Source organism: Astatotilapia calliptera, chromosome 20 (assembly GCF_964374335.1).
Source record: "Astatotilapia calliptera chromosome 20, fAstCal68.1, whole genome shotgun sequence".
Lineage (NCBI taxonomy): Eukaryota > Metazoa > Chordata > Actinopteri > Cichliformes > Cichlidae > Astatotilapia > Astatotilapia calliptera.
In genome coordinates, this window is record NC_137441.1 from 12,808,780 (window position 1) to 13,011,726 (window position 202,947).

Here is a 202,947-nt window from a genome sequence, read left to right on the forward strand (position 1 = left end):
ATCTTACAGAAATATACGAAATGATGATGATGATGATGATGACAATGAAGATGCTGACGATTATATTAAAAATAGAACCTATGTCTAGTAAAAAACAATATTGTTTTGTATATTTTTAACTGTCTCACTGCCTAATGTAAAACATAATATAAACATGATATGTATCTAAATGGTGTCACATGATAAAGCACGATTGTTATGTTCTACAAACAGAAAAAGACTGAAAAAATAAAGAGTTATAGAAAATATAAATACAACACATGCCTGGCATATGTCCCTTATAGCTTTTGTTTTTTAAACAAGCAGAAAGAAATAGTGGTTCTGGTAACACTGTTACCAGAAAATTAGGTCAACTCCAAATATCCTATCAAAAAAATAAATAAATAAATAAAAACATCCTGCACTGACTCTTCCTGCAGTAATTGGCTGTTGTTCCCTCGCTTGTAAATAAACCCTGTCCTTAGAGCATTTCTAGTCAAAAGATATAAGAAAGTGTGAAACCAATAAAATTACATGGATGGATTTGGTGGGGGGGGGGCTTGAAGTGTTGTGTAGCTGCATTCATCTTTTGTTCTTTTAGAATGAGACCAGGTGGGACATGTAAAATAGCTGCTTCTGTAGCTTTGGCTGAAGATGACATCCAGTTTAACTCTATCATGTGGGTAAAATTAAACATCATTACAGTTAAAAAGTAAATAAAAAGCAATTACACATCAAAAGCGAAATTGACTGAAGCCCTTCCTTGTGGTTTACTGAGTGTCAAAAACACAAGCTGATAGAGAGGCCTCAGCAAACAAGAAAAACATCACCACAAAACAACTCTTGCCCCGGGGCCTGCCGTCCCCACCCACCCCATCTCCCCAACCTCTTACGGCTCCTTGTGTATTTATGTGCACGTGTGTGTGCGCGTGCGCCTGCATCTTCTCCCCCACCTACCACAGTTGCTGCTTCCATTAGCTTCCAGTGTGATAAAAGAGACGGCACCAGCTGACACCACAACAATGACTCGCCGTGGATAAAAGAATGACTTGTCCCCTGTAGTAGCTCATAGCAAACTGTGCATGTGGGCATGTGCGCGTGTGTGCATGTGTGTGTGTAAGAAAGAGAGCGAGAGAGCAAAGAGAGAAAAAGAGGCAGGTCAGGGATAGAAAGCTATCTGTTTGAGTGGACTAGGCTTTGAATAATGCCTCTAATCGCAGCTCATATAAACTAGCCACTGATGGATGACTTAGTAGCCTCCTTTATTCCCAGTTGTGCAATTTAACATCATTACCTATCAAAACCAGTCACCACTGAGACAACCCAAACTGATGTCTTCTGTCCAAAAGAGAGGTGCATCATCATTTTTTGGCAGAGGAGGACAGGAAGAAGAAGCTCTTTATTAGTTAGGCGCAATCTAGCAGAACACAATTAGCTTTTGGTTAGGGCAGGCAATTTCTGCAGTTTCCCCAGTGACAGATGTAACTTTATAATGTTTTATTGCATTACCAATGCTTCCAGCAAAATGTTTAAAAAAAGAAAAAAGACAAAACAATGGGATTTTGGTGTTAGGGTGGGGTTATGACTATGGTCCAAAATCGAGACATTTTTGTTTTCCAACATAGCAATTGAACTATTTTTTGACTTTTATCCTCTTTTTTCCATCTTTTGCAAAGGAATCTCGGCCATATTGCCACTTCAGGTGACTTCATCATTGTGACATCTAGAAAAATGATCGCTCTGTCGAATCTATTTCACCAAAAATATATATATGATTAAAAATATGACTCAATAAGATTTTGATTAGGTCACAAATTTTCATTGTGGTGGCCACTTGTGCATAGATCTGTCTATAGAGCACTAACAGCTCATCTGTGTTCTTCCTGTTTCAGCATAACATCTATTTTAGCATTTCTTCCTCTGATGAATAAATTGGTGCTGACTCCCTAAACAGCCTCTTCTTAATTATTCTCCCTGCTAATCAGGCAATTTTCTCTTTTTGGTCTTAACAAGCAGATAAAGGAAACGCCGCCAAAGTCTAGTGAGGACGACACTGTACGGCCCTCTGTGACTCCGTATTTAAAGGGTTTTTGAAGAATACTGCACACATTATTTGAAGTAGACAGCATTTAAAGACATGATAGTATTTTTTTTTTAATTTCTTTTGTCATGTGGAGCACGGTGTCTCTGTGCTGATCGGCTCCATTTTGTGGACAGATCTGAGCAAGGGGACGTTGTTTGTTATTTAGCATTCCTTGGCACTCTCTGTCGTGAGCCTATTTTTAAAGTTAAAAAGTGCTTGCAGTGTGGCTGCAAGAGAGGACACTGAAGAAGAAAACTGGTGATCCATGATGCTTTTATGAAAGGATGACAGAACGCTACCGCTTATAAACTCACACAGACGGCAATGATTAATCCTCATAGCCCACTTTGAACAAGAAAAAACAATTCTGCGTTGAAGATGAAAAGGCTGATAATTATGTTTATACTTCCTCTGTTTTTAACCCCAGTGCCAAAGGATTTTCTTAATCACAGCGCCCATATGGATTTATTCTATTGTGGGGTCACTGAACCTGCATTTTTTTTTTCTGTGGATTTTGTGTGATCATTTGTGACAATTTTCCTTAGATGCATTTGGCTTGCCCCAGACTCCTGGCTGAGGTACACTCACACGAGAATTCACAGCAAATACATTAATGAATAACTAATCTTTGCAGATGCATGAATCTACATATCAATGTAATCAGAGGATGTTGTGTGCATGGCTATTTCCAGCAGAGGGGCTGAGAGGATGTCAAGCATGCAAAGCCTCTCTGCACGTATGCTAATCGGGCTCCATTTTCTCAATATGAATATGAACCTTGCTAAAATGAACTTGTTTAGCAATTTACTTTTAAGGATCCAACGTCTCATTTTGCCCATGCACGCAAGCTGCACTGCTGCTTGCATACTAAGCATGCATTCATGCACGGCACCTGGGAAAGATGTCAGTTTAATGGACACACTCTGAGACATCTGAAATGGTGGATTCCCAAAGATTTTGCTGTTTCATTATTTGTTCTCATGACACAGCAAATATTTCATAGCTCAAAGCTCAGAGGCAAACAGAGCATGCAGTTTTGGTACAGATGCTCTGGAGGCTAGGTCAAAATGGTTAACCTGTCTTACGTATCACTAGAGATTTTTAAGTGTGCTGTAAAATATCTGAAAGTTTGAATGAACAAATCCTATTTCTCTGGAACTCATGCAGACCCTTGAATTGCTTCTGTAGCAGCTCATAAACCTACAATATTACAATGCAAAGAAACGTCTTTGCCCAACATGGTGTCTAAGGTAAATATTTATACTGGTGAATTTCTCTTCTGTATATTTGTGCAACAAAAGCCATCACCTCTGATAATAATATAAAAAAAAAGTAGTTTCAAGTGTAACCCAAACAGTGGAAAGCACTTTGACTGAAGGAAGACTTCAAAAAAGCAGCTATGATTAATATGAATCTCTATAAGTGAGAGTGAATTTAGGGACACGTTCAGCTAATCAGGAGACTATCCCTGCTACCTTCAGTTTGCTCTAGTGCTTCTCGTCTTTTGTCACAGCTTATAACATCTCCCCAATGTGCCAGAGGCTTATGGGGGAGTCACTGTAGATTACTGCCTGGGTCAAAAACTGAATGCAAATCAGGACGAGGAATATGCAAAGTGAAACACTGAGGGAAAAAATCAGGGTGCAGAAAAATATCTACCAAACAGCAATCTTTTCTTTCGTTCCCATTCTAGAAATGTGAAGTACTCTAAATTCCAAATGCGTGTGTGTGTGTCTAAATATATACAGATGTATATATTTAAGTATTCTGAAAATGTTAGAAAATCTGAACGACTGTATTCTAATGTTAACTATTTTTAGAGAAGCCTAATTTACAAAACTGAATAGTTCATGCTAAACATTTCCCAGTTCACATGTTGCTGTGCGTGGATGTCACGCACAGCGGGTGCTGTGCACAATCTTGTGGTCTGATGTGAAGCCAGTAGGAGGAAATACTAGTTCTCCAGTGAAGCTCCTCTAATGGCTTTCTCCTGGATTCCCTACCCAAATGGGCCTGTGATCTACCCTGGGCCTCTTTATTCTGGAGTTTTTGCTGTGGGACTTTGATAATAGCTGACAAATGAAAAACTCTTCCAGCATCAAATGGAGTTATTTGTTTTTCTGCCCTTACACAAAAATGACAACAGAGGAAACATACCCTGTGTTCCACTGAATTTCATTACTGTGAAGCTAATCTCCAGGATCTTAACCCACACTGACTTGCAGCGCTGCACGTTCATGCATCCTTTTTTCTATCACAACTGCATTTTTTGCATAGTAATACACGAATATTATGTCTTTATTTATACAGTAATTTCTGCATAAAATAGAAAAGCATGTATATGCATGTGTGTGTTTCCGTCGGCATGTGTGTACGGGGTTGTTACTGTATGAGAATACGTACAAACGCTCCTGTTAAGTGTGAAGACAGGACCAGGCAGCTGCTTCAGGCACAGCTTTAGTAAAGACCTGCATTCTAAATAAGTTCTGTCAGATTACGCAGGCACACACTTTACACTTCACTCCTCAGGATGTTGGCTGAGTCTACTCAGTTTATTACAGCTGGGACCTGAAAGTAAAGTGGAAAGTAACGAGCAGGTGATTAAGGAAAGCTCATAGCATGACCTTAAGCTATTGTTATTTCACTTCAAAACAAGGTAATGGATTATATGATTTACTTTTTCTATTCTTTTAAATGTGATTTGGATATATTACAGGCAAGAATCCCAGTCGGGATGTCTATGTTTTTGGTGAGAGCAAATGAATATTAATTTGATTATTTTTGGCACATTGTTATATGCAAATGTGGCCAACTGACCTCCACACGTGCTTTGCATGTATTATCCCTACAGTTGCATGACATTTTCACTCATGTAGTTATGCCCTTGACTGCACATTTTAACTGTGCAGAATAAGACACAGAAATTTCAGTCGCCACATATGAATAAATACCATCCTCGCTCAAATATGAGCCGAAAACTGCAGCGAGCACATGAGACGCGTACAGTGCTGTGCTCTCAGGAGACATTTTGAGGGCCTGTTAGGATGCTGTTTACTCTTTCTGACATACAGAAAACACACAGGCAACTTTTATAGAAGCACTGTCATATGCAAACAAGTTCATTCATTCCCTGTCTCTCTCACTCGCTTCCTTAAACAACACACACGCAAACACACATACGCACACGATGATTAAGAGTGCTGAGGGTCTTCTGGGCATGCTTGGACTTGAGGCTGGAGTGAATCACAGCTATGATGTGGTGCATGCTTTCTATTCTGATCTGTCAGAGAGGTTTGGGAACTGTGCTCACAGATGAGTGAGTCGGACCAGGCTGGGCCACAGCGGCCTGCCCAGTCTGTCGTCCTCACCTCGGGCTCCTCGGCTCTGCACACTCCCTCCCTTTAGCTAAATAATGACAGGTAAGACACCCCAAAGAGCAGACGAATGGACGCGCAGCAGAGGTGAATGAGGTCAAGAAAAAGCCAAGCACTGGAGCAAACAGGGTACATTGGTGTTACCTCACAAGACACACATCAACAGCGGAACCAACCTCTATTCAACCAAAAGAAACATGTTGACATGTGGAGACAGAAAAAAAACAAGCATAATGTTCCTTTTTACTTTTTCAGATATAGTAATGCATTTGCCTAAAGCCAAAGTTCAGTCATAGTTTGGGTTTCTTGGATCAACATAAGTTTGGTCTTTTCCCTCAAAGTCAGTGTTGTTTATATTATATGTAGAAGATGGTAGCACTGTTTTTTATTTATTATGGTTTATCATCAGTTTTTATGGTCAAAACTACCTTTAAGCTCAACAGTGTTGAGAACAAATATTATTTCAACTGTTTTTTAGAATTAGTGCAAACCCAAAAGCTGCACAAGGTCTGTAAGTTTCTAAGATTTCTTAACTTAAAACTTAAGTGTAGCATAAGTCAAGCATAAGCTAGACTTTTTTTCCCCATTTGTAGATAGTATCATAGATGAATATAAGTTTCTTGAATACATTAATGCCTGAGATTTTAAGAATATTCAGCAAGAAGAAGGGAGAGTTCTGCAACAGATGGCATGGCCCCCACAGAGGCTTGATCTCAACATCATCAAAACAATACTGAGATTACAGGAAGACACAGAACAACTGAGACAGCATAAATCCACACACACACAAAAAATCAGTGCTCAGTTCTTCAACATGCTAGTTTAACTAACTAAGGAATACTGAGGATTTGTGCTGTTGTAATAGCAAAGCAGCAGAATGTGCATTTGATTTATTTATTTATTTTATTACCATTAGTAGCTGAGTATAAATAAAAACTGCACCTCATTAAAAGCTTAACTTATATTGTGTCCTTTAGTGGTTCCTTGTCTAGTTTCTGATAATCAATCCAAGTGCTGGTTAGGGAGGGCGTGGTTGGAGATCTCTTAACTTTCTTATTACTTATCATTGAATATGTGGACAGGACTTAATGATCTCATGCTCACATGACAGGTTAGGTGGAGAAAAATGGTCACGCTGAAGAAATCCCTTACTGATGAATCACAGTCCTACACAGGCTTATCAGTTTGTTTGTTTTTCATAACAGTGACTGTAATTGGTTATTGAATGTGTAATTTACAGAACACTTTTCTTTTGGTTGTTGTCAAAGTTGACAGTAAAGAAAAAACAAAGTAAGCAATGATTTTTTTTCAGCGGTGGTAAATCTACCTGTTTGCGTCTGTTTGCTTGGCCCCTTACTTATGTAATAATCAGATAAAACAGTCGAAATCCTTTAGATATTTTTTTAGATTACAAAATGATACGTTATCTGTCTAAATATTTGGTACAAATGGCTCAAAATGTAACCTTTGACATACATTTCAGAAACAAAAATGTAAAAATTTAACAAAACACAATTTTTAAAAAATTCTATTTCGCTAGAATATTGGAGTTTTATGGAGATGGTTGTTGAGCACCATGAAAAAAAGTCATTTTTACCATAATTTTACTCCTAAAACATGCACACATATATCAAAACTTGTAGACAGCAGTAAAATGGGACGCTTGGTGTCTGTAAACATTTGAGTATGTAAGTATAAATGTCTGATTTAAAAAATAAAATACATATTATAACGTTTCATATATTTTTACTGGTAAACAATGAAGGAGTGGAGCATGGCTTGAACTGTGTTTGTGGTTGACACAAAAGTCCAATAATAAAACACTACTTTGGTTCAGATCAGGAAGGCTGTTCCTCACTGTTGATGCCAACATGAGTATTGAAGTCTCCCAGCAAGACAATGGCTAGCTCTTGGGGAAGAAGCCTGAGCTAGTGCAAGGAAGCCACTTTCTCATCTACTTGGGAAAATCCCAACATGCAGGCAGTGAACTGGGGGGATACTAGTGTACACACCTCTGCCACCAAGGGCAATCTATCCAGATGATATCTCTGAACCTCGTGCACTAGCTCAGGCTTCTTCCCCAAGAGCTAGTTTCAGCAGCCAGGGACTGGCCTACCAGGAAATTCACCCATGACTGCCACCTGAAAATACTGTTCACTGGTAAAAACGTCACCTAGTCGATTACTAAAATTAAAACAATTATTCTTTCTATTACAAGTTAACTGAATTTTTATGTTTAAACATACAAATTACATATTTTGGATAATTTCTTTTTACCTTAAAGGAGGCATATTAAACCAAAACTTGTATAGTCTTGCCATAAGCTGTTTGATATATTAAGAAAATAAGGTATCATTGTGATATGACATCATGAACACATCACATTCACACAAAAAAACGTAAAAAAAAATCATGGATGAAACTGTAATCAAAGTCTGTATTTGATTAAGGCTCCACATGAGAACTTGGAACTACCAAGTAGGTCTGACAATATGAGTCAAGGCAAAGCTGGAGTAAGTTCCTGTGGTCTGTCAAACACATCCTCTGGCTGGGCTTAATGTGGCGTGTGACACGTCACACCCTATCACTCTGCCTTACAGATGACCAGCCGCTTACGTATGCCGCGTGCACCACTGGATCCCAAACCAGACACTGTCAGGTGTGATAACAGTTTGAGCGGCAAACCCACTCTGAAGCCTTGCCCTCTCCCATTCCCCCGCAATTCATTTGATGCTGCAGCTGCACAACTTATGGTCTGCTATGCACTATTGCAAGCATGTGCTCTGTCCTAAAGATGCTTTTATTCCTGGTTCACCTGCTCATTCCCCCCGGGCTGAGGGCCAGTGATAGCCCAGCCACTCTGTTCCCTTGGACCAGTGAACCACTCTCCATCACTGGGGGGTTAACAGAGATAAGGACTGCTGCTGATCCCAGCTGTCTGGAGGGGATCAAATACTTCTAAATCAGCTGACGCTCACTGTGAAGATAGACACTGAGAAAAAATGTTGTATACATGGCATGTATACCTTTATGTATCAAATGTAACTTATGTCATGGCACATATCAAGGCACACTGGCAAGTGTTTGCTCCTTTAGAGCATTTATTCTGAAAAATGAACAGCTTCAGCTCTTTTGGTGCATTATATTTTTTTACATTCACCCTTTAGTCTCAAAATAGAGGTAAATGTCCCTCCAGCACACACTCATTACTTCAATCCTCACAGTGTTGTGGACAGGCCCAGCCCCTCTGACAGCGTTTGATGCTCTCTTGCTCTTTGTCTCTCTGTGCTGCTGTTTCCTCCTCTTGATGGAGACTTTTATTTTAGCATGAAAAAGAGGTGGCATGGTCTGCTCTTTTATTTGACTGTTTCGTTGCTGGATTCGTGCATACATCTAGTCAGGTATTTAGTGGAATTAAAAGAGAATTTTGCAAAATGCTGATTGGAAAGCCTCTTACAAAAAAAAAGTTTTCATTATAATTATAACAGGTTTTTTCAGGATATATGAAAAAGATGAAGCTGAGTAGCCTGAGGATATTTAAATTCATTTTATTAAAGCATACTGACTGTTACTGTCTTGATTTTTTTTTTTTTCTGACCTCCAAAAGTGAGGCTCAATTGGAGCATCGTCATGCCCTGCCGACCTAACTTTTTTCTTTTTTTTAACAGTCAACCTCAGATCATTCCCCATTTTGCTGTTTGGTTTTCAACATGAAGGGGAATGCTGAAGCGGATAATGATACAATCTACTGTACAGTCTCTTGGTACTGAAGTCTGATAAAACAATGCGATGGTGGAAGAGAAGGAAAATCAGCAAGGAGCAATTTTTCTGTGCTGGATTGTTCTCTTTGATCTGGAGTGCAGTGAAAGGAGGGCATTATGTAACGTGTTCAGCACACACATGGCCCACTGTGTGACTGCCAAACACACAGGGGGGAGTGGTAGAGTTGGTGGTGGTGAGGTGCTGTGGCAAAGGGGGGCGGCAGACAGACAAGAGGAAAGAGATAGGGCCATGGAAGCCAGTAGTAGACGGCCGTGAGAAGAAAAACATTACTGCTCATATCGGTGTTGGGTCATTTTCCTTATTATGGGTGCTCAGTCGAGCAGCTGTAATGTGGGCCCTAACAAGCTGTATAATGAGAGATGAGAATGCCCCTCAGTGATGGTTCAAACATCTATCTTCTGTTCAGTGCCCAAAACCCAATGTTGCAATGCACATCCTTTCTGTCAGTCGTTAAGAGAGGAAATCTAAATAATTATATGGTGTCGTTATAACATTTAGTAAGAATGGAGTCGCAAACTAAACAGAAATATTTGCGCATCATTTGATTGTCCTAATTGGAAGCAATTTATTATTTTAAAGGAACAACAAAACAACAGAACATTCATGCTATTGTGCAGCAGATGGCCCTTTAAATCAATCATTTACAAATCAATAATATATAAAAGAGAGGAATTTAAGCCAACTAAATCAGTGGGAGATCACTGGCTGTATCGAGCACCATACGGCGATATGGCCCGCCAAAGTGTTCAGCAAAGCAGGTCAATAATGAAGCTGATTGAGTGTAGAGGGATGTAAAGGAGAAATGTATGTATAGGATCCTGCCAAATCAGTGTAGCCTGCGTGCCACACAAGGAGGCCTTATGAAGAAGGATCTGTCTTAACTGATGGATGGAGGAAGAGCGGAAAAGGCAACGAGTGATTGGTAGAGTGTGTTTGTAATGGTGTGCAGCTGAAAACTGATGTTGAGATGGCCTGACAGGGTCTGTTTCTGTTCATTGCAAGACTGTTATCTAGAGTGACCGTGTTGTCTTCCCTTCCCTCCACAAAGGTTATGCCATTGCCAGCAGTCCACATGACACAATGAATGAGGCACAATTGCCTGAGCCAGAGACGTTCATCAGGTCACTCTTAAAGCACAAAAGACCCCTGCGCGTAATTAAAACACATTCAGGAGTCCTATAGGTGTAAGCCCGCATTGGATCTCAACTTTTCCTCTTTTGTTTATGACCTATGGTGAGGCTGCGGCTGCATTTTAGAAATGACATGCTTAGTAATCGGGTGTGTTGGGCTGTCAGCTCAGGGTGCATGATCTTGCCAGCATGACTCAAGTCTGCCCGTGAGCTGCTTCCTGTGCCTGTGCATCTACTCCAGTTGCTCGTATGATCTATTTTAGATTCTTTTGCCCAAGGATGTGTGTGCATCCTCACAGCAGAGAGCCACAGAAATAAGAAAAAGAGGAGGGGGAATAGATGATGTTCAAATAATCTACAGGCAATCATGCAAATTCCCGAGACACTGTGCACAGGGGGGTTGCTGTAGATAGGGATGCAGCCTTGGATTCTATTCAGGCACAACAAATTTGGAATTATGCAAACGAATGAATGAGATCTCTATCAGCCATTTGCGAAGGCCAGCATGTGCACAATATGTGAGCCAACATGTCTGACACTCCAAGGACCACTTTTTAAAAAATTGAGTCTATGGTGAAATCATGCATTTATTCAATTAGACCGATTATAAATCCGGAGCCTGTTTTCATTTGTTCATTCGTTTTTAGGTAAGCAAGAGAGCACAAAACGACGAGGACAGATTTCGACATATGTTTGTCTCGACTACGTCTGAAAGCAGCAGAGTCCGTTCTGTTACAGCTGTAGCAGGAGGCAGCGAATGAGAGACCAGTCCTCCATCCCGAGCACAGATGTCATGCTCCTTGTGGCCTTCACACATTGAAGAGGCCAAGCTGAATTTGGCATGACCCTGATGTGTCATCTTGATTTAGACACTTGTTTCGTGTCGACTAACGATGCGGCCTGATATTTGCGTGCGTGCGTGTGTGCTTGTGTGAGTCGGTTTTGTGAGTATCTGCGATTGGTTTTGCGCAAGCAGGAAAATGTGGATCTCCTCCCCGTAATCCCACATGAGGAGGCTTCCTTGGAAGGCACGGTGCAGCAGCAGAAGCAGGGGCATTGTGGTTGGTGAATGGCTGGCTAATCTTGTGGAGGCAGTGGTCTGTTGGAGGGGCTTTTGAGCAGATTTGAGCCTGAGGGGTGAAAGCAACACCAAACCACAAAAAAAGGGGGGGAGGGGGAAATCAAATTTGCTATAGTAAAGTGGAGGTAAGCTAATTTACATTTTCATTCTGCCTTTGAGAATTCTATTTATAGCTCACCTTTTTAAAAAATCATTAATCCACCAGAATTTCTCCAATTCAAAAATGAATGTAAAATAAAATGTCATAAAAGACCCTTGAAAGCAGAAGTCTAGGATATGGGGCCATGTTGAGTAATCTACATACTGAGAGCAACGCATTCTGCTCCCAGCATTAAAGCAATGTATTGTTACTTATAGAACCTTTTTATGTGCAAAGTGCATTTGCATATTACCAATAGACACACTAAAAGAAATGCTGCATCCACATCAACCTTCCCAGGATGATGACGCTCTTTGTTTGATCTTCAGCAACTGTAGAATTTGTGCGTGCTGTAGCGCAGTTTAACAACGCCATCTGCTGTTTGAAAAGAAGACATCACAAAATCCCAGATACGATTACAATTGTTCTCCATCATTATTAGTTCAAGGGATAACATTTTTTCTGGGTTGATGCTTAATTGTCCATCAGACAATCCCCACCACTGAGTCACCAGCAATAATTTCCCCTTTTTCTTGCCTTAAAAGTAACGGATTGTTCCAGCTGCAATTATCCAGCCTTTTGTTACCATGACACCAAATCAAACAAACACCATCTATGGCCAGCTGAGCGCAAAGAGGCTTCAACCACAATGTCAAGGGGAAGAAGTCAGCTGCTTGTGGAGAACAAGCCAACTTGGCCGTATAATTTATTGCATGCGCACACAGCCAGTAAGTAGAAATAGAAAGACATTAAATATACAGCTGTTGTGAGACCACTTTGTCAACAGGCTTTTTATGCTCTACTGGAAAACTAAATCTATAGAGAACATTTTAGCAACCGCAAATGGGACAGGGACCGAAGCACAAAGACAGAGAAGAAAAAGTCTCACGGTGTCAGCAAATATTCAGGTATGTAACTAAAAAGCAACATTTCTGAGTAATTCTTTAGGTTTTGTCAACTTTATTTGTAATATTTGCTTAGAAAAAGTATGGGTACCTCTGGGGAAAAAGTTAGTGTTTCAGATATAGAAGATAATTGTGTTTTGTACTAAGGAAATTTTACCTACTCTACATTTGACATTGTGTAAATACCTGCAGCCAACTCAAAGTCTTTCTGTTCTTTATTTAAGACATTTCATACATTAGTTCTAAGATGTCTCATACCCTTGTGTGGGAACAGCATGTTTAAGTTCTATTTAAAGACTTTCAAGTCTGGGAACTGTGAGAGTCGTTTCAAAACTTCAATTTTTCACTTTCATGACTGAGCGCATTAAATTTCCAATCAGAGTTTGTTAATATTTGGTGGAACCCTTCCCGACTTCTAGTAAAACCTCTTTTTTAAATTCTACCCATCTGTTTTTTTTTTTTCGGGGGGGGGGGGGGGGGTTGCTAGTTGCAACCCACAGGTTAATATTTCAACTCTCATGTGTAATCAAACTTTTTTATATTTTCCAAAAATACTTTTGTTAATTGTGGACAAGTGGCACAGTTTGGAGCCTATTTGCACAAATGCACAAAACAACTCTTATCAACCCATTTGTTGACCCCTCTTTATCAAAATTTCCACAGTGGACTTTTTAAGGGTTTGCTGGGTTTGCTTATGATACAGTGGAGGAGTGCATTTGTGTAATTTGTGTGAATTTTCACTCTGTTTGTATGCCCGACATATACACAATTTTATCTCATACATTTCCTAGTTTCCCAAAATTTGTATTGACCTCCAAAGTTCCCCTTAACTGCCACTTCTTGCAAGCCCCAAAGTTGTTGTGTGAAGTGTCAGATTCCATCAAGCTCCAACACCGCCAAAGGTGGATAGTTTCTACTCGCACTTCTTGACCTGTCAACATCTGAGGAAATCAACTATGCTACAGTAACTATTTAAACGTTTATTACATTTTTTTAAGTAAAATAATGCAGTAACAATTAAATAAAGGCTTGTTTTAATGTGTCTTGAATATTCAAAGCAGAGTTTGTTTTCATTCAAGCCCAGAGGTGTGCTTACTATGCTGCTAATCTGCATACCCAGTGTGATCCAAGTTTTCTAAAGCCATCTTTTACAGAAAATAAAATATTTTTGCAATGTTAGTGGCTTTTCAGAAGAGTTTTCAAAAGGCAAAAATCACAGGGTTAACAAAGTAGTAACAGAAAAGCAGGTGATGAAACACCATTACACACTGCCATTCCCCAGCCCTGATTCCACTTTGTTTAAGTGGTCTCACTAATACATTGATAAACCACTTCATTTCAACCAGCAGCAGTAAGTGAAAACAGAACATGAGCAATGATTCCTGATAAGATGGTTCATAAAAGGCAGCTTTAATTACTGAGACCGTGTGATTGCACCATTCCAATTTCATAAATAATCTTCAGATTTGCTACGTAGCTTTTTGCATCTCCAGATAACCCTCAAATAGCTTGTATGTGAATAAGCATGCCATATACAGTGTCAACAGCTACACTTTTGTGTTAATCAGAATAATGTAAAACAATGAAACATTTTTGTACAACAAATTCAAAGTATTCAAACCCCCTTCATTCCTTGCACATTTTTATTGCATGTTTTCAAATGGATTAAACTTGTTTCTTCTCCATCACATGACAATAATTAACCCATAATGAGAAAGTGAAGACATGTTTTAAAACTGTTTCTGCAAATTTATTCAAGTGTCTTTTAAAACACAAGCTCCCCATTTTCAAAAATATTAAAAAAATAAATTCAGCACTTTGTCAAGGTGCCTTTTGCAGCACTTGTAGCAAGCACACTGTGCATGTCTCATTAGGCTCCACCTTTATTCTTCCAGGCAGACAGCAGACTCCCAACACATTGCTGACACGTCAAGGACAGTCTGAAAAAAGGATTTACCTAAACACTGGCTCGAGAGCTACGAAGGCTGAATATTTTTTTGACAGGTGTTTTTATTTAAATAAAACTTAAACTCACTTCACATTATGAATAAAGTGTAGATTCAAATGTTACAGACTTTAGAGTGAAACAGCCTAAATACTGTGTAAATCCCCCATATACACTACTCTGAATCAAGGCAGCACTGTATGGGAAGATTGTGAGGTTTTATTTATTTCAGCTCATACAAACATCATACCCATTGTTTTCTGGCAAAAAAAACTATTTTAACTACAGATTTGTGTAGACAATAAATTAATCTCAAACTGTAACCATTCACTGTATTTGCCACTACTCTCTTAATTTCAGTTACAAGTGATTATAAAGGACAAAAAGACATATGCAAAGGCAGGCATTATATGTTTATTTTGAAGAAATGTAAGTAAAAAAACAAAAACAAAAAAAAAAAAAAAAAGTGGAGTTTTCTTCCAGAGAAATAAGGACAAAAATGCACAACTGTTTTTTGTATTTGGATGACACCTTAAACAGTCTGAGATACAGGTAGTGTAAATACAGAAATTAAATAACAATTGACTAAAACCCCAAACATATTATTGAAAACCCTACTTGTGTCAAACAAGCAGATCCTGTGACAAACCCTAATTTCTACTATGGTACGAACAAATCCTACACAAACTAATAGTGTTACAGAAGTACTTTTGACACAAAGAAAGTCTTGGATCAAGAGGCTGTTGTGTTCCTGCACATAATAATCATCTGACAACTGTGGGAAAATAATCAACCTGTAGAAAGTTAGAATCCATGATTACAAGATATTGAGCATCCATGCTACAGAGAAGTACACTACCGAAAGAAAAAAATAATAATAAAAATCAATCATTCCGCACGGCGCAATGATAGTCTTGTGAGTAAATTAAAGTATAAAGTCAGGATAGTGTATGCAATGACTTAAAAATTGCAGAATATTAATAACAAATGTATAGATTTTCACAGGCAGTTAAATGACCAAAATTAGACTTTACAATACCCCCATCTCAGTCAGTGTGGACAAATAGTTTACGCTAACAAAAGAGAATTTGACAAGAGGAAAAATTTAACTTAACCGAAACGTCACTGCAGAAAAAGACAAAACTTTTCTCATTTTTTCCTCAATCAAAACTTTTGCAGCACACACCATGACATCACCTTGATTCAAAACAGACAAAATACTTGTAACAGTAAAAGCTAAACACAACTGAAGTGACAGCTTGGCATCAGGCAGCAGTGATGGAATGTTGATGCCTACTTATAAAAGGACACCCATATTGCATGTGCATGAAAATCTAAAGCAATGGAGAAATCCTTTGTTGTTCTTACTGTTGGGGGGGGGAAAAAAAAAAAAAAAAAAAAAAAGCCCCCACCTGATCGAATTAGCTGATTTTTTTTATTAATGTGTTTGATGAAGCCATAAAAGTAGTTACCTTCAAAGTTTGAGCAAATTCACTGTTCAGTTCGATACTTGGTTCAATATTTTTTCCATACAAAAAAAATGTTCATGCTTTTTTAATTTGTCATTTATTAAAATTATAAATATATATTTTAACTCAAAAGTACAGTTTTTAAATTTAATGTTGCTGAAACAACAAAGGGATAAAATAATAAATTGATCTGATCGAGAAATCACTCATCTTTGGAAAAGAGACTTTATTACAGAGAAATGGCTCTTTCCAAAATAAAAGCTATACTATACGCTTCTTCTGGGGTATACTCTCAGCATCATATTAAACATATTAGGTCCCCATAAGGAGAATCATGTGCTAACGGCTGTCTAAATGACTCGGGTAAAGTTTGTAGCATGCGTGCTTGTTGTTTTTGTCTGCTTCCACTTGTCTTTGCACTAGGATGATGTCGGAGTAAATGTGCAGTCATATTCGTTGTGTTCCCACTAGTGCTGTCAGCGTTAATCTGAAATGACGTTAACACCACAACACGGCAAATCTCTGTTAACGAGCTACCGCGGATCGCCCCGTGCGTGGGGCTGGACGGCCAACACGTTAACGAGCAAACTGCGCTAACGCAGTAGTTCCCACCAATGTAATTGAGCATTGCGTGGCACATCTGACATACTGTTTTACTTTTGTCCATGATGCGCTTACCTTCAGGGTCATACTTCACATGAAAACCAAAACAGTTCCAAACGCCAGATCTGAATGAGGGTGGGGGAGGTTAAATTTGCCATGTTGCAAGGAGCTTAGCATCGGTCTTGCTACCTTGCGCTGCGCTCAGTGGATCTGCGCTCGACAGTGCAGCCTGAGCGGAGTAGTCGAACGCAGATCCACTGAGCTCTCAACACAGACAGCATCCTCAGAAGAAAAGTTGATAAAATAAATTAAAAATTTTGTATTGTTTGATACATATGCATACCGAACCGAAAGCACTGTATCGAACGGTTCAACCATAAGTTACATTTTAAGGTGACCCAAACAATGACGACTACAAAATTAAGGGAAAAAAATATCACAGCTAGAAGATCAGCCTAGTATCAAATGTACGAAATAACCAGTTACTCTAGATTTTTTTAAAGCTTGTTTCAGTTACTCTATATCACAAATTAAAAAGTGCAAAAAATTTGAATGCACCATTTAGTTTCCTGTAACTTTCTATGGCTTTATTAAGCATACTGTAGTTACTGTAGAAAAAAATAAATGTGCTTACTGTGAGGAGGTGAGGGGTGGGAGGCACTAATGAACTTTACATGGAATGAACCATTTAAAAAAAAAAAAAAAAAAAGGGAACAACAAAAAGAAACACATTAAAGTCAAAGATCTGTTGTCACTGCATTTTGCCAAAAGTCAACATGAAACTATCAACATGTGAAGAATAAATAAAGTCACTGCTAATAAAAAGCTACAGAAAGTCAGATTTAGCTGTATTCAGTCTTGTGTAAAGCCGCAGTGTTCAGCTCCACAGAATTAACAAACAAAAAAAAATAAAATATAAAAAAAAAAGCAATGCAGCCTATTTAACTGTATTCATACAACCTTGCCAGAGGCTGTGACTTGTAGATGGATGCTAGGATATACATCTACATATACTAATGAAAACCGGATACAAAAAAATATATTGAGTACAACTGTACCAGCAGTGAGTATTTCTAAAATGTTACAGATAAAAAATAAATTCTGAGTAAATATATAGTATAGAATAAGGATTGTAATAGAACCCAGCTATTTAAAACATGCTGTCTAGTTAGATATCTACTGTGATATTAGTTTATTAAGTAATCGCCCACAGTGAGTGTATAGACAGGAAACTATAATTATTCAACAGTGGATACGTCCAGTTCACCATCATAAAGAAGACTGATTAGGCTAGTGTCTTCACAAAGCGGGGGACCAGAGCCTTAATTGCATTATCACAATCACAAATGTATTCGTGAACACATCAGTTCCAACTGAAACAGGTAACCTGCTACCTTAAACGGTCAGAAATGTAATAGTGCAAATGAGACCTGGTTGTCCTTTTCAAGTAATATAAATTCAAAAGCAGTGTGATTTAGATGAAAATAAAGAGTAAATCCATGGCTTATATGTTGATTGGAAAGGCAGGAAACTCTTTGGCTATCAAGGCAGGTGAAAGGCAGGTAAAACAGAGCATGAACTCTGAACAACTGACCACTGTGAATCTCATTTTCATTTCAAAATAAAATCTGTGATTGTTTCCACAACTAACACTGTCAACCCAACTATTCAATATTAAGATTCTCTTCTATTATAAGAGAGATTTAATGATTTCAGATTACAAATCTGAGCTAACAGAAGGTTGACCCTTGAGGTCCACAAGCGAACAGCCGGTGTGAGCACCATATGTCTTACTCTGTTCTTGGTTAAGGGAAGTTGATTCTTGGCAAGAAATGAGAGCGAGCGATCTCTACTCTCATTTGCACATACTTAAGTGATTATAATGTTTACTCCCCTCTGATTCACGGATCAGCGTCTGGAGTTTGATGGCCCCCACCCCTGGCCTTGATTTGGAGCCAGGCATCTCCCAGAGCCTTGGCAAAATGGTCATCCACTGAACCCGTTATGGACACTGAGTTAGACACAGACTCTGCTTCTTTGTAGTTCTCTCCAAGACTTCGACGAAAGTGCTCCTCAATCACAGGATCGCATACTAAATTGGATGGAATAACATCACGTGGAGGAAGAAGACCAAAAAGAAATTGTTATTTCCATGCATCTAAACTGAAAACTGAATAAATACCTTTTGATTTCTCAGTTCAATAAAAAATTTAAAAAATTTAAAAAAATCAGCTTTGGAGATGCTCTCTTATCAAAGTCTAGGAAAAACACAGCTGGGTATTTTGAAAAATAGCTTTGATTGCAAATTTGATGCAAAGTGCAGAACATATAATAGCTTGAGTGCATGAAAGTTAGTTTTTAGATTTATTTTTTTTTAACCATTTCATTTTGTTACACTATTTGGTACATTTACAATAGATCAAATACAGATTCAGATACAATTTGTTTGATTCTCTACAGTTTTTCCTAGGTATGTGTCATTTTCAGAGGTTGCCTTTATGATTCAGTTTAGACTTAAACTAAATCAGAAATCTTAAAACAATCTAGTGCAATATACTGGTGTAATTCATTTTAGGATAAGCTTTTGTTGTGTGCAACCATTGCAATAAACTAGTTTGCATAACAGTGAGTCAAAAACTCAAACTACATCTGATTAGGGCTGCATGATAACTCAAGAATTTTCAAACTGGCCAATGTACAACCACATATTACTTTTATGTTTGGAAAGAGACTGAGAACACATACACAAAGGACAGAGACACCAACTTGTGGCAGCAATTGCTCTTAATTATTGACAAAGTTGGATTTTAACGTTGATAAATTGGTTAAATTAGCAAAATAAAAATATGTAACTTGGATATATTTTTGTGCAACCACCCAGCACTGTTGACTTTAAAACTCCACAGGTCTTTTAGATCTTTTTTTTTTGTCATACTTTAGCAAATCAGTACATGGAAAGACAAATATATTAGTTTGTTAGTGCAAGTATCTTAAAAGACTTACCATTAGCCATTCTCGGATCAGTAGGTGGGCTAGTAGTGCAACCATTCATGTGGCAGTGAGAGAGGTTGCAGTTGCGGTTGCTCGCAGGGGCACAGGTAATAACCGAGGGACGATTCTGTATAAGAAAAGGAGGAAGAAGAAGAAAAAAAAAAAAAAAAAAAAAAAAAAAGATTCATTACTGACCCACATTACTGGTTAAATGTTTTTGTTTTTTTTAATCCATCTGTGATCAACCATATATATATATATATATATATATATATATATATATATATATATATATATATATATATATATATATATATATATATATATATATATATATATATATATATATATATATATATATATATATATATATATATATATATATATATATATATATATATATATATATACACATACATATATATATATATACATACATATATATATATATATATACATATATATATATACATACATATATATACATACACATACATATATATACACATATACATACATATATATATATACATACATATATATACATACACATACATATATATACATATACATACATATATATACACATACACATATATATATACACATATACATACATACATATATACATACATACATATATACATACATATATACATACACATATACATACACATATACATACACATACACATACACATATATATATATATATATATATATATATATATATACATACACATATATATATATATATATATATACACATATATATATACACACACATATATATACATACACATATATATACATACACATATATATATATATATATATATACATACACATATATATATATACACACACATATATATACATACACATATATATATATACATACACATATATATATATACATACACATATATATATATACATACACATATATATATATACATACACATATATATATATACATACACATATATATATATACATACACATATATATATATACATACACATATATATATATATATATATATATATATATATATATATATATATATATATATATATATATATATATATATATATATATATATATATATATATATATATATATACACACATATATACATATATATATATATATATATATACACATATATATACACACATATACACACACACACACACACACACACACAGGGGTGCACATAAGTGGTCCGCAGGTGCGCAATCGCTGTCAAAATAAAAGACGCGCACCAGATAAGAAGTTGCAACGCACGTTTGCGTACATAACATTTTCTGGAGGAGGATAGACCTTTGTTTAGAACTCTTAAAGATGTCGAAGAAGCAAGCTCCTTTAAGCAATTACTTTGGTGTTCCTCCACCTCCAAAGAAATGTCAGAAGGAGTCCGAAAAGAAGTGTGGATTCTCCGAAAAGTGGTTGCAGGCGGTGAGCTGGCTTCAAACAAATGATGAACGCACAGAGATGTGGTGCAGAATATGCTGTGAAAATCCCACTCTAGCGGACAAAAACAGTGCCTTTAATATGTACACAAACGCGCGTTGCAACTTCTTATCTGGTGCACGTCTTTTATTTTGACAGCGAATGCGCAGCTGCGGACCACTTATGTGCACCCCAAATCTGCAAGACAACTCTAGTAACAGGACAACAGGAAACATGGCCAACACACTGTGAACACAGTCTTTATTCTGTCATCTGTGTTAATCGTGGCATTAAATCTCTGCTGGCCATCACATGTAGCAACCTTTACCTTTATACATATCTGTTATTTTGATCTCCTTACACTGACTTAAATACATAAGCCAAAATATATAAAGATATTAAAAATAAACTGATATGTTGTCTTTACAGGCAGATAAGAAACATTTTCTTTGTTCATCCTCTTAGTGAAATTCATATTTTTATTTGTTCTCACATTAGCTCGTAGTTGTGTTTTTCTTTACTGTTGACTGTAATAAACCATAGAGGTTTAAATAGGTCAGTATTTAAACAGTTTCTCAAAACTGATTTTGCCAGCCTTACAATACACCCTTACAATTGTTGTTTTGCACACAGTAAATGCATTTCAGTACATGTTTTATCCATCCACTGGTCATATCTCACTGAACAACAAGAAAGGTGAAAAAAATTAAATGTGTGCAACCTTTTTAAAAAACAACAACAAAAAAACCATCACAATGCTCTCTTTATGTGCTACAAGTTGACGTACCTGCTGTCGCTCTACAGTTCCACTTATGACAGACCTCTCTGTTCCCCTAACTCCAATGTCATGGCTGCTTTTGGTCAGAGGTATCGGCTGGTCTACAGCATAGCCAGCAATGGAGGCATACAGATGGTTCCCATGGAGACCATTAGAGGAGGAAATAACGTGCTCCACAGGACTGTGGCTGAGGCTCCAGTGCTCACTACGGTTGTCTCCAGCAGAGGGACGCCCCCTTGATAAAGACAGTTAAAATAAAATGTACTAGCAGCTTCGTGGACAACTTTTGTTTTAATTGTTGTGCAGAGGGGATGTTTTTTTTAAGCAGACACAGATGAAGTACAGGAAGGGGTTTTCATTTGTAATGTGCAGCTTTATAATTATTATTATTGTAGACTTTTCTTAAGATTATATACAGCTTCATTTTAAGATTTGTTTATATCAGTGAACTACTTTGTGTCAAGTCTTGATGCATGCTCAATCAACCAGGTAAGGAAGTATGTCCAGACCAACAGAATCAACTTTTTGGGGTTCTCTGTGTCACACTTTACCATCAAACTTTAAGAGGCTGATCATTAAAGTCATGGTCAGATTTATTTTTTTCCTTTCAGCCTGTATTGTGAATAACATCAGACTGAATGTTTTTACCCATATTGGATAAAATAAATACATTTCACAGCCAGAACACACTGAAACACTGAGTGCTGTATTTATTTATAAATAAATAAATAAATAAATAAATAATACCATATGCTGGCTTCGAGACTTAAATGAAACCAAACGAAAAAAGGAGATGAATACAAGGTTGTTAGGGCTTCTTAATAATTTTATATTTTTGTATGACAATCAGAAAAGTATCACGGGGACCCTGTTTGTAATGCATGACTCTTGTCACATGATGTATTACATTTACAACTCATATATTGCACTGCATACAATTTATTCAATCCAACAAATATAAAAAGCCAATACAGCAATAATTTCAAGACCCACACAAAATCATAATAATTTTTTAAAGGCACTTACAGCTGGGTGGCAAACAATCTGCTCATTTTGGTCATGTGGTCTTCATCACAGTGGAATCGGTCTTCCATTTGTTCTTCGCCATATTTTCGTTTGCTTGGGCAGTGAGGAGGAGGCCCACTTATATTGGACATAGTGGCAGAAAGGGAGGGCATCTTGGACTCATCTGTGGGAAAGAGTTCAGTAGTAGAAATAACTTAATTAAATTAATTTAGACTAAAAGGAAGTTTCCAGAATAAAATACACAATAAACACAGTAAACTATAAGGACTCTGTGTATTCCATCAATTCATTTTAAACTGACTTTTTGAGACTGCACTGGTAGGTGATCAAGAGTTTCATAAATATACCAAGTAATACAATTTGGCCAGATTTTAATAAACCATGAGCTACAAAAAGCAAAGTAGAAACCAGTTTGACTAAGTACATCTTGCATAATGTTAAAACAATGTAAATAACGTATAATAAAGTTGACAATATTACATAATCTGGGGCTATTGCACAACGGAGAACACTTGATACATATAGTTATAATGGAGAAGTACTTTGGGTTTTGGTGAATTAAAAAAAAATAATACCAGATTTATTGGGGGACCGGAGATCATAAATTAAGTAAATGGCAACTAAATTATAATTTACATTTATTTTTTTGAATTCCTATTATAAAACGACTCTGACTTTGTTTCATGTATGGAGGTGCAATTTGTTTGGGAAGTAAACTTTGATCAAAAAAGCCAATAGAGCAATACACAAGCAGTTAAAAATCACCCACTCATCTAAGCCCAAAGGAAACTGTGTGTAGAAACATGATAAAGCACATTTTTGAGCAAAATTTCCTGATTTCTTTAGATGTTTGACTAAGCAGTGGCACAAATGAGTGTTACACAACCTGAAGCTTAATCACTGCTACATCATATGAAGCAGCATTGTAGTGTATGCTGTTATAGCTTGGGAATGTCTACAAATTTCAAATGAATGTTATTATTATTCAATGCCAACTTGTTAAATACAGGCTATAAAAATCGTATTTTAAAGTTGCGATGTTATTAAACAAAACAGTCGTTGTTCTCCGCACCAACAAGTTGTTAAACATGTCGTCAGTCTCGACGCTAGAGTCAGGATAGTCAAAAGGGTAACGCAAATCACAACACAGGGGTATCTGGCGCTGAATTTAGGGAAACCACAACGTGTTGCGTTTTATAAATGAACTCAGGAACTATAGGACCAAAAGAAAGAAAAAAGACAAACTTACCTTCGTAGTGCAGTCTCCCAATGTTATTGTTCATCTTGTCCAGGAACTGAGAGTTTATCATGTCCATTCTAGCATTTACACGAACAGGCTACTTGCTAACATTAACGTTAGCAAGCTATCCTAAAGGAGATAGAAATGTTGTCATGTTTTTAAAAATGGCATACGTTTACACGCCAGTTAATGGTAATCCCAAAAGACATTAGTCTTTATTTTGTTCCACGACAGGCACTTCATGACACTGAAGACTACAGGCTTTAGTGCGGCTAGCTAAACACGTAGCATACGCTGAGCTAGTTGCTACTAGCCGTTCATCAGTGCGAGCTTTAAATTAAACTACGAAGTTTATAAACGCTTATATTGAAGAGGTTGTTGTTATTAAAATACAATGTTATACATGTATTGTGACCAGCGGTCTGCTTAGTTGCTGAAGCCAAAATACAAGACAGCGAACTTTGTCTACTTTACTCACGACACAAACTTACGTTAGCCAAGTCGCTAACTTTTCAATGCGCTAGGTCAATGGTTTTCGTTTTAACTAGCAAAAACCTAAAAACTACAAGTCAGTATCTACTTAGTTCCAGGTTAGGTTCAATAGTCTACATCCAACAAACTGAATTCCAAAAAATGGGTATTCCTATTCTTCCATGATACTTACTTCTTCGACAAAAATTAGCTTTACGGCAACACCATAGTTAGCCGAGTCTGCCTACGTACTCTGCCTTCTTCACGCACTTTCACACAGCAGCAGTCCTCAGACAACAAAAGAGCTGAGCGGCCCTAGCGGAGAGATACGAGGCGAACCGGGGCTTTTTGAAGCATATTTAAAAGGTACTTTTATACGGTATGAACACTTTGATATTAACCATTAACAAATTATCCTATCATCCTAAAAGTAACATTGTTTTTCAAGTTTATCAAGCTACGCAGCCTATGAAGATGCCCAAATGAAATGGGTTTAACGTGAAACACAATAGGCTACTTGATTATTTTTTTTTAATGACACTACTGACCATATAGATAATGTTTTTGATATGTGAAGAAAGTAAACATACAAAGAGCTGCTTTCTCTGAACTGCTGTTGATTTTACACGAATCATTATGAGGAGTTTCCAGTGATTTTCACTGCAGTGAGTTTAGTTTCCTGCAGTCTGACTGCAGCACAGCACATTGAGGACAGACTGAGGGCACAATGCCCTGGCCCTGCTGGAGCGTCTCATCCACAGACATCTGACTAGAATGGCTGGGTTTCAGACTTAAGCAAAGCTGAGGTTGGTTTTGTTGCTCAATACACTGATACTACCACATGGTGTCACAATAGCACACATGTTTAATAGTCATTGCAAGGTACACCATCTTTTAGCAATATTATTTTCAGATTATTCTTATTATTTATTTCAGCCAATAGATTCTCTACCGATTCTACACACACACACACACACACACACACACACACACACACACACACACACACACACACACACACACTGTAGGTGCAAAATTACTAGCATATAGCAACAATCAGCTTTACCAATAGCATCATTCTAGCTTTTGATTAAAACCATGGACAACAACCCCAGTCAGCGATCGAGAGAATGGTCACATTTATCTAAGCTCATGTATAAACTCATATTATCTTCCTCAACTACGCTGCCACAACCCCAAAAACAAAATTCACCCTTGTTAAAGTGACATAAAGATAACTGTAATGTCTGCCAGCATGCAACAAAACAGAGGAGCCTGTTAATCACAAATCTTTACACCATATCAACTGATAAACTGGACTAGCAAAAGCTTTGAGAGGGGAGAATTGGGCTCAAGTGATCTTGGTATTCCACCCCCCCACCCCATATATGCAAGATGCACAGCTACAAGTATTCATGCATAGTACATTCATAAAGAAATAGCAGCTAGTAACAGTTGTAAACATGCCAAAGCAGGATACAAACACAAGAGACATTTTCTCTCAGTACAGAAGTGGATCAATGAATTCACCACACACAATATCTCCGTGTCCATGCTTGTTGGCTGTGAGCACACAATATCTTCAATACAGTTCCATTTGTTTAGCAGTTTTCAGTAAGGTCATGTATTAAAGCTGCACAAGTTGATAAATGACATCTTTTTAGTTGCAGAAACATGAGGGGTGCTCCCCAAAGTCTGACCTGCATAAGCCCATCTATTCAGTGTACTCCTTAGTCTCGCTAGTTACTACAGTTGCTGCAGAAGCACTAAATTATTTAAACTCAGGAAATAAAGTGAGCCCACACTAGCTTGTTAGTGAAATGAGCTTTAACTTTAAATTTTATGAATTAGTATAACTTGTAGTTGAAGTGTGTCAGTAGGATTCAGCTGACGGGGCACAGTTAGTAGAGGGCAGGCCTGGACCCTGCTCAAATCTAAAGTCCTAGAGGTATACTTATCCCGCTGTCTTCTCTCCTTCCTCTTTTAAGCACCATTTATTTGCTTTGGCTCGCTAAACATAATCCAAATTGCTGCTAACAACTAGTCCTACAGAGTCAGTAAAAGATATATAGTAGCTGACTGTCAACAGGTTTACAGGCATTTTGCACAAATGACAGAGATCAGGGTCAGAAAATACTAATATCATATTTCCCAGAATTTCCCTTAATCAGTGAAATGTAAAATGAATGAATAAATAGTTGTAGACCTGAAATTCAATTCATAAGGTAAATTTATATTCCATAGAATTAATTATATAAATTATTATTATTATTATTATTATTATTATTATTATTGTGTCACGTTGCCAAGCAACAGAGGAATTTTCTCCAATTTCAGATTTTTAGTATTAGAGGAAATCTTCAAATTCTGTAAAAATATTTATAAAGCATAAAACTAATTCCATGTAAAAATTTAGCAATTTGAAATGTCATAAACAACATATAAAATATACACGGTATGTGCAAGTATCTCATAATATCTAAAAAAGTATTGTATTAATATTTTACCATGTTATTAACCGTTAAAATGCAGGACTGAAGTGGGGCTGTAAGATTTCTAGTTAACAAGTCATGCCATGATGAATGAAGTCATATAGTAATATTAGCCCTTCATTAGAAAATATACTCAAACTGCGATATAAAGATTCAATGTCCTGACTTGCAATTTTTTTATGTGTGCCTATGTTTGAATTTATCTTTTTACACTTTAACAACCTTTTACCACTGCACATCACAAGTTATTGATTTATTGAATTGTTTAAAAAATCCAGTCTTTTGTTTTGTCTTATATAATTAATAAGTGCTTTACAGAAATTACTGTGTTTTTAGTGAACCTTGTGATAATTAGTGCTAAGAATATTGCATGCAGTGTTTTTATGCTCTCATAAGCATCAAACGTTTATATAAAATATAATGAACACAATGAATTGTGCCACCCGTAATGGAGACATGTTAGCCAAGTGAGTTTGTAATGTTTTTAAATTAAACAACTATTGTAGTAAATTATAATAAGGAAAATTATTACATAGAGAGAGATTCATTAAACAATTAAGACAGAGAGTTTTAGTGCATGAATTTGTTTCTCAAGGGACGGCTGATGACGCTTCTTCTCATTCACCAGTCCTAACAGCCATTTTAGATTTCATGGCTGCATTCTATAAGCAGGGAAAACAGCACCCAGACAGAGGGCAGGGTGAACCTGAGTAACAAGGGGAGTAGGAGTAAGGGGAGGGTGATGTAGTACACAGTACACCTTTTTGCACTTTCACTGGAAACCCCTCTATTTTTCATGCTCTGGTTCAAAAAAGGATGACGTCTCTAAGGCAGTAGAAAATGGGGGAGGGGTAGAAAAGGCAGGCATGCCGGGGGGAGAGAGAGGAGAGAGTGGAGGGCGATAGCAGGAAGGAGAGGCACAGCCAGAGCATCATTTGCAATGCTTGAGGAAAGCACGGGGTAAAGTGATTGGCTATGGGAAAGTGTAGCGTCACTGCCAGTGAGGGGGAGCTTCGAGGATGCTCCACTGAGCTGAGAGGGAATACATTTGTTGGGAGTTTGCACTGAGAGCTCAGCCATTATCAGCTGTACCACTGAGAACAGGGGCTTCTCGGCAGAATACTTTTCCACACCCAGTGCTTGTTGACTCTTCTTCTTGCTCCTCTGCAGCCATGAATTATTTGCGTCGGCGTCTCTCAGACAGCACGTTCATCTCCAACCTGCCCAATGGCTACATGACAGACCTTCAGAGGCCCGATCCTGCTCAGCCTCCTCCACCTGCCTCCAACACCCCTGCCAAGTCTCCGACATCTGGGCCAACACCTCCAGCCACTTCCCCTGCTCCAGAGAGGAAACCCCAGCCAGTTCAGTCGACAGGAGCGGGTTTCTTCAGTTCCATTACCAACGTTGTTAAGCAGACAGCTGCCTCTGCAGGGCTAGTGGAGCAGACCCAAGTCACGACACCTAAGAAGTTTAAAATTCTCCTGGTCATTGATGAACCACAACAGGAGTGGTAAGAGAAAATGCTGCTCTTATATCATTCGTGTTGTGTCATTCAGATGCTGCTGTAGGCATTGTTTCTATGTTTCAGCCATATAGCTGTTAGGTAATGGTTAAAGAACTGCTGAAACAACATCTCTATCAAGCACCCTGCAGAGATGAATGGGGAGTGCTGCTGTGGTTTGATGTTACACCATGCCAGTGTTCAGAATAATACACTCAGGCAGCCAAAACTTAATCAAAAACAATCCACTGATTCTCAGCAGTAATGCCATTATCCCAAGATGGAGGACTTTAAATGTCCTTTGTTTGCTCTTTTTTGTAAGAAATGCAAATGCTTTGTTTAATCGTTTTATTTAGTTTTGCATCTGTCTGTACAAAAAGCTGATTAATTAATTAAAAATGGTGAAATACTGCACTGGAATGTGATTTTTCACCATTTTTTAAAAAAGGAATGGTATTCCACAGGTTGTGCAGCATTGAGAACTGCATGTTATTTCTAATCCTGCAGTGCTTCCCCTCAATCAATGGGGTTTCCCCCTGCTCACTGATGGAAGATCACATGGCATGACAAGAAATTAAACCTATGGTGCATAGGGTTCTCTTAGTTGTGAGTCCAACCTTAAAATGTATAACATAGTTATGTTTCTCAACCCTTAACCTCAATAACCTTAAGGCATTAAGCAGTTGTACTGGCAGCCGTGTCCTAGGGGATCTTAGTCAGAGGTAGCTTAAAGCAAGCATCTTTGTCAGTCGACTGCTTGAAGGACCTAAAATGTTCTAAATGAGTGTATGCATGGATTTATATGGAAATTACTTTGCGTGTTGTCAAACAATAGAATATATTTGATTAACTCTCTCACCACATGACAAACATTTATTTACGCTGGTGGCATGTTTTTCACTGCAGCATATCCAGTCATTTTCAGTTACCACCTAGACATAGAAAGCATAGAACTGTAACTTAACTCTTTAATGCCTTTGATGCCTTTTTAACTGTATACCACAGAGTATACAGTGGTATACAGTTAAAAAGAATGAAAAGAATCAGCTTGCTTCACTTTTAAACATATACACATAAGATATCTTGCAGTTACATGTATTTTCAGCAATGTGAAATTTGTTTATTTACATTGCTGAAAATACATGTTTATTCATATTCATAGACTACACCTTATTCCAAGGTGTAGTCTATTATTCCCCCAAATCAGCTGGGATAGGCTTCAGCCCCCCAGTGTATCTAAAGTGGATAAGCAGTTAAGCAGTTAGCTGGATGGATGAAAACACCAATAGTTGAAGGAATATAGTAATAGGTAGACAGCATGGTAAAATTTGTCAACACATCATGTCTCAGAAGGTTAATATGTTACCGTTGTTCTATATCATGTATCAACCTTAGCTAAATGCCACTGTGTGTGTGTTTATTTGTGCAGGACTGGCCATTAATGGATTAGAAACCCTGATCGTTGTTGTTAATAAGATGAGACCCTCGTTAGCAGGATGGATGCCAGCTTTTATATTCACTTGTTCTATATTTCTTATGAGAGGAAAGGAAGATCAAATATTGCTCTGCATATCTGGCACAGAAACAAGATATAGTAAATTCAACTAAAGTTTTGCCCTTCATCAAAGACCCTTCTTATAAATAATGTAGGTTGAGTCGGTTGAGCTGATAGGATGTGGCATTATTTTTACTGTCAGTATACAACAGGAGCTGATATGTAGAAACTCCTGTGTAAAAACCTTAGGTAATTATCTGCCCTGACTGTACCTATATTGCAGATAAATCCATTTTGAAGCTTGATGTGTTCATAACATGTGCAGTTTACTGTTGTTGCAATGTGCATCTAGTGCATAGCCACTTTGGACATCAGCTTTCAAAGGGCTTCCTCTTTCTTGAGCCTGCATCTATTTTTTAGGCCTGCTCAATATCACCACGAGGGAGATATTACATGTTTGACTAGGTTTTGTTTCTTTTGGACAGGTTTTATGGTCACTATTTCAGTATAAACCAGTTTACATAGTGTAGGCTGGGATTGCTTTGTTTTGTTTAGCCTTTGTACTCATTCTGTTAGAGCATAGAAACCCTAACCGAGAACGATTCGGTGAAAAAAAGTTTCAGAATAGATGTTTTTATATTAATACATGTTTTGTTTTCCTTTGCCATGTTGGCACAGTGTACGTTTTTGCTTTGTATTGCTTACATGCTCACTGTGTGGCAGGATGTCCAGACTTTTGTCTGCACACTGCTGCAAATGTAAGGAAGATTAATGAGAACCTGCTGGCCCAGGACACAATTGAAATCAAGAGAGGTCTCCGGGCTAATTGCATCTGTGAGAAGGCTCAACCATTAAATTCTGTTTACTTTCTAAAACATTTAATTATTTTTCACTTCTGAATGTTTCTGTAACATATCTAATTGCCTGTAACTTATATGTTTTATTATTAGATATCTCATGTCTTTTATGTACCCAGAGCTGGGCAAAGATGAAATCACAGTAAGCGTAGAATGACACGAAATCTAGAATATAGAGAAAACAGAAGATATTAGTATAGACATTCTATTCTCTTCATTATACAACAAGCTAAGCAGAATACTTACAGTGTGTCGTGAAATCTGGGTGTTTACCAGGGTCAGAGCGCAGACTGATGCTTTTTGTTATTCAGCCAGTGTTTGACTTGTTAGATGAGGCTGTCAGTCATGAAGAGTTGTTTATTTTGTTCCAGGATGGCTGTGCTATAATTTGCTTTTACAGGACAGGAGGAGCAGATGGCTCACTGTCTTACTTATCAGACTAATGGCTGAGATGCCTTGGTTCCTTGCACACACTATATAATGTAGCTCAGTTTCAGAAACAGCATTTCTTTAATTGAATTGCTCAATGTTAAAAATTACCCAAAAAATAATTAGTCTACTGCTTCATCTGATATCAGAAGAAGATGCTGTGAGCTTAATCTAGTTCAGACATTGCCAATATGTGAGAGTGAATGTTACGCAAGCAAAGTAATAAGACATTAACATTCAGCAAGGATTCTGGCTTACCAAGCCCTCAGTGACTCATCTGAAAAAATGTCTTTCATAGCAATCTTTAATTTGGCAAATGTTTTACAGCATTTAGCCAAAACCAGCATCCCCTTAAACCTTAGATGATCCTGAGGACATTGTGTGCCATTCCATTTTATATTTTTATGCTATTTTGGCTGTGCTGAATGAATATAGCTCATGTTCGACAGAGGATATTAATTTTTTTAATGTTAGAATGTTAGAATTCTTGTCTTGGTTCCTTAAATGAGCAGCTGTGCTGCAGCCATAGTTATAGGTATGAGCATTAGTGCAGGAACAGTCATTTTGGAGCTACTAAAGTGATAAGTGTGTGTCACTATTGATGTTGGATAAGGGTTTATGTGTGGTGCAATACAAATAATAATGAAACTCTCGTTGAATTAAATGAATTATTGTAGTTTTTTGTGGAGCTATGTAAACATATTGGCCTTTAAAGGGTTAAAATAAAAAGAATTATAATTAATTTTTCCTATTTATATTTCAGATTGAAGTAGTTTTAAAAGCGTTATCACTGAAAACAAAACATTAATTTCTTATTTGTTTTTTAACCTCATGTTTAATTCAAGTCAAAAGAACCCCTGTTGATTCTTACAAATCAATGATCCATGTAAACATCTACTGTCATGCTTCCTCGTTTCAAACCAAGCAGGTGTGAAGCCAGCAGTCAAATCCAAAGGAAGAAATAAATATAGTTTTATATAAAAATAAAGTTATTGGTTTTTGGACGAAAGCTAAACTTGACACCAGAGAATCTGTTTGCTGCGAGCTGACAGCCACATTCTAATGCATATTAATGCAGTGCATTGAAAGATCACTTCTTTAAATGTGTGGCTTCGGTGGCCTTTTCAGTGTGCTGAGCTGAGACGTTCTTTGCACAGTGAATAACCATGAATCAATCACATAACCACACCTCTTCTGTACAGTCATTCCTTATGCTAAAAAATATTATTATTATAAATATTAATTTAAAAAAAGCTTATTTGTACAAAATAAAACTTATCGTGCATGATGTACTTGATTTCAGGGATCATGTTTTGGAAATAATATCTTTTTTGTGTAGGTTGGCAGAGAGCATTCATTGCAGTGCAAAGCAGGCTCTTCATTTTCCTAAATATTAGAGCGGTGATTCATATTTTAATGCTTGTTTTCTTCAGCAGCCAAGTAGATCCCAATGCTCTAATTACATTTTGAATGAATTATTCAGCTTTTCCTCCCTGTGTGACAGGAGGGTGATGCAAATGAAAAGGAAGCCCAAGTAGGAAGTGAAAAACATGTTTGCAAAATATACTTACATCATGCGTCATAATGTCACATTGTCTACAAATTTTCTTTGAATATAGCTATAATAATTTATGTAGCACACTTGCACTGTAGTAGCTGGTGGTTAGATTTAGTATGAACTTGAACCTGTGGAAATTCAAACCAAAATTCGAGCTTAACAATGGCAGCTTGAGGGAAGGATCTTTATTTGTGCTCTCCCTAGTATTGATTTGTCCCAGTAGTATCTGTGGCCACAGCTTATCTTGTCTGGGCCATCCCCTGTATATCAGTAAGAGACACAGAAATAATAGGCGCAAAATCGCTGTGAGGCTTTGGCAGTTTTCATCCATGTGTAGTTTTTGGTCACTGATCCACCTTAATCGCAAAACCCCGTGATAAGACTTCCTCTTCAACAGTGATCCAGGTGACGAAAAATGTGGGGTGTCACATTTATTTTTAAGAGCTGAATTACAAGTCTGAAAGGTGCAACCATTTTTGGGAATCTTTGAATTCAGTGAATGTTGCCTCATTGCATCATCCGTGTTATCCCCCGTAGGCACTACTGTTACTGCCAGATTGAGGGGGAAAGGTGTTGGAAATCTGCAGTTAGAAAACCACAAAGTGACATGTCTGGATTGTAATACTTCATGCACTTCACACATTTGCACATATTGAGCAGTGATTTATGATCCATATTTTGTGTTATATTTGTTGCAAAGTAAAAACTAATATGATCATTATACTCAGAGGTGCAGTCAGTTGAATCTATTTTGGAAATCTCTGTAATCCTGTTGTTGTATTTGTGATTACATTAAAAGTTAATGCTTTCTTTTTACCCAGGGCCAAATTATTCCGCGGAAAGAAAATACTTGGGGATTATGACATCAAAGTGGAACAGGTACAATTCATCAGCCAAATTAAATCCATTGCAAGTACGCTTTGAGTGCAGAGTATGCGAGTTCATAAGTTTAAATGCACTGTTCTCTTTTCTAACGATCAACTCCCTAGGCTGAATTCAACGAGATCAATGTCATAGCTCATGCAAATGGAACCTGCGATGTTAACATGCAGGTTCTGAGAAATGGTACCAAGGTTGTCAGGTAAGACACATGCAAACACACACAGAGAAGATTCAATGTAAAGTGCTGTTTATGTAGCACTTTTCTAGTTTTACTCAAAGTACTTTAGACTGCAAGTCACATCTAACCATACAGTCATGCAGCCCTTTACTTTGCACACTTCTTATCTACTTCACATCCCATAGTTCATCTTCACCAGTTAATCTAACAAAATGAGTCACTTTCGCTTTCTTTTTTTAAATCAATATATATACACTAACAGTCCCTACCTGATTTATCTACATTGTTATCAACACTTTAAACAGCCTGTCATTTTTATGGTGTGTTCTCGCCACATCTATGCTGTAATTCTATTTTTTAGGTCATTCAAGCCAGACTTTGTCCTCATTCGTCAACATGCCTTCAGTATGACCCAGAATGAAGATTTTCGCAACCTGATCATTGGCCTGCAGTATGGTGGTGTGCCAAGCATCAATACCCTCGAGTCCATCTACAACCTGTGTGACAAGCCGTGGGCGGTATGCAATCAGCAGTCAGGCAGTGGTTTACTTAGAACAATAGTAGCAGGCAGATGGATGAAAACACTGATCTTTTCTGAATGCCCTGGTTCTGGATTGCATTTCATATTGTTTAAAAAATTCTGTGAAACAATTTCCAACTTTTGTATGTTTGTCGGTTATTTCTTTATGTGTGTTTATCTTTATGCATGTGCAGTTTGCCCAGCTTATCAACACCTGCAGAAAGTTAGGTCCTGAGAAGTTCCCTCTGATCGAACAGACTTTTTACCCAAACTACAAGGAGATGGTGAGAACCATGTCATCTCCCCCATTTTTACTGCACAAATTGAAATGTAAGAAGTAACTCAAATTATAACTTGTTACTTTAGGTAAGCATGCCATCGTTTCCTGTTGTTGTGAAGATTGGACACGCCCACTCTGGTATTGGAAAGGTATACAGGTTGTTCCTGTTGCAATAATATGAAAGTATGCAGACTGTGGATATACTCTTCATTAAAACAACTATCTTTTTTCAATATTTTACTATTTTCTGTCTAATCATTTTGTGCACAGGTGAAGGTGGACAACCACAGTAAGTTCCAGGACATAGCTAGTGTTGTGGCTCTTACCCAGACCTACACCACCACAGAGCCTCTCATTGACTCCAAGTACGATATCAGAATCCAGAAGATTGGCACCGACTACAAAGCTTACATGTATGTAGAACACTTTTGTTGCTTGGCATTACAAATAAAACAGAAGATAGGCTGACATTGCTTTAATTTGTGCAATTTACCCATATCAGGAGAACTTCCATATCTGGTAACTGGAAGACCAACACGGGCTCAGCTATGCTTGAACAAGTGGCCATGACTGATAGGTGAGAATGCTACAGTCAGTGTTTGATGTTTATGTAAGCATTGTGGTTATAAAGGGATAGATGGTCAGCAACAATGCTCATGTAGGCTGTGGTGTTTAAATGGTATTCACTTGGTACTAAAGGCCTTTAATTAAATAAATAAAGGTATGAAGAAAAGGATCTCTGAATGTACACCACATCAAACCTTCAAGCACCAGGTGTCACTCATGTCAGCTAAGAACAGGAAACTGAAGCTACACCAAAACTCCCTGATCATTGCACTGCCACCAGCCTTAATCATTAATCCAAGACAGGATGGATCCATGTTTTCAATTCTCTTCCTATATTTGGCATCAACAAAGCATTTTTGCCTAGAGTTGCTCAACTTAAATTTCAACCGGTCATCTTGGCAATGTCTGTATGCCTAAATGTATTTAGTTGGTTTCAAGTTACATATTTTTTTTGTTAGGTACAAGATGTGGGTTGACACCTGCTCAGAGATTTTCGGGGGTCTGGATATTTGTGCAGTTAAAGCTATCCATGGGAAAGATGGCAGAGACTACATCACTGAGGTAGGAATCTAGGACTGTCATGTTTAAAAGTGAACTTGTGCATTTGAAACATACTGAATATACTGTTTGACATGAATGTCACATTTTATATTAGGCCAAGCTTTTTACAAGACACTGCCCTCTGCTGTCTCTCTACTGTAACTATCTTCCACTTGTCATAGGTGGTTGGTTCTTCCATGCCGCTGGTAGGTGAACACCAGGCTGAGGATCGACAGCTCATTGCAGACATGGTGCTAGCAAAAATGAACGAGTTAGTGGAGAAAGAAGCTAATGCTCCCAAGAGACCCACCACCATACAACCATCCCAGGTACAGCAACACACAGGCACAGCAGTTAGAAGCAGTAGCGTTGTGCTAGTTTTGTTTTTGTTTATGTTTTTGAATATTGTCAGTGGTGTGTACTATAAGATTAAAAAAATATTTAGCTGTTATAATTTTTCACCAATTAACTGTTGAATGAGTAAATTCCTAAAAAAAAAATTCTGTTTTTAGGGGACCGGCCAGAAGGGAGAGATTACTGGTGAACCCACCAAGAACGGTGCTGGGCGCCCGCCTCAAGGTTGTCTGCAGTACATTCTTGACTGTAATGGCGTTGCAGTGGGTCCGAAACCAGTCCAGGCCAACTGAGTAACCCAGTAGAATGGGGATATCTGAGAGTCTAGATAACAGCGATGTACCTGCTGAACACATGCACAGACGTGTGTATGCGTGTGTGCGTGTGTGGATGCTCATAGCTAGAGTCAAATTTTTTGGTGGCGTGAGCTCAGTACAGATGAGTGCTGGCCTGGACTGTGTTTTAAACTCTATGCAGTGTCAAAACGTACTGTCTACTTGTTGACCTGTTGATTTAAGTGTGCTTTTATAGGACACCTGTGTTTCAGTAGCTGTGGTTTTTCTTTGGGGCTGTTGTTGATGATGTAAAATGCAGATTGTGCCTACACTGAGTTCGGTGCTGCTCTGTGCTACTCGTTTAACCCAGCTATGGATCTTTCATTTGCCCTTCCCACCCCTTTTCTTTTTGTTTTGGTGTGTACCTTTAGATATTGTTCAAACTGTGGAAGATTGTACAGTTTGAAACTTGTGTATATCTCAATATGTAAACAGTGGGTGTGTATGGCTGTAGTAGTGATTATTTTCGTACTAATACTAATAAATAGAGTTTTTTTTAATTTGTTTTGCATGATTGATAGAAAGGCAGGTGCAAGTCAGTTATAAATGTCTGATCAAGTGGGATGTTCACGTAACATCGCTGTTACACCGCTGTATTTATCTAAGCTGTGTTCCCTGTGATTCATGCATTGTGAATGTGTCATAAGAAATGCATATTATAAGTTGTACAGGATAAAGTGTAGAGATACAGTAGAGACATACAGTATATTGCCTTTCCAAAATCTTTTTTTTCTCTTTTTCATTACTAGTTTCACTAGAAAAGAGATTATACAGAGTTTTAATAGATATTTAATCGATAATAGAATTAGTCTAAGATGTATTGATGATTTTATTATGCAGAAGGTGTGCAGGTGTCTACAGACAACTTCTATATATTTTGAACCAAAGAACATATCGGTTACTTTTAATCATCCTTTGCACTCCAGTAACCCACAACGTAAGTACCAGTGATGAGACCGTTAATTCTGCGGCTGTCACACGGAGTGTGCAATTTAATCAGAGCTGAGCGCTCCAAGACAACAGTTATGTTTTCAAATTGCTTGTTGTAAGTCACACAGCAGTGAACTGACGCTGCATTCAAGCTGTTGTGTGGAGGCAGACATTGTTTCTGATAATAAAAAGCTGTGTAATGTATGATTTGCCCCCTCCATTCCTTACTCTCACTCTGGAGATCAGCTATCATTGGAGGTGTTGCCATGGCAACAGTGCAAGTGCGCTGAGATTTAGTCTGGATTCCGGTAGTAGTACTGTGTCCCCATTACTGCCATTCAAAGATTCCTGTGAGATGTTGGAAGTTGCAATAATTTATTTATTCATTTTGACTCTTTTAGAACAATAATGTATTTTTTTTAATCCAACCAATCATCAAATTGATACGACAAAGCTATAGCCATCCATGCATTAAATTGTGTTTAGACAAGTGGGTTGTTGGGTTTTGTTTTGTTTTTTTTACACAATCGATCGTTGTCCAGTGGCTTTTGTGTGGAAGCCATTTCGCATATCCAATACAATAAATGGTGTAACAGCTAAAAAGCAACCAAATCAACTGTAAAAAATAAATCCGCACCATTTTCCAACAATTTGTTTGTTACAACAGTATAAAACATGTTCAGCAAGTTCTGTGTGCAGTCTTTTTCTAAGTTGTATAAAGTGCCATTGTAACTGTGAGCGTGTCCTTGTAAAAGCCATGCCTGCGGCTTATTGGATGTGTTGTTCTGTTTAATAGGAAGTATGCCATGACAATGATTTTCAAAGGAAGAACATGCAGAGGTACCCCATCAGTAATAGCTGCATAGTGACGCCTTGGTCGGTGATTGTGATTATTTGGTCACTGTGTTGAGGTGGAACTTGTGTCATCAGACCTAGTGAACTGTATGCGTTAAAGACCGTGGTACTTCTGAGGCCAGTGTTGAGCTGTTCGTATCAAGATCAGAGGACAATATATTGTAGAGGGGAAAAAATCCTCTCTGGAAATTCAACCTCTGTCACTGGCAATAAAGCTTCCTTTGCAATACATGCTTGGTCTGTGTCCTCGTATGTGTTACGATTTTATTAATTTTATTCATTATGGCAACACTGGGTAATATGACAGGCTCATCTAAATTACACAGTCTAGTAGGCAGAAGTTCAGCTGCTAAGTGCACATACTGCGATGCTTCCAATGCATGAAATTATATCTGTATTGTGAAAGAGATGGTGATAACACATCTCCTCTGCTTTGTGCCTTCATATTGTGCTGTTTGTCTTATATGTTGAGAATGTGGGATATTTTATTTGTATCAGACAAGTTAATAAATAAAACAGTAATCATGGAGAACTGGCTACTCTACATATGAACACATATGAAGCTTTCATTTATCATTTTGTCTCCATAGCTGTGATACACTTTACAATCATAATTATTATTTTCACAAACACCTGCTCTAAAGCTCATCCTCAAATGTAAAGTGTTTAAAAAAACAAAAAAAACAAAGCATAGCAGATTTTTTCAGACACTGCACCAAGAAAGTCTAAGGTAGACACTTAAGATTCAAAAACTTTTATATTTTCAGTGCACTCAAGTTCCAGGATTGAAGCCAACACTTCAGTTTCTCCATAGAAACACTTCTACCTATCTACACAGAGCTATAAAGCACCAAAACCACTAAAAAAAAAAAGAGCATGACAGTGAGGAAAACCACAATGACCTCCAAAGATGAAATAGGAATACATAGATTCTGTCATCAATGCTCACATCAGGGCTCTGGTTTTCAGTTATTCAAAGAGCAAATATACTCTTGCATGAATTCACACACAACCACACACATGCTGATTGACTCTGCACCTAAAAGGTTATGATTTTCCTGTTTTTCAGTAAATCCCAATCTCTAAGGAGTGCCTCTGGAATGAAAGAAAAAGGCTTTTTCTGCATTTTCAGTGAAGACAAAGCCCATCTGCAACTAGAGGAAGTTTATTTTCTGAAAAAAAAAAGAAGTAATTTTCAACCTGTATCATTCAACATGTTGCAAAATAAACAGAAAAGGTGCCTGGTGTTCTGAGGCCTGCCATAACAAGATATACAAAAAACGATATAAATAAAGAATGGAAAACATGAAAATGTACATTTTCAGTTTTTGCTGAAATCTCAAAAGGTTTTTTCCCCCACAGTGAATGTATTTCAAGTGTAACTATGAGGACATTTTACGTTCGATTATCTGATTGTAAAGCTAGTGTTATATTTTACCTATATACTCTAGCATCACCTGTTATCATCAATATTACAGTTATAGACATATATGTACTTTTTGCACCTTGCATTGTTGTGTCTTCTGGTGATATAAAATGACTATTACAATAATTACAAAATACTCTGCATAAAAAGTGGTTGCAGGAGAATTTTTATTTGTAACTCTGTTCATACCTTTGAGGTGTATGTGAGAAAATTTGGACAAAAATGCATCGCTTGTATTTACAGCTCAGTTGTATTAGTATTCCACTATTTGTATCTTATTAAGCTTTCTTATGCATTAAGTAATGAGTAGTAAGGACTAGATTGTATTCTCATTCTAGTCCTGTTTTCTTATTGAAAGATTGAAATAACAGAGCATCTGCTGTCTGATTGAACACATTTAAACATTTAACTATACTTAAATAGGTTTATATCAAGTCTTCATGAACATAATATTTCATTCTTTTCACTTAATTTGTGCTGTGGTGTGTTCATTCTCTTCCTGATATGAGTGGCTGCACAGAACAGCAGTCAGCACTGATAATTTTTTCTGCCGACAGATGATCCATGAATAATTGACATGGCTGCAGAAGCCATCCTGCATTATAATAGATGCATAGCTTTGCTATGAATTCTACTGGAGTTAGATGACAATCAAGTCTGTTGTTTACTTTAGAAGATATCAATATTCACACAGCAGATTAATTTTATCTGTTTGAACAAATATTAGCTGTCTCCCACAGATAAAATATGTTCCACAGGCAGCATTTGTCAGACTTACAGATGGTCCTTTCTCCTCACTACAAGCAGACCGACCTGGCCGGTTGAAGCTTCTGAAGAACTCAAGAGGAATGAATGTGGGTTCTTGAAGCTCCAGCTTCTGTCCAGACTCCTGCCAGCTGTCTGCCAAGCTGCTGCTCAACATGAACACTTTGTGGCCTGTAGGGGCACGCTGCACTGACCATCTGGTGAAGATCACAGTGGATCACCACTAATGAAGGAACATGTAAAAGTGACCTGCAATAAACAGCAGCATCTCTGAAAGTCATTAATTGCACCCAATTCTAACATGTTATATAGATGTTTTTTGTTTTTTCCCAAAAATGTGAATAAAGGGGATAAATTTAATTAAATCAGACCTGTCAATCAAGCTGACTGTTTTCGGATTGATTAATTAATTAAAAACTACTAACACATTACCACCACAAATGCTGAACGTGACATCCTACTTGTGTCCTACTTAAAATTTTAAACCTAATAAAAATATATTAAATGTGTAATGAAACCAAATTTATTATTATCAAATAAAAATCTAAATTTATTCAGTTTACAATAATATAAGACCATGAAAAGTTATATTTCATCTTATGTGAAGAGCTGGATCTAGAATGCGCTTGTTTCAAACGTGACTGGTTATGTTTCTGTAAATCAACTGAAGAATAAAGGAACAGAAATATTGAGCTTTATTGTTGCCATCTGCTGGTGGAGTTGAGGTACAAAAATACTATATATAGTATCTTAGTTTGTAAGATTGCATAACCAGCCACTTGAGCTGCATAGTGTACCTTCAATTTTTCACAGACTGGCACCACAAGAATACATCGATCAACTATCCAGCTAAAAAAGGAAATTAATTGCTTTCTATTTATTATTACTTATTATTTATTGAAGGTAAAACCCTTGAAAGAGAAAGGCAAGTAGCTGTCTGGCAGACAACGTCAGATAAATCAAAGATTGGTACGACATGTTTTCAGGTCGTTTGTGAAACTGCATTAGTCTAATGGCGGAGAAGAATACATCTTGTTGTGCCCCGCCTGTCTTTGTAGGAGGCTGTAAGGTGTAGACTGGAGTTTAGGGTTATTACAGCTTCCCCTTTTACTTAAAGCATATTTCAGATGGCAACATTTTTTATTGAACTAGATCTCCCAAAACAAAGATCAAAGAAAATAATAATTTCAGAATAATTATCAGATGGTGTAAAACTTAAAAATAAAATGTTTCATAAACAATGATATTAGTTACCATCTGACTTTTAAACATTTTTTAAAAATGTAGATACTGAACTACACGGTCTTGTCACAGTTATTCCACATGTTTACCCCTCGAATAGATATACACCCCTTTTCATATTTGTCCTTACTATTGCTTTTCTTTAAATTAATGTTTCCTAAGTTCGCATAAGTTCACATCTTTTCTCCTCTACTCCACAATCTCATTAGCTAAGTTATAGCCAACAATTACAAAAAAAGAACAGGTTAACTATTTAGATCTTTAGTTTTAGCTATATTATTTTTACAGTGTAATTAGGATAGTTTGCTTTTTCACAACTTGTGTCAAGAACTGTCCATGTTTCTTAAGTTACTGCTAAAATATCTTGTAATTATTCCCTTTCACTGAGTCACTAAATATTTATTTATTTTAATGTATTTTACTTAGTTCTACTTTTAAAAACATCCTATTATAGTGCATCGTCCTTTATACATGCACTCTCTATTCCCTTTGTGATCCATGGCTTATCCACATATGATTGATTCCTCGTGAATTTTTTAATGGACATTTTTCATCACAAAGCATTATTAATAGGCTTTGTTTTGTTTTGTTTTTTCTTACATTAGCTCTGTCTAAAGGGCAGTGATGGCTTCTGGTGTTCTGCTTTAGATGATTCAATAGGTTTCATATTCTTTCTTAAAAGGTTTTGGAAAAACATTTGTAGACCAGCTATTATGTTGCTCTCTTTATACCTACAGTGGCAGTTCATTACACTACATTACGTTACAAGTTCAAATGCTTGTATTCTAACTGTATTTTACCTCAAAGTATTTCTCGTTTCTGTCTGTTTAAACCTATATTTCCCTGTTACCAATACGGATTCTGAAGTACAATTTCACTAACTCGTGCACACAAGGCATTTTATAGAATGTATAATCTGTGGTAGATGTTTGACTTGAAACAACAGATTTAATCTCCACATTTCAACTTTTTTCTTAAAATAGGATTTTGAATTTTAGCACAAAATTCCAATTTTATTCACAAATAAACAATATTTTTTTTTCTTAATACTCTTTTGTGCACTGGCAATGAATAACATTCTTTTAAACCTTTTTAGCATGTGAGCCCTCACCAAAAAGATTATCCGGTTAATTCAGATGTCTATGAGTGAGGACATTTCTACCAATATAAATAAATAAATAAATAAATTTAACCTAAAAAAAATTTGTGACCAAGAAAAAAAGAGAAGATACATTTCGGTCCTTGGACCCACATACCTAAACCGTCTAAAGTAGTAGTTTTAAAGGAAACTACTGCAGACTCATCTCACCCTGCTACATCAGAAAAATATTAATGTGTATCGTGATATCGCAATTTATATTTGTCCAGTAGGGATGTTTTGTGATAAAGTACATACCTTCTGATGACATTACATCTTCCTCTACTGACAACTATCAACACCTAGGAAAAACCAGTAGATGGTGCTATTGTAATCCAAGAAAGTAGGGCAGTTAGGACCTGTTGACTTCATTTTAACCAGCTTGTGTGGCTTGTCAGGTTGCAGAAATAGAACAGATAAACACATATAGCAGTTGTAAAAATAGATGACTAGTGGTTGACCTAAGAGTTTGCTCTTGTTGTGTTGCTCTACCTTTGATCACGTCATTCTGTATTTCCCCCGTGCTGGGCATCATTTAAAGGAAAACAAAAGAAGAACTCGAAGAGCTTCCCTCTTATTTCCTGCTGTCTTCAATGCAAAGGGCCACATACAAACAAAACTTTCCACATTTAGAGCATGGTCATTTTCCCCCTATATTTACTATAAATTTGCTCTTGGGACTAAACCAATTAAGTGGTCCTGCCCAGCAGGAACTGCACATTGGATGTTTACACTAAAACAAAATAACTGTCCTCTCTCTTTCCACCACATGTCCCTCCCTTGCTGAATGATTGTTGTTCCACTGAGTCTGCCAGTGGCTATACAGTGCACAGTGTCATCAGCCAATGGTGGAATCCCTTGGTGGCGTGTCTGGACTGTATCCCCTGTGAGGTTGCAGCACGTTGCCACTGCTACAGCAAACATGCCACAAACCCTTACACATGTGTGGGATTTTGCTGTGCTAGTGAACAAGAACTAAGGCAATAATAATAATGTCTACATCACCTGCTTTCATTGCTGGAATTAAAAGTATTTTTAATCAATATGCAGTTTTGGTCGAGTCTTTTTTTTTTTTTGTAACTTTGTCTCTGTACACTCCCATAGTGAATTTTAAATCAAACTATTGGGAAGTGATTGAAGCACAGACTTTCAGCTTGAATTCAAAAGATTTAGCAAAAATCTAATTTACTGCTGAAGGATGGCTTCAATTTTTTGTACATTTCCTCCCCATCCCCCATTTTCAGAGACTTAAAAGTAACTGGACAAACTAATATAATTTCAAATATACATAGAATTTTTTTAAAACCTTCATGAAAATTCACTCAATGAATGCCTGAAGTCTAGAACCCATAAGCATCACTCCAGCTGGTTTCTGTTGCTGCTTGTTTGTGTCTCTGCCTTTTGTTTTGTCTTCAGTAACTGAAAACCATGCTCTGGCCCCTTGAAGAACATAACATTTCTCAGGCTTGAAACACTCAAGTTTCTTTTACAGTTTGCTTTGGTCTTTATCCATTTTCAGTGCAAAGTTCCCCCCAATTAGCTTTGCATTGCAGCATTTGGCTGAATCTGAGCAGGGTGTGTAACCCTGTACACATCATCAATAAACACTGATGAACCAGTTTCATCGGCAGCCTTATATGCCCATCCTTGAAGACTGCTTCCACCATGTTTGACAGATAATGTGGTAGATATTTTTCTCGTCCACACTTCTTTTCCTAAAATTCTGGTACAAATGAATCTGGTAGTTTCATCTAGCCAAAGATTTTTTTTCCAGAGCTGTGGAGGCTCTTAGAGGTTTTCTGGCAAAGTTTAAACTCTCTTTCCAGTTCTTCAGAGCAACTAGTTTAAACTGTTTTCAACAGTTTCTATTTACATTCATGAAGCCATCTCTTAATTGACTTTGATAATGACACATCTGCCTCAAGAGTATTTTTCACTTGGTTAGATATTGTGGTCTTTCTTTATAAAATATAAAATTCTGCAATCACTTTGTTGTCTGTGGTTTTTCAGGCCTTTTGAAATTTCTGAACTGGCCTGTGCATTTCTTCTTGTAAAGATTGTACCAGATTCCTACAAATGTTTTGTGATTTATTTTGGTTTTTCAGTTTAATGATGGCCTCTTTCACTGGCATATTTTGTGCTCTAATGAACAGTATATAAATACAAGTTGAAATAATCTTCTATCAGCTTAACTTGTCAAGGAATATTGAAGTAACAGGTGAAACAGTCAACTGTCCATTCACTTAAGTAGAGGATTGTATATAAAAATGACTAATTCATCAACAGCTAATACAAATTTCTGTATTAAAGCTGAAAGTCTATACTTCTATCACATATGAGTGATTGAAAAACCCACCGTGGAGGCAAAAAACAATTAATAAAATATGTTACGGTCCAAAATCTCACAGAACTACCTACATGTCCATATGAGTTACAAAGACGATCCATATAGTCTATTTTGGCAAAGGAATTTAACTTAATTTTTATTAAAATATCAAATAAACAACTTTCTCACCAAGTTCACAATAAAACATTTAACTGCCTGAAAGTGACATGGTAACCAAATACAAATTAGTTTCCAAAGAATTTTAAATATTTAAGACAACTCCCTAATGTCCAGCTCATCATAACCTAACAATGTAAGAAGTGATAAAGACGTGTGGGTATCGGTTTACTCAGAGGTATGACACCTTTTTGCAGACTGCTGAAACATATCCATTGTTTTTGCTTTGAAGAATGTGCATGTATCCAACATCACTTATGCCAGCTGTCTGACAGACTATAATTCATCCAAAAGGACCCCAAAAAATAAAGACAATTAAAAGAAGTCAACAACAACACAAAGACAAAAATCCCCCCACGTCTACTCCATTATCATTTAAGACAACGCAAAAAAATAAAAACATAAATCAACTACTACTGTGCAACTAAATGGACTACATCCAACTGCTTTGTGATAACAGGAGGAGGTGAAGTTGTGCAGGATCTTAATCCAGGCTTCATTTCCTCTTAAGGCAGGTAAGCTTAAAAAGTCCTTTTCATCAGAGAACAGAACATTCTGGTAGGAGAACAGGCTTCACATCACAGAGCCCAAACTGAGAGAAACATCTGTCTTGAGCTTTCTTCAATGTCCATTCATGGTTGTCTTAGGTAGGTGTGCGTGCATTTATTTACAAGTTATACCAAATCCAATGCCAGCATGAAGCCCTGGCATACATTTAAAATATATATGGTGATAACCAAGACATCACCTTGACGTACTTATGCCATCCTCTTCATGTGTACATCCAAATGCAATCCAACACTAATCAATCCCTTCCATAGTTGCAGATGCACTTCCCTCTCTCCTCTTTTTCTTACACAATTTACTGATTAGCATGTATGTATGTAATTTATGTCTTGTATGACTGGATATGTATCTGTCGAGCTACATTAGCATCTTTATAGAGAATTTGGGAATACTGAATGTTTGAGCTAATTCATATAAGTCGATGAGGCAGAGGAGGTGGGTGAGCGGAAGCCGAGGAGGAAGGGTAGTGCTGTCTGAGCCTCTAAAAAACAGGCACTCTGGTCAGAGTACAGGCATTAATATCCTCAGTGTGAGTGGCTCTGTGCAGGGACGGTTCTGAGGCACTGCGGTTTATCTTAGGGAGGGCATGCTGGAGAAGCTCAATGGAGGACAAGATCTAAATTTTTTTAAAAAGAGAGAGATTTAAACAGGGTTAAACAAAACGCTAACAATTGAGCTTGATGATCTACAACTGCCATGAGAGTAGCTCACCTGTGGAAAGAGTGGCCTCTCATCCTTGGACTTCTTGGTGCAGTCAGCCACCAACCTTTTCATGGCTTTGGGGCAGTTTTTATAGAGCTTGCTGAGGTCTGGAGATAGATAGCCTCTTCCCACCATGAAGATAATCTAACGGGAAAGTCAGAAATAGCAGACCGAGTAGAACAGCAATCACATTTTAAAGTATTTTAAAGCCAGTACATCTGTAGTGGACGACTGATCAGTGCTTGATCAGTCCATCTTGCAGATAAAGATATGGCATGAGTGCGCGATGCTGCAGAGATAAAGGATGACACGTACTCTATGTGCCTGCCAGATCAGCACAGTTCAAAGTCATGCTACAGTATCAAGGAGAACAGAAAAGAATAGTGGATCACAAGATTTACGGGTGCACTGTGCAAAGGTTTTAATTGAATCTGAATACAAACACAGTGAAGTAAATTCAGTAAGACGCCACATATGACCCAGGGCAGGACTCATGGTCTACGAGAGGACAAAAACACCTAAACATGCACATATGCACACCCATGCTCCCCTTTTCTCACACACATACAGGGTTGTGTTACGGGGTCTAAAATTAGGCCAGTGGCTCCATGGTGCTCGCCTCTGTTCCACAGTGGGCCTTGGGCCAGCTCCACAACCCCCTTCAGACAGTGACACAGTGTCTTTCCACCACCTTCTAGCCTAGGTTTGCAGAGAGCTACAGCTTAGACATGTGTCTGATTGCAGGCATACAGCACTGGAACCCTTAAGTTAACACTATGTCTAACAAAATCAATGTTCTAGCCAAGTGACTTTTATTTGCATGACAAAAGAGACTTAAGTTCTTTAATGTCATCAAAGATGCAGTGATATACTCTTAAACCATTAGTGTAATACATTTAAACATCTTTACCTGATCTCTATTTCCTATCTGGGAGTATGGGAGCTCTCCCGTCATGAGCTCAAAGAGAACAATTCCATAGGAATAGACATCAGACTGGAAGCTGTAAGGATTATTATCCTCCATCCGGATAACCTCAGGAGCCTGTAAACATAGAAAAAGAAACCAAGTCAGGTTTTTTTAAATAGATGAATAGTTGGTTTAATGCTACTATCTAATCACAACTCATCAAGTCCCTTAATATAGCCCACTTGTTGCTACAGCGGAATTAAGTTCTTAGGGATGAACTTTCAAACTTTAACATAGTTAAAATAATCTTATTCCTCAATGACTGACAGTCCCAGCTTGTTCCAATGCTTTATATAATCTATGATAATTTTTTTAAAAAGAAGATGATAATTGCATCATTAGATGATAATTAAAAAATGTAACTTTGGATCAGCACCATATGGTGTTACTAACCATCCAAAGAATGGATCCAGAAGGCTGCTCGACCTGATGTGAGCCACTCCACCTTGCTTTCACCGTAGCAAGACCAAAGTCGCCAATTTTTACTGTTAGCCCTTCATGCAAGAAAATGTCTGCACAACAGTCAAGGAATTACACTGAGGAAAAACACATCCTGTACACCAGGTGGATACGTTTTTGTTTTTTTGGGGGTTTTTTTCCCCATTAACAGACACTGAAAAACCAATAGAAAGGATACTGTTTGATTTCATGTCTCGGTGAATGATGTTCTTTGCATGAAGATAGCTGAAAATGAAGAAAAAAATAATTATATCCCAGTTATTGTTGATTTGATTTTAAGAAAGAAGTGAGATTCTGTACAACTTACTCCATGCCCTGAGCAGTCTGCCTGGCAATATCTATGAGCTGGATCATCTTGAAATTTGTCTCCAGGACATGTATGTGCTTGTAGAGGCTGCTACCCTCACACCACTGTGTCACAATGGCCAGGTTGTCCTTAGTCATATAACCCATGAACAACAGGATGTTGACATGTCGTGTTTTCCTGTGACCAGATGCAGAAAAGAAGAGGAAATCACCATATCAAAGATCAGAAAAACATTTGAAATGTAGATGACTCAATAAGAAGTCAAAAATATAAAATATTAAAAACACCTGAAAATCTTAATGCTGGTAAGAAAAACATTTTTATGCACTCTCACCTGAGGACTGCCACTTCATTTCTGAATGCCTGGAACTGCTCTGGTGTAGGGTCTGTCACCTTTAAAATCTTTACTGCTACATCACCTACAGCAAAAATAATAATGAAATCCACAAAACTCGTATGACCAGCAATTCTGCATTCACTCTGCTTATTGTTTATTTTTTCTGTCAGGAAACTCTGGGAAGTGATACACGTGATGGTGCGTAGCATCTGCAGCTCATTCCTACCATGCCATTTTCCTTTGAATACAGTTCCGAAGGAGCCGGAACCAATGCGGGAGTGCAGATAAACCTCGCTGGCCTCAATCTCCCAGTAGTAACTGGAGTCACGCTTATCCCGAGGCCTCTGAGTAAACAGGAATCAAAAAGATGCAACTGATGTCATACAAAGCAGAAATACACCTTAATCATAAGGTTTCATTCTGAAGGGGAAATCAAGAGTGCACCAAACTGTCTGATATCATTAAATATACAAGACAAAAAAAAAAACAAAGCTTACTATTTTAATTTTGTCCTGAGTGTTGAGGGATGGGGCCCTCTCTCGCTGGGCAGGTGCAGGGGTTTTGGATTGGGATTGGGTCCAGCCTGTAGGACTCTGGTTGGGTGAACTCCCCGCTTCAGGAATACAAAGCAAAAGAGTATATAGGAATTAAGCATAGAAGACTTAGTGAATGATATGGATCCAGGTTATGTGTTATATAGGCATCTCATCAAGTTCACTCTTTTATAGGGATGGGAATCGAAAACCAGTTCTTGTTGAGAACCGGTTCCCACTGTTTCAATTAATTGGAATCGTTTGCCATTTTTGCAAACGATTCCCTTATCGATTCCAGTCGCCTCGAATGACGTCACCACGTTGCGTAGCGTCATTTACCTGACAGGAAACATGGCACCTAAGCGGCACAAACGCTCAAAAGTTTGGTTATACGGATGACAACAGGGTAACTTGCAATACTTGCAAAGTAGATATTTCATTAAAGGGAGGAAACACTACGAATATGCAAAAGCATTTGCTCACAAAACACACGATAACTTTAAATGAATCTCGTGTTTTTAATTCCACTCCAGACTCGTGAATCTCAACCCAGCAGCGGCGGTAATGTTTGCACGTCCTCTCCCGTTAACATGGCAGGTAAATAATCAACTAACAGTGCATATTATGTTAGCGCGATCGGCCTTATTACAAAACCTGCCTTTACTGTGCATTTAGATGACCACGATGAGAGTGACAGAGTCTGGCTGGCTCAGATGCTGGCAGTTCTCGCTGCAGTCTACCGGTAGCGTCTCCTTTCAGGCCAGGATAGACGAATGTCACCGATTTTCAGTAAGTGAATGTGTTTAATTGTAGGCAGGGACATTACTGGATATTCTTGTGTAATTGTTACAGAATAATTTATGTTATACTTTGTTATTGCTACAGAAGAATATTTATTTTATTAATATTTTACATTCACATTTTTTTTCCCCTGTGGACCCGTGACACCCCATCAAAGGCTGTGGATCTCTTAATATCTCACTGTTGGGTTTGTAAGGCCATGCTACTCCTAAATTTCTATCTTGTTCAAAGAGAAGACATAAAACAAAGTTCTAAGTTAATCGACCTGTGTGTTCTCCTTTTTAAAAAAAATAAGAATCGATAGGAGAATCGATATAAAGAATCGAATTTTTAAACAGAATCAAAAATGGAATCGTAATTGTGAAAATCTTATCAATTCCCATCCCTACTCTTTTCACGCATGATGGTAGTTAATGCTCAGTGAGCATATCAACAAAACACTAGAGGGAGCAGGAGATCGCGAGATATTCAGTTAGTCAAAATAATTTGTGAACTTTTTGTTTTGCACAACAAAATAGGAAACTGAAGTGAGGAAGAAGACACAAAAGTACATGACATGAAGCTAATGAAATGCAGACTTACCCGAGTCATGATCACGCATTGCATCCTAAAGAGACAAAGAAAAAAAAACCACAAGCAAAGTTTTGTTAGCTTGTGCAAACACCAGGCCTTGTGCTGTGCTGTCACTCATGGTTTGACAGTACATCTAAGAGATGTGAATGCAGATAGCCTGCTTGCAAGGCATGCCATTGAGACTGCACACAGACACTCTGCTTTCTAACCTTTTCTGGACTCTCAGGTGAGGCCTCAACAAAAGACTGGGAGAAGTGCACAATACCTACTTTCCTCTTCAGCCAGAATCTATGGCACCAGGAGCTGGGGGAGGTATTCAGGCAGTCTAGCTACTCCCCAGAAGGGTACAATACAACAGGCCAGTGAAGAGACAGGAGGCAAAGGGACAGAGCAAAGGAAAGTGAGGAAAGAACAAAGACAAAATGGATTTCCAGGTTTTACCTGGACAGAAACTGGGGAAAAGATCTACAAAGCATTCAAAATGATTGAGCCGATTATGCAAGAACAGCAGCTGCAATAAAGCAGAAGCTAGAACGAACCAGGGGGAAGTCAATTGTCACAGATAATAAAATTTGTTAAAACAGGATGCTATCGGGCTGAAAAACAGACCAAGCCCTTCTGAGTGGCTTAGCTAACACTCAGGTAGATAAGTAGGAAAAAGAAAAGCAACTCAAAGATCATTGGAATGGAGGCCAAGAACACTTGCAAGCACAAGATATTTTAGGAGTGACAGCCTGAACCTACAGGAGCACCCAAGGGGCCCATTTGGTGTGTAGTTACCTCGATCACGCTGCTGTCTACAGGCAGAGTAGTGCTAACCATGTGGACATTTGGTGTAGAAGTGGAGCGCTGCCTCTGGGAGAGACCGCCACCAGTGGGTGGTGCGTAGTTGAAGGCATGAGGGGTGGAATAACGGTAGGCTGAGCTGTGAGGGAGAACAAGATTTTAAATATTAAGAATCAGGTGGTTTTAAATGTCAGTGCTTCAGATGGCACAAACCACTGACATTTAAAAGAAACACAAACTGAATTCTGTAACTTCTTTAAAATTTGGGCCAAGCTTGGGTGTGGTTATAGTTAGTCTAGAGCCTTTCTGGTTTCATTTCTGTCATTTTTCTTCCATTCCCTTTCCCAACTCACATTTTTTGCCAACAACAGATGCCCAACAAACAAAGTCATATACAATATACCATACTGTAACCACAACAACAAAACAAAGGGAAATTAAAAAGAAAGAAAGAAAAAAAAACATTACAGGGAAGTAGTTGTTAGCCAATTGCATTGTAGCCATCTTCTCATGCCATTTTTGGCAAACTTGAAATTCAGAGGTATTTTGTCCTTGATATTTGCCAAGATCAGCGTTGGCTCAGCTGAAGAGAACAAAGCTCACTAACATCTAAAAAACATAACTCACTTAAGATGTTCACTTACAGGAAAAACAAATCATTTGAACCCAAGTTCAAATATCCACAAATTTATGATCACAATTTTGCATGAATGAAAGCTTCCTTTTTTTAATTTATTCAAGCCTCTTGGTACACCCCACTGTTACCGAACCAGTTGTAATGTATTGTAGCTGCTGGTTAAAATTGGGACAGCAGGACCCCAGCTCAATGACGTATATAAACAGAGATCATATTATATCACACCCACAAACATGGAGAGCACTCTTTGAGCACAATCCCCTTTTTGGCAATATCCCACTATGTTTCAAAAGAGCACTGGGGAGTGCTCTACATGGAACAACTTGATACTTTGTAAGTGCTAATTTGGCAGCTCAGAGCACTTTTTAGCCATTTTAAGAGCTACTGAAACAACAGATTCTTTTCACACCGGGCTCCTTCAGCCCTTGGACTGGTTAAGCCCTCATAAAGCCAAGGACGTCATTCAAAAACAAGATTTAATGTAATTAAGATTACGGTTCTGGTAGAAATAAGAACATCACACCAACTGTGATTTTACAGTATAGCCATCCAACAGCATCACTCTCCCAAACACGCATGCATACAATATTAACATCTTAATAATTATTGAAGTACTTTCTTTCTATATTTCTCATCTAGTTGCAAGTAGCAGCCTGCACTATTAGCTCTCCCTACAACATCAAACAATGCCTGATAGGGAAAAACCCCCAAAACAAACGCTGGACAAAAGCAAACAAAAAACAAAACGAAAAAAAAACCCCTTCAAACAGCACATATGTATTCATGATCAGAGCCTTTACACCTTATGAACTTAAAAGTTCCCTGTGGTTTCTGCTTTCTTCTGCTAGTTCCATGAAGCTGTTTACATAATTGAAACCCCATTTTGTTTATCTCTCTCTCACACACACATGCACGCACTTTGATACAAATGCATGCTAGTGACATGATACACATGCTGCTAATAGACTGAAACTATCCAAGTGATCTGCAGGTGGTAACATGCAGGTATCAGCCAAAATCAACACAGGGTTTCGACTGCTGTTTTGTTTTTTAATGTTTCGTTCTGTCATTGTCGTGTCATTGTTTTTAAGGGTGTAAAATATATTAAAACATTTCAGAGAAGCCTTTTAAAAATGAAGTTGTTTTAGGCTTTTTCAGAAAAGGGTAGATACATTAACAATTTGAGTTTTATTTGAAAATAACGCTAAGAGTGCAAATTATACCGAGACTCACCTTGGAAGCCGCGTTAAAGACTCTCTCATACGCCGGGACGAAGGCGGTGGCACAGACGGGGCATTGCACTCGCCGGGCGTTTGACACAATCTGACAGAAACAAAGTGTTCGTGCAAACACACCAGTGTTTAATCAAGTAAAAGCTGACGGCTACACAGGACAGTGGTTGTAAGGGGAAATAGCTCATCTATTCAGTGTCATTGATAAAGATCTCAAAAAGATTACCCACAGCCTGCATGCAAAATGCAAGTAACTGAGCACAAACATGCAAAACTGTGTATATGAGCTTAGGCCTACATGTAAAAACTGTAGCATCAATAAAACCTTTTTTTGTTTATTATCCTGTCTGCATGTTAAATCCTACCTCATATATATATATATATATATATATATATATATATATATAGTTACAATTCCAAAAGCTATTACTTATGATGTAACATACAAAAATACAGACAAGTTGTTTACACGCTTTCATATACTTACAAGAGTTGCCTGATATTGATCCAGTCCACACACATTGTGGGCACTTTGGTGCTACAATGCTCATGGAATTTGTAGCCACATGTTTGGCAACGGAAACCATTCAGAAGGAACTTCTGGCAAATATCGCAGAACGCTAGTTTCAGATATGTTTTGCGAACCTGAAACAGACAGGGATAAATATTCATTTGTTTCTTTAACAGTGACACTCTCTTGAGAGCTGAGGATACTTTTGAGTGCTTTTGGGTACTCACAAAATTATGCGTTGTCAAGGGGACGTGATCTAAAACCTCCACCTGCAGCTCTTCCCCAATTAGTGAAGTGGAATCGGTATTCCAATCCATCCGTGATTTTCTACTGATGGAGGGAAAACAAAGGGAATGAGATATCTAAAAAAGCAGCTACACTTAGCTCTGATTCTCATTACCCGTGCTTTGAAAATCGACAGCAGTCCTGAGCTCACCTCCCCTGTCCTGAATTCAGCCTGAAGACAGCGCAGCACTGAGGCTGCAGGCCCCGCACCCTCAGTGCTTTAATCAGGCAGTGGTAAAGAGTCATACCTGGTCGCACGTTTACCTGAGATGACAAAAAATACCCCCAAAAGAGAAATCAGTTATTTTTTTGTGATGTTCCATATTGCCATGAGTAGTTTTATACCAGTACAATACTTTTGAACTGTTGCTATTTGCAGTTATGATGGTGAAATTTTCTGAAGCACCAGGTATGTCACCGTTAATAGAAATCAACTCACCACAGTGCGTTGCTGGTTCGGGAGGTAGACACGGATAGTGCTGCTAGCCTTTGAGTCGGGCATCTTGCTGTCATCTGAGGAGCGACGCTGGCAGGGATAGCCCTGGACTATGGTCGGAGAAAGGCAGGGGCCCTCAAACGGAGAGTCCTTCATTCCAAAACCGTTGCTCAGGCTCTTCCACACTCCCTGAGGGTGCGCCATTAGTAAAGCCAAGTGCTTACAATAGTCTGAAATGTAAAAAAATAAACAAGATGAATAAATAAAAGATTAAGAAGACAGTAGAAAAGCCTGCAAATTAAAGAACATGAAAGACATCAGCTGCACCTGACCATTTATCTTTCTGACAGAACTGAGTATTAACCTGCTTGTACTGAAAATCAAACATTCAGCCATGCAGTTTAAGGTTGTTTTTTTTTGTTTCGTTTTTTTTTTTTTTAATAGAGACAAGCACAGTTGACTTGTATGCATGCCATCTACAACTGAATGAAATGGTGACACAGAATGCAAAGGTACCACAACAAAGACATAACTGGTTAATGCAATGACAACTTTTTTGCTGCAATCACTAAATATAACCTCAAAGAGTGCAGACTTCTTAGATTATAGCAAGATTGGGCCCAATGCTGATATGAAGGGTATCTAAGCAGGATGCCTTAAAGTGTGACAGGAAACGTAAAAGGAATCTTTCGGTTAGCATCAAATTAGTGGTTATTTGAGTTACAGAAAACCACATTTTGGTTTAAATGTATGATTTAGTAGTCTTGCCATCTTGTAAAAGAAATGTAGACTAACTATACTATATTAAAACCAACAAAATCTCTAACAGGGGTCAGTCACAGTTACTCACAGACAAGGTTCACAATTATTTCAACACAGGATGAATTGAAACAAATAAAAAAGGGTAGTTTTCATGTCAACTGGGACTCCTTACAACTCAAGGTGTATGTACCCACCACAAACAAATAGGTTACTGCCCCCCCACTCCCCTTGTGCTGTTTTCAATATAAACTATAGCGCTTTACACAGGTCATCACATTTAGTAGGTATGCCCTAATTTTCTGTGGTGTCACTTAAACAAAGCCCTGTTAGCACTGGTTAGCTGTCATAGCAGATACACAGGTTTGTTTTTGTTTTTTTCAGAAGTACAGAAAAGCAGGAACTTGCAGAACTGTGGCTGGGCCACCTTCCCCACCATGCTGCTGGAACTGTGTCCAAAACAAGTGCTGTCACCCATCCAGGAAAGAGCCTCAAGAGAAAGCATGTTTGCCAAATCTAGAATAATTAAGATTTTACTCCCATCAGCTTTGATCTGTTCTTCATAGCAAGTCAGTCTAAGCAACACAAGCCCACATCAGTGGTGCATCCACATAAGATCCTGTGACAAGTATCCAAAGTCGCAAATGTAGGTGAGAGCAATCTCAGCAGGTTAGCATTATTTGTAGGTGTTAGGTTGAGGGGATCACTTTACTTTTGAGTTTTGAACTTTGTCCAAATAAATAAAAACGTGCTGCTGAAAAAGACAAGAAGGTACGGCTATAACCGAAGTGCGTGAGTGCTTTGTTCTGCTACAGCAACTATTAGAAGTTACGTGTTTTATAAGGCCTGGTTGATCCAGTTATAACTATGGAATTGCCTGAAGGCCGTCAAACGCGGACTATATCGTCAAACTTCACTGCACGGCTCCGTTCGCCCTCCATTCAATTTTCTCTTGCTCAAACGATTCATTTCTTTGGTAATGCGAGTCGTGGTGAAGCGGTTTTAACTAAAGAGTTAGCACTTCAAACATGAGTCAAAGAGTAGCAATGCTAGGGGCCAGTAGCCTGTATATGCTCACCAAGAGAAGTTAAAAAAGTTGTGCTCCGCCATAACTTCAGGAAAAAGTGGCCTCGGTGACATCATCATATTTGCAACGCATTCAAAGAAAAGAGGAATAATTCCAAGTCGGTAAAGATCCAGACACTGTATCAAATAACCCTGTATCCGGTAAATGTTGCATTAATGTAAGAGGGTAAGGTCATAGGCGGGTCTCCTTTTCGAACCACCCAAAATAAGAGAAGAAAACTTTTTTTCTTCCTCTTCTTTTTTTTTAATCTCCAATTCGTGGTAAAAGCGAAAAAATCCGTCTGTCCGTCGGACCCTCAAAGTGACACGACGAGGGATATTCTTCAAATCCAGCGAAGCACTTTCAAATTAAAACCTCCCCCCACAAAAAGTAGGTCCGCAGTGCTTCGCTTTGCAGCTCAATGTTTACGTTGTTCGGGAGAAGAAGGTGAAGCAGTTTAAGTTGGTGTCGTGCGTCCGGCTGACGCCACTGATTGAAACAGGACCTTGCAGTCATATCAAGAGTTGCAAGCATCATTCACACTGCGCAACTATAGCACAAACTAAGCCCTCCCACTTTACTGGTATTGTGGTTTTTTGTGCTCATAAAAGAGTGAGTATGATTACATCTGAATTTACTGGGTTCGCAATAACATTACATATAAGATACTTTGTAGCCATATTGTGCAGCTTACGCCACCCTCATACTATCGTGCTGAGAGCTCATACTTGCAAAAACATGTTTTTTCTTCTCCTCAAATGGTACTGCGCATGAAAATTTAACATGCATTGAAATTATTATTATTATTATTATTTTAAAGTAGTCGCAAAAGTATCTTTTGAAAAGCAAGCGAAAAGGCCCACTACCGGTTTGGTGTGAAGGAGTAATCCTCTCCAAGGGCACCATCATCTGGAGACTTTAGAGCAGTGCAATTTTGTAGACCTGGACATAATTTTATAGCCTTTTCACCTCTTAATGCTAAAATTCTTATACTTATGTGGCAAAAAGGACAATGAAGTCTTGTGGTATGCCATGCAGGCTGCAGCTATTAAAAAATGTAATCAATACAAAAAACAAATCTCACTTATAATGTGCAGCACAGAAATGCGTCATTGTTTTATTTCTGTTAGATTTTTATATGCTTTTCAAACATCCCAGCTTTTTTTTTTTTAAATCATCGAACACCGCCACTTCATCCTACCCAAACTAATACATTATCACACTCACCATGTGTTCACCATCTCTGTTGCTTCCAGGTCTGGGTCCCCTGAGGTGTCCTAATCACAGATGGTTCATAAGGTCTTTTGAGCAAGCTGTAGTTGACACCATCTGAAAATAAAACACCACGTTCCAATCAGTGGTTGATTAAGCATCCTCTGTTGTTTTCATATAGCACTAGCAGATTATTTTAGTCAAACAACAAAATCAAAAACCTACCATCCATAATCCAGTTCAACAGGAAACTCTACTTTCAGTTCTCATATGTAACTTTCCAACTAGGTCTTCTTTTCTGAAAATGACAGATATTCAACCAAACAAGTAACAGAAACACCGAATACTGTTTCTGTGAAGATGAGGGCAGGGCTTTGTCATTGTGGATCATTTTAAGGTACCCCACTCCACATACAATAGGAGCACAGTTTATCAGTCAGTGAGATATATTAAAATTCTCTTAATATGTGCAGAAATATGCTTTACAGGTGGTTATATTTTGCCAGATCGCCAGTAAACATTTTGAGCTGCAAAATTAAGACTAGAAAGGAGAGAAATTGCCACCCTGAAGGAAAACAACCAAAGCCACCTTAAGACTGAAATGAATGCATTTCCCACTTATTGATTTGGCACAGCACTCAGACCAGTTAGCTGAGATGCTTGCAGCTCCCACAGATTGTCTCTCTATCAGTTATCCTGTATTCAAAATGTGATGCTCACAGTAGGAGTTTTTAAAGAGCTGGGGTTGTGCAAATGAGAAATCACCAGCTTGAAACACATACCCTTGTACTCTTTATCATAATCAGTGTTACAGGTTTATTGACAATAACATTCATATCCCAGATCCTTACAAGTTTTCAGAAATACATGTTAATGTTCATTTCTTAACTTTGGGCACTCACAAACACGGCAGTTTGCCTATAAACAGTAAATTCAGATATGCTTAATAAGAGGAAAAACATTAGTGTAATGTAACATTTTTAACATATTTATTATTCACCTGGCTATTCTCTTAATTGACCTAATAACGCAAAATAATTTCAGATAAATCCAGTGTTGCTTGATTGCTCTGTCAGAGATTATGACAACGATACTCCAGTCTTTGCCAATTTATGCCAAACACATTTAAACATTTTCAACTGACTGGATTAACAAGATAAATGTCTAAATTGCTTATTGTATTAATTTTGTAAACAAAGCTGCTTCTGAAATCTTTCCCAGCTAATTTAAGTTGTCTTAAATCAAACTGCTCAAGTCTCTATGATAGGGGCATACATGTACAGCCAACATTTTTATTAAATATTGTGAGATCAAAGGCTGTACTTGTTATGATTTTTTACTTAGATGTGGCCTATGGGGACATGCAGACCAACCAGTTTTTAACTTGCTCAGTCCTATAGGCAAATTAACCTCAGTAAAATGAAAAAAGATGATAAATAAAAACTGTCACGTAGAAACCTTTTCAGTTTCCAGATTAAATGTGAAGAACTGTGAGTATTTTGTATGGGCAAGCCTACTGTATCCATGCTGTGACTCTCACATGTGGTTAATTTTTGAAGAACGTATTATTAATAGTTAATAAAAGCGCTGTGTTGTCCTCTTGTGTGAGGAGTGTAGTGCAGGTAAAGCGAAGACTATAACATTCTCTAGCGTTTGTTTTAATAAGATGCTTTTAAATGTTGAACATGAAGAGGGGGGAAAAATAAGGTCAGTCGATTAAGGGAAAAGGGACCGTTCTAAAGCCACGATTGGCTGATTCGCAGAGGCGGTGTCCAGAGCCTCTCATGTCTGATTGGCCGCTCGCAGAGTAGTCGACCAATGACTGTGCGAGCTTTTAATGGATACGTTGAATGACAATTCAGGAACTCCTGCTCGCACCGCATGTAGCGCAAAGAAGGAGGCGTAAACACTGACATAGCTAGGTAGCCATCAAGGTAAGCGATAAAACGACATTAAAATACTTTCATCAATTTACGTTGTATATCTTTTAACTTTGAAACTAAGGCATGTTAAGATTGATGTTAACCGTTACTTGAGCGTTTAAACGAATTTTCTTTATTTTTTAAATACGCACTGGTTTAGTTTAGACTCATTAACGGAGCGTCGGGATCTTGGTCAGGCCCGCTAATGCTAGCTCGTCACAACGACTTTGGTGTTTGCTCCCTGCGCGGGAAATTTTATACTTATGGTAAATTTACTCAAATGCCCGCGAAAACAATGTATTGTGAAAATGTATAGCTGTAACGGTGGGTGAGACACTTTTCTATATGGGGAAAGAGGACTGATCGTCGACTGAACCGTGCTTCTTGATCGTGGTCGTGTGGTGGTGTGCTAGCATGTACTAGCCAGCAGCATTGGTGTCTCGCGAGTACGCAGAAAAATCAACGTGACTAGGCCCGTGTTAGCGTAGCTTCAACCTTTGGTATTTGATTTCTGTTTTGGAAACGCAAAATATTTCTGAAACATGTAGTCAGATATGTACATTTAACAGACATACAGTTATTTTTTTAAACGACTCGGGATATCGTGCTATTGTTTGTACCTCGAGTTTGCTGGTATCTTTGAAGGCGTTAAATCAACAAATCAACGATGCGACATGCTGGCCTCTGAAGCTAGCTTTCTAAGTAAGCATGCTTTCGTGGTTATTTACGTAGCAGTCAGCAGTGGGTGGCATTAAATTGATTGTTTTAACGAGGATTACTTCATCACGGCTTTCTCAATCAAATCGAGGCGCTTTGGGTGTCCCCATGTGGCCCGTAGATAAACGTTATACGAAATTTTAGAAGGCGTTTAGTGACGAAAGTTGAAGTGGGACGGACACTTGGATGGACAGTAAAGCAAAAAGGAAACACGTTTCACTGTATGCAAAGTCAATAAAATCTATCTGAGTCATTTTGTGTCCCCAGGTCTTCTTTTGGGTGGGTAATACGCGAGAATTGATTACTAATTAACTCACATTCTTCCTGATTTGAATATCTTCAGCACTATCAGCAAACAGAAGTTTGACCTAGGGCAATTACAGCATGATCTCGCTGAGGAAGCCTTGTAAGTTAGCTTAGTAGTTCAGTGTAGTCTGGTGGTCAGTTATGATAGACTAGAGCTTGGAAGAAGAAAAAAGCAAAAACTATTGTTTGATTTTAGATTAGACCCCACCCCGTAGTCATTATACTAGAATGACTCCTGTAGTAACTGTGTTTCAGTTGTGTGGTAAAGTTGTTTGACACTGGCATAAGCAATTTCAAACATGAGACAATAAGAGTTAGCCTACTTTGTCCACCCTTGAAAATCATTATTATTTTTGTTATATTCATGTACTTTTTGATGTTAGGTATTTATGGCAGAAATTTTTTTGTTTAGCCTTAAATTGTTTCATCAATTAAATTGCAAGATTTTTTTGATAATATAAATGTGAAATAGTGGTCTGCACATAGAGATGGACTTAGATTAATGTGCAGATTTCACATTTAAACTTCATTCTAAACTTAAACTGTCATCTATAGAATGTAACACAAACTGGTATCCAAATTTAGCACCAGTAAAAGGCATTTCTTTCATCTACAATGTCCATACATGTACCTCTCAGAGGTTAGACTTAAGTTGGACTTGATGGTCACATCAAAACTGGAAGTTTGGAAAGTGCCAAAGATGATAGCCACATTCTCCAAGGGGGGGAAAGGGGGTCTTTGTTGAAATTGACACAAAAGCTAAAGCGAACAACTGGAAAAACAACTGAAAGTCAGTGTTCATAAGGATCATTGAGTACATGAAACGATGTGTTAACTAATTTCTGTTTTGTTTTTTCTTGAAGGTAATGGAGATGAGCAGCAACAGTGAGTGCTTTGGATGTGGCCGCTCTGGACATTGGGTCAAGCACTGCCCTAATGCCAGTGGTTCGCGTGGCCGTGGCAGGGGACGAGGACGAGGCAAGGGTACTATACTATTCTTGCCACACCCAATATAAACTGGATTTAGTTATAGAAGGCATGGGTGAAAATGAAAGGAAAAGGTTGATTCTTGTAGTTTTCTGCTTTGCTTATCTATCTGTGTCATTACAGAGCTGTTCTGTTATCGGTGTGGAGACCAAGGACACATGGCCAGGGACTGTGACCAAACTGAGGATGGTGTGAATTCCAATTGTTTTTCTTCAGTTTTACTTGGTACCAATCTTTCCCAGAAATGTTTTTTTTTTTTTTTTTAATCGTTTTTTTCCCCCCTGATCAGCGTGCTACAACTGCCACAGGAGTGGTCACATTTCCCGGGACTGCAAGGAGCCCAAAAAGGAGAGAGAGCAGCTCTGCTACACTTGCGGGAAAGCTGGTCACATGGCCCGTGACTGTGATCACGCCAATGAGCAGAAGTGCTACTCCTGCGGTGGGTTTGGCCACATCCAGAAGCTGTGCGATAAGGTGAAATGTTACAGGTAAATATGGTTCTGTTTGGAGAAGCAAGCCTGGTGCTACAGTTTGACCAAATTTCTACTATTTTGAAGCCCTCCAATTCTAATCTTTAGGTATACTTCTGTGTTAATTTTACAGTCTGCTTTTATCACACTCGCCACATTCTTTCTTTTTCAGGTGTGGTGAGATTGGTCACGTTGCTGTACACTGCAGTAAAGCAAGCGAGACTAACTGCTACAACTGCGGAAAGGCAGGCCACCTGGCAAAAGAGTGCACCATTGAAGCCACCGCATAATCAGTGCCCTCTGTTGCCCCTCCTTTTTTCAGATTGATGGTTGGTTGTATTATTTTCTCTGAATCCTCTTCACTGGCCAAAGGTTGGCTAACAGAGGCTAGTCCCAGGCCAGTGAGCCTCTCGACATGTAATACAAAGAAAGGGGTGAAAAAAATATCTTTCTGCATTCAATACAAAAAATGTTTTAGTTTGGTAGCGGTGTTATGTATAATGCTTTGTTAAAGAACCCCCCTTTCCAAGCCACTGGTGACCAGAGATGATGAATAAACGGGACTAAACATATGGGAATCTATAGGACCTCTGAGCTTGTGGAAGTGTATCTCAGTAAAATGAGATAGAAGAAGGGAGTAAATGGAAACCAAACTTCCATGTATGGTCATTTTGGTTTGTTTTAGTGGGATATGAGTTGGCCAAGAGAGTATGACATGGAAACAGTTCATAACATGATGCATTTCAGCCCTACAGCAGCTAAGTGGGCGATAACAAACTACATGTTATATTACTAAGATATAAAAATTTTGGAGTTGTTAAAAGGAACATGCTCTTTTATAGAAATCTGTTTACAATTTAAGTAACACGGTAGTCCAAGGCAGACTTTTCCTTTTAAAATGGCTTTGGAATTATTTTTTTTTTACCTTGGCAAAACTTAACATCAACAGTTGTCAGAACGGCAGAATTAGGAGTTATTTGGGAATGAAAAATGTTTTCACAGAAAATCAAAAATGTTATTTTTGTACAATATCACTTAGACTACTGTATAAATACCATTTGCTTGTACTCAGTTTTTAAGTCGGAAGGAAAGTGCAACTGAAGTCCTAGAAAATAGAAATGTAATTTTAAACTATCAATAAAGCTGGAGGAGCACGGGGAGGATCTTCTTGTCTGATTTCTTTTGCAATACACGCAGCATGTTCCACAGCTCGTTTTGCCACACTTTATCTTTACAGATGCTTCAGTTCTCAACTCGTCTGAACATCTTGCGCAAGATGTGGGACGCTGATAACTTTTGAGCTGCTGCTTGTGTCCTAGAAGTTCACATAAAGGATTATCTGCTAGATAACCTACAGATTATTGTGGGATTAAACAACATGCAAAGCTGGATCTTGTATTTTATATTAATCTAGACATTTTGTTAGTCTGCATCTGCAGTATTATATCCAGAAAATTACGTGTTTAACATGAGCAGCCATATTTCTTCCACTAAGAAATGGTTAAACACTCCCTCACTGGATGGATCGCTTTTGCCTATCAGGCTTCCTGCAGCACATTCCTGGCAATTTTTGGACTCGACGTACTCCTGCATGTGACATCAGCAACTAAACCGAGCTATTTGTGTTTGTGTCATTGCTAAATAAGATTCACCCGCATCCATTTTGAGCTCTCTGCTGTACATATACTTGATCCGGAATGACAAGGAGCGGTGATCAATGAGTTCTCCTATTTTGTCTTTACTCTGCGGCCTCTGTGATCCATGCGTGTCTTGTGCGTACAAGAAATGGAAAGCTCCACCTCGGTGTCTAAAATGGCAGCGGGGGTTGCGGTGCAGATGCAGCTCCTTCCGGCAGAGATGCAGCAAAAGACCCTCCTACTCCTCATATGTCGTCATCGGGTCTCAACCAGTCAAATTATAGGCGAGAAAATATATGAGAGAAAACAAGCCCAACCAACCAGCCAGCCAGCGCGGCCGGTGCGAGCCGGCTCACGCTTCTTAAGGGGTTTAGATTTACACATTATTGTCTATTTTGTTTTTTCTTCATTAACCCGGTGGGTAAGTAAAGGAGATGAGGGGACTCCTGCCGTTTTACCGGGGTTTGTACACCCTGAGTAACCGCCAAGCCAGTCGTAAAGCTGGGATTGTCGGTTCTCGGTGCGGGCTTTGCGGAACTCAGTCTAATAGCAAGGTACGGTTCGAGCTGTTGCTGTTGCTGTTGCTTCGGGCTCTGGCAAACAACATGTCGTTGACACTGATAACAAGGCGGTACTTTGTTTGTTGTTCTCTCGCATTGTTTTTTTTTGTTACAATGTATCGTATCGACGTGGCGTGCGGGGTTGCTCGCAACTTTCTCAGCTGTGGATGCGCTCAGGGATGAAACAACAGAGGCGCTGACATCAGGGGCAGCAGCAGATGTAGCTCGCTGTATTTTTGCCCCCCCTCCCACCATGAGAAAAACAACCACTGATACACTGTGTTCTTTCTTTGTTTTAATTAGTCCCAGCTCCAGGGGGGGAAAGAATTTTGAGGTTTGGGATACTGTAAGATTGATTGTAATATGCTAACAGGCCTGTGTACTGCTGTGTCACCATAGCAGTTCTCACTATAGATTCCTGTCTCCCATGTTGACGTCAAATAGAAACCAGTTGTTATCATTCTTACACGATGATAATGATGATTGCCTACAAAGAATTTAAGTTATGTAAAATAATAAATGATCAGTGTCATTGGAAATGTCATACTGTGCAGAGTAATAGATTATCCTTTTTAAGACATCATTCAAACCCATTGGTTATTCAGTGAACCGTTATTCTACTTAATTTGCCTGCTATTAATCACTCATGTTGTTTCCCCGCTTAAAAAAAGTTCTTATTTGTTTGGCTGATCAGTGTGTGTCTGTCCTTCCCTTCTGCAGCCACAGCCAAGGTTTGGGCTGTTGTTCGACATTGATGGCGTGCTTGTCAGAGGGAGGATGCCAATCCCTGCGGCAACAAAAGCATTTGAGAAGTTGGTCGACTCTCAGGGACAGTTTGTGGTGCCAGTCGTTTTTGTCACAAATGCAGGGAATTGCCTCAGACAAACAAAAGCGGACCAGCTCTCTCACATACTGGGAGTGCCTGTGAGTTTTAAATTCCTGTGCAAGTTTTAATGGTGTTAAGGGTGTATCCCCTGCTCTTTGGTGTATGCATGCAGTGCATTCAAAACTGTTTCAGTTTCCCCTTATTTAAGAAATAATAATTTGCTAGGAAAATAAGAAATTTTATTGAAAGATGCACAATGTACAAACTCTGTACAAACACACATGTTTGTACAGAGTTTGTACAATTCTAACAAGCTTTAAAGTCAATATTTGCTATCGCCACCTTTGTTTGTTTGTTTGTTTTTTCAACATAGGCTGAAGACTGAAAATTGTCCATTTGCTAACCTGTAGATATAAAACACTAGTTCATCTCTTGAGTTCGGCCCTTTTTTTTTTAAATGCTTGAATGAATGACAACAACAATTATTATTTTGGAAATGTTCAGGTAAAAGGACTGGACTGAAAATGAGTAAAAACGAAGTCAGTGTTCAAGAAAATCTGGCTCTTTGGAAGCAAAATGTAAAGAAATGGGTGGTGGCTTGAGACTTGTGCACAGTACTGAAACTGAAGTTGTTACGTTTTATCTCTGATTATTTTTGGATAATTTGGTCTCACCTGACTCCTTTGCTATTAACCTCACTACAACTGTGCTATTTTCAGATCACACAAGACCAAGTTATCATGTCCCATAGTCCCCTGAGGATGTTTAAGAAGTTCCATGACAAGTGTGTCTTGGTGTCAGGACAAGGACCTGTCCTGGAAATTGCTAAAAAGTATCCTAGAAATCTGCTTTGTTTAAATTTACAATATAATTTATATATTTACATTTAAACTTGAGTATTACTTCTTCATTTCTCCTTAACGTTCTGTCTTTAGTGTGGGCTTTAAGAATGTAATCAGTATTGATATGCTTAGAGAATCGTACCCATTGCTGGACATGGTGGATCACAACAGGAGACCAAAATTGCCAGTGAGATTTTACAATCTGGTGCACAAACATGATGTTGGAGATATGTATAATATAATGTCATAACTTTAATTTCCCTTCTTTAAATGTAGTCCAATCCTGTTGTCAGCCTTCCGAAAATTGAAGGTAAAAACAGTTGGCTCTTCTCAAATTAAACGTTTATCTTTTGTCATTGACATGGTACACTTACTAACATCTGCTTTGATAGTTTTGAAATTCTTGCAATTTTGATGAACGCTGTTCTAATCTTTGAATTCCACAAACAGCTGTGGTTTTGTTCGGCGAGCCGATCCGATGGGAAACCAACCTGCAGCTGATAGTTGACGTTCTGTTGACCAATGGTAACCTCGGTAGTAGTCACCAAACCCAAAACACTCCTCAACTTCACCTGCTGGCCTGCAACATGGACCTCATGTGGATGGCTGAGGCACATTCTCCTCGGTAAACGTTACAAAAATCTGTCTTTTTATATAAAATGTTTTTAAAAAAATTGTACTTAAGAAACTAAAACAGTCTTTCAAGTAATCAAATCAGTGTACTGACATATCTGTCTTTCACCGTCTCATTTTGTTCCAGGTTTGGCCATGGAACATTTCTTGTGTGCCTAGAGAACATCTACAAGAAGATAACCGGCAAAGATCTGAAGTATGAGGCTCTTATGGGAAAACCCAGTGAGCTGACTTACCATTTTGCAGAGTACCTCATCAGAAGCCAGGCCATGCAGAGGCAGTGGGAACTTCCCGTTACTTCCCTATATGCTATAGGGTGAGACACCAGCTTTTAACTCTGTTTTGCCTTTATACTTAACATAAGACCAGAACTCACTTATCATGATGTCTGATAGACAGATAGGCTATCAAAAGAAGATTTTACTGAAACGTTGCTCAATAATTTGATGAGAAAACTGTTCGCTTTTAAATGCTTACGTGTGTTAGTTAGCATGTCATTCTGTCGTGCTTTAATTTGGGGACTTGCATGTTTCACTTCAGCTTTTTTTTTAGCTGATTGTTTGTTCTAATTCATGTGACTTGCACTCAGCACCAGGAAAAAACCACACACATTTCAACATGTACTGATATATAGGTCAACTTCATGCATGCTGCCTGGGGCACAGAGTAATACCCTTTTCTTCTGCATTTTTAGGGATAACCTCATGACTGACATCTATGGAGCCAATCTGTACAACCGCTACCTGGAGGAGAGAGTTGCGAGAAAAAACCCCAAAGCTGTTGCTAAGATGGTGTCTGCCACTGGGTCCACCACAGCGGTGCCCAGGGAGGAAGAGATTGACAGCCTGTGGGAAAGCGAGCTCGCTCTGCCCTCTGCTACTTCCTGTAAGTCTGTCCTAGTCTGTACAGGGGTGTATAACCCCAACGCAGAGGTGCCGTCTGATGCAAATCACTGCATCAAGGAGACTGTGTTCCACGGGCACCGGGACTTCATATTTGACCCTGGTCTCGTGGAGCCAGGCCATATCGTGCAGGATGTGGCAGAAGCTGTTGATCTCATCTTTGAGCAAGAAAAGTTTGTGCCTCAGTAGTATTTTGAGCCAACAGGCTTCGTGTGGTCATGGAGATCCAAGCAGGGGGAAAGGGAGGGAAAGCGAGCATTAAACTGGTAGTACCACTTCATGTTCAGACCTCTAGAAGCCTAACACTGTGGACTTTGTTTAAAAACCTGACAGGGCATTGACATAATATAGGTCATCTAAAATTTTAACAATAAAGGAGATTTCAGAGGGGAAAAAAGATTAAATAACTGTTGTTTTTTCTGATAGTCATTACCTGTTTCTTTTTTTTTTCCAATAAGGAAATGTGTAAGAACTGCCTTATTTGACCTTATTAAGTATCTTTGTTAGATAAAACTACTGTTCTAGATTGTTACAAACCCTGAAGCCATCCTATATTTATTTACAAGCTAATGACAGTGTTTTTAAGAAGCATATTAACATTTAATCTTTATTCTTACGGTGACCTTTTGTTATTGCATTTTTAGCTATTTGTTTACCCATTTGTCATGGTAAATCTATGCATGAATATAAGAGTAATTCTTGTATCTTTAAAACAACTGTTCGATGTGCAATTTTTTTCCCCTCTAATAGCACTGTCTTGACAGTTTCAGTTTCGACAGCCTTGACCAGTTTTTGCACAGATCAGCCTTTCATCTTTGTGTTACCATATCACCCTTTCATAACATGGTTGTTATAATTTAGAAGGTCATTCTTAGTATAACTGACAGACCACTTGTAAGACAAATTTATACGTGTATACTGTATGTAAATACTGCTCAGAAAACTAGGAGAACAGTTTTTAACTTTGCTTTTTGGTGTAATTTTGAATCTAGCACACGAGGGGGTTGATTTCGGTTTTCAATGAGTCATTTAATTTTACTCTCAAGATGTTACGCAGTGTCTGTTAGTATATGTGTGTATGTTTCAACTTGAATATTTAAAGAGCCGATATGTGTTTTTCTAGCGTTCGCTTAATTTTTTGAGCAGACCGATAAATGTGTTAGGGTCAGAGTAAGGTTAGGGTAACTGTAATGAACAACTTTCGCACAACAAGTCAGAAAATGTTCTGGTGCATTTAAAAATGTCAAATGTTTAAAGGGTTCTCTGATTAAAAGAAAACAAAGAAACAAAATGTGTCTCCCCAAGGAATTCTTGTTTGCTGAATCATGAAAGATTTTGCCCTTGTTTTGTTGGAGAAGCTAAAAGCTGAAATGCATTGGTTTGGACTTGGACCTACATGCGGTGGTCAAAGGAGCAAAGGGTTCAAATGATTTGTAAATTGCACAACTGGGTGATAATGACTAAAGAAGCTGAAATACTGAAAGGTATAGTATATTCCACTAAAACATGACTGCAAAGAAAGTTCAGATGACTTAAAAAAAACAACCAAAACTGACTTTTGATGCATCATCTACAAAATAACCAAAATGTTCAGAGTTTAATCCTTCAGGACTTAAAGGACAATTAAGGGTCTGTTATAGTTTAAGGTGCGAAAACATGAATAAAGGAGTGAAAAGTCAAGGACAAGACACTTACCAGCAGAGGATTTTTATTTTTTAAAGGAAAAATGATTTAGGCAAGCAAGCCAATGGCTACTATTATGTGCATTTTATTTCAAAAAGCCAGGATATTTTAGGGTTCCCTTTAATCTTTAAGAGTAACTCTAGTGGACTAAGATCACTCAGGTAGCCTTTATCTTTATATTGTGCTTCTTGTGCAACGCATCCAAAACTTGTGGCAGTAACTCCATGTTGAGAAGCGGCCTTTCTAGATCCTCCGTATGACCGAGAGACTCTGAGTCGACACTGACTTCTGATAGTCCAGTGTGCAGTCTCTTCCTGTGTTTGGGCTTCAGTGAACGTAAGGAGTCGGCCTCGAATCCTGAGTGTCTCTCATCTATATCCAGAGTGAAATTGGAATTTCTGGCCAGACTCAAGCTCCACAGAAGCAGAACAATGAGGCAGCATAGTGCTACTCCTATTATGATGTTGTATATCCCATTAGTGCAGTTTGCAACAGCGCAGTGAGAAAAGTAGTCGTCACTAAGTTCGGTGATGGCTTTGTTAGACACAGAGCTTGGACTGAAGCAAACGGGCTCCTTCAAAACAATAGCCCTGTTCTTCAGCAACCAGTTCCTCAGGTAGTGAATTTGACAATCGCAGTGGAAAGGGTTCTTGGACAGGGAAACCTTGTTCAGCCCAGTATATCTGTCAAACAGGCCTGGAGACACCGAGGTGAGCCGGTTGTTCTGCAAATGGAGCTCTGTGGTGTCGGAGGGCAGATTAGGCACCTCCACGAGGTTTAAAGCGCTGCAGTTAACTACCAGTCCAGCAGGCCCGAGGGTTGAACAGTGGCAAGGCTTAATGATACTGTGTGTTACCAGGACGTGGAAGAACACGAAGCTCAAACTGAAGATCATCCTATAGGATCAGAAAAAGATTGAAGTACAATAAAACTGCTTAATGTGAAAATGTCTCATGTAAAATGGTTTAGAAGATGCTATAGAGACCGAAATCTTAATGTGTATGAGTGAAATAATGTGTAAGGTGAATGCAATTGTTCATGGATAGCCTGAAGTTTTAGAAAAAAATATTAAGTCATTAAATATAGATATTAAATATAGATATATACCCATATATACCCATCCCATTAAATATAGATATATACAATTTACAAACCTTCCAGAGTGCCAGTCATCTTTAAATGTCATCATACTGCCACCGTCCTAGTCCAGTGCAAAATCTGAGCCCGAGAATATTTCAGAAATGCTCCCCATGTCAAGGTATCCCTGTTTTGTAACTGATGTGCTGCTAAGCTCACAATAATCACGCGCGTAATACAGAACGGCATCAGTTTGAGGATTCCACCAATGACAAACGGTTATAGTGCCTACGACATGAAGGAAATCCATCTGCTTAAAAGAGATAAGAGTTTATCTACTAAAATAGTGGCGGGGCCATCTGAAACTCTCCCACAGAGTGTTTATTACTAGCGTCCACGGCGATGCTGAGGGCACGAGGGGCATTTTGCGGCAAATTACAGCTCTGAGCATGAAAAGCTTTGTGAGGATTAGAATGCACATAAGAAATTTTCTGGAAACCTAACACTGTTTGAGCTCGAGGGCAAGGAGAAAACGCTTCTTAATGGAAATGTTGAGCTACAAAGCAGAATGGACAGTGAGAGTGTCACATTCAGATTTACAAAACTGGTTTAAAGCTGAAAGGTAAGTGTAGGCACAACCATTTTCACAGGCTGATCTTTGTGAGAACTGTGTATACTTTTCACCCATAGGTGGTGTCATGGCACAGATTTTCAGATCTCATGTCATTTTTATTCATGTCCTCTAGTGGAAACACCGAAACACTAGTGGAAAGTGGGAGATATGAGAGGCTAAGGATAAGACCCTAATGTGAAATGCCCGGCCCGAAAAAAGGGGGAAGACAGATTGATTTGTATTAACCATGGAGTCACAACAAACGACACACGTATACCATAAGTCATATATTTGTTTATTTTGCGTTCAACATTGTCACAGTTGAAGTTTTACAATAACTGGGGTCTTACTGACTCACTATTCACTGTACAAACAGAATGCACATATAAATGAGGCCATTCCTCTCTCCTCCTTTTTTTATAATGTGTCTCACGCCAGACTGAACAGCTTGCAGCAGGATGTGTGTCATCTGTCTGTGTGTACGCTGGGCTGTACGTATGAAAAGAGAGCTGGATGTAAATGGCAGGAAACTTCCTAACAGTCTGTTTTTGATTTCTACAGCAAATGTCAGTTCACCACTGCTGGAGGCAGAGACAGTCGATATGTTCATATATCACCCCTCACATCCATCCATGAGGTGATGTATATACATCCTGATCTTAACTTGAGAATAGAGTACTGATCCTATACACATTATGTACATCTCCTTTAAGCCCCAGTCTTGGTCCCTTAACAGCGTCATAAAGATAAACCCTCTAAGCCAAGCAGCTCATCTGTTTGCACATCAAAATCCCGTATTTACACGATGAAAGCCCTCAGCTAAGGAAGTGCAATGTTCTTCATGTTTATAATTTACACAATGGCTTTGTTGATGAAATGCATGCTGAGCTTTAGTAACTACCAGGCTAACATGGAACAACAAGAACACATCAACATCTGAAAATTCCAACCTAATCAAAACCAAAGGAGAAGTCAAAATTCATAGGCCAACTTTTTTTTGAATCCCCCCCATTAGCTCACAGTGAATAGGACACATGATGCATCAGATCCATGCAGTGCATTGCCGGGGTACTTTCTCGCAAAGAATGACTGTAGACATTTGAAGAACTACAACACACACCAAAAAAATAAACAGATTAAACAGTTTCAAATCATCCCAAGATATCAGAGTTATAGCAAAGATATGATATCAGTGGAGCGACACATTCAGCTGATCATTAATGTCCAGTATGTGATATGTCCGTCTTAAGTCACATGAGTACAAACGTGTGAGTGTAAGCCTGACTTATGGCGATGGTTGGTTTTTCTTCGTGAATGTTAAAATACATTTACAACCTGAATATCGGGACAAACAGTTTACTGTCACTAATTTACACACTAGAATAGACTTTTATTTGTAGAATGTAGAAAGTTATTCTTTACATATACCCAGTTTGTTTCTTCAGTTTGCATTTTTGTATATTGTAACTGCATTTCCTGAAAACAATGAAAGTGTTCTTTCAAATGTGCTTATCCAGCAAAATATTTCTGTTCAGCCCAAGGAGAAGTATATTCCCTTTTATTAAAATATATACACACATTCTTCTTTCCACTGTGAACTGTGTAAGTATTATATATATATATATATATATATATATATATATTTTTATATATTTTTCCTTATTTTGAATGAAAAAAAAAAAAAAAAAAGATTTTTCTTTTTTCACCTGAATCTTGTCCTGACGACAAGATAAGAGACCTCCACTTTCAGTACAAGTCTGCATTTTCTGAACATGATTGCACTTAACTTGCTATGGTAACACTGACTTGTTATACAATGTGCAGAGGATAGCCTCACATCAACAACATTACATGCAAAATTATCACTTACTTGACATTCCACTGAACTCCAAGTCTGTACCTCTAATGAGACCGTGAGGACAGCCAGACATTAATTTACTGAGAAAAGACTCTTGACAGGGGTCAAAAAAACCAAAATAAATAAATAATGACGCGACACGAAAAATGCACAGATAGGAGGGACACCTTGCTTGTTCTTAATGTACAAAATCAGTACAAAGATATTGCACATATAATAGAAAAAAAGATGAAAAAATACTTCACTATGTAAGAACTGATTTTATTCACTCACCGAATCCTGGTGAATAAAAAAATATTCTAAACAAGGCAAAAAGAAGAGCTAAGAAATGTTTCTGATTTTGAGAGTCAAGGAGGCAGATGTTGCACATGTTAAAGGCAACAGACTTAACATGTCCAGCACTTTGCTTTTGTAACAGAAACAGAGCCACGTAGCATTGGAAATGCCTTTTTCGCTGTTATTCTTCACTACGTTACGTCTTATGCAGCCACAATATTGGAAGGAAGCAGAGCTAACGAGCGACCTACTTTATCGGCTCCTAAAGTTGACAAGTGGAGTCTGCTTTGAAGCTTCAGCTGTGACTCCACAGCATTTTGAGGCCCATATGCAACAGCTGCCATCCAGAGACTCTTTCTAATCCATTTGGAAAGGCAAAAATTCCAGAATAGATTAACAGCCGGACTAAATGGGAGTTCACTCCTTTCAGATCTACATCCTGTTACCATAGAGTCAGTATAATACTGATAAAGTTCATTTTTGCTGATAATAATTGCAAGTATAATCTTACAAATTACTTTACACACAATATACTGTACATGAAGTCTTGACTAAATAGATTATGCAGTAATAATTGGCACATTTATTTATGAGAGCTAGGAGACAACACATATAGCTGTCATCTACAGTAAATACAGCACTAGAACTACTATGACTGACTCAGTCAAGTTCTTCACCTGTCCTTTGATTTAATTTAGTGTGAAATGATTACATCTAGGTTTTTCACTACATATGAGCTCTACAGGAGGCAACAACAAATAGCATTCAGATGATGTTGGGATCCGCAAAACCAAAGATTTGAAAAACTGACTTCCTAAAGGCTGAGCACGACAAGTGATGTCATTGCGACAGAGAAAACAGTCAGCTGAGTTTTCGTCTCAGGCCATCTTTTCCCCGTGGTTACGTGAAGGTAAGACAGGTTATTGAGGGAATGGAGTAGCAGGGAGAAGCTTGGTGAGAAAGCCTATTTTCTCCTCAGCTGTCACGGCCGGATGGTGTTTGTGGAAAACAAAGAGCATCTTCCTGTGCAGAACCCCACCCATACCCAGTACACCCAAAACCCCGATGGGACCAAAGTCCCTGATCAGGCAAGCTAGTAAAGGCCCTTAGTGGAAGATTTGAGTCCAATATCCATCCTGCATATATTTATTGGACCTGGAAGTGAAAAAAGGTGGCTGCATGTGATTGGTTTCCATCACAGCAGCAGAAACACAGTGGACAGGCCATAGAGTTATGCTGTCAGTCCCTTTGGTGTAAGCAAATGTCCCTTCTTCAATAAGTTCCCTCCTTGCTTCTCCTCTCTGAGTTAGGAGCATCACACTACGGTGCTGATGCCACTGTGTTTGGGTTTGGGTCCGCCAGGCGCCGAACCCACTTGCTGACTGTGGTGGTGAGAGTGCTGCGAGTGCGAGGTGTGGTGGGAATGCTGGCTGTAATGGCCGTGCTGCGAATGGCCGTGTTGGTGTGCGTGTGAGGAGTAGGCTGGGTGCTGGTGGTACTGCGTGTGAGGTGGGGGGTGGTAGTGGTGGTGGTGGTGGTAAGGCGGGGGATTCTGCGTGCAGTACTGGGGATGGTGGCCGTGGTGTTGGGTCTGCACTGCGTGCACCACCTGCGCCGTGTGATGGAGGTTGGTCGGGTGGGGCTTGTGCGATATGAGAGTGGGGTGACCAGGTTGGGGGAAAGGAGGGTGGCTCTGAGACGGCGGTTTCCCTCGCTTGCTGCCAAAGAGCGACCCGAGGATGGAAGTCGATGCTGAGTTAGGGATGGATGGATGGCCGCGGGGCACGCTCTCGCGAGGCGTGTTGGCTCTCCTTCGTGTGTGTGGACTGCTAATGATGGACCCCTGCAGGAGGGAAAAAAACAAGGTAACAGTGCGTCTGTGAGACACTGCGCTACTGCAGAACACCTACACTAAATTATAGCTACAAGGCACCAGCAGGATGAATTCACAGTTTTCTTTTTTTCAGATAAACAAGTAGCAAAATGTTATAGGACATGCAAATGAGAAACCAAAAATGTTTTCATGAGAGGCAGCACCAACACTAGGAAAATTTTAGCTTGGGAAAAAGACCTCACGATGAAGGGAGCTTAAATCCAAAAAAAGGTTTTGCTGTAAGGGAACTAACTGCCTTGACATACAGTAAATCTGCAACAAGAGAAATTAAATAAATACTGTTAGAAATATAGATCATTACATTAAGGAAGTTAAGGAAAAAAAAACTTCTTCACTGTAGTCAATGTGCCAACCCCTCTAAGAGTCACACATGCAACGTGTTATAATCAAATGAGGCATAGTTTCCACATGCAGAGGGTGGGGCAGGCAAACTCGTCATCCACACAGTAGCATTCATCTAGAAGACAGAAGGCAGGAGGAACTAGGCGCTCATGTGCAGACTTCTCAACACGCCTGGACACTTTTCCCCATGTTTTGGGTCCAACATTACTCGATATCCAGGTGTGACTCTCCTAAAAAAAGGCTTTTCCTTTGGCACATGCTTCATCTAAGACTGGAGAAAGACCACAAGATGCCTTTGAAAGCAGAATGAAATTTACAGCGTCCAAGACTACAACTGGACACATGAACTAATGGACACATGAAATGAGTGAAATATGAATGAATGAAATCCACATCCACATCTAAGTCCATGTGAAACCCATTGCTAGACCCCTGGCTAGGAAGGCTACATTCCTCCCTGAAACTTACATCATTTAAGAGAGGTTGTGGATAAGAGAAAAACAGAAAGACCCAGACAGGGAGAGAGGCTGGAGAGGGTGTACAGTTTCCTAGTGTCTTTCAGAGCTACGACCCTGCCAAAGAGAAGAACCAAATGAAAACCGCTTGGATGTGATTGAATGAAAGACAGAGACAGGCGACAAGGGGAGGGTTCAGAGGAGGCATTAGTAGAGTCATGCTTGTTTGAAGGTAAAGTGTATATTGGTCATATAACATGACCAAATCAGGGAAATTCTCTGGCTTCCAAAAAAGGGGCAGGATCAGAGGCAGGCAACCCACGCATGCACACTAACTGAGGCAAGCAGGTTATAAGGCATCCCAGGAAGAAAAATAAATGATCCAAACAAATGGACTGAGTCTATGAAGCAAAGAAGGTGTAAGACCAAAAATAAAGTTGAGTGTTTCACAGTGCACATCATCACATAGAGAATAGCTTGGATACCAGCTGCTTCCAACTTACTTCCACATTGCTGTCTAGTGATCCTGCACTGCTGCGACGCCCACGCTTGCCTGCCCGAGACATGCAATACCAGAGATTAGAGATCGACAGCACTTCTGGATCGACTACACACGTTTAGGCCGCCCACCAGTCCCATAGGGGGCAGTGCAGTGGATTGTGACTGTGAGTAAGATCCAAATATGGGCAGGTAGGGGGGAGGGCATTCAGGTCTGAGAAGGTGGTGGTTGACAGGTGGTACTGTGGTTTTCTTTATGGGGAAGGCACATCTTCACTCAGGTTCAAATTTCAGCTATTTTGTTCTTAAATCGCAATACGGAGGCTGATTCAAGCAATACCTAAAGATGTTTGAATGTATTATCATAAATCTCAATAAATACAGACTCCATGACCATCGAGTCTTGACAGAACAAGGAAAAAAGTCCACAGTCAAGTTTTACCAAAACACAGCCGCTATTTCTAAAAACCTCAAGCAGGACTGTTGCTTCACCAGAATTTTCCCAGATTTTATTTTTTTTTTATCGGTTTTTATTTTTCCTCCGAGAAATTCGACAACTTATTTTTAATGTTGTCGCAAGATGCAGATTTTCATCCAGGTCAGTGTCGGCAAGAAAGCCAGTCTCGGTGACAGTCGCAGAGGAGACATCAAAAGCAATACAGTGGTTGCTGCACATGGAATGTACAGGCATATAAAGGTCTGAAGGTGGACAGAGCACTTTTGCCATCGTTAGGCACACTCAGCCAATGATATATGACCAATAATTACACATAAACAGGAGAATACCTGATGTGTATGGGCAGAACACAGTAAATACACATGAAATGTCACATGGCAGGAAAGGAAAAAACAAAACAAAATAAAAAACACTTAACCAAAGTGACCCCACTAACATGCCACGTCCTGCACTGAAAAAACAAAGGAGACAGGAGGGCAGATGGACTTCTGCTACAGACTCCTTCACTGTCTGATCTATCATTTCCCATTCAGGTAGTGATCATAAGAACAAAGCATATCGTATTACCAACAAGTGAGGCAGACCCCCGACTGGATTTCATTTTCTTATCAAGTTAATCACCTGATAACTTCACAAAGCTGTTATCTGTAATGAATGAAATGTATTCTTGCTTCAGAGACACAGCAGCTGTGTTAAACACTGATATTCATGGGTATGACGTGATTCTTAACACCAAGACAGAAACTAAGTCTTCATCTCGTTGCTGCTTAAGAATGGTGTTGTTTATAAACATACAGATGAGGAAATGAGACATGATTGCTGATTAAAACGGAACAGATTGTAAGGAATGTCTTTGGATTAAACAAATGCAAAAGTGCTAAATAACAGGAAATAAAGTGATGATGAAAACACAAATGGGGGAAAAAAAACTGCTCATAATAAATCATCCAAATGAACAGGGGTGACACCTGCCTGTCGGTTTCATCAATCAGTGAAAAGAAAAAATCTGCATTGCTAAACCTCTTCTTAAACAGGTCTGTTTTCAGTCTTTGAGCTGTGGAAAGTTGAGGTCTCTCTAAAACAAAGTATGCTGAGTACAAAAGAGGCGCAACACTGACAGGAAACACCGTCCAGACCAAACCATCCAGTCATGGGGGAGGGGGGAGGGAGGGGGTGTTAGATTATGGATTTAAAGGGAAGAAGAAGGTATGGTGCTGTGAAACAACATTTTGCTATTTTTATCCCCTTGATATCATCATAAAGATGTGGATGACAGAAGGAGTGTACTTCTCCCAGCTAGTAAAAGCAAAGATGTTTTGGCTATACCTGCTTCAGAGAGATCTCTAAGGGAGCTGCTGAGGGCACTCCTCTTCAGGCCCTCACCCATGGCGTAGCTATCATCCAGACTGGCCCGGTTCATGTTCCCATTGCCTGCTTCCTTCTTCAGGCCAGAGCTCTGCGACATGCTGGGCCTCACTACCCCTTTCTGCTTCTCCAGCTCAGCTGTAATATTTAAAAAAAAAAAAAAAAGCCAAGGAAAGACTGAGGTAAGTGGCAGCGGTTTTACATCTCACTTTGGCCATGGAATGCATTTTTTTTCTGTTACGTATTAAGCCACCCTTTGCTGCCTGAAATTTATGAGATGTGCAGTATTGATATGCTTAATTTTTAACATCCTGCTCTTGTATGTAAAAATGGAAACCGCTTTAATGTCCCCAATAATCTGCTGCCCCTTCTGGTAACCATCCTGTGAACTTTGTAAACATTCTCTCTTGAAATCTGCTGCATTTGAGTAATGAGACCCATGCTCTGTTTCTACTTTACACAGCCTGAAGCAGACAGAGTAACGGGGGTGGGTGGGTTGGGAGGGGAAACGGTCAGCTCACACTCTATTCTGTATTTCTCCATTTCCTGGACCTCAGCAATGGACTCTCGTAGGTCATCTGTAAACTTCTTGCGGTCCTGGGGGTTGGGCGCATTAAAGTTGATAAGCACTTTGATGTCTGCACCTGGTATCGCTGATGTAAGTCTGATTCCATTTGGATAATCTGGGGCAATGGGAAACGGAGAGAGAGAAAGAGAGAGAGTCATTTACAAAAGGTTCATTCATCAAAACCGAGGCGAAACCCATCGGGTGAATTCTGTCTGAAGTTTTGGAGAGTATAAACAACGTCGCAGCCCATTTGGTTCAACTTCCCATTCCAGCTGCCTGTGTTAATGTGCAACGTCAAAATGTGTGATGTAAATACTGTCAGCTAGCATGCTGCACGGAATATAATAAATGGAAACTCTCAGTGCAACTTACACTGATTTTCAAACAGCATGACTTGCATCCCATATAGAGAAAAGGACTGTCTGAAGCTGTAGGTCACTGAATTCTTCTTTTTTTGGAAAATCTTGGTTACCTGAAATTATACAAAAATAACCCTGTAAGGACGGTTTGGACAGGGGAGGGGAGGCAGAAGGGAGAGGACAGGGCGATATTTACCACTAGGAGGTCGTTGAACAGGAAGATCTCCCGCTGATGCAGGCCTAGCTTCTGGAGCTTGTTTGGATCTGGCACTTCAAACAGACGGCAGTAACACACCAGTCTACGGTGCGGCAGCGATAACACCTACAAGGCAGAGGAAAACAGCACAACACTTTAGAGGTAATTATGGCCTCAGTCCATTGCGTAACAAGGAACAGAAGTTATTCTCCATCTGCAAATTTGAAAAAGGTATGGCCAAGAGATGACTAATTTATTCCTCCCTTGGGCGCTTTTCATTATGCCAACTTATGCCTCCTCACTTCCTATTTCCTCCAGTGACCTAGAAATTGTTAACCTCTGCCATTAGGGAAGATCTTCAAACTCCTAAAGCGCTCCAATTTACAAGGAGAGAGGAGGCTCCTGAAGGAGCCAAGAGCAAGGAATCACAGATGTATCCTTTCCGAAAAAACCTTTTACATTTTACAATAAAAAAGACGAACACTTATTATTGAGCATATAATTATGCTCTTAAGTAAACATGGCACACATAAGAGATCCTTACATAAGATTTAACAGGAATATTAAATGCATATTAAATTTAAAAAACTGAGTTTTTTCGCACTGGTATGTGACTATGTTAAATCACAGTCTCTGTGACCGTGAATAGCTCAAGTGGCTCAAGAGTTAGGAGTTCGCCTTGTAATCGGAAGGTTGCCGGTTCGAGCCCAGCTTGGACAGTCTCGATCGTTGTGTCCTTGGGCAAGACACTTCACCCATTGCCTACTGGTGGTGGTCAGAGGGCCCGGTGGCGCCAGTGTCCGGCAGCCTCGCCTCTGTCAGTGCGGCCCAGGGCAGCTGTGGCTACAATGTAGCTTGCCATCACCTGTGTGTGAATGTGTGTGTGAATGGGTGGATGACTGGATATGTAAAGCGCTTTGGGGTCCTTAGGGACTAGTAAAGCGCTATATAAATACAGGCCATTTACCATAAATATACACCCATAGACCCATAAAGCTTTAGTGTTCATCTTGAGGCAACTGTTGTGATTTAGGGGCTATACAAATAAACCTGTATTAAATTGAACTGAACTGCCTTTCATGAATAATGTGACTCTTCTTCTCCTAATATAAATTTGGCATAATGGAAATTTATGGTAGTATTCTGCAAAATATTGTGAACCAATTCTGTTTTCAAAAGCCACTGTAGAAATAAAACATTTTAGTTTGTTATAAATGTCATTATTTTGGGGGAAAAAGGCATATGTAAAAATTATATATCGAAGACTTTTTGTCTGTTTTGTTTTAAATGTCTTGGTATTTCTTTGTGAAGTGCTTTGTAATCTTTGTCTTAAAAGGTGATATATAAATAACATTTTACTTTACTTACCTTAATTACACGTTTAAGACATTTAGGATTAGAATTTCACATTTCTTCCTGTAAAATGATTCTTACATGAAAGCTTCTTTGGATTTTTGCACCAGTTTGACAGGTGACACAGCTGTGGAGCATGTTTTAAGCAACCATGCTCAAGTCTTCTCCAACCCTCCCCCACACATTCTTGTTGGCAGTAGCAAGGATGCAAATGAAGTCATGCTAGCATAACAAAACCACCTGATGTTTTGGATTCTCCACCCTTTTCGTGACACAGGGAAAATTGTCCGACAGTGAATGCTGCTGCTGGATTTTCTTTTTGAATTCAAAGTTTAGTGATTTATTTTCCTGTAGCAAGTCCCACAAAAATGCCAAGAAAGAGTAATGAGCCATTAATTCAACAGTCGTACAAATGCACACTGTGCAGACTGATCCAATAGGTGTTCTCTTTGAGAGTATTCAATAACTTGACAGTAACAGGTGACAGGCTACCTTCTGGGTTTTTTGTTGTTGTTGTTTTAAATACCTAGGTTACTGTGCGCAATGATGAAAACTGTAAAAGAGTTCATTCAAAGTTTAGGTAGCCTTGCATATATAAAAAGCCAGTATACGTGGCACTCAAATGAATGCACTACTAGTGCTAAGTCAGCTTAGCATAGCTCATTCCTTAAGGATTGATGTGACAAGCACACCGCAGTGATATACACCCTGCTGAGCTCAGAATTTGTAAACGCTGCGGCTTAGCGCCACCCAAAATTTATGCCTTTTGATTCTGCCACCAGTGTAAAAACACTAACTGTCCATCTCTCACCAACCAGTGTAATGTCTCTGGGAAAAGTCGTTGCCAGTCTTGGAAAGCTGACTTAAAAAGTAACTGCATGATGTTGAGGAATCACTAAAGAGACAGAGATGCAAAGTGAAACAAAGAATAATAAATGATCATCTGATTTACAGATAATCTACTTACACATCCCAGGCCATGGTGGAGAGATCCAATCTAAAAAGAGAGGACAGAGACGATGTTAGGTGCAGTTAGTATATTGAGATTATTTTCACTAATCCATCTTATAACTTAAAAAAAATAATTATATATATTCCCTTCTTAAGAAGGATTTGCCCTTGTTAACAGTTTTCCCATTATAATGCCTATGAAAATGCATGCACCTTATTGGTTTGGTGCAAAAGTCGTCGATTTTTCTTTGTCTTCAGATTTGTAAGAATCAATAACGATATTGGAATGAATACAGATCCTGTGCCAGCACTAGTGGACCTGATTATTATAGAGAGGATTTCCAGCATGCCTTTTATGTTAAACTGTTTTACTACGTGTCCTCCTTAATTATGCAGCTAAATGGTGACAAGGAATCATTTTTCAATACATTCAATTATTACTGGCAGAGCAGAACAGACTCCATTCATCTGAAAACCGACTAAAACAAAGTCATCCATGCCAGACAAGCCTCTCCCTGAGGGTAAGTTAATCACACCTTTAACCTTCACACATGGCAGAAACAGTATTGCCTGCAGAATACTGCAGAAAGGCTGTCTCCAGCTGCCTACAAGGGAATGGAGTAATGGGAGAACAAAATCTGATAATAACTTTGATCCAGTATGTATGGAAAGAGATAAACAGACTAATAACTAATCAACGGATTAAAGCAATGCAACTTATGCCAGTCAGTTAAAGAAAAATGGATTTTGCTCTGCTCAAGGATAGCAACTATTATATTGTGTTAAAATGGCAGGATGTGCCTATTTTTCATCAGACTGCAGCAGTGTGCGACATTTCACAAAGGCCTTGTGTGTGTTGAAATCACCAGTGCGTGTCTGAAGACTTTTCTACATCTTAGCGTTCCTTCTCTGAAATAAGCTACGTAGGAGAGGGTAAAGGATATGTCCTGGTCTGTGATGTCTTGCCTTGTAATAAAAATGAAAAATAAGAAATCCAACTAACACTTTTGTGACCTTGACAGAAAGATTAAAAAACACATAACTTACTGGTTTCTTTCCCACAATGAGCTTCTCAACCTTCTGCACCTGGGAGACGTGGTCTTCGTTGGTTTTGAGCTCTCGTTTACGAATCCTCTCGTATATGCCGACCAGAGTCTCCCGGGGTATGTCCTCTCCATCATCCACACCTGAAAGTCAACGTACACATACACCTGAAGGATTAGAACAACAGTAAAAGGATTTTTTTTTCTTTTTTCTTTTTAAAGGTCAGGATAGTGAGAGAAGATATTAATAAAGCAAAGAGGATTCAAATTGTAAGGGTTGGTCACCTACTCTGCTCCTCTGTAGTGAAAGGTTTAATTTATTTTTGAAGCTGAATTTCACTTATTGCCCCGTTAAGGTCTATATATAATGCCTTCACATGTATTTCATAATAACAGTTTTCTGTTACCTCTTAAGTTCTTGATAAAGTCCTCCAGCTTCATCTTCCTCTCTGGCTTGACGTTGGGGCTGTACATGTCGGTGTTGAGGAGGATGATTGCAAAAGCTAGGATGAAGATGGTGTCAGGGTTCCTAAACTGCCGCACTACTGTTGGGTTACAGATGCAGTAGCGCTGGCTAAAAATAGAAAACGGGAGCATTAAGTAATGTTAAGGAAGAGCAAAACTCAGACTCTAAACTCGATGCAAGCGAGTCAGAGTGAGGAAATGTTTTCAACACTGCCTGAAGAAAACAGAAGTAAATGGGTTCTCTTTATGAACCAATAATTATGCAGATGACACAGCTGTGAGGAAGACCGATGATGTTTATTAAAATGCTTTCAGTATTATGAACACTAATGCTAATGTTTTACTGCACTTGACTACATGAAATACACAGGGGTCGTTAAGAATCAGCTCGGTTTAATGATCATAGTAAATAAATCCATTTTCAGTAGGAGGATTGGGTCACTAAACTTTCTCAAAAATAAAAAATAAAAAGTTTATATTGCAGTTTTTTTATACGGCATAAAACCCCAACCTGAAAGCCTCAATGAGCCGCTCCACCTTCTGTGCTTCACCCTGGACGCGGATGTGGTTCTGAAATTTCCTCAGGGCTTCGTCGAGCTCCATGCCCTGGAAGTCCATTTCGTCTACCACACAGCTGGTACGTGAGGAGAGGGATGAAGAGAAAAAAGGCAAATACATCAAAACACAGACTGCCACAGTTTTTGTGCTCATCCTCATTCACTGGTAGCTCAACAGGGATGGTTTGGCCCAGATTCTATCATGGAGGATATGTCAGTGAATTCTTGTCATATTGGTGCCATAAGTCACTCTCATAGACTGTGGGATCTTCGTTGAGTAAATCCTCTGAGCAATTGCTTAACTGTTTTCATATGTTCCACACTCCTTTTAAAAAAAACAAAACTAAGTATGCTTTGGATTATGTTGCTGTCAGTAATAACAATATTTTTTTGATCATTCCTGTGGCGATACTTACTCCAAGACATCTCTGTTGAACTGCTTCTGTCGATTGCCAAGAAATTCTCCAATCATCTGCCTGCTTAGCCCCTTTCTCTGCAGCAGGAAGTGAGCCACTCCGACTGGCGTGTCAGGGATGAATCCTCTCTCAGTAAGATACTGAATGCCCTTTTCTGGCTTCCTGAAAAATTCAACATGTCCCCAGATGGTTTGTTTTTAATTCCTGGACAGATGCTGGCACATTTTTAAACTGGGAAGAAGAATATGCTGCTGCTTAATCTTGTTCTTAGAAAATCCATCTATATTACTGTTATTACCCAAAATTTTGACACAGGCCTAAAAACAAAACACACACACACTTCAAACCTCTCATCTTATTGTCATGTAGTTACGTCAGATAAAATCTAAGTAATACAGATGAGTGAAAGGCTTTCATTAAGAAAGAAATATATCTCTGGAAATATTAAAGCAGTGATGGTGCAATTTAGTTTTATCAGTCTTACTAAGCAAACAATAGAACTGCTGTTTGTCAAACACAAATAGAGGTATTACAGTTTGTACTTTTCAATATGAGTTTCATTATGTTGAGTGGGTTTATTATTTTTTTCTATTCCATTTTTCTTTTAAAAATAGTTTTATTAATTCCTAATAAAATTAATTTTTTAATGATTTTTTTAACTTAAAAAAAAAAACAAAACAAAACTATAAAAGGATCAAAATTTATGAAGTTCAGAAGAAACATCAGTGATGGCAGCAACATGCGTTTTTAGCCTTCACTATAAACGCAGGTCAAGCATGTGCTCCAGCAGAGCAGAGTACCTACTTGTTGAAGAGATTCAGGCCGATGCGGTAGTGTCGCTTCCGGATAACATCATTGCTGAATATGGGCGAATCCCAGCTATTGCGAGTCTCTTTGTGGTAGGTCTGCTTACTTAGGGTCTGCTCTCGCAGGCTGTCTCTTGATGAGGACTCAGAGCTGCAGTTAATGGTGTCATTTGAGTTTGATGTGCTATTGATGCTGTCATTGTCCCCATCTGAGAAATCGGACTCTGACTTGCTCTGTCTGTTAGCTGAGCCGTTGATAGCCAAGTGGCTTTCTAACTGTCTGTGGCGGTGGCGAAGAGGCGCGTCGTCGTCACGGGAGGGAGCTCGTGGTGGGGGCCCGTGGGAAATGTGTTTGGGGCTTGCTTGGGACGATGTTACAATGTGGCCGTGAGGTTCATACACAGGTGGCCGTTTGACAGTGCTCCGCTCTGACCGGTCGCTGAGCTCTGCGGAGCTATCGCTAGGAGGTTCTATGGTCAACAGAGGAAGATGGTCCATTCTAAGACGCTGCTCTTGGCACTCTAGAGAAGGAGTGCTGCGGCAGCTTGTGTCTGTGTCACGACCCTCATCTTTGGGGTCAATAGGCCAGTATTCTTGAGAGGAGTTAACTGACCGCAACCGTAAGTCTGATTCTGTGCTGGAGGGCTGGTCCCCTGACCTGGACAAGGCAATAGAAGGGGACATGTCCTCCTCATCGATGAACAGAGTAACATCGCTATAAGACGCCATCGTTTCATCGCGCATCCGTCCAGCTGCCCTATGGTGGGACTTCACCTGATACTGCACATCCCCCTGTCTCTCGGAGCAGCCGATAGCCTCTGGGTCAGGACCCTCATCCCCCTGAAGGCTGCGACAGTTCAGAGCATCATCTATCGACTCAGCCAGAGACTTGACTTGTCTTGAAAAGGCGTCCTCCAGCTCTGTGATGGCATCTGTAAGGTCACCCTGAGGTGGAGGGTGTGCCATGTTGGCCTGCTGGTGAACCTCTATATCTCCGCATTCTGACTGCACCATGGACAGCGGGGTGCCGTCCTCCGTCATGGACACCTGCCTCCCCTCAAAGTATGAGCTGTGGACTTTTTCGGGGCCCTCAAATGAGAGCTGCATCCTCATGTTAGAAAGTACAATGCGTCTGGACATACGGTTCTCTGACATAGAACTCCTGAGACGTTCAAAGTTCTTGTTCATCTGATACTGGCGGAACGCCGTCTGAATGGTTCGAGCTGCATGTCGAGTTATGAATCGTCCACCATATTTGCGCTCTAGCATCTCCACCTAACAAAAACACAAGTAAATTAACTGTAAGACTCATGGGTTACTTAATTGGTTTTCTTAGCTGCAGATGGTCTATAAAGTCATCATCGTGGATGTCCTGTTAGAAGCTAACAAAGTGTTCTTTACACAGCTAGCTTTCTGACAAGAAAAGATTCAAAATATATGATTTTTTAAAAACAGATATCATGTGACTCTTTGAATTTCTGTCAAAAACAGTCTTTTACCTGTTTATCCTGGAGGTCAGCAGAGAGCTCATAGCTCTCAGAGAGCGATCGGGACCGCTTGATGGCCTCCTCCTCAGCCTGCTTACGGAGGATGGACTGTGAGTGCTGGAGCTTGGGTCGTCGGGGCCTCTGAGGCCCAGGCTGGACCCCGTGGCTGTAAAGTGGGCTGTCAAATCGGTCGGGGCTGATGGCTGAGCCGTGGGTCACGGGACCCTGGCCATAGCTGGCTCCCCCATCCAAGGAAGGGCCACTATCACTGGGCCGTGCATCCCCTTCCACACTACAAAGACAGGAAAGAGATGGATGGATGATTAGAGACGGTAGAAGGAAAGAAAAATCTCTGAGGCAGTACTGGATTTAAATATTATCAGGTTAGTTCAATCCCAAAATGCCTTAACAAAGAGTAGCTTAAGTTAAATATCCATTATATACAATTAAGTATGGTATTAGAAATATGGTATTGCACAATAGCATGGGTGTGAATGAATATAGCCTTTTCTGGGGCATGCGATCCTGACATACTGCATAAACCACACTTAATTAAATTCAAAGCTGTCTGATGCTAATAGATTTCGCAGAAGAAATTACTAGTGTGTCATAGTTTTTGCTGTACCACATTTAGGAGACACAAAAGACACATAACCGCTCCTAAAATAAAATACATTTGCAGTAACACAGTCCTTGTGCAATTGCTTCCTTTACAAATACTGAGAAAGGAACAAAAAACAAGCGATTACTCACTCACTCTTACATTCTACCACACTAGAGGTCTGCCTCTTACGAAGAGACCGTCTATTTTCAATAAAATGCCAACTCTTCCTCCATATCTTGTCCACCATTCTTTCTGTCAAATGAAGTCCAGAGTACACAGAATCCTCCAGGAAATCCAGGTTTATGTCAGCTCAGGGGCCAATCAGTGGCCCAGGAGAATTACATCATATTCGCAGTAGCGACGACACTCTGTTCCAATTCTCGTTACAAAGTCCAGTTTGGAGAAGAGTGAGTAAATATAACTTCAGTGATCCCTCAGTCAAAAAACAGAAATGCCTTTCAGAGGTGCCGACCCGCTCTGTAACTATCATCACACCAACTAACATTTCTTCCCTTTTCCTCTGATACGATTAATGCACAGTTCACTGGCAGCCTAATGTGTTTGAACTGTGACTTGACACACCCATGCAGCGTACACATCTACTTCCTTTATTGGACTGCCTGAAATCAACATTCGGCAACAGCCTGTCAAACACAGCAAAGAGCACAAGCGAAAAAGTGGAACTGAATTTGGTTCAGGAGTTCAGATGGCAAATGTACTGTAATATAAGTGTAAACTCTTTTTGTGACTTCCGAGTAACCCCGCTCAGCACGAGGATTTTATGGTTAATAAAAGACAGCGAGGCTCAGATGTAATATCTGCCTCAGCTGAGTTTATACTTGTCATTTAGGAAATTTGAACTGGATTTACAACCCACAGCATGTCTTTTGATGTCCCTAGATTTGTGATTAACAGAGAAAGTGCAACAGAAATTGAAAATGTTTTCAAAATTGCAATAACTACACTTGCAAGGCTTAAGGCAAGTCATTATTAGTGATTAACATATGAGTCATGGATGTTTGCAAAGGCTTCAGGCAGCTTAGTTTTCAGATCAACACAAATGCTTTGGAGAATAATGCCCCCCTCCAAAAAAGCACTACTGCTTTTCAACTAAAGATTTTAGAGTGAAATATTAAAACAGATTGCACTTGGCTGCCAAACCATCATTAATAATTTTTAGGAAAAGCACAATCCCGAAAATACTCAGCCTAATTCCACAAACTAAGATGGCATTTGGATGCAAGTGGAAAGAACACACTCATAGAACACTTTCATAACTACACCCATTCAAAAATGTCTAATCAGCCAATCATGTAGAAGCAACTTAATATGTTTAGGCATGCAGACACTGCCAAGATAACCTCTTGAATTTCAAACTAAGTATCACAATGAGGAAGAAAGGGGATTTAAGTGACTTTGAACGTGGGATGGTTGTTGGTGCCGAACAGGCTGGTCTGAGTATTTCATAAAATGTTGATCTACCGGGATTTTCAACCATCTTTATGATTTACAGAGAACTGAAAAGGAAAAACTATCCAGCAAGGGTCAGACTGCTTCAAGCTGACAGGAGGGGGAAAGTAACTAAAATTTTTACTTATTACAACCAAGTTACGTAGAAGAGCATCTCTGAACAACTTAGACAACAAACCTTGAAGCAGATGGGCTACAGCACCAGATGACCACACTGGTATTACTCTTGTCAGCCAACTCTCCTGTCAGGAGACTGAGGTTACAATTTGCATGACCTCACCAAAAGTAGAAAAGAGATGGGTAGAAAAATTGTGCCTGGTTTGAGGGTCATTCAGACGGTAGGGGTGTTAACACCATGAAAGCATGGATCCATTCTTTCTTGTATCAATGGTTCACACTGGTATTTCACAGGGGATATTTCTTAACTGAGCATTGTTAAATCACCACAGCTTACCAAACTAATGGGCTGATCACGCCCATCCCTTTATGACCACAGTGTACCCATCTTTGATGGCTGCTTAATGTGTCACGTCACAAAGCTCAAATCATCTCAAGCTGGTTTCTTAAACATAACAATGAGTTTACTGTACTCAAATGGCCTCCATCGTCACTAAATCTTAAACCAATAGAGCACATTTGAGATGTGGTGGAACAGGAGATCCACTTCATGGTTTTGCAGCTCACAATTCTGCAGCAACTGTGTGGTGTTAACACGTCAATAAGGACCAAAATCTCTGAGGGTGTCTCCAGCACTTCGCTGTATCTGTGGCACAAATATTTAAGGCATTTCTGAAGGCAAAAGGAGCTTCAAACAAGTATTAGCAAGATGTATCTAGTAAAATGGCCAGTAAACTTATGAGGGAGTGGAGATGAGCCATTCAAGGTCAGCCAAACCCACAGTCAGACAGTGAAACGTCAAGCTAAGTAAATGCTTACCAACTCCCCTTAGGGTAGAAAATACACATAGTGTTTTAGTATGGACCAGTGCACAGCAACAGAGCCAGACTTGCCCTTTACATAGCTGGAACAACGCTAGTACCTAGCAAAACACATTCAAGATCATACTTCATTGCATAATCACAGCTGGGATAAAAGTTCCCAACCATCTGTCAAAGCTGTCATCCCTGGAGTTAAAAATTACACTGTGTGTGCTGTCACTGTGTGCTTGCAGGTGGCAGTCATTGTTTTTTTATTTCTTCATTTGAGATAAATGAAGAATTAACATTATGATGACACAAGGGATTTGGACATTAGTCAGGAGGAGTGGGCATTTAACAAATGTGACATTTCTCTGACATAGACTTTGTTAGTTCATTTGGCTTCATTTTTCTTTTAATACCAAAATGATGGTTTGTAATCAAAGTCTACAAACATTTTTAGCCAAACCAGCACCAATGTCCATTTTTGGGTCGGTGGCTCAACTCATTTTAATTTTTGCGTTGCTTGCAATGACATTTTGTACACACAGTGAGTTTAATGACTTTACTGATCCTCCTAATTTTCATCTAGCACCATTATCAGGTCAACTTTGCGTGTCTTATCTGCTTCATTAGACCCCGTAGATGTTATTTAAGCTTGGCACTGTTAATGTGAAAATGTTAGAATGTTAATCTCAGTATTTACCTGCTAACGGTAACCTGACAGAGCTCTTAGGATGACTAAAGTATTGCTATCATTATGTAATGCAGTTTAAATATTTTTTTCTTTTGTACCAATTTGTTGGGAATAATTGCCTTTTCATTGGTTTGCTTAATTGCTTCTGTAATTATTTATGAACCAAAATAAATTTCAATTTATGCTAATAAGATGGTAAAATGAATTGAGTTTAATTGAAATCATTGAAAACACAAAATGCATGCCACCGTTAATAATTATAGCAGTGCACATCTAAAAAGAAAAATAATAATTATATTAATTTAAAAACATATTAAGGCAAAAGTTAAAACTCTAACTGTAATAATTTTCCCCGGGTGAGACCTGTGAGCCAGCTTCTTTACTACATTTTGTTAATAACTACTCTGCTTTTTACCAGCCTAGCATCCAAAGAGTGTTTGAGTGAAAGCAAATGGAAGAAAGAGAGAGAGAATAAGTACTGCTGTGCAGTCAGTGAAAACTCTACAGAGCGAGGTCAGCTGCCAGTGATGGAGGGAAAAAGCTGGGAATAAGAAGAGAGTGCATCATTTTAAGATCTGCACTGATATTTTAAGCTTAAATGGCTGGTGGAAAAGGGAAAAAGAGCGGGAGAACTATTACAGAGTCAGATATTAATTATTCGGTGGACACAAGTGGCTTCAAATGACTTTGAAATGAATGTTTTATACATGTTTTGGACTTTAATATGTGAGCATTGTGGAACCCAATGTTGAGTGGTGGGGGAAGCAGTGATGTCATGCCACACCACTTCCTGATAGTGACTGTACAAGCCTTGAAATATGATCTCACAATATTAGCCCCGACTGTCCCTCCGTCTGGCTCTTTATCCACCAGGAGCCCCCCCTCCATGAGCTCTGATGTAGGCATGGATAAGCATGTCAGCACGGCTGGCAGTGATTTTCAGCCACAGGATCCAGGGATTTGGAGGGGTGGTGGGGGGAGAATCGACAATCTCTCTTTCCTCCAAACACATCCTGAACAAACAGGCCGAGGCCCCTGCCCAGGCCTCAACCCGTACCATCAGTCGGACCTGAGGGAGAAACATTCCTCCATCCCGGAAAAGAGGAGTCACATCTACAGGAGTTCTGGGAATAGCAGAAGGCTAATGAAGTACAGGCTGGAGTTAGAAAGGAAGAGACTGCTGCAGTGTGTAACTAGCGCAACTTCCAAGCAACGTCACAGAGAAGTTTACCACTCTAAAACATAACTCAGTTGTAAACACTAAAGCGATACACACATAGAAAAAATATTTCTACTAGCATTGCATTCAAGGCCTCACTTTTGCCATTTTTCCAACTTTAAAAACATGTAAGTAATGTAGTGAGATTTCATTGAAACCAAGCAAGCTCATGGGGGAGTTTCTTAAAGTGTTAGCATGTGCAGAGAAAAGACTCATGTATGTTTGAAAACATTGTTGCTGGGGAACAATCTAGACATTGTTATATATTAAATTACAGTACCTGTAAAGTTACAGAGGAAGGTCAAATCTGATTTAAAAAAAGTTACTTTTCTTCTGTAGCTTCTTTGTAGGACCTTACCATTTATAGAAATATATTTCTTTATGTGTGTATCTGAACAGAGGCTGTGAAGTGACCCTTCTAATAAAACGAAACAGCGCTTCCATACCGCACCGCACACCCCACATGCAGTGACAGCATGCGCTCCAAGCACAACAAAAGCAGATGTTTTTCCCTCTTTTGAAAGCAACTCAGAGAGCTCATAAATACAGATGCACACACCAGATCCCACTGCACACAGATGTGATGGAATAAACTTTTCAGGTAAAAGGTCTCGCAGACCACACAGAGGCATAATGATGAAGCCCAGCATTAAAAGCTCGAATTGCCAGAAAACACTATATGTCATTTCAGTACCAATAATTGGACTAATGAATTACTTTTTTAGCTGCTCCAAACACACACACACACACACACACACACACACACACACACGCAAGTTGGGAATTTACAGTTGGACAAAGCTACGAGCTGGAACGCTGCTCTGGCCAGCAGACTGACAGTAATGCTCCTGACAGTTTGCAGCAGACAGTATATAGTCAACTGGAGTCTCATAAGCCTCGTGGCTGTCAACTACTGTAAGTTGTATCATTCAGAATGAGAGTTTTAGGATCTGACTGTCTTTATATATTTCAGACTGCCATTTGGCATCTAATGTTATCAGAACCAAGGGTATTAAATAGCTATACCCGAGAAAACAAGCACATTTTTCCTTTGTTTTGAAAACTACAACCATAGCCAATTGAGGATAATTAGCAACAGTAAAATTCCTATTAATACTGGAAAAGCAGCTTTTCATTTCTCTGCCAAGGAGAGAGCTGAGGCAGAGCCTTTTGATAACTAAGCTGAATTGGGTATTGCCTTGGTGGAGGACAATCTTCAAGTTCCTCTCTATTTGCATCAAGCTTGCTGATTACAGGTATGCAATCATTCATCAAGTGCCACTTAATGTCCACACAATAATGAAAAAAAAGTATACAGTAGCAAACTGAAACATACGCCACTGCCAGTATGATGAGTAATTTGATGGTTTGTACATGCTACTGAATGACTTGTTGCTTAAGGAAATCTAAAGTCAATATTACTCTCACGCAGTAACTAACAGTCCTGGTTCTGTCTGATCATCCATCCTCCCCCCTCATGTCAAGATTCAGCAACAACAAAAACAACAACAACTGAGCCACTGTCATTATCTTTCAGTGATGAATCATTAAGCTGTCCTCCAGCACTACGCTCAGCACCTGCCCTTGAAGACAGAGCTATGAAAGAGCACACAGCCGTGGCCAAGTAAGTGGGAGGGCCACGACACACCACAGGAATGCCCTTCAACGGAGCGGAGGGGGAACAATCCAACTCAGATGGATTCTGTACAGTAAGACTAAACATATTATGATAGCACAGGCATACAATGACGCACAGAGAGGGCATGATCTGTTTTTAATTAGAATGGAGTCAGAGCTGGAAATGCAGACAACACTTTAAAAGTCAGTCATTTAAAGTGCAAAGCTTTACATTACTGCCGTCATTATAAGAGGATCGTGTGAAATCATAAATGGAGTCCTGGAACACGGTGAATGATTCAAACTCATAGCAGCTCTCTTCCTCTCCAGTGTTTATTAAACACAGGCTTATGAGGGTTAGCAGCCAGGTGTATCCTCATTCAATGACAACACACACACTCACACATTAAATCAAGCACAGTGTACACTCTCCTATTACTCTTACCAGCTATTCAGCTCCAGCTCCAGCAGTGACTGGGTCTTCTCTGAATTACACTGCAAACACCACATGCTGGCCAGCACTTGTAAGAAGATGTACTCCAAACATTAGCAGATCTCCCACCAGTCCCCAGTGCTCCCTAAAAGGCTCCTCTAAAAGACAGACACAACTCAAAACTGCCATCTGCTACAGCTTGTAGATCTCTGCCACTTACAGACGTTTTCATTTCGTTGCCTTGTGATAGCAGTTTCCTATAGATGGTAGGCGTGCATGGTCAGTACTAAGTGGCAGTCTGCAATCTTTGACAGTCAAATGGAGCCCTTTCTTTTTCTCTTTCTTCCTCTCTGTCGTCAGTGCGCGGGGCTGGTAGGAGTATAAGGGGGGTGGAGGCTATGAGACAGGGGAGTGTGAGTTTCTGCCAGGGCCCGAGCGGTATGGAAGAGGGCGGGGTGCTGGGAAGGGGGTGTGAAAGTGTGGAGGCTTTGTAGCTGGGCAGGAAGAGAGAGAGATGGAGATGAAACACTTATCATGCAAGAAAGGGACACACATGACCAGAGAGGAGGCGACGTGGAAAAGAAAGTCATGTTTTTCAGGCACGCTATCAAAGTGTAAAGACATGAAAAGGAGAGACAGAGAGTGACAGCTGGGAATAAAAGATAAACCAATGCACTAAAAAAAAAATAAAAAGCCAGGAGGGAGGGTAAGAGAGTGGCAGCTGAGTTAAGTGCATATAGGTATAGTAGAAAAATAGGAGTGAGATGGAACAGAGAGAAATGGGTAAACAATAAAGTATGAGGAGAAAAAAAAAGAGAGTGGTTGAAGGAAACAGGGTTTGGAGTGTTTGAATGTCAGGATCTTTTGTTAGCTCTTTTTACACAAAAGGAAAAGGACTGACTTGGTAGCGACTGCAAATAAAAGAGAGCGCCTCTATTAATAGAGCCTTTCAGGGCTGAGCAGTGACTGTTAAGATGTGCACTAAGAAAAGGGCTACAGATTCGGTGTCTTTCGCTGCAGAAAATCACAACAGATACACAATAGAAGCTGTGTATCTTTATGTCTTCAATTTTCACTCGCCTTGAAACAAACACTTCTTCATGGATAGTGTTACACACTGCATGAAATTCCCCTCGTACTGCACCATCAGCGCAAACCTCACCAAGCCCCAAACACACAAACTGTGATGGTGTCTTGTCTCTGGACTTCACAGTGTTGTTGAGACAGGGCAGAGACTAATCACCCCTCTGAGAAAAGGGGGTTGGAGTAAACTGCCCCCAAGCCAAAGGTATTTTCTATCTAATGACAACAGGCACAGGAAACGGAGGAGAATGACTCCCACATGGAGCCAGTTTACAGGGACACCAATCATCCACAGAGGCGTCCACACCAGTCTGTAAAAGAGAGGGATCCTGAATTCTTCTAATTACAGACCCGAACCCCTAAAATGATCACCTTGTCCGAACTGTTTTCATCTGAGGCTTCAAATGAAAGATGCAGAATGAGAGACAAAAGCATAAGAAAGGGTTACTTAAGGAGAAAAAGCAAGTGTATCTCAACATGTGTCATGGATCACAGCAGGGGAGACTTACTTGCAACGTGTGACTCAGTTACAATGAGTATGTGTAGAAAGGCAAGCAGACAGACAGTAACCGGCCAACTGGTCTATTTCAGTTTGAGACCTTGACCCGTACTGTGGCGGCTACAGCTGCTAATGCCTTATGGAGCTGCAAGATAGTTGACTCAACTTACAGAACTCACCTATCACGCAAACACACCATAAACAAAAATGGGAACAAAAGCAATTTAAGACCTCCCTGTAATAAATCTGACATCCTCATTACTGAATCATTTTGTCACACTTCACCCAAGACACAAACACAGATGCAGGCATTTAGTTTGGAAATATGTGCATGATTTTAGATATTTGCCCCAGCAGATGCTTTGTTTTCTCTTCCCCCCACAGTGGACCACAGGGAGCCGCTAACTAGAGTTTATTTGTTTTTGACTGCGATATGAAGTAATATTGTGGTCTCATTTTGAAGGCGAGCGCACGATGCGTATCAACCTCAAGTATATTATGACTGTTTCATCATGGGGCACAGGGGTAACGTCAGTTTAGGCATCAAGGAGGGTTATGCTGAAATGATCTAATTAGAGGTATTCCAGGTAAAACTGGGCTGTAAAAGTTTTCACAAACCTAGCTGTCCTGTGTAATGTTCCCTGTCTGCCTGCCTCCACGTCTCTCTCCTCCTCTAGTGTTACAACCCAGTCTAGTCGTCCCGTCTGGTGAAGGCCCACTCCATCTCCCGAGCCCTGGCTGCACAACGCTTTACTCCAAAATGATGTCATTGAGAATTCCAAGCAGAGGCCCACTCTCCGCTCATAAAACTGTATTTCTCCAACTCAATACATATGGTCTCTCTGCATTTCAGCTCCTACTCTATCACTCTCCTCCAAATCCAAACCCTCCCTTTGTTTCCTTCCCTTTCTTGTCTCAGAGTAAAAAGAAAGCTAACTACAGAAAACAGGGGACCAGTCCCAACAGGCCCCAAGCGGTCAACATACCTACAGCTTTATCAAATGCTTCCCACAGATGTAGTACCCGAGTATCAGGCAAAGAAAAAACACGGACTTTCCAACTGCAAAGAGAATGAAAAAAGGCAGAGCAGAAGAAAAGAAAGCAAAAGAAACGACAGGGGGGGGAAGTGATATCTTCCTGGAAACTTGGTCACAAGTTTGGCAGACGGTGCTCTGTCTACATGACATCATGCATCGTTACTCATTATCTGCTTTTGCTGGATGCTGAGCGACTGAGACCTGCGCTAAGAAACGGAAAATAAAATGAAAACTCAGCCTTCGCCTGGTCTGGAAACAATTAGAACAGGCTGATGTCATAGTTTGATACAACAGCATACTAAATGAGATGTAGTGGCCTGGGATAGTTTTGTGAACACAGAGAACTTTGTATAGGGGGCAAAAAAAAAACAAAAAACAAAACAAAAAACACATCATTCCTCTGTAAATTCTCAGGAACAAAGAATTTCTGTGCATAAGGAGGGACTGGCAGCAGATGTTTAAATAGAGCTGAAATAGAAGTAATTAAAGGATATGCAGAATCTGTTCATCACATCCTGGCAGCAAAGCTGGAGCAGATGTGTTGCCTGTGGGATCCTATGGGAATGATCAAAGATCATCAGTGGCAAGTGATGTCTGTGAGGCTTTTCTTTTTCCCTGTTTGCATATTGTTGCAGTAATGCATCCAGATGCAAACAAAAACTGAAGGTTTTGGGAGAGATGACTTTTTAATTTACCATATCCTTTCCTCTAACTATAAGTACATTGTGAGATTCTTTTGAACTCTTACTGAAAATTGTCTGGCGACAGGCTGACCAGTAGCAAGAGTAAACAAAATCCTGGTGAAAAAGCAGGCTTGCTTCATTATTCTTCGAAGCTTTAGTGGGACATTTTTCAAAAATATTCACTTCCTTGTTTATTTACATGAGAATATTCATACCACTTTACCTTAGATTATCATTAAGGATGGATGCAGGGAGGAACAGTTAGCTAGGAGGTCACGATGCACAGCCAAATAAATGCTCCAACAGATTGCTTAGCCTTAATCCACGAACAACTGAATGAATGCACGAGTTTAAATATGTAAAAAATGAAGCAGTGCAGGCAGGTAATTTTTAAAGCATGAGCCAGAAGTTTAGGATCCATTTGTGCTGCATGCAGTTTTATGCTACGCTCCTGCCTATAGCATCACATGTGGGCAAAGATGATAGTGGTTTCAAAAAAAATATTTCAACAGTGGCTTTTTCCAAAAATGCACTGATCTAAATTACAAATGTGCCAGCATGCTGAGAACAATTTAATGACTTTGGGCCTGCTCGTACAAGGAAAGAAGGTCTAAGGTTTACTTCTTCTTGGTTAGAGTTTTTCTTTGGTCTCTTTGTGTTTGTGTGGGTGTCCTCTGGTTTCTTCTTACATTTTAAAGACATGCAGGTCAGGTGGAGTCTCTAGCTTTGAAATATGAATGGAGGAAACTTGTGATCAGCAGTCGGGCACAGGTCACAAGACGACACTGATAACCAAAACAAATCTTTACTATATAAAACCAGCCACATGCTTTTGTACTCTTTTTTGTGTCTGCACTAGAATAAAATCGCAAAAAAAAAAAAAAGAAAAAAGAACTACACTAACACATCACTTCAAAATAATCTTGTCTGCTTGAAGATGCCCTCTCCCTCTCAGTTAAAATATAAATAGAGGTGGTGTCTTTTGTGCTGTAACCATTATTAGAAGCAGGCCCCCCTTTGTCCAGTAACAATATTTCCCCTTTCAGCTCACTCCATTACCAGATACTGTATTTCTCCAAAGCTCTTAACGTTAGCTCCACCCATCAGGGACACATACTACAGCACAGTTCTCCCCTGCTAAAAATAGACCCATGTGAGGTGACACGCTCTGGTAAACACTCCGAGTGAGACAAAGCTTTGAAGAACAAGAGAAAGAATACACATCAGGAGAATGGCCATTGAATGCCCTGCTGATATCATCTCATTATCTGTTTCTTTGTAGTGCATTGATGTGCAGCGTTTTTTAGTGACACCGTGAAATCTTGAGGTCAACTGGAAAACAGAGTGGTACTCAGAGCAGCCATGACTGTAAATGTGACATAAGCCACAGCGGGTATAAATACTCATGGCGGTCGTGATGACCGCAGGAGCACAGCACTGCCACCAGAACAATAAAACAGACCCGACAGAGGCTTTGCAATGATTGGACCCAGTCCACAATGGGCTCTCAGAGTGACATCGCCACCCACTGGTTAGATATGATACTATATGTTCCCTTAAAGATGCACATTAGGTCTGGGGGCAGATATGCGGTTGATGATGTCATTCAGGACAACTGGGGTCAGACATGTTTGTCACAGCTGCATATCAGGAGGGTGGTGGGTTATTCAAAGGCACCGGGATGTAACGAACCAGGTTTTTCGGGTGGGGAGGGGTTTGTGCAATAATCTATTTGAGGCAGCAGCAGAGTCCCCACCTGTCTCAAGTCACACAGTCTGCGGTTTAAATGCATTACAGGTCAGGAAAGATGAGTTTGTGGCATGCTGCAAGACCCCACAGCGAAGATGTCTTATATATGTAACCTATATCTTATATAGACTTAAATATATTCAAAGCTTTTTCCCTTTCTTTGAATCACATTTTAAGAATGTATAAAGTTGTCCAGTACAGTGTAAGCAACTTAGGCTTAACTGATTGGCTAAACATCTTCAACAAATATCAGAAAATATTTCTAATATCGTTTCCAACCTTCCTAAAACATCCATCTTTCTAACAGCACCATGCTGGCCAATCAGTCTTCAAACAGACTCCTGATTTATTGCCAAACACTATCAAAATCACGTCCTGGTGCTACACAGATTCCAGAAATGATTCTGTGGAGCCATCTATCAATATTATCTTAGATTTTTTTTTTTAAATAGATAAATATATATATAATATAATCCATCATTTGACATAAACCAAACGTGTTCCTAAAATAACTACTTGTGCATGCACTTTTGAGCATACATGTGTATCTCTCAGTGCAATCATTTTGGAGCCATGAGCTAAGTCACATCATTGAACTGGGTAAATTGACTTCAAGGCTTACAATGATAATAATTGCTGTTTCAATCAGATTCCATTCATTGCCGACAGCAACAGAGATCTGATTAAATAGCTGATGATCTTGAACACGTTGTGTTGCTCAATCATTCCAATCTCTCACAAGATTTCATTAGCAGTCAAGCAAGAAATGATGTTGTGGCTTAGAGGTGATTGTAGTATAATTAAGTGTCTAGTGAAGACACATGCTAATTGCATGGAAGGTTTTGAATCAGAGTCTCTTTTCAAATGTACGATTCAGCATCAATAAAGAAAAACTGTTTATTTAAAATCGTCTACATAAGTTGCTTATTTTATGCAGAAGATGATTGAGATTGAAGAGATACAGATACAGTGAGGAGATGCAGATTGAAATCTCTGCATTCCTATAAAACTCAGACTGCTTACATTCCACAAAAAATTCACCTCTCCGCGCACAGCTGTCTAATAGCTTTACCAGAGCTTGCCTCACTTTGTTTTCCAACAGCCCTGAACTCCCCAGTCAAGACTCCAGTTTCTTGCCATGCTTTGCTGCCCTTCACAAAAGCAAAGCAAACTGCGCCTCCATGGCACCCGAAGCCCACAGCATAAACACTACGACTAAGCCTCGAGGTGCCCTGAGGAGCTCCTTCCCACTCGGCCATATACACTGGCACAAGCCATTGTTTGCATTGGCACATCATGTAAAGGCGGCTTCTCTCATGTCTGCTTCTTTACGCCTTTCAGATTCTGCTCCACTTGGAAGTGAAAGCGTAAAATGTATTTCATTTTAATGCCCCTCATTAGGCTGACAGGGAAGGAATCATTCAAGAAACCCAATGTTATTTCAGGAGAAAAAAAGAAAACCGGAGAACTGAATACAGATGTGGGGAAATGAAGGCAGCTAAGAGTATCTACACTGTATCTAGTGTGCAAATACTGTGAATAAGCTTCAATCAAGTCATGCCACAGAGGAGCTCTTACTCGAAAGATTAATGCACTTTCAAGCTTAGCTCCATTCTAATCAACCTAACCACAGCACTGACAAGAGAAATTAAGCAAAGCAAAACAATAAAAAAAAACAAAAAACAGATCAAACAACAAGAAATATTTGTTAATGCCCTGGGGAAAAATATCTAAATGTATTTGCTAGTACAAGTTCACTGAGTGCAAACGTCTTGCATTGATCGTTTTAGTCTCTAAGAGGCAGGAGGTTTGAGCAGTACTGAAAGGATTGCTGTATCAGGATCCCAGCTGTCAAAGGAAATCCTGACTGTTAACTTTTTCCTTTTTCCCCTTTTTTCAAAAACTTTGCACATCTAAGCAGAAACACCAAATCAGCCACAGAATTAACATGAGAAAACTCAAGATTGGTTTACATGTTATGAGAGCTTTTCCCTGCCGTAATGAAAACTTAATCAGTCGTATTTAAATATTAATTAAAAGCCACAGCTGAAAGCACCTCAACAATGGGAGCAGAATTAAAAAAGAAATAATTCATGATCCCCACCTGTCCTCTTTATAGATTCGTAGAGACACACATGTCAAAGTTTTCATAACCCTCTTGACAATGAGCCTAAGGTTCAAAAGTTATAAAAGTTGAAAAATGACTAAGTGGCCATGATTCTTTTTTTCACCCCCCCAGAGCCACAGACAACCAGGAAGCAATCAATCACAGAACAAGAGCGCAGAGATAACGCATCCTCGATCTACGTTCCTTTTCCTCACAAACGTAAAAAGGAAGCTGAGAAAACCTTTTGTGCAGGTCACGAGAGTGCTGAGAAATGGATTCATGTTGACATATTCCACAGTGGAACAAGATATCCTGAATGTGCAAGTTCCATTCATACCACATTTCCACAAGACCCGGTGGGTGCATGTCAGCAGATCTTATGCTTCTACATATACTCCATTCAGGCAGTCTGGCTGGGACACGAGGCCCGGCTTTTACAGAGCGATAGAGATTTTTTGAGAGGAGCAGTTATGCAGCACCGTGTTTATTGTTTCATTTCTCTAAATGCCTCCTGTAACCTCCGCTTGAGATGGTGCCAAAGCATTTTACAAGAAAAGGAGGTCACACATGGGCGCAAGCTATGGATTAAATTTGCCATCTCAGTGACAAACTACCTGACACTGACAGTGGTTAATGGTGTTTGGGTTCCATTTAATTTGCACACAATCAAAGCATATTTGACAGCTACGAACTCACATTGGAAGTCAATAACAACCAGTCCTTTAGGAGTAAGATACAGAAGAGACAGCCAGCCGTGTCGTGCATGACCACAATGCTTGGAACAGACAAATTCCCGTCATTTTAAAGGAAAAGGTTTATTTTAAAACAAAATTGTAAATTTGTCTGCTACCTGTCCTTGGAGGCTGGATTTTTAGTCCATAAAGCTTTCAGTCTTATGGACTCAAAATATGTCTCTATAGGCTTCAGGATACATTGATCTGTAACCCGTCGATTACTTATTAGAAGCCCCTGGTTGGTTTTCTGAGCCCACAGGACAAAACGCTAACGTTTAATGGAGTTGGCTCTTTTTATCAAATATGACAATAATGTCAAGACACGTCAGCTCGTCAGCATTAGAAATAAAGATACCAGATGTTTTTGTTTTGTTTTTTTAACCTTGAGTCATTCTTTTTTCCATGATGCATGTTTCCAAGATAAACAGGTTTGTACACGGGGGTAGAAATATAAGAAGGCAGAAAGGATGTTTCTCTATTTCAAGTTCTTTTTGGAATCCTTCTTTTTTTCCTTGAGAACTCAAGGGTGTAACTAGAAGACTGAAGTGTCTCGACATGCTGGTTTGGTGTTCTTTTTATTGAATAAAGAACAGACTAATTCTGTCAGACAAATTTTAATCAGCTGAACTTCCTTATAGCCTCCAGGGTCAATAACAAGCAGGAGGCTGTATCAGTGGAAAGTAATTCTCACACCCACATGGATCTGTGATTGACATAAAAATCAACATGGTCCAGAGGAGAATGTTTTCTCTTTTGGTGGAGTTCATTTCCCTTTTTTTTTTTAAATTTAAAAATAATAATAATAATAATAATAAAAAATACTGGCCTGGCAGAACTTTGGCCAATATATGGGAAAAAAATGAATATTTAGGCTACAGCAAAGAGAAGCAGACAGAATTTTGCACGTGTAAAACTGACAAACTTATTTCCAGGTCTGGAGTCACGTGTCTATGTCACACTCAGGGTAATAAAACACATCATACAGAAGCTTTTATGACAAGTTAGGTCATGTTGGTGTATTAAATTTGATAATTTTCTACAATTCCAGTAACTGGAGTGACTGTTGATTCAGATTCATTTGGTAGACTTCAAGGATAAAGTGCTTTGTTGAAACTTTGAGCACAGTTTAGGTAACTACACAGAAATGCAGACACTGTGACGGCTTTCATTATACTGAAGGGAACTGTCAATGTCAGCTTTCGGTGTACTTTGTCATTCCTGCTGTTCAACAAATCCACTGTGTAAAATAAGGTCAACCCCCTCACTTAAACTTTGAGTAAACTGTTCAGCCTACTACAACAATCCTGCAGTAACAGCTGAGAGGAGCCATTCCAGAGGGAGGGACATAACATCCTCAAACCAGCCATGATAACAGGATGAGATACTTCTATAATCTGTTTACGTGTTTGGAGCAGAGCACTTACAGCTCAGTCTTAATGCTTTGAGTTCCACAGGAGGGCCACTGTGAGTGTGACGGGTCATATTGTTGTCAGCTAAACCTTTTGTTCAAGTACATAAACATCTGGCCAACATAAGGTAAATTCTTCCACATGATGCGTTTCTGCTTCATGTTAAAAAAGGAAGAAGAAGAAATGCTTTGTTTTCATATTTTAATGGTTTCCCATGTGGACAAGAATAATGAATAGCATTTTTAGAAAAGCCAGTTCACCATTTTTTGAAATTAGCGTGCATTCGATGATGAAACACCAAGAAATTCTGTGTACTAAAAAGCCATTGAGATTCATAGCAGCTGTACCATGCCTAATTGTCCCAGAAGGGAATTTTGAATTTTATCTGCTATACAATAAGTCAGCGGCATCCTGTGAGGGGACAGAATGATAACAATACATGTGATGTGAAAGCATGTAAACACAGGGCAGGGATATAAATGGACTGAGGGAAGACTGAGAGGAAGGTTTGAGTTGCGTGCGATGTAGGGAAAATGCAAAGTCTGCATACACGGAGTACAGTGCAGCTCTGTTTTGTATAAGACTGAGGGAGGGACACGCAGTGTCACGGTCAATGCATCTAATAGGTTCTAATGATGTCCTCACCAAAGCATCCATTCTGTTAAGAGGACTAACGAGAAGATGTGTGAGTGGACAAAGCACACAGGCCCCTCGCAAACACATGGAAAAAAACAGAACGGCAGCCGCCTATAGGTTGAAAATACATCAACAGGATGTGCCTTATGAAGGAGACAATCAGCAGGAATGTGCTGAGACTCAGCCTGGTGAGAAAAAGTCTTCACTGGTAAAAAGGTGGAAATCAGAAAGATGGCAAACAGATGGCAAATCCTTTTTTTTTTTTTTTTTTTTTTTATTAAATGTATCACGAATCTTAAAGAGGTTGAATTTGCACTTTGTAAATAAGACACCAAGTAAGAAGAGAGTAAAGCGCATTAGAGTACAGCCAAACTACAGTGCAGCAGCTACAGCTCTATTTCATATAATCTCCATACATATAGAGCTTAAATGTCTGCATAAATGAATTATTACAGTTCAGTTTCATACAGCCCGATATTATATCTGCACATACCAGTAGCTTGTTTTAACAGAACAATCGTCCGTGATACACCCCCCCCCCCCCCCCAAAAGCAAACAAACAAACAATTCTCACAAATAGATTTTCAATCGTTTAAATATTTTTTAAACAAATTTGTTAGTAATTCATGATTGATCGTGCATGCAAACCAGCCTGACACGCTGCTGGACAGCTGGACAATATGTAAACAGCTTGAACCTGCACTTCACATCCAGATATACCGCACTCACACGCACCTGCAGACCAGAGCCCACCTACCTCCACACATCTGTCTCCAGGCTGGTCCATACAGTATCAAACCAGAGCCAGGCTCTGATGACAAACTGCTGCTTTAGAGAAAGTTAAGGTGACCGTGGTTACTGGAAAGCTGCATGTTTTTGTTCCCAGTCTCCAGTCATACACGGGGGACTAGGAACCTCCATCTGAATGATGTACTTTCCACTAATCAGCACATTCTCCTAAACGTCAATGAAAAGAGGGGGCTCTCCGCACACTGCACACCCTCCCCCCTGCCTCAATCATCAGCTTCACTTAGCTTTGTCCCTCACAGCCTCAGTTTCTTTGAATCTCTGCCCTTCTTTCTTCCTTTAGTCAGCCCCTCTCTCTCTCTAGCATCAGCTGTCTTCTCACTCTCCCATCCAAATATGCCTCTGCGATGGTCTGTGGTCATTTATTCAGCTGCTGGGTTGATGTCTGTAAATCAGTGGGGGCATGTGTGGAGCCTGCGTGTTACAGCTCTACAAGGTCACTGATTTTTTTTTCTCTCCTTTTTTCCTTTTTGCCCTCTTCTCTTTAGGACACATGGTGTTGCCAAAGGGTAAATCTGAGCTCTCAACCAGAACACATCCTTAGACAGCCAGAGCATTTCTAGTTAGATAACAGGTCGTCTAAGAGTGCCTTCAATTCTGATGCAAAAATAAGAATTCTATTCAGATTATGTCACATGTTTCATGTGTCCTCCTTATATGGGATAAGAAACACTCTAGCATCTCACATTGAGGGATAAGGCTCCGTTTCTCCATGGTTCATGTGCTTTGGTTTCCTGCATTTTTCCATCAAAAATATAAATAAATAAATTATATATATATATATGATTTCTCTTTTTTTTTTTTTTCTTAAAGTGTGTCAATGGGGAAAAACGCAAAGGGGCCAAAAAATAAATAAATAAATTAAAAAAATGACCTCAGCTTTCTTTATTTAGAAGAAAATCAAATCAGGACAGAAATCAATTTCATCAACAAAAAAGAGGTTATTTTTATATTTTTAATCTTCCAGATAATATGAAACAGTTAAGTAAGCCTTGGTAGTAAAGCTCAGTATCAGCAATCTGGGAGAAAAGCCAGAGAAACAGGCTATAAGGCTACAGTAGCCGCTGTGGGACTCCAGACAAAGCAAGAGCCCCCATCTGCCTTAATTTGTCTTTTCTCCCTTCTGCGATGACTCACAGTGGAATTCAGGTCCACTCATTTATATGACTTGTAATATCTCCCATTGTTTAATTTCTTAGCTCTCTGCACTTGACTTACTCGCAGCGGAAAGCCCAACTAGTATGACTCTGCGCCCATTAACAGGCAGGCAACTCTGACCGTTTCTCACTTTCTTCATAGAGAATGCAGCCAAACCCACGGACTATCCACACAGTGGGAGGGAGATTAACATAAGACCTCTATCAAGTAGTCGCAGGAGATTCTCTTAGTCCTTGAGGCTTTTCTCTGTCCTGAAGTCTTTCTACCAACAGATGGTGCTGGTGTACAGTCCACTGTACATAGAATGATGCTGTGCTTAGGGATATATGACTGATTAAAAGCATCCCACTCATCTTTATCAAGACGGGGGAGGAAAAAAGTTGATGTAAAGTAGAACAGCAGAGGGAAGGATGTTACAAAAAGAGGAAAAAGTGTATATATAAAGAATTTAGAGCAAAGGCTACACAAACCGAGGGAGTGGAAATTACTCAGCTCCCAAGGGAGCTTATTTAAGCTGCAGGCAGACATGTACATGTCTTCATGAGGAGAAAAGTTTGATCTATTTGACATGACCGGTCCTTGTTTATTGAGAATGAATGATTTCTAGCGTGACTGTAAAACACCGACAGCATAAAAAACAAAAATAAACTAAATTTAAAAGCAGATTGATAATGATCAAAAATGTTTTTGTAACAAGTTGCTAGGCAAATCATTGTATGTATTAAATGCTTCAAACTGTCCATTTTCAGGGTTTTCCTTTTACAGAGCAATAACAGTGTTGATTATTAGAATGTGTTATGGTAGGTATTATAGATAAATGCTTCAACGTGCATCTCGTAGTTGTTTCTATGCGCTTTCATGTTGCAAAATAATTAAAACCAAAATATATATATAGTACAACTCCTACTATGATGGGCACTGAATGATACAGGTCTCTGTGGATGGTTTCTCATAGATTGAAATCAGGATTTATCACAATTACGTGCACGTGCACAGATCTCCGAGGCCAGTTGTCAAGGCAACAGCTAAGGCTGACAGGAAAAAAAAAAGCAAACAAAAAAAAACCAAAAAAAAAAAAAAACCCCACTGTCCATACCTTTAAAAGATGCTGAAGATATGTGTATGTGTGTGAAATAAGAAAACAAAATAACCTCCATTTAAACAGTCCAAACCAATGAGCCCAACCAAGATAAACATTTAACTTTAATGACCATTTACCAGTCGCAGTCCCAGCCTCATGACAACATGCTTATTTCACTCTCGTGCAGGGACATGTGCTAATTCGACAAATCATGCTCACACACAAGCAATAAGATTAATAAAGTATATAATCAAATATTAATTGGTGAAAACAACACATAGTATACAGAGAGCGTTATGTGTCACATCTAATTTGTATTCTTATAATATGACATTGAAAACCTTGAAGAGCTAAAAAGCCCCCAAAGGAACCACTCTGTTTTATAGAGCAAATGCACTGGCGTGCCATTTTAACCCCCCTCCTCTCTCATCCTTTGACCCTTCCCCACCTTGCTCATTTCTGGCATTAACTCTGGATAATGCAAGTCTGCTTTGTTGCTGAAAAGAGTTTGTGGATTAGCACCAATAGTCAGCCTGAGCTCAGGAGGCTCAGCTTGTTCACAGCTGAGCTTCAGCTCTCTGGACCAACGGTGATGCAGGTAAAGAACAGTGTGCACATGCCAATTCCCATTCATAGCAAAGCACTGCCAGAGCTAAGCGATGAAAATATGAAACCACAGGCACATGATCGAGCTGAGAGCGCATACCACTAATCTTCTGAGGACCGACTTGCAGGTTCGAACACCAGCTGGCGGAACCACTTACTGAATGTCAGTCCTTACTTTCTTCCCCATTTCCTGTCTCTCCCTCATCATCAGTTATCAATAAAAAAGTGGCAATATTTCAATAAAGTTATAAAAAGCATGGATGGCAGCCTGCAGCAGAACGCTAAATTCTAATTACAAAATTATAATCTGCTCTTTTTCATTCTACATATGCTTTATTTTTGAAAGTGAATCAGTCGACCCGATGCACACAAAATAAGCCTGCACGAATGCATATGTGCATGCGCAATAACACATGGCTAAAAAAAAAAAAAAAAAAAGACCACAAAATGCAGAGTGTGTCTATAAGAGCTGCAGTGCAGCAGCATGAGCTCATCACTCTTCTCTTCCCCCTCCTCCTTCACTGCCCCCCCAAACTCACCCCTCCTCTTGCTTGCCATTACATAAGTTAATACAGCACACATGCTCATTATTCTCCAGGCAGGCGCTGTGAAGAGATGCAAAGGAATATGTCATCAAAAGTAGTATAACAGCCAAAAAAAAAAAAAAAAAAAAAAAAAAAGCCACAGAAAGCGACAGCGACTGTGCTTCTCGGAGCTCGCGCTGTCCCCGACTGATCACAAAGAGCAGAACAGAGGCAACACATATTTTGGCCCTCCTTTAATCACACACATAAAGTACAGGAAAAAAAGGGAAACTGGGAGACATTCTAGAAACATTGCACTTTTTTTCCCCAGTGCATTTCTGTTTAGTGCATTTTCCACATCAGACACCCCAGTAAACACTGTGAACGTGAAATGTGTCTCCAGAGGGAAGCTTTCTTAAGCATTAGAGTAAACAAACTTGCTTATTAGCATTTCAAAAGCTGCACGGCTTAACATGAGCAGTGTAGATACTGCAGCACAGGCAATGTTCCCGAATATATTCTCCCATAATGTTGCAGCCCTGCAGCAATAGAAGGTGAAAAGACAGTGAGAGCCTATAGCACATATACCCATCTATTACTGTCATGATCAAACATCTACTCAACACAGCGGGGTGACCAAACTCTTACAAATGATTATATGAATTTCAGAAATAATGAAGGGAATAAAACTTTTCACACAATATGATGTCCCTCCGGTAAAGACATGATTCTAAATTATTCAGCAGTATGTGGATACTGACTCCAACTTAAGCACTGATCGGAAAAAGGCACCTTTAGACATCAATACTGAAACGAAACTGAACAAAGTAATGAATGAAGGTCTTTTTTGGTCAACCATACAAAGAAGAGCAGTCGGAACCAGTTTTCTAGTAGATACAAGCATTTTGTCAAGCTTCAGGGGAAAAATAAAGTTTTTAATAGAAGAAATAAACCGGAAAAAATGTTTTACAGTCGTGTCAACTCTTCATCGCACTACTTCTTAATATTTCAGAACGTTAAAAGATGGGCCACTCAGATCAGCAAATGCCATAGATGTAAGTCATCAGGACCAATATCAACCATTATAAAAGAAATGTTACTCTCACTTTAATACACTGAACACCAAATGTGGAAGCCATTAGACTAACTGCAACTAGAGAACCTCTTATTAACAATAACAGCCTGTTCACGTCTTCATCATTGTGACATTTTTGAGCAGAATACGGCTTCTATCCTAGACACGTCTAAGCTTTTCCACCCGGGAGGGTTTTTTCTTTTTCTTTTTTCCCTACCCTCACCGCAGTGGAACTGCAAGCTCGTGCTGGCAGGTTGCTGCTTTTCCATTACACCCCCCCCCCAAATAGACCCAACTTGTCCTATAGTCAGTATGCCAAAGTAGGAAACCAACAGAGAGGTCAGTGTCTGCTCTCGTTTCCCGACTGCCAGCTAACACTAGGCTCATGTCTGAAACACCTAGTTAACCTCACGTTCCAAGTATTAAGGTCCTCTTTACCTATCACGAAGCGCTGCAGGTTAGCATCACAGTTCAGTCAGAATACACTCCGCAGAGTTTCCTTTCAGTACTCTGTCCCGTGAAAATCCACTGTGGATTGAGGAGGCATCACTGACAAGCTCCAGATCCACAGACATTAAATAAATAATGCTCCCGTCGTCACACACTTTGACATAGAAACAGCGAGATCAAATGCTCCCTGGTGTCTACAGTGTCACAGCTAAAAGAGTCATGATGTAATCAGACATGCATGCATCGCCTGAGCAAAGCAAATGGTTATCAATAACCCATTCGCGAAAGATCCACCTACCTGTGCTGTTCATTTTTTCTTGGTTACATTCATAATTTAAGGAGTAAGAACTTATTTGGGGTAGGTTCTGTCTAAAGAATTACACACATGGCCAGCTAATAAATATCTTTACAAATATGCACGGAAGTTTGTCACATTTTATAATGAATCTTTAGTGTATAAGGTTAATGTTTATTTAAATAAATGGTAAATAAATAATCACTACACGTCTTACTCCACAAGGATTCTACTGCACAGACACTGAACTACAATGCGCCAAGAATGCATGTGACCTTGAGAAACATTTCAAGCAGCCTTGAAAATAGTCTAATAAGAGCGACTGCTCGTCTGTGGCACACACAGCTGTTTATGTGCAAATGAATATAATCCATGCATGATACTTGTGCAAAGAGATCCATCAGACATGACAACTTGCAGACAATACAATTTCTGCATCAGTGTGACTTTGAAATCCAACCTCTATCATGTAGATTAGGTCACAAACAGCAAATTGTCTTTTTAAAAAAAAACAAAAAAAAAACTCTTCTTGAGTGCTTAGCAGCACAAACAGAACCTAAGGTCGCATACTCAAGATTTAAATCTTCAGAAGTTCAAAATTAGATACATGTTTAAATATAAATTAACAACTGATATTCTTAGATCGCATTTTGTGGACAAGCGCCCACATTTTAGGTTCCAAGTTTTCAAGTTTGAACATGCTATGACTGTCATGGAGACTTGCCATTGTGAAATGGCCTGATTATTCATGCACCGTCATATATCGCAGGTAGACTCGGTGACGTTAGGATCAGGGCTATGTGGGGGGTATTTCATCTGCTGCAAGCCTCCTTTTTCCGTATTCTTCACAACAGTCCTTTATGATTGGTGGTGTATATCCGGGGCCACTGAATGAATTTGGGACTGATCAGACTTCTCCCTGATGTAAAAGATAACTAAAAATCAAAACTTCCCAAAATTCCTGTACGGATAATGACTGGAAACTTTGTTTTGCCAGTCGGTCAGGAGCATTTGAAATTCATTTTAAGAGACACAAATCAAAACTATTATAAAAAGGCCTGTTTGACTGAGGTCATATGAACACCTAAGAATACTTGCAAGCTTTATAACCAGTTTGCCAGTTGAATATTAATAAAAAGACACAATGAAAAGGTCACTTAGTATTAAAATCCAATCACTATAGACTGAATAATGTAAGGTGGAAAAGAAGATCTTTCCTGAATGTTGGTTTTTATGTTCATTCCCAAAGTGATGTGTCAGAGGACATTTCTGTTGTAGTCCTATGGCAAGGCAAAGATAAGGGAAAGGACTTAAAGGAGATAGAAATAAAAGAACGACAGATTCTTCTTAAGTCTTTATTATTAAAGGCATGTCCCTGATAAGGTAAACTGTCAAGTAAGACCTTGAAAAGTCTTGACTGCTTCCAGTCTGCTCTCTTCTGCTTTGTGATAGTACATTTCCATAGTTCTAGAAAGGAAACCACCGAGCATATAGACAGGAATGTTATTGGATTAGTCAGAAATATCTGCACAGACTGCTGTGGTCAGTCGGAAAGACAACCATCACTTTTCGGAGGCCCCTGCCATCCACAGTGGTCAATGCCAGATGGTCTCCTACCTTATAGTTCGGCTGGATATGCAGTACTTCCACATGGCATTCCAGACGGCAGTGACATCACCAGAGGCATCAGACATGCCCGAAAAAAATGTACATGGCACCAAGAGGAAGTTTTAAAAAAAAAGTTAAAAAAACAAAACACAACAACTACAGCAACTCCCCTTAAATGAGCCAGAAGAAGAACAGTCTGTGCTCACTCCTTCCTCAACCACAAATTACACCCCACATCCTTCACTTTCCATAGAAAACCCACAGAGAAGTTCATTCTTTCGCTGCTAAAGTTACTTTGTGTGTGCCTTTTCAAAGTTCTCCTCGTCCTAGTTTGTGTAAGGCTCAGAGTTGCTGCTCTTGCAAGCTGCCTGATGACCAAGTAAGGTAAAGGCCCAGCATGTATAGCAGAAGAAAATCATCCCTCTTTTTAACAAAAGCTCTCCACCCACAATAAACCGCGCACCAGTCCTCTCTCTCTGCCTCTCCCTCTCTCTGCAGACACCCCTCTCTGCTTTTTGTTACTTTTTCTTCAGTCCAATGTAATCTTTCACATATCTGCTGCTCCCATGATGCATGCTCCCCAGTGGTGATGGGCTGGGCCTATGTCATGTGTTTCATGGTTACTTGTTTATGTGGACATGCCTTTTAATGAGAGAGAGAGACAGAAGGAGAATGTGAGCAAGAGAAAGAGAAGTAGATGAAGAGATAGAGCACGAGAGCTTTTTGTGCCTGTCTACATGGTAATACTTCGGCAAGCATCCAACAATCACACTGCGCTCAATGGGAAGGCCACGCTGGAGGGAGGGTGAACCCCAGTTCAGCAGCTGGGAGAGGCTGTTTTGAGTTACTACACTGACATTGCTTTAACAACACAGGCTGCTACACTGAAGCCAGTGCAATGTAATGAGTTACACCCAGTGACCAGCATATTCCAGTAACTCTGTGGGATTAGACACATAATGAGTTGTTTGCAGTTTTTGGAAAGAAAAAAAAAAAAAAAACACACACACACACACACGAGTGTCCTAAATAATTCCAAACAAACCACTGAGTCATAAAAGTAAGAACAGCTGTTGATACAAGAGTTTGCACTAAATAAAGCACTACGAAATATCGGCTAAAAATAAAAAATAAAAAATAAAAAATCGATTATTATAGAATGCATAAATGATGAAGATGCACCTAAATCTGGGGGATTCCCTGAGGCCTACATTCACAGTTTCCTGCTAAATCCGCGATGCATTATTAATGAATCATGGACATACTGTGTCCTAGCCTTCAGAGTACTAATGCCAAAGAAAAACTGCGTGTTTATATACATACAGAGATTCAACAGAAGGCAGGTGCATCTGATTTTCACAGGTCCTTGATCAGCGTCATCACACTGCAGCTTGCTTCTGTTTGAGACATCAAACAGCACGATGGGATGTGCATAAAGGAAACCTCTGCACACATACGTGGTTAGATCTCTCTGGTGTAGCAGGGGGATAATGGTGCAAAAAAACAAACAAAAAAAAAAACATTGCAGTCTTTTTCTGTGCAGCTCTAAAACCTTGCGCCTAAATTATATTGTTTAAAAGGGAAAGTAATCATTTTGGGAACTAGTGTCTGAGCCTAAAACTGCTGCTTGAAATACTTCATGACTGGACATCAAACAAATAATAGACCACCCCTTACAGCATCTTTATCATTATGGGAAATATATCCATTTCTATTTTTCTATTCTACCTAAAGAGATAATGGTGATTTTCTATTTTAAAAAATGGGTGTCTAAACTTTAAGGATATGTGGGATATCAGATATTACAAAACACAATTTTTTTATGATTTCAGCAGAGTGGCAGAGAGAAGAGGTGGGCATAAATTAAGATGAGTATATACCTTTAAACAGAAGTGGAAGCTTTGAAACATGAGTCTTAAAACTTGTGTGATATGTTCAATTTAACAGAAATTAAAACATGATTGTCAAGACTGAGCAACTTGCAAGCTTAGATTCACTGCTGGGATTTATGAATTTAAATGTCATCAAGGACACTTAAATCAAGTCTTAGGTGAAGTTTGGCATTTTGAGGTGAAAGACGAAAGAACACAGCCAAATTTAATATAAGCTAAAACGCTAACCTCATCAATCATGCATCGATTGTGCTGTAGGTGAAAGGTGAACAAGAAGAGGCCCCAGTGGGATGGAGACGAATAGATTCAGTGATAGCCGCGAGACACTGACACTGACTAAACAGACACTGACAAGACAGTTACTTAACCAAGCATTTCAATAACAGCTGTAACCTCGTTTGCTGGAAGAAATGGATAATGGTTAAACCAGCTCACTCTCCCTTGAATTATGACTTTCAACATGAGAACCACTATGTCAGCAAGCAGAGCTGAGCACTAAAGTTTTTCTATTAATCAGATGTTCTTTATGAAGTAATTCGAGGGTTGGTTTTAACAAATTGAACTGCTTGATGTTGGGAGTACTTCAGCACAGGTAGCAACATCAACAAGCTGCAAGCGAGCTGTTCAAAACACGTAGCACTTTCAACTTCAAGAAATGATTAAGCCAAACGTGAGCGGCTTCAAAACATACCTTTTATAAAAGTTGTTGTGTGGGTGCAAACACAGCACATGCCAGTAATCCAGGCAAAAAGCTTTGAACTTCCACATCCTCACGTCAAACAGTCAAACGGTTGAACAGCTGTGGAATCGAACAACATTAAAAGGCACCATGGCACAAGCAGAGGAGCAACCAGTGAATCCCAGGCATGGACGATAAATCTGTTCTCCTCTGGAGCTCCAGCTTCGCCACTGCCACTGGATGGCAGCCTGAGTGGTTTTAACCCGCCCAGAACAACCACATCACTTCTGGACCCGTCTCAGTCATCGCCAAACCCAGAAAGCCAGGCCTACGAGGAACCCTCTGGGACTGATTTGGACCAAGTATTAACGCTTGGGTTCCACCTCCCAAAAATAATCTCTATATTAGCTGCTTCTGCTTCGTTTTAACTCTTATCCAGGTCAACCGTGTGTCCTCTGTGCTGGTCCCTTCACACAGTGCGTCAGCCTTGGATCCTCAGAGACATCATGCCTGTATCTAATGCTCTGCGTCGCTCCAGCAGGCACAGGTAGTGGAATGTGTAGGAACGCAGATAGGTAGAGGAATTCCAAAACTCACTCATCTGTGTTTGAACAGCACATACTCAACAGGAATCCTCTTCTGTCTCCTCCCGCTGCAGGAACAAACTTTCCTATGAGGCAAGAGACCGGATCTTTTCTCTCACTGCCAACATGGATTCAGTAATGCCATCTACTGCTCCTGTTCTCCTCCTTCCAGCTAAACCCCAAACCATTGCTGTCCTCCTATCTCTGTCTCCTGCTCCTCATCCTCATCCTCTTGCTCTCTCTGTCTCTCTCTCCCTGTTACAGCCGCTGCCATCCACACAGGACCTCCCAGAAATGTGCCGATTCTGGTTGCTGGGCAACACTACCGTACTACTGAAGCTTCAAATGGAAGCTTCGCAGAGCAGCCAGTGATTGGTCGGCTTTTCAGCGAGGAGGGACTGCTGCAATGTTGTATGACCACATGAGTTTATATGCATGCTTTGTTAAAATAAATATGAGCTTCGAGGTTTCTCAGATTTTTGTCAGCATAAAGAAATATTTTTTAGACTCTTCAAGGTCATAGAATCATCATAAAAACCATAAGTGTGCCTAGATTGCTGGAACAAATGTGAGATTATAGTCAATAAAATGATTCATACACTCTAAGTAAGATATGACAGACCTATTCAGAAAGAATGTAATAAAGGAAGAATGGATTTCAGGTGCATAAATAAGGCCGGCATATTAAACCCTCATAGATAAGTTTGTGTCTGTATTAAAACTGTGCTCATATGTGCTGCAGGTCCTTGTAGAGCTATAAGGCTTAAAACGTTGCTCTCCTTTCTGTCTAAAGGGGGTTTTGCATTTGAAGAGAAGCACAGAGCTGTTCTTTCTCTGCCTGAGATGCAGTGCCACGCTGCAGTGCCACCCAGTCCCAGCAGTCATGGGAAACGGGCGTGGAAGGGCCTCTCATCAATATTCAGCCATTGTTTATGTCCAAACACACAAACACTCAAAATGCCACATATTTACACAAACAATTAAACTCACGTATGCAATTACAGACAAACAAACACGTGGAGTAATGTTCATATTTACATATTAATATACTAATTACTATAGTTAGATCTGTTTGGGCTGAGGAGTCAATCACCACATGACTCCTTTCACACAATATGGGCTTCATGTCCGCTTTCCCAAGCCAAGATATAGAAAGACCAGAGCAGGACAAAGGCTTTAGTGGGAGCCTATGTGAACAGAAGGGAGACTGAGGAATTAATGAACCTAAGCACCATTCATCAGGCTTTTGTCACAACTGAGGCCTCCTGATTTACACACATCTCACAGAAAAATCAGCAAATCTGTGCTCTTCCTGTCAATTTACTTCAGCGAAAGCTGTAAGTGTAGAAGTGCGCTTACCCTCCTGTGTACATTACTGCACTCTGAATTTTAGTGGTTACATGTCATGTGACATTTAAAGACGATACCTAGAGATGAAGACGACAATTAAGCTGTAGGTAAAAAGCGTGTATCTGCACTTAACTTCTGTTCTTCTCACCATTTGGAAATGGTGATGAAAGCCCTTTTAGTTGTCCCTTTCTTTTTCACACCAGTGGTTAGTGTATGTAAAAACCTCACTGCATTGTTAGCAGAACATATTACAGTCTGTCAAGGCAAAGAAGTATGACTCTTACAACAATATAGATGGCATAATAGCTTAGCGGCTCTGATTCAAGAGCACATGACAGACTATTATTTGGGTTTTTTTAGGACAAAGACTTGAGTAAGTGCGTATACAAGTGCAACAGGCTGTAATTTCCTGAGCAGATTGACGATTGTTCAAAATTGTAAGCTTAGGCACGTCCACATGTGTGGGGAGCAAAAATGTGAGAGCAGAGAACTGTTCTGTTAACTGTGGTCAAAATGGGTGCTTTTCACTATAAAGGCTTTTACTTTAAGTTTTTACCCTGTAAAACAATGTCAAGTGCATTTTTGCGCAGGTCAGAGTCAAGAGCAGTAATCAACTGCATCGCCCCAAGTTACAAAAAATAAATAAATAATGTAAGTCAAACACAGCCAAAAATTGCTGGCGATAGCTCAGGAGCTAGGGCAGGTCATATGGTAATTGGAAGGTTGGTGGTTCAATCTCTGGCTGCTCCAGTCTGCATGCCAAAGAATCCTTGGGATTCCGCTTGATGCATTTAGAGTGTGAATGTTAGATTGAAAGCACTTGATGTAGAAGAAAGTGCTTGTATGAATGTGTTTGTCAGTGGCTGAAAGAGAAACATTGTATAAAAGCACTTTCATTACTCAAGTAGAGTGGAAGAGCACCAGATGAGAACAAGTCCATACACCACGGATCACACATGTGGACCAATATGCTGAGCCATCTACAGTACAAGCTTTTCCAACTTCTCTTTCTAAGGCTACGTCCACACAATTTTACGTAATTTTTGAAAACGCAGATTTTCTATGTGTTTGCACCTTCCGTCCACACGTAAACGGCGTTTTCAGTCACTGAAAACGGAGATTTCTAAAAACGCTTGCCAGGGTGGATATTTTCGAAAACTCCGTTTTTGCATTTACGTGTGGACGAGAAAAACGCAGCGTCAAAGGTGTGCGCCTTTTTTGACGTCACACATTATTGTTTTGGTGAAATTAATTTCTACAATACTGTTACTAGTAATTGTACTCTCTACAGTGTTTAAATACTTACATATACACACACAGTTACTGTCCCTCCCCACATACGACTTTGGCATGTTCCTGGCAGCGTTTTCCTTAATTTCTGCGTTTACGTGTGGACGGGATTATTTTTTAAAACGGAAACGGAAAATCTCAGTTTTCAAAAATACCCGTGTACGTGTGGACGTAGCCTAAATCCTTGGCATTAATACAGAATAGTTCCCCCACTTTGCAGCTGTAACAGCTTCCATACTTCTGGAAAGGCCTTTTAAAAGATTTTAGAGTGTGGTTTTAGGGGATTTTTTGCTCATTCACCCAGAAGACCATTTGTGAGGTCAGATACCAATGTTGGCTGAGTGGGCTTGGCTTGCAATCTCAGTTCTGGTTTATCCTAAAGATGTTCAGTGGGGTATAGGTAAGGGGTCTGTGCAGACCAGTCAAGTTCTTGCAAATCAAACTCATTCAAACATGCCTTTATGGACTTAACGGTGTCCCATTGCACAAAGTAAAGCTGAAACAGAAAAGTGTCTTAACCGCATATAGTAACCACAAAGCTACAAACACAGAATTGTCAAAAGATTTCTTGATGAATGGAAGTATTAAGACTTCCCTTTACTGGAAGTAAGCGACACACCCCAAACCCAGAAAAACAACCCCATAGTGTTCTCCTTCCTCCACCAAACTGTACAGTTGCCACAGAACAGTCAGGCAAGTAACATTCTTCTGATATTTGCCAAAACTCAGACTGACCCATCAGACTGCAAGATCATCACTCCACAGAACACGTTTCCACTGCTCCAGAGTGCAGCGGCGGTGTGTTTTGCATTGACTATTGAATGCTTTACGTCACAAGGCTTCAGCTGCTTGAGCTTGGACGCCTGTTACATGAAGGCCCAGGGACAATTTCTGTGGTGATGTTAATGGCAGAGGGAGCTTGGAGCTCTGCCGTTATCGAGTCAGCAGAGAGTTGGCGACCGCGGTCTGTAACTTTACATTTTTTGCAACTTCATGACCAAGTTGCTGTGGTTGCTAAAGACTTTCCACTTACAGCTGATCATGGAATATCTAAGAGGGAAGAAATTCATGAACTGACGTATTGCAATAATGGGATCCTATTACAGTACCATGGTCAAATTTAGTCAGCTGTTTAGAACGAACTTCACAAATATAAAGCCAAATTGCATGGCTAGGTGTTTGATTTTATACACCTGTGGCAATAGGGCTGAAATCACCTGAATTCAAAGATTAAATTCTGTGTGCCAACACTTTTGTCCGTATAGTGCATGTAAAATAAAATAAAAAATATATAAATATTCCAAATCTTTCATGACTGAAATCCTCAGAGCACTGCAGGTGGATCAATACAGCCCACACTCTCTGAGATCAAAAAGGCTATAAAATACCTGTTCAACCATCAGTCTGAATACATGCCCTCATTTGAACGGCCTTGTGACAGGTTTTGTCTCCACTGTGCTGCTGAATTAAACTAGTGTAGTGATAAATGATGATACTGAGCACTACAGCCACAGGACCCCACTTCTCCCCCATGACTGCCACAGTCAATCACTGATAAGGTTGCTTAAAGACTCCATGATGAGGGGAAAATATGGGGAAAGATGGTGGTTGCCTTTGCTAGTAGGAACCTGGTAGGATGATGGCCTTTACCAAAACCATGCCAGGCCTTATAACATCAGGAAAAAGCTACACAAGCACGCATTATGATGACATAATTATACCCATCATTTCATTAAGTGCACAGTTGATCCTGAGCTTTTGATTTATTTCTGTGTGAAGGACAGTCTGTCTGAATGAATATGTTAGAAAAGTTCACCCCCTGGTGGCAAATTTGGGTAACTTTCATATTTTAAAGGCATCGAAGCCACAAAAGCTGATGTAATCGGAGCAACGAGGAGTCCGACAAGTTTGCCGATTCACTCAAGAAAACATAAACAAATAAAACACCATGGAAGTTATTTCTTCCTAATTCATACCACATCACATAAGCAGGGCATCACTTAGATCTCCAGTGGCCAACTTCAATAGGCTTCACAAAAGGATCCATTTTTAAATCACTACAAATGTATTTATTATAAATAGCAGCATAAAATTTAAGAGTGTGCCATGCAGCTTTTCTTCTTCATCTGTTTGGGATGCTGACGTCCTGAGCCCAGCATGTTAATTTCATTACAAGCAAAATGGAGACACAGAAGTTAAAGTGTCCAACTAGCATGACAGCTTATACTACAGGGCAGCTAATCTTACACTAAAGTTACAGCAGTTTGCATGTGCACAAGCTCCTGTATCACACAGATTGTACAGTACAGCTGCTCAGCTGTCAGCTGTCAGCCTGGAAGCAGCCATGCAGAGCATTAGTTGGATGGTGAAAAAAAGGACAGAAGCAGAGGCGAAAGAGAATGAAAGAGAAACAGAGGATGAGCCATACTGACTGTAAATTCACTCCTCCAGTTTTTGTTTTGCATTGAAGCAGAAAAATCCAGACACAGTCATAAAGCAAAGCACAGACAAAAAGAAGAAAAATAAAAACAAAGTGGGGGAAATACTTTGTGGCTTCTGGAGGAGGATCTCACAGCTTTTAGTCTCTCTCAGCCGTCCTGAAGCTGTGTTATAACCTTTGGGCTGGTAACAGAACTGCTATAGTATATGCACTTGTCCAGGATTTGTGAATGCAGGTACACTGCTTTGAAATGTTTAATATCCCTGATAGGATTAGCATGTCTTGTATGAAACAATGTAAGGCAGCATGAGCCACTTGGTAGGCACTGTGCAGAAAAGGCTTTAAGTGTGACAGTTACACCTTTCCCAATTATGAACAGAAAACCATGAAAGTCTCAATCAAAATGAAAAGACAACAGTAGTCAGTGATCGCTTGGTTTGGTTGTTATTATGTAACATTGTTGCAGACAAACACATCCGCATATCCATTTTTATTTTCGCTAAAGGAACAAAATGTTCTGGAGATGCATCCTTTTCTAAAGCACCCAACTCTCCTCTGTGCTGAGGCTTCTGACGGTGCCATTGGCAAAGGCAGAGGCTTATTATGGGCTGTTTCAAACCACAAATGCATCAGCACTAGCTACTCCCCTGAGGAAACTTCAACTCACTGAGATGTGCCCCCGAGAGCCCCACAGCTCCCACTGGTTTGATCATCCTCACACATGGCTGACACAGCTCCAGCTGCAAACTCAGCCACTATCTCAGTGTCAGTCGACAGATGTCCAGCTGCTGACGTTTTAGTGTGCAAATGACAGCCTTTGAGCTGATTGAGCACAGCCAAGTTTGTGCCATTTCGGCAAAAACCAAAATGCTACTGTACTGCTGGTACATTTCTGACTGGATGTTGAAGTATACTATGCACCTGCACCTTCAAAAAAAAAGAAAAAAGCATGGCATTTGTTTTCATATATTCTGTTTAGTTTTCTGCCAAAAACAATGCTGATGAGGTAAGAGGGGGAACTATAAGGTGTAAATATCCTGCCATCAGTCAAAAATTAAGGACTGATGAGAACGCAATTGATCGACAAACACATTATATATTTAAGTCCTTGAGTAAATTAAGAATTGCCATGAGGGACACTAGACACAGACAAATAAAAGAACAAAGGGCTTTCATGAAGACAGGTTTGTGCATACAAAGAGCATGTGCTTTAACAAGTGACTCACTTCCTGCTTTTAAGCATTATGCCCCATCAGCTGATGCCATGTGAACTGACAGCATGCTCGTCGTGCCTTGTGCTGGCAATGCATTACATGCAGTTGTTGTCTTATGCAATAGCTCCATGCATCTCACAGTTCCTGTCTACAGCAGAGGCATATTCAGAGCAGTGCTGGCAGTTGTCTTTGAGCTTGAGCCTCTGACAGCAAAGTGTGCTGGGTCTGCAGACTGAGAGAGCACGCAAAGTGGAGGAATGTGGCGTCACTGCCTTACCCCCTTGGTGACGCATTCTCTTTTTCATCAGCATTGGCGTCACTTGATCAGGGGGCAATGCATTTAGAACATCTAGTAACAGGGATTGGCAATCCTGTTAAAAATTAATTCACTCCACAAATGCCCTCCAAGAATGCATGGCTCATCTCAACGAAAGATAAAGCCAGTTGATGCTTATTACCTGCTTTGTCCATGAAATGTTGTATATTCGGTGCACTGCAGAATATATAAGAAAGCGATTCTGAATCCCAAAAAATAATCCATGCACAAAGATCACACCTTGTGGATGCGAATGTTACGGACAATAGTGATACCAGCTCAATTGATTTTTCACGCATCTCGACTCCAACACATGCATTTTTTATGATTTAGAAAACCAAAAATAGTCTATTATTAAAAAGCAACAACTCTTTTTGTGCACACGCTAAATCAATAAGTACTGAATAATGTGGCTGCTCAGCATTTCTGGTGCAAAGTGACTACTGATTTATGTCCCTCAAAACAACTCGTGTCAGTGTGAACATGATGTAGAGTAAATGTTTTGCATAAAATACCTTCTGAAAATGCCTGAATTCTTCTTCTTTAAGCTTTCCTTGCAAGAATAGTATATATACAGGAGCCAAAACCAATGCATGCTTGTTCCACTGTACTCAACTGAACAAATTACACTTTGTGTATGATGGTGTATTCAGCTCAAGACAACCTCTGCATCCCTTTAGGGCAGGAAAGTCTTTGGTGAAACCCAGGACATCATCATCCTTTTGGCATTCCACTGCTGCAGGGACAGCATCGGAATTCCAGAGTGAGGTGGGCGGCTGCCAAATACGATGAAATGACATTTACAACACAACATGCTTGTCCAACTCCAGCTCCTCATTAAAGGAGTATTGAACAGACATTGTGATCCTCAGTTTGTTTGACAGACACAAAAGTCACAAGCATTAGTGTCAGTCAGCAGTACATCTTCTCAGTCTCCAGACAACAATAACCACAATTTGCACAACACTTTCACTTTCCTGCTGTCAGCTCCTCACCCAGGTCATGTGACAGTCTTTGGTTAAAGATTTTACTTGGATTAGAGCTGAGAGGGAATGAGGATGAAAGAAATAAGCGACCATCTCTGAACACAACTGCTTAATATGCAACAACAAAAACCAGAAATGCAATTCAAAGTTAAGCATAAAATTACAAAATTGTAATTATGAAAGAAACTTTAAAATCTGAGGAGTGTCCATATTTACTAATACAGGCTGAACAGAAACAAGGCAGAGATTAAATCTACTAAATGGCAGTGCCAGATTGCCTGTGAAAGACTCAGTGGAGACCCATGAAGGTCTCATATTCATTAAGATGACAGATACCCACGTATGGTATTAAATCCTGACATGACAGCGTAATACAGCTCACCGTTATGCATCAGTTAGTAAGTACATGTGTGAAGTTCAAGTACATGGTTACACTCAAAGGGTTGTAAGGAAATCAGAGGGTCTACAGTGATGCAGCAAAGACACACTTTAAGAGGGAAAACAAACCTGAAGGTCCCTCTGCAGAGAAATAAGGCAGCGAAATGCTTATTCAGCTGATGTGTTTATGTGCTAGACAGCAGAAGAGCACATGTAAAAAAAATGTGGAGCGCAACAACAACAATAATACTATTATTTAGCTTCAAAAACACATAAGAGGATTTTGTCTCTCTTTCACTACAGGAGAATTCACACATAATTTACTGAAGCAGAAATGCAAGCTTTCCACACAGACCGTAGGACTCATCGCCATCCCAAAAATAACAGCTTAGACCCAGCCGCATTTTACACACACACACACACACACACACACACACACACACACACACACACACACACTATACAAAGCACACACAAGAACACACTGACACCCTCAAATATACAGCAGAAGCTGTGAGGAACTCATGTGCCCAGTACGAGCTGTCACAGCATCATCCAGAAATGAGTCATGTTTCCCAGCCACCAGAGGCTCTAAAACCATTATTCACATGACTCTGTTGTGCTTTCTGTTATAATGGCAGACTCAAAATACCAAACAACACATAGGTTTTATCAATTTACATGGAGACACATGGTATTAACTCATCTTGCTGAAAACTGAGAATGTCATTCAAACAAACGTATGGTCCACCTCGCCGCCCCTCCCCAGGAGAGACGTTGTTTACGATGAAGGCTCAGGAAGGGAACACAAGAGGACGAAGCAAGGTCCGGATGCCATAGGTGACTCAGCATGGACACCAGAGAGGTAGACACCCTGTATTCCACCGCCACCCACTCAACTGCTGTCTCTATGAATGGGAGCTGCATCAGTGCCGCCCAGGCAGGCGAGCCCGCCTGTCTGGCTGTCCTGTCTGCATTCGCACAAAACATGTTACTCACATGTCGTAGAGCCGGTAACCCATGGCGGAGCCCGGTCTGCTTGAATGGGACCCGGGGTCTCTTGTTCTCCTGGGGTCTGTGCTGCTCACCACGGCGCGCCAAACACTTGGTTTGTCCATCCTGTATGCTGGTCAACGGGACTCGACAGTGGGACAGCGTGCGCACACGGGCTCACTCACATTCACACTCCCTCTCCCTCCCAGTCACAAACACGAGCTGCCAGAGGGCAGTGCGTGTGATGTAACAAGGAGCATCCAAGAGGCTGGCAGCTGGTGGGGGGCTAAGGGGGGTGGGGCTGATGGTGGAAGAGGAGGTGTGGGGTGGGGTCTTGTAGAGCTCTAAAGGAGATGTCTCGTGATAAGCCTCTCTTCCTCTTTTTCTTCTTCTTCTTCTCTGTGATTACTAATTCTTTACTGATATCAATGCCAGGGGTGACTTCCACATTTAAAGGAAAGCAAGAAGGCACTACCTCCTGGAGAGCTACTGGGATTTTATTGGCTCTCATAAACAGAGAGGAGCCTCTGCGTACACCTCTCTCCACCCTCTTATCTGCTCTCAGTAGTACAGTCCTCAGCAGGGCTGTATGATTGGCTCCTTGGTCTCCATAGAAACAGGAGGATGTGTCAGAGGTAGGGCTCATTATCATGCCTTCTCTCTCTCTCCCCTCCCTCCCATTTTGTTTTCACTCCCTCTCTCTTTTACCATTTCTCTTCTTCTCACATACCCAACCCCTGTTCCCTCCCTCGGCATCTTTCTCTCCACTGGAATCAATGCACTTTTCTCTGTAGTGTCTTTCAAAACACACAGTCTAATGAGGAGTGGCGCAAGCAGGTAAAGATGCAGCATGGCTCTAGTTAATTATGCCTGCATAAAAAAATATTTTAAAAACTATGAAAGAACTAAGGAGATCAGTTCATGGATATATGGCAAATAATCGTCTAGAAATAAAGGTAAATAAGTTACAAATCATATTACTGCAGTTCATAACTTTGCAATCTCTGACACACCAAGTTGGGTATTAGAAACAACATGGCTTGCACAGATATTGCATCATGTGCAAGTAATTCCAAAACCAGACAGGAAGTGTGAACTAACAAGCAGAAATACAGTTATATTATGGAGAAAACTGAAGTTTTGGTTGCAAAAATGCATCAAAACAACCACAAGATGCACATGATGTACAGTGTGTCTTATTATAGCTACAATGTACCATGCCCTTAGGAAATAGATGTTAGTGTTGTTGACTTGACACCCTCAACAGCATCCAAAGCGAGACTGTAGGCAGGGAGGATAATGTGTATGAAGAACAACTCTCATAGGGACTTTACAAGGCCACACACACACACACACACACACACACACACACACACACACACGGTAGAATATAGACAGAAACCCAAGGCTTGTGGTTCAAAGTCCAAGAAGAATGTGTTTCATCATCAAAGTTAACCTCACTTCAATCCAGTGTCAAATTAGTGCAACCACTATGTTTGTTAATGAGCATGTGCAGTGGTTAAAGATGTACAGCACGTCCATTATCTAAATTGCAGTCACACAACCTGTGTATGCTGTAATTATTAAGAAAAGTGCAGATTTCTCAATTTCTGGCATAATGTCTTGAATTTGTGATTTATGAGTATATGCATGGAAATCAAGTAATGTTAATCACAGTCAGTTAACACAGTCACAGTCATTGATCAGTTCATACCTCTATACGGAAAACAAGACTCCCAAACAACGAATGACAAGAGTGTCAAATGTTCCTGGGTCATGGCTTGCAATGTGAGATTTAAAATTTAAGATTTAAATTTACATGTACCAAAGGAGACAAGCCTTAGTATAATGCAGGGGTGGGCAACTCCAGGCCTCGAGGGCCGGTGTCCCTGCAGGTTTTAGATGTGTCCTTGAACCAACACAGCTGATTTAAATGGCTAAATTAGCTCCTGCAGTTCTCCAGATGCCTGGTAACGAACTAATCATGTGATTCAGGTGTGTTGACCCAAGGTGAGATCTAAAACCTGCAGGACACCGGCCCTCAGGGCCTGGAATTGCCCACCCCTGGTATAATGGCTATACCACAGTTTTGCTGTATACATCTTGTCACTTCCCAACATTGACAGCGATGGCAACCAGTTGAGTGTATAAGTAATAAGAGCATTCATTTTAATAACCTCAGCACATGCTTCCGGTTCTCATCCAGGGCTCTGATGTTAGCATTGATATTAGTTCTACTTAACATTTTGCTAAATGTATTGAATATTGTACCATCTAACTCACACACTAGTCGTTTTTATTGTTGCACTTTTGAACACATCTGATGTTAAATTCAACATTGGATTGATTGTGTATTTTTTCTTAGATTGAGGGGATGTTGCTCATCTACCTGACAAAGACTGGCTGGAAGATTCCAGGTGCTCAACTGTTCGGGGCCTTTTTTTGTTGTATTTTTAAAATGTACAACTTTATTTCCATTTCTAACTCTAAATACAGGGCTGTAATGTAAAATGTGCATTTATTAATTTTTTAACCAAACTGGCATATAAACATAGTCAGTGTAGGTGTTTGTGGGCATGGATGACAAAAAGATACTTGGTGGTTGGAGGTTGATGGGAACGATGGTAAGTTCCATTCTGTTAAACAGCAAACCAAGAGCAGAGATTTAGTAGTCAGGGCACATACAGACCGAGGAGCACAGTGGCGAGAAAGATGTTCTTTAAACCTGACAAATAACATTAAATTCATGGTTACCATATTCAGCACAAAGGAGAGGTTTTCAGGCCTTCACAACGAGACTGAATTACAAGTGCTGAGGTTGATATTTCAGTTGCAATCTTATTTTATTGCCAGGTGTACCTTTGCACACATTAAGATATGCTTCTGTGCGACCTTTATGTACGATGTTGAATTTCCAGCCGTAGACGGTACGCGGGATATTATGCAGAGGGCATGCACACAAAACCAGACGCAAAGAACACCAATATCTTGTCTGTTTACGTATTTTATATGAACACACAGGCTTTTATACAGGTCTGTCTTCTTAAAGGGGGGCGCCAGACACATTCGCTAAATGTTACGAAGGCAAGTGAAGATGGAAATAGAGATGGTCACAGGACTGTCTTAGTGGATCATAAACAGCAAAGGAAAAAAAACAAATCAAAAGGAGCTGACTGAGTGTGCCTCATGTTCTTGCATGAAAGCTGAAAATAATTTAATTGACGGAAAATTAATCAGCACCGTTTATGCACAGACCTAAAAATCATTAGAGCCACATTCTTAACAGCACATATTGATTGATTTTTTTTAAACTGTACCGACAATTTGAAGATTAAACCTCTTGTACTAATTGTGATTGACTTTTTTCCCTCCTGTTGTTTAATAGTTCAACAGTTTAGACAAATAATCACAATCACCACTGTGTACACTTCATCACTGATAATAATCATTAAGCTTCATCTTACACTAAAAATGTCTACTGCTGTACAATACTGCCATTGTCCAAAAACTGTTTCTCAGCTCAACTTTAAAGTTGATGTACAAACATAACAGAGACTGACAGATAACAAGTCCTCTCCATAAAGCAAGTTCTGCTTGGTTTAATGTCTAAAAAAATAAACTATGTATAAAACAATGCATCAACACATTTCCAGTGAAGTGCAATCTATTTTCTTCTCTTCTTCGGGTGACTAGGTGCCTCCTATTTCATCAAAACTGCACACTCAAAATGCAGTGCTACGCATGTGTCTGCACAATCTGTAAAAAGCACTGGTGGAACCGACTGTGCCAGCAGGAAGCCATATTTTGTCCTAAAATGAGCCGTCTCCTCTCATGAGATTTCAGCCCACTTCAAATCAAGACAAGCTGAGTGATGAAGAGCAAGAAGAGAGCAAAAGAGAAGACATTAAGCACAGCACTTACAGTGACAGACCACACGGTGGCAGTGCACTACATCTTCTGCAATAAGATGTGACAGGATGTGATCAATAAGCTTACTGATGCTGTCACTCATGGGGGTTTAGTGTTGCACCAGATGCTACAGTGTTGCTTAATTTGGATACATTAATCAAATGCATGTGGTTTTTAAGCAATCTCCCTTTAAGAAAGAAGGCTAACAATGTATCAAAGCAAACCCATGAACAAAGATTATGTACCGTTTATGTACTTTCCAACAAAAAGGTATCATTAAAGTGAAAAACATCACAAAACTTGACGCTTCAGTCATTTCAGTTTTGTTTTCAGCTTTCAGTAATAATACTTACAAAAAAAATACACCCATAGCTTTTTTGTTCCATAAAAACATTTTCCTAATCACAACAACTACAGTCTCAAAAGCTAGGAAAACTGACCAATCCCCTTTAGATGGGGACCTCTGCACAATGCTCTGGGGAAAAGAGGTGAGAGGGTTAGTTTGCCTGTGTTTTTCCATGCAACAACACAGCACATCCTCTCTGTAGTTCGCTGGCAGAGGGCACAGTGCTGTGCAAAGGCTCCTTCTGTCACTGACTTGGCCTCAAGCCTAAGAACATCAGAAGCAAAAGACAGACAAGCTTTTCATTGCAGGCCAAACAAAGAGCTGTCTCTCTGCCTCTAACTATGAAGTATAGACAAAGACATTACTTGACCCCTTGGGCCTCAGCTGAGGCTCATCACAAGTTTAGACTCCTCCATAAGCCGATGTCAGTAATACTGCTACAGCACTTGGTATATATAACTGATACAGCATGCAAAGGAAGACTTAGAGAGATCATTTATGGCACAATTACCAGTGAATTAATGTAAAAATCCTACAAATTAAACTGACATATTTAAACATCATATGAAAGGGAAACTATATTGCTATACACTTTTTTTTTTATACTGTTCTAGGTGCTCACTATAAATAAGCACAAATTTAACAACTTTGGGGCTGAATTTCTTTATGTTTTATAATCAAATTTTGGAGAGGTGACCAGACAAATGAGTTGAAGCCAAAAATATAAGTCAGTTAAACATGTTTGTTTTTTTATTTATTAATGTGCAATTAAAGTTGCCAGTTCAAAAAGCATATGGCATGACCGGTCACCACCCATGAACAAACAACTGTGCCCTGCTGTTGTTCGTTCTCTCTGTGAATAGAAGTTGTAAATGAGCAAGAAGGAACCACCGTGGCTGCGCTCTACTTTAGCCGCGTCAGAAAACAAATAATGTAATATAACCAAGCAGCTGACCACTTTCTACACTAAGTTATAGACACTAGAATGGAGGAAACCTAAGCTACCACTGCTAGCACTGATAAGATTAGCCAAATTGGAAATTAATGTGTGCATTTGCAGCATCATCAACCAACCAAAAAAATATTTCTTTGGCCAATGTTTAACTTCCATGCATTTAATATTTTCTGTTATTAGTTGCCAGGAACATCCATAGTTATAAGCTTATCACACAAACGAAAGGGAAAATAAACTGTTGGACTATGTCTGTGTGTACAGACAGAACAGGTATCAGCTCGGTTAAAGTCTGTTGACTGTGAAGGCCGCAGCATATGATTTACATCATGTTCATACTCAGATGGAGCATTGTCCTCCTGGAGGAGACCATGACTTTGTAATTATTAGCACTGATCCTTTTCTCTAAGGAACAGGTAGATCCAAACCACTGCAGCGAAATAGCCTCCACAGTATAACTGAAGCGTTCATCTGAGTCTTCTTTTCATTTAAAAACGTTAATATGAAAAGTAGCATAATGCTATTACTTTTTTCTGTAAAGCTCACTTACTTTTGATAATATGTACTGCATGGTTCCATGTTTGTATACAGTACAGTACACAGTATGCAATTACTGCATTTGGTGATAAAAATCCTGTTTAATTAGAAGTTTGTCTTACTGTAAGGTCACAAATTGCGAGATCTAAATCCACTTTTCTTGCTCAAGCCTCAATTTCCACCAATTACAGCACTGCTTGACTCGCATAGTAAAAACAAGTAGGAAAGAAAACAATCCAGATACATGCAAATTTTAACTAAGGTTAAAAACAGAGCGATACAGTATGTATTATCGTCATAATTGTAATGTACAGTTTGTCATTCATCTCCTCGCTTGCAGGAAATTTCACCCCCACACAAACAGATCATTCATCCAGCAGCAGCAATACTTTAATATCTTGTTTCACATGCACAGACAAATCCCTGCTCTTGAGTGGCAGAGCTGAAAAAGCAGAAGAGAACAAATGTTTCAGTTTTATTTCCTGGATAAGCTACTCCTTGCTCCTTCACCTCATCCCTGTGAGCTCTTCCCCCAGCTCGATCCGGGCGCTGATGTGGGGCTTTGGAATTGCAAATGCCTCGTATCAAACTGAGAGATAGATCTGAAACACTCCCAGTCTCTTTTGCCTGATATTAATGTTGCACGGAACTAATGAAAGGATAAGCTCTTTGAGGCAGTCGCACAGTAGCACTAATCTCTCACTATATCTAATTTAACACGGAAAGTGGCAGTGGGTAATACAGTGAAAGAAAAGCACTGGTTGAGGAAAAAAGGATGCTCTGACATGTTTTTTCTTCTAGCTGGAGGTGCAGTACTTGCACATGTATCACCTAAAGGCTCTCCAAATCATACTTGTGTCACACATGATTTTGTCTTGAAATGTAACACCTGTGCCCTGTCGCCACACATCTGGGTGACTTTTCATTACTGCTGACGGGATGCATTTATAACAGACACATCGGATTTCAGTCATGCATGAAGAATTGCAAACTCCTGCCTTTCTGAAGGGGAGCACACAAATACATTTTATTCTAATTAAACCACTTTCCTGTGCAGACACATGTTGTACTTTCAAAATTATTTTCTCATCTGCTGAAAACACAAAATTATTTTTATTTTTATTTTTTTTAAACAAGAGCAGTATGTCATATCGCAAATCACGCCATGGCAAATTATTAAACTATTATTAAATGATAAATGATTCAAGATTGAAGGTTTTAAGGCTACGACTGTAAGCAGAATGTGTGCTCATTTTAATAATGTCTTAATTTTTAATTGCAGCGTGGTTATTATGACTGTCAAGGTAATAGTGCATCCAATGGCAGGTCTTACCCTTGGAAACAGACCAAATAGAAACTGCACAACAAACACAAAATGTTAGGCAATATCTTTTTAAAAAGCTACTATGCCAACAGATACTTAATAATGTAACATGTTTAGAACTGATTTTGTTTTGTAATCAACTTAACCCTTAAAATTCTTATGAAATGAAATACATGTCACATTTACCATTTCCATGAACCATTTCAAAAATGCTCAGCATCTTCCCAAATAAAAGAAACACGCTCAGTTTCCAAGGAATAGGCAGAAAATAATCAACAATGAATGAATTACTTTAAATGTTATTTCTTTCTCAAAACTCTCAAATTTTCAGTCAGCTATTTTATATAATTTAACTGATTGAAAATGAGTTTAATTTTAAAACAACAACAAAAAGAACAAACAAAAAGAACTTACAAGTTTTCTGGGGTCTTTTTATACAACTTTTAGCAGTCCTGTATAGATTATTGAATTGAATTTGCTGCAACATTAAAACCACTGAAAGGTGAAATGAACAACATTTGTGACCTTTAAGATGCTGTTAGCTGTTACTAACTTAGCGCCCACCTAAACACCACAGGGCACCCCCAGACGTCCTTTTCTAATTCCCCCCCCCAGTGTCAGAGCTGTTTTAGTCACAGAGCAGTATAAGCATCTACACAGTATAAGGCAAGTTTTATTGCTGTGCGGGTGATATGTATAAATCATCTGTAATTCTTGATGGGGAACTCTACAAGAGAAGCTTTGTGTGATAATATTTAAAATAAACCTTATTTATAAGGTGTTAAAACACCTTTTCCCCCCACACATGCTATACGCCACAAGTAAAAGACAACAGTGAGAGGGTGAGACTATAGTGCTCACCACTACTCAAAGTTTTGTTAATGTCTAATATGAGCATCCACCATTTTTAAACAGAGTTAAGTCCACACGTTATGGGCAATTGTCAATAAATTTAAAAAAAGAAAAGCAAAAGAAGAAAAAGAAAAAGAAAACAAAACAAAAACCCACAATACACACTGCCAGGCAAACTACGGCCCACAACAAAAAATCCTCTCCTGCACATCCTACAGATTCTCACTAGGGTTAAGGTCCGGATCCTGTGGTTTTCGTTCCACATTTGAAATCATATCTCATGTTCCCTGAACCACTCTTTCACAATTTGAGCCTGATGAATCATGGGAATGTCATCTTGCAATATGCCTGTGGCATGGAAAAAGAAAACTCCACTGATGGAAAAACCTGGTCATTCAGTATATTCAGGTAGTCAGCTGACCTAATTTTTTGACACATAATGTTACTGAACTGAAGAAACCCCAGATCATAATAGCGGCCCCACAGGCTTTCACGGCAGGCGCCAGGTATGATGGGCGCATCACTTTGTCTGCTGCACCCATCACTCTAGAACAGGACTCATTAGACCACGTGACCTTTTTCCTCTACTCCTGAGTCCAATCTCTATGATCACTGATGAGTGGATTACTTCAGCTCTTTAGTCCCAATACCCTAAGGTCTCTTTACATTGTATGCATGGAAATATCCTCACTTTCACTATTAAACATGGCAGTGAGTTCTACTGTGGATTTTTTGTGATTTGATTTTACCAAATATTTGAGAAAATGCCAATCATGATTATACAAGTTTTTTCCCAACCCATTTCTTCCTCGAAGGTGATGGTTCGCCACAGTCTTTCCAGATCTGCATAATTCTTTGGACAGTTTTTAATTGAACTGAAGTGTCATTGTCTACAATCTACTTTCAGATGCTCCACATGGAGTCACCACAGTAGATAGATTTGAATGTTTGATTTGACAGATTTTCTTTTCTGTCTGTCCTCCTGGGACTAAATGTACAATCTTTCACTGTTAGGTGAATGTAACCATATATATGACAGAAAATAAGAAAAATCATAAATGCTCCCCATTATGAATGAGTTAGAGTGAAAACATAGCCATAACATCACAACTGACAGCTTGCCAGGCTTTATAGCACAGCATCGCAGTCTTTGAAAACTGTTTATGTGCGGCATGGCTGTCTGCATGCGAAAGTGACAGCACACATATGCAGATCAACCACACATGCGTGCATCTTGCCCAAAAGCATTAACTGCAAAACTGAGTCAAGTGAAAGGCACATGGCACAACAAAAAGCATCAAATTCTGCTCTGCTACTTAGAGTCAAAGCAACTTATTACGAACCAAATGGCCTGCGTTTACTTCTAAATCAAAACTGTGTGTTTCCAGCTATGCAGCTTCAGAGCGCAGCGTGGAGCCTGTAATTAACTCTTAAGAGAATGTGATGACGAAACAGAAGCTGGGAACTTCAAAGAGTTTTCTCAAGAGTTCAAACACATTAAGGTAGTGGGCCTTCTATTTCACAGGCCTATTAAATCATTGCACAGATGTAATTTCCCATCTGGTGGAATCAAACCTTTTCAATATTGACGGCAGTAAAGAAAAAGAACCAAAAAAGAAAGCATTAAATAACAGTCTGAATTTTATGGAGGGCGGAAGGCACTTTAATTGCTCTTTTTTTTTTTTTCTTTCTTTCTTCCTTTTCTTTTTAAAAACCAGCACTAACTCTTGGACACAACTGCTCATTCATTTATCCGGGACTGTTTGCAGCCACATACAATAAATGTTTAGTGCATCGTTAAACTCCTTTCCAAATGACCACGGATACTGTCAAGGCCTTACAGAAGGGGAATGCTGCAATGAAATACCTGCAGTAACAGTCATGATGCAGGGTTCATGAACCTACATATTGTCATTTTTCTGTGTATGTGTCGCTTTGCACTATATTCACCCCTGCAGCTAGATCACAGTCTCCCGGGCTGCCTTTCTGCCTCCAGCCATCAGCAAATAAGACATTGGCTGCATCAGCAGAAGGTTAGGGTGGGGGTCTGCGATCCCAGGAAGAAAGGCCAATTTGCAGGAATCAATGAGCTCTGCAGTGAACGTAATCACAGGTCCTGTTATGAAATAGCCATTTAACTTTATAATTATAATTAAAAACATAAAACCCCGGAATTAAATATGTACTAGTGGAGATCCAAGTTTAGGTGTTTTCTAAAAGTCAAATGCCAGATAATACAAACATCAAATTCAAATAAATGGACCAGTCCAGTAACAGCAAGTTTACAACCTACTGGAGCCTTAAGAGAGGGGTGTAAACACTTCAGAAAGAGTTACACTTCACCATCCCACTTTTACTTCTGCCCCTTAGCTATTAATCAAGTCAGATGGGTTGTTTTAATTGATGAGAGAAAAAGGGAGACACAGATACGTACCACAGAGTCAAAGGAGGTGAAAGATTACAGACCAGCAGATGATATTTATTTATTTATATTTGATTGAGTGAAAGAACAAAGAGAATATCTGGAGAAAAAAAGGGGGGGGGGGGGGGGAATTAAAAGAGAGGCGTGAAGTGAGGAAAGCGTGAGAGGGAAGAGAGGGAAAGCATCTTGGGTAGTTAAAAGCATTCATTCAGCCTTGGGCTGAGCTTGATGGGTGCAGAAGAAGTCTTAAATCTGGACGGGACTGAACTAGAAGGCAGCTGCAGGCAATGAATACATGCAGCACCCAAAATCAGTTAAAACATGCTTTCTGTTCATGTATTTTACAGATACTGAGGAAGAAAATGTGTTTTTTTACCCTTCATTTCATGTGGTTGTCTATATTCCTATATTATAACATATAATATGCTGCTTTTGTACCATTTTCTTTCAAGTTTCCATCACATGCCTGCAGATGAATTTGGATTCTTTTCCCTCAGTAAACCGTATAGAGCAATGATCCTTTCTCACAATAAGCTGAGATCCTGCATCCCTATTGGACTGGCTGTATGCTCCAGTTTCGCTTTCTTAGTCTGACATAAACACACTTCCTGTTTTCACCTCTCCCACTCTACGCTCAACAGTCATGGGAGAGGAGTAGAAATGAAACAGCCACTAGTCTTTACAAATGAAACCAGAGCCACAGAAGAGACAGAAGTGGGAGAAATCGTTACAGAGGCGGAGATGGCAAATGATGAGACTGAAAGCTAAATATTTGGCTGTATTTTGAGTTTCAGTATATCGCTCACTAATAATAACAACTAGTTATTTAAAGCAGCACTTAAAAATCATGTTGCGAGATGCTACACAGGAGCAATACAATAAAACCAAGACTGAACAAAATAAAAACAAACTAGAGCTCCACTGACGTTTAAGACCAATGTGGACACAGATATTTGGTGATGTAAAAATCTGATATACTGGCAAATACTTTTTTCCTTCAGTCACACAAAATAAAAAGTGAACAGTTATTTATGTGTTCTTTCTTTCTTATAATACAACAACAAGTCACAGATTACTCTATTATTCTCTGCCCGATTGTGCTCGGATCAGCTGGTTGTTTTATTTGTGTGTTGTCAACATTTTTTTTTGTTTTTTTTTACATTTCATTTATCGACCATTTTAAATAAAGCCAACATCAATTCCAATAAGTTGTACTGAGTAATGTACTGAGGAAGTAGACTATTCAAAGCAAGTGAAAAACTCAAAGGGAAAGCATTGTCATAAAAATGTGTTTTAAGACTCAAAGAAAGACTGACTCGACTTAATTTCCTCTAGCAGGTCATTCCAGAGCTAGGAGCAAGCGATACACTCAGCGGGATGCTGTACAGGTAAAATTCACACACTGGTGATGCAAGCTACATTGTAGCCACAGCCACCCTGGGGCGCACTGACAGAGGCGAGGCTGCCGGACACTGGCGCCACCGGGCCCTCTGACCACCACCAGTAGGCAACGGGTGAAGTGTCTTGCTCAAGGACACAACGACAGAGACTGTCCAAGCCGAGGCTCGAACCGGCAACCTTCCAATTACAAGGCGAACTCCCAAATTTTGAGCCACGATCGCTCCGATAAACCAAATGTCATTTTTTTTACCATGGTTGCTGGGAAACTTTAACCTAATCTCTTTATAGTTTCAGTTCTTAGGTTATTAAAGCCTGTTATCAAGTGTAAGTACAGTACTTTCACTTCTATATGTAGAAGTAAAAACATTTTGTAGATAACAAAACAGTATAATTTATAATTAATATGGAAGTCATCCATTTTCTTTTTGTGAATTCACCCCTTTAAAATAACTTTCCTTTTTTTTTTTTTTTTTTTTTTAAATGTAGTTATGTTTCCTCTTCTCTCTGTTCCACTTTGGTCTACAGACTCTGATTTGTCGCTAGCTCCTGATTTACTGCACTTTAAAGCAAGTCAAGAATGGAAAAAGAATTATATATCTTGAGGAAAATGATGTGTGCGTCCTGATAGAAGTCAGGCAATCCATCTTCTTTGTTGTGGTTCACATATGCTATTACATTGCAGGCCATCATCACACCAGTAACATTTCAGTGTTTCAGCTGGGTGATTTACGTGTGAATGCTTGGAGCTTATGCTGACACATTTTCCTGTCCAAGGTGCTAAAGACCACCACCAAGAGTAGCAAAATGTTCACAGTTTTTCTTACTGGTTTAAGCGGGCAGAATCCCATCACCAAAATGCTGGTTCCTCTCGACTGGCTACCAGTACGTTTCAGATATCATTTTAAAATTTTCACTTTTAAAGCAAGTTTGAGTCTGGCCCCTTAGATACACAGGAACAATGTTGACCCTGTATGAGCGAATTAAACCTCTAGATGGGGTCCTCCTGGCAGTTCCAAATATCAAGGCTTAAATCTAAAGGCGACTTTGCTTTTGCCATGAGGGACCCTCAGCTTTGGAACTACCTGCCTCAGGAGCTCACACGATGTCCTTCCAATAACTTAGAAACTCAATTAACTGATCTCAGCTAAACATATTTGTTTTTCAGTTATTAAATACAAAACTGAATGCAGAATGACGCACAAACAAGAAGCAACTGAAGGCAGCTGCAGTAAAGGGCCAGGAAAGCTGGGGGAAAAACAGGATTTGATGATGTCCATGGATTCTAGATTTCAGGACTCATCTGTGGCAAAGGACTTAGATCCTTATATTCATCTTAGTATGTTTAATTACTTTTGAGGGGCTATGCATAAAAATGTTTAATTCCTAAAGAATTAATGCGATAACTTTACTATACCCCTTGGATTAAAGCTAAAAGTCTGCACTTCATTGTACACTACCACCATAGATTTTAAATCAAGTAGTCAAGATTGAACAACATTTGTGTCATTTTTCCAAAATGTATGGGGCAGACTGTAAGTGATATCTCTTACTGCCTGTGATTCTCTGTAGTTTCTGGATGTTTTGACAGTTTCTGAATGAGAAAAATCGACAATATTTCCATTCTGTTGTCTACATTAAAGAAAACAAATCATGCACTGACAAAACCTGCTGGGACCAGTTTTTTGTGCTCCAAACATTTGAAGGAGATTACTTTTCCACACTGGTGGTATGAAAGTGAACTTTTTCTAGGCTTATTGTTGTTGCACTGGTCTGGTCTGATCTGTACAGTCTCATAATATCACCAGATTTAGTGAAAAAAAACATAATAATCAGATGTCCATTATTGACTCAAACAGACATGTTTATGCATGAAAAAGTGTTTTTCACATCTAAGCTAATGGATTGCCTTGCTCTAATGGTGATGAAATGGTATTTGATCATGTAAATGCTTTGATGTAGAAGAGAACAGAGAAAGAACAAGTACATAGTAAATAAAGCAGAGCAAACAAGTAAAGAGAAGTAAAGAAAAGTATACAGCAGAAGCAACAATTAAAGTCAGTGCCTGGAGTGTGTTTATGCTGTTGCAGTATAGCAGACACTCTACATGCTCTGAATGTAATTGGCCGCCCCCAGAGACTGCCCTAACTCTGGAGGATGAGGAGCAAGCTGAGCTCTGTGAATGACACAGCTTTGACACCAAACTTGTTCCATTAATCCCTAATAAGTCTTTTAACTTAGTTTCCAAAGTCTAGAATTACTAAAACAATATGAAATAATCTGCAGGGCATAGCACAGCAGGCCACAAATGCCATAGTAATTAATATTTCACCTTCTCCATTTTGTTAGTGCCACAAAAACATCAGTACTTCCAAAAAAAAAGTCACCCAGTCGATGAGAGCCTCAAACACCCAGCGTCCCTCGAGAAGGAAGGATAACCCAACATTTCTTTTCAGACATGATGTGAAAAAAAATATTGTTTTCTAGTCACTGTGGTGTACAGTGCAACATCCTGGGTTCAAATCTGGCACAGGACCTTTGAAACACCATATGCAGCGAGTTTCCTCTCTTTCTAAAGGAAATAATACCCTCCAAAACAAGTCAAGCATGACAAAAGACAGCTGTGACCAAGGCCTTTATAACAAATGTTTGCTTACATTTTGGGCCATGCAGTGATCTGATTTGCAAACTTCCAGTCCACCCTGTCACTTACCATTTCCTGTGAGTGTGGAAGCACCGGTGCAAGTGTGTAAATGAGTGTGTGTGTGTGTGTGTGTGTATACTATGTTTATATATCTTTGTGGGGACCAAAACACTTGTGGGGACCAACAGCACTTATGGGGACATTTTTTGAGACTCAAAATGTGGTTTTGGTGTTAGGGTTACAACCAGGTTATGGTTAGGTTTAGGCTAAGGGTTAGGGTTAGTCATTCAGTTTTTATGGTTAGGCTTAGGTGTAGTGGCTAGCGTAAGCACTATGTCAATTAGATGTCCCCACAAAGATATGCAAACATGACTGTGTGTGTGTGTCTGTGTGTGTGTGAGACACAACTCTATCATGTTGACCAAACTGATCCATTTTTCTGCTTTTGCTGTTGGTAATTGTGAGCTCTCTAACTAAAAGGAAAGATCAATAATAATTAACTTGCGCACATTAATAATTACATCTGGGACGCAGCATTAAAGCAAGACCATTTGAAATCAATCAGCAAAGCCAAAACGATCAGGAAGGGGGCTCGTTCTCTTTTACCATCATTTAATAATTATCCCATTCTAACTGTGAGATAAGTAAACGCTGACGGACGCAAGCAGTGCTGCTGAGCTGAAGAGGAAAATATTAAACCTCAAAGCACAGCCATCATCTTGTTTGCAGTCATGATCCATTTAACCCATTAACTTTACGCCTGAAAATTACTTACTGTATAACAATCATATTGAGACAAATAGATGGAGCATGAGTGAATGAGATATTAATCAGCAAGAAATAGCAAAGCCTCCTTTCTGCAGTGTTACAGAAGTCTAAAAACAACCCACAGATGTTACTACTCATCAGAAACCTCTGAACACTGCTCTTTAAAAATAGAGCATGTTCCCACTATGCAGTAGGATTTATTTTTGGGTTGCACGCGAGCTAAAATTGGGCTGTGGATTAGGGCACGTTGCTTTTTGATGATGAAGCATACAGCACAGGGAGGTGTCTCTTATGAAACTCATGCCTTTTAAAGACCACCCCCAAGTCTGTCCCGTCGATGCGACTTTGTGCTCTGCTCCCTCCTCATTGTTGAGAGATTGTCAAGGTCCAAGCTCAGCACGGCTAATGGGTACGCAGCAATGAAGGGTCATATTTCGTGAAGGCTATACTTAATGATTTCCTCCTACAGTGCATTTGGTTAGAAGACTTTAATGTGCAGATCAGAAAAAAAAGGCACTGCAGCAATCAAACTGCTGTGTCATAAAAAGCTGATGAGAGCAGCTGCAAAGCCTCGAACATTAGGACGCGGCAAAGTTTGCAGCTGTCAAGCTGTCATGGCCAATACTTCCGACATAGAGAGGCTAATTAGCAGGGCGATCAATATCACCAGTGAAGAGTTTTAGACATTAACAAGAGGAAGACAAGGAAAATATTGTTTTGCTGCAGTGCTTATGAGACAAACTGAATGTGAAGTAACTGTTAAAATTAACATCTCACTGTACCCAAAGGAAGCAGACTTCCACTTGCGGCAGGGGGTGACTCTTCTGCAACCTTCAGAAACCAACCTCCCGGGATTCTCTGTGACTTCAACTGGTAGAGATGTATGTCTCCTACAAAAGGACACACTGTGTTACAAAAAACAAACAAGAAAAAACAGAAATGTGGTACCTGCAAGGACAGATATGACAGAAACATTTTTAAAATGAAATGACGGCTGTGTGAGTCTGTTTGTGTGTGCGTGCGTGCGTGCATGTACACGCCCATGTTTAGACTCTTTGTGAGGACAGAAAATTGGCATGACACTATACTTGTGGGGACCAACAGACTATGGGGACAAAATCCCCGTCCCCACGAGTTTGAAGACATTTTAGAGGCTCAAAATGTCATCTTAGTATCAGGGTTACAATTAGATTATGCTTAGGTTTAGGCATTCATTTTGATGGTTAGGGTTAAGGTATGAGGCCAGGGAAAGCATTATGTCAATTAGATGTCCTCAATAAGATATATAAAATGTTTGAACTCTTCATGTACAAGAAATACATCCAGGTATGCATAACTTCATGCTCTTTTTTTTTTTTATTTTTTTAAAATATTACTCCAAACCTGTTTCTCATTTGATTTTGTGAACAGTGGTGCAAAGTAAGTGCTGCACACTGATAACATAACAAAATGGTGTCTGTACTGCCAGATAATTACATTTCTCTGAAACAAATATGGGTAAAATGCCAGTAGGTAACAGTAAAATGTAATGCGTGTGAAAACTTGGGGTGAAAAAAAGACCTCAATCTGACTGCGTCAAAGAAAATAAATGCAATCCCTTAGCCTCCTAAAACAAACCTATGGTATCAATTTCAAAATAGTATGTTCTCAAGTTATCGCATCGCATTCACAAGATTTTCAGAAAACTTGACCTCTGACCTTGAAGTCGAGATCACTGAGATCTTTAGTAAATACACCAACGGTACCAATTTGTAACTCCTATGTCGCCTCATTCTCAAGTTATCCTATTTACATAATTGGGAGTTCACATAAGTTAAGCTCCTTTGTTGAGTATATGCAACTTCACGGCTTGTGCTTTGTCTGTAAAGTTAAAATAGTTTCTTCCTCTACTACTGATTATTCAGGCATTTCTCATCTTCTTCCACAGGAGATCACTTCCACAGAGATATTTCTCTCTCATCTGTTAAGGTTTTCACTGAGCCAGCCCCCCATTGGATTGCATGTCTATCATGAGCAAAGCACATTTCTCAAGCTGTGGGTTATAGTCAACCCACCCATCTCTGCCAGAGAATGAAGTCGTCATCGAAAACATACAGCCGCATCTTACTTCAGAAGAAAAACGCTATTATTGTTCATTGTTTAACTCAGTGTCGAGATGAAAAATCTTGCACCGAGGCCCTGAGACATAGCAGTGGCTAATTGTGTCATGGCTGCTGCCATTTGCTGCTGTTTCGGCACAATGAATTATTAATTTCAAAAATGCTAATGTCTCTGCTCTGGCTCAGTTGAGAGTTATGAACCTTGGATTAGTCTGAAATTTTCTTCCCGTCCTCCATTAGTTTTTCAGAAAGTCCCACAGAGTCAAGGCTCAGACTTTGCTTCAGACCATAAATAAATGTCAGGTCTTTCCCATGAGAGTGACACGTCATGTGACTTTAATTTGCATCTTCGGATTCTGTCACCACACACTGCACACTCCCGTGTCTGTAGGGGATTGTTTCAGGACAATTCCTTGTTAAGATCTGAAATGCAGTTTTCTTAATCGGGAAGGACTCGTGCAAACAGCAGGCTCTGTGTCCTACCCATCAAAATTGGCAACACGAGATAGGTTTGTGTGATCCCTGAGGAGTACACCGGCCAAGGGTTCAAGACTGCACTGGAGCAGTTCTGCGACACAGGCCTGTCACGTCTCGTGCTTGTAGACAAGTATCAGTTCAGCTGCCTGACAGTGCACTGGAGGACAGCCCGGCTCTTTGTAGGATAGATTTGTGAGTGAATTAAGTACAGTTCACCCCACGCATTGTGCGGATCTAGAGAGATGCCCTCTCTTCAGAGAGAAATCTGCAGTTCCAAGCCTATTTTAGGAAACGCCTCATGAGCAATAGAAGTTGCAAGAGTGCAGTCTCTTTGCTCCTCTTTAATGTTGTATGTTAATTCTTATAGTATATCACTGAACGTCATAAATCTTCCCACAATCCTGTTACAATAACAAATTACTCTGACTTAATGTTTGAATTAATTGGAAGGGCTTTGCCTATGGTATTATTTTGAGATGCACTCTAAAAAGGGGTTCTGACGCCCCCCAAACAACAGCCCAGCAAAGCTTTATTCTCTTCATTGTCATTCCTACAATAATGACTGAGCTGTATAATCCCCTCCTCTCTGTTTCCCCAACTCTCTGCGGAGGACTACGGGGAAATCAAAGCTGCAGCCCTCGCTAAGGCTTTCCAGAATACCTCCAGTCACCCACTATTACTGCAGCTTGCTGACAAGCTGGCCTTCGTGTGCGTGAAGCCAAACATGTTCAATACAAAAAAAAAAAAAAAGACAGAATGTGGAGTGCTCAAAAGGGCCACGGTCATGGATACAGCATATGAAACAATATGAAATTGGAACTTGCTCTTTGTTCTCAGACACTCCCAGACAACTATAACAACTGCCATCCATCACAAAACACAATCTCACCGAGCCCAAGTAAACAGGTATAAATAAGACAAGAGCATTTTCATCCTGCATTCCCATTGCAGTTGGCGTGATTAAGTGCCCGACTACTCCTCAGCTCTAGGCTTTGGCCATGTGCTCGTCGGGCTTATGAATGAGTGCTGTACAAAATGTGGAGTGGGAGAACACCTTATCATTAAACATTCACTGAAGAAAAATCCAATAAAAGCAGGTCACTGAGGCTGATGAGCGCCTGCCTTCCTATCTGAGCCCGGGTGTAATCACATCTGAATGAAACCATCCATTCTGATTACACAACAGCAGACCAATTAAACACCGCCATGTTGCTACTCCTCTCTCATTAGCCATGGAGTGTGTATAAGAATAATCCCCCATCGCCGACTGGGCCAATCTCTCCCCACACGCTCACTCAAACTTCTATCAAACCAGTGCAAAGCAATCTTCCGGGAGCATGGCTTATTTATTTATAGCGCCTGAACCAAGTTCGGTGGCTTTTCCATTATAAATGATAATGAAACCTACCAAGCCATGTAACACACAAAATTTAAAACAACCCGACTCACTTGTGTCATGGTGTGGCATATTAACAGGGTGAGAGATGTAAGTGACTGTAAGTCTGCTGTGTGTTGTCAGCAGAGTGCTGTTTTGGCAGTTGTAGCGATTTTACAGTAAACAGCTTTAAGCTGCGATACAAAAGGAAACTCAAGGCCAAGATGAATCGAGTGAGTGACGGAGAAATTTATGGTAGCTGTCACAGCAATTTGAATCTGGCTGCTGGTTGGTTGCTAAGAATATTTGCACTGAGATAGTATATCCATATCATGGGAACAACATTAGAAGCAGTAGCATGAAAAAAGTTTTTTATAAGACACAGAAGATGTGCATAGTGAAACTTAGTATGGAATCACAAATAGGCTTAAAAAAGATTTTATTTATACATTTTATATACAAAGATTTTATTGTTTCAAATGTAATTTAAAATTTTTATGTTTAATGTTAAAAATCATCATTTAAAATCCGTTCTGTAGATCTTATATTTAGAATTTCTCATTTTATATCTCAATTGCACCACTGCTATGAGCATCTTGATTGCCTTTACTTGAATTTGTAAATACATCTGACCTATACAGTATTTTAGATTATTTCACAATTTATGTATTCAAACTGTCCACAAAGCATCTAACTGAGTACCTAATTTGTATTTCCAAAACTCAAAATAATTAATCAAAAGTCAAAGAGATAACGAATTACGCTCAAACCAATAAATGTTACTTTTTTTTTCTTTTTTCCTTTTAAAAATACTAGCACGCTTGTTTAACCTAACACAAAAGGTGTTTTGTGCATAAATGCTAAGATAAGGTCTTGTTAGCATGTTGCTAGGTGGCTGCCAAGCTACCTGGTGGCGTCATAACACATCATGCTTAATTTAGATTTTGTGGATATAAATTAGTTGTTATTATACTGAATTTAAAATGATACAAAGCCTCATAAAAGCACCATAAGAGCATGAACAGAAAAAAATAAAATGGGCCATATTATCCCGTTGCAATGTGGTTGCTAGGCAATGCGACGATATTGTAACATAATTCCACTTTTGTTGATATAAATGAGATGATACTGCCATGAATTAAAATGATGGGATGAGTTCATGTGTGTAGGCGCATAAACGCAAAAAACTAAGTCTTATTTGGCCATTGCTAGGGGATTTCCAGGCAACCTGATGGCATCATAATATATAATTAAAGACTTAAGTTTTGTGGATATAGATTAGATGTTATTTTCCTGACATACAAATACAAGTAACCACTGGTGTTACCCCTCAGCCTCGAAGTACGTGCGCCTATAGTATAAATTTGAAAATCCCAGGTGATTTTCAGAAAAGCTGACTTTTGACCTTGAGGTCAACATTCAAACAGCGAGACTCAGTTGTTTCGAACACCTCTGAAATTTTTAATAGATGCACCTATGGTATAAAATCTAAAATCGCTGTACTCAAAAACTTGAATACACCGCCTGCCTGCCCCGCTGGGTGATTATAATACCACATCAGCCTTTTACGGCTGAGGGGTAAAAATGATATGATGCTTTCATAAGGTCCTATAGAGGAAGCGTACATGTTAAATAGAGGTATTTTTAGCGTACTGCTAAGTGGTTGCTAGGCAGCACGTTGACATCATACTACGTGATATAGATAAGAACCGTCAGGTGCCTAAGGTATAATTTTGTGTCACATTTGCTTGCTCAATTCCTGATCATGTGGGAGGAGTCTGCAGACATAGAAACACAGCTAAAAAGGCTTTTTGTGTTATATGATTGTGTGTATTCATTTTAAAATCAAATATAAGTTTCTTCGTTTTTGTATTGGTAAATTGTTCTTTTTAGATTTAGTTACCCTCTTTAACCAATTGGACTATTTTATACATATCAACCTTCCCTAAAAGCATTTCAGCACTTTGCTCTAATTATTCATTCAATTAAATCAATGCTTGAATCTTAAACTGTTTGCTGATGGATTTATTCATAGGCTTAAAAAGTATTTTATTATTCTCTCAGCACACATACCAATCCATTTCTAAAATGTAATGTAGATTTAGTCCTGCAATGTGGGGTGAGAGGTCATGAAGCTTTTCACTGATTTACACAGACTACCATAAATTTTATTGCTAAAAAGTGAGCAGCAGCAAGAATTCAGTCACAAGTATTATAAGTCAGTATCAAGTTTGTGTGCAGCTCCCAGCAAAGCTGCAAGATCCAAACTGTGCTGGCAGAGATGCTTAATGCTTGAATTTCGAACCACATTTTACACATAAGCATATTAACAGTTTTGGGACACTTAACGAACGGAAGATTCTGGGACTTGTGGCCAAATTCACAAGCAAGAATTGCAAGCAGAAGGCTGCTGCCATTTGAGACTTTTCCAACTACATCAAAACACCAATTTGGTGAGATGGGATTATTTGGCTCTCAAGCCTTGTCCTCCATTTCTACTGCTTTGCTTCTTTGCTTTTACAGGGCTGAGGTATATGAAAAAAAATCTAATTATGATAACCAAAAAATCTGTTCACATCCGTTTCAGACACAGGAAGAAGACAATAACCCTGATAATGTCCAAAGAAAGTCTTGCAGCTAAAAACTCAATTCAGATGTTTTAAGTGAAATTAATATTTGGTAATAGTAAAAAAAAAAAAAGAAGAAGTCCAAAATAGAAAATTAAGGATAAACGCTTTGATTTATCCAAATTCATACAGAACACATAAAAGTTTCATATAACCCATTTTCTGGGATGATTTACACACCGAGTGTGAAACAAACCTCATATACACACACACGTCTCTGCTTTGCAAGCACATACTGAAGTACACATATCCTGGGACTGTACAAAGACAAAGACTGGCACACATCTTCAGGCTGTGGCCCTCTGAATTTACTTCAGATTTGTAATGGGACATTTAGAGCAGAAGAGAAGCAGCCTGGGAGTGCAGACAGCAGAGAGTATAAGGAAAGAACAGACACAGCCTGGAAAATTGGTATCAAAAACACGGGACAGGCTCTGCCACAATTTTTCAACTTTTCTAGACTCTGTTAGGTTCTTGATACACCGCACTACAGAGGCAGGGGGAGAGACTGTTTGGATCCCATAGCGAGACATCCCTAAAGAGAGAAACTGCAGATAAGGAGTGTGTTTACCAGCAAGAGAAGCCCATCTACTCTCTGCATGCAAGCCATATTCCCTCAGCTTTGTTCACAGCAAATGATGGACTCACATTACAGTTTTAAATCAACCCACAACTTAACTCTGTCAGGAGAAACAAACCTATAAATCTCCAGCTATCGAAGTTCACACAGCCAGCAACTATCAACAGAAGAGTGTGACCTTGGACTGGACATAAAAATCTCATTACTTCCTCCACACTGCAATATCAAGAAACACCAATAACAGCCCTACCTCAGTTCCTCACTTACCCTGGCTAGCCTCATGATCCTTGGTTATTCATTTTCCTCACTCAAACTGAAAGACTTATGTAGGACAGTGTCTTCACCAAAGTATTTTCTGGAGCAATAAGACGATTTCCCCAAAAGGCACAAGCTTTTCTTTAAATTAGATAAGTATCAGGCAGATGCATCAACCTAAACAGATAAAAACAATAATAACAGATTTTTAAAAGCAGGTGGACATACCTGACCATTCTGGAGGCGTCACATTCAGATCTGAAAAACAAATGAGACACACGGTTTTAATGGTTTTTGTTAAACAGGTAGAAACAGGGATGCTGCAGTGCTTCAGTAGGACAGCAAAAGACAAGTGAAGTTACATAAAACGGCTCACTAACCACCAGGCTTTGATTCAGCAACTGCATTATTGCAGTAAAGTGCAGCTATCTGACACTGACAGGTGCTACACTTTTAAACAGATCAATCTGGTCTCCTGAGAAGTGGACACAATTTATATTCTAGATACAACTTTGGTGTGACATTTACAAAATATTCCACTGAATGTGTCAAAAATGTGTCTACTGAATCCAGTATCTTGTCCTTGAAGACAAAAAAAAAAAAAAAAACACCAAAAAAAAAAAACAAAAAATAAAAAACCCAAACTTTTTATACTTTGGTGTTTAGATAGGCATGAAAATTTCATGATGGCCTGTATAATAGAATAGACGACTCGTGGACAAGAAATGTGAAACTACAACTATTCTGGTTGTAACAGCCACAGTGCTGTAAAATACACAAATAAATAATCCAATTAAATACAAAATGCAGTAGTCACATGTTGATTCATTTAAGGGAATATGGATCAAAAAGGGAAAAAAGGGATGAAAAGCACACATCGTGGCTACAGTGGACACTTTCCATTGCTTGTAAGGCTCTTTATATGTTAGAACTTCTCTGTGGCTGGCTGACTGACCGAAAACAGCATAAGCAAGGGTGGCCCACATGTTAAAAAGTATGTGGTACAACCACATACTATAGTGAAAATAGTCATCTATGTCCACTGTGAGCGACCATCTTTGAACAGAGGCGGGGGTTTACGACACCAACTGCCTGCCATCTATAATCCAGTTTTGAGTTCCCTCCCCAGACGCCTTCTGACCTCAGGAAATCGCATGATAAGGTGGGGTCAGGTTTCACAATGAGCTCACCCAAAACCCTGGCTGATTGGGACCCACACCCGCTTTCACACCTTGGCTCATGTGATTAGAGGATCATCAGGGGGTCCTTTTGTCCCTCTTTGGGGGGGATACTCCCACTGGGTTTAAATATTTGACCTTAGAACTGAAGAAGCTTCTCGGATGAGAGGTGAAACGTCTTCAAGCAACTTAAAGAAGTCCAGACGCTTTTCTTTGCAAGCTCCTTTGACTACGATGACCTGGATGACTGAGAACCTTCACAGACACTATAGTGAAAGCATAGTGGATCTCTCATGAGAGCCTTCCCATGAGCGGCTGGCCTACCAAAATCTCTACAAGAGCACATGAACGACTCATCCATGAGGCCACAATAGAACTGGAGCCCTCACTTGCCTAAGTTAAGTTCAGTGTTCATGATTCAACAATAAGAAAGAGACAGGACCAGAATGACATATCTGGCAGAAAACAAATAAACAAACAAAAAAAACCCCACAAAGTCTTGTCTCAGATTTCCCAAAAAAAAAAAAAAAAAAAAAAAAAAAAACCACATCTTCATGATGACTTGGAAGGTTTCATTTGAAGTAAAACTAACAGCATAAAATGAACATCATACCAACAATGGAACATGGTGGTGATGGTCTCCTGGAACCATGGATTTTCCTCTCTAGCAGAAAATCTTGGAGAATCTCCAACGAGCATGTCATGTCCAAAAGCTCAGGCTTACTTGTGTTATGACAATGTCCCAAACACACCAGCAAGTTCACATCTGATTGACCATGAAGAAAAAGAAAAAAGGTTTTGGATTGGTCTACTCAAAGTCGATGGACTAATGAACCATAAACAACCACACAAAGAAGAGTGTGGGCCGATATCCTTCCACAGTGATGTGAAAGACTTATTGCCAGTTGTTCCAAATGCTTGATTGCAGTTCTAGCTGCAAGCTTGGTCGGTCATACCTATGAACCTTTGACCCTGCCATTTCATAGGTTCTTTTAGAAATTGCCTTTAGTAAATAGCATTTTAAAAGCAAGTACAGTGCTATTCACACTACAGAAATAAAATGTAGTCTCTACTGTTAACCAAACCAAACAATGAGGGATTCATTTGTGAATAGACGGTATAGTTACTGGTACTGTACATACAAAGGCTTTTCTTAGAAGGGTTGTGCTGTTCATCCTTATTGTTGATGATTCTCTGCATAGTTCTTCATTGGTGATTGTTGTCCTCCTCATCATTCCAAGTCATTTTACTTGTTTGCTTGCCTGGGTGTTGGCCATGTACCATTCCTCTCATTTCAAATATCTATAGCTCACCTAAACATCTCCTTAAGACTGTCAGCAATTTTTCAGCAACGGCATCCAAAAATCTTAATTATTTCCATAAAGCACAGAAGAAACCTGATACCGTCTGCATTTTCATTAACGCAAATCCCATTTGGACTGTGGAAATAGGCTGAGGTAAGAATACAGCGGAGTCAATATAATGCAATGGTGGGATGAGATTCATTGACACACATTCTCCAGTCCAGATACAATTACTGGAGAAATTGATTGCTGTGTATACAATGCATCAGTGAAAAAAATGATCAGACAAAAACCATGCTTCACAAATCTTTGACTAAATGATATTTCCATCTTTTAAACAACTTCCCACTTTCTAACCCACCATCCTCAGAGGCGGCCACAGCACACAAGAAGTGGTCAGTACCCTGGACAGCTCCTCCAGCCTACAGATTGAATATGACTTCTACTACTACTAGTACTACTACTATTACTGTTACTACATTTGCAGAAATCCTGACTTGTGTGGTGAGGCATTCATTTTTATGGTCTTTCCTGCAAAACTGTCACCCTTGTACAGAAGACAAATGGACAGTCTGCTGCATCTTATACAGCTCCATGTATCATCAGTCATTTGTATTCATATGGAGCCTGACTTTCTGCCCCTGAGTCACTAACTTGTTGGCTATGGAAGGGCACTGGCAAAAAGGCTGCAAATGCAAGTGCTCATACAATTCTTAATTTAATATGGGAAACTGACAAGAAGCAGCTGCTCATTTACAAATCCAGCTGTTACAGAGCAACTAAAATTAGCATTCACAGAGTCATGTTTCTGATCACTTGGTGAATTTCATGTCTAAAAATCCAGTGCGTGCATCTCTATTGTTCCCTTAAGGAAATATTTCCCTCTTTAACCGATGCTCACCATCCCCAGCAGTCAGTGCTCAGTGGGTTTTAGAATTGCCTGCAACAGCTGAAAAAACACATACGAGCTGTTAGAACGATTAAAAATGATCAAGTTACCTAAACAGTAAGCAGAAACTCACCATAAAGTTCTGTAACGGTTACAGTGACATGATAGAAGCACCAATTAAAGCCATTTTAAGGCTGTAAGTGACAGGTGCATCCATTTAAAGACATTCTTTTGCCTTAATTAGTCACAGCAGAGACAGGCAGAAAGAAGGTGAGAAAGAAAGCATGAAGTACACATCCTGCTGGCTAGGAATCAAACTGAGGACATGCTGCTGCTGCTGATATTTTCAGCAATGTACAATGAACTGTAAAAACTCTGATGGCTGCTTTACTGCGATTTGCAGGACCTGCCTCTTTGACTGAGTCATTAGAACTCAATCAGGAATTGTACCAACTAGATTTGAGCCAAATTAGATTTCCGAAATGGCTACGGAAAACAGCGAGTTGAGAAAAAGCGCCTTCAGAATGTAGGGTTATATGAGAAAAGAATATTAATGGATTATTAATTCACTCAGGTTCTCAAAGCTAATTTGGGTGGTAATGGAAATAAAAATGAAATCCACTTTTTATTGCCTTATTTAAGTGGAAACTATCATCTTAATGATGACAAATACATGAATGAAAGCAAGAATCCAAGTTGAGCTGTTTTTCTTCTGCATTGCGCTGAAACACCAGGCACTTTCAGGTGCATTCCCAAAGCCTTTTAAATAATGCATGAAATGCCAAATCCCATTGGAAGTATCATTCCACAGGAAGGCCTCCTCAAGCTGTGAGGGTGGTTTCTCCAATAGCGGCCTGCAGAGAAGTGAAATCTCAAGTGGTAGAATTAAGATTTCCACCCCACAACCAGTATTACATTTACTGCCATCTCAGTGGCTTCCACTTGCCCTTTACCTCACTGCATGTGTACGGTACATATTTAAGCCCTTTTTTTTCTCCTTTGGATCAGATACAGAGTCTGTTGCTGTGAGGACAGTCTGTTTCCTGTTGTGAGAGAGGAAATGATCAGGGAGGGCAGAGCGAGTGCAAAGAACGCTGACTCAGAGTTTATCAATCTGCGTTTCTGCAAGAGTAAGTGCAACTGGACACGGCTGCAGAAATGCATTAGTCTGCTCATTTAATCATATCTCCCTGCTTAGCATCAAATAAACTGGAACATCATCTACTGTGCAACACACAGACAAACACATCTTGCTTCCAACAAATTCCTGTTTTTACACTGTGTATGGCTTATTGTAGGTAAAACATTTTCTTCGCTTTCAGATACGTTACCATGTATTATTAAAGCTTGGGCACATTTTCCTAAAGCTGTTTTACTTTCCTCACCTCTTTCAGGAAAGGCCTGTCCCAATGTAATTAGAAACCCATTATTTGTTTTTCACTGTAAAATATTCAGTAGGGTTAGGCCTCGAAGAAATAGCTTCTAGCACTTCATCACTTTTAATGTGGCAAGAATAAATTAAAAAAAATAGCACTGGGCAATAAAGAAAAACATGTGCACCCATTTCCTTCCACTTATTTAGAAAATATCAGAAGCTACTGTAGTTATTATTATTATTTTTTTTTAAGGCATTTGATTGATGACATTGCAAATAAGACTACTGCACTGGAGACCATATTTAATACTGCATGCAAACAGTGCTGTACCACATATTTCTACTGCAATTCTCTTACTGTACTTTGTGTTCTATCGGCCTCAACATTTAAAATAAATAAATAAATACAAATCAGGACACACAGACCCATCTTCACCTCTGACCTCTTCACCTCGCACTTGACAAGGCTAACAGCAGGAATGCCATTATGAACGTCGCAGTCCTTGACTGAACTGGATAGACCAAAGTTATTTCCAAAGTTACCTAAACAGTTAGTGGCTTTACTGAATAATATACTGTGGAATTCAGCAACAAGCGTGGCAGTTATGAAATGCTTTAAGCTTCTGCGATCAAACTCCTTCAAGCCGTGATGAAAAATAATAAATCAAATCCAGAGTTGCACTCAATTTTCAAAACTTTCTACTGAAAGCAGAACAGGCCTTGTTGCAATTTCGTGGCTCTTGCCTCCATTCAGAACAATGCCATCAAATGATCAATGACTTGAACCTGCGGTCGGCTATAACAGCTCACTCACGCTGACAGGTCCCTCAGAGGAGGAACACCAAAGCTAGACGCTCTTGTGTACCTTTTCACATTTATTGTCAATATTTTATAAGATGTTTCCTTTTCAAAGAACACTGCAGTCAAGATGCATCATTTTAATGTTTGATGTAGATTTTACACTTGCTTCTCTGGTAAGATGCTTGTTTGTGTGTCTTTATTACTACTTCCCATTTTTTTCCCCCCCAGTCAAGTACATAAATTAAGGCCATTCATCAAGTCTTAGGCTCCTCAGTGCAATACACACTTCTTGTGTCCATATTACTGAGACCTAAATGATCTGTATTAATCAGCAGCTAATTAAAAGCACAAATGTGTCTTGCTAAGCAGATCTAATGAGTCCTCTCTGTAGTGGTTTGTTTCTCATGGTGCTGTCAAATTATGTATCTCTGAGGAGTTACTGGTGCATGACCCCCACAGGCTGTCAGCTCCTGCATAAAAGGAAAGTGGCAATTCTTCACAAACACACATTCGTACACACATACACACTTGTACAAGAAAACTGCACAAAGCCCCATTCTTCTTTTGCCCACTTTAAGTTCTCATCATCTACACTGGAGTACCAGTCAGAGTTTTCCCATCTGTGCTTAAGACTGTTTTTTTTTAGCTGCCCAAAAGGTTCAAGACACTCTTTGTAATTTTTTTTGTTTTCACAATGAGCAAAAAGATTTTCAGTGGGTTCTTTCAGGTAGTTTTTCTTTTCCAAGCAGCATTACTCTTGAAATATGTGCAGCATATGGTTTGACATCACCTTGCTAATTTAAGCAGTCTTCCTTGAATGTTGGTCAAGAATCAATAAGGCCTCACAGATATGCAAGTTGTCCATTTCATGTACAATAATGTTGCTGAGTGAAACTGGTTGTACAGAAGGTGATGCACTTTCACAGACAAGTCTGTCGCCTCCATTAAAACTATGACCGCGGCGATTAGCTAGCGAACAAAAGCAATCACAAGGAAGTGGTTTGTAAACTGGTTTGAGAAATTAAAGTTTATTCCCCTAGTGGTTGTGGACATCACTGACCCGTCTGTAGACCTGTGTTAACTAAGACTTCGCAAATCATTTTCTGAGCAACTGCCATCAACCTCTAGCAACCAATTGCAACCAGCTGTGGAATATTCACTTTTACTTTATGACAGGAGGTTGTCAGATGGTCGCAGATCATTTTCTAGCCCTATGAGACCGGGGCCTTATTCCTACATAGTTACCATGATTGTCAGACAGCCAAGTTAATCCCACCTGGTTAGTTAAATATCTGTAAAACATCAGAAGTAGTAAATAGGAGAGCAGTTTTCTGACTCTATAAACCGGCGGTCCCCAACCCCCGGGCCACGAGAGTTGAGGCTCGGCTGTGAAATGTATGGTTTTCAGGGTTTTTAGTGTTATCGTTTTTATCGTTAACTCTGTTTTCCTGGGTCTTTTCATGTGTGTTATGATTAAATCTTTTTTTCGGTACCGGTACTGGTTTTATTTTGTTGCATTTATCCGCGACACTATAAAGGCCGGTCCGTGAAAATATTGTCGGGCATAAACCGGTCCGTGGTGCAAAGAAGGTTGGAGACCGCTGCTATAAACGCTTTCCTAATGACTTTAAGAATCGTTAGTCGTTAGCCAATGAGCATGCAGTTTAAAAAAAAAAAAAAAAAAAAAAAAAAAAAACACCTGCTTTTCACATTCTTTTTTTTTTTGGCTGCGCTGGAAATGCTCAAAATGGGACTTCAAATACCAACAGGTGACATTAGTAGCTATGTCCATCTTTTATACTGTGTATGAGAAAAAACTACATATGGCATGACAAAAAACTCTGCTTAAGAAAGAAAAAGCTCAGTGATGTCCCCATTTCAGACACTCTGCTGGATGTTCCCTGTGCTCCTTAGCTTTGTGGACAAAGTGTCCAAATTTTGTTTTGCAAGACCACGGGACAGTTGAGCTCTGGTCCAGAGGAGTAAGCGGACATAGTTTATGTTTCTTCGCATGGTAAATTTTTAAACTACATTATTTCTGGATGCAGCAACACATTTCCACAACAGGAAAATGTCTATTTTTAATAAAGTCATACCTAAGGGCCCAAATAGCAGGGCCATTCAATATTAGTTCTTTGTCCATTTCATCCAGAGATGTGGATTCTCTGCCTCTTTAAAGGGAATTCCCAAATTCTTTGCAATCTGACTTTAGTACTATATTGTCAAACACTTTGAACCAACAATATTTCACTTTTTCGCAGAAGACGATCCCTCAGGGAGTCTCTTTTTATAACTAATCATGTAAATACTTTAATTAAACTAACAATGTTGTCCCTGATTGCTGGCATCAGATTCAAAATAGCTCTCTATGCAATGTTCAAAATAACATAATCAGCATGTTTACCAGACATGGATTAACAATCAGCGAGATTACAATAGCATCTAAATAATATTAGACTTTTGTTTCCAGACATTTAAAGCTCTTGAGCATGTTAAAAAGGCGCACTGGTTTTTTCCTCCCACTTTGAATCCAAGTGGTCTTAAACACCTGACCTAACAAAGTGAGCTGGATACAGGGGGATCTCACTCTTACTCATGCTGCATTCCTGAACATATTGCTCGGATTTGGGTGAGCCCTCAGAGTCTCTTGCAAAGTCTGAGGTTATAAAGAACAAGAGAAGAAGTGCACTCCATCTACAAGCATCTGAAATGCACATACCGCAAGCCAACACCTGAGTGGAAGCAATTGAACCTGTTAAACCAGCAAGTAACCATCAGCAAACTTAAATACACAAACCAGTTAAGTACTCGCAACAGAAAATTCAGCCCAGCCAGCTGTAACAAGGCCTGTGTTGACATCTATCCATGGTGACTAAGAAGAGTGTGTGTAAGCAGTAGCTCCTCATCTGTGTTTAACTGTTGACTCAGCCTCCACCTTGTCAGCTTTTCACGCACACACACACACACACACACACACACACACACACACACACACACACACACACACACACCTCACTCCCACTTGGCAGAAAACTAGTGGCAGCATTTCAAACAGCTCTCCACAGGTACTATGCTACAAATTGCCTTCGATTCAGCTGCTGCATCAGCTGGTTTTGACAGCTGTGAGGCAGATAATTGGTTCAACTGAAGAAATAAAGAATGAACAGGCAACTATACTTTGGCCTTGTGGCCGCTACAAGTGTGCTGTTTCAGTGCTGATCACAGTTTGCAATAATAAAGAAAGCAAAAACATCAGGGAATAAACAGAGAAGAGAACATTTTATCATCCATAAATCTTCTTTAACACAAAACTGACAAAAATGAAAAAGATGAGACTCATTTAGTACATTTTGAGTAAACATAATATTGTAACTTTCTAGCAAAAAGCTGTTTTTGTCTCCATGAACAGTTTTTTGTTTGCTTTTTTCTGAAAATAACCAACTATGAGAACACAGAAAAAAATCTTGTCATTGTAATGTGCTACTTGTGAATCGTGAGCTCAGTGCTCCATTACATCATATGCAGTATGGTACTATAATACGCACAATATCTAATTGTGAGTTTCTTCCTTTGTCTGCCAAATCCTACTACAGCATCAGGGGCTGAGCAACCAAACCTGGCCAATAAGTACATCTTGGGCCCCTGAAGGTTCTCATAGGTATCAGATATTATGATGTCATGCAATCACACAGCAACATGTTAAAATAACCTGTTTTTAGGTTTTATAACACATCAGGCAAGCACACTGTTCTTTTTTATTTCATCACAACAACATCTCATTTATTGCCACAAAACTTGAATTGCACATGATATATTATAACGTCATCACGTTGCCTAGCAACTGCCTAGCAATTGGCTAAAATGACCCATATATTTTTGCATTTCGGCACCTACAACACCATAAAAACAGCACTGTATCATTTTCATTTCACGGCCAACAGCAAGAATAGGCCAAACAATACTGTATCTGCAAAAGCTGTTCGGCGCTTTGAGAAAACAGCATGTGTTCTTTCTTTCCTACTCAGAGCAAGGTGAGACAATTGATATACCTCACTACTCATACACTACCATCAGCAGCGAGTTAGATTAAATTATTAAAAAGACACCCCCCCCCCCCCCCCCCCAAAAAAAAGAGAAAAACACATGAGAAGTTAGGTTTATATGACTAACACTTTAACCATACGTGTTTACTTAAGCTTCGATGTCCATCAACACACCTTAGTCAGATCTATTGGTTTATCCCTGAAGTTCCCGATCATAAATCATTTAAGCGCAATGCAAACAAGCCACACAACTTGACTTTCAGGCATCCTTGTTTTCACTCATTTCATTCACTGAATCGACGCTCAGTCACAATCCAATCATTGTGGTTTCTGAAACGCATGTCAAATGGCGCCATACTATCCTTATCTAGTCCACTGACATCATTACTCTCAAATCCCACAGGAATTGATATCAAGACTTTACTTGCAAGTTAAATCCAGCTGAGTTTGGTGATTTAAACATAAACGGTTTTTTGGTGAAGGCTTTACTTGTAACCCCATGAGGTAACAGTGTTCATTATGGCCATAATTATCCTATCTTATGAGACAACTAGCAAGAACAAAGGACACAAAACAACTGTAACAGTGTCGTGATAGGCCTGATTGGGGGAACCAGAGGTCAGCAGTGCCTGGCTTCCTTCCAGCAAGACTGCAGTCACACTGAGGAGGGACAGTCTATTACACCTAAAGGCAGCCTGCAGTTGATTTTGAGTGCAAGTTTCAAATTCTCTTTGGCCATTGCCTGAAATTTATAGGTGGGTCTGGATGCAAATCATCCCTGTGTAGACATTAATCTAGTAGGGGCATTTCATTAGAGGGGGCTTTGCTGGAGAATGGGAGCCCATGTGCTCGTAAATTTGGTTTGGCACACTGATTGTTCAGCAGATCACCGGGTAAATGAGTGGACACCACCAGCCACAAGAAGCAGCTTTCTCCATTATGCTATTCTTTCCAGCCATGTGGTCCCAAAACACATGCTAAAGCCGTTACAGTGGCATGGGGTGAACTATTTATGAACCTGCCAATTTCCAGTCGACAAGCTCAACAGAGGGGGCTTAGGAAGGGCAACTAAGTTGTTCTTAGGCAGCAAATTACAGCAAAGAAGCCAAGACATAACATCTGTAACCCACACAGAAAGCAATACAAAACCACAGATGACAGTGAACAACAGTACTGACCAAAATCAGCTACCTGAAAGGACATTTATCAAGTACTTGAGTATCTATTGATTCAATTGACGACACTAATTCCTATGAGTACTAACAGGCTTGGTTCCAAGCACTGGATCTGCAATATAATGAGATAAATTAAATAATAAAAAAACCAAAGCTTTAGAAATTGAAATGCAAGTTCCTTATTTAGGTATGAATCTCACGGAGCAACTCACAATAGCTTACCACAAAGATATGTAGCGGTATCACAACACAACGCACAAAACAATTTGTCTATCTAAACCAGGGGTGCCCAATCCCGGTCCTCGAGAGCTACCGTCCTGCAGCTTTTAGATGCATCCTTGTTCCCACACACCCGAATCAAATGAATGGCTTGTTATCAGGCCTTTGCCAAACATGATGGCATGCTGAAGAGGTAATCAAACCATTTGATTCAGCTGTGTTGGAGTAGGGATGCATCTAAAAGCTGTAGGATAGTAGCTCCCGGGAGCTACTATCCTACAGTCCCAATCCCGAGGACTGGGATTGGGCAGCCCTGATCTAAACAGAAAAGAGAACGGAAAAAGAGAAAAAGGAAGAATTGTTCACTTATTGCTGTATTATGGTGTTTTGTGGATTATTATTATTATTTAAGTTCAATAAATGTGTCACTTGAGTTATTTACCTCTCTCATTCATTGTTTCTTATGCTCACGTTACCGTGTTTGATAAGTGCAACCAAGAGGAGTCATAAAATAGTGACTCTGGTTAGTCAAACTGTCTGGGACTCCATTTTTTACAAGATAGGAATGGTTCAGATTTTGTTGTTGAACATTTATTAAAGAAAAGCCAAATCTCAAATGCATTTTAAAAAGAAAATGAAATATCCAACTGCTTTAACTGTCAAACATTTGCTCCAAAGCACAGTTTACCAGCTGCTGAATATATGAAATGACAGTAAATGAATCTATAAAACATATACTGAAAATGCACTGCCTGCCTAAAAATGTTCTTCTTGTTCTCACAGCCCTACAGAAACTATGCAGTCTGTGTCTTGGCAAGTAACCAAGCCTAGCACTGCACATCATCAGCAACTCAAGAGCTTTGCTGCTCATTCACCAGCATTCAGAAGTCTTGTTCGAGCACTGGTGTTTGAAATAATTTCTTGTGTTATTGATTAATAATTGATCACTCAAGAGCACATATGCTTCTTTATGCTCTTCATTTTCAAAGACTGCCTGGAATTAAAAAAAAAATAAAATTTATTAACAAAGTCTTCTCCCACAGTTGCTGAACTCAAATCTCTAACATGACTCGGAATTTTCCACTGTTGTTTCAGTGCATAATTACATCAGATTTCCAAACATAGAATAACCAAAACATCTACATTCAAATATCTCTTTAATACACTTTGGAAAACTAAAAACTCAAAGGCTGAGTGAAAAAAAAAAAGAAGAAGAGTTTCAGAAATGACATATCAGCTGTTTGTCATCTACAGTTGAAGTTATCACACCAGCAATCACATCAGCATCACAAATTTTGTTTACACTCGGTTGGCTATCTGGGCCTGGGACAAAGTCTGAATGCTAAATGTGGCCTGGCAGACGCATCCACCAGCTCAGAGATAAGAAATGAAAGTAATAGCAAACAGTATTCTACCCCCAAACCCCAGAGGACCTATTCGGATCACAGTGGATCCACTCTGATTAAAACAGCAGCTTCTACTGCATCACGCATGGAAAAACATTTTTTCGCAAACACTGAAAAGGTTTCATTAAAGGTTTAATTTGTGGCTGTAATTGTTTTGCTTCTGAGACTGACCTGGGACACGTGGCCGAAAAGCTGCCACAGTCTCAACATAACTGCACATGTAACCACTTATCATTAATGCGTGCAGCGAAAACTTGCAACGCTGTCTTGAAATACGTGTAACTTAATTCCACTGTGAGTACAAGGAATACAAGAAACTATAGAGGGCTGTTAAAAACAAACTCCATTAGGAAAGAAACTATATGGTCAGCATAAATACTGTTGAACTAAAGGGCTGACAAGGCAGGCAACCATAGAGCCAGAAGTAACATAATATGTATGTGACTGTTAACTCTCACCTGAATGCCACACACCGACACTGACTGGGAATAATTCCTATTCTGTTAGTCTTTCTAAGCCACTATGTAGTCACCCAGGTGGACAAGTTTATAAAATAACAGGGTCTGTGCAAACTGGGAAGATTTTTTTTATATATATATACCTTGGCAGTGGCTGTCCATCCTGAGAACCTGACTGACAACGTTACAAGAACCTTTTCTGTAGAGTTCACTGATAAATAGGTTGACTCTTCACCACAGGTTCCACTATCAGTTTCACATCATATTTCCTGCTCTCTCTGTGTTGTGTCCAAAAGAGGACAAAGAGAAAAAAAATGTAAAAACAACACAGAGGGAAAACCCGTCTGTTTATAGCCAACCAGAGACACCAGTAAGCAAGGTAATGCGTCATTCAGTAGACTTTTTCCCCTTTTCTTTGACTTGTAGTCCCACAGCTGTTTTACAGTGGTTGTGTTTTTGTTTCTCTCTTCATGGCCCTCTTGAAGTGACTTACAGATGTCATCTTCAGCCAGCAACAATTGAACCTGCCAGCATAGCTCAGCACTTCCCATATACAGTATGAACAAACATCACAGACTCTATTCAAGATCACTATCTAACAAGAAAAAGGCATGCTGGCTGCAGCAGACAATCAGGAACTAAAAACTATATTTTGACGTGTAATGAGAGCAAAATGAAGTAACACTAAATCCGCTACATATTGGTAGGGATGGGTATCCGGTGCCATAATGGTTCTGACATAAATGGTAGTAACCAGCGCACATTTCGGTGCTTTATTTCGGTGTTTTGTTTTTTTCCTGAGATGTCATACACTTTGGATTCTAGCCAATAATTTAACCTTTCCAAGGATAGTAGGTGGGCCCAGGTACGTACGTTCTCTTAGAGCAGAGCTACAGATTAAAAATGCCCAAGGCGAAGCGGTCAAAAGTCTGACTGTACTTCACAGCAAAAGATGCAAACTTAGCAGCCTGCAACAAGTGCTTCAAGCACATCTACTGCGGGTGTGGTAAATCTCCATTAGCGAGTTAGCGCGGATCGCCCCGTGCGTGGGGCTGGATGGTGCTTATCATTTTGCAGAAAAAAAAGAGACTGCTAAAAATAAAAACAAAAGAGGTTTTTGGACAAAGTTTGTGTTCTCCATTCTTTAAGCACCGATTCGAGCACTGTTTAAGCACCTGCACCGTATCAAAAGTACCGATTTGGCACCGGTATCGGATAAAACCTAAACGATACCCATCCCTACATATTGGTACATTTAGCAGGAAGAGTTAGAGGTAATGGCTTTAATCTCAAGAAAAGAAATGAGCAAAACAATGGCATAATGCATCACGTGACCATGCCCCCAACCCCCACCATGCTTTTTCCCCCCTTCCTAATAAAAAGTTTAACACACAGCATGAGCTCAGCAGTTACTTTTCTAGTCTCACAGGAACATATATCTATATCCAACATCTTTCCACAGCATGGTGAATCACACCACATGTAAATTGGGGAAAAGACAACATTATAAATCCCAGTCAACTAATTACATCCAGTTTTCTGAAATTTTGCATTTAAAATATGCAATTGAGCCCTTATCTGGTTAAATATGTGTTAACTACACTTGTTTAAGAACAAATAACAACAAATCTAATATATTAAAGTCAACATTTTACACAGAGGGGATTCTGGAAATCTCTGGTTCACTCCATGAATAAAACCATTGCTAGGTTTTTACAGTGTTGGCTGTAAGTGTTCAGATTAATATTTTGGACTCACAGAAAATTACTATTAAATATTTTTAAGAAACTGACTTCATGCAGCTCTAATCATATAAATTCCATTCCCCAAGTACTTAAATCAACACGATTTTTCTGTGATGGAAGTTGCATGACATTTTATGCTTAAATAGGCAAATGAAGTGCCAGTTTTTCAAGTATCCATTCATTTGAATAACTGTCTAATACATAACACCTATAGTGACATTTTCTTCCAGTTAGTCTGAAACGTACAGAGACAAACTGTCAACATTTACCAGTGCATGACAAAAACATGTTGTTGCCTGTAATGCTTCGCAATCAATTTTAAAAAAGTAAAAACAATGATGCACATGGGGCTGGGTGGAGTTTTACAAAGGTAGTGATCATAATCTTAAAAAAAAGTTTATCTACCATTGAATTTCAGGCTTTGCCTTCCTGAGAAAGACAAAACTCAACGAAACCACTCGTTGTCTTCGTGACAAAAAAAAGGTGATCAGACAGTCATATTAAATTACTATAGAGAAATGTTTAAAAACGTTGCTTTTGGTTAAATAAAAGCAATTTTTTAAAAAAGGTATTAATTAGTGAGACTTAGATGTAGTCAGATTTTTGACATCTTCAAACAAAAACCAGGCAGACTGTTATTCTAAGTTAAAATAAGCATCTCTTGGAGTTTATATCCAGTATATAGTCATGAGTTGGTGCTCTAGTTAGTTCATGCTTAATATTCTCCTTTATTTCCAAGAAATAAAGGAGAATATCAGAGGGTCAATCTATTCCTCAAGAGGAGACTTTTCACACAGACAACTGGCCTAGTTTTGGGAATTACTTGTTTTTCTGGTAAGGTATTCGCTTTCCTTTTTACTGTACTTTTAATGCTAGTCACTTCCTCATTACGTAACCGGAATGACAACTACCACAGTAAGAGGAAAGAGGACATGCCTGACACAGCAAAGAAAGCTTTGTCTACATTCCCGGCATAATGTAAAAAAGAAAAAAAAGGACAAAAGACTGCGTTGACATGGGGGTGGGGCGGGGGCATGCTTTGCCTCATCCGAAGGATGATTTTCAGGACAAAGAGCCAAAAGGTCTGACGTGCGTGTGTTTAAACAACATTATCATCTGCTGTTTGCAGATAATTTTGATATTCGGGCATGTGATGTTTGATTTGCACTGAAGTGTTTTAAAAGCTCATTGTGATCACAGGGGGCATCAGCATGCATGTTTCTGAGATAGGAGGCAGCTCCTCCTGAAGAAAGAAACGAGTGGAAATGTTGTGTGCCTAGAATGGGGGTAATCATACAAGTCTTACAGCTGCCTTTCATCGGCCAGTATTTGTTGTGACTCAATGACAAGCGCTGGGTGGTAAAAATAGAAAAGGAAACTGCAGATACAAGTAGCAAAATGAGCGCTCTCTGCGCTTAGATGTGTCAAAAGATGGGAATATTAGTACAATAATTGGTGACATATACAAAAAAAAACAAAAAAAACCAAAAACCAACCCATTACAAATTAGATGTTAGTTTTGCATGGCTAGGATTAATGTGCTAAACTAAAAGCCATCTAAATACTTTGTGTTAACAAGCATGTCAACATCCTAATTTTCTATAAACAAAGTACAGGTAAGGCTGACCGCAATCTTAATATTTTGCAGGTAAATTTTTGAAAAAGTAGATACCTTTTGGTAGATCTTTGATCAATTTAAAAACAAAAAAAACAAAAACCAATATGCGTGTATACATACCATAACTGTGGCTCATCTAACCTACAGACAAGGACTGCTGTCTCTTGGCATGGGTAATACCAAAGCACCAAGTGGTATCAGCACATCTCCTAGCCTTACGAAAGCTGCTCACTCCTTATGGAGGTATGCACAGATATGGCGAAACAGGAGAACACTCCCAAAGTGGGAATTCCTCAGAGAAACAAGTTACTCAGTAGAAATATATGGGCCTATTTTTCTTGCCGACTGTTACCACTGTCCCTGACCTTGTAACACGGGGGGGGGGAAGCATGACTAGACAGTTTAATTTCCAAGCATATGCTATTTAAATCCCATCTTCTCTTTGCTAAAATGACCTTTGCAGATCTTAGAATTAGTCTTGCTTAAGGCATCTGCATTCCTTAAATTACTCACTGCACTTAAGTGGCATTTTTAATCCTGCATCCTCCATAAACCCCACTTTACATTATTAACAGCTGCCATATTTTATCAAGTTCACTGGGTTAATCAGGGGCTCCTCTGTAACCTTTGTGCCAGTCTACCACAACTGGACTCAAATAGTGTTCAGACACTGACAGTACAGAATGAGATGGTGACAGGCTTTTTCCCAGCGAAATCAGCTAGAATACCCACGTGAGATTTATAGATGGGGCTCACTAAAGGTCAGTGTTACAATGTCCCAATCTCATGAGTCTGGCTTTATCAGCTGGCAAAGACATACAGTCCATGAGTCATCAGTATTGATTTGCTGCCAGTGATCTTCATGACACTAACATGCCCCTGGAGATGAAGGTCAAGCACAATCACATGATCCTGCAGAGCGTCAAAACTGAGTTAAACGTCTGCAAGCATTTTGGAGATACAGCCAACAGGGAGTGAAATTCAACACAGAAATGGTACAGGGAGGGTAAGACAGACTGCTAATACAAATGCCCCACAACTATCCTACCTCCTCTGCTCTGCCTGGGGCTTAACCCTTTGGGTCTGTCCTAAACTATTATTGCATAACAGATTCATCCAAAGTAGCATATGTGTGATGTTTCCCAAAGACTGCAACTACTGGTTTCTCATATCAAGGATATTTGGAGGATACGTGTTTGTCTACGCACATGAAACCCTCCTTCAAGTGATCTTTTAAAATGAGTTCAAACGATATTCTGCAAGTTTAAAACTCTAATTTTTAATCCAAAAGAACCAGAAAAGGGGGTTTTCTCAAGTGCACAGAACCATGATCATGTTTGTGTACAGCATGTTATCTGCACTAGATCTGCAGACCTCTGAGTGTGTAACTGACAATTGCTGTGCAATTTTTAAGATTTATCTGCTGTTTATTTGACCAACAGACACATAACGATGATGGCTAGTATGGTCACCAACCCATCAGCAACAGCGACGTTAATAAAAGGAGACCGTTGATTCCCAAAGCAGCAGCTCCGTGTAACTGTGTGCCATGAATGTGGCTCCGCGCACTTTGGCTCTCGTTTAGCATTAATTACTTCACTCACATTTAGAACTTTTTTAAAGACTAAATGAGCAAACGCAGCTCTACGGCATTAATTTAACTTTGACAGAAACAACATAAGATGCCGTTGTGACTTACTTTTCCTGCGTGGCGTGCTCCTTTATGGCTCCCAGCGTGGAGAGGCTGTTGCTGCCCTGCAGCAGCCTGCAGGTTGCCAGGTGCCGCTGGTACTGCTCCTTCAGACAGGCGTTCTCCGAGCATAAGTCGGACACTTGCTGCTCCAGTTCCTCTATCCTCCCCCTCTGCCTCTCCAGCAACTCCTGCTGCGTCTCGATTATTTTATTAAGCTCCTTCAAATATTCCGCAGCCCTAGTAGGGTTCTCCGTTGGGCTTTCCATGTCGCTCCAACTGCCGTTTTTCTCCTGCGTTCCCTGTCGTAGCGCAGAAGCCGGGGAGATGGTCCTCTATAGTCCAGGCTCGGGTTTAGGCGCAACAATTCAGTGCGTTGCGCCTTTTACGCCTTGTCATTGTTTTGTTTTGTTTTTTTTAACAAACAAAAAACCAAAAAAACGATGAGGGTGATAATAATCCGAATCAGAAATACTCCCGGCTACACGCGTTTCCAAGTCCCACTGCCACGAAACTAGAAACTACTCACATATCAAGGCTGGGAATGTCAAGCAGGCTTCAACATATCATTCACCCGCATGTGACAGACTTCACCGTGAGGATCCCGGCTGGCTCTCTAAAGTGTGCTCATTCCCCTGTTGGCAACGCGGTATGACATTTTCTATTAGGTCCCTCTCGCTCCATGCCGTTCCCGTGACTTTTCGTAAACAGACGCTTGGCTGACGGAGTGGGCGGGGTTTTCAAGTTTTATGAATCTACCGCTCGCAGGCAGCTGTAATTACTTTTGGCCTAATGCAGGGGGGTAAATGACTGTTGAGTTTGTCAGGAGCTTAATTTTTCCCACCCTTTTCCATTTCAGCGGATCTATTTCCTGTGCACGTCCTCTTCTCTTCTCCAGGCAGGCAGACAACACACGCATCGTCTGTTCTCTCCGACAAGGATTCATATTGCAAAGAGCCGCACGCATTTTGATCAATTTTTGATTAGGCAGAACTTTGTTGCGACTGTGTTTTGCGCTGTAACACAGTCTGGTAGACACAGAGTGCTGCTGCGTCTTCCCTGCAGAGTTGTTTACTATGCTGTTTGTGTATTGCCATTTTCTCCAGCAGGCTATATTCCCCTCTAATGATCGCGTTAGCAGCAGCATACATTAGTTTTTGAAACAGAAATGACTGATGTGTTCTGTGCATTTGGGACAGGGGGCTGTATATTAAACACGAGGTGTCCCAGAGAAGGCCAAGAGCAAACTGCAGCACCCGACTCTGATGACAGAGGTCGATGCTTAAGTTTCACCTCATTTGTTCGTCACATCCTGCTTTTAAAGCACAGACTTTTAGATGTCGATGTCTAAGAACTGATTCCTGTCCTATATATACTGCTCTAATGGCAGATGCTCATATTAAGCATGATCAAAGTTTCAAATAATGAGGGCAGATATCTGGAAGCTATCCCCAGGAACCAAAAGCTTGGGCTCTAGCCTACCTCGGAGTGTTTTTTTCCTACTGTTGGCTCCTTGTGGTGTTAATAAGTGTGGATATTGTTAATATGGTGTCTCAGGGCTCAGAAGAAAGTTGGGTTAAGGCACGAGGAAAGGGTAGATCAACTTGATGCACACAGATAATAAACTGATGCCCTGCAAGAAGATGAATAAAAATGACTTTCAACTGCAAATCAACAGTATGCAAAGCTACTGTAGAAGAGTCCAAGAATAAAATGGGAGTTGGAATTGAGCACAATGGGTACTCTGCAGGATGTGGTTTTACAAACACGTGTGTATAGGAACTGAGAGGAAGATGGCAGTTTGCTCTTGTAACCATTCCCCCATTGCTGGATTTTTTTTTTTAAGAGAAAAAGAATCAAAGCAACATGCACACTCACACTTTAGTTGTCAGAAACTCTGCTGCTCCAACTCTCTCATAACTCCCTTCTCTCATTTTCTTTTGATCAATTTTTCAAAGCTCCAGTTGAGATGCTGCGTTCGTGGATACAGTTACAGTGCAAATGGAGAGTGCGTCATCCAAGAAACTGAGGGCTTTACCTTTATGCTGCACCACCTGACGGCTGCACTTGGATCATCTGAGATAACTTGTTTTAATGTGGAGACAGAGCATCAGCAAATTCATTCAAACCAGGAGCAGTGGGAAGCAGTTTAAGGACATGCAGTACAGATGGAGTACATTAGGTTTTTCCCTGTGGCTTCCTTATCCACATGGCAGGAGGCCAAGGAGAGCAGCACGAGCCTTGAAATGCCACCCAGAAGGATATACCGTATACAGCTATTAACAGCTGAATGTCGCAGGCTAATGTCACATGTCAGCGCTGCGCAATGCCTTGCTTTATTTCTTACTTCTGAAGCATTTCTCTGTGATGGCACATAATGCCTTCAGGTAAAAATGTATCTCACCAAAACTGCCATTTTACTATCCATTTACAGGTCCCCTCAAGCCAGTGTCTTTTAGACAAATTAAATTGCCTTTTAGCAAGTCACTGAAGCCCATCCAGCAATGATGAAGCCTCTCTTCAAGTGACCCTGTGTTTTAAAGGCAGAAAGTGGGGATAAAAAGAATCCCACAAAAATCCCAAACATAAAAATTTGATTCCTTTAAACTTTGTCCACAATTACACTATCAAACCACACAGCTCAATTAGCCATACCTTCAACTCCAAGTTGAGTGTACTGGAACTCCTGTTTTGTGGATAAGCAAATGCCAGCAACCACATACGCACTGTCTGTCAGTATTATGCTCTTGGGCTGGCTCCTTTCTTCCTCTGGCTGACCAGTCATACGGCGTTGCCAATGTGGGTGGCAGCCAGTGAGATTTATTTTCTGAAATCGCTCATACAGTATATTTGCCCCTAAACAAACCCAACCCGAAGCCTCTAGGTTCAGCCCTACAAAACATTTACCAGCTGCGATGAAAGAAAGACCCCAATAATCTCACCAGCAGAGTGGAAAACATTTCCTTTTTCCCTCCAAGAGAATACAAAATAGTCTCTACTGAGCCGACAACCACCTCATATAGATGTGCATTTGTGTGATGGATCTGAAATGGCACACGAGAGAAAGCGTAGTAGGTGTTAGAGCGATTTACTCACTGATCTCATATTGCACGAAATATATAATTAAAATCATAAATGCATGAACCAAATGGGGAGTTTTCTGAATGGTGCTTCTGCAATAGTTCAAAACAGTAATAATACAGAGCGAGTTGATTAGCCTGAGTGATTTTATATGAATCCTGAAAATTGAACTTCAGCACTTCTCTCATCATACTGCCGCAGTGTTGCTTAGGAAATGCATCGGCAATGTATTTACATCCATTATACAGATATGGAAAAAAAAAAAGACTATTAACTACCAATACTGTCATGAGGTCCATCAGCCTCTGACGTCCCTTTTAAAAGAGATCTTCACACACAGTCTTGAAAACATGTGGGAGCTGCCTTATCATTCTTGTCAGGTCTCATTCAGTACCACATCATTGATCCTCTCCACCTCCAGCACAGTGACACATCTGGAACAGTGGCGGTTTTGCTTCACCCGAGACACAACAGCCTGATAGGCAGTTTTTCCACAACCTGTGTCCCTTAATGGCGAAAATAAATTGAGTGTCATTTATCCACGGAAGACTGCCTTAATAAGTCATAAATATACTGTACAGCCACATGCAACTACCTGTTGATGGGAGTAATTTAAGAGACGTTCACTGCCGCTTTTGAATCTCAATGAATTTTAACTGAAGCAGACAGCAAAATAACAACTGCTACCAGTGCCTCCTGAAAGCAGTTATTGAAGTGGCAAGGCAGTCAAAGGTTGGTGGGTTTGCTTACACAACACAACACACCGGTTAAATGTTTCCTTTTTCTAAGGCAGCCAACATCTTAAGCATACCCACGAGCCCCCGTTGTGGCCACAGCAGCTGGTGTTCCTGAGCTTTCTCATAAACAGCTCTCAGGCATGAGTTGAGGCTTTGTCTGTCTAACACCCCCTTTGAGAAATAAGGAGCGTGGGGGAAATAATGCAAAGACTATAGCTGGAGCTGAATAAGTCCCACTCAGGATTCTTCTTCTTGTGCAGCAGTTTACATTGGTGAGGGTTTATGTCTCACAATATGGTTTCCACTGAGCCCTGGGACTAGCCTAACAACAACACTGGAGCTGAAATGATTTAATTAACAGAGCATCAGAAAAATAATCTTTTCTTCTTCTTTCTGTTGCTTCCTTTAGGGGTCACCACAGAAGATCATCTGCTTCCATCTCACCCTATCCCTAGCATCCTCCTCTGTCTCTCCATCCCTTTGCATGTCATCCTTCATCCCCCTGTCCAATAATCCACAATGTCAGAAATGTGCCTTCAGTTCTTAAATGTAAGAATTGTGTGCCTTTCCTTATTATACATCATCATGATTTTACCATTTTTTTATTTACAAGGCATTTACTTACACAAGGCATTTAATCAAAACTGCTGTCAGGCTCGTTAGCTGCAGTCCTAAATAAGATGAAGTCGTAAATTACTAAAAAGTGCACATGTCGACAAAGTGAAAACCCCTAAGAGCTACTTTTTGGATTGTAGTGTATGTGTGCCACGACTGATGTTCTGCTGCTTTACAAACAATCCTGTGGTGCACGGTCTGCTCTGCTCACCTATTTGGGTTTGCATTTGCTGACATGCAGGCGGCTGCTGAGGGCATACAAATAAGCCAGGTGACCGAGTCCCACCACGGCAGCCCAGAGCAGTGTTACAGACAGATGGGAGATATTTGATCAGTGGCCACAGACCTTTACATGTCCTGAGGGAGCCCAGGAGAAAGACGCCCCACCTCACCCCCCCCGTCTGTTTGTGTGAAATAAGGCGAATGCGTGTATAGAGCGTGCTGGCCTTTGGATACGTGGGAAGTCAACCGTTGCTAATGCAAAAATCGTCCGCCTTTCTTTCCTTCTACTGCTATTGATGTTTTGCAAAACTAATCGTGTTCAAGTAGTTTACAATTTACTGAGAAGTTAAAAATATGCAACTTCAACAACACTGAAAAGGATAAGAACGTCATGTCATCAAAAAGCAACAAAGAGGAAAACAAAATGTATTAATGAGCACATTAATGAAACGCCGATGCAGAAATCCACAGCGAGTTGCAAAATTGCCAAATGTGAGTGACAGAATCGATGTTTCTAGTTTTCTGCATTTTGAATTATTCAAAGAAGACAATGCTTTCTGTAAGTCTTTGCATCTGCCACAATTATACTAAACTGACAGCATGTGGAAAGAAGAGAAATTCACAAAAGGTTTTTGATGAATAATTCTGACAACAGTGAACAGAAAAAGTAAAAACTTTAATCAGCAAAGAGGAGAGTATATTCACACAAATTCATAACTGCATCATGTGCTAAATGCAGGTCAGATGTGACAGTAAGGCATGGATCTGGAAAAAAAACAAACAAACCCAGATGGCTAGCATAAATACAATTCCTGGTCGTTAATTTTTTTTTTCTTCACATACAAAAATATGGCATTTAAAACAAAAATCACACATCAAATGTTCAAGCAATTCAACAATGCTACAGTAATCTTGTTCAGGATAAATGGGCTGTAGGAATAAACAGAAGCATTACATTTTCAGAAATGAGACCTGGTCACATTTGAGTGCTTTTTGCAATCAAGCAACACTGGGATAAAAACTAAATGACAGTTCACATTTCGTTGCCGTTTCACATTAATGAATCAGACAGAAGCTGGATGCATTGTGGCTCGAAAATCAGTAATATTGAAAAATGGGAAAAATCAAACTCCCCCCAAAATGCCCTAAAACAGAAGTAGTCCAACCTTTTCACGGTCAGTAATATGCACATTTAAAGGGTTCATTATCTTTGTGGATGGATTCAGTGGACGGCACTTTTCCTCAAAATGTATACACTACAACATTACAGAGAACAACATCTGCTCGTAAAAAATAAATATTTTCAAACTAACAGTTGATTTCTGTCTTATAAGAGAATGTGGTTTATCCTGAGTTACTGCATTTTACACTTCAATTTAGTAGCCAAGCAAACAAAAAGAATTATGAGCATAAACTAAAAGTTTTTAAGTGCGCTCCTCACTGGGTGTCAGTCAATGAAGTGGTTTTGTATAAAAAGCTATTTTCATGGCAAACCACAAAAATACATACAGGATATGTAGAATTGTGCACACACATATAATTTATATTTACTTCCACACACATAAGCAAACACACAAGAAAACTGGAAAACAGCCCTATAATAATCTTGCATCGCCTTTTAACTGATCTTCCACGGTAGAAATTGTTTCATTTATGCATCTGTACCAACATTTCAAAACAAAGATACTGAGATTTTGCTGTCACCTCCCCACAGCATTCATCCTGAGGGACAGAGGCACATTCTCTACACTTTAATGGCCTGGGGTGTTTTCATTTTAAGGAGGAGAGACTAAGCAGCCGGCTTCATCAGGACTTGTAGTCTGGGGAATAGAGCCGGTACCTGGGGCTGCTGTTCAGGCTGGTTCCGGGTAATGTGCGGTTGAAAGAATTTGATAATGGTGAGTCTAAACCTGAAGAGAGAAATGTTAAATAAAGAGTGTAAATAAGGCATCAAGAGCCAAATGGCACAACCACTCTGTGTGACACAAACCACAAGTGGAAGAAGTCTGTTAGAAGTTATTAGTAAATAAAAGCAATCTAGAAAACACTACATAGTTTAAATGTCATTTAACCAGCATAATTTGACACGCTAACACATACATCTTATATCAACACTCCAGCTTCCTTCAAGACAAATGAGTCTGTAGAATGATAAATAATTTATGCTTTAGGTTCACATCCAAATGATCTTTATAACATGTTGAGGTGACATCAGTACAACCAGGCTAAGGGGGAGGGAAATACTAACAGCTGATCATGTCCAACTGAAAAGTAATCAATTACTCAACTGGTTAAAAAGCTTTGACTCAAGTTGGAACATATTGTGCACTTCTGGAAGAGTTACACTGTAAAATCACTTTAGCTGTTGTTAATCTAACATGTTTAGTTGTCTTATACTAATAAATTTCCAGGGAAAACACTACCTAGGCTACTTCACTTATTCTGAGTTACTACTATTGCACTATAGCACTGCTGCTGCCGCCAATGGCACCTCATTTCAATAATTTCACAGTACAAATTAAGACGCATCTCATCAGTGACAGCAGTTCATTGGAAAATTATTTTTTCCTCATATATTGTTAGAAATACCATCAGAGAGAGAGCTATCACCCAGAGCCCAAACAATAGTCCACACTAAGATGCCAACTTCAGATAATGTGGGGAGCTGTGTAAAGCTGCATAAGGGGGCTACTTTGAAGGGGACAGTAGCCAAATTAAAATCCGATATCTTTCTGCTTTTTAGGCACAGTCAGCTTTTTGATCAAGCTGTATATTCTCATGAATGTATGTTCTCATCTATTTACAAATCGCTGTTTGGGTAAAGTCACAGTGACATTGCCCTACCTGAGACTGGTGACGACGGTGTCCTCTGGATGAAAGCAGGATGATAAGTTCGTTCCCTTGGCGTGAACACCGAGTGGAGGACTGCCCGGGGGGGATACATTTAAAAACATGAGTGTTTGTTGACCTTCCTATATAAAAACTCTTAGCCACAAAACATAGTATTACAACTTTAGGTGCTTTAAATTATGACCACCACTGATAACTGACTGTCAAGTTAAAGAAGTACTTCACTGTGAAAGAACTTGTACCACTGCAATACACTGATGCATCAGCTTGTGTTTGAAGGATTTAAAATTTTAAAATACAAAACATGTTAATAGCTTTAATGGATGTTCCAGTAACAGTGGAAAAACCTTGCTTGTACACAGTCTGGATAATGAGTACTGTAACTTTCCTTCAGGCTCTGTGCTTTTAGCATAATTAATTTTGACAAAGAAGTACCGCATTAAAAAGATGCAAAGTCTCAACTTTAATTTTGTTGAAGACGTCAGTATTGAAAGGGTTTCATGTGAGATGCACCCCTCAGGGCACAAACAGTTATTCAAAAGTATTTGGACATTTTCCTAGTTAATGTTCTTTGGGCTGTGGTTCTGTCTCATTCACAGAAGACTCCCTTGTGGCTCGAAGTTGATTGATATTTGAGAATTGATGCGACTTCCACAGGAAGGACAAATCATTTTAGAGACTGGACTACACCTACGTAATCATGACCCGTTTCCCTGTCAGTGGTCATAGTACAACTTCATGACCATACCCTCAAACTGATGGCGAGCTTCACAAATAGAAAAGCCTAGTTGGTAAAATGATCCTGCCTCAAAATGATAGACTGTAGTGTAGAAGAAAAGGGGAAAAGAAAAAAAGGGGGATAAACTCAAAGCATGACACCTCATCTGTCGGAGAAGGTGGTGCATCCGTTATGGTTGCCTTATTGATTTCAAGGCTGACAGAGGCAACAGGACTGTAGAGGTGCACAGGAGCATTCTGTGTGCAGTGATTGAGTCAAATCAAAACTAATTGGTTGCTTCGGCTGTACTTTTGGGATCGCTGAATGATGAAACATCCTAAGAGCTTTCTAGGCTGAGCACTTGGAATAGCTTTGATTCATCAGTAAATATTAAAACATTCCAATGTGCCTCAACCTAAATGAAGAGCTGACTCCAAGCAGGGTTACCCCCACAACAAGCTGGAGCTGAGGGTGGATCTAAAGAAACGCATTAAAGTGTAAGTTGAGACAGTCGAGGAGTGCAAAAGTTTTCCACAAAATACTCAATGACATTTTAATTGGCACTTGTACCTGTGATGTCTTTTACATGGGTTACAATTCAAACAGCAATTTTTAAACCTACTAAAATGCATATTTTGTAGTATTTTTGTGCATGAGAATGTGCACAGAAATCGATTCCCACTCCCTAAAAAAGTAACTGTCCAAATACTTATGGTTTGGTCTGTGAACAGCTGTCGAAAAGGACGATTTTGGTACACTCCAGGTACATAAAAATATTACTTTGATGACAGAAAACAAACTAGAGTGCAGTTCTTTAAAATGTGATCTAACAGGTCCTCCAATTATGTAAGGCTTAGTAATTCCAACAAGAATAAGGCAACCCACCGATTATGAGGATAGCTGTACCAGCCAGCAGAGCGAACAGGGTGCAGAACATCATCTGGTAGGAGTTTATGAAGCTGTGGAAGGAGTGGCCCCCCTCCATATAACCAACTGGAGAAGCAGCTGCTGAGAGAGAGAGAGAGAGAGAGAGGCATTTGAGATAACAAGCCCATTTGAAATGCTGAAATCACACAACACACTCAACATATTAGCTACGGCAGAAAGGATAATGATGTTGTTACAACACTGGTGATGTCTGATACCTGAATGGAAAGATGGTTACTAAAAATATGCCATGTCAGTGTCCTCATTTCCCACAGATGGCAGGGCTGGTTACGTGGCTGGCATTGATTACTTAGCAGTAACCCATTTAAACAGCTAATTACCTCAATACAGAAGGTTTTTTTTTACATTATGGCCACATTTCTATTTTCTGTTCAATTGAAGGGTAAAAAAACAACAACAAACTGTTAAGCACTGTACGTTGAGATGTGCATTTTCTGTCATTGAACAAAATGATGATATGTATTGAAAATATAAGATTAAACAATGTGAATCATTTACGATGAACTATGAGTAGCTTCACATTTATAATAATACATTGTGAAACAACCCAGCTACATTTCCTGCAACATTACACATAAAATACACTTAAAGTAAAACGACAAGTTTGGCTTTAGGTTCTGTGGATTCTCATTTGCACTGTTAATATCTGACCTTGAATTGCAGCATTGGGATCAGCTACGTGAATCAAAGTGACTGGGATGACGAGATTCTGGTCGGAGGAAGTGCTGCTTATAGAAATGGAAGCAGAAACTGCTAAATGGGGGTCCACAGCACTGACGGTGTACTTTGAGAAACTGGGGAAGTTATGGTGTACCTCCTTCTCTTGGACAACAATGTTGGGAGAAGTAGACGCCACCTAAAGATACCACAAAGTGATGCATGCTTCTAAACATCATATCTTAAGTTCACTAAAACACGGAGAATTAAATTAGAATAGCATTATTTAGCTTTAAAAACATATTGTACCTCCACATTGGACAGGGCTGCAGTAGGGCCATAGACTGTGAGTTCAGCTGATGGGTGTAAGTTTGAGAGCAGCAGCTCAGTCTGGTCTGAGTACAGGCCTGGCTCAATTGGCAGTCTGGCACTGACTTGTACCCCAGAGAAAGTACTGCCCTCCAGGCCTGCCTTCACCAGCAGGTTGGTCATGGATACGCTGAGCACGCGGGTCTGCTGGTCAGTGATGGGCTGCAAGGTCATGGAGCATGTGTAGAAGCCTGAGGCATTGGACACAAGTAAAGGTGATGGTTAGAGATAAATTACTAATGTGTACATTTGGTACAAGACCTGATCATGAATACCACCATGCATGTGAGCCCTGATATAACTTTGGTTACAAAAAAGATGCCAGGTACATACAAACTCTGAATATCTGAGAAAGTATCACTTCACAATCACATAGTTCTATTAGAAACCCTTTAAAATTCAGCTGAATGGTTACAACCTCATGAACACACTGTGGATCCCATTGTACATAAGCCAGCAACTAGGGAGAAGTCCCAAAATCCCAAACACAATTAGACCAGTGATTTCAGGCAACAGGGCGTCTGCTCGGTTCAATACATCACCCGGACAACTTTTATAGCCCCTGCTAAATTCGTTGTATGGGCAATGCAGGTATTGATTATGCCCTTGTAAACAGTACTTTCCTACCCCCTTTGCACACCATACACATAAAAAATAAAAAATAATAACCTATGTAGTGGGGAGGGAGGTTATGTTTTAAAAGTATCTTTTAATTTAAGGGGGGGGGGGGCTCTCTTACCAATGCTGGGGTCAAAGGTGACGTGCGTTTTAAAGACGTCATTAGCAGAGAAATCGACAATGTCGCTGGTAAAGCTGAGATGGCAGTTTACAGATGTTTCTGGCTGCAGCTGTGAAATAGCTTCAATCTGGTTAGAGGAACAGGTTCCTGTAGTTTAGGACACAATAGAACAAGAAATTTGTTATTAAAAAAAAAATAAAAATAAGACTTCATGAATCTTTACATTTATATAAGGGGGGAAAAAAATCCAAAAACAACAATAACAGAAAGTTTTGATATTTGGGATGTCTGCTAAAATGGTTTCTCATATAGAGATGATTTACACAGCTTCCATATCTGCACTATAACGTGATTATTGGGTGAAAGAGCTAGCATGGCTGTGTGAAAGTAATAAATTCCTATAACATTTCTTCTAAAACACACAAATAAACATTTAAACAAAAACAAAAAACTAAATATGAGTTCAATACCAATGAGGTTGGTTCCTCTTTCTTTGGTTGTCAGGAGAACCTTTGTCTCCTTGCCATTCCTGACTGGTGTAGCCTGTGCCATAGCTGCTGTCCGTGTAGGAGTTTCCACTACTACCTACAGAGGCATAGAGAAAGACACAACAGCTAAAGGAAAATCCAAGGAAGATATAAGTGTGTACATGGAATAATCACACTGAAATTTGCATTCACTAGTAACCGTTTACATCAATCAAATCAAACCGTCGGGGAAGCAAACTAATTAAAACACAGCTGAGTGCTGAATATAACATTCCACCCACTTGTTTCAAAGACTTTCTCACACTGATAAAAAAAACAAAAAAACAACAACATCTTAATTCAGTTCCTTTTAAAATGCATGTGAGCTCTTTTCTGTTTAAGATAGATAGCCAACATAAAAACATTTTAACTGCTCTAAAAGCAAATATTCATTAAAAATTGTGGTCACATTCAGGGGGAAGGAGCATGATTTAAAGAACAGCAACATCCAGAGAGCCAATTAATCCTTTCCACGCACCGTGTACAAGAATCCTAACAACAGCATTTCATGCGCACACATTATGCATAAATTAAGTGTTGTGGAAGTGATGATGGATATGCAATCCACTTGTTTTTAATTTTTGTTATGATACATGTCTAGAGGATTCCTGCAATATTCTGCACTAGTAGAGGAACAAATGTATAAAGAGCAGAGAAAGATCAAAATGGTACTGCATGCATAATTAGAATTCTGTTTATTAGTGCACATTCATTAAAGCCATGGCTAAACCACATACCAAGCTGCACTATAAGTAACATACCTCTCTGTATGTTTTCAAAATACCAGGTATCTCATAGTACACAGTAGCTGTCCCAGAGTCTCTAGCTACAGCAGCTCCAGTTTTAGGGTCCACCTGAAGAACACCATCTGCAGTGGAGCTCCAAGTGCCATGAGCACCTACAGAGAAGGCAAAGATAATATTGTGCTTTTAAAATATGTACAGTACACTTAAATTCACGTAAATTGGTACTCCTTTAGTTATTTTTGTGACATAAAAAGTAGGGCTGGGTATCGTCACTGATTTCTAGAATCGATTCGATTCTGATTCACAAGGTCCCGAATCGATTCGATCCACAATTCGATTCAATTCGATTTGAATATGGGAAATTTTGACAGTCAGAAATATTATAATTCAGATCAGTAAATTGACATATTTTTGTATCTATAAAAAGGAAGTTGACACATGCAAGATTTTATCAAATCATCACACAGATGCCTTCGTGTCAAAGTAGCTGAGGATAAAACACAGAAAAACATGAAGATTTTCCTGGCCTGGGATTTTATAAAAATACTCTGCAGTACATCAAAAACGAAAGAAAAGCATTAATGAACATATGAACGTTACCTCTGACGTTACAGCGGTTTTATTAGAGACACGGCTGAGCGTTTTGCATTTTGTATAATTTTAAAAAGTTTAAATTTGTTCAGTATTGAACGGCAGAAATTAGGTTTGATTTTCAGAAGTATGTAAACGAAAAAAAAAAACAGCGGCCGACAGCGCTGTAAACAACGGTAGACTTGTGCGTAACAAACAAGCGAATAACGAAGAAAACAGTACAGAGAGAAAGAGAGAGAGAGAGCTGTGCATGAAGTGTGATTTTATCGTGGTGGAAGCAAAACAGTAAAAGTCAGAGGGAATTCATGACGATGTTTATGTGAAGCGTAGTTTGGATCTTCTTTTGCTGCTGGTTCAGTCAGTTTTATTTTTATTGTTTGGAGAGAGATAAAACTAACAGCTTTAGAATCGGCGCAAAAAGGGCGTAAACACAAAGCGCGGATCCGCCGGCTTTCAGCCCCGACTGTGTCCGTGCCGTCGGGTGAGAAAGTCACATCTCACTGATTCTGATCCGCGGGTCGCGCTGTGTGTTTAAGTCTTTGTGCAGAATCCGTGTTCCTGCTCGCATTTACTGTCTTAGCTGTTTGGTGGTTGTTGAAATTTTGTGAGATTTCACCTGAGATTCTGTCATTTCGGGCAAAATAAATTTATATTAAAAAAATCGATTCAGGATTTTAATGAATCGATTTCACGTTATCCAAGTCAGAATCGATTTTAATCGATAAATCGATTATAAAAACCCACCCCTAATAAAAAGTACTTTGTCCTTATGGAAAGTCAATGAAAAGCAATCAGAAAACATAAGAAATACTTATCTAGACTGTAAAATTGTGCCAAATTTAACAGACATTTTATTAACTTTCACAATGTTTTGTTGTGCTTTTTATTATTTTATGACAGCATTTGTGACATTTTAACGTGTAAATCTCTTACCACTGGGATTGGTTAACTGGATGTGGAAGCAGACCACATCTCCCACCATCAGTTTTTTGGCATCATCCATATGAATAGCATGTCCCACTGGAATTGGAACATAGTCTGCCACACCCATGTTTTCGCTGTCCCAAACTGCAAGGAGTGTGAGTCCTACATTAACTGTTCTCACTGTGAGGGTGTGATTACCAGGCCCAACCCCAACCTGCACAAGATCATCTCTAAAGAAAAGAACATAGGAACAGATTTAATTATGATTATCATTTGTACACGTTTCTGTGAAAGTCCTAATTTTTCAGGGTGTTTCAAATCAAGCGAGTTAGAAAAAAGGTTGGCCAAAACAGCTCCAGCCTTAGACATCAGTAAAAGAAGCTCTTAGGGGAATTTTATCACAGGCCAACAATCAAAAATGTGATACTTTCCCACTAAAATCATCTGTCAGCACCTGGAGAAAACCATAATAGAATCAATTTATTGTATTGCCAGGCGTGGGAGTCCCTCATTGGAAAAAGTGCAACACTGCTCTGTTCAACACACACATTTACCTCGCTCAGTCAGGTGGAAACAAGTCGTTCTGAAACTGGGGTTAAAGGAATACCTCTCTAAATTAATCAAATTACTCCTCATACAGGCTATCACTAGATGATGTTGTGACCTCAACTGCTCTGGTTGGATTGTACAGAAAATGAATGTACAACAGTATGAGTCAAGAGGAGTAGTAGAGTAGTATCGTGCATCTCAGCAGTGGTGAAGAATAAAACAAAAATAATGTTAGTATTAAAGATATACGGCGATGAGCCAAACATTATGACCAACATTGGCTAATAAGCTGTTGTTCCTTCACCTGCAGTCAAAGTAACTCTATGCTGCTGAGGCGTGGACTCTAAGTGACCTTTAAAAGTGTCCTTTCACAATAAGACCATAGTTTTCCAAGTTGTGAGCGGACCACATCTCCAGCACACTGTTCATGGTTTGTCCAATCTTAGACCAGCAGACAGTGCTGACCCAGAGCACTATGCAAGTCTTGCCTCAAATCACCTGAGTGGCCAATATTTTTTGGTCACACAGATGAGTCATGTGTGAAATGAAAGACAAAAAACTCCAGGTCAAATATTATATCTTATTATAATACACAAATTCTCTGTTCATGTGTTTGCCTCTTTTTCAATTCCTACTACACAATCAGGAGTTGTATAATATATATTTTTTTAATTTCATCACAACAACATCTCATTTCCACAAAACTTCAGTTATGCATGATATGTGACGCCATCAGGTTGCCTGGCAACCATTTAGCAACGAGCTACAATGACCTCTTTTTCTTCCTTTATGCGCCTACAAAACCTTATGAAAGCATCCTGTTGTTTTCACAGCAGTAACATCTCATTTATATACACAAAAGCTGAATTATATAGGATATATTAAACCATCATGTTCCTACCACCTAGCAACGGGATGCAATGGCCCATTTATTGCATTTATGCACCTACAACACCTTATAAAAGCATCACATTTTCATTTCATGGCCGACAGCATGAACAGGCCAAATGATACCATATGTACTAGTAAATACATAGACATAAATTATACTAATATTATATATATATATATATATATATGTATATAAATAAATTAGGGGTGCAACGATATTCGTATCGATATTGAACCGTTCGATACAGTGCTTTCGGTTCGGTACGCATATGTATCGAACAATACAACATTTGTAATTTATTTTATCAACTTTCCTTCTGACGATGCTGTCTGTGTTGAGCGCTCAGTGAATCTGCGTTCGACTACTCCGCCTAGGCTGCACTGTCGAGCGCAGATCTACTGAGCGCTCAACACAGACAGCATAGTCAGAAGGAAGAGCGCAGGGCAAGCTAGCAAGACAGAAGTTAAGCTCTCCAGATCTGGCGTTTGGAATTATTTTGGTTTTCATGTGACGTATGACCCTGAAGGTAAGCGAGTCATGGACTAAAGTAAAACAGTATGTTGGATGTGCCGTGCAATGCTCAATTACATGGGTGGGAGCTAGTGTGTTAGCGCAGTTAGCTCGTTAACGTGTTGGCCGTCTAGCCCCATGCACGGGGCGATCGGCGGTAGCTCGTTAACGGAGATTTGCCGTGTTGTGGCGTTAAGGTCATTTCAACGAGATTAACCTGAAAGCACTAGTGGGAACACAATGAATATGACTGCACATTTACACCGACATCATCCTAGTGCAAAGACAAAAACAACAAGCATGCTATTAACTTTAGCCGAGTCATTTAGACAGCTGTTAGCACATGATTCTCCTTATGCTGCTGAGAATATAGCCCAGAAGAAGCGGATAGTATAGCTTTTATTTGGGAAAGAGCCATTTCTCTGTAATAAACTCTCTTTTCCAAAGATGAGTGATTCCTCAATCAGATACAGGGCTCGCAATATCGCTAGCCCGACGTCCTGGGGCTAGCGATTTTTTTCAGTCGGGCTACCAAAATCTATCTCTGCCCTGCCCGTCCGGCTATTGTAGGAAGGAAAAATATATGTCAATGCTTTTGCATTCTTTCAGAAATGTAGCTGGGTAATTATGTCATTGGCATCGGTGAGCCACTGTCAATATGTGACATATTGAAATCGCGTTTGAATTTGCGCTTGTTTTTTTGCTTTCACTTTGCAATCGCGCGAACTGTGTATAGAGAGCGACAGCACTGATCTGTGAGTGATGATAATTTGTGCACCAATTCCTCTGACATCGTCTTATTAATCGTTAGCTTACTATGCAAACATGACAAGTGAAATCTCCCGCAGCAAGCTTAAACATGTGAGAGGTTGATCGCGCAGAGAATCGCTGAGCTTATGTGAGTGCGTGTGTAAAAGCAGGAGGATATATATTTCATTTCTTCTGAGCCAAATAAGACAGGTCAGGGTGAAGAAGTGACAGCCAAAGAAAAGCTTACCACAAAACGGAGAAGTTATGACAAATCAGACTATAAGGCAAAAAGAAAGTGCAGCTTTATGGTTTCATGGACAAAAGAATTTCTGTGGCTGCAATATGACGAGCTAAATAACCAGGGCTGCACATAAGTGGTCCGCAGGTGCGCATTCGCTGTCAAAATAAAAAACACGCACAAGGGTTAGGGTTAAATTTAAAAACTGTACTTTTGAGTTAAAATATATATTTATAATTTTAATAAATGACAAATTAAAAATGCATGAACATTTTTTTGTATCGAAAAAATATCGAACCGTGACACCAAAGTATCGAACCGAACCGTGAATTTTGTGTATCGTTGCACCCCTAAAAAAAAAAAAAAAAATAATTATATTTTATATATATATATATATAGTTGATAATGGCTAGGAAGGCTGTGGGTTGACATGACTTGGTTTGCTGTATTTGAAATAATTGTAGACATTAGCTCATGTGAGGCTGGGCGAAGATGCACAAAAGGAGTACTCAAAGTGAGGCCTTGCTTTTTTCCCCTCTATAAATAGGGCCCAGAACAGAAGGATAATAGCTTTTCAAGCTTGGGGTATTACACTAACAGAAAAATAAATCTTCCTCTTTTTCTTTGTCATGCTTCGATCTGAGAATCATACAGCCTGAAGCTTAATGAGAATTGCTAATGAACCTATAGGTTGCTTAGTCTCTCACCTGTTTGTGGTAAATGTAAGGTGGGAGTTGGAGCTGTGTAGTGCTTCTCCAGTGCTGGCATGAAAGTGGACAGTAAAGGTGAGTACAGTTCCCAGGGGGAAAGCCTTCAGGTTCTCTTTGGTGTTTGTGTGGAGCACCGGACTGGTACTGAAGCGCAAATAGGACACAGGCACCACCTGAAGAATAACATTAGTGTCGCAATCAGTAACTGCAGCGAGATGTCAGCTGTCACTTCAAAGGCCTGTGCTGTTGCTAATAGTTACAGAGTGGCTATAACGATTCCAGTACGGGCCAATTCTCAGTGGGCAGAGAAGAAAAAGGAGAAAGGCTCAGTCCGACATACGACAGGCAGTTACTACTGATAATATATTTTTAGAAAGATTCAATAAAGAAAACTGGCAATAGAAACCCTCTCCTGTATTCTTACTGAGTTCTAATGAAAACAAAAAGCTAGGATTTTAAATAAGAAAAATAAAAGGCGAAAAGAAAGTTGTCTTTTTGTTTTTTTTAAATACAAGCCATACCACACAAAAATACCAGATTATTAAATGTCTATCACTCCTAGTGCTATGCATTTTTGTCACTTATGTTTTAAATTTTATTATTACACAAACATAACAAAAGTAAACACAATATTCAGTTTTTAAATGATGATTTCTCTGATTACGAGAGAAAGGTTATCCAAACCTACCGCATCCTGTGTGAAACAGTAATTGCCCCTCTTGTTAAATCATGAATCAAGTGTGATTAAACAGATTTTTTGGAAAGCTTCAGTTTCACCAAACACACTCAGGCCTGATTACTGACAGAACAAGAGAGATCACTTAAATAGAACCTGTCTGATAAAGTGAAGCAGGTTAAAAGACCTCAAAAAGCAACACATCGTGCGACGACCTAACAAAACACCTGAGAATTAAAAGTCACTGTCATCTCTGTCTGGAAAGTGTTACAAAGCCATTTCTATGGCTTTGGGACTCCAGTAAAACACAGTGAGAGTCATTACACACAAATGGAGAAAACTTTGAACAGCGATGAAGCTTCCCAGGTGTGGCCGAGCAACCAAAATTACTCCAAGAGTGCAGGAACGACTCATCCAGGAGGTCATAAAAGACGCCAGAACAGTATTAAAGAACTGCAGGCTTCACATGTCTCATTTAAGGTTCATGAGTTCATGTTATAACAAGAAGAAAGAGACTGGGCAAAAATGGCATCCATGGAAGAGTTCAATGAGAAAACCACTGCTGACCAAAGAACATGAAGGTTCGCCTTACATTTACCAAAAAACATCTTGATGATCCCCAAGACTTTTGGGAGAATATTTTGTGGACTGATGACTAAACTTTTTGGAAAGTCTGCGTCCCATTACATCTGGCGTAAAAGTAACAGCGTTTTAGAAAAGGAATATCATACAAACAGTAAAATATGGTGGTGGTACTGTGACGGTCTGGGGGTTTAGTGCTGCTTCACGCCCTGCAAGACTTGCTGTGGTAAATGGAACCATGAATTCTGCTGTCTACCAAAACATCCTGAAGGATAATGTCCAACCATGTGTCAGTGACGTCAAGCTGAAGGGCTCTTGGGTTCTGAATCACTTAAGAAAAACAAAATGAAGACTTTGGAGTGGCCTAGTCAAAGTTTTGACCGGAATCTGATTGAGATGCTGTAGCATTACCTTAAAAGGGCAGTTCATGTACGAAAACCCACCAATGCAGCTGAATTACAGCAATTCTGCCAAAATCCCATCCTGTGCTGCTTATCCTTTTCAGGGTGTGGTGGGGCTGGAGCCTATCCCAGCTGTCTTGGGGCGAGATTTGCCAGATATTGCAAATGCTTGATTGCAGTTGTTGCTGGCCTGATCAGTTATTAGGTTTAGGGGCAATCACTTTCACACTGGGCCATATAGGTATGGAATTTGTTTTTTACCCTTACAAATAACACTGTCATTTAGAAACTGTGTTTACTTGTGTTATGTTTGAGCCAAAAGCATTAGATCTTTATATTGTTGTGCTTTTTAAGCTGCTTAATTTGTTTAATCAAGGTTTCAGCGCATAGTTTTTGGCAGGAGGTCAGAAGATGTGTTTTATAGTCAATATCCACATGATATCATGTTTAAACCATGAATCTCAAACAATTTTCACATTGTAGCTCTTAAACTGACCTTCACAGCAAGGATGAGAGTTTGATTGACACCAAAGGTCTCTTGTGAGGTAACCAGCAAAGAAGAGATGCCAGTGAGAGAGCCAGAGAAGAGGAAGCCCTTATCGTCTACTTGAGCAATAACAACCTGGTCGGGACCATCTAACATTCGATAGGAGAGAGCACCCAAACCATCCCTATTGGACAAGAAAAAACAAAATCACATCATTCATTCAAACAGTATACATATTTTTATTACATGCTATAAAATACTGAAGAGCTGTTTTTCACCTGTATATGGAACAGAAAGAAAAAAAAAAAAAAACACCCCACTGTGCAGGTGATTCCTACTCACCTGTTAGTCTGGAGTTTCAGAGCCGAGTTCGGAGCCATCAGTAACTCCCCAGCCTCTACTTTGGGATTAAGCATGTGCAGCTTGTCATAGACCTTGATCAAAGCAAAATGTTGAAACTCCAATTATGCGAGAGCCTTAATCATTCTTTGATGTTTCTGCACTAGTGACATGTCATAGTTTAATACAATTTGAAGTTGGATGCACTGCGCTCCCAATAATCTGCAGTGTTATCACTTCAAAGTTAACAGCTTCAGATTTTTATTAAAACTCAGCAATTTCAATGCTCTGCTGCCTTAAATGCCAGCTTTCCCCATTATGGAGAAGCAGCAGGGGACACAGTCAAGATATGCAAAGCACTCCATAAAAGGGGTATTTATAAAATATCTGAATAGGATGTATTTATGGTACTTTGTGTTTCCCTTCCCATTGTTTACAGATGTCTATAAAAAGTGAGCTATAGCCATGGTGCTGTACCTGAATCTGGATCTCGTCACTGAGCTCCTGCAGGTTGTTCACAAGCTGCTGAGCCGTGTGGTCAGAAACTCTGAGTACCACCTTCAGCCCTGTCCGCCCTCTCGTTCTTCCAGTCACCCTCATGCCAAAGTTGTGCTCTGACTGAAGCTCCACATTAGCCTAGATAAGACAAGGACCATTATGAGCATGGCAAAAATAGAAGCAGCAAATCAAATAAAAAGGCAACAGCGATGAGGAAGCAGGGGAAAAGCAGAGACAAAGCAGACGCTAGTTTTAAAAACCCATAGTGAAATGGATGGACACCAGGTCTGAAGTAAATCTAATAAAAACGATCAATGGGAAATGAGAGACAAAAATAGAAGCTGCTTATGATATCAAATACAAGAATGAAAATCCTCAATGCTGGGTACCTCAATGTGTCTTGGCTGGACATCCAGGATGTCTCTCTTAGTAGTGGACCAGTGGAAGGTAAAACCAGGTAGCACACTGCCAAATGAGAAGGGTGTTTGACTGTTGGTCAAACCCATCACATATACAGGCATCTAGAAAAGGAAAGAAGATTTAGAAATACAAAAAAATAAAATTGCGCTGTTCAGTTATTGGTTTCAATTTTCAGTCTAAAATTGCTATTTGGACTCTAAACAGCAAAGAATCGATTTTGAGTCCGTTGTACTGATTCAAGTATAAAACGTTCACACCTGTGCTCCCGTCTCCATTCTTGTAATAGGTGCTCTGATTCGAATGGCAGTCAAAACCACAACTTCGACTTCTACTTGATCCTGAGGAAACAAAATAGTTTCGTCTGTCTTATGTGCAAAACCCACCCAAGCATTACACTTTTAAAACCACAGATATACATTTACCTGTGACACAACAACTAGCTTCCCGGTTTCTGCGTCAACAGCTTGGACCAGTCCAGTAACAGAAACATTTCCAACAGCAATACCTCTGACATGGCCCATGGGATTAACAGAAGCTACTTCCTCATTAGAAATGGAGAACAGGATATTGGACTGAGGCTGAGGACCACCTTCAGATGTGATCTGTAAACAAGCAGGATTGAAAAAAGGAGTAATTTAAATTTAAAGAGTAATCTTGACTAATTTCTCCACAGTGTAGTGGTTTACACATTTCCCAGCAAGCAAAAAACCTGGTCCTGGGAAGAAACACAAAAAACATGGAGGTACCCATTGTGAATCAGGGAATAGCTAAAAGTTGATTTTTTCTAGGGCTCTTAACTAAACTGAATTAACTCATGTGTGCTGCCAGTGCAACGTAGACCTATTGTGCTCATATCCAAGTCTATTTTTTTATTTCTTCTTACTAATCTACTGAAGACGATCGTCTTGATTCATGGTTTGAAATAATCCTAATTTTGATACACTGGGACTTTGTGTAACCCCCACAGCCCATCCACATGAAAAAAGTCATTGTAGTTCTGTTCCCTCTTCTTTTAACCCAACTTTCTTCTGACTGATTGTCCTGTCTACTGCATGAGAGGGGGGGGGGGTACACTCACAGTCAAAGCTATGTGCCACAGATGAGCACATCAGGGATACCTGCTCTGACAGTTTTTTTTTCCTTTTCCTTTCATTCTCTCTCAACTGAGTGTTTGGCTCAGTTATTGCACACACAGTTGACCACCATCTTCTACTGTAACAGTACACATTAAATATTTTCTAATTAGAGTGTGAAATGAAGCAAATGACGTATTAGACGTACCTGCATCATTGCTCCAACTAACAGGGTCATCTTCCTTGGGATTAGCTTGAAAGGTGGAAACACCTACAATAATAAGAAGAAAAAAAATGTTTTTTCCCCCTGTATAAAATGTGCCGCTAATAGAAGACCCAAAATAGACTACAAAAAAACTCCACAAAATTATACCTCTATTTGCTGGGGTGCTGAAGCAATTTTTCTCCCATTTTTATCCACAACAACAGCTGATACAGTGGTCTGACCGATGGCAACACCTTTCACCAAGAAAACAGCAGTATCGCTTTCTGTGGACTCCACTAATGGTCTGCAGAGGAGACATTCAGAAACAAAAAAATAAAGCCTTAGATCCCCTTTCACTCTAAAGGTAAAACACATTTTCTACTACTTACTTCAGAGAGACTATTGCAGAAGCTGTCTTGAGTTTAAGATTCATGAATTGGAAATAGCTGGCAGGGAATGGCTTCCTATTATCATCCAAGACTCTGACATAAGCTCTCACAGATTTGCCAATCTCCACCTGTAAGAGATGAAAAGCATCCATTAGCAGCAAAATAATTCTGGTTCACAGGAAGGGTAAACCTAATGATGAGTGTTAAAGACAAGCTGACTTTCAGTGGAATTTGAAAGGGAAGTGCTCAAAGACAATAACCATATTTAGTGCTTATAAGTCACTGAAGCATTGCAGGGATGTGTGATACTGAGAGATTTTTATAGTCAAGTAGTGCTTAGACCCCTCCAGGATGAAGGGCTGAGGCAGGACACTGACCTTGTCAACCACTCTTACATAAACCTCCAAGATGTCAGAAACATGTACAGTTGCTTTGGCGGGTGCGGGAAAAGCCAGGCAAAGGTCATGAACCATCACCTTAACCATGCCTGGAAGGATGGGAGAGACCTGGGCAAACAGCAAATGAAACAATTACATTTCAATACACTTTTTTGAAATTCTACATTTCGTAACGTGTGCAGTCTACTATAGATAGACACAGTTAAGATGTTCCTTCTTACCTGAGCGGTGCCCTGAGCCTCCTGGAATACCACATTCACCATCCCTTTAATGCTGGTATTGACAAAGAAGTGCCCTGAACCCTCTCGCAGAGCCAGATTCACCTACAAAACAAAACTGGAGTGAGCAGTCTGCAGTGAAAATTAATCACAAAAATGATTCAGAAGACCATCTGTGTTCACAGTTGTTTTTCTGACAGGCAACTGGCCTTGCATGTTACATAAAAGGGGACAGATAACCACCTCTTTAAAATCCTCTAACACAGGTCACCAACAGTTATTTAACCCCCTACACCTACTTAACCCTGCTCCCATGTCACACATGATTAAGAGGGGAATGCTTACTGAGTAAACGGGGCAAAGGGTACACATTACAACGACGTGTGGTGATAAGCACCATCTGAATAATTCAGCAGTTACCTGAGGGAGTAAATCACATTTCTGCCCTGCTGAGGTGAAATGGTGAAAAGATCAAATCACATCCCTCATAATAAACATTAAATATACATTTTGGTAAAACAAGCCATGAGAAGTCAGTGAGAGTGTTGATGTCCAGACTTAGGGGGGTAAAAAGTAAATGTACTGATGTGTCTGTCCACTGGAACAGTAATCCCATAACTTACTCGCACATCCGGGTGGTTGTATATGGTCACTATGTCAGGAGAAATCTTCACATCTTCAACCAGCAGAAGCTCCAGTGTGGCTGAGACAGGAGTCATGGGGTCATACTTAGGAGGACAGAGGCAGAAGAAGGGGAAGACAAGTTCAAGTATGATGACTGAGGCTATTAAATGTATGATGTAAATATACAACAACAAAATTAAAGCTTTCCACACATTCATTATATGCAAAAATAGATTTTTCCTCTCCTGTACAGAAACTGAGTTACAGATGTATTTAACAGGACAACATGGCTGTTTAAAAAAAAACAAAAAACAACTCAGCTGATGAAGTCCTGTTCACTAGAAAAGCGTTTACAAAACAAAACGTAAACTCACTGAGATGAATCTCTTTTGCAAAAGAGACCTTATTACAAAAACAATCCATATATCTTGAATAATACTTTAGTTAACCACTTCTACTTTTTAAGAGGAAGCGAGAAGCTGTTTTGCATGACTTGCTAGCGGAGCAACTATTTTGACTTACTGGACTGGGGACTTTGGCTGCAGCCAGGTGTGAAACCTGGTAACCGAGAGCTGTTGCTGTGATGGCAGCAATGCCTGTTTGCTGGTGGACAAGAACTTCCTGCCGTCCTATCACAGATCATAAAAAGAAGTAAAAAGTAAATACATGAAATCAATGCATTTTTCATTTTGTAACTTATGAATAATATCGTAGATAAAAAACAAAAACAATCTATTCCTGGAGATACTTAAACTGATAACTGACCATTCCATTCAAATGCCCTGAGATTAAAATTTTCTCCTGTTTTTCTTTCATAAATTTAAAGTTCAAATGATATAAAATGATATGATCTTTTACCGTGAAGTTTCATCTGTTTGTTGCCCTCCCTGAGCAACTGAAGCTTCATTGGCATAGTAGGTTCAATACTGGCCAGCGATACCTTTGTGGATTCCCACAGCATGCTCAGAGAGCTAAAGTTGTCAAACTTCCTCCCTTGATGATCAAAAGCAGCCAAATCCAAAACAGGGTTGCGGTAATTTGAAACAGGTACCTAGAAGATCATTGTTTATATGATGAATGTGCTTTTCAAACAGTTTAATTCCATTACACAAAAACAAAACACCAAGATCTTGGACTTCTTTTTGTTAACAAATATAATTAGCTATTTTCCAGTGCCCCTTCATACAAATCAAATTTCAGAAGATCATATTAAAATAAATAAATAAATCATAAACTTGACATTTCTTCAGCTGGTGTTGAAAATCAATGGATAAAAAATTAAATGAAAGAAGTAGCAGTATAAAAATCAATCTACACATCTAAACACAGCAAAGGAGTCTATTAAACAGTGACCACATGCATACCACTTGTTTATTCTGCTGCAGCAGCGGACAGGTCAGGTCTAGCTGTGGGCTCGTATACACGGGCACCAGAGTAAGGCGGGATGGAGGAGCACAAACGAACTTGACGACTGCTGGCTCTACAGCGGGATAAGGATTGGTCACACTGGCTTTGTTCCCCACCATCACCTCCAGAACCTGGAAATAACATTTAAATTCAGTTGAAAGATAAACAGCTGTACTTTTACAATGGTTGTAAAAAAATCAAAGTAATTTATTAAGGACACCCTTGAGTTATGCTAATCGCAATGGCAATAAAACGAATACGATTTATGATTTTAGCTATGACTTCAAACCACGATATTCATTTTAGAAACACACAATATTTTAGTTAGCGTTGGGAATGGTAAATACAAGATATACAATTACACTTAAGGTCCTACCTGCTCTCCCAGGGCTCTGCAGGTTGCCCTGACCAAACGCTGATTATAGTTGTGAGACAAGGGACTAATCAGGGTAAGACTCAGGCTGGCCTCATCTTCAGCACTCAAGTTGCAGAAAAACTTTGAGGGCTCTAAGACCCAAGGCCGCGGCCCACCCTCAAACAGCATGTCTTTTGATGATCCCAGTGTCACCACAGCAACAGATACAGGGTCAATCGCCTGCCAGAATAACATTCAACTGTTAAGAAGAACTTGGCTATGGAAATGTTAATACAAGGCATTACACAGCAGAGAAATAAAACTGGGTCAAACTTTAGCTGCTAGGGCAAAACAAGCGAAGAAACTCCACAAACATGTCTGCAGTATTTTGAAAAACACAAATCAGTGCCATGTGAGGCATTAAACAACGCCGTATGCTACTGACAGCTCGATTGTAATGTGCACAAAAAAACGACAGTATGTATGTTGTTCACAAAAATGACTAAATATTTTAGCAGAGAAGATGTGACATGTCAAACTGTTGCATCCAGTCACTGTACTGCAATAGCTGTCAGTTTTATTCCTTTGTCTTACAGTGTTTGTGTATTTAAAAAACAAACAACAAAAAACAAACAAAAAACCACAAACACCTGTGTCCCCTGTGTATAACGAAATACTAAAATTCCCAACGAAAACCAATGAGAAGTAAAATATAATACTCGCCAATCGTTGCATTTCTGTAGGGTTAGTCTGCATTCACTAATCTGCATGAATGTGCTTCAGTGAATCTGTTTTCTTATAAGATCCATGCTTATTGGCAGTTTACTGCAATTTTCTTTTCTTCTTTCACCTCAAAGTCCAGCTTAATATATTATTTATTTATTTACTACAAGGTACTTAGCAACTGAAATAGCAGCTCAGCCACACTTTATGTATGGTATCATTTATTAAAGGAAGATGGGTGTGTCTTTGTTTGCTTGCACAACCCAAAATGCCACAAACAGAATCCAATTCAGTAGAAAACACTGAGATATATAAGTATTTGTGTATTTCAGTGTATCTCAGACATACATGCACTCACACAAAAAAAAAAGAACATAACTAAAAATGTCCCAAAAATGAAATCAGTAATTGGACATGAATCCTGGAAGCCTTAAGAAAAAGATATTATGTACAAATGCCTCATCCATCGTGATGAGCCAAGTCCTGAAAAGGACATGACCTTTAGACTCACTCTGAGAGGAAGATAGGCAGCAATGGTGATCTTGGCACTGAGATGAACATTGCCGTGAGTGTAGCTGACACTAAGCACGGTATACCCAGGAGCCAAAGCTTTGGCTCTCACTCCACTGCAGTGGTCCTGGCCTGCAGTTAGCCTCCCTGTGAATCAGGAAAAATGGGGTTGGAGAAAGTCATAGTACATGATAATCTGATATGACAATGTATTAAAAAAACAAAAAAACAAAACTCACACTCTACAAGGTTTAATTATACATTCGTTTAATTGTAAGTAAAACAATTCCATAACGGAAAACTAAAGATTTTTGGAAAGATGTAGAATATAATAAATACTGTGATGAAATCTAAAATGTTTTCTTCTCATTCTAGTGTTTGTTTCTACTTGAAATCAACAATGGGCGCCACCAGTAGACCCACCAGTAGTCCACCCCCCCAAAAAAGCAGGCAATGTGGGGCCCACATTGGATTGACACTAAACATAATAATCAATCCCTCACTCGACAGAATGAGCCTCATTTGTTTGGTAGCCATTACCAATCGTCTATCTAAAAAGGACAGTGAAATAAAACCACACTATGCATTACTATTAAACCAGCTCATACTGCTTACATTTTTGCATCTTCTTTTTTTAAATTTACTGCATCTTCACAGTCCAGTCGAGGCGGACAGACAAACAGGACTCACCGTCTAGTATTTCAAAGATGCCATAGTTCTCCTGTTCAACCACCAGGTCAAAATGGGAACAGTCACTTAACATGACCCGCTCTTTTTCCCCCTCTTCAAGCAGACCAAAAATCCTGAGAGGCAGATCCAGTATGAGGCCCAACCTGGCTTCTACTGGGCAAGGAGCAAAGTCCATTGCTACAGGCTCAACAACATACACCTGGAAGAAAGCATGATCCAAGACACGGTGAAGAGTGTTACTGAAAAGTGATTAATGTACTTTTGCCCTTAACCTCCTAAGACCCAAACTCTTTCATGGCATGCATTTTTATTTTCTCTTTGCTATTTGGGCTGATTGGGACCTAATGAATGTAAAAACAAAGAATTTTCTTTTTACCTGATATACACTTACAAGGACAATACATTACCACTGTTCTATCAAATTTAAAACGAGTCCATTTAGTATTGTGCTCTAGACAACCCAAAATGTGATGTCCACATATGTGGACGCCAGGTCCTATGAGGTTAAAGTTGGAAGAATCAATGACATCTCATACAATGAGATATAAATATCTCATTTAAAATCGGTGTTGTGTTTACTTACCTTCATTTGGCCAAAGTGTAGTGGGTTACGTAGATCATGAGCATAAATTACACTGACGCCTATGTCACTAACTGTGGTCATCACCCCTTTCACAGTCACTGTGGCAACAGCTGCATTTGAGGAAGTCCAGCTGAAATTTCCACTACCTCCTGTTGCCTGAAAAGCACCAAAGAACAGGTGTCTTTTTTTTTCTTTTTCTTTTTTTTTTAAATAAAAATGACATCAAATTTTTGGATCTGACAGTTAGACTTAGTGGTAACAAAGCTTGATCTATGGTGTTTCGCAGAATATGAAGGAATGCAAATGCTAAAGCAATTTATACAGGATGTTAAGTTTAAATTGCCTGCCCCATAACAGAAGTCACTTAAATAAGGAATGATTACCTTTATTGTGTACTGATAAGCTCCAACTTTGGGCTGCCATGGAAATGTGAGAATACTGGGACTAAGAACTATGGGGTTATAGATTTCCACATCCTGTTCATTGTGGACTGGGTTGGCGAGAGGATGGACATTTCCACTCTGAAAGAGAACAGATAGCACAGGAAATGATCGAGCCCTCTCGACTGAAGCGGAAGAACGTGTCAGTAGGTTGTAGCAATAATAATAAATCCAGGGTCAAAGCTGCATCTAAACTTACTTTATCCACGACAGCTTTTAAGGTTGCATCAATAAGTGTCAGGCCTTCCTTGAGTGCTCTGACATGGTGATATGATCCATTCAAAGAAGACTCCAGGATTTCAAAATACTCCAAAGGGAAAGTAGTGTCAATATGGACATTCTGCAAAATAAAAAAAATAAACCACACACAGATTTATAAAACACTGCCTATATATTGATTTTTATCTGCAACTAGTACACTGCAAATGATTTAATGGAAGCACTTACATCAGATAGGTAAATTTTGTTGCTAGATTTGTCAAATACTTCAATGTGGATATCATACACTCTTCCAGTTTCAAGAATCCAACTATCTCCTGGGTGAATTTTAAAACCTAAACAAATTGCAGACAAAATATTGGTCAACTTAATCTAAAACACACACAACTTTTTTTTAAATTAGACTTTCAGTGAAGAAAAAGAAACAGACCTAAATAGCCTGGTTCAACAACATATAGGGTGCTATTGGGTAGGCGAGACACTCCTTGCATCCGAAGGCCTGAGAAGATACTGTTAAGGAAAATTTAAATGATAGACTCCTCTTAATAAAGAAAAAAAAAAAAAAAACTGAATCATTTCAGTTAATTGACAAATAACAGAATACACATGTTGTAGTAAACATTAGATTAAACAGTACTATGCAAAAGTCTTGAGGTACCACTCAGTTCTTTATATTATGCTTCAAAAGAGTCAGACTTTCTTGTAACTGTTTTTCAAGTGATCTTGAGCAATAGTTCTCCAGGCTTCCTGAAGATCTTTTCTTTGGAAATTTTTGTGAAGTCCCTTAACATCAATTCAAGGATAAAAAAGGAACCCAACTCAATGGATGAAGCAATGTTGTGTCTACACAGACAGCTTAGCAAAGAAACCAATTTTATAATACATCTGTGTGCACTTTGCTACCAATTTGATGGCATTTGTTCAGTTTAATATATGAAAAATTCCAAAAACAACACATACTCCAAAATCCACTGTAACAGGTGTGGTGCCTACATTTCAGCCAGTGATGTTTGAGATCCTGTCAAATTTGATGGACAAATGAACACAGAAAAGTGCCATCAGATTTTGATCCACCATCTGGAAAGTGTGCGATAGGCAGTGGCTTTATTTTTCAACTTGACAATGATCACAAACACACTGCCAATGCAGTAAAAGCATACTGAAACAGAAATAGCACACAATGGAACACTATTAGTCATGGATTGGCCTCCTCAGAGCTTAGACTTCAACATTATTGAAGCAGAGTGGGATCATCTTTACAGAATACAAAAGAAAAGTAATCCAACATCCAAAGAAGAGCTTTGGATGTCCTTTGGAGAACTATTATTGATTTAACTACTTAAATTACAAGAACACTTGCCAAAGAGATTCAGGCTGGGTTGAAGAATAGAGTTGATCATACTAAATATTGATCTTCAAGCTCACTAGAATTATACCAACTTTATTTTTGTTTTATATACTGCATTTCCATTTATGTTTGTACATGTTTAATCATTCCGTTCATAAACGATTTTCCTAGTAAAATATCAACAAATGAAAGGTGCTCAAGACTTTTGCACAGCACTAGACCAGAACAGTAACTGCTCAATAGAGGTGCAATAGGTCAGAAGGATACTCTTATGATCCAGCACCACATTGATGTGTCCCAGCTGAACTGCTGTAACAGTGGAGGTTCTTGGATCCAGACTGGCCACAGCAACATCTGGGTTTCCATTAGTACCAACAACACTGTTCTGAAGGTGCAGCTCATACTGATCACAAGGCATAGAGAGCTCTAGACAAACAAAGAGAAATTAGCTGAAAGGTTGGCATTTATGTACCATGCAGAGCTGCTCCTCTCATCTGTGACATCAATGACTCGACTACATTTTCACTTCATATATTAGCAACACTCATGCAAACTCATGTAGTACTACTGAATGTCTTTGCATACAGCTTCAGGAAATGTACATCAAGTTAAGTAAACATTGAATGAAGAACTTCACTCCTCATTAAACAGAGTCAGACCTGTTATCGTTCCCTGTCTTATCTTCAAGACTCTGTATCTGATCGAAGTTCCGGCCAGCAAGTAGATATCGTGTGCGGGGCTCAGCAGGATGTTCTCTAAGATCAGCAGCCTTACCTCTGCAGCACCCACATCCTGTGGCATGGATACCATGGTTACACAACACAACACAGTTTCAGCTTCCCGCCTTTTCAAACCAGATCAAACGGACTGCAGTTTTATAAATGCTGATATGAATTCAAACTACAAGTGCCCAACAGCCATTTTCGCAGATTTTCTATACTACCAAAAATAACTTTCCTTTGTTACATATGGACTTAATTGGACATTTATTCAGAATACAAGTGCATCAGATGAAAACAAAATGCCATCTTAACAAAAAAACCAACCAACCAACCAAAAAAAAAAAAAAAAAAAAAAAAAAATGTTGACAAGACAGAAGCACAATTTAACTGTCACAGCAGCCTTGACATCCTAAAGTACTGCTGCTATGTAATATTTTGCTATTTTTAGATGTCTTCGTCTCCAAACTAAGTTATTACTCAAAATGGGCCAAATTTTACCAGAACTCTGACTTCTTTTTACCGTCCAATAATAAATACATAAATAAATAAACAAACAATATCATTATAACAATAAAAGGGAAATATTTCTACTCTCTACTGGTGACAACAGCAAATAAAATGTCCTTTGCACCATCTTACCTTATAAAGAGGTTCTTGTATTTTTGCCTTCAACTTTGCATGTCCCGTTTTCAGGCCTGATACTAAAATAATATCACCCTGTTTCCCAACACGTTCCATTTCAGATATGTATCCAGGAGGGGTGTATGTGGACTCTGAGAATTTAAGTACCCTTGAACACAGAAAAGAAATCAGAAATACATTACTCAAGTCAGTGTAGTTACATTTTTGGCACAGCGCAGAATGGACCACCAACACCAAATCAAGAGATTAATACCATGAGAAGTGTTTAATCTTTACTATCAAACAACTATTAAACAGCAGAACATACGTACTTCTTCAATACCCCTCTATCCATAGCTGCTATAGTTTACATATGAGGCTACACCGTAAGCTGCGATCCTTCTGTATTATATTTAACCTCGAGATAAATGGGTTTTTACGGGACGTAAAAATATAAAATTAAAATACCGCACAGGGAAATCCAACAGGATTGTTCAATAAGCTGTTTATGATTACACTAGTAGTCAGTTTGCTAGATAACTTTTTTTTATTTTTAGTTTACCATCAATAAATCACGTAGTTCAAGACAGCCTTAAAGTAATAACACACGCAAACCTACCGTAATGAATTGTAAGAGTCAGAGAATCCATTCACATCTTTCACTAAGGTCCAGTCAAACACTAGACCTGCAAGGGTGCTGAAGGTGTTTCCTGAAATAAAGCAAAATATTTATTTAAGTCACCAAATAAAACATGGCTGTGTGAGACTTGGTGAGAATTATCTGCAATGAAATTCTAACTTGTGGTTTAAGGCCAAAGTCATTAGTGGCTGTATCTAATTTTTTTCCTTCTTCTTTTAGCTGTTGCCTTTAGGGGTTGCCACAGTTGATCATCTGCCTACATCTCACCCTGTCCCTAGCACCCTCTCCTTTGACACCAACCCTCTGCATTCCCTCCTCCTCTGCATCCATGAATCTTCTTTGTGGTCCATGTCTTTTCCTTTTGCCTGGCATCGCCATGTATAACATCCTTTTTTCAATATATCCTCTATCTATTTAAATAAAACTTAAAACTGATCCCTCCCTTGAACACGGTCCAAGCCGTCTTAGCCTTAGCCTCGCTATCATTGTCTCCAAACTACTACTAATCAATTGTCTGTCTTTAATAAGCAGGTGAAATAGGTGAAAGAAAACCAAAAATGAACCTCATTACAAGATGCATACAGACCCTTTAGATTCCTTAGATGGTGTATACTTCAAAAATAAATAAATGTAAAAAACAAAAACAAAAATTGCATAACACCCATAACACTAGACCCTCGAGCCACCATCAGAAAGAATCAGGCTGTAGCTACAGCTCATTAAACTAAGTGTGCCAGGCCTAAATGGAACCAGTCGAACAGAACAAAAAGCCACCTCACAGCAGCAGCCTGAGGGGGAAAGAAAACACTACCTTGAGCCAGCTCACTCATTACTCTGAACACTCAGAGCACAACATAAACACTGTGGACTCCTTACAGCTTAAGAACTGAGTGATAATACAATATGAGGAACTATTTACCTTACCAATAACACCAATAGGCTAAAATTAGAATAGCACTCTCCAATAAGAAGCCATTTTAATGTCACCTTCAGAGTCCAGTGCATGAATCCTGAGTGCCAGTGGTGAATCCTCAAGATGTAGCTCTCTGGTGGTGGACACTATCTGGATTTCACTGATGATGTCGACAATAGCATCGCAACGCAGCACCTGTCCTGTAACTGCAAACAGAAGGCAAGACTATTAAGTACGTAGGGATGTTTTCTCCAAATTGAATCAAATGCATTTCAAGATTTGATTTGACATGCAAAGCTTGAAATCTACTTCCTCACTAAAACATTTTATCGCGACTGTATGGAAATGAGAGTGGAGAGCAGCAGCTCTAAAGCTTCCTTTATTCCTTGTAGTATGCAGAGTTATCAGTCAAGTCAAATGTTGTGGCTTTTTTGGTTAGTGGGCATGAAAGAGTGAGCGAAAAGGCTATATTAAATTAGGCTTTTAGAAACCTAAAACTGCTCAGTTATTGTGAAAAAATAGATTTATTTATTTTGTTTGAAACATTTCAGATGTATGTGGCAGGGTAACCATGTCACAGCAATGACACAGGGTCTCAGGCAACAGATGACAGCTTATTTCACAACTGCAAAGAAGGAAGGATGGAGAAAATGTGTTGTGCAACAATGATTTGTATGAAGCTAACCATTAGATATTATTTGGATAGATTATAAAGTAATGATCTAACCCTAAAGAGACAATAAGAGATCCAGGGGGGGCATTGATAAGAATGAAGTTGTAAAAATTAAACCGCAAAAATGTGCGGTTGTAAGCCCATAAAAAGTGAGATAAAGAACCCTCTGTCAATACAAAAAAAACCTAGACAACATGCCACCACATTGTAAATATCAAGAATTTCTAGGCTGTTTGAGTTCTGTTATCTAATTTGAATTAAACTACGGGGAACTGTGAAGCCCATTTTTAAACATGGGGCAACATAACTTTGCAGTCATTACTCAGTCCTATTATTCTGACATAGCTGATTTTCCCAATCTAGTGCTCAGTTTGAAATTCAAACAGAGCATCAGAATGAGGAAGAAAGGTGATTTAAGTGACTTTGAATGTGGCATGGTTGTTTTTGCCAGATGGACTTGTCTGAGTATTTCTGAAACTGCTGATCTACCAGGTTTTTTCAGAGAAATTCACAGTGGTGTCTGCAGAGTGCACAAATACTTCTTTGCAGACAGGCTTAGAAAGGAGATGTGTCTGCTTGGATCAGGAATAGAGTAAGAGAATCAGACGAACGTCTTCATCATACTGCAAATTAAAAACAGAGCCGCTGAGGTTAATTACGTTCCCATTTCTCTCACTTAGTTCTCCATTTTCCAAAACAGTCTTTTGAGACACATGCTTGTTCTTGCACTGGTCTAATAAAGTGACTACATACACCTCAGACTTCTGGTGTTTTCAAAAATATTTAAATATTACAAGCAAAATTGCAGCCATTGCACCTGTCATGACTATATCTCTTAAGTGTTGTACTTCATTTCCACCTTAAGCTGTCATTTCTACTTAATAGCATCTTTTTTAAGGTGGATTGCACACTGTAATTATACAGCATGCAATTTTTTCCCCTGATGGAAGCTGCATGATCATGAACATTTCTCTACATCTTTATGCAACAGTGTGGAGAGTTATTAAACCATAACACAATACATTCTTTAATCTGACGGCCTGGTTGACAATCTGACTATCTGCATCAATTTCCAATGGCAGTTGATTTAAGGCTACTGCTGTTCTTACCAACATCTTCAGCTAGGATAATACTGGTCAGTCGGGACGGCTGTGTTGAAAGAGCCTGGAGAACAGCTTTCCGGGAGCAACCCCTGATGTGGTCCTCATCCACAGCCTGGATGCTTGCGACCTCTGGTCTGGTGGAGGACCTGAAGAACAAGGACAGCGATAAGTCGTATACACTCCCTGGTTATTTTATAACGTACTGTTGTTATAAAATTCTGCTTTGCTCTACTGTAAATTATACTTTTACAAAGCTTTAACATTTTATTTATTTTTTTTGTTCATGTACTTGGGTAATATATCAGAAACAATTGCAATGTAGCTTAGTAAACCACCAGGACCACCCACTATGAACTCCTTAGTCAACAACACTGTCACCTTTTGACATCAAGAGAAACTAAGATTATATATAGCAGTTAACTTATATTAGCTTTAATTTGGATTAAAAGATTAACTCAAAAACTAACAAATGACACTGGAAAGCCATGTTAAACCTAAAAAGTTTAGCCTCTTTGTGGTCCTCATTATGGCCTCAAATGTACACACAGTGCATACAGTAGAGATTGCCATGTGGCCTCATATGCACCACACACCTCGACACCCCCTTCGGCTACGAGTTTCCAGTTTTTCTACTCACCATCTGTAGCAGCCTTCAGTTGTTTCCAGTGTGAAGTTAATTCTTGTACTTCTGGCAAGCGGAAGCAACACTTTGGGAATATTGAGCTTGGAGGAACACTTAACCTGATAAGCGGTTAATAATAATAGCAACACCAACAGTAATAATGTCAGCGCTTTCATTTCCGATTCACAAGTGATTTACCAACGGTCGAATGAATGAACGCTAAGTTTCCGTCCTAGCTAAACTTCCTCCGTCTCATTAAGTTGGCTATTTCCGCAGTAGTTTTGGACTTATGGCTCTGAGACAGGCGGTTAGGTGAGCTAGCATTGCCAACACTGAAGCTATTTCTCAATCAAACACACGCTGCCTTCCTCACAGTTTCAGTTCGTATCAGTTGTTAACGGAGAGCTGCCGCATGACGATAAGAACTACTAAGTCCTCCTCGGTGCTCTATTCGACTCCTCAGCCTTGTTTATATTCCAAGGTTCTTCGAGACACAAAGCAACTATTTATATGAAATTTACTCTTTCACAGTCAGCAGACGATAGCTTAAAATACGCATGTTTCGTACAATACCCGCCATTAGCAATAATTGGACTTCCAGTGAGCATGCCGGGAGTGAGGAAACGTCATAACAAAGGAGGGAGGGGGAGAGTGGGTGAATTCGTTCTTAAAGGTATACTGTCAATTCAATATAATTCAAATGACAAGTTTAATATACTAGGATATATTGGGGACAGCTGTTCATCTACACGTTGATCCAAATATCTAATCAGCCAATCACATGGCAGCAGGTCGGTGAAGTTAAACAACCTGATGAAGCATCAGGACAGGGAAGAAACGTTGTTTATGTGACTTTGAAAGTGGTTGTTGGTGCCAGATGGACTGGTCTAAGTATTTTCCCTCACAACCAATGTCTGAGGTTTACACAGAATAGTCAAAAAATATATATATAGAAAATATCTGGGGAGCATCAATGACCAGACTGCTTCAAGCTGATAAGACGGCAACAGTAACTCAAATAATCACTTGGTTTGCAGAAGAACATCTCATTATACATTTACCTAACAAGTGAAAACTCCTGAGAGGAGATCCTGAAGGGGTTGGGGAAGGAGGAGAAAGGCATCCAGCATAAAAATCTGCCAAATCAAACATGGAGAGCTACTAACTGTGGTGACCCCTTGTAATTAAGGCAGCAGCCAAAAGTAGCTTTATGCATAGGGACATCTCATCCTTAAAGCAGGTGAGCTACAACAAAAGCCATACTGGTTCCATTCCTGTCAGCTATGATCAGAAAACCCGATGCTACAATTTGCACAGACTCACCGAAGCTGAACAACAGAGATTGTCTGGATGCTATGGTCAGCATTTGGCATATACAGCATAAAAGCATGGATTCATCCTGCTGTATATCAGCCAGAGTTATTTGTAATCTCTGGCTCTCTTCCACAGTTTGATTTTGACCCATCTCTCTGCCATTGCACCCAACTTGGTTGTAGCAGATGACTGCCCCTCCCTGAGCGGGATTTTTTCTGAGGTTTCTTCCTGTTAAAAGGGAATTTTTCCTTCCCACTGTCGCCAAGTGCTTGCTGAAAGGGGTCCGTCGCGCTGTATAAATACAATGTAATTGAAATTAAAATCAGGGATTCAGAATGGTGGTGGTGTAATGGTGTGAGAAATATTTTCTTGGCACACTTTTGGCCCCTTAGCAGAATATATAAAATGCCTTGACATGACTTTTGTTGATATATATATATATAATTTTTTTTTCTTCTGAAAATTGAGGAAAAAATGAATCTTCCCATTGAACGTTTTTTGTTATTTCCTTCCTCTTTGGAGTTAAAAGAGGACAGGACATATCAATGGAAATCCCAGGATGTCGTCTATTTAGTAAATCAGGACTTATAATTGTTGACAATACCTATCCCTTTATAACCACAGTATACCTTATATCTTATGATGACTGATTCCAGGACAACAGTGCACAATATCACAAGAGATCAGAAAGATCAAATCTTGAACATAATAGTTTCTTGAGCATAGCAGTAACTTAACTGCACTCAAAGGCCCTTCCCAGTCATTAACTAAAGTAAATAAACAGGAAATGTCTTTATTTTTAGTCTTTCTAAATTTCGCCAAATTTAGCATTACACCAAGCAAAAGGAGACAGTGATGCATAATCTTCAATGAGACTGGGATTGTCTATAGCTTATGTAGCCGTGTACCTCAAAACTACTAAAAATACTCTATTCATTTTGGGCATGTTATCTGAGAGCAGGAACTCCGAAAAACCCTTGGAGTTTAAGAGGACTGTAATTGAAATGAACTGTTAATTTTTGTTAATTTTTGTAACTTCTAGTTATTCAAATAACTATAAGTTACAAAAATAAATACACCAACCCAACTGTGATCCTGAAAAACATCCATCCAGCTGATAAATCAATAGATGGTTGGATTTCAGCTCTGTAAAAAAAAACATCTGACTGACTATAAATTGCATATGATTTAGAGGCTAGCTGCCATAAGTAACTGTTATAAAGAAAATTTGTACTTTATGACAGGTTTTTAAACCCATAGTCTATGATTCACACATCATGGCAGAAATCATTCACATCTGCTTATTACATTTATTTTATTGATGTATTTAAAGAAAATCTACCAATATTTGCTTGTTTGGGCCTCGAGTATTAATCATGAACATGCAATGCTCAACTTTTTACCCCTAGGTGTCACTGACAGCTACCTATTTGTCATCAGGCATAGATAACAGTAACATAAAAAGTTCATTTTAAATTCCCTTGAAAGACTGCAGCATTTATCAAATGAACAATGATTTGAAGCCATATGAATAAAAATGAGCTGAATGGTGATGCGTTTGAAAGATTAATGCGTGAAAAAATCAAAGGCAATGCTCTAAAAATCTCAAATCTTATTTCCCCTTGTGTGTGAGATCATTTCTGGCATTAAAAGTTGGTCCTGAGATAAAACATAAATTGTTAACAGACTGTTAATTATACACTGCGGATTCAACTGGCAGCAGCATTATTTCTGATCCGTCCTCCCGTCTCCTTTGAAGTTAATACAGCAATGCTCCTCCTGAATTGTTCATCTTCTAGACACATAGACACGATTTGATTAGCAGATGCACTGTGGTTTTGATATGTTTTACATAATGCTGCTTTGTGCCAAAGGTGACATATTGTTTTCGTCAGACAGCATTAACAAAAAAAGGTCCATCACTGTCTGGCGCTGTGTTACAGCAGATTTTAATATCACCAATGAAGTTGCATTCAAAATATATGATAGATGCAGCGTACGTTCACTCTATACAAGGAGCGTGAACTAAAGTGATGGCTGTTTCAACTCGTTTTGACTTTTTCAAGCTGTTTTGGGGTTGAAATAAAGTCACACATCTTTCTTTAGTGCAGTAATACCAGTTGAGAATGAAACCCGAGAAGAAAATAAAGCTTTCATTTACTTTGACAAGGCTGCACTGTGAAAGCTCCAGTACCACATTTAGTTTCATCTTTGTACCCTGTCCATGGGCAGCTCACATATAATTGATGTTAGGAGTGAATGATGTAATGTCTGTGAACATGGAAAACAATACCTGAATGTCACGCTCTGTGAGTGCAGGAGGAGGCTAAAGACTACAAAACACAAAGCGGAGGACTGAGCTCATTCCAAGGCAAATGTGTTTGTACTCAATATGAGTAGTTTCTTGGTAATAGATAGATTTTTATGTGATTTCTTCTCAAATAAATTCTCAAATAGATGGGAATATTTATGCAGAAGATTTAACTAACCATTATTTTTTAAGGGTTACCATTTCACTTTCCAATGTGTTGTAATGGGAAACCACTTAAAAATTAGGTAATGGTCATTCAAAGCTTTTCACCTACACTGTGAGTCCAAAATTATGTTGCAGCACTCATACGTTGTGCATTAAACATCTTCCTGCATCACAAATGCCTGCAGAACTTGGCAATCTTATGTATTGTCTCCTCATCTGGTATGCATCAGCAGTCACATCCTTCCTGGTTTTAAATCAGGAACCTTTCTTGGCCACCATGCTTGGCTTGGTCTAAACAAGTGGGTGCAGAAGGCCATAGCGATTACTTAAGCTCTTACTTATTGGCAATCTTCTCAAATGGTGGTTCTCCTTTCACCAGAAATGTAATAGGCTTTGGAGGGGTCACTTCTTCAAATAGCTTTGGAAGCAAAAACCTTAAAGGTCCCCTAGGTGTGAGGCGCAGTAAAAGCTGCTGTAGGTAGGCATAATAAAAGGTGTTACTATCCGGTGAAATAAGCCTTTGCCTCGGGGAACTTTCTTGGGTGTTCCAAGAAATGTAAAAAGGGACAGGGAGATGGGAGTGGTACAAATGATTACCATGGTACCACTCTGTGATAAGAGTATAGATGTCCACAGGGTTTGTTTTTTGGGGTTTTTTTTTACTCTGTGCAACGCTACATTAGGTGATGTTTTTATGAATTATAACAGAAGAAAAAATCTTTAAATATCGACATTTCCCTTGAGAAGTAAAACACCTTTTTACTTACAGATTAACATGGTCTACATAAAGTAAAACAGGCAGAACAGGGAGGGCTAAAGAGCTGTG

At 39.4% G+C, this 202,947-nt stretch overlaps 8 protein-coding genes across 33 annotated transcripts; 3 read left to right on the forward strand and 5 right to left on the reverse strand.

Annotated features, from left to right (window-relative positions):
* Nucleotides 1-17,666: 17,666 nt before the first annotated feature.
* Nucleotides 17,667-24,936, reverse strand: vgll4a (vestigial-like family member 4a). Of its 2 annotated transcripts, none has more exons than XM_080294856.1 (6): nt 24,646-24,936; nt 23,991-24,110; nt 22,742-22,904; nt 21,725-21,950; nt 19,495-19,609; nt 17,667-18,583 (listed from the first exon to the last, which is right to left on the reverse strand). In XM_080294856.1, exons 2-6 carry the CDS (start codon nt 24,055-24,057, stop codon nt 18,393-18,395), a joined length of 762 nt encoding a protein of 253 aa, XP_080150982.1. In that variant the 5' UTR covers nt 24,058-24,110; nt 24,646-24,936; the 3' UTR covers nt 17,667-18,392. The 2 variants fall into 2 exon arrangements, with proteins under 2 accessions (XP_080150982.1, XP_080150983.1); XM_080294857.1 differs by having other exon boundaries at nt 24,473-24,654.
* syn2a (synapsin IIa) lies at nt 24,697-40,801 on the forward strand. 5 transcript variants are annotated; one of them, XM_080294851.1, is made up of 12 exons: nt 24,697-24,818; nt 28,115-28,457; nt 33,609-33,666; nt 33,777-33,868; nt 34,209-34,365; nt 34,562-34,651; nt 34,734-34,796; nt 34,918-35,060; nt 35,150-35,224; nt 35,673-35,775; nt 35,937-36,083; nt 36,267-36,941. In XM_080294851.1, exons 2-12 carry the CDS (start codon nt 28,117-28,119, stop codon nt 36,399-36,401), a joined length of 1,404 nt encoding a protein of 467 aa, XP_080150977.1. In that variant the 5' UTR covers nt 24,697-24,818; nt 28,115-28,116; the 3' UTR covers nt 36,402-36,941. The 5 variants fall into 5 exon arrangements, with proteins under 5 accessions (XP_080150977.1, XP_080150979.1, XP_080150978.1 ...); XM_080294853.1 differs by having other exon boundaries at nt 24,732-24,831; XM_080294852.1 differs by lacking the exon at nt 24,697-24,818 and adding an exon at nt 25,133-25,258.
* A 4,454-nt stretch (nt 40,802-45,255) lies between these two features.
* On the reverse strand, nt 45,256-57,766 carry raf1a (Raf-1 proto-oncogene, serine/threonine kinase a). 5 transcript variants are annotated; one of them, XM_080294870.1, is made up of 18 exons: nt 57,698-57,766; nt 57,488-57,589; nt 54,439-54,665; nt 54,151-54,263; nt 53,942-54,044; nt 53,691-53,848; nt 53,205-53,294; nt 51,329-51,473; nt 50,558-50,582; nt 49,139-49,254; nt 48,868-48,985; nt 48,639-48,723; nt 48,305-48,481; nt 48,176-48,222; nt 47,932-48,050; nt 47,482-47,613; nt 46,581-46,715; nt 45,256-46,485 (listed from the first exon to the last, which is right to left on the reverse strand). In XM_080294870.1, exons 3-18 carry the CDS (start codon nt 54,637-54,639, stop codon nt 46,351-46,353), a joined length of 1,899 nt encoding a protein of 632 aa, XP_080150996.1. In that variant the 5' UTR covers nt 54,640-54,665; nt 57,488-57,589; nt 57,698-57,766; the 3' UTR covers nt 45,256-46,350. The 5 variants fall into 5 exon arrangements, with proteins under 5 accessions (XP_080150996.1, XP_080150994.1, XP_080150993.1 ...); XM_080294868.1 differs by lacking the exons at nt 57,488-57,589; nt 57,698-57,766 and adding an exon at nt 57,127-57,174 and having other exon boundaries at nt 53,942-54,041; XM_080294867.1 differs by lacking the exons at nt 57,488-57,589; nt 57,698-57,766 and adding an exon at nt 57,127-57,174.
* A 1,460-nt stretch (nt 57,767-59,226) lies between these two features.
* LOC113019644 (CCHC-type zinc finger nucleic acid binding protein) lies at nt 59,227-63,032 on the forward strand. Of its 6 annotated transcripts, none has more exons than XM_080294876.1 (6): nt 59,348-59,406; nt 60,455-60,517; nt 61,281-61,401; nt 61,528-61,593; nt 61,694-61,892; nt 62,047-63,032. In XM_080294876.1, exons 3-6 carry the CDS (start codon nt 61,284-61,286, stop codon nt 62,162-62,164), a joined length of 501 nt encoding a protein of 166 aa, XP_080151002.1. In that variant the 5' UTR covers nt 59,348-59,406; nt 60,455-60,517; nt 61,281-61,283; the 3' UTR covers nt 62,165-63,032. The 6 variants fall into 6 exon arrangements, with proteins under 6 accessions (XP_080151001.1, XP_080151006.1, XP_080151002.1 ...); XM_080294881.1 differs by having other exon boundaries at nt 59,357-59,406; nt 61,281-61,395; XM_080294875.1 differs by lacking the exon at nt 60,455-60,517 and having other exon boundaries at nt 59,227-59,406.
* A 779-nt stretch (nt 63,033-63,811) lies between these two features.
* Nucleotides 63,812-68,565, forward strand: LOC145422905 (haloacid dehalogenase-like hydrolase domain-containing 5). Of its 2 annotated transcripts, XM_080294872.1 has the most exons (8): nt 63,813-64,065; nt 64,792-64,995; nt 65,617-65,729; nt 65,833-65,926; nt 66,016-66,049; nt 66,190-66,364; nt 66,500-66,688; nt 67,067-68,565. In XM_080294872.1, the coding sequence occupies exons 1-8, from the start codon at nt 63,946-63,948 to the stop codon at nt 67,461-67,463; spliced, it is 1,326 nt and encodes a 441-aa protein (XP_080150998.1). In that variant the 5' UTR covers nt 63,813-63,945; the 3' UTR covers nt 67,464-68,565. The 2 variants fall into 2 exon arrangements, with proteins under 2 accessions (XP_080150999.1, XP_080150998.1); XM_080294873.1 differs by lacking the exons at nt 65,617-65,729; nt 65,833-65,926 and having other exon boundaries at nt 63,812-64,065.
* Nucleotides 68,566-68,965: 400 nt separating this feature from the next.
* On the reverse strand, nt 68,966-70,311 carry gp9 (glycoprotein IX platelet). The gene is made up of 2 exons (XM_080294874.1): nt 70,112-70,311; nt 68,966-69,853 (listed from the first exon to the last, which is right to left on the reverse strand). Exons 1-2 carry the CDS (start codon nt 70,144-70,146, stop codon nt 69,115-69,117), a joined length of 774 nt encoding a protein of 257 aa, XP_080151000.1. The 5' UTR covers nt 70,147-70,311; the 3' UTR covers nt 68,966-69,114.
* Nucleotides 70,312-73,947: 3,636 nt separating this feature from the next.
* Nucleotides 73,948-163,797, reverse strand: iqsec1a (IQ motif and Sec7 domain ArfGEF 1a). Of its 8 annotated transcripts, none has more exons than XM_080294858.1 (16): nt 163,089-163,797; nt 145,407-145,436; nt 138,548-138,655; nt 86,006-86,285; nt 84,505-85,781; nt 83,701-83,862; nt 83,239-83,361; nt 82,670-82,836; nt 82,267-82,406; nt 81,236-81,265; nt 78,916-79,041; nt 78,733-78,832; nt 78,314-78,475; nt 77,754-77,930; nt 75,976-76,025; nt 73,948-74,624 (listed from the first exon to the last, which is right to left on the reverse strand). In XM_080294858.1, the coding sequence occupies exons 1-16, from the start codon at nt 163,346-163,348 to the stop codon at nt 74,097-74,099; spliced, it is 3,720 nt and encodes a 1,239-aa protein (XP_080150984.1). In that variant the 5' UTR covers nt 163,349-163,797; the 3' UTR covers nt 73,948-74,096. The 8 variants fall into 8 exon arrangements, with proteins under 8 accessions (XP_080150984.1, XP_080150986.1, XP_080150985.1 ...); XM_080294860.1 differs by lacking the exon at nt 163,089-163,797 and adding an exon at nt 156,166-156,273; XM_080294865.1 differs by lacking the exon at nt 75,976-76,025 and having other exon boundaries at nt 74,182-74,624.
* A 4,594-nt stretch (nt 163,798-168,391) lies between these two features.
* Nucleotides 168,392-198,927, reverse strand: nup210 (nucleoporin 210). 4 transcript variants are annotated; one of them, XR_013904010.1, is made up of 41 exons: nt 198,347-198,927; nt 197,716-197,855; nt 196,008-196,139; nt 195,000-195,090; nt 194,399-194,549; nt 193,697-193,829; nt 193,305-193,463; nt 192,120-192,188; nt 191,918-192,024; nt 191,670-191,810; nt 191,414-191,551; nt 191,031-191,186; nt 190,448-190,646; nt 189,759-189,904; nt 188,546-188,764; nt 188,127-188,300; nt 187,621-187,813; nt 187,285-187,391; nt 186,762-186,866; nt 186,142-186,243; nt 185,900-186,028; nt 185,523-185,650; nt 185,302-185,437; nt 185,137-185,199; nt 184,278-184,457; nt 184,113-184,193; nt 183,825-183,956; nt 183,415-183,573; nt 182,941-183,032; nt 182,608-182,782; nt 180,450-180,625; nt 176,813-177,033; nt 175,304-175,440; nt 174,486-174,600; nt 174,016-174,162; nt 173,217-173,467; nt 173,065-173,106; nt 172,902-172,975; nt 172,188-172,307; nt 170,579-170,659; nt 168,392-169,644 (listed from the first exon to the last, which is right to left on the reverse strand). XR_013904010.1 is itself a non-coding variant. In XM_080294420.1 (40 exons), the coding sequence occupies exons 1-40, from the start codon at nt 198,505-198,507 to the stop codon at nt 169,541-169,543; spliced, it is 5,655 nt and encodes a 1,884-aa protein (XP_080150546.1). In that variant the 5' UTR covers nt 198,508-198,927; the 3' UTR covers nt 168,392-169,540. The 4 variants fall into 4 exon arrangements, 3 of the variants coding, with proteins under 3 accessions (XP_080150546.1, XP_080150545.1, XP_080150547.1); XM_080294420.1 differs by having other exon boundaries at nt 172,902-173,106; XM_080294419.1 differs by having other exon boundaries at nt 172,188-172,310; nt 172,902-173,106.
* Between the last annotated feature and the right edge of the window lie 4,020 nt (nt 198,928-202,947).

Coding starts and splice junctions, on each gene's coding strand:
- nup210 (XM_080294419.1), bottom strand. CDS start 198,507: ATGAAAGCGCTGACATTATTACTGTTGGTGTTGCTATTATTATTAACC. Junction 177,034..180,449: donor CTTACATTTACCACAAACAG/GTGAGAGACTAA, acceptor TCTTTTCTTTAG/AGATGATCTTGTGCAGGTTG. Junction 173,107..173,216: donor CAGCCCTGTCCAATGTGGAG/GTACAATATGTT, acceptor TGGTATCTTTAG/GTGGCGTCTACTTCTCCCAA.
- LOC145422905 (XM_080294872.1), top strand. CDS start 63,946: ATGAGGGGACTCCTGCCGTTTTACCGGGGTTTGTACACCCTGAGTAAC. Junction 64,996..65,616: donor CTCACATACTGGGAGTGCCT/GTGAGTTTTAAA, acceptor TGCTATTTTCAG/ATCACACAAGACCAAGTTAT. Junction 65,927..66,015: donor ACAGGAGACCAAAATTGCCA/GTGAGATTTTAC, acceptor CTTTAAATGTAG/TCCAATCCTGTTGTCAGCCT.
- gp9 (XM_080294874.1), bottom strand. CDS start 70,146: ATGATGACATTTAAAGATGACTGGCACTCTGGAAG. Junction 69,854..70,111: donor GATGACTGGCACTCTGGAAG/GTTTGTAAATTG, acceptor CTGATCCTATAG/GATGATCTTCAGTTTGAGCT.
- iqsec1a (XM_080294858.1), bottom strand. CDS start 163,348: ATGGAAAGCCCAACGGAGAACCCTACTAGGGCTGCGGAATATTTGAAG. Junction 82,837..83,238: donor CGGCTCATTGAGGCTTTCAG/GTTGGGGTTTTA, acceptor TTCTATTTTTAG/CCAGCGCTACTGCATCTGTA. Junction 82,407..82,669: donor CTTTATCAAGAACTTAAGAG/GTAACAGAAAAC, acceptor GTTGACTTTCAG/GTGTGGATGATGGAGAGGAC.
- vgll4a (XM_080294856.1), bottom strand. CDS start 24,057: ATGGACATGATAAACTCTCAGTTCCTGGACAAGATGAACAATAACATT. Junction 21,951..22,741: donor AGATTGTTTGCCACCCAGCT/GTAAGTGCCTTT, acceptor GTCTTTATCAAG/GGGGCGTCCCTCTGCTGGAG. Junction 18,584..19,494: donor TGATCCGAGAATGGCTAATG/GTAAGTCTTTTA, acceptor CATCCAATTTAG/TATGCGATCCTGTGATTGAG.
- LOC113019644 (XM_080294877.1), top strand. Junction 61,402..61,527: donor GGGACGAGGACGAGGCAAGG/GTACTATACTAT, acceptor GTGTCATTACAG/AGCTGTTCTGTTATCGGTGT. Junction 61,893..62,046: donor GATAAGGTGAAATGTTACAG/GTAAATATGGTT, acceptor TTTCTTTTTCAG/GTGTGGTGAGATTGGTCACG.
- syn2a (XM_080294851.1), top strand. CDS start 28,117: ATGAATTATTTGCGTCGGCGTCTCTCAGACAGCACGTTCATCTCCAAC. Junction 35,225..35,672: donor CAAGTGGCCATGACTGATAG/GTGAGAATGCTA, acceptor TTTTTTTGTTAG/GTACAAGATGTGGGTTGACA. Junction 35,776..35,936: donor GCAGAGACTACATCACTGAG/GTAGGAATCTAG, acceptor CACTTGTCATAG/GTGGTTGGTTCTTCCATGCC.
- raf1a (XM_080294867.1), bottom strand. CDS start 57,169: ATGATGGTGCCCTTGGAGAGGATTACTCCTTCACACCAAACCG. Junction 54,045..54,150: donor CTGAATTCAGGACAGGGGAG/GTGAGCTCAGGA, acceptor TCCCTCCATCAG/TAGAAAATCACGGATGGATT. Junction 46,716..47,481: donor AGATAGGAAATAGAGATCAG/GTAAAGATGTTT, acceptor CTTTCCCGTTAG/ATTATCTTCATGGTGGGAAG.